The 254,903-nt window shown below is 38.6% G+C and overlaps 13 protein-coding genes, 2 long non-coding RNA genes and 1 pseudogene across 30 annotated transcripts; 5 read left to right on the top strand and 11 right to left on the bottom strand.

The window, feature by feature from the left end:
• Positions 1-22,780: 22,780 nt before the first annotated feature.
• LOC309485587 (uncharacterized protein) lies at positions 22,781-35,938 on the bottom strand. Of its 2 annotated transcripts, XM_082152502.1 has the most exons (9): positions 35,647-35,938; positions 26,164-26,245; positions 25,929-26,044; positions 25,754-25,808; positions 25,586-25,655; positions 24,749-25,435; positions 23,933-24,026; positions 23,556-23,643; positions 22,781-23,466 (listed from the first exon to the last, which is right to left on the bottom strand). In XM_082152502.1, exons 1-9 carry the CDS (start codon positions 35,733-35,735, stop codon positions 23,134-23,136), a joined length of 1,614 nt encoding a protein of 537 aa, XP_082008628.1. In that variant the 5' UTR covers positions 35,736-35,938; the 3' UTR covers positions 22,781-23,133. The 2 variants fall into 2 exon arrangements, 1 of the variants encoding a protein (XP_082008628.1); XR_014201240.1 differs by lacking the exon at positions 23,933-24,026 and having other exon boundaries at positions 23,406-23,466.
• A 12,119-nt stretch (positions 35,939-48,057) lies between these two features.
• Positions 48,058-49,289, top strand: LOC309485422. Its single transcript, XR_014201190.1, has 2 exons — positions 48,058-48,316; positions 49,146-49,289. It is a non-coding gene; the product is annotated as an uncharacterized lncRNA (long non-coding RNA).
• A 7,779-nt stretch (positions 49,290-57,068) lies between these two features.
• Positions 57,069-60,037, bottom strand: LOC309484916 (uncharacterized protein). Of its 2 annotated transcripts, XM_082151394.1 has the most exons (5): positions 59,812-60,037; positions 59,293-59,396; positions 58,476-58,527; positions 58,332-58,382; positions 57,069-57,722 (listed from the first exon to the last, which is right to left on the bottom strand). In XM_082151394.1, exons 1-5 carry the CDS (start codon positions 59,830-59,832, stop codon positions 57,714-57,716), a joined length of 237 nt encoding a protein of 78 aa, XP_082007520.1. In that variant the 5' UTR covers positions 59,833-60,037; the 3' UTR covers positions 57,069-57,713. The 2 variants fall into 2 exon arrangements, 1 of the variants encoding a protein (XP_082007520.1); XR_014201001.1 differs by lacking the exon at positions 59,812-60,037 and having other exon boundaries at positions 58,332-58,396; positions 59,293-59,397.
• A 1,369-nt stretch (positions 60,038-61,406) lies between these two features.
• eef2k (eukaryotic elongation factor 2 kinase) lies at positions 61,407-80,965 on the bottom strand. 4 transcript variants are annotated; one of them, XM_082151385.1, is made up of 19 exons: positions 80,521-80,961; positions 79,847-80,128; positions 78,777-78,833; positions 77,631-77,731; positions 73,741-73,801; positions 73,584-73,621; positions 71,854-72,025; positions 71,561-71,710; positions 71,340-71,472; positions 70,237-70,364; positions 68,567-68,762; positions 66,384-66,439; positions 66,201-66,278; positions 65,736-65,792; positions 64,673-64,807; positions 63,654-63,842; positions 63,433-63,557; positions 62,281-62,459; positions 61,407-62,118 (listed from the first exon to the last, which is right to left on the bottom strand). In XM_082151385.1, the coding sequence occupies exons 2-19, from the start codon at positions 80,099-80,101 to the stop codon at positions 62,009-62,011; spliced, it is 2,220 nt and encodes a 739-aa protein (XP_082007511.1). In that variant the 5' UTR covers positions 80,102-80,128; positions 80,521-80,961; the 3' UTR covers positions 61,407-62,008. The 4 variants fall into 4 exon arrangements, with proteins under 4 accessions (XP_082007511.1, XP_082007513.1, XP_082007512.1 ...); XM_082151387.1 differs by lacking the exon at positions 78,777-78,833 and having other exon boundaries at positions 80,521-80,964; XM_082151386.1 differs by lacking the exon at positions 65,736-65,792 and having other exon boundaries at positions 80,521-80,962.
• Positions 80,966-86,315: 5,350 nt separating this feature from the next.
• mosmob (modulator of smoothened b) lies at positions 86,316-90,669 on the bottom strand. Its single transcript, XM_082151047.1, has 3 exons — positions 90,012-90,669; positions 86,925-87,137; positions 86,316-86,829 (listed from the first exon to the last, which is right to left on the bottom strand). Exons 1-3 carry the CDS (start codon positions 90,121-90,123, stop codon positions 86,645-86,647), a joined length of 510 nt encoding a protein of 169 aa, XP_082007173.1. The 5' UTR covers positions 90,124-90,669; the 3' UTR covers positions 86,316-86,644.
• Positions 90,670-92,088: 1,419 nt separating this feature from the next.
• uqcrc2b (ubiquinol-cytochrome c reductase core protein 2b) lies at positions 92,089-102,945 on the bottom strand. Of its 3 annotated transcripts, none has more exons than XM_082151391.1 (14): positions 102,806-102,945; positions 100,802-100,888; positions 99,267-99,416; positions 99,112-99,176; positions 98,816-98,872; positions 98,594-98,718; positions 96,858-96,955; positions 96,554-96,611; positions 96,369-96,464; positions 93,704-93,903; positions 93,539-93,619; positions 92,999-93,075; positions 92,755-92,908; positions 92,089-92,522 (listed from the first exon to the last, which is right to left on the bottom strand). In XM_082151391.1, exons 1-14 carry the CDS (start codon positions 102,836-102,838, stop codon positions 92,439-92,441), a joined length of 1,365 nt encoding a protein of 454 aa, XP_082007517.1. In that variant the 5' UTR covers positions 102,839-102,945; the 3' UTR covers positions 92,089-92,438. The 3 variants fall into 3 exon arrangements, with proteins under 3 accessions (XP_082007517.1, XP_082007516.1, XP_082007515.1); XM_082151390.1 differs by lacking the exon at positions 100,802-100,888 and adding an exon at positions 100,666-100,767 and having other exon boundaries at positions 102,806-102,929; XM_082151389.1 differs by having other exon boundaries at positions 100,802-100,915; positions 102,806-102,907.
• Positions 102,946-106,592: 3,647 nt separating this feature from the next.
• On the top strand, positions 106,593-108,615 carry snu13b (SNU13 homolog, small nuclear ribonucleoprotein b (U4/U6.U5)). Its single transcript, XM_082152624.1, has 3 exons — positions 106,593-106,808; positions 107,083-107,203; positions 108,183-108,615. Exons 1-3 carry the CDS (start codon positions 106,806-106,808, stop codon positions 108,443-108,445), a joined length of 387 nt encoding a protein of 128 aa, XP_082008750.1. The 5' UTR covers positions 106,593-106,805; the 3' UTR covers positions 108,446-108,615.
• Positions 108,616-108,760: 145 nt separating this feature from the next.
• Positions 108,761-119,026, top strand: crym (crystallin, mu). Of its 2 annotated transcripts, XR_014201256.1 has the most exons (9): positions 108,761-109,700; positions 109,784-109,934; positions 111,379-111,441; positions 111,525-111,626; positions 111,714-111,897; positions 115,721-115,842; positions 115,974-116,058; positions 116,863-117,880; positions 118,045-119,026. XR_014201256.1 is itself a non-coding variant. In XM_082152621.1 (8 exons), the coding sequence occupies exons 1-8, from the start codon at positions 109,534-109,536 to the stop codon at positions 116,925-116,927; spliced, it is 939 nt and encodes a 312-aa protein (XP_082008747.1). In that variant the 5' UTR covers positions 108,761-109,533; the 3' UTR covers positions 116,928-117,912. The 2 variants fall into 2 exon arrangements, 1 of the variants encoding a protein (XP_082008747.1); XM_082152621.1 differs by lacking the exon at positions 118,045-119,026 and having other exon boundaries at positions 116,863-117,912.
• rac1a (Rac family small GTPase 1a) lies at positions 118,286-123,548 on the bottom strand. 2 transcript variants are annotated; one of them, XM_082152622.1, is made up of 6 exons: positions 123,277-123,546; positions 122,538-122,609; positions 121,791-121,908; positions 120,387-120,449; positions 119,804-119,963; positions 118,286-119,601 (listed from the first exon to the last, which is right to left on the bottom strand). In XM_082152622.1, exons 1-6 carry the CDS (start codon positions 123,309-123,311, stop codon positions 119,471-119,473), a joined length of 579 nt encoding a protein of 192 aa, XP_082008748.1. In that variant the 5' UTR covers positions 123,312-123,546; the 3' UTR covers positions 118,286-119,470. The 2 variants fall into 2 exon arrangements, with proteins under 2 accessions (XP_082008748.1, XP_082008749.1); XM_082152623.1 differs by lacking the exon at positions 122,538-122,609 and having other exon boundaries at positions 123,277-123,548.
• A 2,664-nt stretch (positions 123,549-126,212) lies between these two features.
• LOC309485665 (SUN domain-containing protein 1-like) lies at positions 126,213-133,915 on the bottom strand (the record flags this gene model as incomplete). Its single annotated transcript, XM_082152596.1, has 5 exons — positions 126,213-126,876; positions 129,027-129,119; positions 131,169-131,336; positions 131,467-131,629; positions 133,824-133,915. The coding sequence occupies 5 exons, from the start codon at positions 133,913-133,915 to the stop codon at positions 126,703-126,705; spliced, it is 690 nt and encodes a 229-aa protein (XP_082008722.1). The 3' UTR covers positions 126,213-126,702.
• Positions 133,916-147,664: 13,749 nt separating this feature from the next.
• LOC309485681 (SUN domain-containing protein 1-like) lies at positions 147,665-173,780 on the bottom strand. Of its 4 annotated transcripts, none has more exons than XM_082152611.1 (22): positions 173,650-173,780; positions 165,486-165,659; positions 163,625-163,821; positions 163,483-163,509; positions 162,608-162,835; positions 162,206-162,310; positions 160,411-160,542; positions 158,931-159,011; positions 158,103-158,201; positions 156,725-156,773; positions 156,158-156,213; positions 155,914-156,056; positions 154,259-154,522; positions 153,144-153,236; positions 152,847-152,920; positions 152,582-152,726; positions 151,398-151,664; positions 151,209-151,293; positions 149,811-149,926; positions 149,533-149,700; positions 148,704-148,796; positions 147,665-148,332 (listed from the first exon to the last, which is right to left on the bottom strand). In XM_082152611.1, the coding sequence occupies exons 2-22, from the start codon at positions 165,587-165,589 to the stop codon at positions 148,216-148,218; spliced, it is 2,643 nt and encodes an 880-aa protein (XP_082008737.1). In that variant the 5' UTR covers positions 165,590-165,659; positions 173,650-173,780; the 3' UTR covers positions 147,665-148,215. The 4 variants fall into 4 exon arrangements, with proteins under 4 accessions (XP_082008737.1, XP_082008736.1, XP_082008738.1 ...); XM_082152610.1 differs by lacking the exon at positions 173,650-173,780 and adding an exon at positions 168,361-168,702; XM_082152612.1 differs by lacking the exons at positions 158,103-158,201; positions 173,650-173,780 and adding an exon at positions 168,361-168,695.
• Positions 149,569-150,164, top strand: LOC309485688. Its single transcript, XR_014201257.1, has 2 exons — positions 149,569-149,694; positions 149,802-150,164. It is a non-coding gene; the product is annotated as an uncharacterized lncRNA (long non-coding RNA).
• A 1,868-nt stretch (positions 173,781-175,648) lies between the features above and the next one.
• LOC309485664 (putative nuclease HARBI1) lies at positions 175,649-176,446 on the bottom strand (annotated as a pseudogene). The gene has a single exon. The product of its transcript is annotated as a putative nuclease HARBI1 (transcript).
• A 3,118-nt stretch (positions 176,447-179,564) lies between these two features.
• On the bottom strand, positions 179,565-215,374 carry myof (myoferlin). Of its 3 annotated transcripts, none has more exons than XM_082152607.1 (54): positions 215,180-215,374; positions 215,028-215,083; positions 214,709-214,800; positions 207,114-207,222; positions 206,069-206,162; positions 205,689-205,822; positions 205,466-205,594; positions 204,370-204,432; positions 204,233-204,283; positions 204,111-204,141; positions 203,912-204,027; positions 203,567-203,693; positions 202,448-202,551; positions 202,304-202,372; positions 202,163-202,206; positions 201,769-201,851; positions 201,586-201,621; positions 200,324-200,448; positions 200,109-200,222; positions 199,846-200,023; positions 199,633-199,757; positions 198,590-198,699; positions 198,226-198,418; positions 196,892-197,047; positions 196,654-196,785; positions 196,402-196,565; positions 194,920-195,034; positions 194,645-194,747; positions 192,791-192,930; positions 192,536-192,706; positions 192,341-192,443; positions 192,171-192,248; positions 191,884-192,065; positions 191,451-191,609; positions 190,927-191,028; positions 190,567-190,728; positions 190,216-190,381; positions 189,779-189,855; positions 187,964-188,029; positions 186,459-186,557; positions 185,777-185,905; positions 185,370-185,525; positions 185,168-185,259; positions 184,898-185,068; positions 184,666-184,814; positions 184,368-184,507; positions 184,180-184,268; positions 184,009-184,104; positions 182,366-182,504; positions 182,183-182,282; positions 181,897-182,084; positions 180,863-180,972; positions 180,626-180,773; positions 179,565-180,528 (listed from the first exon to the last, which is right to left on the bottom strand). In XM_082152607.1, the coding sequence occupies exons 1-54, from the start codon at positions 215,265-215,267 to the stop codon at positions 180,490-180,492; spliced, it is 6,192 nt and encodes a 2,063-aa protein (XP_082008733.1). In that variant the 5' UTR covers positions 215,268-215,374; the 3' UTR covers positions 179,565-180,489. The 3 variants fall into 3 exon arrangements, with proteins under 3 accessions (XP_082008733.1, XP_082008735.1, XP_082008734.1); XM_082152609.1 differs by lacking the exon at positions 187,964-188,029 and adding an exon at positions 186,685-186,693; XM_082152608.1 differs by lacking the exon at positions 201,586-201,621.
• A 1,317-nt stretch (positions 215,375-216,691) lies between these two features.
• Positions 216,692-233,196, bottom strand: tubgcp2 (tubulin gamma complex component 2). The gene is made up of 18 exons (XM_082152617.1): positions 233,071-233,196; positions 232,687-232,857; positions 232,491-232,619; positions 230,795-230,971; positions 230,548-230,707; positions 227,823-228,030; positions 227,440-227,639; positions 226,541-226,730; positions 225,059-225,204; positions 224,668-224,848; positions 223,212-223,392; positions 220,309-220,481; positions 219,748-219,876; positions 219,544-219,664; positions 219,282-219,425; positions 217,886-217,969; positions 217,565-217,728; positions 216,692-216,932 (listed from the first exon to the last, which is right to left on the bottom strand). The coding sequence occupies exons 2-18, from the start codon at positions 232,834-232,836 to the stop codon at positions 216,857-216,859; spliced, it is 2,613 nt and encodes an 870-aa protein (XP_082008743.1). The 5' UTR covers positions 232,837-232,857; positions 233,071-233,196; the 3' UTR covers positions 216,692-216,856.
• Positions 233,197-237,811: 4,615 nt separating this feature from the next.
• Positions 237,812-239,821, top strand: LOC309485491 (galanin receptor 2a). Its single transcript, XM_082152353.1, has one exon. The coding sequence runs from the start codon at positions 237,926-237,928 to the stop codon at positions 239,216-239,218; it is 1,293 nt and encodes a 430-aa protein (XP_082008479.1). The 5' UTR covers positions 237,812-237,925; the 3' UTR covers positions 239,219-239,821.
• Positions 239,822-254,903: the final 15,082 nt, after the last annotated feature.

The raw sequence follows: 254,903 nt of genomic DNA, 5'->3' as shown, positions 1-254,903 counted from the left end.
TATGAATGTCAATAAAACTTTTTCGCCAACCTTTCAAAACTGTTTGAAATTGTACCTTTCTAAGAGGAGATATTATTGTAACTCCCCTAATGCCAAACTTGACTATTTTTTTAAAAGATATTTTAAAATAAGTATATTTTTCTGTTGTTTTATGTTTGTCATACCATAGGACAAAACGTCACACCAAAGGACAAAGATAGTCATTGCATAAAAAGAGTCAGAATATATAGTGTTTATTGCAACAGTTATAAAGGAGGACATTTGTTTTTATTTTTCAACAATATAAACTGTGCAAAACATAGCACACCAAAAGTAACTTTGATACTTATAGATCCATCAATAAGGAAACATTGATGCATATAATATCTTTGAGAAATTCAGTAAAATGCCATTTCAAAACAATACTGTGACATTGTCAAACGGCAAAATTCAGTAGTTAAACAGTAACAGTGCATTAATGAACTCCATTCCATCTAAAACATTCTAAGAGCAGTTTTTAATCATACTTGACAAAATCATCTACAATGAAATTCAATTTTTTAAAACATTCGTATAAGATTAATGTACTCCATTCCATCTAAAACATATTCTTAGAACAGTTTTTAATCATACTTAACACATTGACACATTTAAAATCATGAAGATTGCACACATTTCCTTTTTCAGTTCAACTATATTTTTTTATCAGATGCTTAACAACATATTCAATAGTGAGGTCATCTTAGCACGTGGCAGCATTCATCAATCAAGAATTGAACATCTCCGTCGTTCTCTTAGAATCGCCTCCTTTCTCTGTGGATCCTTTTTAATTTGCTCCCTATACTGTCTGGTCCTCTCTTTTGCACTCATCTCTCCCTCAGTTCTTTCTGTTCTAAAAAAAAGTTAAGTAGCATTATAAGTATAGTCCAGTCATTTTATGAAAAAAGGTTGAACAAATTGCAACAGAAGCAAACTCAACTGATTTTGTATCCTCAATATGTCCTTAGTAAGGAAAAAAAAAAAGTCCCTAAGAATCCCATTAGGTGAAAGTTTCGAAAAAGACCCAAATATAGTCTATTCATACGCCTATTCATTCTTTTTCTCACGTGAATAGGGTAAAGATTTTAACCTTTAGATATCACCATCAAAATTACTGAGTTGATTACTTACATCAAGACAAACAAAAAATGTATTACAGGTTTTTGTCACGTTAACTAAAGAAAACTAAGGGAGGACTCAAATGCAAAGGAAAAATGATATTTATTACAAAAGAAACACTAAACACAAAACAAAACCCACGAGGGGGAAAACATAACTCAATACAAAACAACAACAACTTCAAAAACGAACATACCAAAAAGGGTCACGGGAGAACAGGAGACGTGTACAAGACAACGATCCGACACAGACTGCAAACACAAAGGAACTTATAAAAGGGACAAATAAGGCAGGTGATGAGGGAACAGGTGGGGCAAATGAAACCAATAATGAGATAACAAGGAGGGTGGGGTCAAAACAGAGACAGGAACACAAACACCACATGTGCTACACGAGACAGGACAGGCATGTGACATTACCCCCTCCTTAAGGAGCGGCTACCAGACGCTCCACTAGGGACGGGAGGGACAGACCAGGGAGGGACGGGAGGGACAGACCAGGGAGGGACGGGAGGGACAGACCAGGGAGGGACGGGAGGGACAGACCAGGGAGGGACGGGAGGGACAGACCAGGGAGGGACGGGAGGGACAGACCAGGGAGGGACGGGAGGGACAGACCAGGGTGAAACAGGGGGAACAGGGAAAATGGACAGTTCGGGAGGCCAGGACGGAAATGTTAGTCCATCTGGCGGCCAGGGCGGAGACTTTCCCTCGGGCGGCCAGGGCGGAGACTTTCCCTCGGGCGGCCAGGGCGGAGACTTTCCCTCGGGCGGCCAGGGCGGAGACGACCCTTCAGGAGGCCAGGGAGGAGACGACCCTTCAGGAGGCCAGGGAGGAGACGACCCTTCAGGAGGCCAGGGAGGAGACGACCCTTCAGGAGGCCAGGGAGGAGACGACCCTTCAGGAGGCCAGGGCACAGGAACAGACACCAGCTCAGGCACTGGAACAGACACCACCGGTTCAGGAACTGGAACAGACAACACCGGCTCAGGCACTGGAACAGACAACACCGGCTCAGGCACTGGAACAGACACCACCGGCTCAGGCACTGGAACAGACACCACCGGCTCAGGCACTGGAACAGACACCACCGGCTCAGGCACTGGAACAGACACCACCGGCTCAGGCACTGGAACAGACACCACCGGCTCAGGCACTGGAACAGACACCACCGGCTCAGGAACAGGAACAGACACCACCGGCTCAGGAACAGAAACCACCGGCACATGAACTGGAACAGATACCACCGGCTCCGGCTCAGGAACAGGAACAGACACCACCGGCTCAGGAACAGACACCACCGGCTCAGGAACAGAGACCACCGGCTCAGGAACAGAGACCACCGGCTCAGGAACAGAGACCACCGGCTCAGCGGCGGCCATCTTGTCTGAAGACACAGGTTCGGCGGCGGTCATCTTCTCTGAAGCCACAGGCTCGGCAGACGTGACGTGAACAGTCTCGGCGCCGGCCATCTTGTCCGAAGACACAGGCTCGGCAGGCGTGACGTGAACAGGCTCGGCGGCAGCCATCTTGTCGGAAGACACAGGCTCGGCAGACGTGACATGAACACTCTCGGCGGCGGCCATCTTGTCCGAAGACACAGGCTCGGCAGATGTGACGTGAACAGTCTCTGGATCAGCAGAAGTGATGGATCGCTGGGGTGGCGCAGGCAGTGCGAGCAGCTCGGGCGGGGCCGGCAGATCAGGACGCCTGGGCGGCGCGGGCAGAGCAAGACGCCTGGGCGGCGCGGGCAGAGCAAGACGCCTGGGCGGTGTGTCAGGGACGGTAGTCACCTCCGGGATGGTCTCCGTGTTAGGAGCCACCGGACTCGGGATCACCGGAACTGGGACCACCGGAACTGGGACCACCGGAACTGGGACCACCGGGATTGTCACGGAGGGAGTCTTCCTTCTCCTCCTCCGTTTCGGGACACCGGAACTGGGGCCACCGGAACTGGGACCACCGGAACTGGGACCCTCTTCCTGGCCTCTCGCTCCTGCAAGCGAGCGAGACCCTCCACCATTTCCTCAAAGGTACTCCTTTCATACGCCCTCCTGAGTACCCAGTCCATGGGCTCGTCGAGAGCATAAAAGAAAAGGTCCTTAAGAGGCCCTTCATTAAGTAGTAATCCCTCCGCCGCTCTAAGGAATTCGGCCGCGAACTTCCTCAAATCATTCCCTTGTTGGCGGAGGGAACTTAGTGCCTGAAAACGGATAATACGTTCGTATTGGGGGCACAAAACAGAGGGGGCGGGTGGATGACGTGAAATCCTTTGCTGAGTCCTTGACATGGTCGGATCGTTCTGTCACGTTAACTAAAGAAAACTAAGGGAGGACTCAAATGCAAAGGAAAAATGATATTTATTACAAAAGAAACACTAAACACAAAACAAAACCCACGAGGGGGAAAACATAACTCAATACAAAACAACAACAACTTCAAAAACGAACATACCAAAAAGGGTCACGGGAGAACAGGAGACGTGTACAAGACAACGATCCGACACAGACTGCAAACACAAAGGAACTTATAAAAGGGACAAATAAGGCAGGTGATGAGGGAACAGGTGGGGCAAATGAAACCAATAATGAGATAACAAGGAGGGTGGGGTCAAAACAGAGACAGGAACACAAACACCACATGTGCTACACGAGACAGGACAGGCATGTGACAGTTTTTTAAAATTGTTTGTTAACATGGACACTTTTTTATTTTGCCTACCTTTGGTCTTCTGCATTCTCCTTACCATTGTCTCCTGTTCTTCCCTCAGACTCGTCCCCCTGAAACAGTCCCACGGACCCAGCCCCAAACCCAATCTCTTAAAAATTAATAAAGGCTGGTTTCTAAACTTCTTCCAGCCTCTATGTATTAATGTTCATGAGTAGCCTAAATGGGTTCCATTCAGACCTTAACATCAAGTATTTTACTGTTATATGTCAACAAGATTCAACAAGACATTTTCACCTGGCTATATCCAATGTTTAGACCTGTTGTGGTATTTATGCAAATTAGCACATATGTAATTAGATTATGCACCGTTTGTCCATGTTAACAAACAATTTCAAAAAACTTGTAATACATTTTTTGTTTGTCTTGATGTAAGTAATCAACTCAGTAATTTTCATGGTGATATCTAAAGGTTAAAATCTTTACCCTATTCACGTAAGTAAAAGAATGAATAGGCGTATGAATAGGCTATATTTGGGTCTTTTTCAAAACTTTCCCCTAATGGGATTCTAAGGGACTTTTTTTTTCCTTACTAAGGACATATTGAGGATACAAAATCAGTTGAGTTTGCTTCTGTTGCAATTTGTTCAAGGTTGACCCCCATTTTGGCTTGAAATGACTGGACTAGTAGTAGCACTGTATTTTTGTACTTTATATTTGTTTATAGTTGTTACATTATACATTATAGTTGTTTTAGTAACACTTCAGAACATTTTATGTAGTCTCCAAAAAACGGCAATAAACATTAAAATGTAAGTCATTATTGAATTTAAAATCATAAAAACTGGTCAAAAAAGAATGAAAAGTATGTTAACAAACTTTATCTAGCCTATTTGTTTTAATAGCTTCTAAAGGAGGTCTTGTCCTATTGTGTGACATCTGTGTCCTATGGTGTGACAGGCCAAAGTGTCACACCAAAGGACATATCTTGTCTCACCAAAGGACATTTGAGCTTTTGTGGCAGTTAACCATGCTAATACTAACTGAACTGTCATTAGCAATTGGCATGATACATTTGCATAATATTACACAGTCCTGCTGTTAAAAATACAAATTTGAATAAAAAATTTAAATTTAGGGGTGTCACACCAAAGGACAAAAAACTTAACAACTTCAGTGGTCTGAAAACATAGTTAAATATTTGAACAATTCTGAGAGAAATACTTACCATGTGCACTGCTCATGGGCTTCATAGAGGTCTTCAGTTACATGACCTTGAATTGGGGCCTTTCAGCTAAATGTAGTTTTCCATGATATTGCCCAACTTAATATCAGGTTATTGCATAACACCAAAGGACATTTTTTTCTGGGACAAACTTTATGAAATTCCTATACTTTTAGAAATGTATGAAAAGTGATGGCCACTTAGTGAAATAGACACTTGCACAATTATGCCAGGAGTGTTCATTAAGATTTTTAAACATTATTTTCTTTATTTATAAAAGTTTATATTTATGAAATAATTTTGTCTACCGTCACACCATAGGACGATTTAGCGATTTGGCTCAAAGTTGTACAAAAATAAAAATAATAACTTGGGTATTAAAACAACAAATTCATGTAAAACAAGAAAATGTTTAACCATTTACAGTATTCTAAATGATGAAAATGTGAAATAAATTATTTTTTATCTTCTGTGACGGTGAAAAAGCCATGTCACGTCAACTACCCAAATATATATTATTTGTATGTATGGATTGTGACACAGTGATGAATTAGGAAACTTAAAAATGGCACTTTATAACAAAAAGGCTGCCAAACCCTGGCCTAGGCAAAGTATCGACCCATCTTGCTCTGTTGCTGGAATTGGCTCGGTGACAGGGTTGCTTTCTTCTCCATCATGACTAAGATAGACGCCTTCCTCTGGTAGAAGTTTGCGAACTTTCTTAATTACTTCTCGTCTGTTCTCTTCTACCAGCATTTTCAGGGACTTTAATTTCGGGTGGAGAAAAGTGGCAATTTTAAGAGTAGCAGTAGGGCACATCTTCTCATCAAGAAGGGCAGACGCGCGAGAGCGAAGACTTTTCATGTAAGGTGGGTCTCCAAACTTGGGCTCACAGTGTTTTTTGAGCTTAAAAAAACAGAGCAACACCATGTGAATGGTTGGGTAATGTTCCCCTTCAAGGTCGCTGATTGCTAACTTGAAAAGGGTGAGAAAGTCGATCAAGCGTGATCCTGGTGGATGCCACCAAGGCGATTGGTCTCTGTTCTCTAGCAGCTCTCTTATGTCTTGGTATTGTTTCTGTATCGATTCCAACATAGTGACTTTACTGTTCCATCGCACATCACATTCTTGATTCACAGTGTGCTTTAGGCTGGCGATCGCACCGGTTCTCTTCAAGTATGTAACAAGCTCTTTGCAGTAATCGATCATGTCCACTACATCTTCAATGCCATCGGACTCGGAGTCACCCTTTGTGCAGAACGTATGTCTCACCACCGTGTTAAGGATGTGTGCGGAGCACTGAATCCAGTGGTATGACCAGAAGTGTGGCCTTTATGTTCGAGCCCTGGTCACTGACAAAAACTATTTTGTCTCTCTGTATTCCGTAGAATGTTAACACACTGGTTATCTGCTCATGAAGGTTTTCGCTGTTTTCTTTTCAAGGTAGGGTCAAATTCCACCGTTGCCAAAATATGATTTTCCAGCTTCCACTGACTGATATAGTGACACATAAGGACTGTGTATCCTCTTTTTAAATTCATCTGTCCACATATCTGTGGTTACGGAAATACCACCGTTGAGCTTTCTGGATGGCCTCCGAAAGTTTCTGCTTATCAATGGAAGCCTGCTTCTTTGCCTGATCGCACACGTTTGCCGATGAGGTAAGATAGCACCAGCGTCAACGGCACTGAACTTAGCTCCTATATGTCAATCAACGTCTGGGCCACTTGGTGGAATCCTTTACCAGAAACTATATAGAACGGGCGCATATCAAGAGAGCACAGGTCCATTCATGCATCCGTCAGCTTTGATTTGACATCCTATGGTACTTTATTGGGATCTCGACGGACGAAACTTGTCAAGGTGTTCGTGGAGGTTTGGGGTTTAGCACACTTGTGATGCACCATGTTAGACGTACCCATCTTGTGACTGTCATGAACATAAACAACTTCGCAGGTTTTGCAAATGACATAGCCTGCACTGGTGTCATCGTGATTCACCACTTCATAAAACTGGTAACACTTTACAATAAGGTTCATTAGTTAACTACATTAGTTAACATTAACTAATAATGAACTGCACTTATACAGCATTTGTTCATCTTTGTTAATGTTAATTTCAACATTTACTAATACTTTATTAAAATCTTGTTAACATTAGTTAATGCACTGTGAACTAACATGAACAAACAATGAACAGCTTTATTTTTATTAACTAACATTAACAAAGGTGAACAAAAACAGTAATAAATGTATTGCTCATTGTTAGTTCATGTTAGTTAATACATTAACTAATGTTTAATAAAGGAACCTTATTGTAAAGTGTTACCATAAAACTTATTCCAGGCAGCACTTTTCTGACCTTCTTTTCCTTGGTTTTTAATTCTCCGTTTTTGAGTTTGTCACGTACCACCTTCGCCAGCGTTGCCATCTCTGATAATAAACAAAGCAACCTGAATAGACGCGGCCAAATTACTGCCTGTCAGTGCCTGATGAAAATTTGACTATTTTAAGTGTGCTCGATTTTTTTCGGATGTAGGTAACAATATTTAACAATGTATATATTTTTTTTCATTTGATTGGTTCAACCGCCATTGGTTCAACCACCACCGCTATTTACATTGTGGGAGTCTTTTTCTGCTTTATCGTTTTTTATTATTGCTTCCATTTCCCTGCACATAGCCAAATCAAATGTTCCCTCCACTGGCCACTTAGTATTAAAAATGTTTTTATCCTTTTTTCCCACTTTTTAGATAGGTTTTTAATAGTATCTTTGCATAAGGGATATTGTGATATGAGCTGCTCTACAGTTGAGTCAAGTACAGGAGTTTCTTGTTGTGGTGACGTCGAAGCCATTGCTCTAATTCCAATTGTTTATATCCCCACCCAATTAGCCAAATCACTTGTTTTTCACTTTTCTGTTATGTTGAGGAATTCAGGTACCTGTTTAGTTTTGGAAAAGCTTTTCCTGAATGAATAGTATTACTATTTGTACCTCAGTCAATGGCTTCGGCATCACGTCAAGTCAAGTCCTCTTCATTTTATATAGCGCTTTTTAACATCTCCTAGCTAATTGTGTATATTGCCAAATGTATATTGCCAAATGATGTCCTCCCCCAGGCACATCAGTTCAAAACTCCAGATTATGTTCCCCTCAACCCACCGGCCTCGTGCAGTTACACTTCCTGCCCTATATAGATAAGTGAGAGATGGGGTCAATTTCACTTCATGGCCTCCCCACATGGTGATTGAAATGTTTAATTTCTTTTTAGTGCAGGTTTCTCATTTTAATGGCTCAAATAAATAAATCAAAAATTTTCTTTCTTTTTTGTTTTAGATTTTTCTCCCCTCTCCCCTTTCTCCTGCCCCTCCTATTCATCCATTGTTGCGACATTCTCAGTTGTTACTGACTGCTCTTCTATCTCTTCACTGTTTTAACGAATTTCTACCCACATATGACTGGTATGGTTGGGGTTTCTCCTCAACACTGCCTCTACTACCAGATTTTCCAGTGTCCAATTATCTACCAGTGCTGGTCTGATTTCCCCTCCCCGTCCGACTCTAACAATTGTGTCACTTTCCCACTGTGCTGGCCTAATGCATGAGCCCACCATCATGTATGCGGTTTCGTGGAATGGTTGCCCCTCCCAACTCCTATAGGCCAGCGATTCCATGCCATCCTTGTTAAAGCTGCCGTCGGCAACCCTGGAAGATTGAGTGGACTTAGCCAAAAATTTGAATGTTTACAACTCTCATGCCCCTCCCCCACTATCAACGAATACCCTCCCATCGAGTTCGTGCTCGTCAGTGCGTGTGCACCAGATTTTCTGTGAACGCGCCTGTCTCATCAGCATCGATCAACACCATGGAGTACTCGGAGGTGCTGCCCTGGCTAATCTACCCATAGATTGCAATTGCTAACGTCATTTATACTCTAAATGAGCTTATTTGATTTGTTAGTGTTTTGAAAGCACAATACAAGTCACGGATGAAGACTATGTCCCCGCGAACTTCAGGCGTTATATGTGATTGTAACGTGCGCGAGGGGGGAGTGGGATCTGTGACCTGTGTACGGCCTGTGATTGACAGTCAGATCTCACACCCCCCTGCGCTGATTGGACCCGATGATCCGGGAGCGGTGGATTTTTGCAAAACAAATAACACGCTCCAGGTGGAGTTAGAAGCTCGGGTTTTTTCTAAAACCACCTTATTTATGTTGTTCTGTCGGATTATAGTGTCGATTTCACTGAATATGATCAAAAAAAATTTTGCCGACGGCAGCTTTAAATATGGGATGAATACTGGGTTTATCTTTATTTCTGATTTAGTGAGCAGGGTGGCTTTGGGAAGGCTTAATTTGTTCAGGTGCGGTCTAAGGGCTTCAAGACTTATCTATTTTTTTATCACATCACGCCCAGTGCTCGAAGTTGGGCGGTACTCACCGGTACAGTACCGGCACTTCTACATTTTACTCTCAAGCGTACCTGCACTTTTTCTTGCGTACCGCTACTTCTCGCATGTAGCCGGTACTCTACCACTGACAGGTCACGCCCGTTTCACATACTCTGTTTGCAGTGCGTATGCGGTGCGTATTTTTTCCGCACCCATGTTGACAGGTTAGAGATTTCATACTGCACGCGGATGCGGTCCGGCAATGCATTCCAGCCAGGTGCGGTGCGTATACAGCAGTGCAGCGATCGTTTCTTTTGCTGTGCTGCACGCGCTGAATTAAAGTGACACGAACCAAATCCCATGGTTCGTGGTCAAAATGAACACAGATTGACATGAAAATATAATAATCTCACCATAAATGCATTTAATTAAATAAAATGTAGTAATCTCACCATAAATGTATTTTTGGACTTGTAGACTTTTCACACACACACACACACACACACACACACACACACACACACACACACACACACACACACACACACACGACTTGTTTAAATACATTTATGTTGTTAATAAATAACAATAAATTGTTGTTGTACCAGCAATAACTCCAAGTTTAGTTTTTCACTGTAGAAATCTCAAATGTCATGATTTGCCAATGCAAGAGAGTACCGGCACCTTTTTTCCCCCACTTCAAGCACTGATCACGCCAATCCACTAGGGGCCACTCTTTCATACTAAAAATGTATGATTTAGTCATACATGTAAAAAATTTTACTCGTGTGAGGAAACCGCTCTGCGCTCGGCCACATTTCTAATAAAAATGCTTGTCATCAGACTGTTTTAAAGGAGAACTCCGGTCAATTTTAACATTGAGCTAATTTTTTTGTAAATTTGGAGTGCTGTCAGTACAGAGAACAACGACAAAAATCGGTGTTGCCTACACCGTGTTATCCTCTTTTAAAATTTGCCAGCCAGCCAGCGCACATACCTGTATTTACTTCCTGTTTTCGGTCGAAGTCCACAGTAGTCGATTGTCGAGTTCACGCGCGTGATCATAGGTAACCTCCGTGTGTTCAACATCTGATTCGGATGAACTATCCATTTGAGCTGATATTCTCAGAACACCACACAGCACCGTCATCGGCTGACAGCTGACAGTCTGAGTCTCCACTGTTGCTTAGTTACCAATGATCACGCGCATGAACTCGACAATCGACTACTGTGGACTTCGACCGAAAACAGGAAGTAAATACAGGTATGTGCGCTGGCTGAATTAACATCACTTTTATTCATATCTTTCACATCTACTGCAGTCAGATTCACCGTGTTCACTCTGAAGGAATCACTCACATGGCTGTGCACTTGTAATGACACATCAAGGATGTTAAGAGGCTAAAAGCAGGTTTAAAACTTGCCCCATTTAAGTCAACAGAGCAGAGTCCTGCACGGGTCCATTTTTGGAGACCCGCCCCCGCCCGTACCCGCAAAGTTCAGCACCAGATCCGACCCGTCACCCGTGATAATATCAAAATTAAATCCGCACCCACCCAGACCCGTTAATATTTGGCCCATTACCCGACCCGTGCCCGCGATAAACCACACAGGTGACGCGTTCCAATAACGCACCTAAAAGCTGTCACAAAGAACTGGGAAAAGTAATGATTATTAATAGGCCTATGTCAAATATATCAATGAGACATTTCAATTGTTTATTAATAAGCAAGTGTTTTCTGTGTCAAAGATGACGATGCTGACTCGCGATCTTCACAGTAGTGAACGCGCCAGAGAGAAATGCACATTTCATACGGATTATAAGCAGAGAACAGTCTGTTTTCTTTCGTTTTGAATTGTTTTGTTTAAAAGTACACATTTCATGCTTTCTATTTCTCAGGTCTGTGAGGCAAGTAGCTTATACGATGAGTTTCGGTTCATTTAAGAGACGATCAGTTCACGCGCGGGCGCCTCCGGCCGTGTCCCGATTATATTGCCTGCCTGCTATATTTACTTCTTATTTATTAAATCCAGGAATTTGGTAGATGAAACATTGATTAAAATTAAGATACAATTAATACAAAACGAAATTCACTTTAAAGAAAGGCTTAACAAACTTAATGAAGTGGTCAAAATCATGTCTGCCCACTCCATTTGTCTCACGATATTCGGGATCATCTTATCTTATTCATGCTTTTCACTTTTCATATAATCAACATAAAAAAAATAAAAAAAAGTATATTATTTTATTTAAACATGAATATGAAACTAAATCGTTTTTTAATGACTGGGCTACAACACATAGGCCTATTAGCCTAGTACAGAGAAATTTAATGTCGCAACTTGGTCGGACTAAAAGGGGAGAAAAAAATCAAATTGGGTCGGTCCTAAATTGACAGGGTCGGTCGGGTTACGACAAACATGAATATTTTTAAGGATGGCCTGACTAAAACACATATTTGCGTATGTGTAATGCTGGTAATTTAGACATACAAAATATTGCACATATTTTTCATCCGCTACCCGCCCGCAAGGAGTTCATTATCCGCCCGCGTCCCCGCCCGTGAATTTTAGGAATGTCACAATCCACCCGTTTTAGCCACTTTTATGCGGGTACCCGCGGATACCCGCGGGGTATACCCGACCCGTTGCAGGACTCTGCAACAGAGTGCAAATTTTAAAAAGAGGATAACACGGTGTAGGCAACACTGATTTTTGTCGTTGTTCTCTGTACTGACAGCACTCCAAATTTACAAAAAAAAGTTCTCCTTTAATGAATAAAATAAAGTAAAAGTTTTATTTAAAGAAAATAGACAAATTGCCTTGCTTTTGGGGCAAGCAAATGTATAAATGTTTCAAATGTTTCAAATCCCTATGCGTCTTAATTTACTAAAATATGTAATTTGTTCGTTTGCAATACGCATAGACACACTATGGGTCGGGTTAAAAACTAAAACATTTCTTTAAAAGATACTTAAATAATAAAAGTAACGACAAATTTATTTATTTGCATTTCAGTATGTGTCACGGATACACCCTTGTCAGCACCAGACATCCTCACTCCGCCTACTTGTTCACTATCCCCTGAGTTCTGATTGTCTGCACCTGCCTTCACCACCTGTTTGTACTCTGCACTCATCATCTCACCACTACTTATGTTCAGCACTTCCATCAGTTCACTGTCCGGTCTCGTCGATATTACACCGACTTACCCGACTCTCTACCCGCAACCTTACTGAACTCTACCAGCCTGTCTACTTACCTGTCCTTCGTCAGATCCTCATCCAGTCTCTCTGGTTTCTCGTCTCGTCTGGTTGGTAATCCTGTCTGGTCATCACGCTGTCTCTCCATTCCATCATTCATTCCTGTGTTCAGATAAGAGACTCTGTCAGACTTCCCACTACCATCAGTATTCAACCAATCTGCAATTCTGCTATTTACCTCTCATTGTCCATCCAGTGCTCTTTAATAAACCTTTGTGTACATTCTACCTGTCTGTGTCCTGCCATTTCATTACAGAAGACCGGACCAACATGCAAGAGCCCACGGATCATATCGATGAAGAAGCTTCACCTCAGATTCCTGTAAATGTTGTTTTACATGAAATTCATCAAACTCTTCATCCACCAGTCACCAATTCTTCTTCTTCTGCCTCTGTCAGTCCCATGGCCCGACCAGCGACTTACTCTGGCGAGGAAGGGGAGTGCAGCGGTTTTTTGTTTCAGTGCGAACTGTATTTGGAAATGCAAGCTTCACAGTTTCCCACGGAAAGAGCGAAAATTGCTTTTATCATCTCTCTTCTCACCGGACGCGCACTTCTCTGGGCTCGAGCACTATGGACTGCAAACGGTACTGTCACTCAGTCTCTTACGAATTTCATTGGTCATTTCTGAGAAGTTTTTGCTCAAACTCCTAATGCTCTGTCTATTCACGATCAGTTATTTCGTCTGCGGCAAGAAAATTCTTCTGTTTCAGAATATGCATTGCAGTTTTGCACTCTGGCAGCTAACAGTGGATGGAATGAGACGGCCTTGATTACAACCTATCGTCAGGGTCTCAATCGAGACATTTGCTTACAACTGGCTATATACGACGACAATATAGGAGTGGAAGGTCTCATTCAACGCTCCATTCGAGTAGCCCAGCGTCGCACTGCCTGCTTATATGATAACCCTGCCCTGCCTCCTCCTCGCCCAATATCGACAGTCAACCCTCCAGTACCAGAAACCATGGAAGTGGATTCAACCCATCTAACTTCAACAGAATGGCAACGTCGCAATCTACGACGATCTTTTCCAGCGAAAGCGTTGATTGATTCTGGCTCTGCTGGCAACTTCATCTCTCTCTCTACACTTCAAAAACGTCAAGCTCGACAGAAATCCATAAATCAACCTTTGCACGTACAATCAATCCTGGGAAAACTGCTTGGTCGTGGTAACATCCGGTACTGCAGTCCCATCCTATCCGTCAAAATCGGATGCTTGCATGAAGAGGATTTATCCTTTCTGGTACTGGAGGGCTCAACGGCCGACATCATCCTGGGACGCCCGTGGCTGGAATTTCATTCCCCGGATATTTGCTGGTTCACTGGAGAAGTTCATCAGTGGGGAGAACTGTTTTTCTCATTGTCTACATCCTGTCAAGAAGGTTTGCTCTTCTTCATCTACTTCGGTTTCCAATCTGTCTGTTGGTTCAACTACCATCGAAAGTCCAGCCACTAACACCGAACCTGAGATCCCTATCAACTACCGGGCGTTCCAGGATGTATTTAGTAAACAACTGGCTACTAAACTTCCACCTTATCGGCCATGGGACTGTGCGATCGACCTCCTGCCTGGGGCGACTCCACCTTGCGGTAAGATCTACCCGCTGTCCATCCCAGAACAGAAGGCAATGGAGGAGTACATCGAGGAGGCTCTTCCTCAGGAATACATCCAACCTTCCACGTCCCCTGCCACTTCCAGCTTTTTCTTTGTAAGCAAAAAGGACGGAGGCTTGCGCCCCTGTATTGATTATCGGACCCTCAACGCTTCTACTGTCAAGTTTCGGTACCCCCTTCCTCTGATTCCAGCCACCTTGGAGCAACTACGTGATGCACGGATCTTCTCTAAATTAGACCTCCGCAGTGCATACAACCTGATACGTATCCGTAAGGGGGATGAGTGGAAGACGGCGTTCATCACCCCTGCTGGGCACTATGAGTACAGAGTCATGCCCTTCGGATTGTCCAACGCTCCTGCCGTCTTTCAAGGTTTCATGAACGAGATTTTCAGAGATTACCTTCAGCGGTTCATCATCGTCTTCATCGATGACATACTCATCTACTCGTCCAGTCTGTCTGAACACATCCGCCATGTGAAGATGGTTCTTCAACGGCTACGAGATCATCAGCTGTTCCTCAAACTGGAGAAATGTGAATTTCATCAAGAATCCATCCAATTCCTGGGGTATGTGATTAACCAACACGGAATCTCCATGGACCAGAGGAAGGTGGAAGCCATTTCCAACTGGCCCCTACCTACGAACATCAGAGAGCTTCAACGTTTCCTAGGATTCGCCAATTTATACAGAAGGTTTATTCAAGGTTTCAGCAAAATCAGCGCAGCAAACCCCGGCGGAGCAGAATTATGACATCGGCAACCGGGAATTACTGGCTATCAAACTGGCCTTGGAAGAATGGAGACACTGGCTGGAGGGAGCGAAATGTCCATTTGAAGTCATCACGATCATCGTAACCTGGAGTACCTCCGAGATGTTAAGCGACTCAACACCCGTCAAGCCCGCTGGTCACTTTTTTTCACTCGATTCAACTTCACAGTCTTCTATCGACCAGGTGACAAGAACATCAAGGCTGATTCCCTCTCTCGGTTGCATCAACCAGAATCCACCTCTTTAAATCCGGAACCTATCCTCCCTCCAGCCGCAATAGTCAGTCCCATTTTGTGGAGCCTGGATGACCATATCGCCGAAGCCACTCAAGCCTAACCTGCTCCGCCAGGAGGTCCTGAGGGACGGACCTATGTACCATCTCGATTGCGTCTGTCCCTCATGGACTCAGTACACACATCTCTGGGCTCTGGACACCCAGGCAGCCAACAAACCCTCTCGCTCTTGCAACAACGCTACTGGTGGGCCCAATATGACCTAGGATACCTCCCGATACCTGAGAAGCTGCCCAGTCTGTGCCATGGCCAAAGTCCCTCGAAGTCTTCCTGAAGGCAAACTGGTTCCACTCCCAATGCCCAACAGACCTTGGTCACACCTCGGGGTGGACTTCATTACCGATCTTCCCTCCTCTGAGTCCCACACATGTGTTTTGGTGGTTGTTGATCGTTTCTCTAAAGCCTGTAGCTTTCCTGTAGCTCAGTGGTAAGAGCATTGCGTTAACAACGCAAGGTTGTGGGTTCGATTCCAGGGGATTGCACATACCTATGTATAAATGTATAGGATAACGCTTTGGATAAAAGCGTCTGCCAAATGCATAAATGTAAATGTAAATGATTCCTCTGCCTGGTTTACCCACAGCCTTCGAGACCGCTGAAACCCTCTTCAATCAAATCTTCAGACATTTCGGGATCCCCGAAGACATAGTTTCAGATCGAGGACCTCAATTCATTTCTCGTGTCTGGAAGTCCTTCTTCAATCTCCTTGGTGTTACTGTGAGTCTTACGTCAGGATATCATCCCCAGTCCAATGGCCAGTAGTTAAAAGTTTAAAAGTAGTTTTAAAATTGGTTATTTTATCAACTTTGTGCATTGCAAATTCTGAATAACAACTGCAAGAGAGCTAACATTCTATACTATGCTGTAGTAAAAGTCTCAAGTTCAAATGTCATCAGTGAAATAAACATATGCTAAAATAACCAGTAAACCTAGATCCTGTGGCCAAGTATATTCAACCAATTATTTATAAAAAGGTCACAGTGAGACAGAACTAAAATATATGTCAGACACATATGTCCATCTTTTGGGCATAATGTCATCTTTACAGGGAACCACTTAAAGGTGCCTTATGCAACTTGTTCCATAATAAAATATCCAATAATAAGCCTTATATGTCATCAGCTAACGTTAAAACATAGTATCTGGCAGAGTGTCAGAACTGACATTCCCCCCACTGCCTTGGTAGCCAGCATATATTGGAGTAGGGACGTTTTGGGGCGTGTACATTTGTAAGGGTGTGTGTGAGGTGATAGCCAATGACAGGCTTTGAGGGCAGGTACACTGAGAGTTACAAACACGCCCAATATTTTGTTAAAGTAATGGCGGACGCAAGCTCTACTAGCAACGGAGCTTGCCAAAAAAATAAGAAAAGAAAATATGCAATGCAAAGAGAGCATGGGATAAAGCCCAGAGTAAAACCAGAGTAAATCTGGTGGCAGATGAAGTTTGCATTTGGATTGAAGAGTGATGCAGAGTTGGCCACGTTTCTATTGGACAGGTACAGTAATGTAATACCTCATTTATCAGGTTAGCTAGTTAGTCAATGAGTGCTCTAGCTATGTAACAGTTACTGCTGCTAGATTGTTATTTTGCTAGATATCGAAATTATTTGTTCTTGTTAGCTGATCCTACTTTATTAAATAAAAAAAATAATAACATTGATTTAGGTGTAGGATTTATTTCTGCGAGTAGGTCAACATGAGAACTAACGTTATGCAAACGTTAGCTAGCTAAATTACGTCCAAGCAGACGTTCCTTTATTCCATGTGCTGCTGGAAAATATTGTAACAACCTAATGTTCGCAAACATTCATTGTGATCTCTGCAAAAGAGAAAGTAAAAAATATGCTTTGTGGGTTCAGGTTGGTCGACCAAACGTAATAAATTGCACGGAATTTTTAGCTATATTTTGCCTTGTGCAAGTTGATCAAAAGACGCATATTGTTTATCCCCTATGCCTGGTACAGTACTGGATAGTCCAGATGACGTTGTGATTAGTTGAGCTGTTTATGTTTATTCTGTTTTCCGTAGTTATGAGAAGGGCCCATCTACTTCTACCCCATCCAAACGAATGTCGGTGTTCATTGCACCAGGCTGAACTATTGGAGGTGGCTCGGCTTCGGACAGGTTAGTATTCTTAGTTAGTAACGAGTTTCAAATCCTCTACCCTACCGTCTCAGCTGTGTAACTATGGTCTGTCTGACTGCAGCCTGCAAGCAAAAAGTGTCTCCGCCTACTGGGAAGCAAAGCTGTCAATCAAACTCCGTTAGTAACCGTTACCAGTGTAATTCAACTAATTGCCTATAGGTGGCTCCAAGTTGCATAAGGCACCTTTAAGTATAGAAATGTTACCCATGTGTCACAAGACATCACGTAAACATAGACATCTCCTAAACAGTACAGGACTACCACTGATACCTAACCTTACATACTATATTGGAGTAGGAATTCAATAGTATCATGAACAAATAACTTAAATTAATTATATATTAACATATATTAACATGCTGGGCTTGTAGGTAATCAAAAATGAAAACACCTATGTTTAAATTAGGCAAGTATTTGTGTTTTTCCTTGCAAAAGTCTGATATTTGAAGCTGATAATTTATATTCAATTTTCAAATTCAAATAGTAAATAGCTAGGTTAAATGAGCACTAAAAATTAACATCTCTGCTGTGCATTATAATCAGATTTTATGCTTGTAAAATTCTAGATTGGAGCTTTAATTGTGCTTGAAGTCATGATGAAATGAAAGTATCAACAGATCTTTTTATTCTCATACTGTGACATACTTCCTAATGTAACAGATTGTCGAAAAAGAAAGTAGGGCTATGTATGTATCGTTTGTTGATTGATTTTGAGATAAGGGGCTTGGACTCAAAAATGGAGGCAGATGTAAGAAGCAAATGTAGGAGTGAAAGGGAAAAAAGGCAATAGGTTCAATATGGGAAAAGCACACATTCCATAATAGATGCCAGTCTAGATGGATTAAAATTGCTAGAGGTGTCCCTGTCTGTGATGTATGGCTCCAGGAAGTCAAGGATGGACATCTATTTCCACCTCCGATGGCAGGTTACCAAATGAGAAAGCAACAGCAAATGACAAAATAATCACCACTGAATCTTTATTATGCTACCACAGATACACTTATACAAGTTATCAAACTAAACTATTTTAAAGACCAAAGCAAAACAGAAGTAGCCTATATAATTAAAACAAACAAACTAACTAAATGGCTGTTGGCTCAGTGCTCGGAGCATATATGATAACGATAAGTCACTGGCAAATCAGTGGCTGTAATTAAATCATATCACATGATACAATGCAGAAACTATCGAGCATACATAAACAGTTATTAAAAAAGAAGAAAAATTAACTTCATTCAGTGCTGAAAAATAGTTTCTACGATCCAAGCAGCGTGCACTAATATTTTCAGTGGCGCTTTAACAAGAAACAGGAAACTTGTGAATATTCATGTAAGCTCTGCCCAGTGTCACCGAAATTCTCCGACACGGTGAATAGTTCAGAACACCGGCCTCACGCTGTTCTCTCACGGCCCCTAGTATACATCTTACACTCACCTATAGGATTATTAGGAACACCTGTTCAATTTCTCATTAATGCAATTATCTAATCAACCAATCACATGGCAGTTGCTTCAATGCATTTAGGTGTGTGGTTGTTGTTGGTGCCAGACGGGCCGGTCTGAGTATTTCACAGTCTGCTCAGTTACTGGGATTTTCACGCACAACCATTTCTAGGGTTTACAAAGAATGGTGTGAAAAGGGAAAAACATCCAGTATGCGGCAGTCCTGTGGGCGAAAATGCCTTGTTGATGCTAGAGGTCAGAGGAGAATGGGCCGACTGATTCAAGCTGATAGAAGAGCAACTTTGACTGAAATAACCACTCGTTACAACCGAGGTATGCAGCAAAGCATTTGTGAAGCCACAACACGCACAACCTTGAGGCGGATGGGCTACAACAGCAGAGGACCCCACCGGGTACCACTCATCTCCACTACAAATAGGAAAAAGAGGCTACAATTTGCACGAGCTCACCAAAATTGGACAGTTGAAGACATTCGGTTTCTGTTGAGACATTCAGATGGTAGAGTCAGAATTTGGCGTAAACAGAATGAGAACATGGATCCATCATGCCTTGTTACCACTGCTGCAGGCTGGTGGTGGTGGTGTAATGGTGTGGGGGATGTTTTCTTGGCACACTTTAGGCCCCTTAGTGCCAATTGGGCATCATTTAAATGCCACGGCCTACCTGAGCATTGTTTCTGACCATGTCCATCCCTTTATGACCACCATGTACCCATCCTCTGATGGCTACTTCCAGCAGGATAATGCACCATGTCACAAAGCTCGAATCATTTCAAATTGGTTTCTTGAACATGACAATGAGTTCACTGTACTAAAATGGCCCCCACAGTCACCAGATCTCAACCCAATAGAGCATCTTTGGGATGTGGTGGAACGGGAGCTTCGTGCCCTGGATGTGCATCCCACAAATCTCCATCAACTGCAAGATGCTATCCTATCAATATGGGCCAACCAGTGGTGGAGCCAGAGGGGGGTCCGGGGTGGCACTGGACACCCCTGACATGCGATTGGCCACCCCGGGTGCCACCCCAAAATTTTATTTGCTACTGGCAGTTGCTGATGCTGATTTAAAAAAGAAATCAAATATGTTCGCCGGCAGCACGGCGCGCGCGCAGTTTTCAAACGGACGAGCAGAGGACGAGAGATGGTTGCAAGATACCGAACTTCACGGAATAAGAAAACATCATATTTGAAGTAAGTTTTTAAGGTTTAGCATCAGGGTGGTTTGCTCCGAATAGCCTACATTAGGCCTAATACACGCATATACAGTACCTTGCCGTGTGTACGTTACAGTACACAAATGTTCTAGCTAATGTGAGGATAGGAGATCAAAACGCAGGCAAAGAAGAGCAGAACAAGCGATATCATAATGCGATCACTATAGGACTATGAAGCTTTATGGGTGTAGGGTGTTGATGGACTCGATCTACTGTGTTTTGATCATCATTATGAATCTGATCTAGATGTAGTCTTTGATAAAAATGCGATTTTCTCAGCTTTTTGCTCATGTTGCTTTTTATGAAACTTGCCAACATTCAAGTGTTGATAAAAAAAGACGCACGAAGCTAGAATAAAACATTATTTTATTTTTTTTGTTTAAAAGCACAGGGTCTGTTCTTTCTTTTGGTATGTTCAGATATTCATACAACAAAATATTCTGGGGTGCCATGAAATTGTGAAAATTACCAAAAACACCTTTTTTTATATATACTGGCGAGAAAGAGTTAAGATAAAAATGTTGGTAATTGGATGATTAGAATATGAATATTGGAATCATATTTTAAATTTGTCATATTTTTGAACAGGGTCAATTAAACTAGAAAAGAAAGGGAGAGATATCAGAGTTCTTTTTAAATAAGCACAAACATAGTCCAGTCATTTTATAAAAAAAGGTTGAACAAATTGCAACAGAAGCAAACTCAAATAATTTTGTATCCTCATTATGTCCTGAGTAAGGAAAAAAAGTCCCGAATTAGGGGAATCCCATTAGGGGAAAGTTTCGAAAACGGTTTCTGGGGATTCACTTTTTATTTTACCTGCCTATAGTCTTCTGCATTCTCCTTACCATTGTCTCCTGTTCTTCCCTCAGACTCGTCCCCCAGAAACAGTCCCTTGGACCCAGACCCCATCTCTTAAACATTAATAAAGACTGGTTTCTAAAGTACTTCTTCCTGCCTCTATGTATTAATGCTCATGGGTAGCCTAAATGTGTTCCATTCAGACCTTAACATTAAGGGCCCTATCTTGCACCCAGCGCAAGTGACTTTGTACACCGACGCATGTATCATTCCTATTTTGCACCCGCGCAAAGCGGACTTTTCCCTCCACAGAAGCACGTCGGTTAACTAAGAAATACACTTGCGCTCCCGGGGGCGGTTCAGCGCAAAGAGGAGGCGTGTTCCGGCGCAAACGTTCCTTCTTGCTATTTTGCAGGTTTAGAAAACAATTGCGCCACTAACCAGGAAAAAATAGTTTAAAGTCAGTGGCGCGTTGCGCATGTTATTCATAGGCTATTTTAAGGGCGCATGCTTGGCCATAATCAATGTAGCGTGTGCACAACGCGCACTTTGATTCTCTCATCTACACAGAAGCAGCAGTTTTCATTTTTGCAAATCATACATTATTACGATAGATAGCGTTGCTCTCCTTGGCTGTGAACCGCTGGCGCGCGCCTGGCAAATCCGCCGTTACAATAGCAATCCGCTATGGAAAAAGCGCATCTGCTCTTAAAGGGAATGTGAGATGACGCTCTGATTGGTTTATTTCACGTTATGCCCAAACCACACCTATGAATAATGAAGCTACTTCAGACCAACCCATTTTAGATTTGCGCCTGGCGCAAGAGTCATTTATCCCGCCGGGAAAATAGCAACAGCGCCGAGACCCGCCCACAAAGTTACTTGCGCTTTGCGCTTTGACACTTGCGTTTCAGATCGTTAAAATAGGGCCCTAAGTATTTTACTGTTATGTGTCAACAAGCTTTAACAAGCTATACCTGGCTATACCCAATGTTTAGACCTGTTGTGGTATTTATGCAAATTAGCACATACATAATTAGATTATGCACCGTTTGTCCATGTTAACAAACAATTAAAAAAAACTTGGAATACATTTTTTGTTTGTCTTGATGTAAGTAATCAACTCAGTAATTTTCATGGTGATATCTAAAGGTTAAAATTTTTACCCCATTCACGTTAGAGAAAGAATTAATAGGCGTATGAATAGACTATATGTGGGTCTTTTTCGAAACTTTCCCCTAATGGGATTCTTCGGGACTTTTTTTCCTTACTCAGGACATATTGAGGATACAAAATCAGTTGAGTTTGCTTCTGTTGCAATTTGTTCAAGGTTGACCCCCATTTTGGCTTAAAATGACTGGACTAACAGGCAGATCAGGTGCAAACAGACCCCAGCCCTTGCATCACCACTGGCTAGTCAGGGTCAGTGTGGTCAGACTTCAGAACCAGCAACAGGTCAGAGCATCTACCAGACACAGGCAGTAAATCACATACCCAATTCAGGAATTTAAGTTGAGATGATTTTGCCAGATTAAAAGGATAGTTCACCCAAAAATGAAAACAAAAAAAGAATTATAAATTAAATGATTATATTTAGAAATAATTATTATAAAGAAAGAATTATGTTGTATTAAATCTTCCTAGGATAAGATTTTATATTGATGGGCAATAAAATTGTCTTGCTGCCACTGGGGCCAACATTTCTAAAGAATGCTTTCAGCACCTTGTTGAATCAATGCCACGTAGAATTAAGGCAGTTCTGAAGGCGAAAGGGGGTCAAACACAGAATTAGCTGGTGAAGTGGATTTACTTATTGTAGAGTTAACGAAAGTTATCACGAGCATTGTAATGTTTAAAGCAGATGTCTTAACATATGTCAGTAGACCGGGAAGATTTTAAAATGGGCAGTTCATTCATAAATTCTTAAGATCGCTGTGGAAATACAAACCGGAAGACAAAAGACAACAAGCGCAGCGCTGAAAAGGAGTGGGGCTATACATAAGGTCTATACAACTTTCATTTTTAACTTGCATCACAAAAATAAACTACAGAAATATATTTTTTTGTTTCATTGAGAAATTATAAGTGACATTAAAAAAAAAAAAAAAAAAAAATTTTTTAATGAACCCATTTTTAACATAAATTTTATTTATTAACCATTCTCTCAATAAGAGAAAATAGTCGGTCCATTCTCTCCCTGCTTTCCTGTGCTCTCCTCTCCTCTACCTCTCGTTGAAAATTGATGTCTTCCCTAAGTAACTCGACCAGCTCATCGACATGGCCTCTTTTTCTCTTGGCTGGTGGTGATCGTGGCTCCTCCTCATTTTCGTCATCCACTGCTGAACTTGGCCCTGATGTGTCCTCAGGGAAGGAGGTAAGTAGGACAGGGGGGTTGGTGGAATGCCTCTGTCCCAACACCTCATCCATGAGGGCAAACCACGGCCAAGTTTCAGCACTCGCTCCCTTACACTTGCAATCCTACGACAGAGCAAATAAACCATGCCTGTTAACAAAAACAACAACAGCACAATACATTTCAGCAAAGACGTGCCAATTAAGTTGCTTACTTTGTATTTTTTTTTTAAGTACTTCCATTTTTTTCTGGCCTCTGAGGGAGTGGCCTTCCCCAGCAGGCCCATTTTCTTCAGAACTGTCCTAAAACAAGAGAAAAAGGAAACACTTATGAAAAAACATTAAGATGGGCGCAATCTTGACATAAATGCAATCTTAACATTACAAAATATGACACAACAGGACATGCATACAAAAGTCCTCAAGTTTGGTTAAAACATTTGTAAACGTACTTTGCATGACAGTTCTGCAAAAAACAACAAAGTGAAAGACTATTGCCTTATCTACTGGTTGTCTTATTGTTGTGGGCTTTGTACAGGGTGAGGACTATTTGCTATAATACACAAGAGAGCCTAGTGGAAATAGGCCTTACCCCCAAGCCACACTGCCCGAGTTATTGTCCCTGGTAAATAAATGGTCATTGTCAGCCCTCATTTTAATAAATTCAGCTGTCCGCACCTGGAGCCCTAAAAAAAAAAAAAAAAGAAAAAGTTTTGCAAGCGAAGGGTCCATCAGTTGTATCCTTAATTGCCAGAGAAACGAAGGGCACATTTGAAGTCGCTTTAGAATCGGGGTAGCCTTTGGCTGGATCCCAAATGGCACACTCCGGCCTTGTGGACCTCCTTCGAGTTCACACTTGGTGACTTCAGGAAGTGCAGACCTAAGAAGTGTAGACCTGGCCTCGAGTCCACAAGGGCATGCGAGAGTGTATTTTGGGACAGGCTTGATCATGCCACCAAAAGTCAAACAGCCACGAAACTCTACCCTCATTTATCTGATTGGGCATTCACAATGATTCCTGGCTATGCAATTCATGTGGAGGGTATGAAAGGCGGGGCACAAAGGCGCCGCTCGCGAACACACTCCTGAGCGCTGAAATGCCGAATGGGACACTTTACAGACTCGTTCACTTGCCGAGCACTTGCAAGACAGAAACAACGATACTGTGTGGTTGAAAATACTGTTTGTGAAGCTGTTTCATACCTACACATAATAACTGCTTTCTCTGTGTCAGCAGCAGCGCAAACACAGATTTGAATGTTCCGTTGTGTTTTTGTCAAATGTTTAATAGACAGAGGCGAATTGTTGTCATTTAGGAATGAGATTGAGTGTGCGATTACTTATGCATCTCTACTTCTAGGGTGTTAAAAATAGTTGTGTTCATGTGGAGAAAAAGACTCGGTCTCACCTTTGATCCTATAACTAGATATTGCTTTAATCTCATGTGGACCACCTTGGACTTCAGACCTATTGCCAGAATTTGATTTTATGGATGTTCTTCGTGACATTTTCACTTCAGTGTTCTTGCCTATTGGGCCTGGAGTCTGAAGCTGGCCCAAAGGCATTTGGAGATCAAGGCTCTGATCCTGTGATCCAACACTTCTCATTCCTTCTGGGGATTTAGGAGTTTTCTCCTCAGACTGAGGATCTAAGAGAATTTGCTGGACAACCTCACCAGCACTGAAATTCTGAGGTGTCAATGAGTGGGTGATGGACCCTACAGACGGCATATCATCAACAGGTGTCTCTTCCTGATTTGAATTAAATGAGCTCTGAGGGATAGCTGGTCCAGTAATATCTTCAGAACTGGATTTCAAGGATCTTCGCTTCTTGGTAGATGGAGTTGTGACCGGTTTAGGGCTACTTTTAACATCTGCAGCGGGAGCTTCCTCGTGATCAACCTGAGGTCTTGCAAGAGGTGTTTTTGGTAGCTCAGATTTCCATGGTGATTTAGCAACAATGTCCTGTTTGACCATTTGGTAGAGCACACAAAAAGGTGACATATTGTCCTTTTTAATTTTGCCATCTTCTGGTTCATCCTCAACAGATTGATCCACAGATGGCGGTAAATTTGACCCATCTTTTAAACAAGTGTCTGTAAATATAGCACACAAGACAATCACAGATATGAAATTATATTCTAGCAGAATTAGCAAAACTAGGGGGAAAAACAACTTACATAAAATGTGTTGCAAACAAAAAAATTTATAGAACATTACAGAAAATAAATTTCATGATCACTAACCCAACGAATGCTTTGACTTCCTCTTCTCTGCATTAACGGGTGTGCTTTTTTCCTGCTGGTCTTGCAAAGCCTACAGGATGACAGAACCAAAATTTAACAAAAGAAATAAATGATAAATTAACAAAAATACCCATCATCTGTTTCACAAGACTCACATCAACTACACACCTGAGCTGTTTTGTCTTTTCCAGCTGTCGGTGTCTTGGGAGGTGGGTACTCAAACCTAACATTATGACAAGATGAAACCACACAAAACAAATTATTCTCAGAACAAGGATTCTCCAAAACTCCAAAGAAAACTGTAGACTTTTTTCACAATAATTATAATAAAAATCAGACACACCTGAAAGAACGATCAATGATTGTGATGAGATCACCATGCTTTAACCATTCAGATTGATTGAGAACTTGTCCATTAATACATGTGGGGTTCACAGAGCTTAAATTGGTCAAAATGAGCTTAAACAAGAGAGAGACAATAAATGAACAGCATGTCATGTGTTCTTATATGCAAAGAAACAGTTTAAGTAAACAAAAGATAAAGTCAAACTTATAGTGTTATACCACAACATAATTACCTCGTTGTTCTCATTCAGCTCTATTTTGCAGTGCTCATCTGACACCTGCGGCAGCTGAATACGAATATCACAGTCCAGCTTCCTAAAAAGGTAAAGAGTCCACATTAAAACTGCTTCTTTTCCCATTTGCATTTTTGGTGAATGAGAAATATTAAACTATGATGCATGTGGTGTATTTATTTATTCAATACCACATCAGCAGCAATGGCTATTCATGGCAAAAATCAACAGTATTTCAACTTGATTACAATATAATTTCCATGCATTGTTTTTAATGTGGTGTAAGTTGATATTCAAAGATGCATCTCCCGTGTATTTCTAGTTTCACCATAAATTATTCAAATAGATTAAAATATAATTCTATTAATAGCTTCTTGCATTAGTGCAATTTTGCAGCTAACATTTTGTTTTTGTTCATTGATGTCTAGAGTTTTTCAAATAATTAGTTACAGCAAGACGAACGATATGGACCACACATTCAAGTAGCCTACATTATTAATTTGTTGTTCAAGATTTCCTTTTTTAATTATACACATTAAACAATTTAGTTTAATTTGTCACCATTCACTCTTGTCCACTTTAATAAACCAGTATTATCAACAGACAAAACTTATATATTTTGCTTGAATCTGATTGGTTGACTAACGTTCTAAGGTGTGCAATTATTTTCAGGGAAACGCACGGCTAAAGTAGTTCCAGGCAGGTCTTGAACGCATTACAGTTCCATAGCACTTCGCGTATTTAACTGTAATAACGGAAAATAGGATACAATTCATATAAAAGAAAAAAAGATGACAGACAAGTTCATATGCTGTCAGAGGCAGGGCTGGAGAGCAGACAGATCATGTCTGTCATAGGGCACAAGTGTGAAACAAGCCTGAGAAGCTACTGGGCACCTTCGGCGAAAGAAAGAAAGAAATGGAGCGTGATCCTTTCAGGAAACAAAAGTCCAAACGAAAATCAAGCCAAGGAACCAGAAAAAAAAAAAAAAAAAAAACTCCGCTAACATGCAGCCCCATGCGCTCGATCTGCCATTTTCAATGTCTAACTTCACAATCAATGGAAACGGTCAGTTTAATTTTAATAAATAAAGTAGCCTACATAGTCCTATCTATAATCAATAGAAAATTTAACTGAATCAAGTTAAATGAATAAATTGATAGTCCTGCTGCACGGGTTTTCGTTATTATTGCAGATAATATAACGAATAAATAAATGTTGATAGGCCTAGGCCTACTTGTTAAAAGGGCTTTGTGTTTCGTTTATAGGCTAGCCTACTGTCAATAATATAATTTTTTTTTACGAATTAATCAAAAGGAATTCATAAATAGATAAAATAATATTGACGCACATGCTTTTCTGGCTCATTATTGCAATCTCTCTCTCTCTCTCTCTAATAATTGCATTAATACCTGCAAGATTAGTGGCTCAAACCTCCATAGCTCTAAAATGACGTTTTGGAATTAGCAACGGAGGCTTGGGATTAGATGCGTGAGAAATTAGTCCTACACACAAGAGCGTTTTAGGCTAGCCTACTGACAAAAACTTGGCAAACGTCTTGAAATCAAATAGCCTACATCATCTGAACAATGTTTCGCGGTGTGGTAACCGTAGCAGGCCTATAGACCTTATGTAGCCCCGCCCCTTGAATGAATGAATGAACGGCTCGTTTTAAAATCTTCCCGGTCTACTGACATTTGTTAAGACATCTGCTTTAAACATTACAATCCTCATGATAACTTTCGTTAACTGTACATTAAGTAAATCCACTTCGCCAGCTAATTACTCCTGGACAGCAATACCATAGAAATATACAAATGGCGGCGCCCTCGTTTCTCTGGCGCATAAGGTCTATAAGCGGAATAATTGACTCCGCTTCGCGTCGTGACCGCATGATCACCTCGGCTGTGCATTATTTTTCTAATAATTGAAAGTCCCGCCGTCAACTATTCCTAACATAAATTATAACATGTCCCACAAATACACATACTTCATGCCCAGAAATGGCTATATGGGGAGGCCGCAGACCTGGAGCCGGCAGATATATGGCCCAGGCAGTTTTACACCCCTAGCCTACGAGCGACACGAATTGAGGAATTGATAATGAACTTGTTGTTTAGCAATGATGCAACATTTATTATTTATAAACGATTAACTAAGGGTGGATATCAATTCATTTATATAGCCTATGTCAATAGATGGTTCTATAATTTATTTCGAGAGACAATAAAAGTACTTGACAGTCAGGTTGATGTTCTGTCTGGCTCAAACTTAACCGTGTAGCTTTAGTTGCCTCTAGTCTTCTCTTTACCCGCTCTGTCTCACTCACTTTCAAAATTTATTTTATTTTTATTTTTATTTTTATTTTGTTTGTCTGTCTTTAGCTTGCGTGAGATGGCCTCTTCTGGTAAGACCCTGTTTGATCCTTGCATTAAAACAAACTCCACATGGTTTCTGGAGTAACAGTGATATTGGAACTTGTTTTTTTGGTGTGAACACACAAAAGACACATTTATAATAGGCATATATGTATGTACAATATGTATGTCTCTCTCTCTTTAAGTAAAGAGTTGAACTGCACACTCACTAACATATTTTTATTATTTCCGACGTCATGATAAAACCCACATTAAAAACTTTAGTCCCATATGGTTTGAATGTAGGCTACTGTAGATTTTGGTTTGAGTTGTTTCTTATAAATGAGATGATCTAATTATCAAATTTTAATATTAATATAGGCCTAAATTTTTCTTAAAATAGCTTACTGATCTGGACTAAAATTTATGTGCACTTAATGTGAGTTTTATCGTACTCTGATCACACACCTCTCATAAAGGTGTGTGTTTGCTTTAGCTACTTAAGGTAATGAAAATCTCTCTCTCTCTCTATCTTCTTCAGCGTGGTCGCTCACAGGTTGGCAGGATACCTGCAAAGGAACAATCTGATTGACACGTCAATCCAGAAAGCAGGCATCTCAGGCTTCTCCGGTTGTGTAGAACACGCTAGTGTCATCTGGCATCAGATCCAGGTCGCCAAAAAGGAGGGAACTGATCTTCATGTGGTGTTCCTGGATCTTGCGAACGCCTTTGGCTCAGTCCCTCACAACCTCTTGTGGACAGCCTTTGACTACTTCAGGGTCCCAGCAGCTCTCACAACCCTTGTCAAGGCCTACTTCGAGGATGTCCAACTCTGCTTGACAACAGCAGAGTACACAACAGCATGGCAACACCTGGAGGTGGGAATCATGGCTGGCTGCACCATCTCACCGCTGGCCTTCACCCTGGCCATGGAGGTCATCATCCGGGCCTCTCGATGGACAGTTGGTGGACAGCGTATAAGACCAGGGCTGAGGCTGCCACCGCTCAGAGCCTACATGGATGACCTCACAACTCTCACCACGACTAAGGTTTGCACCGTGCGGCTACTAAGAAAGCTCCAGGAAAACATTGAGCGGGCACGCATGAAGATCAAGCCGAGCAAGTCTAGAAGCATCTCCATTATCAAGGGGAAGCTGTCAGACCACCGATTTCACATTGGCGAGGAACCCATTCCAACGGTTTCCGAGAAGCCAGTGAAGAGTCTAGGTCGTTGGTATGATGCCTCCCTCAAAGACAAAGAGCAAGTAGCGCAGCTCAGGAGGGAGGTAGCCAGCGGCCTGGAGAACATCGACAAAACTATGCTTCCTGGCAAGCTGAAGCTCTGGTGCATGCAGTATGGACTACTTCCACGTCTCCTGTGGCCGCTAACCCTCTATGAAGTCCCGCTCTCAAAGGTTGAGAAGCTGGAGAGACTGGTCAGCTCATACATAAGGAAGTGGCTTGGTCTTCCCAGGTGCCTTAGCAGAATTGGGCTCTACGGCAAAGGGATGTTACACCTACCCATCTCCAGTCTGATAGAGGAGTACAAGTGCGCCAAAGTCAGACTGGAGATGATGCTGCTGGATTCGAGTGATCCATTCGTGGCCCAAGCTGCCCCCATCTTGGCCACCGGGAGGAAGTGGACCCCATTGGCTGCTACTGAGCAGGCAAAGGCAGCACTCAGACACAAGGACATCGTGGGCCGAGTGCAGGAGGGGAGGAGTGGTCTTGGCCTTGGGGCCAGTACACCTGTGTGGAGCAAGGCCTCTACATCTCAGAGACGCAAGCTGGTGGTCCAGGAGGTACGTCGGGAGGAGGAAGCAGGAAGATGTGCCCAAGCTGTGGCGCAGGCAAAGCAAGGACAGTGGATGGCATGGAAAGGAGTGGAGAAGAGGAAGATCTCCTGGAAGGAGTTGTGGGAGATGGAGGCATTCAGGGCAAGTTTTACCATCAGGGCTGCCTACGATGTTCTGCCTTCCCCCGCAAACCTTAGCCAGTGGTATGCCGAGGATCCAACGTGCCCTCTATGCCCAAGTGCAGCAACACTAAAGCACATCTTAGTGGGATGCAAGACCAGCCTCACCCAAGGCCGTTATACCTGGCGGCACAACCAGGTGTTAAAGAGTCTTGCAGCAGTGCTAGAAAGTCGACGGACAAGTGTGAATGCCCTTCCTTTCCCGTCATCCCGGTGGCAGCTGACACCATTTGTTCGGGAAGGCGAGGGTCAAGCCAGCCTCACCACCACAAGACCAAACACTGGCCAGCTGGGCAAAGCACGGGACTGGAAGCTGCTGGCAGACTTGGACAAGAAACTCGTCTTCCCAGCTGAGATCACAGCTACAAACCAGCGACCAGACCTTGTTCTGTGGTCAGCCTCACTCAAGACTGTTTACATCATCGAGCTCACCGTGCCCTGGGAAGGTGCAGTGGAGGAGGCTTACGAACGGAAAAGGCTGAGGTACGCTGAACTTGCAGCCGATGCCCAACAACAAGGCTGGAAAGCGAACATACGTCCAGTGGAAGTAGGTTGCAGAGGGTTCGTAGCCACCTCAGCATCCAGGCTACTCAGGGAGATGGGAGTGCGAGGGAAGGCCCATCGGCAGGCAGTCAAAGAGCTCTCCAGGGCTGCTGAAAAGGGGAGCCAGTGGCTGTGGATGAAGAGAAAGGACTCCGCCTGGGCCTTCAAGTGAGTAGATGGCACCTAGGGAGTGAACCTGGGACGCTGGGAGTCACCGCTGAACCCTCTGGAGGTGTCGTGGGTATATCAGCGAAACACCAAAGAAGGAGGGCGCCCACTTGATAACCCAAAGGGTGCCCTCACTCATTTGACCATCCCACGGAGTTCCATCGGAGCCCCAAGTATGTATTGAGGGATATCAACATCTAGTCCTATACAACAGACCTCTCTCTCTCTAAACTTGTATAAACTATAAACACCCATCTCTTTTTTTAACTGCATTCCAAACCAATTGCTTTTCTAGTAAATAAACGACTTACAGAGACATACATGGACATGTTTTTAATGTCATTTTCAATGTTCTCTGCACTGTCAGTGGCATCAGTGACCAATCATCAGTGGCCGAAAGAAATCAAAGTGGCTTGACACTTTTTCCAAGTGTTCCACCAAGACAGTGCCTGTGCCATTGTACATTCAAGATCAGGAGCAAATTGATGCAACCCACACTCACCTGACATCAATTCTGGACAGCACACCCACACACACCCACAGTTACAAGATCAAGTTCACTATGGATGTCCTTTTTCCAGAGGTGTGTTAGCTGTGCTATGCATCGTGTCAGATTCACATTGGCAGACGCGTTGACGTATCGCAGCAACTTTCCAAAGCTGCCAATAGGGCATCTATGTATTTATTATGTCTAAGAGGCTGCAGACCTTGAGCCGACAGATATACGGCCCAGGCAGTTTTACGCCCCTGCGTCCAGTAGGGGGAGGCTGTACAGTAGTAGCCTATATGAGCCATCAGAACAGACCTTATCCACCTTATTTATTTATTTTTATTGAATTTTCAAAATTACAGAATTCAATATCAAGTTTCAACACATTTCTTTTACACATTTTCACATTTTGTATGTATAACTTGAAACAACAATAATTTAAATAAAAAGAAGAAAAAAAAATTAAATAAAGGGCATCACAAACATATGTTAAATTCATTTAGCAGAGATATAGATCTTTGGCCTTTCCGATTTTTTAAAAACTTTACAGACTCTAAATACATTTTAAAGGCTGCTTTAAAATGAGCAAACTTGGGTTTTGAGTTACTCCATTTAGTTTGATGAATATAAAAAATGTCCTAATAACAAAAACAAATCGATAACATATTTGTCTTTTGGAAAAGTCATATTCATCTGAGTAAGACAGATGACAAATGTAAGACTAGGTTGCAGTTCATTTTAACACCTAGAAATTGAGACATATCATACCAAAAGATTGCTGAACAGGGACATTCAAAAAATAAGTGCACAATAGACTCTCTTTAACAATTACAAAAACAGCAATTGTAATCAATATCCAGATGAAAAAAGATGTCTTTCAAAGGATATATTCTGTGAGCAGTTTTAAATGACACTTCTTTGGTTTTATTTGTTACACAATACCGACTAAGAACTCCCCAAAAATGTTCCCACTCAAATGAGGAAAACATATTAACCCAAACAAATTTAGATGGAGGAGAAGAGATATTAACAAAAGGAGATCTAATCGATTGATTTGTAGATTTGCAATTAGTACCATAAATATTAGCAATATAATATATTGCTTATGAGAGTCGTCTATCCACCTTATTTTGCAACGCAGAAATAAATACGATGACGTAGGCTACTTCCTTTTAATGTGTTAGACTAAAGCTGCGTCCGAAATCGCATACTTCCCTACTATATAGTAGACGAAAAACAGTATGTGACAAAAGCAGTAGGCCTATGTCCAAATTCACAGTACTGATAAAAGAGTAGGCAAAAAAGTACCTGGATGACCTACAACTTCCAGCGAGATTCTGGTGTGCATATGATACTATATAGAAAATACTTTTTTTAGCAGCCCTGAAGTAATTACTCAAATTCAAAATAAGTAATCAAGAGAGTATGCAATATCAAGCCAGACAAAGATTGATTTCACAACTTGGTGAGAACCAGATGACATTAAATTTACGTGATATACTGCAAAGAGGATCTGGTGAAATTTGTTTTCGTTTTTTGTTTTCTTTTTTGAAGATAACTGGGTTATTAAAAAGAATTTAAGGAAGTGTAGGTTGACCTCTTGATCCACACTCCTGTCCTGATGGCGGTAATGCACCAAAAAGCTGGTTGCCAACCGCAATAGAAGAAGAAGAAGAAGAAAAGTATGCGATTTCCATAGACAGTAAAAGAAATGGACACAGCGACCCCATAGACTTCAACCGAGAAAAGTGGAGCAAATTAGAAGCACTCTCTTCCTGATGGTTGAGCGTACTGCGCAGACTCAAACTGAGCTTGACGACGTAGACGTTACGTGAGCAACCTGTCTGACAGTTGTAAGTCTTCTAGTAGCTGTGCCAAGAGAAATCTGAATCATTCCCTTCCGAATCTTGCAGAGACGGAGAGCGTGAGTAGGAGCTGTCCATGAGCTAGGAGCAGGAGCAACTTTATGACTCTCTATGGGCTTCTCCCTTGACTTTATCGGACTTTATGCCTCCATGTCCCCCCGATTGACTGCGAGCTTCTCCTCCTGTCAGTACGGTAATTTCCAGAGAGTCGCGTGGTTATGACACAATCGTTAGCCCAATTTTTACAAAAATTGCTTCTACGGGGCCATAACGTAAGATACAAGGTAATGGAGCCTTTTATACATTGTCGTGTTTCTTTAGAAATAAACAATGGACAAATAGAGTCTTTAAATGCCTCAGATGTAAAGTTATTCGCTGTCAAAGTGACGCCTAAATGAATGGGAGTCAATGGAATGCTAACAGCAGGTGATGGCTTGTTAGCCAATGGCGGCCCCCGGGGGTGGTACGCTTTTCGGGCGCTGGATTACCCCCCTGGCGATTTCGGACGCAGCCGAAACTTCCGTTTCGCTAGCCGAAATAAGCCATGTTATGGGAGCATCATGTACAAAACACTATTAAACACCGTGAATCCGTGATGGTTAATATTTATCATACCCGCTGTTGGGCGATGAAATGAAGAAGTGGCCTGACATCTTATGAGAATATTTTTTATTATTTTTGGTGAGTTGGAGTAGACGGGTCTTCGATGCGCATCTCGGCAGCTCATTTAACAAATGCCATCTCTGCATTTGGGTTGCTTAATGACGTTCATATGGGAACGCAATGTGCGCCATTTCACCAGATTTGTAAGGTAAATAATCTATAAACCTACGCCAACACAGGAGAATACATCAATATGTTTCTAAATATGCAAAATTTTTATTCATCGACTTCAAAATAAAAATGTAAACCCTCATGAGTGTGCGTGTTTTGATGCCCATATGTTATTGTTGAAGAAATTACAGTGGCTGTAACATTTCTATCGTAAAGAAGTGACCAAATATTAAAGGGATGATCTTCCATTAACAAAGTGGAAAGCGGAAATGTTGGCGGTTTCTCACAAATGTGTCGCTCAAATACACACAAGAGAAATACATAAACTACTGCTGCTTTAGAACCTTAATAATGTCATTTAACATGCACCATTTCACAGGCACTGCATCGTGTCACACATTAAGCATGTGCGTGCAAAGAACTCAAAACGGTGATTGAACGGTAAATGCAACAGATAACGTTACACTGTTAACTATTTGATTAAAACATAAAAATAAAACAATTACACATAATTACACATTACAATAATGCTTTTGACCAAAGCCGACGAGCTTCTTGCAGCGTGCAGATAGGGTGCCCCACATCCACATTCAATTCTGGTGCATAGGTTATGGTCAAAACAAATATCTTACATTTTTTACGCTTAAAACAACTATTATGGTACACTCTAACTGACCAAAGGATGCCAGTCTGTCTGTAGTCCATATTAAAAGATAGCTTAGCAGAAGTGGCTTACCTGAAATCTAACACATTATATTTTGGCACCATATGTTAACAAAGGCAGGAAACTGGTTGACCACACTAATCATCAAATATTAGCACATTTTTATGTTTTAAAAACAACATTGCTGTTACTACATATCCATACTACATTCACATGTCAGTGTATTATATAAATATTATAAATAAATGCATTTATTGACTACAAATGACCAAAAATCTGTTTTTGTCTCTCTAACCTGAATTTGTGCCAAAGCACTTCCTGAAATTATCTAAGGTCTACGTGAAACAATGGAAATGTTTGGCACTTGCCATTTAGTTGACATTTTAAACAAATTGCACTGTGGTTCTACTTGCAATGATAGTGTTCATGTTATTGTAGTACTTTTATCAACAACAAAAAAATCGTTTTTCATGTTCCTTACAGTACATTAACAGCATCATAGTTGAAAATATTCACAGCCACCATGACAAAAAATAGAAATATATGAGAAATATTTGCGTGGTGCGCCCCTGGACTTGGTGCCCCTGGGCAATTGCCCATATGGCCCTTTGCAGCCATGTAAGCCATAATTATTAAAAGTTACTGACCTTCCGAACAGACAGGATGCTATGAAGGGAAGTTCAGTGCCATCTTCTCCATTTTTTTCGATCTCCACTATCTTCCCCAGCAAAGGCATTTTAAAACAAATTATCTTGTTTAGCAAACACAAAAAAACAAAATTTTAAAAGTCTATCCACTGTCACGGGTCACAAATTTGACACAAGGCAATGAAAACCGGATGCTAGTTCTAGCAATGTGGTCTGTGAAGTTCAATTGATCCTCAATTGCAACTCCAAGGTTCCTGGTTGACCTTTATAGAGCTATGGATGATGAGCCTAGCTGAATGGTGAAGTTGTGATTAAGTCTTGGATTGGCTGGGACCAGAAGCAGGGTTTTTTTGCAGTTTCTCTTTTGCAGGGGTTTCAGGGATTTTCCTGGCTCAAAACGAGCGGAGGTAGACCATCATATAGCCTACTAGTGTTGGCAAAGTACCGGTACTTCGGAGTTCGGTACCAAGTCGGTACTGAAAATGTGACGTTACCAGCATTTCTGTAGTGCCGTGTATATTCGGTGTTTTTATCTTAGCGCGGGCTCTAACTTTTTTACTTGGAGCATGCACTGTCTGTAGCCGTTATATGCCAAGATATATTTAGTGTCTGTGTATATTAAACTGCAAAAAGAATATTTAAATATTAACCGCAGTGTTCTGTTTGTCTCTGTGTGAATGAATGGCGCAGACGCGCGGTTTCATTTACCACACATACACACACACACACACACACACACACACACACACACACGGTGAAGCACGAGTGACGCTCGCGCTGTTTTCAGTTTCTGCTGCACGATATGATGACATGGTGAAATTCATCTCCAGAGCCACTCTGAGAGTCACTTCATGAGCATTTTACCGTTTAATTTGAGAAAAAAACTATCGTCATATTATACACACACAGAAACTCAAAGGTCTTCACGACAACCCGTCAAAATAAAAGGTCGGTTTAACTTGAAGAAATTGACAGAAATAATTATATTAGGCTACTGTACAGTAGATAGATTTAGCTACGTCTCCATGGGATTTTTTTAATAAGCAATATTTACGTTTAAACAGCATGTAGCCTTTAATGCTTATGATTACCATCATAAATAAAGTCATTGAATTTAATTTAATATTTTTTTTCAAGTAGTTAAATAAAATAGAAAAATAGTTCCAACAGATTTTGCTGTGGTACCTAAATTGGTAGCGAGAACCGTAAAATTTGAATGGTATCGGTACCGACTACTGAAATTTTGGTACGGTCATTGACAGGTGACGTCACACTCTTGAAACACGAAATGCATTATGGGCGTAGTCGCCATTTGTAAGGTATCAAGTGTGTTCTATTGGGAGAATTGTGTTGTTCGTAAATGTGATAAAATGGTACGGTCTTGTTGTGTGGCTGCAATAGTAAGTATCACGACAGAAAGGGTCACAAACTAAACAACTGGTAAAGTTTTTTTAGTTTTCCCACTTTGAAGAAAGGACATGGACAGCATGTAGTGGACGTAACAAAGAGGCGTCGAATGGCCTGGGTTGGAGCTGTGCGACGCAAAAACATCACTTTTACAAACATATCTCCGTTTATGTATGTCTTCTCTCGACATTTTGTGTAATTAATACAATAAAGAGAAAAATGCATGAAAAGAGGGTAGTATAACAATTTATTTGACACGTTCAAACTAAACAAACCATCCTTAATCAGGCACTGATGATATAACTTACAGTTAACATAACAGACCGATAGCCTACTGTGTTTCCTAGAGTATTGTTGTGGGTGGATTTTGTACATTTTAAATATAAATTAATTAATCTGGTGCACTTTGAGTCACCCGAAACCGCCCGTTATTTTTTTATTTAAAAAATAAATAATCCACCCACCAACCGCCCAAACCTATAATATTCTTTGATTTAGATATCTGCATCTGATCATCACATTACAATTCAAATTCTCAGTGTTAAGCATGATAATATTAGTCTAGTCATTTCATGAAAAAAGGTTGAACAAATTGCAACAGAAGCAAACTCAACTGATTTTGTATCCTCAATAGCCTATGTCCTGTGTAAGGGGGGGAAAAAGCCCAGAAGAATCCCATTAGGGGAAAGTTTCGAAAGTTTCACCTATTCATTCTTTTTCTTATGTGAATAGGGTACACATTTTAACCTTTAGATATCCCCATGAAAATTACTGTGTTGATTACTTACATCAAGACAAACAAAAAATGTATTACAAGTTTTTTGAAATTGTTTGTTAACATGGACAAACGGTGCATAATCTAATTACGTATGTGCTAATTGCATAAATACCACAACAGATCTAAACATTGGATATAGCCAGGTGAAAATGTCTTGTTGAGCCCCAAACCCCATCTCTGCAATAATAATAAATAAAGGCTGGTTTCTAAAGTACTTCATCCTGCCTCTATGTATTAATGCTCATGGGTAGCCTAAATGGGTTCCATTCAGACCTTAACATTAAGTATTTTACTGTTATGTGTCAACAAGATTCAACAAGACATTTTCACCTGGCTATACCCAATGTTTAGATCTGTTGTGGTATTTATGCAAATTAGCACATACGTAATTAGATTATGCACCGTTTGTCCATGTTAACAAACCATTTAAAAAACTTGTAATACATTTTTTGTCTTGATGCAAGTAATCAACACAGTAATTGTCATGGTGATATCTAAAGGTTAAAATCTTTACCCTATTCACGTAAGAAAAATAACGAATAGGCGTATGAATAGGCTATATTTGGGTCTTTTTCGAAACTTTCCCCTAATGGGATTCTTCTGGGCTTTTTTTTCCTTCAGGACATATTGAGGATACAAAATCAGTTGAGTTTGCTTCTGTTGCAATTTGTTCAAGGTGCACCCCCATTTTGGCTTAAAATGACTGGACTATATGGTAACATATCACACTGAAGTAGGCTGATTTAAAATGAACATTTATTTAAAATAAAAGTTCTTCTTTTGGCAAAATTACATTTCCTTAATAGCCTAAACAGAGGCTTTACTACCTTCAAACTTAAATTGTCAATGTTTCATTACATAACTGTTGGAAAATACTGTTATCATAATAAATTTTTTTTACCTTAATAAAGGGCATTTTTTACCTAATTTTATTAAATGTATGGTCCATCTTTCATTTCAAATTCTTAAATTTGATCAATATATTCACTTAGAATAAGACACTAGGCTGTTACCAATCAAATTAAATAATTTACATTGAAAACTGTATTAAATGAGATTATGAGAGTGTTTTAAATATTTTTTGAATATACAAATAAGGAATGTTGAAAAGAATGATACTTTGAAACTAAACCGCCAGAAGGTGGCGGCAGGCGACCGTCTTAATGAGCGAGTCATTCATTGTTCAAATGGCTGATTTATTCAGAATGAGGCAGTTTATGAGAATGGACACAGGCCGGGAACCCGCAACAGAACGGTCACGTTGGAAAAAGTGTATCTGAGCATGTGACTGTCTGTCCGAGTTTTGTCGAGAGCGGGAGGCGGCAAGAAATGTAATGTTGGCAGCCGCCTCGTAATTTCTATGCAGGAAAAACCCTGGGTTTAGCAGGGGAAAACCCTGGGTTTAGCAGGGGGAAAACACTGGGTTTAGCAGGGGTTTTTCTGGGGGGGTTTGTGCAGTGAACTGTTACTCGTTAGTTGTAGTGCAGTGTTGTGCTTATGGGACTGGGGAGGAGCAAACTGCAACACTGCAGTTTGGGGTGGGTGAAGGAAGGATTACAATTGATTTTTATTGAGAAACAGAATTTTTTTAAGTGTGTTGGGGTTTAGACGATTCCTCTTCTTGGACAAAACCTCTCCAGCCTTGGAAAAGATCCTTTCGCAAGGAACAGAGGATCCAGGAGAACTGTTACGTGCTCAGAGGATATGATGTTCTGTTGTTGTTTTTATTTTACTTTCACTTTCTCCGCCATCACTTCTTAGGGCGGTGCTGTTGGCTGTCAATCATCATTTCGACGGTTACACCTGAATGGGCGTCCCTGTTATAAAAGTGACGCAGACCAGAAGCGGGGGAGAGAGAAGGAGGGAGTTGATTTGTTTTGTTTTGCCACGCTAGGTTGTTGGCGTGTTTTGTCTTTGTTTAATCTAAAAAAAAAAATAATAATAATAATAGTTTGTTTTCTCTCAGTGGTTTGTTGTTTTCGAAGCAAGTAAAAACTTTAAGTCTTTATGTTTTCTTTATATTGGTTTACAGCTGACCAGGGAATAGTGACCAGGGAAGCATGTCACGTGACTTCCATTTTTTGCAACATCTCTAGGGAAACACGTTGTTAAAACATTAGGTAAGGAGCGGGTGCCACTATTGTATGGTTTGAGTTTTCTTAAGTAGTATAGTTTAGGTAGGGCGTGTTGAACGTCGAAGACTTTTTAAAAAATCTTTTCTTTTTGAATTAGCTTATTGGGAAGGGGAGATAGTTGTGGGTTTTGTTTTCTTTCTTTCTTTGATTTAGCCCCGCTCAGGTTCCTATTCCCTGTGTACGGTATTTTTGTTAGTCTCTCTCTTTGAGTTCTCTATTGTGAATAAATGTATTATTTTTCTTCAATTTAAACTCCCTTTATTCCTGTGTTCTTTTTCACCAGCGCCTTAAATACGTGCCAGGGTTAAAACGATCTGGGAAAAAATTCATTTATTTTATGTTGTGTTCCGTCATGCCCTTAGCCACTTTAGGGACGTAACAGGAACATAAACATGCCAGTGCCAGCTGGTATAAATGAGGATACTGATGCTTCTGTTGAGCCCAATATACTAGTGGATCCTCAGATCTTGTGAGATTAACTTCTGATAAATACCGGTCCACTTCCACAGTAGCATCTGCTGTTGCACTTGAGCTCCTTCTACTGTGATCAACCATGCTATCCAGCAGATGCCAAAGGTCACCTAAAATTAGAGGTACAAAGAAAAAAAACTCCATTAACAATGGTTCACAGTACTACTCACTAATGTGAAAATTCACACAACAAAGAAATAATATACTACTTACTGTTGTTTGAAGATTGACCTGCTTCTGAAGAGGCTGGCAGCTGAGTTGGGGGTGTATTGGTGGAAGCAGAATGGAGACCAGAATATTTGATTACAGTATATTCAGATTTTAATCTTGATGCAGTTTCTTTTTTTTTCTTTTTTATCTAGGATCCAATAATGTGGGCATGATTCTAAATGTACTGCTTATTCCCTGACCCTCCGGACAAGGCTGTCACCCAGCTGCCTTGTTAAATTGGACTTGAGGCCTTCTAGCTTACTCGTTACAGCATGATTAAGCATCTTCATCAAAGGTACCACTTTGGAGACAGACATCCTTTTTTCCTCCAGAATGCTTTACTGTTGCCTGGCAGAAAGGGGCAAGACTATGTAAAGTATCTTGGACTGCCTCATACTCCAGGGCAGTAGGAGGGGGCCCTCACTTTAAAAAAAGCTGTGTGGCGGGGAGGCGTGGTTCAGCAAGGTCTGCGACGGGAGAGAGAGTGGAGAGACGAGCGGCGGTAAGTAGGTCAAGTGCAAAATGACTTACACCTGTGTCTCGTTGCAGTAATTGGCGTGGGGAGACCGTATATAAGCCAGACTTCCCCCAGCTCCGCCCCCGCCGCTCACATGTCTCTTACCAAGATGGGTGTGTCCAACGATCCCGAGGCGATTTGAGAGAACGGCCGAGGCATGTGAGTGGCCACCGACCAGCTGGCCGGTGCGGCTGATTCCGCTGCTGTCGGGGGAAGCCCAGAAGACTGCTCAACAACTGCCCGTCCAGAACCTCCTGGTGTACGTCGATTTAAAACGAGCCATTCTCCAGAGGGTCGGCCTCAGCCCCGAACAACATCGTCAGCGCTTCCGATCACTGGAATTGGTGTTGCTGGATCTGGCCATCCAACTGGCGGAGGACCAGCTGGCGGCGTGCTCCGGGGTCGGCGAACCCCTCCCATCCATCTCTCTCTCTCTTCCTCCCCCTGTCTCTCTCTCTTCCCCTTCCCCTAAACCCGTTCCTATCCCTAGGACCCGTTTTAATGTGCCACCGAGGGCACCTCCTCACTGGAAGGCTGGAGCCGAGGTTCCAGCCGGGTCGACGCGGTTCCTGCGCTCTCCCCACGCCAATTCCTTGACCCACTTCCTGCCACTAGGGCGGCGGGGAGGCCTGGGACAGCCTGTTGGCGTTGCGGGGATCCGGGCCATTTCATGGACCGGTGCCAGGTCATGGAGGTGGGAACGATGGTCCGGATCCCAGACGTCCCGCAGGCCGCCCCCGATCAAGCCAGGTTATACCAGATACCTGTGAGTATTAAGGGGGGTACCTATCAGGCCTTGGTGGATTCAGGTTGTAACCAGACCTCCATCCATCAAAGCCTGATACAATCCGGGGCATTGGATATGGGCCGCATGGTTAAGGTGAGGTGTGTGCACGGGGATATAGTGGAATACCCGTTAAAAGCCATCACCATTCAATTTAGGGGACAAAACCATTGTGTGGAGGTGGCCATTAGCCCGCGCCTCCGGCATCCGCTAATTTTGGGAACGAATTGGCCAGCTTTTGAACAGTTATTGGTATGTTTAACAGCGGATGCCTCTGGGAAAAAGAGAAGGCGGGGAAGGGGGTCGAGCGCTCAGGTCGGAGAGGCTGTGCCTGGACCCAGCGGGACTGTTTCAGAGGAACCGAGTGGCTTTGCGAGGCTAAACCTCTCCAGTTGCGATGACTTTCCCCTGGAACAGTCTCAGGACGAGACGCTCAAACATGCATTTAAACAGGTCCGTTCCATCGATGGGCAGGCCCTCCAACCTGACCACGCGCTCCCCTATCCTTATTTTGCCATTATTAAAGACAGGTTGTATCGAGTGACCCAAGACACTCAGACAAAGAAAGATACAACCCAATTGTTAGTACCACGGAGCCGTCGGGAAATGCTTTTCCAGACAGTGCATTGTAATCCGATGACAGGGCATTTAGTCAAGTCAAGTCAAGTCAAGTTTATTTGTATAGCGCTTTTCACAATACAGATTGTATCAAAGCAGCTTCACAGTATTAAATTAAAATAATACAACAAAGTTTGTTTCAAGAGGAATTTATTGATTGATAAAATTAAATTAAATATCCCCAAAATATCCCCAACTGAGCAAGCCAAAGGCAACAGTGGCAAGGAACCGAAAAACTCCATCAGGTGACCTAATGGAGAAAAAAAAACCTTGGGAGAACCCAGGCTCAGTCGGGGGCCAGTTCTCCTCTGGCATTTATGAGCTAGAGGCCGGATTGTAGTTTGAACTGTAGGATTATATGAATGCCTGGCTGAAGAGATGCGACTTTAATCTAGTTTTAAACTGGGAGAGCGAGTCTGAGCAACGAACAGTATCAGGAAGACTATTCCAGAGTTTTGGAGCCAAATGTGAAAATGCTCTCCCTCCTTTGGTGGTTCTGGATATCCTAGGTATGACCAAAAGCCTTGAATTTAGTGATCTTAAAGAGCGCTATGGATTATAGGGCGATAGAAGATCCGTTAAATAGACTGGAGCTAAGCCGTTTAGGGCTTTATAAGTCAGTAGCAATATCTTATAATTAATACGGAGCTTTATAGGTAACCAATGCAGTGATGATAAAATCGGGATGAAATTTAGGGATGACAGCTACGTTAAATCGTCTAATGACCCGATTTTTTTGGCCGGGCATTCACGAGAACGTGCGCAGATGTTGCACGTCGTGTTGGGAATGTCAGGTGGTGAACCCACCAGCCACCCCAAAAGCGCCATTGCGCCCTCTACCTCTTGTGCAGGTCCCCTTCGAACGAATTGGTATGGACGTCATTCGGGCCATTAAAACGGTCAGCACAGGGAATTCGCTTTGCGTTAGTTATAGTAGACGACTACGCAACGCGATATCCAGAGGCAGTGGCGCTCGGCACCACATCGGCTAAGAGTGTGGCGGATGCCCTGTTTCGCTTAATCTCCCACGTGGGAATCCCGAAAGAGATTCTCATGGATCAGTGCACCGCGTTTATGTCACATTAGTTAAGCGAGTGGTATGAATTATTGGCCATTAAATCGGTGCGCACCAGTGTCTATCACCCACAAATGGACGGTCTGGTCGAACGATTTAATCGCACATTGAAGACAATGATTCGTAAATTCGTACAAGAAGACACGAAAAATTGGGACAGATGACTAGAACCCCTCTTATTCGCCGTGCACGAGGTCTCACAAGCCTCCACGGGGTTTTCCCCCTTCGAGCTTCTTTATGGACGTCAGCCCCGGGGGGTTTTAGATGTCCTAAAAGAAACTTGGGAGGACGGATGCTCGGATAGCAAAAATGAAATTCAGTATGTCATGGACCTGAGAGCAAAACTCCATACACTGGGGCGGCTCTCTATGGAGAATTTGCTTCAGGCTCAGGACAGACCGATCAGGATGGCTCAGGACAGACAAAGCCAGCTGTATTACAGGGGAACTAAACTTCGAGAGTTTGAGTTTGTTAGCAAAGTGGCAAGGACCCTTTGAGGTCACACAGCGAATAGGAGATCTCAATTATGAGGTAATACGAACAGACAGAGGCGATTCACGGCAACTACCACCTCAACCTCCTAAAAAAATGGAGCGAGGAGGAGTCAGTGTTGCTTGTGACGGCAGTGAGCGAAGAGGAGGATCTCGGGCCAGAAGCGATCATCAAAGAAAAATCTCTCGCCTGGCCCCAGGGGGGGATCACCTCTCGCCCTCGCAGCTCACTGACATCACAAGATTACAAACAGAGTTTGCAGACTTGTTTTCGGCCCTACCTGGTCGTACTAATCTGATTCAGCACCATATTGAGACAGAGCCGGGCGTGGTGGTCGCGCTCTGGATCGGCAACATCTGGCAACATCCATATGCGCCTCCACGGTCCCATCTGCCTGCTTCTGCCATCCCTTTGCCATCTCCTGGCTCCTTGCCTGCGGCCATCCCTCCCTCACCACTTGTTATGGCGCGAGGTCGCGCCTACCGGGAGGGGGTATTATGTCACATTATTTTCTATTTCGTGTTTTCATGGACTTTTAGTTTGTTGTCATTTGTCACATGTCTTTGTTCAGATTCCAGCCACTCATCTGTCTCCTTGGTTACAATCATTATTAGTTCATCCGTGTCAGCTGTGTTCTATTAATTTTCCTCGTTTGCTTAATAAGTTCATCCCTCACATTCATTCTCTGTTCGGTCTACGTTTCAAGTTATGTGTGTGTACCCTGCTGCCTGTTTAGACTCATACCTGTTTGGATTATTCAATTAAACCGTGTGTTGGAACTTTATTCATCCTTGTCTGTCTGCCTATCTACACACATGCATTACAACAGGAGGACAGCTTCATTCTTTTTTTTTTTTTTCTATAAGGCGTTTGATTCTTTAGAGCACCAATTTATTATTAAATCATTACATAGATTTGGTTTTGGAGATATGTTTGGAAAAGTAATAAAAACCCTTTACAATAATGGAACCTGTTTGATGTAATTAAAGAAAGGGACTTCCCCAAGGTTTCGTTTATCTAGAGGAGTTAGACAAGGGTGTCCCATTTCTCCCTATTTATTTTTACTTTGTGTGCAGCTAATCTCAATGTCTATCTGTGAAAGCGGTATTCAGGGTATCCGTATAGCAGATTGGGAAGTTATTATTTGCCAATTAGTGGATGACACCACCTTATTTTTAAGAGTTGCTTCCCAAATCCCTATAGCAATTGACTGTATAAAACGGCTCTTTAAAGCTTTAACATAAGTAAATGTGAGTTAATGTCTATTAAAGATTGCACAGCAATTTTATAATATTCCAGTTAAACCTGAAGTTACTTATTTAGGCATTGTGATCACTAAAAATCAAGAAAATAGAAGTACCTTGAACTTTGATTCTGCTATAGTAAAAGGCCAAAAAAAGATTTAATGCATGGTTGCGGAGAGACTTGACCTTGAGAGGCAGAGTACTGCTTGCTAAGGCTGAAGGTATTGTACTCGGTTACTAACGTAACCTCGGTTCCCTGAGAGTAAGGGAACGAGTATTGCGTAGCTATACACTATGGGAAAACTCCTTTTCTCGAGAATATTGAAGCCTTTATTTTAAAACGCAGTGCAGCTTCACAGCGAACACAGAGCAGAGCTGACTAGCGCGCTCATTGGCTATGCAGCAGGAACTGCACAAACCTATGGCGAAGCGGCTGACGCCAGAATGGGCATGGCTTTTTGTTATATAAGCAGCCATTTTGCCATTGGAATCAGGTTTAAATCGACTGAAGTGACAGCACCTGTACCAAGCATAATAGCATGGCAGGGTACGCAATCCTCGTTCCCTTACTCTCAGGGAACCGAGGTTACGTTAGTAACTGAGTATGTTCCCTTTCGAGAACGGTCTCTCGTATTGCGTAGCTATACGCTATGGGAACCCATTTTAAGACGCTGTGCTATCAGCTTAACACTTCGCCCTTAACTATCACCTAAGGCCCGAAGTCCGAGGTTAATAGTAGAGCCAAAGAATGGGGGCCGGACCATGGTCCCACGGTCCCAGAGGAGCTGCACAGGTGGCCTGGAGTGCTATCTGGGTTCCTCCATCATTGCCATAGGTGCCCTGGTCCTGCCTAGGTTCGCTATCGGGTGTTGGAGCAAACAGCGGGTTTTTAAACCACCAGTTGAGTCTGCCCTGGCTGGTCCGGCAATCGCCGACCGCGCTTGTAATTAACTTCAAGCAATTAAATTTCATTAATTTTGAAATTAATGAAATTTATTTCGGGGGGGGGTAGACATGGGCTTTTTTGGTGTAGCATAGGCTAATTGGTTTAATATGCCTGACCTTATGTCTAGTTAGAACTTTTCTTAGCGATATGCAGGAATAAAATAGCATCTACACTGTCAGGATTCAGGCGAGAGCGCCTGGCCTCTATAACGCACCCTGCTGCACTGAAGGAGCGCTCGCAGCACTTGTTGCTGGAATGCATAAAATTCTCTTGGCAAGGTGCTGTAGTCGTGGAAATTACTGGCCTTGTTTCTCCCAAAAGGAAAGTAGATTTTCCTCTGCTGATCCGTCTATATGGAAGTTTGTAGAGGAATACTCCTGTACTTCATCCACAATTATTGTATCCAATTCCTCCTCCCATTCCATGAAGTCAATCCTTGGCTTTTTCATTAGTGCGCCATCAGCTATACCTACAAAAGACCGATGAAATCTAATATTGATCCATGTAGGTACATACATAGCCTAATATTTTACACTTATAATGGAAAATAGCCTACACAATCAAGATAGCCTTATTAAACTATAGGCCTAGCCTAGGCCTGGGGTCGACAACCTAAGGGTTAATCGCTGGCATGCAGCAAAAGCGAGAGAGGTGTAGGTGTACTGTATATTTCATTCAAAGTAGCCTACCTTTCACCTGCATTTACTGTAGATCCACATTTTGATGTAATAATTCCTTGTAGTAACAGCTTGTTTTATTAAGTTAGGAATTATAAATACTATTAAAGTGTGAGAATTAAACAGCGCAAGTAAATGAAACCGTCCAGCTCTAACATACCATTAGCGCGACCACTGCGCATCAGCGCACACAATACAGCTTGTTCCGCTGTAAATAGTTAATGCTTTAAATTTCAGCCAGTCCTTATTTAACATTCCATACATATTAAAATGACTGTGATGCATGTGGAAAAACGTCCATGCGTACCTGGTCACTTCATGTGTTTTCTCTGATCAGAAGCTATCCAAGCGTGAGGTAAATGCCCTCCAACAGAGAGGACACTTTTTCATATTCCAGATGAAACTGAACAAAATGCATCTGCTTGTTGAAGTCACATATATGTCCATTTTACTCCTGTCAAAATGGTAAAAAATTAACACGCGAGAGCGCGTTATAACGGCTCCCGGTTTACAGATGACGCGCTGCTGCAACACGCATCGCCACAGTTATGGCTGAGCATCTCTTCAGCAAGCAAAATAAACTGAAAGTTTAGCTCACATCCTGAAGCTCAACACACAGTGTTCTTCATTAAAACAGTGACACTAAATGATATTACCAGCGCTGATGCCACTCTTGAAATTAGCTAATGATAAATAAAATGCAGCTCATATCTTGCTTTCATTGACGTGAATTTGCATATAGCCTGGGAATTAAAGATTCGATTTTTATTAGATTTGCGTGCGGAGAAGATGCAGTTATGTTGCCAAGTGTAAGTGGAACACTTTTAACAAAACGGATAGCAAAAAAGTCATGAATAAAACACATGAATGACCAGGTGTAAAATCTGTTCTTCAAAGTCTAAATTAAGCCTGAAAACAAAGATGACAAATCTAAAACAAATTTTATGAGAAATATTTACATTTCTGTACTATTTCTATGCTAGCCATTATGAATATTTTAAATATGTTTGTGTATTTATACTATTTATTATTTTTTTTTTGTATACATTATTATAAATAATATATACAAATGGGTGGGAGACATGACATGCAATTCTACCCGTCCATGATGTCATAACCTAATAAAAATGGGTATTTGTTAAAAATATATATCTTCATGTTGTTCCTCTGACAAGATATTATTACAGCATACCATAGCTGTAGTTGGTGTATAAAGACCTCTACTTAAAATTTTTATCTAAACATCAAAATTGTCATGTGGTGTGACTGTCCGGGATATGTGTGACCATACTAATATGACAATATATATCAGCAAAGTATAAATAATTGATAGATTTACAGTTTAAGTAACAGAATTAGGCAATTTCAACTGACACAGAAAGTGTTGATGTCTGTGTATGATTTTAAAGCAAGTTCTGGCCAAATACATTTTGTCCGTAAAATGGGCGTCATATGGTGTGACACTGCAATCTATATTTTGAATGGGCAATAATTTGGACATCATTATGATGAAGAGGTCCACACTCAACCAGGAAGTTGCAGTGTCATCTCTGGAGTGGTTTGCAAGGTCAAGAGGTGAGTTCTGGCTTTTTAATTTTTAATTAAAAAGCTCTGTATCTGATATGCTCACTAGTGGTCAATGTTTTGTGTCTAATGGTGTGACATCATTTACATAAAAATGAAACACTTTTATACGAATTTTACTTATTAATTCTTAAAAATCATTCCTGCCATGTGGCAATTGACATGATAAGTATAAGCTAGCTGTTTTTAGTTAACCAAGAGATTAGTTTACAAAACGTCATATGGTGTGACACTGTATCATATGGTGTGACTGTTTTTCTAAGTCACACCATATGATATATTTGTCACACAATATTACATACACCTTTTTAGATGATAAATAAATAACTATTCAATGATAATAGTGAATGTTTAATAGTGAACATTAAATTACCTATACAATTAATGTATTTCTTTTCAATTTTATACTTAATTTAATGTTCTTGAAGTGAGATAGTGTTTGATTTACTCATATTTATGAGTTTCTTATAATTTTAAAAGTTTTAAAACAATGTTAGTATGTTTTTTGATTAATGTTAACTGAATTGAATTAATTGAATGTTGAATGCAAATAAAATACAGTTTTTTTGCATTGACAAATTGTGGAGTGGTGCAGTTCATCATATAGCGTGACACTATATAATTTGGTGTGACATTCAGAATTGTGCCAGTAAAAATACTTTCTTAATTATAAATCATAAAAAAGTCAACGGAACACAATATAAATAGTATCAGCAAGAGTCACAAGCATTTTCATAGATTTATAACTGGGTTTAACATAATTAATCTAAAATATCTGGAAAGGCTGAGGAGAGATGACTTACTTTGCATGATGATTTAGAAAAACAATACAAAATCTAATGAATCTGCACAAAAGAAATGTTAAATCTTAAGATAGTAATGAAAACAATTTATGTTGAAGTTAGTTACTTAGGGAGAGTATATCCCATTTTCATTTTATATAGAATAACTTTTATGTCACACCATATGACAATTTTAGGCACGAATGCAACAAATTGGTGAATAAATCCAATTTCAAATACAAAATCTAAAAGACCACATATATTGTTGGAAATGCAAGAGTCAGTACAACACAATTCAATATTTTTTATGCCTAATATTTGAAGTAAAAAATAAAAACTTTTTTCAGGCTTATATGTCTCCCACCCAAATATATATTATTTGTATATGGATTGTGGCACAGTGATGAATTAGGAAACTTAAAAATGGCACTTTATAACAAAAAGGCTGCCGACCCCTGGCCTAGGCAAAGTATCGACCCATCTTGCTCTGTTGCTGGCATGGGCTCGGTGACCGGGTTGCTTCCTTCTCCATCATGACTGAGACGGACGCCTTCCTCTTGCTTAATTACTTCTCGTCTGTCCTCTTCTACCAGCATTTTCAGGCAGTGGCGGATTTAGCAAATCGGGGGCCCAAGGCGAAGGTAGGTAGGCTATGGGCCCCTCCCCATCCAATCTTTAAAAGAGAACGAAAAAAATATGTACCGACTGAATGGTGGATAGGCAGGAAAAGCTAATCTACGGGGAAGTAAAGGTTAGAGAGGAGAAAAAAACGTCCCCTTTAACCCTGCATACACTTCTTTACTCCTAAACAGAAACATGTTACAATGTTTACATGGTACAATATCTGGTAAGCTATGTTTTTTTTTTTGTTTTTTTTTTTGCTTGACAAATTTCACCATTTCGATTCAATTCTTGTGATTTGATTCAATATTGACTCATTTGGAAAAATATTAGGTAACGTTTCACAAGATAGGCGTTACTTTTTCTCAAGAAAAAAAAGCCCTATCAGCTGGTATAATTTAAGGTTAAAATAAGTAATATAGTACACATATTTAGCCAAATACTCTCTATAGCTCTTTTTTTTTCTAGCCAATTAAATGCCTTTCCTGAGGTAAATGTTATGTGACGATTGTTCTCCAGCTGTTTTACCTCTTTCCGCGGTTGAAAAACACTTATTGATCGATATTATGAATGAGGAATATACATTTCGGTAAGTTATACTGTATCTTTCAACATTGTTAATTCGTGTTTATTTACTATTAGCTAGAGATGATCAGTTCACGTGCGGCTATAGGAATCTGTCACGTCACATTAAAATGGCAAAACGGTATTTATTGTTTGAATTTCGTAATAGAATTGACAGAATCTGAGAGCTGATATTTTTTTTAAATATCATGATTCATAAGTAAACTGCTCAGTTTTGTATGTCGATCTGCGTGTCCTCTTTGCTTCACGATTTTTCTGTGCATTGGACGTTGTTGTTCCTGATCTGTATCCCCAACAGTAGCCGTAAAAAAGTTTGTCATCTTTGGCAGCGTTCCCAAATACTTATCAGCGTCTTTTCACTTTTTTCTTTTATTTTAGCCGCTTGGGTAACTTCGAAACTTTAAATTTTCGCGTTTAGACTCGTCTTGCTCTGTTTGTGTATTTCCCAGTCCTCCTGTTACTGCGTGTTGTTTAACTTTCGCGCCGCGCACCTTTACAGACTTTTTGCTTTCCTCCCGCGTCCTCCTTTTTTCAGCACCGCTTGGGTAGCTAGCTTCGCTTCATTTTTACTCTGTCTACTACTCTGTACACTCTGTCTGTCAATCACTTCTTTTTCTCCGTCAGTTTTTTGCCACAGCCTTGTCACTTTCGCAGATGCGCAGTAAGTGAGATAATGGAATAGTCCAATGTAGTGAGGTGGGGGGCCCCCTCCTGTCTGCGACACGACAATAATGATTTGATGCCATTTTTCGCAAACGGAGTTTTAGAAATATATAATAAAAAAATAAAAATAATAATAATAATAATTAAGCATAAGTTAATAGGGCATTTTGGGGGCCCCTAGGTAGCTCGGGGCCCAAGGCAATTGCCGACCTTTGCCTAATGGTAAAGTCCGCCCCTGTTTTCAGGGACTGGCAATTTTAAGAGTAGCAGTAGGGCACATCTTCTCATCAAGAAGGGTAGACGCGCGAGAGCGAAGACTTTTCATGTAAGGTGGGTCTCCAAACTTGGGCTCACAGTGTTTTTTTAGCTTAAAAAACCAGAGCAACACCATGTGAATGGTTGGGTAATGTTCCCCTTCAAGGTCGCTGATTGCTAACTTGAAAAGGGTGAGAAAGTCGATCAAGTGTGTGAGTTGATCCTGGTGGATGCCACCAAGGTGATTGGTCTCTGTTCTCTAGCAGCTCTCTTATGTCTTGGTATTGTTTCTGTATCGATTCCAACATAGTGACTTTACTGTTCCATCGCACATCACATTCTTGATTCACAGTGTGCTTTAGGCTGGCGATCGCACCGGTTCTCTTCAGGTATGCAACAAGCTCTTTGCAGTAATCAATCATGTCCACTACATCTTCAATGCCATCGGACTCGGAGTCACCCTTTGTGCTGAACGTATGTCTCAGCACCGTGTTAAGGATGTGTGCGGAGCACTGAATCCAGTGGTATGACCGGAGTGCGGCCTTTATGTTCGAGCCCTGGTCACTGACAAAAACGATTTTGTCTCTCTGTATTCCGTAGAATGTTAACACACTGGTTATCTGCTCATGAAGGTTTTCGCAGGTTTTTTTTTCAGGGTAGGGTCAAATTCCACCATTGCCAAAATACGATTTTCCAGCTTCCACTGACTGATATGGTGACACATAAGGACTGTGTATGCCCTCTTTTTTAAATTCATCTGTCCACATATCTGTGGTTACGGCAATACCACCGTTGCTGTTTAGAGCTTTCTGGATGGCCTCCAAAAGTTTCTGCTTATCAGTGGAAGCCTGCTTCTTTGCCCAATCGCACACAGTTTGCCGATGGGGTAAGATAGCACCAGCGTCAACGGCACCGAAATTAGCTCCTATGTCAATCAACGTCTGGGCCACTTGGTGGAATCCTTTACCAGAAACTATATCGAAAGGGTGCATATCAAGAGAGCACAGGTCCATTCATGCATCCGTCAGCTTTGATTTGACATCTCTAATTTCTCTGGTACTCTATTGGGATCTCGACGGACGAAACTTGTCAAGGTGTTCGTGGAGATTTGGGGTTTAGCACACTTGTGATGCACCATGTTAGACGTACCCATCTTGTGACTGTCATGAACATAAACATCTTCGCAGGTTTTGCAAATGACATAGCCTGCACTGGTGTCATCCTGATTCACCACTTCATAAAACTTATTCCAGGCAGCACTTTTCTGACCTTCTTTTCCTTGGTTTTTAGTTCTCCCTTTTTGAGTTTGTCACGTACCACCTTCGCCGGCGTTGCCATCTCTGATAATAAACAAAGCAACCTGCATAGACGCGACTTGGCCAAATTACTGCCTGTCAGTGCCTGATGAAAATTTGACTATTTCAAGTATGCTCTATATTTTTCGGATGTAGGTAGCAATATTTAACAATGAATATATATTTTTTCATTTGATTGGTTCAACCGCCATTGGTTCAACCACCACCGCTATTTACATTGTGGGAGTCTTTTTCTGCTTTCTGTTTTTTTATTAGTGCTCCCATTTCCCTGCACATAGCCAAATCAAATGTTCCCTCCACTGGCCACTTAGTATTTATTTATTTTTATCCTTTTTTCCCACTTTTTAGATAGGTTTTTAATAGTATCTTTGCATTTGGGATATTGTGATATGAGCTGCTCTACAGTCAAGTCAAGTACAGGAGTTTCTTGTTGTGGTGACGTCGAAGCCATTGCTCTAATTCCAATTGTCTATACCCACCCAATTAGCCAAATCACTTGTTTTTCACTTTTATGTTATGTTGAGGAATTCAGGTACCTGTTTAGTTTTTTGAAGATACTTCAAGATGGTTTGTATTTGTACCTCAGTCAATGGCTTCGGCGTCACTTCTCCTAGCCAATCGTGTATATTGCGTTTACAAATGATGTCCTCCCCCAGGCACATCAGTTCGAAACTCCAGATTATGTTCCCCTCAACCCACCGGCCTCGTGCAGTTACACTTCCTGCCCTATATAGAAAAGTGAGAGATGGGGTCAATTTCACTTCATGGCCTCCCCTCATGGTGATTGAAATGTTTAATTTCTTTTTAGTGCAGGTTTCTAATTTTAATGGCTCGAATAAATCAATCACATTTTTTCATTTCTTTTTTGTTTAAGATATTTCTCCCTATTTCCTCTCCTGCCCCTCCTATTCGTCCATTGTTGCGACATTCTCAGTTGTTACTGACTGCTCTTCTATCTCTTCACTGTTTTCACAAATTTCTACCCTCATATGACTGGTATGGTTGGGGTTGCTCCTCAACACTGCCACTACCACCAGTTTTTCCAGTGTCCAATTATCTACCAGTGCTGGTCTGATTTCCCCTCCCCGTCCGACTTTAACAATTGTGTCACTTTCCCACTGTACTGGCCTTATGCATGAGCCCACCATCATGTATGTGTTTCGTGGAATGGTTACCCCTCCCAACTCCCTATAGGCCAGAGATTCCATGCCTTCCTTTTTAAATATGGGATGAATACTGGGTTTATCTTTATTTCTGATGCAGTGAGCAGTGATTCCAAAAGGGTGGCTTTGGGAAGGCTTAATTTGTTCAGGTGTGGTCTAAGATCTTTAAGAGTTATCTGTTTTTTGATCACATCACGCAAATCCACTAGGGGCCACTCTTGCTCAAGCTGCTTCAAGTTTGTGATCTTTGTCAATTTTTGTAAGAACTTGTCCTTTCCTTGGCCTGTCAACTCTTGTCTCTACCCTTCATCATCTAAACTCTTTTTTCTAATCAAAAGCGATTCTTGATGCCCAGTGGCGGATTTAGCAAATCGGGGGCCCAAGGCGAAGGTAGGTAGGCTATGGGCCCCTCCCCATCCAATCTTTAAAAGAGAACGAAAAAAATATGTACCGACTGAATGGTGGATAGGCAGGAAAAGCTAATCTACGGGGAAGTAAAGGTTAGAGAGGAGAAAAAAACGTCCCCTTTAACCCTGCATACACTTCTTTACTCCTAAACAGAAACATGTTACAATGTTTACATGGTACAATATCTGGTAAGCTATGTTTTTTTTTTTGTTTTTTTTTTTGCTTGACAAATTTCACCATTTCGATTCAATTCTTGTGATTTGATTCAATATTGACTCATTTGGAAAAATATTAGGTAACGTTTCACAAGATAGGCGTTACTTTTTCTCAAGAAAAAAAAGCCCTATCAGCTGGTATAATTTAAGGTTAAAATAAGTAATATAGTACACATATTTAGCCAAATACTCTCTATAGCTCTTTTTTTTTCTAGCCAATTAAATGCCTTTCCTGAGGTAAATGTTATGTGACGATTGTTCTCCAGCTGTTTTACCTCTTTCCGCGGTTGAAAAACACTTATTGATCGATATTATGAATGAGGAATATACATTTCGGTAAGTTATACTGTATCTTTCAACATTGTTAATTCGTGTTTATTTACTATTAGCTAGAGATGATCAGTTCACGTGCGGCTATAGGAATCTGTCACGTCACATTAAAATGGCAAAACGGTATTTATTGTTTGAATTTCGTAATAGAATTGACAGAATCTGAGAGCTGATATTTTTTTTAAATATCATGATTCATAAGTAAACTGCTCAGTTTTGTATGTCGATCTGCGTGTCCTCTTTGCTTCACGATTTTTCTGTGCATTGGACGTTGTTGTTCCTGATCTGTATCCCCAACAGTAGCCGTAAAAAAGTTTGTCATCTTTGGCAGCGTTCCCAAATACTTATCAGCGTCTTTTCACTTTTTTCTTTTATTTTAGCCGCTTGGGTAACTTCGAAACTTTAAATTTTCGCGTTTAGACTCGTCTTGCTCTGTTTGTGTATTTCCCAGTCCTCCTGTTACTGCGTGTTGTTTAACTTTCGCGCCGCGCACCTTTACAGACTTTTTGCTTTCCTCCCGCGTCCTCCTTTTTTCAGCACCGCTTGGGTAGCTAGCTTCGCTTCATTTTTACTCTGTCTACTACTCTGTACACTCTGTCTGTCAATCACTTCTTTTTCTCCGTCAGTTTTTTGCCACAGCCTTGTCACTTTCGCAGATGCGCAGTAAGTGAGATAATGGAATAGTCCAATGTAGTGAGGTGGGGGGCCCCCTCCTGTCTGCGACACGACAATAATGATTTGATGCCATTTTTCGCAAACGGAGTTTTAGAAATATATAATAAAAAAAATAAAAATAATAATAATAATAATTAAGCATAAGTTAATAGGGCATTTTGGGGGCCCCTAGGTAGCTCGGGGCCCAAGGCAATTGCCGACCTTTGCCTAATGGTAAAGTCCGCCCCTGTTGATGCCTTTGGTTTGTTTTAATGCCTGTTTAAAGGCATCTTCTTTTTTTCTCAGTTCCTTCCTATACTCTGCCTTGTAATGATCTCTCACTCTGGTCCACATGTGTTCTTATCTTCAGGCTTCAAAAAATATAATAGTTTTTTTTATCACTGTCACCTTTCTCCCTCCCTTCTTCTTTATCTCAATACAAATATACTTAATTTGTTAGTATATTCATTTACACACCCGGGATTTCATTCACACACACACACACACACACACACACACACACACACACACACACACTCACTGTTATTTTTCCTTGTAACAAATGGAGATACCCGGCCATTTTATATAATTTTGTTCCAACATAGGTTGTTTTTCTCTGGCCGGATCACAGCGCTTGCAATCAGATGAGTGGCCAAACAGCCGGCGAAGCCAGTATCTGGGAGTATTTTTTATTTTATGAACTGTATATTTTTTTATATTCTTTTTATTAATTTGTTTTTCATTGTTCATTGAATTTAATCAGACTCGTCTCTCCATCTTTACAGGTCTCACAGAATATTATCACACACTTTCATTGTCTCAGCTTCTCTCAGGCACAGTCAAATTTAAAAAAAAACTCTCAAATGAAAGGTGTTCATCACACACGTTTTCCCATGTGAGGAATAGCATGATGTTTTGTCTTCACCTAAAACAAAACAGACCAACAAAGAAATATGTTCACTGTCATCTCAACAAGATGGCTAAATCTATAGTGGAGTAATAAAAAGTCGTTTGTAAAACCAAATTTACAAACTTACAAACTGCTCATGGGGTTCAGCGAAAAATCGGCAGCTGGCAGCAGGAAGTAGCTGCCACTGGCAGCTGACGTCAGCTGCCGCTAATAACCGGAAGTCGGAGGTGGATGCCGCTTTTAGCAAGGCAAATAAATTATTATATCAATGTATATATATCATTTTAGTACTTATTTAAATAAATTACTTAAATTTGTAATTATTTTGTAATTGGTTTAAAAAGGTTTATCAAATATAAATTAAATAACGAAGATCATAGACAGTACAAAAAAACAAACATTAAGCTACACTTGAAATTATGAATTTGTACGTGTATAAATATAATTTGTGTACATGTTTGTCAAATAATGAAATATATACATAAATGAATGCCTATATAATAATATTGTATATTTATTAAACGTACATAAACATTCATTAAACAAATAATGAAAGTCATGTCTAAAAGAAGAAAAAAAAAACATTTTCTCAATGACCTTTATTTAAAAATCATATTTTGCTATCATTTAAGTTCAGTTTTACATTTGTAGTATTTCAATACATTCTTGTCTTTGTTTTATAAAACAGCTGTAACTTTGAAAACAGGCTTGATATTTGTTGTTCTGAAATCAGAATGAACAATTCTGAACTAGATGTTAAAGTTCATAAAAAACTAAGTTGGCTTGAAAAAGAAAGTTTGAAAACGTTTTACAATGTTCTAGCATGGTTTAACATGATTTACAATGTTTCTAGTGTTAGGGGATAACAGCTTAAAGACCCAGGACCAGATATGATGAAAGAAGACCAGTCGTGAGGTTCAATCAAATAAGTAAAAATTTACTGAAGAATAGTTTCATTGGTAGAGCCAGGCGTCAAAGTCTCACGGGGTCGCAGGCCAGAGACTCTACTGTACACAAAATCTCACACCAGTTATACCATTTCCAAGGGCATGATTGACATCAGTAAATACCGGTTGGCTACTTCTCATTGGCAAAAGAACAAAGTTAAAACAATTCTACACTTATGGATAGATAGGAGGGTAAGTCGACATTGTCATCCGAGCCCAAGATGGTCCGGTGATGACCTCGGAGGTCGTAGAAAGGCGTCTTGGGGTCAGCTGCTGCATATCACAAGACCTGCACAGAGCATTCAACACACACACACAAAAACACAATGGAATCGCAGTTCCTCCAAAAGTAGAACAGATAATGTTCACTTTAAAGAAATACACATAAAAGTACAATTCTGTGAATCAGATCACATAGTGTTTAACCCCTGTAACCTTAAGATTAGTAAGAAAGACAGATGTTAGAAAAAGATAAGTTAGAAAGAAATACAGACAGACGTTAGAAAAAGAAAGAAAGAAAATAAAGAAAGACAGATGTTAGAAAAAGAAAGAAAGAAAGAAACTTTAGAGTAATGTTGCTGTCAGAGCATAAACAATATCTGCAATATGAATAAGTTACGACGATAAAAGTTCAAAGCAAAGGGAGACTTTTATTTTATTTTATTTTTTACAGAAATCACTTTAAGGACTACAACAAACAACTGGTGGGGACTACACAAGCTTCCTCCTGGGCTAGTGACATCACTAACCTTAACACACACACACACACACACACACACACACACCTGAAAAACAAAATTCATTGGGATCAGCCTGATGTCTTTTGATAATTATTATGGATGTTGGGTTATCCGTAAAATAAATGTTATGGGGAAACAAAACCACCGTAATAACTTACCATTAGCATGAATACACTGCAGTCCACAGATCCCAACTGAGCTGGAACATCCTGGAAAAAAAAATCTAAATGGAAAAACTAACATTTTATTTATACACTAAAGATAGTAAAGAAATCAAAATTGTTGTAACATGAAATCAATACCTTATTTTTAACAAGCTTCCAAGATCCCGGATCCATCTTTATTGCAATTGAGCTTAAAAAGAAGGGGGAAAAAGTTAGTTATTTTATACACATGAGAGAAAGAGAGAGATTAACGCCGTGTTGAACCACTTAGCCATGTTGCAGCAGTAGACAGTAGCATACCTGAACTAGGGAGCAGGTGTAATTTATTTTTTAAATGCCACTGTCTATGCCTATCTAAAGCCAGAGAACAAAGTGTTGAACTGAACCACTGGACTAATATGTAAAACTTTGAAGCCCGGTTTCACAGATAGGGTTTAGATTATGCCAGGATTAGGCCTTAGTGCAATTAGGACTTTTATAAATATGCCTTAGAAAAAACATTACTGTTGTGAATCTTAAAAGAAACAATGGCACTGATATTTTAAGATACACAAGTGTAATTTGCTTTCAGTTAAACATGCATTTTAGTCTGGGACTAGTTTGAGCCTTGTCTGTGAAACTGGGGGTGAAAGTTATATGGAAAAAGTGAACAGTTCCAGTATATTTTGAATAGATATATATAAAATAAATATAAATATATATATATATATATATATATATATATATATATATATATATATATATATATATTCTGGTCTCATCTGGTGATTGGGTCCCATCCAAAACATGATCAAACTAAGAAAATAAACAGACACTGAAATGTCAAATTTTCGATACAATCTAGAATTTGTATATAAAAAAAAAATATATATAAAAAACAGAATGCCTTTTGCCTGCTTTGATCAAGACAGGATATAATACATTTGAACATTATGTTCATTATGTGAAAACATACCAGTGAGTTTGGTTGGTTTTGCAACTGGAAATCTGGGGTTTCCTTCCTGGCACATATGCTTGTCCATCCGCAATCTGTGACAGGCTGTGGTGAACTTGGTGAAACTACAAAAAAACAGAAGTTTAGAATATGGTGAAGTAATGTTGATTAAAATGGTGTTTTGTATTAAAACATAAGTTAGATAATTTGGGATATGTTTTGTTAGCGTTGCACGTGTATCATCAAGGCTGAGCTTGTCAATTCCAATAAATCAGCATGAGCTTTATTCTAATCAATAGATTAAGTTAACATGTTAACAAACGCTAATATTTAATGATAATGGTAACGTAAGTTAGTATTTGGAGTTAATGATAGCCCCTCACAAACCAGGAGCACACGGTGCACAAGCTGCGTTTCTACAAATGATTAAATTAACCAATTCAACTTAAGTAGACACAGATACACTGTCTCTAACATAAAAGTTAAACTCCAACGTACAGAGCAACAATTATTTCTTAATCTGATAATATACGAACTTACCCTGCCAAATACCGCGGCCATTACTGAAGATTCGCCGGCGCTGCTCTCGCTTGACTTCCAGGTAAATGTGATTGGTTGCTACTACGTTGGACGATACTGATTGGCTGCCAAGAAATGGCAGGTCCCTCCTAATATGGCAGGGCTTCCGGCTGTCAACGGCAGCTACTTCCTGCTGCCAGTGGCAGCTACTTCCTGCTGCCAGCTGCCGATTTTTCGCTGAACCCCCTCTCTGGATTTTTCTGTATTCTGTAGGCCTATGCATCATAAACAGCGCTTTTCTTGTATGGCGTACCTTATTTTCTTAGTGATTTGGGCTCTTGAATTTACATGGTGTTTTCTGCACAAATCGTTTTTTTATTTTATCTGCGGGTTTTACCAGAGTGTGGAACTTTGTTTAACAGCCTCAAACTTTAATGAATGTGCAGATTTCAGTGCAATAGTCAGATGTGATTCAGTTGCAACAGATAAAGTGTAAAACAGCATGACTTACTTTTCTTGTTGATGCTTCATGTGATCCCACATCATAGATAGCTGTAAAGTTGCACTAAAAGAAATATCAATTTAGTCAAACACTCTCAAGCAGAAAGACTATCACTTAAATCCTCATTTGCATTTATTCCTATAAACACTAGATGTTGACAGTTCTCAAAGAAGAGTCCAAGAAACAAAAAAAGATAACTAACAAAATGTACAAACTTTTATAATTGCTCATGAATGGATTTTGTGTATTTATTATAAATGTATGCTGTACCCTCTTCTTTTTTTTCTTTTTGTAATTTGGTCTTTTGAATTTTACAGGTGTTTTAGACACATGTATAGTAATTTCTGTATAAAGATTATGTTTGAAAGAAGAATATAGAATGGGGTGTGTGGGAAATGAGGATTCTGGCTTGATGAACGTGTCTGATTCTTTGTCTTGGGCACTAACATTCATTCATAACACTCGTCTACATCCAACGCAAATGGCACCCTTTAGCGTCAATATGAGACGCAGATAGATAGTCTAACCCTAATCCTACCCCAGACCTAAACCTACCCATAACCGAACAAAGCTATCTGCTGGATGTAGGACGTTGGATGTAGACGAAATGTCAAAAGTGTCAGTATATGACGCCCTAGGATGAGAATGCGTTGCACATTCGTATCAGTAATAACAATACATTTCCATTGAAATACGATACATAAGTAATTATCACATAAAATAATTAGTATTTTTAAATATTTAAATTATGTCCAAGAACTGTATCTGAAATTGAAATGAATGCTGATAAAATCTAGAATAATGGGCAATAAATAAATCCTACAACTGTCTATATAAGAAATGACATTGTTGCACACATAAGGCTGGCATTGTTGTAAAACTCCAGACTGAGTGATCAGAATCTTATACCACCCTGAAGGAATGTATTTTATCTTTGTGGTGTGCATTGAAGAGCTAGTGTTGCTGAATGTCCTTGTCATGCCTGAAATTCCATCTTATTACATACTTTATTTTCTCCTACCATTCATTTATCTGCAATGACATCTTGGTATGAACTTAAAAGACAACAGATCATATTACTTTCTAGTTAAACAGGCATATTGTGAAATGAGACTTACTTTTTAAAAAATATTTTATTATTATTTAATTTAATCATTAAAAAAAGCACAAACAATCACACACACTGGTACAGCCCTTGATTATGGTGAATTCTGAAAGTTATTTTTGACAGTATCAATGCAAAAACAGGTTAAAACTCACAGCAATAACTTTTGATGCTTAAAATCCTTACACGTCAGATCTAACAATATAGTAAATTAATTTTACAGAAGTATGTTAAATCATCAATGATGTATTTTTTTTAACAGTCACAACAGGTTTATTAAGAAAACATCCAGTTGACCTTTTAGAATAAAGAGAAAAAAATTACTGACAGGTAATGCGCATATCCCAAATTCCCATGAAGCAGCTAGAACAGGCTGCAGACACTGTGCAACTATTCTTAATTAAAAAATTAACCATGAGAGTGTGTGTATTTAGCACCTCAGTATATCACTGATCTAGAATCAGCGAATGCCCTTGTCACATTCATTAAAAACTTGATCCAAGATCAACATTATCAAGACCAAAATGGAACATTTGTCAAACAGACCATCGAAAAAAGCATGTAAACAGGGGCTGGATGCAGAAAATGATTTTTTTGGCTAATCTGCGCTTTCATTCTTCCATCATAGCCCATGCTTCCTCTGCTTTCATGTAGTACTGATTGGCCAGTCTACCCTTCATGGCCTCCATTGCTGCATCAGCTGCCTCAGTGAAAAGATCACCTACAAAATGCATACAATTCCAATTGAAAGCAAATTCAGGACACATTTAGAAACCAAAATTGTCAATCTGATATCATACTGTTGTAATATTTTCTGATGTTAAATCTGAAGTACTGAACCACTGTGTTGGATGTTGATGAATGTAGTGTGAGATACACTCACCTGCTCTTTGGGGGTCTGCATCCAGGTTGAACCCTCCCTCCTGGTACATCTCAGCCAATCGTGCCAACAGAAGGTAGCGCGGCTCGTTCTGCATCCCATCAAACTCTCCACCCTCATCATAATCTGTCATCTTAAGGGCAGAGTCGTACCAGTGCACGGCGTGCTTCCAGTCCAATGCCCTGTGTTTTCAAAATAAAACTTTCAGCTCTAAAGTGGGTTCCAACACATTTTCCATTTTAAAATTCCATACTTTTCCAGACTTCTCTGTAGATTTTTAAGACCATATTTAACATGTGATAAATGGTTTCATGTTATTATGTTGCCAAATAACTGCCGGAATACGGTAGATAGTATGTACTGTAGATCATTCAAAATCAATGAACACCAAACCCAGTTCACATTCAATGTGCAGCATTGAATGTGTACTTTAAATTCATATTATTAATAATAAGTTATGTTATGACATTGTTGTACACATTATGCTGGCATTATTGTAAAACTCCAGACTGAGTGATCAGAATCTTATACCACCCTATATATATATATATATAAATTTTTTTTTGTGTGTGTGTGTGTGTGTGTGGAAAATATTATTTTCAAAATAATGGCAGGATATGTTAATCAGTATAATATTGTTCACTACTGATGAAATAATTTATTATCAGGCATTATTATTCCAGCATTATATTCAGTATATAGTACAGTAATCTGTAACTTTTTTTTTCTGCCACAGTGCTGATCTACTCTAATGTTCACCGAATGCATTGTTTATGCATGCTTACATAATGAGAAGGAATCTGAAACACATTATAACCTGCATATATACCTCTGACATATCAGTTTGATACTGTAATGATGGTTTAATGTTGCATGATCACCAAACAGCAAAGTACAGTGTGATTTAAATGATCACGCAGTCCCTTATCTGTTGCTGGTGTAAATATGCATGTAATATAATTTATTCAATTATTTATATTTTAGACAACTAAATAGGGGCAACAGTCTGAAAATGTAATCTGGAAATTATCTTTTTTTAATATTCTGTCTGATACTAAAATCAAATTCCATACTGAGTAGGAGAATCCCTGTCTAAACACATTTTGGTCTATACAGATAAAAATGTATGTGAATGATGTGAAAAAATGATCATACCTATCAGAAGGGAGTTTCAGACCCGTGTCGAATGCTCGTGCCACTAGAATCATACAGGGCCGATCTCCTGCCTCGGCGGCCTGCAGCAGGAGGCCGAAGCCCTTCTTGCTATTTTCCTCAGACGCCTGAGATTAAACAACACAGACATGACAGAGGAAGAATAAGCAGAGCAAAGAGATAAAATATGTTATCATCCATGAGATCATTTGGGGAAAAAGCACCTCTAATTCTATCTCTGGTAGAATGTGATGTGGCAGCTGAAGATAACACTGGCCAAGGGCAACTATAGCCTCGAGCTCCCCACACATGGTGGCCCTCTCCAGATGATATATTGCAGAAATCTCGTCCCACGGTGCATCCTTCTCACAGAAGCGCCCGCCCTCGTGGTAGCGGACCATGGCTAGATGAACCTAAAAAGGGATAGTTCACCCAAAAATGAAAATTCAGTCATCATCTACTCGTTCAAAACCCATTAGACTTTGGTTCATCTTCAAAGCACAAATAAAGATGATATTAATGAAAGGTTTCTGTCCCTCCACTGGAAGTCTGTGCAAACAAAACTTTCCAAAAAGATACAAAAAGTTCATAAATGCGTTGTAAAACTAATCCATATGAACTTAGTGTTTTAATCCAAGTCTTGTGAAGAGATACATTATATGATCAACAGATTTAATTTAATTGAACAAAAAATACATAGAGCACATCAAATATGGTAAAAACAGAAGCTCAAACGTGTATATGCCTCAGGAGAACCAGTGAGGTTTGTTCTAGTGAATGACACATGCAAGTTTGAGCTTTCATGTTAAAGTCAAATACACCCCTAAATTAAATCTGTTCATCATATAAAGCGATTGTATCTCTTAACAAGACTTGGAATAAACTCGATTCATATGGATTAGTTTTACGACACCTTTATGACCTTTTTGGACCTTTTTCAAAGTTTTGGTTGCATAGACTTTCAATGGAGGGACAGAATTTTCATTAAAGGTAGGGCAGGCAATGTTTTTCATAAACACTTTTTGTTATACTGGTTGAAACTAGTAATTAATAATAAAGCAGTCTAAATATATATATATATATTTAAATTACATTTATTTTCTGTGGAAAAATATTTCATCCAATCATTGCATTCAGTTTCAAATGTCTACCTGATTGGTAGCCTCTTCAAAATTGCCAGAAATAAATAATAAATTTGTCAGTTTCAGGACCAGGTTTGTAAACACATGACACAATTTATTACCTTGCCGAGGATGGATTTGCCAATTTTCCTTTCAAGAAGCATGTTGTTCAGTCTCTCCACCTCCATTGCCACACAGGAGGATCTGTGTATGTGGGAGCGAGATGAATGGTAAAAACTCCATTTTTCTTCTGTCAGCTGAGAGAGACAACAAAAATACATATTATCCCTAGAGTAATAACTGAGGCGAGAAATGACAACAACATTGACTTTATGAATTGTCCCATGTCCAAATTTGTAATATATCCACACTTTTTTTATCCATTACTGGCCAAGACCAAGGTCAGAAAAAGACTGTTTAGGAACAGCATATAGCTTATAGCTCTAGTCTGTTGTGATATCAAATACAGTGCATAGCTGGTCTGTGAAGTGGTCCTTTATTGTCAATGAAAACGGTTTGTCATTCGACAAACTGTTTTTAGATGTAACTGCTTTCACTTTTTTTAATATATAACATTCCTTGAATCCTTAATATGGATAGCAGAAGAACTAACATCTGTGAGACTTTGAAAACCAAAAAAAACAAAAAACAACTTAAAATCACTTGAAATATTTCTGCACAAAAAAGCAATGCATGCAGGAAATCACATGCAGGGTTCCCACATGACTTACTTCTCCAGTCATTCCAGATTTCCCCCCCCCCAATTTATTTAATTTATTGTTTTAATAGAAATTTCACTCACAAGCAGCAACTGCTAGTCGATGAAATATCTTTTGAGCTCAACAAGAGACATTTCCATGACTTTCACATGCCATTCAAAAATCACAATTTTAAAATTTCCTGACATTGACAGGTTTTCCATGATTTTGGGAACCCAGCATATGCGTGTACAGTACAGGAAAGGAGAGCTTGCCACTTGTGAGGGGGTTAAAGTAAGATGAGATAAAGGGGTTTAGATGAAAGAGTGAGATGAAAAGGTTTAGAGGTTTAGATAAAAAAAAATGTAGATTACAAAAAAGCACCACTTTAAATCAATGTTCTATGAGAAGAAAGATTAGGAATCAATGGGTGATGGGTGACTATCATGATTAGATACAGGGATTTTATCAACGGTTTTGTAGTTACCCGACGAACACTGTCCTCATCCGATTCTGAGAAATGTCTGTTGTAGAAGGGACGTCCCTAAATAATGATGAATGAATTAAAAACCTACCATCACATATCTTAGGAGCCCAAAAGTGTATAACTGCTGCGTTTCATGATGCACGTAAGCACAGCACAGAACAACAAGTTTATAATGCAGTAGAAAGGACATTTTGTTAAGAAATCAAACAAGAACAGATTATAATTTCAACTACATTTCTCAGTAGCCTGGCACTAAACATGAAATATCTATATTATTAACATAATCTACAGTATATCCATCTATATCTAAAAAACAAAACAATAGTTGTAAACTAGTTTAATTTAAATGGAATAATGTTCTGTATTTGTTCAGATTTAATGCTGAAATTCATCCAAAACCCTGTGCTGGATACAAATACTGTTGTGATAAAAAAAATAAAAAAATATCCAGGTGATATTCGATACCTGGCTGTGATGTTCCACTAAGTCTCCTTCACTGCGTTTCTCACTAGGGTAACCACTGTCTCCTCCATTCTCTGAGTCCTGTGAATGCAAGTACAGTTAATAGTATAAATCCGTTTCCACAAAATATCACTGAATTTAATACCACTGTCAACAATGGATATATATTCTTGTTCACAAACTGACCTTTTGATCTGTGTTAGCTCGATGTGTCTCATTCATTTCATTCATAAATGACCAGCCTGTTTTGAAACATAAATCGAGAGACATAAGTGGCTGTGAAATTAATAAAAATGAGAGTGCATTTGTCCCAAAATAAAATATGCAGTGCTAAGGCTGTTCAGTATGCACCTGACACACTGTATGAGAGCTCATTTTATATATGAGCTTGCATGCCTAGATATGTTGCAGTTGTTTTGCACATGAATTGAGGAAAAGCTTAAAACAAATCAATGTGTTTAAACTCAATTTAATTACATTGGTGCTATTTGTAATAATTGCTTAAACACTTTTGTCAATACTGTTTCAAATCAATGTTAAATTGCTAACATGACAGTTTTGATAAGTGTATACTCTACTAAAGCCTTACACTGTATAGGTAAATTAGAATATTTGTCCTTAGTTATAATATTCATCAGAACAATAAAAGGTCAGTGCAAACTGGCCCAGAAAGGTTACTTAGCAACATCAGCACCAGCTAATTAATATTCATGAGCTAAGCCATAGATACAGTCAGCAGTGCATCATTCTCTAGGGGGAACATCAATTAGCATTAGGGAAAATAAACCCTAACTACCTACCATAGTTACTCATTCATTGTCATTTCTAAGGGGAAGTTTCTGATAATTGTGGCTATATTTAGATAAGTCACACTGCTGCTGACTTACACATTTAGAGCATCCCTTATTTTTATAGCAGTTTTCTTTTACCCACATTGCTGTCAAAATAAAGAAGGTTCTGGATTTTTGCTTTATAAGTGTCAAACACAACTTTTCTCTCTAAAAATGGCCAAATCCATTAAGAATTTCCTTGTTTTCCCATAGAAATGAATTGGTAATTATATTAACATCACAACCAGCCAGTCAAAGGCCCACTTCAGTTCTCGGCCAGCTGACAACAAGTGGAGGTACTTCTAGTACTTTAAATACATATATTTAAAACAAAATGTCCAGGTGGTTGCAACATACTTACAGCTAATAAATTCTGACTGCACGAGGTACGCTAAAAAAAAACAAAAAACAAAAAAACTATAGATGCAAGGATTCATTCCTTGTTATGTCTGTTGTCTTCAGTAGAGGGCAATAGAGTAACACACTGAAATTACCAGAGACAGTCTATGGAGGAGGAGACAGATAACTGCATTAAACGTTAACTAGACCGGTCTGAAAAGTATACAGTAAAGAAAGTAAAAATGATGATACCATTGTTGTCAGATTGTATTGTTCACAATAAATATATTATCAAAACAATCTTAACGAACAGTTTTGGATATTTCAGTTATTTCTCCATTCAAGAAGATTGCAACTGTATGCTTGTTACCTACATAAAAAATATCTGTCACCAAAGTGATCTGACTTGTCTAATGGGGGATTTGGTATTCCTCAGGTGGTCTACTTAAGGGGATAGTTCACCCAAAAATGAAAATTAGCCTCAAATCTTCCTAGTTCTTCTTTCAGACGAATACAATCGGAGTTATATTAAAAAATGTCCAGGCTCTTCCAAGCTTTATAATTTATATAATGGCAGTGAATGGCCGTATATTTTTTGAAGTCCATCAAAGTGCATCCATCCATGATAAAAGTGCTCCACACGGCTCCGGGGGGTTAATAAAGGCCTGAAGCGGTGCATTTGTGTAAGAAAAATTCTAGCTTCCGGCCAAACGGCCATTCGCAGTCTACTTACGCCTAAAGTGCAACTTAGGCAACTTGTGACGTCGGAAGTAGCGTAGTTCGTAATGGCACAGCATAAATATTAGCAGTACATCGCATTACTCGCATGAGTTGCACTTAGACTTAAGTCGAATCCATATGTTCGTTTGGCCGGAAGCTAGTTATTTTACTTTATAAAGTTTTAAATATGGACATTTTTCTTACACAAACTCATCGCTTTGCTTCAGAAGGCCTTTATTAACCCCACAGAGCCGTGTGGAGCACTTTTATCATGGATAGATACATTTTTATGGACTTTCACTGCCATTATAAAGCTTGTAAGATTTTGTAATATAACTCCGATTGTATTCGTCTGAAAGAAGAATGTCATATACACCTAGGATGACTTGAGGGTGAGTAAATCAAGGGCTACTTTTCAATTATGGGTGAACTATCCCTTTAAGTGCATTCACACATAGTACCGGGTTAGTATAGTATTACCCATGGATGATCGGTCTGCAGAGACGCCAATACTAAGTGGAGAACAGGGAACCGAGTCTGTCTCGCTGTTTTCATCAACAGAGGAAGTCTCAGAGAGCCGGGACAGAAGAACAGGCATGTGGCCGAGAGAGATTGTCCGAACCCTGGGCGAACCACACTGCTCTTCACATCCACGGAGGACAGTCTGAGCTGAATTCTGCTTAGAAAAAATTTATTCATTTAGAAAACCTTCAGAAATATTTGTTTAAATAATCCAAATTCATAACCAATTGCAACAGTTTGTGAATGCAGGGCTAATAGACATGAATTGTATTCTGTTGGTCTGATCGGGTCAGCAGTTCCACTTATATTTCCATTAGCAACGCCACAAAAACACCCATACTTTTAAAATAACTATCAGAACCAAAGTACAGGGTGGGCCATTTATATGGATACACCGCAACAACATGGGAATGGCTGGTGACACCAAAGTCCCATTTGTGGCACACCAGTACATGTGAGGGGGCAAACTCCTCAAGATGGGTGGTGACCATGACATATACTAATGTGCCACAAACAGGACCTCAATATCACCAACCACTCCCATGCCACCACGGTGTATCCATATAAATGGCCCACCCTGTATAATATTTTTAGGACAGAATGTTTAATTAAACATGGAAAAGGGATTGACATATCAGCAGGAATGATGTATTTTTGTAGGCCAAAACCCAGAAACGATTTAGTATTTTAGCACTTCTGTCCTGAAGTTTTTGGTTAAATGCCTAAAAAAAAGGTCTGTGGTGAACATAAGTGTAACACAGTTCAAGCTCAGGGAAGGAGGAGGCGGGAACCGGCAAATGGTTAACCTAAAGTTTTAATCACAAAATTAAACGAACAACAAACCACTTGAAGGCCGACTGCCACACACAAAGCATTAAAGGAATAGTTCACTTCAAAACGAAAAATCTGTCATCATTTACTCACCCTCAAGTTGTTTCAAACCTGTATGAATTTCTCTCTTCTGCTGAGCACAAAGGAAGATATTTTGAAGAATGTTGGTAACCAAACAGTTGATGGACTTCCATTTTTATTAATTTTTTACTACTATGGAAGTCAGTGGAGTCCATCTACTGTCTGGTTGCCGACATTCTTCAAAATATCTTCCTTTGTGCTCAGCAGAAGAGAGAAATTCATACAGGTTTGAAACAACTTGAGGGTGAGTAAATGATGACAGAATTTTCATTTTGAAGTGAACTATTCCTTTAAATGTCCCAAGCCTGGTGCTCTCTCGCCTTCCATTGTCATCACTCCTCCTTTTATCCTTACGGAGCTCCTCCGTGGGACTCGAGGCTTCAAAATTAATAAAAGTTGTTTTCATTTGTGATGTTTACCATGATGAACAAAACAAATGAGAATCATAATCTTTCGTTGGTCAGAGCTTATTTTCTGCAAAAATCCAAATGCTAATGGTAAAATCTGATTGGGTTTTTGTTGAGGGAACCAGGCTGATGCCACTTCCAGGATGGCCTACTGGCCGTCATGGCGTCATCACTGCAGCATATAAATACAGCACCGTCTATATTGGGTGGTTCCATCAACTGGCCCAAACTTCTCACACTAGCCCCAGGCAATCCTACTGTTGAGCCCATGTTACGTATATAGAGCTTACATAAGGATCTTGTACAAACCAGCAATTTGTTGGTGCAGTCCAGTTGTGCAATTTCAGCAGGGGACAGGTCAAAGCGAGTGAGGCTCATACTCCTACAGATCTTATTACACAGGTGAGAGTGGAAGAAAAGAGCCATGCCACGCACACCTGAAACACACACACAACATACATAAGACAACCACTAGTAATGCACAAAAACAAATTTTTCCCGAAAGCCAAAATATTTCAAATGCACAGATTAAAAGGCAACTGAAATAGACTGTGCCATTGACTTTAGACCAGGTTTCAGTTGGTCTATTTCAGTTGCCTCAAAATAGCAACGTGCCAACAATGTGCCAGAACACACCTCGTTTTATTCGCAATATTTGTTTTGTTATTTAAAGAGCGCGTTAGTAATATGCGCCTATAGGCGGGTCAACAACGCGTGTACACTTTGTCCCGTCGATGGTCTGCTCAGATCCGTTATCCGCCATGGGGCGAGCGCAACTGGCTTTTAAAGGGAATGGGAGATGAGATTCTGATTGGTTTATTGCACATTATGCCCAAAACACACCCATTACTCATTAAGAGAATAGGGACAACCCTTTTTGACATTGCGCCGAGCGCACCGACCATTTTTCCCGTCGTTGAACTAGCAAAAGTGGATTCGGACTTTCGCCGTGCGCTTTAGACCATGAGCTTTGATCGTTAAAATAGGGCCCCAAAAGTTACAAAGCTTGATGGTAGGTGCACTACAAATAATGTTTTGTGTTTTGAAAACAGCATAGACTAAAACATCTCGGTTCATCAAAATGAAGATCGATTAAAAACGAAAAATGTATATTGTCCACACAGCTGATATAATTACCTGTTGTAGTTAATCCACATCGTGTGCATGAAAAAGACACTTGCACAGTCAAAAAAAAACGCATCATCGGAGTAGTACTAATTAAACATTACTGTTTCAGTCAATGTTTCATCCATAACTGAAATTTTATTTATGCCAAATATTTTCAGTTGCCAAAATTTCAGTGCATCACTAAAATGTTCCTCATGCTTAAAGTACTTGTGCTTAAGACAAATCAAATTTATAAGAAGTCTTCAAGTTCATAAGGAGAAAAAATGCAGGATATTGATAAATACCCAGGTTGCCATCTCCAAAGTCAGTCCCCTTCTCAGTGTGGATCTGAGGATCTGTATAAAGGTCCCCAACACCCTGAATGTCCACCACTATCAGCTGGTGTCCAGAGCGCTCAAATGTGAAATGACTAAATGCCTAAAGCCACAAAAACATCATTGCCAATAAATAATCACACATCATTTCACTGGGACAACATATTTAGATTTGATACATCCTTGACAACCTGGGGTGTAAGCCGTATGTTATCGTCCCTCACGAAACCAGAGTTGGAGTTGTACTTTGTGTACTTCCCCTCAATGTAGTGTTCCAGGTGAAACAAAGGGTTCCCAGGGCGACTAGTCATTTCCACAACACACATCTGCATGATGTCAACCTAATAATGATGGGATATGTTAAAGTAGTACATAATTTGTATCTGATATGATTGTTCAAACCGGTTTTGAGTGGTAAAACCTAGTTTACATACAAACTGTGACAGTATTTTATGAACATTAACAACATTCACCAGAGAAGTACCTGTTTGGGAGGCCTGTGGCGATTGAACTCCTCGCCCCATAATTTAGCCTCCATTTGTAACTTCACATCCTCAAAGTAAACCTCCCTGTCCACAGTCTCCATGTAGCGCTTAGCCACGTAGTTTGAGGCTGATTTCCATTTGCTGCTGTGGGAAAAGTTTGATAACTTCTTCCTGTGAACGATAGAGAATAGAAAGCTACAGGTCAACAAAAATCCATTTTAAAACAAGAGATGAGAGTATCAAATTTAGGGCTGCCCCTGACTAAAGAATTTCCTAGTCGACTATTAGTCGTTCATTTAAGCCATTAGTCGATTAGTTGGGGGAGAAATACTGAGCATAATAATGAGCATTTAAAATATTAAATTAACCCCTGCTTTCACAGACAAGGTTTAAGCCTATGGTCCCAGACTAAAATGCATGTTTGAGCTGTTTTAAAAGTTTAAAAAGTAAAACAAAAAAAAGTTGGTTATGAAGGTTTGATTTATGAACATTATTTTATATAAAATGTGTATTTTATGAAACATGTTGAACTAGAAAACTGCTAGAAAATCAAAGCCATAAATCTAAACAAGTTGTGTTCCAAATTTAAGGTTGATATCTCAAAGAATGAGCTTTCAGTAAGATTTTGTTTGGGCGCAGTACCAAATGTTCCTCATTAGATGCCAGCAAAACTCACTGGGACACACAGTGGTTGGATTTGGGATTTGCAGTAGTTTTTCTCTCTCAAACAGTGTTTCCCCAACCATTGTTTTGGGGGGCTGGGTAACCCTAACTTAACCCTAACCTCCCCAATCCTTGGGGAAACACTGCTCAAATATTACAGGCACATACACGCACACATTTGTTTTATTACACACATACAAACCACACTCTGACATCCATACCAACACACCCACACAATTATCACTGCATTATTTATTCAATTGGCTCTATTATATGCAGAAGGCTATTATTTTATAGTCAAATGGCCCTGGGATTAAAAATTGCAGTTTTAATGGGTTTCAACTGGGACATTTTTGTCTAAAAGGTCATGAGAGGAACTATTTTGTGTACCTAGTGCAAAATGTATTTTAAAGGAAATGGCAGTGAAATAGTAAAATTCCAATTAAAATACACACCTGCCAAAATGTATGCAGTTGACATTAACACAGGCAAAATGATTAAAAAAAAAAAAACTGAAAAAGACAAAAATGTCCATAAGGATGCGCAAGGGTTAAATGTTCTGAAAGAACTAAGGCCTAATCCTGGCTTAATCTAAACCAGGATTAGACAGACGGAAGTATAGCCTTAATATCGAATGAAAACTCAGGTTTCAGTCATAACACAAACAAAACAAATATACATTATATAAAAACTAATAAATAAAATACAGCAGCAAACTGAAACACTACAACAATATGGACAGTTAGGCTCTACCTGATTCACCGTCGCTATTTTTTCCCTCTGATATCAGTCTCTTTGTTGGGGAGAAGTGAGCTTGTGTTTAACATTTAGTCGAATATTAGGGGGCAGCCCTAATAAAATTATCACTTGAATGGAAGATACATCAATAACAAAGTGACATACTAAGGGATGTATTTTTTTGTACAGGATAACAAATAGAATCTTGGGGGAAAAAAACCTGAAAAACTGATTAACACTTTCACTTCTATTCCAAATATTCATTAACAAACAGTAATATTTACCTAGTCTATGGTACATATATTTAATATATATTTGCTTGACTCACGATCTGAAGCATTCTCTCATGGCTCCTCTTCCAAACGGCTGTAAAAGACATAGATCCCAATTAAGAGAATACATAATTAATCAGTATTAGCAACATAATTACAGAAATGCAACTTCCAGCTCATAATGAAAACAAGTGTATGTTGGCACCAAAGTACCTGAGAGGAAATCTTGATAAATATGTCATCTTTTGCCCATTCACCAGTAACCGCATTGTATCTAAAGAGCAAGAATACATGTTTACACCAGTGTAAATCACTTTAAATGTAGCTTTCTATTCCCTTTCATTCTCAGAAAGAAGTTATCAAACTTTTTCCCACAGCAGTGACTAGAAATCGGCCTCAAACTACGTGGCTGAGAACTACAAGGAGATGTAAATGCATTTTACCATTAAAAAAAGTATCTTCTATATTATGAAAATAATATTTGTAAAATACACAATTGTTTTTTCTTCTTCTTTGGGACAGTGAGTGAAAGAGTCAATACAGCAAATACTACATGATGGGGACAGTCCTAAAGGCACACGCCCAATATTTACATAAGTGTGTGTTATTTTTTTCCATGGCCCAGAACCCTGTGTACCATGTAGACCAGCCCATCAAGCACAGTTATTTAATGGCACACACAACCATTGGCAAGCAGTCAAGGGATATTTCTTAGAGGTGTGAAGTTACAAATGTTTAAAATTAGAGTCTAGAACTATGAGACATCTGACAGTATGTGTCTCTTATTTAACATGCAATCACAAATTTTCTGAGTTTGACTTGGACGTGTGCCAGGTGTCTGTGGTGTGGCACAGTGGTAAAAACTCTCATGGCCAGTGTTGCGGAGTCACTGATTAAAAGTAGAGACGTACGTTACAAACTTTACATTTTTCAGTAGCATGAGAGTAGGTCAAGTGTTTCCAAAATAATTTGTGTATTTTCTGTCACCTTAAAGGTACAATATGTAAGAATTTTGCATTAAAATATCCCAAAATCTCAAGGCCAGTGTTATATATTTTGTTAAGTTGATTACTTACAATATCCCAAATGTTTCCAACTATTTTTAAATCGTGAGAAAATTGCGATTTTAACCAAGGAAACGGGGCGTTAGAGCAGGGGGGAGCTGGGAGTCGCCAGTCAATTGCGTCATATCCGCGTCACCCTCGGTTTCCGCTCGTACTGCGTGGAGTCCTGGACAAATGCGGAAGTTGTAGTTGTAGCGTCTATCAAGCTACAAACTTTAGCTTGTTTCTTGCAGTCGTTATGGGACACAATTATTCTTTACCGATTGCAGCTGGTTCTGTCGACAAAGCATGCTTAATTTTATATTTTCCAAATGTAGCATTCGGTAATAGTTATGTTTATGTAAGGAAAGTATTATTGCTTTAGATTTGTGTTTAGTTTATTGACATTGTTTATCACGTCTGGTGTTTATGGCCATGTAAATAAACATAGCATGTGTTATACATAAAGATTAATCAGTATTTTGGCAAATGATGTGGGCATGTTCGAATGTACTTTTACAACAATTGTTTAGAACATGTAAAACTGCGCAGCGTTATCACAACAATGACTTCAACAAATACAGTAACATCTATGAAGTATTAAACCTTACTTTTCTTGCGGTTAATTCATTTTAATGAAATAAAAGTGTGATGAGGTTTAAGAGTCAGGAAGGAAGAAGACGCGTCGTCGTGACTGGGACTCGTACTTTATTAAAATAAAGCAAAACAAACAAAAGCCGCGCACAACGCGCATTCACTGTGGCAACCGCGACGGCACAAAACAGTTCAAAAATGAGAGCTTGGATCCACCGGTTTTCTTCCTCTGCGTCCAATTTTCTCTCCAGTCTCTCTCTCGTTCCAGCGCGGCTTATAAGCGGTCTCTCCACGCCGATCACTGCAATAAGACACAGGTGCATTTGCACTTGACCTACTTGCTCGTCTCTTTTTCTCTCCCATCACAGACCGCGCTGAACCACGCCCCCCTCGCCACAAAAAGCATGTCATTAAACGCAACATTTATAAAAATAGAACTTAGCCTCATCATCCATGAACATGATTTTTCGATTCCCGTCTGACTGATTTACATCCACGGTGGAGTTTAAAACGACAGTTCCCATCATTCCACGCTCCTTCACATCGTCATCAAGCTACGCCGTTGTTGTTGTTTGGAATGTAGCGCCCTCTAGCGGCAAAAATTCTTGCATATTGTACCTTTAATTGTTAATTAATTTATTCAAAAACCCTCATTTTTATTTGTATATCATATGAAGACTTCAGATGCAAAAACCTCTATGTACCTATGACATTTTTTCATTTAAATGAGTTTTTTTTTTTTTTTTTTTTGGCTCCTATGTTTAGGTTCAGTAATTTTACTTTAATAGCAATGAGAAGGTTATTAGTCAGTTATTGAAATAACTTAATTTCAAAAATGTCACTTTAGTAAATGTTTTGGTATTTAACAAATTTGATTGTCTTTTGCTGCAAAACCAGCTAAGTTCATGTTTGCTCTTTTTGGAAAAACCTCTAAGTCCACCTCTTTGAACAACAATACATGCAAATCAGTTGTAAAATCACTAAAGATGCTACTGGAAACATTCCAAATGATGAAAGCAGAATTCAGAATGTAACAATGAAGAAACTGATCCACACAGTAGGGGGAACTGTGATGCAAAGTGGCTGCGACGTCCATGTCGTATTACAGCTGTTCTTTAATGGAAGTAATGTCAGTTTCTGTCAGAGTTACAGCAGTACACGAAACATTGTTGTGTTTACATGCAACTCGCGAAATCCTGTCATTATTGCCACTGTAATGATTTTCTTTACACGCACGCCATTGTCTTGACAAATCAGGTCCTTCTGTGAAATGGGGTCGCCATCAACTATCAATTAATGATACTACTAAGTACGTAAGAATGATAATAATTAAAAATATGTATAGCTTACTATATTGTGCATAATAAAACAAATTGTACGTAATTTCTTTCACTTGATTAAACTGTTAATTAATTAATTAATAATAATAGCCATTTAAGTGAATAATTGAACATTGCATTGTTCTTTTTATAACTTAAATATTTTGACATTTTACACTTAATTGAACACGCAATTACATTAAACATGATTGTGAATACATGCGAATATATTTGTCAGTGCAACCGTGTGTTTAAACTAAGCTATCAGGCTAATCTGTATTTGTGCTATGCTTGTACATTAGCTAACTAATACAGACATTAAATGGCCATTATACCATAGTTAAAACAGCTTTCATTATCACGTTTTTGTAGGAATTGTAAACAGGCGTTAAAGAGAGTACCTATTACAAGTAATTTGAGCCAATGGGATCGCTTGGGGGTCCTAACAGAGACCCGATTTGAGGGAGGACCCAATTTGTCACCACACCTGATTTTCCTGATGAACTGGTATTTCTGAATAGGCTGAGGCTAGAATTTAGCTGATTGGAAAAGAAATTATTTGATGAACATATAGGCCTACTATGTGCGGAGAGAATACGCTCAATATCATTATCTAATTTTTGACAGAGGTGGCGTTTAGCGGCTTTTGCATCTGATGTCTTCATATGTTTTTAGATGTGCTTGCTTGACGTTAAGCAAGTATGTTTGATCTTATATGTGAATAATATCCTAAATTAAATCTGTTCATCATATAAAGCAATCGTGTCTCTTCAGAACACTTGGATTAAATCACTCCATTTATATAGAATATGGAATACTTTTACAATCTCCGTATGAACTTTTGAACCGTCAAAGTTTTGGTTGCATGGATTTTTAATGGATCAACAGAAATATCTTCATTCGTCACAAGTCTTATGGGTCTGGAATGTTTTAACCCTTTTAGTAGCTGCAGTGTAGATGATGTTTGTTGGTAGGTGGGCGTATAGCTGTAGTTGAACAGCTTGTAGCTTGGCTGTCTACAGATTCCAACTACCTTCCCCAACTCTGCTCATGTGTTGCATTTTGATGGAGTCAAGTCATTGAGCTCTTTTGATGGATTCAACCCTTTGAGTAGGTTAACCATCTAAAAGGACTCAAAATCACTCACCTGTATCGAGTACAGCGATCTGTCTCGATTTCCTCCAGATGGAACTCAGCCCAAGGATCTGGCATGGCTTTGGCTTTCTCAATAGCATGTTTCCAAGTAGCCTGAGTATGAGAAATTGAAGTTGTTTAAACTCCTACATCTGTCTATATGGGTTGAAGAGTGAAGATGGAAGCGATCCACTCTATAGCCTACATTATGGATGCAAGAAAAGAACAGGAGGAAAAGAGGTATGCTACAATAAAGGACATGCAAGAATAAAAGGACAAAGAAAGTTTGAATCAGAGCTGGAATGTTTTTAGTAGACTTAATGTAGGGGATCCTAATACCAGCCTAATAAAAATAAAGAAATACCATCAGCAAATCATTTTAATGACATCTTATCTTGCACCCTATAAGAATCAGAATTGGAACCAGAATCGTTACATTCCTTGATTTCCGGAGTCACAGAGTCACTGTCCTGTGATCCCACGAAGAATTTGTCAGAATTAGACACCAGGCTTGGTTATTTTATACATTTTGTGCTGCAAATTCTGAATAACAACTGCAAGAGAGCTAGCATACTATACTATGCTGTAGTAAACGTCTCAAATCCCGTCATCAGTGAAGTAAACCTGCCCATATGCCAAAATAACCAGTAAACCTAGATCCTGTAGCCAAGTATATTCAACCAATTATTTATAGAAAGGTCACAGTGAGACAGAGTTCAAATATATGTCTGACACTAGGAAAATGTGGGCACCTCTTTACAGGGAACCCCTTAAGTATAGAAACATTACCCATGTGTCACAAGACATCACGTAGACATAGACATCTCCTACACAGTACAGCACTACCACTGATACCTAACCTTACATACTATATTGAAGTAGAAATTCAATAGTATCATGAACAAATAACTTTTAAATTAATTATATATTAGCATTGCTGTGCTTGTAGGTAATCAAAAAAATCCCCTATGTTTAAATTAGGACTCAAAAATGGAGGCAGATGTAAGAAGCAAATGTAGGAGTGAAAGGGAAAAAAGGCATTAGGATAAATATGGGAAAAGCACGCATTCCATGATAGATGCCAGTCTAGATGGATTAATCAAATTGGGGAAAGACAGAAAACGTGAAGGGTAAAAATTGAAACTTGTATTAAACATACCCGGCCTTTCTCAGTTAAAGATCCAAACCTGACATCATGCTCTTTGTCATTTTTGTTCTAGAGGAATAGACAAACCCACTTGTTTAAACACACAAAAAATATGAGTATAAATGCAACCTGACATATTTACAGAAAGATTTACAGTACATGAGGTTAAGGAAGTGCACTCGAGAGCTCAAGCTCCATATATGGAAGTGAGTGTGTCACAGAGATGGAGGAAAACAGTTTTTGCATACTGTGCATTAGTTTACTACTACTTCTGGTAACATCAACAAAAAAATTCTGTGGTTAAGAAAAAATATTTGTTCACTTGTTCTCTGTGGTACAGGCAATCTTGTTTACCATTATAGAGAGGTCATTGTCTAAGTGGACATGAGCAATCTAAGAACGTTCTTGGATGACCTCCAAAAGACCAGTATGAAATGGATAGTTCAAGTTCTGGGTAATGACTGGTCAATACAGCATTACAGTCGTGCTAAAATACACAATGTAGTAACAGCGGCTTTGATGTCAACTGTAGCTACTGTGTACATTACTGCACAGGACCCGCTGAAATAGTAAGTGAAACAGCATGCATTGTGCAATAATGAATGTTTCAAACATAAGTATGTTACATTGTTGTCACATGACCGTATTATTTACTAATATGTGCAATTCAGAAATAAAAACAGGTTTATGTATTATATTATAAATGTTCTAATCTGATCTATGATCTAATTTGGTGTCAAACTACTAGTGGGATACAGTACTTGCTGTAAACTGCACTTTTTTGCAAAAATATAGAAAGTCATGCAGTAGTGTGAACTACACAAAGAGTATTGGCAGCTATGCTGTTCCTAAAATAGTATGTCAGGGACTATATTTTTCCATGAATGCTGCTACTTAATGAATTTGATTAATAAAATAATGCTGCAATGAAAGATTGTGCCCTGGCCCCTTAATATTTTTTATAATGTAGTAACAGGTTTATAAAGTTGTTTTGTATTGTATATACATATATAACTGTATTCAAAATCGATTATAGCATCTTGCAATTTATATTTACTGCATATTAACTGGGAAATTCTCACCTTGTATGTAAAGGAGTTTTTGGGCAATGAATTAGAAAGCTGCTGGTTGCGAACAAGGTTATTTGGGTAGTCACAGAAGCCTTTGGTTGGACTTATGGGGCCGTCGGTTATGGGGCATATGCGGAGGTCATCTTCATCATCGTCATCACTTGCATTGGAATCTTTAAAAGTCACTCTATTCTTACACCCATTCCTAGATCCATCCAGAGGGCTGCCCACCTCCTCCATAGTAAACATGAGCTCCTCCTCAGCCATGATGTCCCACTGTGTTGTGCTCCAAAACTACACACAAGCACGTAAGAAGACGTGTCAAATATTACATTATTAGATGCATTGTCAACAAACATGCAAACACCCTTTAAGAGTAGCGGTGAAACAAATTATCAAGAACAGGTTGATAAAATGTGAAGGTATTCGTTACTGTGAGTCTAAGATAAACCTGTCCCTGCTCACGCGTTCCATTGTCCCGTCAACTAGACTAGTCGTTATGCCACATTCCTTAAAAACTTATGTTTGCAATGACAAAAGTGTTTTAAAACCTTCAAAAACGATGTCATTTAATAATAATTTATTTTTATGCATTATAACTAATAGCAACAAAACTAAATAACAGCTCAAAGGTAGTAACACTACAGAGCACAATAATAAACAATAGTGCGTGTCACATTACTTACGTTAGAATGAATAAAGTCGCTAGATTGAAGACATAAAGAAAACAGGACACATGCTCTATTCTCGCGATTCCTCTTCACACCCTTTCGGACAAGGAAGCCAGCTCAACAATGAGCGTTTGCACGGAAGTTTCAGCTGCGGTTGTGTCTCAAGCACACTGGACAGTGACAGGTTTGCTGTGCCTCTGCAGATTGTGTACTACGTGTCTTGGCCTGCGAGCCAATGTTCCCTTATGTTGTTGATTCCTCCAACCTCGCCTTACTCAGGACAGCGACAAAACTGCACTGCTAGCCCTCTAGTGGACTTTATCAAAAACACAGCTCATTCAGAGAAATGTTAGTATGTATACAATCTAAACAAATACATTTAAAAGACACAAGCCAGTTTGCATAGAAAAATAGAAGAAAAATATCGTCAAAATGTTATTCAGAGAGAGCCATTTGACAGTCGATCACATGGCCTTTTATGGAGGAGCTCAGGTTGTTAATCGATAGCTGGGGAATATTACGAATTCTACTAAGACAAAGGTATGTCTCATGAATAATATTAATTTATTCATTCTAACCTTTCCTGTACACGTAAGAAAATTAATATTTATAAGCCAAGCCTTCAAGCGGCAACGTTCCAAAATCAAATCAAGTAGGCGTACTCTATGGGCGTATAGGCAAACGTCGCGTTACGTAATTAATATTAATGAAAGCAATCTTCGCCATAGTAGAGTCGTACTAGCGGGGGCAGGGCGCGAGCCTCCACACTGGTGAGGACTGGCTGCACGTAGCCACTGTGAAAAAGAACAGATCTGCCCAGCCAAATCAAGTAGTGTGCAAACCGAGCGGCTATTTTCGTGTTCTTGGTTTTCATTTTATTGCCAGTGTCAGCATCGTCAAATGTGACAATAACCGTTGTTCCAATACTTTTTTTAAGGATTTAATTTCACGAAACGTATGACACCTGCAGTTTAACATGTAAAAACAATCAACGATTGGCCTTGCATTTGTTAAAAGCGAGTAAACATGCTCTCCGACTAACATCTGTATCAAACTGAATTTGTTTATTATGAGCGCCAAGATTTTGATTTGATTTATTGGTTTATTTAAAAGGGGACAGTGCAATTTCATAAAACACATGAACAAACATGGTTAAAAAAGCCAGAATTAGCCAAAAGGCTATTTTTCATCTGTAGTCCCCATTTTGAGGTAACGTTACTTAATCGGCATAATAAACATTTTAGGAACGCGACAGTAGTTCCAAAAACAATTTCCATAACAAGCATATTTATTATTAACAGTATTATTTAGCATATCAGTATTATGCTAATATATCAAATATATTAACACTTTAGTCTCGTGGTAGCGTGGCCGAGTGGTCTAAGGCGCTGGATTTAGGCTCCAGTCATTTCGATGGCGTGGGTTCGAATCCCACCGCTGCCAAATTCTTTTCTGTTTTTCGTCTGTTAAATAGGAAATCAAAATATAATTCACCAGAAAAACTATAACTATATTAAAACCGTATATATGAAAAAGTTAATATTAGTGAACTTAATTAAATGCTATGGACTCTAAAATGTCATGGACATCATGCAATCGTTTTTACTAACTTAATGGTACTTAACATAGTCTCTGTTCACTTGATCCTATCAATATTATATAGGCATTTGTAATGCCAAATGTAGGCCTACGGGAAAGGCTGTGAGATGGCTGGCAGAAATTAAAACATTCAACTCTAATTTAAAAAATACTGTATTTGGGAGATCCTTTAAATTGCTTTAACGCTGTCTGCTGGTGCTGCATGCATGTATAAAATGTAGTTTATAATTATCACAGGTATTATTAATGCCAATTTGCCTATGGTATTAATTTCCATCGCAGTGCTTCCGGCATCACAGACAATATCCATGTAAAATTGTAAAATGGTAAGTAAAATACAATAAATAAAATAAAAGCGTTACTACACACCTTTTAGAAATACTCAATTGCGCCATCCAGCGGTCTGAACTCCTAATATTTACCATCGCGGTATATCAAGCCGCTTGTCCAGGGGCACGTTCAAAACAGGGGGGCAGTGTTTCGGAAAACATTGAAGCTTCCCCGGGCGCCGCCATTGATTAGCGGACCCCCACCTGCTGTTAGCATTCCATTGACTCCCATTCATTTTGGCGTCACTTTGACAGCAAATAACTTTACATCTGAGGCTTTTAAAGACTCCATTTGTCCACTGTTTATTTCTAAAGAAACACGAAAATGTATAAAAGGCTCCATTACCTTGTATCTTACGGTATGGCCCCGTAGATGCAGTTTTTGTGAAAATAGGCTAACGATTGCGTCATAACCACGCGACTCTCTGTCGCACAGTAGAAAAATTACCGTATGGACAGGAGGAGAAGCTCACGGGCAATCGGGGGGACGTGGAGGCAAAATGACAAAGTAATTAATCAGAATACTCCTGCTCCTAGCTCATGGACACCTCCTACTTACGCTCTCCGTCTCTGCAAGTTTCGGAAGGGAATGATTCAGATTTCTCTTGGCACAGCTACTAGAAGACAGACAGGTTGCTCACGTCACATCTACGTCGTCAAGCTCAGTTTGAGTCTGCGCAGTACGGTCAGCCATCATCTTCTAATTGACTTCACTTTCTCCGTTGAAACCTACGCTGTGTCCAGTTTATATACCGTCTATGGTTCAAACTCAAAACGGTGTGACACGTTTTACTACGGTTTCTGGGTTGAACGATATGTTTCCTGGAAACGGTGTGCAACGGGGTTTGAGATACTTTTTCTTTTGTTTGGTGGGTGTGTCAAAAATGTCAGCCCAATTAGAAGCAACATGTATAAACCACGCGGTATTAAAGAGACAGCTCGCACAATGGGTCCAAATTAAGTCATTTTACAAAATGTGTCCACTGCAGCTCGGTATATACAATTGAAGATATTAGAAGACATGTTTGTCGTAAGATTTTTGTAGTAAAAATATAGCATATCAACAGTGATCAGCAATACTGATAGCCTAAGCCTAAAGGCCAATTTATACTTCTGCGTCGAGTGTACGCCGTAGTGTACGTCGTAGGCTACGCACGTAGGCGACGCCGTCGTGAGCATTTATACTTCTGCGAATGTCTGTGTTGCTCTGCAGTTACACCGCCGAAACGCTAGTTGGCGCGGGTGGGTTTTAATTTTCCAGTTCCACTGTTTACATTCCTCGAGGCTGTTTTGAGTTTAGGTTTCTACGAGCAATGGCGACTGAAGGAGTCATACAGATGGCTGTATTTCCGCACTTCTTCAAGCAATCTCTCGGTCACTTGGTCTATTTCCATGGCTCTTCACTGATCTTCGGAATTTAAAAATGGCGGGCGGGCGGTGCAGAGTGCAGAAGATCATTCCGGAAATGCGTAGGAGGAAAACGCGATGCTATCCAGCCGACCAATCACAGATCTTGCGGTCCGCGTCGCCGCGACGCGTAGTTACATTTTTGAGGAGGTGCGCGTCAGGGTACGGCGAAGGGTACGACGTATGGTACACGTCAATGCGTATGCTACGCCGTACCTTCTACGCGCACCCGACGCAGAAGTATAAATTGGCCTTAATACTCACAATAAAATAATAAGGTCATATCATAACACAATCTCGGAGGTAAGAAGTGGATTATCCTTCACCTGAAATGTGGGGCAAATGTTGGATCACAATAATTAGGAACCACAGTTTCCACCGCATGTATCCGTACAAATGTTTAAAGCTGCAGTCCGTTGCTTTTTTGGGTTAAAAATTATCCAAAATAAATTGAGAAAGTACATAACCAGCCAGTGTTCAAAACTATCTGCTTGCCTTAGCGCCACCTTGTGACAGGTTTTGCAGGCAGACGCTACTCGTGAGAACATGAACATAAACGTGAACGACGCTCTGGTCAGCTGACGGGCCAGTGCTGCATGGTCACATGCACGTCAATTAGAATATTCAAGCGCATAAGGGAACGCAAACGTCTTTTGCAGCATCTTGTGCACGATGCAAGTGTTTAAAAACAAGGCGCTCAAGTTAAAATAAGTTCAACTTTCAAATAAGGCATCTCTCATCTCTTAGACCATGGGCTTTTTTTCGTTCCACTGACCTGCAAATAGCGTTTTGAACAGCAAAAACGTGTTCTGTGAGAACCAGCCCTTAAAGTGACAACAGCCTATTAATCCTGCTGCTGTCTGCGTTACTAATGTTAAACAAACACCAAAGGACAAAGAAAAAAATCACTCAATGCTCTTGACTGAATAACTTTTGTAACTTCAATGAGGATTAATCTGTTTAATTTATACAGTGAATATTATGCAGCATTATTTTACTTCTGATTACTTGAATTTGAATTTCTCTACCTGTAAACTACTGTTAGATCTACCTGAAAAATCGACTTGAATTTCATTGAATTTTGAATTTATTTCATTTGTATCTTTGGTCTTATTTTACTTGTCTTTAATAATGGTTTCATTTTATATTAGGCTTGTAGTTTTAGCTGTGGTCTTAAAATTGAAATAGAGGATTGTCACTGGTATCTAAATTTGTCATGGCCGGTAAAAATATTTATGGCTGGTCAATTTTCACCAATGGTCACCGGGCATTGGCAGGTGTGGCAAAAATGTAGTTTTAGGCCCTGTGTGTGTTCCATTTTCTTTCGCTCTTTGCATCACTCAACAACACTACGCTACTAGGTTTATGATATCCACAGAGGCGGCAACCAATAAGTTTGACAATTCTCTCCATTGTTTAGTGACACGCGGGTCACGTAATTTCAACATGGCCAAATACATTGAGGGGGTGGAGCGGCCCGCACCATTCATCATAACATACATCAAAAAACACTTTTTATAGGAAACTATTGTGTATAGTCTTGATATCACGTGAGTGCAGAGGTGTAAAATACTTGAGTAATTTTACTTGATTACTGTACTTAAGTATTATTTTTGGGGATTTTTACTTTATTTGAATACAATTAAGAATCAATACTTTTACTTTTACTTAATTAAATTTTTTAAGAAAAAAAAAGTACTTTTTACTCCTTACAATTTTATTTAGTCAAAAAGTACTTCTTTTTTGGAGATCACTTCATTTTATTTTCCCTTGCTATTACCAAACCAATTGAATTGTGCTGATGCCCAGTTTAATTTAAATGTTATTTATTCTGCCAAGTGGATTCGTTTTCACATTCCATGAAATTGGTCAGACATGTTCATTGGTCCTTTGGAAGTGACGTCATGTCAACAGTCAATCAGTGGAAGAAAATGGAGGAAGAACTTGATTCTGCTGCGAACACAGTCCAAAATCAGCCACAGGATCAAGAGCAGCCGTGGCCGTACCTTAGCAAATTATTTTCTTTTAGTGGTAAAAGCATGTTTAGTGGATTGTTTAAAACATGTTGCATACTGGCATTAGATAGTAGTCTTATAGTTTGATAATTAAATACAATTAAATACAAACAGTTGCAAAGCAGGATAAAACCTTGTATGTGGATCATTCACTTCATGTTTTTAGAGTTTCATGTCTCTAGTTTTCATTCTTGCTGTTACTTTTACTTCTTTAATACTCAAGTACAATTTTAATGTGGTACTTTTTTACTTTTACTCAAGTACGATTCTGGCCAGATACTTTTACTTTTAATTGAGTAAAATTTTCCCTCAGTACTTGTACTTTCACTTGAGTAACATTTTTGAGTACTTTTTACACCTCTGCGTGAGTGTACACCATTTTTATTTCTAAATTTGTAGAACTGAATGTACCTTTAAAGTAATATGCATTGTACAATTTTATAAATAATTTAAACTCAAATCAGTGTTTCATGTCCATTTATTCATTTGGTGAGTAGCCATGTCATAAGCCGGATAATGTACAGTCCGCTGGTCATTACAGCAAAATAAAACCCCACAGGGTGATACAAGGATCATTTATTTAGTGTTAATGACTGTACATTATCGTAAATCCGACCAAAATTTTGTCCACAGTATAATTCGAATCAAATCTCCACTGCGAAAAGGCCCTTTTCGTAATCCATTTGAAGTTGACCTATTTGTTTGTCATCAGTTGAACCACACTGGCATTGAAAAAGTCAAGTAGTCCAAATATTTAGCATAAAAAAAATCTTAAAACCAGAAGGATTGTCAGCCAGGCAGACAGACTTTACCAGCAAAAAGAAGTCCAACTATTGTGAAAAATATTGATAAAACAAAAAGTACATATGAGGATCCAACAACAGTATTATTGGGTAATTTGTAAGGTTGTCCTCCGACTTGATTGATGTAAAATCCAACAGGAAATATGAGGGCAGCCATGCAGAAGAGTATCACTATGAAAAGTTTAAAAAAATAACATAAGGTTATTAAAACCAATCAACAGATTTGGATTATTTGTGCACATCAATTTTCCCTTTAGGTAACCTACTTGCCATGAAAGCAATCCAGCGGGCATACTTTGTTGCCTCTCGCCGCCAGTGTGAGATCACAAGCAGGCCACATGTGATAGAGAGCGAGATGATGCCCAAGATAATGAAGAACAGGGTAATGACCCATTCTGGAGGAAGGCTTGGGGAGATACATATCCTGCTTCGACCATGGATGGTCTGGCATTGCTTGACTAGACCCACAGTAAGAGCTCCTACATGCAAAACACATGGAAATGTCATGACTTTAAAGAGTAAAACAAGTCTTTGATTAACACCACATAACACAGGAAGATAAAACAGCATACATGAATGACATACTGTAAGGGTGAGTAAATAATGTCATGTTCCTTTAAGTACTTTACAAAAGGGCATAATGATGATATCAATATGCAGATTTCCTGTAACATGGACAAAGACAAGAAGAACTAAGAGTTATAGGAGTCTCTTATAATATTCAGAATTCCACACTAAATGGTGTCATTTAAATTGAGCTGAGGAAAGAGGGTGAATTCAATCCATTTCTACAAATACACAAACATTTGATTAAAATATATATCTTAAATCATACTTTTTTTGATAGTTTTATGACTCCTAACCTGTAACTTTGCAGTTGCTGATATTTATATGACCAAAAGTAGGTTGAAATTCTGATAGCTTGTAATGTAAATCAATGAGATCTTTATAACAGTATAGCAGACTACTTACATAAAATACATAAATATAAGATATCACTCTATATCTCCCAATAATGTCTTAGTAAGATGATATTTAAATGCTAAGTTTTATGATCAAACCTCTGTAGTTTTAATTGCAGGGGTCGAAAACATAAAATGCAGTGCAATTCTGATTGAGAGATTTACAAATGAACATTCCTCAAAATCCTAATGTCTCATATTTGATACTCACATTTTACCATGATATTTTTCTGAAAAATTATGTTTAGATAATCAAGAAAACCTAAGTTGCTTCACTTTAGTAGGTGTTCAGTAAGAGTTCAACTTGAAATATTACGAATATAAAAGTTAATCTTACATTTACTTTATAAAAATCAGTGAAGATTTCACAGCAAAAAATTTTTGCAAAGGCTTTTTACTTGCTAAAAGGTGTAAACAATAAATCAGAAGATATGTAGCAGATTGTGTACAACATTTTTATTTATTCATTTTATTTGATAACTTAGAGGCATTAGAAATGTGTGTATCAAATATGATACAGTAGGCTTTATAGGGTTAAGCTGTATGAGCAAGATAAAAGACTAATGTAAAAATCTAATTTGGAGGTCTGCTGGACACCAACTCCAACAAACACTAACAAAATGTGAGTAATTGGTTGAAAAACTGCCAAATCCAGCTTTACCGTGGGAAAGTTGTATTTAAAGTCATTTCACAGGATATCCTGTTCTTTCCCTACACATCTTTAGAGTGACGCCATAAGAACAGTTGTTTACACCCTTGTCTCAAAATCTCCCATCAGCTTTGTTAATGTAGTGCACAAGTCTTTGAAATATATTTTTGTTATTTTTATATATATTTGAGTAAATTTTGTGTCTCATTTGCTATATGATTCAAATGTAAATGTATCTACACGTGTGTATGTATATATATATATATATATATATATATATATACAAAGCCAGAAACAATTATATGAATGTGAAATACTGATTTGGATTGTTTTATTATGGGAGAACAAAAAGAGCTGGAGTGATCCAACAGAGATGAAAGTAGCACAGCTACATAAGACATAGGTTGCGTGGGAGAACGGCCAATTATCCATCTTATTTTTAACCTGAGAGCAAGAGCGGCCATTTGTAAATTGAATGCGTCTCGCTTCCGGTGTCATCCGCTTTAAGTTATTTTTAGCTGTACAAAACAGCTTGTTATGCTGCTTGATTTTGCAAACTGGTATTTCTTAACATATTATTTTAATGTATTGTCGTCATTATAAACACACTGGTTTGTATCACTTTTTTTTTTCTTCCCATTTACTGACCTTTGCTATTCTTAGTTATTTATCTATAGCAGCTAATGAATTGGAAGTCTTGCACATTCCTTCCGCATTGCAGCATAGTGTGTACAGTTTAGCATCATTATGCAAAAATATTTTAGATAGATAGATAGATAGAAAGATAGATAGATAGACACAGATAGATAGATAGATAGATAGATAGATAGATAGATAGATAGATAGATAGATAGATAGATAGATAGATAGATAATTTATCCAGTAAGATTGTGCTGTGAATGTTTTCAGCATTCAGTGAGTATTGTACTTTTTGTTCTCTGCTACATCTCTATGGGACAAAAAAAAAAAAAAAAAAAAATCAAGAAACGGCTGGTGAACATCTGTTTTGTGACATTCGTCTGGGAGAGTATCTTCATATTAATTTGTGAAATAAATAAAAAGTTCTTCTTCAACAAAACTAATGTCTGCAGACCCTGCAGGGCCCATAATGTGTTAAAAGTCAGAAAGTTTAATGAATATTTTTGTCTTTTTTGAGAGTTAAAATGGAGTGGAAAATGTTAGGATCCATTGTAAGATCCTTTGCAGCAACAACATTCTATTAATATTATTCCCACGTTTGCATAACAGAACAATTTTCCAACTAATTAACTGCTGTGTAGATCTCATCTCTGTGGAAGACAATTCCCAACAGACTTCATTAATACAGCAACAAACACACTGAGTAATCAACAACACATTTCCCTTAAAAGCGTTCTTCTGCACATCTCACTAATGCAAAACATTTAATCACTGGCTTTTAACAGCTAATGCCAGATGCTTTATATATTTATATGTTCTACCCATAAATGGTTGTGTGGAGAAAGGAAAATTATAGTGCCCTTTTTTGACCTGCAATGTGTCCCAACATTTACAGCAGGGAAAATGTGCTTGTTTAATGCATAAATAAATGTATTAGATCCAGATGAATTGTTTTATATGGATTAAATGGATGTTTGTGTTGCAGACAGACACAATGCTCTTTATGCTCAAGTATAAAAACATTGCACATGCAAATACACGTGTGCTCTACCTAAAGAGTTAGTGAGTTACCATAGTATTTGACTGAACATTAAGTTTCTTACCCTCTTGGCCGCCTGTATTGATCCAATCTGGATTTGCAATACTTGCAATAGCAAAGATATCTGCTGCGAGAAAGAGACATCCTGAAATAATAGTGAGTTTATCCATTTTCATACTTCAGATTGTGAACTTCATGAGTTGAGGTCTGTAAGATGTTTGGGATTGTATGAGACAACTTTCACTCCCTCTTTCCAGTGGGAACCTCATGGAGATGATCTCAGTTCATCACAGTAAGATAGCATCTGAATGTCAGATGAGGGATTATGATGCAAACAGCAGTATGGCATTCAACACACAGCACATCATCCCATTATGAAGTATTACTCCTCACGTAACGTTACTCCAGAGCTGACCATTAACAACATCTAATACTTGAGCATCAATGTGAGGAAAATCAGAAGTATTCCGATGTTACGTCCGTGCTGGATCTTTCCCTTTTGATTTATGGATATCGCACGAGTCTGTTCACGCATCACTATCGGATATGCTGGCAAATATGTCGTGCTTTACCGATAAACTGCAGTTGTCCTTCTTGTCTTATATTCTTCCGCGTTTCGGTTTAAACTAATATACCGTAAAACAGCGTCCGCGAAGCTTTCAAAACAAAACCCTGCTCGCGAGATGTTTTCCCTTTGTAAGGAATAACGGAGGGGGCAGGAGAAGATGACGCAACACATGACGTCACCAGTCGGATTTTGACAGTTGTTGTGCTATCATTAGAAATGCCAATGAACAAAATAGAAGTTTTATCTAACATTTGCTTGAATGTATATCTCTGCATAATTACATGCAACTGACCTAAACTAAACACTAACCCTACAGTAAATACATGTTATCAATATTACTCAGTAGGCCTATGTAAAATTCCACTAACAACACTGTAAATGGGTCATTACATGTTAATGACTACTAGCACAATAAAGTTGTGATTTTAGTTAAACATCTAAATTGTTTTTTTAGTTTTTTTTTTACAAAAATAGAGACCACAGACACACACTATTCTATTTTTAACATCAGTCCCATACAAATGTGAAAATGATCATAAATGTTACATTTGTAGTCATTACATTTTTATGAGGGGCACATAGGTAGATGTTGTTTTGTCTAAAATCCTTTTTAAACCAATTCCATTTTATTTGTTAACGGGGTTGAGAATAAAAGGTGTTTAAATCTATAATAATAATAAAAGGTCTTTAATGTCTGAGGTGGGAAAATATGATTTGTTGGAGGTTTAATATGTGACTATTGATGTGATCCCTGATCATCTGCGTGAACATGCCATAGACATGCTACAGGTCTCTCTGGGAACATAGCAATAAACTGCTATATCCGTAATATAGAGGCCTGTTAGACAGTGCTAGAGGCAGACAGGAAGGACAGCTGATTTTCCTTGCAGTGCCAAACCACTTCTAACCATATGTCCCCACAGACATGTTCGAGAACCTTGGAGTAACATCTCACAGAAAGAACTGGTAGATCTTGTGCACTCCATGAGGATGAGATGCGCCGTAATACGACTTAAAGCAGCTTGTGGCCACACACACCACACATTGACTGCTTCTTTTGACATTGACTTTTGCTCTGTTCAGGGAGTCATTATTCCATTTCTGTTCGTCAAATGTCTGTGAAATTTGTTCAGTTTATGTCCCAGTTTAAAAAATAGCAGCTGAAAGTGAATGGATTTATTATATATATATATATATATATATATATATACTTTCACTTTCAACTGCTATTTTGTTGAAAAGAACAGCATTTATTCTAAATAGAAATCTTCTTGAACAATATAAATCTTTACTATACATTTTTATCAATTTAACACATCCTTGCTGAATAAAAGTATTGATTTCTTTAAAAAACTTTGAACTATAGTGTATATTGTTACAAAAGATTTCTATTTTAAATAAATGCTGTTCTTTTTAAACTTTTTATTCATTTCCAACATTGATAATAAATCAGTTAGAATGCTGTACCATATATGTTTTTCTTTCATGAATAATGTATATGATTTTTAAAATTATTTTACAGACACTGCACTTACAATGAATCAAAATCTAAAAAACACTGACATTTCCCAGGTTTCATGTTGGTTTGAACCCTGTTTATTGTACAAACATCCCAGTAATACTCCACTGGTCAATTACCATTATTCTTTTATATTCAGATCTCAAGGTTTAAGTGGTAAGAGGATCAAAATCACAACTTGTTTCATAAATATTTGTTGGTGTCGGCAGATACTTTATTAATTTACTTCTATACATTTCAAATGGACAAGTGCTGAGTTGTTCTCTAGAAGTATCAAGACCAAGTATTTATTTATTTTTTACAGGAACAATAAAGATATCATGGACATTTTCTCATTTCATTTTAGTGAAATGAAGAGTTAGATACTGTTGAAAGATAAAATGTGCGAGAGTACTGATTGCCCATCAGATTTCATCAACAAAAGGTGTGTTGACCAAGTTTCCACTGGAGGCCATAGTCTTTTTCCCAGACATGAATTTCTTTGCCACCTGAAAAACAAATGAGACCAAGTTTGTTATGCAAAATTCCAATCCAAATGATAAAAGCCTTATGGGGGGGGAAAAAAGCATGATGAAAGCCTTAAATACACTACTATTAGCAAAAGATACACTATCAATGAACATGTTGGACATACCCACTTATTTATTATTACTATTTTTCAGAATAAATTTTTATCTTTATTAAATTTTTCTTTCACCCTAAGAGACAACAGTTGCTTACATTGACAATATCAGCCGAAGACACAGCGTCAATTTTCTGGGTCACAGCCTCAGGGGAATGGTAGGAACCCTCTGCCAGCGCCTGTGATCCAATAGCTTCCATTAAGCCCTCCGAACTCTCAATAGACATCAGGTACTCGGCCGTCAATTGATTCCTGCTCACACCAAATTCATTAATAATCACAGGAACAATATAAAAAGTATTGCACTCTAGTTCTCAAGCTATCAAGATGATGAAAACTTACTTAGCTCTAATGAGGTCAGCCGCTGCAAGGTTTCCTTGTGCAATGTCATAAACTTGACCGACAGCTGCTTTGATTACCTGAACAGAAGAAGAAAAAAAAACACTTTAAATAGAAAACTTTTTACTCTCATGGGTAACACCACTAGCTTTTGTTGTTAAATCTAGCCTAATTTGTTATTACAAACAAAATGTTGCATGTACATTAAAATCACTGGCTATTTTAATAAAGTTTCACATTTGTAAGATAGACAGAATCACAGAACGATAGATAGGTGGTATATAGATTTGATAGACAGAGAGACAGAGAGACAGATAGACAGATAGACAGATAGACAGATAGATAGATAGATAGATAGATAGATAGATAGATAGATAGATAGATAGATAGATAGATAGATAGATAGATAGATAGAATAGCTTAATTATGACTTCTTCAATCATAAATGAGATGTTTCTTGGAAATCAAACCCATGGCCTTGGCTAGCGCCACGCGTAGAATGAATTCATGTTAAAACCGGAGCGTAATGTAAATCACACGTACGTCTTTGGCAGCGTTAGCCTGGCAGATGGTGTACACTCCAAACAGACCAGAGTCAGTGTAGTTGGCATTGAAGGCAGAGGCCTGCAAAAAAGCCAGACAGACACAGTTACAGAGTCCTTCATAAAAGCCTTTTTTGAGCTGAAGGTCTCATAAAGAGATACTCACATCAAAGGGCTGAGCTGTGACCTTTGAGATGGCCTGACTCAGTTTGCTTGTAGTGTTGGAGCCTCTCTTCACACGTGGTCCTGCTCCGAGCACATGCTGCAGTATGCTGAACGCTGTGGCGTCAGCTGATGTTACACTCGCACCTTCACTCGTCACCACCGCATGAACCAGTTCTCGTCCAATCTGATGCCTCAGCTCACCTGGACAACAGAGCCAGAGACTAACATTACACAGCGAGACAGATGCGGCATTCCAATTCACCTACCGGTACTTAAAATATGCCCTAAAATTATGCACAGTTTTGTGAAGAATACGTACATACTTCTGAGTGTGCAGCAGAATAGCATTTGTATTAACTTGCCACAGTCACCTCTGGTTTGCTTAGTTGTACTAACGTTGCTGTATGAGAACTAATTTAATAATTGATGATCTTTACAATGGAAATGAATAAACACTAAATTGACTTCAGCTGAACAACAGCTAAAATGCATCTTTTTGGGCCGGATCCGCACGGAATGGAACGGTTCAGCAATGAGAACAGTTTGGCTCGAAGGTGGAAAAGTGGCTTATGTTAATATGTATTATATCTTTTCATTAAGAACTGTAGCCAAATCTAAAATGCATTATAATATTTGCATTCTTAGTTACATCTGAAATTGGTTGTCATGCGTTTTAATGCATTATATTTTCTAAAGGTGTAACAATGAATAGATAAGTATTATAATGGACTATAACTGTGGTTACAATTATTCATTAAACTGTACAGTGCATTATAAGGTGTATTAAAAGACATTATTAATGCATTAAAAATACTTTTAGAATGCATTACATATAAAGGCTTTAAGCTAATTGTTACTGAGAAAGCCTATAAAGTGTAAAATATTTTTTTCTAAAAGTTAATTGTCAACTTAAGCGTGCGCTAGCACACACATTACCTGAAAGCAAAAAGATATGGACTACAAACCCAAAAAGTTCATTTTTTTAAGAAAAGTATTGCATTGTTGTTCAGTTCTCCTGTGTTTTGTCTGAGGAACACTATCTTGCACTGTGTTCCTGTAACTCAGCTGCTACATCACGGCGCTAGAACTATCAAGTGAACGTACAAACTGAGAAAACATACACCTAAAGATGGATAAAAACATCTGCCAAATGAGTAAATCTAAATTGTGTGTGAGTGACTGTTGAAGGCATAGTTCACCCAAAAAATGAAAATTCTCATCGTTTACTCACCCTCATATCATTCCAAACCCGTAAGAGTTTCATTAATCTTCGAAACACAAATGAAGATATTTTTAATGGAATCTGAGAGTTGACAGTCTGACAATCTACTCTACCAGTTCAAAATGTTCATAACGGTAAAATAAATCCATATGAATTGAGCAGTTTAATCCAAGTCTTCTGAAAAGACACGATAGCTTTATAAGATGAACAGCGCATCAAGCAAATATGCTTGAGCTTCCGTTTACCACATTTCAGTGCTGTACGTATGTTCTCTGACCAATGTTAATATATGAATAAAAGCCTTAATGAAATCTGTTCAACATATAAAGCAATTGTAGCTTGGTTAAAACCAGACCATTCTCAGTAGTAACTGAGTTATGGTCTGGCAAAGCTTCACTAATAACTCATTTCCAAAGGGGCGTCACCAACGGACGTCGCTCAAATGCCTCTGGGCGCAATTGGATAGACCTTAAACCAATCAGAGCGATCGTCATCGTGTAAAGCCATACGCTGCGTCCCAATTCGCCTAAGTTACATTACGCCATAAAAGTATGTACTCTTTTTGTGAAGAAAAGGTATTTACTTTTGAATGTGTAGCAAAAAAGTAGGCAAGCTTTGGGACATACTACTTCGTCATCTTTATCGGACGGATCTGTCGCGTGCATCCTGTCACATAAACTGCCCTGTCAATCATCTTGTCACAGTTAATATCCTCTATTAAATCTAATTTAATTCCCTACCGTTTCGGAGAGAAATGTAGTAGCACGTTCATCTGCCAGTGGGTCTTTCATGGAGACTGTCCTCATGTGTTTGCAATTTGAATATAATAATGCATTTAAACGTTGGTGCGCTTCACCAACGGATGTCGCTCAAATGCCTCTGGGCGCAACTGGATAGACCTAAAACCAATCAGAGCGATCGTCATCGTGTAAAGCCCGCCTCAACGTTTCTGATTGGTGCCGCGATTTCGACGGATTAGAAATGGGCTTGAATGGGCTCTTTGCCAGACTACTTGCAGAGCAAATCTAAATTTGCCGGAAGTTGTCTGGGTTTTCCCAGGCTAAAGCAATTGTGTCTCTTCGGAAAACTTGGATGTAGAAATATGGATTTTAAATGGATTTCTTTTACGATCTCTTTATTAACATTTTGAAGCATCAGAGTTTTGTGTGAATAGACTTTCAGTGGAGGGACAGAAAACTCTCAGAATTCATTAAAAATATCAAAATGAACGAAAGTCTTATGGGTTTGGAACCACATGTGTCCCAGTAAATGAAAGAATTTTCATTTTTTGAGTGAACTATTCCTTTAAGTGTTACTGCCCATTTGCTGTCTATGTAGGCAGCAGACAGCAAGATCGTTCACTAAGTTCAACAATGAAGTCATGTGTTTTGTGTGTTGTATTTTTTACATGCATTACTGTTCTAGTAGCAATAATGCTCTCTACCTCCACGGTACACGGCTTTGGATCCAACAGTGCCTGTTCCACTACGGATGTTCAGGAACTGCTCGCCAACCTGCTTAAGTATGTCATGATCCACACCTACACAGTAACATACAGTACAAATGACTGAATTCATTGCCTTTTTTGGGTCAGATTAAATGTTTTTCTTTAAAAATATAATTACATACCAAGACCAACAAGGGCCATTCTTGCACTTGTAAAGTTGTTCTGAACAAAGCTGTGCATCTATGTAAGAGGACATAAAAATACAGAAAACAGTTATACACAATTATTTGCTGTGGTAGATATATTTGTGCAGTTGCAGGATTGTTATTTACCGTTCTTAAGCAACATCATAACTAAATTAAACTTTAAAGATTGAAGAATGGATTTTTATTATGTTAGTGTTACCATTTTGAGTGTTTTACTGAGTGTTTAGGCATTATATAAATTAGACTTATCAAGTGACTTAAGTAAAATATGTTGTTTTACCTGTTCTGTGGTGATTTGGCCAATCATGTAGTCCGGACAGTACAAGGAATTGGACAGGGCATTCTTATAAGCTGCAGCATGCAAACTCTCGATGACACCTGAAGCACAAACAGATGAAAAATAGAAACAGGAAGTGGAAACATTAGAACTGCCATCCACCGAAGTGTATCATAAACCAATGACAAAACTATTAGGGGTGACCCCGAATAGTCGAAGATTCGATGCTTCGATAGGAGGAGCCTGATTCGACTACCGATCTCACGGTCGAATCTTCGCTGAGGTGTTATGAAACGAGGATCATGCCACTTTGGCTATATGAGGGCGCTCAATGTCTGATTTCACATAGAACTAGCTTTTATGTCAATACGTTAATATTCAGCCTATTATGATAATGCTGTAGGCCTATATAAAAATGTGCAAAGAAAGAAGCTTTTAATAAATATTTTTTAACGTGCATGAATAAATCCAAACACCCCGTGACAGATTTAAGTTTCACTTTCAATCCGTGACCGACAGAGGAGCGTTTTCGCGGCAAGGATTTAAATCTAACAATGTCTGGGATAAGAAAATCTAAAGTGTGGATGTACACCATCAGAAAGGAAATTCTCCAAGGCTGGATTTAGCATCAGGAAAACCATGATCGCACTTCTGCCGGCCAACGTTAACATGTTTGACGCATAGACTGGGTTTCACGTTAGAATGTATTTTATCAGCGCGCACAATTTGAAAAGACTCCAACGGACAGACAGAGTGAAAGATTTTCAGGATTTGTTCTCTCGATCAGGTACAAGTGATTTCAAAACTTTTCAGCCGGTTCTAATTTTATTTTTAGATGCTGTTAAAATTTTTAGCTAAAAAGACTGCCTCTCCAGTTTAGCATTTATTGTTGTTTATGCAGTTAAAAAGACAAAGTTGAAAATTCTGGCTACTATCGTTATTTTAATAATTTCTTTATTTTTATTTTATTTATTAATCTGTCAGGGTTATCTAATCTAACTATTTGTGGCTTGTGTCTTGAATATATGTTCCCCTGCACTTTAGGCATTTTGCACACATTTGCTCCTCATCCTGTGACTTGATTCTGATTTATTTCGTTTTGTATTTTTATTTATTAGAAAGGTATATTCTGTTCTAATTTAATTTAGTAAATTAATTGTTTATTTTTTCGGTGCATCGATGTTGTGCTGTAGGCTGGCCTGCTCGCACAGGTAATTTAGCCGATTTAATTTGATTTGCATGTGAAATGCAAATCTGCAGTGTGGCCTTTCTGGAGTTATGTTATTTCTTAGTTTTATTGATCAAAAATGTTTTTATACATTTTCTTCTATATCTTTGTGTGATTTTCTGTACATCGCAGCTTTGAAACGTTAAAGCCCCGCCCCAGCCCCACCCCCATACACATGATTCGACTATTAGTCGACTATAGGCAAGACATGACGATTCAAATCCATAGTCGGGGACAGCCCTAAAAACTATACAGGTCATTCTCCTCCAGTATTCCTCATTTAGATGTCAAGCTTGTAATCCTTGGTTGTCAAAACAGACCAAAGACATTAAGTGTAACATATATTTCCCATTCATTTCTTTAAGTGGAAGATCACAAATTTGACTATTTTAAGGACTTTTCAAGTCATCAAGTGTGTTCATATAGCAGTTTTGCACCATTCAAATGAAGTAAACTATAAAAAAAATTCAAAAGGTCTAAAGTGAGCATTAAAGGGTTAAAAACTGCATACCAATCTGTGGAGTCTGATTGGCAAGTTCCTTATCCACTTTCACCCTGGCAGTGAGGTCTGACACTTCCCATTGACGAAACTCCGGTGCAGTGGTCACATTGATCAGATACTCCATTACAGTGTCACTGTGAGAGGACACACAGACAACATGATTTCAGTGGAAGAAGAGATCACACTAATCTTTACACATTATCAGACAAATTAATAATGTGTTCTACTCACATATGATCTCTCAGGCAGTCTACGGTGTACACCACGTTCTCCCTGGAGCTTGACACACTGCACATAAAAATATATTATATACATTTACTTACAAAGTATACCATAACAGATATGCTTTGATCATAATAATGAACCAAATATATTATGCCAGTGATTGGCAGGTCTGTTCTGATAAGGTCTTGAACAGCAAAAGGGCAAAAAACAGAAGGTAAACCTGGATCCTGAAGCAAAACCAGTTGAGAATCACTGTATTCTGTCACAAATAATAGAAGTTCAGAAGACACTGTCAAACTGACCTTAAGCTTCCCCCGACAGTCTCAACACCACGGCAGATCTTGAAGGCGGATGCTCCCTTGGTAGTCTGGAATCAGCAGGAAAGAGAAGTGAATGCTAATAGAGTCACAGCACACTAGCAGAACAGCAGTCAAACAGAGTCATGATCGATGTATACCAGACTGGCAGCCAGACGAAGCATGTGTGTAACCCCGAGGTTGTCAATCGCCTCATATCGGCTTCCGGCCCTGACAAGCACACCAATCCGAGAAGCAGGAGAATAGTTTTCCAAGGAAGCAATCACCAACCCACTGGACAATTTTGTCACCTGGAATGGGGAAAAGGATGAGTGCATTTACACCTTCTAATTTGTACCAATTGCTTACTAATATCATTGTTTGGGCATTTTCAAGTTAGGCTAAACATTAATAGAATTATTGATGTCACACAATAGACTAGAAGACTTGTTTTGACTTATAAAAAGATGTCAAATTGTCACTCAGGTGTCATCAAATATTTGATAAGTTTTAACAACATTATGTTTGAAATGTATTTTTTATTTTCATGTATAAATGTTTTTTTTCAACAACTGGAGTACCTCATTTAGTCGTTTCCTAATAGGGATCCAAGATTTGGACACTTTAGAGAGCACATATGACTAAGACTGTTGTAATAACTCATCTCATTGCACAAGTTAATCAGCAGATGACTGATCTCACCTGAAAATTTTCATCATTTTACTTTCTATATTATTTAAAAAACTAAAGTGTATTTCTTGTGGATGTTCCAACAGGGATACAGAATTTGTTTAACTTAATTTCACGTTATATTTGGTTGTATATGAGAGTTAATAAAAATATAACTATTTTGAAATGTCCGATTTATATCACCAAGTTGGAATTTGCATTATAATTCACTATTTCTCTATAAACACACAATCAACATTAATAAACACCTAAATAGCATCCGTATGATTTGGAATTTTATAATGAATTCCATTTTTCAGGTTTGAATTACCCATAAACATGTGATCAATTGCACAACATAGGCTATTTCTATAAAAAATCTAATAAAAAAATGATAATTAACATTTGAAATGTAACATTTGAAATGCTGCTTATAGAGATTTAATTCACACATATTTTATAATATTTATTCAATAAATAATTGAATAGAATTGAATAGAATAGAATTAATAGACTATGGAATATGTCTAATATTAGTGCACTTATGTGGATATAGCTCAATATATTATGTGATCAATATGATAAAATGTTGGTGTCAACATTTATTTAAAGTTACCTGAAAACAATATGACAAAACAAAATTATTGGAACATATCTGTTCAGTTAAAAAAAAAATACATTTCAGGGAATACATTTGCATAATTAGTATTAAAATAATTTGAATAAAATAATTTGTTTAATCACAAACTTGCATTCAACTAGTTAACTCTTTCTGGTATAGCAGCACAAATTTCAAATTCAATATGGGCATGGCAAATTCAATTCAAATCCTCCTATTTCATAGACAGTCCCTAATATCAGAGCAGAAACCCTCCCCAGCACCACACATACATGAACATCCTGGTACATGTGAGGAGCACCTGCCGAGACCTTGACGCCCGACAGAGGCACAGTTAAGGGCTGGTCCCTTTGAGTGGCCGCATAGAAGCGTCTCTGTGGAGAGAGAGACAAATCATCATCCACTGACCTGCACTTCCTGCGGCAGAAACTTTACTGGCTCCACGGCTGCCGCAACCTCCACCTTACGGGCAGCCTGGGCTGCATAAAGCCTCCTCTGAAAATTACAAAAGACATCACGCCTCTGAAGAAAGAGTATGTGCAAAAATAACAGAATAAAGAGGGGAAGAGCAAGGCATGAGATGGCTTCTTAACCCGTGTTTCACACAAACAAAAGGGGTGACACTGGGGAAACTTAGAGAGTTACAAGCCCTTCTTTTCATGTGAATTTCGGTTGAAGTCATAATAACACCAGAAATATGTAATTAAACATTCTATGCTGTACAGAGTGATGATCTCATCTAATAGAGGTAAGGAGTAAAAAATCTTACAACCTATTAGTATAGTATCGGTCATGACTCATAAGCTTGAAAACATTACTATTTCATATTTTTGAAGTCTCTTATGCTCATCAAGCCTACATTTTATTTTATGTAAAAAAATACAGAAAGAAAATATTATTACACTTTTAAATAATGGTTTTCTATTTTAATATACTTTAAAATATAGGCTAATTTATTTATGTGATGCAAAGCTGAATTTTCATCAGCCATTACTCCAGTCTTCAGTGTCACATGATCCTTCAGAAATCCTTCAAATACGCTGATTTATTATCAATGTTGGATATTTTGTTGTAACCTGTGATACTTTATCCAGGATTCACTGACATCTAAAAAATAGACTAAATCTTTACTATCACTTTTTATAAATTTAAGGTCCTTGCTGAATAAAAGTATTAATTATTTCAACAACAAAAAAATAAAGAAAAAAATTACTGACCCCAAACTTTTGAACGATATACAAAAGACTTCTACTTTAAATAAATGCTGTTCTTCTTTCAATCTTTTTATTTATCAAAGAATCCTGAAAAAAGAATCACAGGTTATAAAAAAATATTAAGCAGCACAACTGTTTCCAACATTGATAATAAATCAGCGCATTTGAAGGCTTTCTGAAGGATCATGTGACACTGAAGACTGGAGTTGCGGCTGATGAAAATTCAGCTTTGCATCACAGAAATAAATTATATTTAAAAGTATATTAAAACAGAAAACCATTATTTTAAAGTGTAATAATATTTCACAAAAATTTTTAAAAATATTGTTTCCAAACATTTGACCAGTACTGTATATATGTGTATATATATATATATATAGAGTTTATAAAGAATTCTAAAAAGCATTGCACGACACATTATACTGTGCATAGTTTTGTGTGAAAAATAAAACTTAAATTAGAATTTATCTAAAACTCTATCACTACTCATTTTTAAGCATAAACCTTCCACTCAAAAGGTTTTTAATATCATGAAAAACATAAATACAGACAAGTGTATGAACTTTTCACTCGTGATGTAGGTAATTTAAAAAAAGCTATTAAACTTTAGAATTAATGAATCGCATAACAACTAAGATAAGTAAACCTTTCTCTCTCTCTCTCACACACACACACACACACACACACACACACTAATTCTACTTCATTATGTCACTCTTCCTGCTCTAGTACAGCTGACTTCAAACTAAGTGCTGTCATATCAGGAAAGGAAAGCTTATGAGTCCATGGAAATGTTTAGAAAAAATTGCGTAATAAATAAAATAATACTAAAGTATAAATCAAATACAAAAGAATACATCTAACAGTACAGTACTATAATGGGTATAAAAACCATCATTGGTCTTTATACAAGAAACTATACAGATGGCTTTTCAATTTTAGGATGTGGTTCCGTTGCATTTAAAAGACTGATAGCCGCTGCTATAACTTACATAACTGAATTTAAAAATATGGATAAAAAGACGAAGTTAATAAAATGACATGTTGAGAGCTGAACTGACAACTGTATCTCTTGTGAACCGGGTATATCATCGTGAGAACCAAGGCCAGAGTCAGTACCACCTTCACAAAATAAGACAGAAAACTATGCAGCAGAACCTCTACTAGTCATCTTTAACCATGTTAATGAAATTCTCACCGATAACTGGCTTATTTCCCGGATCCCCCTCATCTTCTCTCTCTCCTTCAGACAGACCACAGCAATATGGCTGACCTAAGGATGTCCTACCCAAAATCCTTCGCGCTATGCTTCTTCTTCTTCTTCTTCTTCTTCTGTATTTTTTATTGGCAGTTTGCAGACAATGTGCATTACCGCCATCTACTGGGCTGAGGTGTGATCGCATAGGGGATGTCTTTATAAAAAAATTAAAATTAAAATTAAAATAAAAAAAAAGCTTCAGCTGGCGCTGCGTGTTCAGCTCCTCCAGCTTCCACTCTTATAACTCCTCAACCTTGAAATAATAATATTAATTATATAAATAAATAAATAACTAAATTCTTCTTGCTAGTTGGCTTTCTTTAAGATAATTAATAACCGCCCTAACTGTGGACTGTGTGCTGTTTACACTCAATAAATTTCCCATGGTTAACTCTCTGTCTAGTGCTCTCTTCATATTCTCCCTTTCTCTGGTGTATTGTGTACAATCTATAAGTATATGTTTTACATTTTCTACTACTCCACAATTTATGCATAGTCCAGTCTGATGTTTCCCTATTATGTGCAATCCACTATTTAAACTTGTATGTCCCATCCTCAGTCTGGAAAACCATGTTGCCTCCTGTCTTTCCAATTCACTGATTTTCCTAGCTATAACCTCTTTGTTTATATTATACAAATGTCTGCCTTTTCCTTCCTTATCCCATCTCTCCTGCCACTTTCTATTAACTTTATTCTTAATAATACTTTTAATTTCTGACCTACTTAATTTAATATCGATTTCAACCAGTTCTAATGTAACTGCTTCCTTTGCCAGCATGTCTGCCTTCTCGTTACCCTTCACTCCCCTGTGTGCAGGAACCCATATAAATCCTACGCTTATGCTTTGTTGATTTATTATAAAATTTATTTGATTAATTTCATCTAGTAGATCCTGTCTACATGTAGATTTCCCACTCTGAATGCATTCTAGTGAGGACATTGAGTCTGAACATATAATCACCTTTTTTGGTTTTACTTCTTCCACCCATTGTAAAGCCAGAATTATTGCTACCATTTCTGCTGTAAAAATGGCCAGATGATCTGTTGTCCTTTTTTTAATATTTACATTATACTTTAAAATGTGTACTGCTACCCCTGTTTTCCCAGTCTGATCTTTTGATGCGTCTGTAAAAATCTGAACTGTGTCTTCATAATTTATGTCAATGTATTGCTGAACGTTTTGATATATCCCTGATTTAATTATATTTTTAGCTTCCAAATCTACCCTGGGATAACAAAACATCCATGGTGGGATTGTTGGTGTGCTAACAGTTTTGCAACAAGCAATGTTGTCAATTTCCATATCTTTGGCCTGGCGCTATGCTTCTTCTTCTTCTTTTGTTTTAATGGCGGGCTGGTGTCATGAGCACACCGCCACCTACTGTTCAATTTAATGCATCGTATTCAATGCCTTTCTCTTAAAGGAACACTCCACCGTTTTTTGAAATGGGGCTTATTCACCTTCTAGCTTAGCTTAGCATAATGAATGGAATCCTTTGTTGCCAGCTATAGCATGTCCTGAGTAAAAGTGATATATAAAAAAAAAAAAACCCACCTAATTACTTCTTGTGGCCTGCGTATTCACAACAAGTACAAATAGCGATGCAGATTAACACTAGGCGATTTCCTATGCAGATTTTGACTTGGGACTATATTAGGGGGAAGCACAGGCGAAGCACTGCTACTTGGGCGCAGAGATATCACGCCCAAGTAGCAGTGCTTCGCCTGTGCTTCCCCCTAATATAGTCCTTAATATATAAGTCAATATCTGCCTAGGAAATCGCCTAGTGTTAATCTGCATCGCTATTTGTACTTGTTGTGAATACGCAGGCCACAAGAAGTAATTAGGTCGGGTTTTTTTTTTTTATATCACTTTTATTCAGGACATGCTAGCTGGCAACAAAGGATTCCATTCATTATGCTAAGCTAAGCTCACGCCGACCCTGTCAAACTAAAACAATGCATGCACTGAGACAAAAATGCATTTGCCCACCTATCTAAATGTGGGAAACAAGGTGAATAAGCCCTATTTAAAAAAACGGTGGAGTGTTCCCTTAAAAAAACACACAAAAAACGCTGACTCCAGCTCCAGTTCAGCTCCTCCAGCTTCCACACTGAGTCCCTCTGAGTCTGAATCCAGACTAACGCATTACATTACTCTCTCTGCTTCTTCTTTTGATGTTTTATGGCAGTTGGCAAACCAGCTTATGGTGCATATGATACTGGGATTGGACTGTGAGGCGATGACATCATGGGGAAAAATTGAAAAAAATCTAATCAAATAAAATTCTACCTATATTTTATATACCTTTGTTATTTACAGGAAATGTATAAGAGCTTTATACATTGTTTAGCACATTCTTTAATGTCAGAGAATTAATGCCAGCAGATTTTAATTCCTCTTTTAATTTTTGTAAATTTTTTCCTCATATTTTGTAAAAATGGATACTGAAACTATTTTACAAATCAATTTCTATGTATGTTATATTATTTTGGATTGATATTGAATGTGTATTTAATACTTTAAGTGGAATTCAAATGAACATGGAGAACATTTTTATTATGACAAAAAAAAGATATAGACCACATTTTTATGTTAAATGTTAATAATAATAATAATTATTATTATTATTAATAATAATACAAATATTTGTACTTGTACTACCAGTACTTGTATCACTATAAAATTAAGTTTTACACAAATGTAAGTGGTCTGAAAGGATACCCAATATCACCCATTTTAAAGCGGACATAAAGATTTATTTTTAAACGACTTACAAATCTATTTTTCCCAATTTTTTAAACGACTTACAAATTGCAAAGCAATCAGAACTATGGACATACACAAAAATAAATAAATTGCTCCTTATTATTTAGATTTTTCATGTAGGCTATACCCATTTCTGTTATTTATTAAATTTTTTCTTATGTTTTTTAGTATTACATGTGCACTATTTTGTATTTTTTGAAATGTCACATGCATGTTTTTGGAAATAAATGTAAAAAAAACAAAAAAAAAAACATTGCTTTTAAAATGGATTGATGTGTTTTTAAGTTTAAGGTTTTAAACTTAATTTTAATTTAAAAAGTATAGTTTAATTTACACTATTGTTTAAAAAAAAAAAGCATTTTAAATAAACAAAGCGAATTACTATTAGTGATAGGAGAAACTAAACTTTTTTAAACAAAATAAATTAGCAAAATGTTCTGTTTTGAAGTGCTAACTTGCATGACGACAACTTTTACAAACTAATTACGTGTTTTTATGAAGATTTTACTACTAAATGTAAACTACAACTCATTAAATACCATTTGACATGAGTTGTCTGCATAATTTGTTTATTCATTTTTTTTTAAATGTTTTAAACAGGAATTGGGTATTTAAGTCAATAAGAAACAATTAACTGTAAGTCTCCTTTTCCTTAAATGTTGATTAAAAATGCATTAAATTAACCTACATGATAAAACTGACCCGATATCAGTTAAAACCTCCAGTAAAGCTCCAAACAAAAGATTCATGAATGTTCAGAAGAACTAATAACTAATCATTATTACTACACTAAATACAAGAGTACACTTCTGAAAACAGATCTGAAAAAATCTTAGTGCTTTTAAAATATTTTATTATCATCTTTTTTTCATATAAGCCATGACTTTAATATGAAATGTAAATATAAAAGATAAGAAATCGACTACAGGAAGTGGTTTGAAACGTGAGCATGCGCAGTGTGTCTTTCACAAACACGTGTTGCGAGACGCAGGGAAGTAGGTAGCAGGGAAGATCTCAAAGCTGCGTTGGTCATTAAAGCGATTTATTTTGTTTATTTGCTCAACCTTAGCCTTTTTCTGTTGACCTAAATAGTTCTCTCCTCCGTGAAGCTACTGCCGAGAGGATCCGTGTGTATCTAAGTTAGTCACCGGCTAAAACGTAACAAACACGATGGTGAGTATCACGTGTGGGACATCTTACTATTTATCTTGATTCGTTCACTGCATTCAACGTTTAGATGTTTTAATTTTGCCTGCCGAAAGTGTGTTCATACACTAAACATTATTTAAAAAGATAAGGTTTATGTTATTTTTTTTTTTTCATTTTAGCTGTAGATCTATTTACAAACATTGTTGACCAGATGCTAAGTGTCGCAGGGTTAACTTTATGTAACGTTAGTTGGTTGTTTTGCTGATAAATCTTGTTCTTTTGTGTGTCTTTTTTACAGACTGAAGCTGAAGTGAATCCTAAAGCCTATCCTCTGGCAGACGCCACGCTCTCCAAAACCATTCTGGACCTTGTGCAGCAGGCGTCGAACTACAAACAGCTGAGAAAGGGAGCCAATGAAGGTAAAGTACCTCAACATGATCAATGTTTCTCCATTAAGAACATTCATTATAAAAATAAAAAAATCGTGCATTTTAGGCTACTAGTGATGGGCGCTTTCGCAACACTTCTTCATGAAGATTAATATTTTTCTTTCTTTTTCCCCCCCCTCGAATCAGTTGTTCCGAATCTTGTATCAAACTCGCCAAGTCCCGCGTTTTCAGAAAATTATGCTTTGCTACGTCATACCGATATTCGAAACATTTCAAAATTTGTTTATACATTTATGTTTATTACATTTTTTTTTTATAAAAAATAAATAAGAAAAATCGGTGGAAAATATTTAAATTCCGATGGTTCGCCGCTGGATGGCGTTCATCTGGTGAACGCATGGATGAGTGTTTAATGGTTTTAACTGATCTCAGGTCAGTTATATACTGTAGGTTTATTTAATAAATTGTTATACTTATGCGTGTACAATACATACAAAGTAATATTTAATTGCTTGTAATTGACCTAATTATAGCCTGAAATAACACTTAATATTCAGATTCATATCTAAATGTATTGTATTTAATAGATTCCACTTTCATGAAAACATTTGATTGGTTTTGTAAAATGTGTCACTTATACATTTCTGTTGTATTTGCATTGTTTAATACACTCTTCTTTTTTTTTAAATCACTGCTTAATCAAAGTGTGTAATTTGTGTGGAAGTGCAAGTTATTTGCATGTCTTTTGTTGATGTATTGATACAACAATTATTCTGGTTTTCATTTAATATATTTGTTCATAGTTATTATTATATATTATTATCTTTAATATATTTACTTGACTTCCATTTTCAAGCTCTTTGGTGTTAAGTCAGAATGGGAGACAAAAATTACACACTTCAGCTTTAATCGGAGAAATTAGTAACTTAATAAAAAATAAGATCAGCTAAATTATCTACATGTTGGGAATGTTAGTTTTGCCAGCTCTGACTTTCATTGTCTTCCACAGCCACTAAAACTCTTAACCGTGGGATTTCTGAGTTCATTGTGATGGCGGCTGATGCTGAACCTCTGGAGATCATTCTGCACCTGCCGCTGCTGTGTGAGGATAAGAACGTGCCGTATGTCTTTGTGCGCTCTAAACAAGCTCTCGGACGTGCATGTGGAGTGTCAAGACCAGTCATTGCCACATCAGTCACCATTAAAGAGGGATCGCAGCTGAAACCTCAGATTCAGTCTGTGCAGATGTCTATTGAAAGACTCTTAGTTTGAGCTCATACCCTGTACACTTTTGTTTTCAGGTTTTTTAAACAGTGATCCCTTTTGTACTTTGTTTTTGTTTAGTTTTTTTTTTTGTTTTTTTTCTTGCATGCTAAAATCAAGCAATGTTGAGTATTATCCTCAGTTTCTGACAGCCGAAATAAAGTTCGGTTAAAATTAAATGACATTTGTTTGGTTGTTTGTGCAGTATGAAGAATTATCAAAACCCATCTAACATTTTTAAACACTGGTGTTTTTAAAATAGAATAAAATGGTCTTCTACTTTTCTGGTGTTACCTAATGCAAACTGGAGAATGTTATCGTTGCAATTAATTTTCCCCATAGTATATATATATATAAAAGTACAATAAATACAGATGTACACAAAAGATATAGGCAAATGTATTTTAATTGTATATTAAACATTGGAATTCACTGTAGTAAATTGAGATTTGAAGATTATTTTGGTGGACATAAATTTTAACCTTGTCTAATTTTTTTTTAATGCTTTTTTTTTTTAATGACTTTAAACTCAAACAAAATGAACGTATACAAAACTAAGAAGCATTAAATCTTACTTCCGATAAGCAAATGCATTTTTTTTTTCAAACGTCTGCTCATAGCAAATAAAACATCTTAGGTTAATTGTCTTAGGGCTTTTTAATTTGTATTAATTGTGCATTGCGATTTGAGAAAAAAGACCACGACGCAGTTTTGTTTGGATGTACATCAAGCCATGTGACTTCCAAATAAGAAACGATGTTTGTACAACATTTACATTTTTGTAACATAACTTTGGACGGTTAGGGTCTAAAAATGACACCAGTGAGCTGCTGTTCACAAAAAAAAAGTGTGACGCCACGTGCTGTGTGGGGGTAGATTTATGCATATTTAACATAAACGTTTAAAGTCGCGATTCAAATGTTTCATTATTTATTTATTTGTTTTTCTTTGTGGTTTTGTATGAAGACTTTTGTTTTGGATATAAGGTGAAAAACGCGCGTTGGACTCGAACGAACCAACCACGTGACTTTGGAACCAAAGTCCAAAACAAATAAACCGAGAAGTTTTTGATAGCAAGACAGACAGGGGAAACAACTATGACAGACTCTCCCGTCTTATTAAACAAACATGAGGTGGAACGTTGCCTCAGTTACGAGGATCTGATTCCCAGACTGGAGTCTGTCATGGGAAAGTTTTCTAAACGGGACAGTTCAGAAATAATCCAGCCTGTGAGATCTGTGGTCCCTATAGCGCAACACAATGGGTATGAATGAATCCATGTTTCAAAATATTGCTATCGTTTACTGACATATTTCTATAGAAGTAAACACTTAATGCATTTGTCAGGTTTTTAGGCGTGATGCCTGCATATCTGGCCGCTGAGGGTATTTTATGCACAAAGATGGTGACTTTCTACCAACGTGCAGAGGGCTCCAGTTTACCATCAACTCAAGCCACAGTGTTACTGTTCGATCCCGAGCATGGGCATGTCACAGCGGTGAGACACAGAAACCTCATTCCTTTAGGCAGACAGATTACCTTCATATCATGCGCACATCTGTGTATTTCTGAGATTTACTCAATGACCATCTGTGTCAAGATCACATAAGAGTCTAAGATAAAGAAAATGAAAAATCTGTAAAAAAAAAAAAATGTAGTTTAAAACGTGCCTAGACACGTGGACGTTAAATTCATCTTAATTGGTTACATCATTTTCAAGAAAATTTTACATAATGATAATTAAAGGGTAGAGTCTTATGTGGCATAACTATCAATAACAATATTGGAACCATTACATTTACTATGTATTATTATATATGTTATTAAAAATTAATAACATTTTACTCATATCTTGGATACATTTGGGAGTACACACTGCAGGTATTATTTTTAAAAATGTTTGAAAGGTGTGTTTTTTAAAATATAAACAATTATTAATTAATATATTATTATGATATGTTTTTAAAAACTTGAACCAAACTTGCCTTGCATTAAAAAATTTAAATGATCTTATATTTTTAGAGAAAATCTATATGGACGGACTGAGTGGCTCCTCTCTGTGATGTCATGTTGGTTGAACCCCTATGGTTGAACTACATGACATTAATTTGGTGTACAAAAGATTTCAAAATATTATTAATAATAGTTTTTTTTTTTTTTTTTTTAGTAAAGTAAACTTATTTAGAGTTGTATAAGGGGTGGGAAAAATAACAAGCTTCTGCTTCATCCTGCTCCTTTTCGGACATATCGTAATTATTGTTTATAGATATTGTTTTTTACTTCGGTATGTTGCAACATACTTATTGTATTTCTATATTTAGTTTTATCTTTACCTTGTCTTGTTCGAAATAAAATAAAATAAAAATGAAAAATAAGTTTTATTTTTAAGAATGTATTATTTAATTGGTTTATTTTATTATAGAAGATTATTGAATGTATGAATTGCATTTTCATTGATGACTTATTGATGAATGTTATGTGGTGTAACCTTCATTAACAGAATATTGGAACCATTAAAATAAAAATGAATTACATTTTCATTACCCCTTAGAGATACAATAATTATTTTCAAATATATTTTTAGTAAATATAATCAATTACTAATTCATAAATCACATTTTTGGAGGGGGTGTAAAATGTTATTAAACAGTGAATCAGATTTTTTATTTTTTTATAATTAGGTTTTCTTTTGGTTGATTTTAGTATAGAGGTAAAAACATGTTAATCACAGAAAATATATAATAATATCATTGTATGTATACATTTTATTTATCCTCCCATCCATCCATTAGTGATCAGTCATTTTCCTATGGAGGATGACCACACTACCACCCTACAAATAACTGTATAAATCCAGAGCATATTAAAGGAAAGTAAATGTTAGAACAGCATAATCCTGCTCTGGAAATGCTTTAGTTCTGTAACTGTATCTCTAATGTCAGATCATGGATGGGGAGGCCATCACAGCCAAACGAACCGCAGCAGTGTCAGCCATATCAGCTAAAGTAGGTTCCTCTGAAACTGACCCCAAATTTGTTATGGTGTAATATATAAAGTCACTTATTCTGAATATGTTTTCTCTCTCCAGCTGTTCATGCCAGCTCTTTCAAAGGTGTTGTGCATCCTTGGTTCAGGGCAACAGGCTAGAAGCCATTATGATGTCTTTACTAAGGTCTTCAAGTTCAAAGAGGTAATTTGTCTGAACATGGGAAATATGTCCATATATCCAGGTTATCAACTATATTTTGTGTGTCATCCAGTGTTGTGTTTATTTCAGGTCCGTGTGTGGAGTCGAAGGAGAGAAATGGCTCATCGGTTTGTTAATGATCTCCAAGGCCCTGTTAGAGTTTGCTCTTCGGTGAAGGAGGCCGTGACGGGAGCTGATGTAATAGTCACTGCCACAGGTGCTAGTGAACCGATACTCTTTGGCGAGTGGGTCAAATCAGGTGCCCACGTAGCAGGTCAGTTGGCCCACAGATTTCCAATAGATATATTTTGTGAGGATATTGCTTATTGTTAACTAATATGCTACAAGAGGCCATGTTATACTGTAAATATAGTCACGACTAAAGGAAACTAAAGATGCAGTCCTATTAGCTATATTTGTGAGAAATTTAGCAGGCAAAATAAGGTACATTTTCAAAGGTGTAGCAATATTTCGGAGCCATAACCATGTGGGCAAGTGCTCCAACATATTGTGCGGGTGCACTTTGGGCAACCCCAGTTCAAATCCCAGCTTAAGGTCCTTACCTGGTCCAGTTCCCCTCCCTCCTCTCCTATGATTTTCTGTATGTCCTCCTAGTGTCCTATCTTAAAGGAGAACTCCGATCAATTTTAACATTGAGCTCATTTTTTTGTAAATTTGGAGTGCTGTCAGTACAGAGAACAACGACAAAAATCGGTGTTGCCTACACCGTGTTACTCTTTTTAAAATTTGCACCCTGTTGACTTCAATGGGGCAAGTTTTAAACCTGCTTTTAGCCTCTTAACATCCTTGATGTGTCATTACAAGTGCACAGCCAATGTGAGTGATTCCTTCAGAGTGAACACGGTGAATCTGACTGCAGTAGATGTGAAAGATATGAATCAAAATTAAGTTAATTCGGCCAGCGCTCATACCTGTATTTATTTCCTGTTTTCGGTCGAAGTCCATAGTAGTCGATTGTCGAGTTCACGCGCGTGATCATAGGTAACTAAGCAACAGTGGAGAACTCGACAATCGACTACTATGGACTTCGACCGAAAACAGGAAATAAATACAGGTATGAGCGATGACCGAATTAACTTAACCTAAAAAGAGGATAACACGGTGTAGGCAACACCGATTTTTGTCGTTGTTCTCTGTACTGACAGCACTCCAAATTTACAAAAAAATTAGCTCAATGTTAAAATTGACTGGAGTTCTCCTTTAATAAAGGCAAAAAAGGCCAAAAATATAGCTTTAAAAATAAATTGTGTAATAATGTATGTAGCACAGCTCCCACAGAAATCCCTTTCAAACCACGCAGCTTTCTGTTGGTGAATGTGGCAAATTTGCTTGACCATCTTGAATACAAACCTAATCTGTGTAACAATGTTTATAGTTCAGGGAAGAAGGAGCAAAACAACAAAACAAAAGTAAAGCTCCAGCCCCTCACGGATAACTGAAACAAAACATAAACTAAAACAAAGCAACAACATAAAGTCCAAGCCTGGTCCTCTCTCCAGCTGTTCATGCCAGCTCTTTCAAAGGTGTTGTGCATCCTTCATGGTCGTCACTCGCTCCATCGGCCTTGCTCTGTTCCCATGAGTCTCGGCCCAGCCCTGCTTCTTGCCACATACACCCATAGCCCTTCGCAGGCCGGGAGGTACCCTCGAGACTGTGCTCTACATCTGGACCTCCACCAGCTAAGGGAACTCCTCCGCGATGCCTGGTGGTGGTGCTGGATACCCCTCGGTGAACTGCCTTTGACTCCTCTGCCCCCTGGTGGACGGCAACGGCTCTGGGTTCAGGTGACCGGCTGCGAGCCTCCCGTTTCCTCCCTCGCCTGCTCCTCCCCATCAAGGCAAACGGCGAACACTCTTCCGTCCCTTTAAGAATGACAGCTGCCCCTCCACCAGGGTGGACGGCAGCGAGTTCATCCGTCCCCCGGAAAGTCGTGTCGAGCGCCCATGGCGGCAGACTCTGCTTAGCCCTACTCGATGGTGCCACCGATTTCCCACAGCAGCAAGTGCCCTTTGACAGTGCGTTCCCTCCTTCCTCCTGGGTTTTTTCACCAATGTAACATTGTTCATAATTAAGAACAGAACTTTGGTAATAGTATAAACATAAACAACAACGACTGCCGCATAAACTAAAATAAAGCAACAACATAAAGTCCAGACTTGTCACCTGATCCTCTTTCATCCTTCACTGTCATTACTCCTCTTTTTATCCTTCCGGAGCTCCTCCGTGGGACTCGAGACCAGTGTGGCGTGTGTGTTGCTCCATTCCCATGGCTCTCTGCCCCGCCCTGCTTCTCGTCACAATCTGCGTGTGGAACATTTCACCTTCACGTGAAACTCCCAATTGCGCAGAATATCCGCAAACAGTGATTGACTGTCGCATGAAGAAATTCAATGACTTCAAGGCTGTTGATCAAGGCACATGTTATCCAATTTGGCCATTACGCTTTCTCTAATGGCAGAGCCATGGACCCTGGTATCTCCCAAAGAAGGCCATCTCTGCTTTGGCTCACATTTTGGCTGCATTCCAAAGAGGATAAATCCACCTCCAAAGGGCACTTTGGAGAGAAAATAGTCATGGCCGACATATTGAATGGTCGTTCAAAACTAGTTACTTCAAAGGGCCCTTCGGAATGAAGGATTTTTAAGGGTACAGCAAATGGACACTTTGCTTCCATGATTATTAGCGCAGACAAGCAGCATCTAAATACCGTTTCAGTAGTATAGTCATAAGAAGTAAACAATGTGCACATTAACATGATTTTAATTTAAAAAAATCACGTCTTTGTAAAGCCGTATTAAATTTTACAACTTTGTTTCCTTGACAGTATAATTCTGTAAACTGTGAATTGAAGAACAACTTTACATCTCAAATAAAAGTTTAAAGTTTTACCAGAATAGTGAAATATAAATAAATAACTTTTATAAAAAAAAATAAAAGCTTTACATTTCTGCTTATATCCTCAAAAAACTGGCCCCATTCACTTCCATTGTAAGTGCTTCACTGTTACCTCAATTTTGCTTGTTTTAAAGAAAATAAAGGACGAGTTGAAATTATTCTTGTGGTAATCAACATTGCTGTCAATTGAGCTTAAAGAGTAACTTTGCCGATTTTCAACCCGCTTTATATTGTTACAATGTCGGTAGTTTATATAAATGGCTAACAATGTTTTCTTGTTCTCTGTGTTTCCTGGGCCTAGATATTCACTTTTATTTGACTGGAAAAGTCTGCTGGATGACGCAAAAAATCAAGTGCTTAACATTTAATCTTTGAATTCTTGCACCTGGGAACAATACAAGTCAAAACCATTATGACAAATTTTGCTAAAAAGTATTTCCTACTTGTAGCAAGGCGGTATTTGACTCTGGTAAATCAAGAAATAATAAATCAGTTTGCTTCTACCTAGTAATAGAAGGGTTTGCTGAATTATGCATATGAAGAACCTGTCATACTGTAGGAAAATTATGTAATGTATCATGTCACCTTTGCCATACTCCTATTCTATAAAACTGTTGTATTCTTTTTGCTGGTGGGATTCTCTCTGAAATTGGTCTGAGATCCTCCGGCCGCGATTAAAGCATAGGCCTATTCGAAGACATTGTCTGGAGTCTGTTTAGTTATTGCTGCGCAGCAGGTTAGTGGAACACTAGAGACCTTATTCCCAAGTGATGGTGTTCAAAAAGCAACGAGACATTGCTAAGTCAGAGACTGATGTGCAATGGGGGTTGAATAATTTTGATTAGAACTGTAAACCCCAACCATCTCAAGCTCAACATCTCAAAATCCAATCAACAACCGATGCATAGAACCAAGTCAGGTCTTATATATTTTTTACGTCACAATACGGAAAACAATATCAATCGCTACTTGCGTTTCATGGCGACTTTAACATGTATTGAAGCCGAAATGTTCTTCCAAAATAAAAAAATTACATGACCAGATTAATTTCGCTGCCTTAATAGTGGCCTCTCTGGGTGCTGTTTCTTATTTCTTATTCAATAATAAAGTAAACTGATATTTTACATCATAGTTGTTTACTACATTGTTTTTTTATATATTGTGTTGCTGTTTTGTGACAGCGGTGGGCGCTTGTCGTCCAGACTGGAGGGAATTGGATGACGTCTTGATGAGAGAGGCTGTGGTGTATGTGGACAGCAGAGAGGGGGCTACAGCAGAGTCAGGAGACATAGTTCTGTCTGGAGTATGAATCACTCCCTTTAACACTGTCTGATTAATAAAATACAACTGATTTCACCAACATCTATTTGAGTTAACTTACAATACATGTACAAATTCCTAAACATTTAAATGCTCATTCTTTTTTTTCCCCAGGCTCAAGTTTTCGCAGAGCTCGGAGAAGTTATAAATGGATCCTTTCCTGCTCAGCGTGAGAAGACTACGGTATTCAAGTCACTGGGTAACTTGTTTTTCCACAGCTGTGATCTAAAAATCAAGATCAAAATGTACTGAAGAGAAAAAAAGCATTCTCGTCACTGATAGGAAACTCATAGTAGCTGAATGTGCCTTAAAAAGCTTGATGTTTGCATTTCAATCCTCTCAAGAGACAAAAAGGACATTTTGCTATTTATAATTTTCATTATGTAAGCGCAAGCAACCCCTGCTGATCTTTAACCAGAAATGTGGGCCTGTCATGTGGGAGTTGAGTTGCGTTTCTTGGTAAGCACAATTTAGTCCGGGGTCCTCAATTATAAATCACATGTGATCAGATTTGATTCCAAATTCAATGAATTTCATTCTACGTCGAAATTAAGGAACAAATCACAGGATTTATAAAGGAAAAAATTGATGTGAATTCAAACTTTTTGTGCTCATATATACCAGTAATTCAAATAAATAAATGTAAGATAATTAGACAATCACAATATGCATTATTATTATTAGTAGTAAATTAGCAACTGCTTTGTAATTAGTACAGAGCTGAATATATACATATAATCACATACACACACACATATAACATTGATAAACATATGTGCTTGAACTTAAGCTGATTAATAAAGGCAGATGCATTTAGGAACATTTCTGTACATATGGACGTTCTATCAATCGTTTGGAAATTGTTGTATGTTTGCATTTAGGATAATTCTATGCGCATCTATAAAAATAAGGCCCCTGGAATAATACATGTGGCCTGTGTCAGAGGAAACTAGAGAAAGCTATTTGTGTTGACTTGCTGGATATTTTGCATTTTGAAATGCAGGCATGGGGATACAAGATGCTGTCTCAGCCAAACTTGTGCTGGAGAAGTGGAAGAGCGAACATTGAAGAACCAGCCAGCAGTTTCCTCCGCTGGTTGCACAAGAGGAGAACTGGCCCCACGGCCGAGCCTGCTTTCTCCCAAGGTTTTTTTCTCCATTCTGTCACCTGATGGAGTTCGGGTTCCTTGCCACTGTCACCTCTGGCTTTCTTAGTTGGGGACACTTTACTGTACACTGTACTCACTGACGCTGCTGTATGAGAACTGAACTGGACGATGACATCCTTTTTTGCAGAGCTGCTTTATAGGCGAATTGAACTAATTTAATAATTAATGATCTTTACAATGAAACTGAATTACTTAAGCTGAAATGCATAATTTTCTTATCACTGTAAAGTTGCTTTGAAACAGTCTCCTATGTAAATAAAGGTGACTTGACTTGAATCGTCTCATCTGCCATGATGGTAGTGGTCTTTACCCCAATTTACAATTATGCGAACAAAACCGCTCTCGCTCTTTACATAAAAATGACTTATGCTGCATCCGAATACACATATTGTATTGTGTGTGCTACATTTGGTTTGAAACAGGATGAACGTTTGTAGTATGAATAACATTTTGGATGTACTACATCTGCCATGTTGTCATTGTCATGTGACCTATGGCATCAGTTGCATCACTTCACCTCCATTCACAAATCTACTCCTGTGGCCTCATGGGATAGTAAAGTGTCCATCGAATACACACTTCAGAATCGCACTGGAAGTAGTAGGTCATCTGGGGACTTTTCACCTAACGTTTTATAAATACTATTATTCGGACATACTACATGGCTCACATACTGTTTTTCACCTACTACCGTATACAGTATGGAAGTAGGCATATTCAGATGCAGCCTTAAAGGGATAGTTCACTCAAAAATGAAAACTGTTTCATCACTTACTCAACCTCGTGTTGTTCTAAACCTGTATGGGTTTCTCTGTTCTGTTGAACACAAAAGATGATATTTTGAAGAATGTCGGTAACCAAACAGTTGATGGACCCCATTGACTTCCATAGTGGGGAAAAAAAATACTATGGAAGTCAATGGGGTCCATCAACTGTTTGGTTACTGACATTCTTCAAAATATCTTCTTTTGTGTTAAACAGAACAGAGAGTCCCATACAGGTTTAGAACAACACAAGGTTGAGTAAGTGATGACACAATTTTCATTTTTGAGTGAACTATCCCTTTAATCTGTAAGAAAAAATGAGGGCACACTAATAGCAATTATCACTTTTTTTTTTTTAATACAATTTGAGGTATAGCCAACACTGTATCCTAAACAGGCACAACCTAGACAAATAACTTGCTGGGTTGTACCCAGTTACGTGTTATGTGGATAAACTAATGATTTCAGCAGACATGGAAAACAAAAGACAAAGGTTTTTAAATTGGGTTTCTATTTCAGACATAAAGGTTAATACACTGTAGTTTTAGTGGAGACAGTAAAAGCAGGAATAAGCATTTCAAACTGCCATTGTTACAGAATTTTCCAAATGAAACATTCCATGTGCCAAATTACAACCGTTTTCTTTTTAACCAAGACCAATTGTAAGTTTAATACTTGATGTCCGTAGTCTAACAACAAATCAGTTGAATTACTGTTCTCAAGTATCCACTACATTTATCAGTAGCAGTGTTCATGGGAATCTTTAGAGGATATAAACCCCATAACAGTGTCTACTGTATAGAAATTTCTGACATGCTCAGCTTTCCAACAAAATCCTGGTCTGATACTAGGCACTGGTAGAGCTGTAGTCTAAATACAATACTGGGACTGTAAAATGGATAAAACACTGCCAGACGACTCTAACAGACTGACTAAAATACAGAGAGAGATTAAACAAGAGATCTGCCCTTCGGAATATTCAGATACAGTAGTGAAAATATGCTATATGCTGACAAAACAGAGCTATTATATGCAGTTTAACTAGGTTTGTTTCTTATACAGTTAAACAAAATAAACTCTCAGACATGGGAACCATAACACATCGAACCAATAAAGTGTTTTCTTCAGCTGTCCTCTAGTAAAATAGTTCCTTCAGTATTACAGCAACCTCTGACTCTTACAAGTACACAATAAAAAAATAAAAAAAACTCCCTTTAGGAAAAAAAAAAAAAGAAGAGATTGTTAGTGAGCAAATTGAAATCCACGACTTGGTTTAACTTTTGGCAATAATTAATTTTCTACAAAAATGCAGATTGTAAACAATATATATGGGCTCACAAAGATGGAGAAACAGAGAAACTGAAAGGAGTATTTAGTTTCTTAACATCAAAATGAGGGGAAAATAAAGAACATCATTAGAAGGCAGCAGGAATTTCTTAGTGTATGATGGGAAACAACTATGAATGCTGCTCCCCATCCTTCAGAAGCTAATACTCAGGCGTCTTAACAGCTAGTTAGTGGCATAATTCTAATTACAATGCAAGAGAGAGAAATATCTGCATGCATACACTGTGCAGACTGTTTCTTCTTCCCCAACAAGCATTTCCCATCATCCCTGCCTCCATTGTTCTCCTCTCAGATGAGCTCAGATTGCAGTTGGTGCTGTCTGTGCAGTCAGTTCAGAAGATATGACACCTCCTCTTTCTTTTCTTCACAGGAGGCGGGCACAGGACTGCACGGATGGCTTCATCGAACACCGTCTTAAGGCCGCGCTGCGTTAAGGCTGAGCACTCCAGGTACTTCACAGCTCCTGTAGCCGAAACAAAAGAAAACCGTAAGTGGATCCAGACAGCTAAGGCTGGGCAAAGTATACTCAAACTCAGTTTATTACAACTGAAAATTAAGATTTTGAATTTAAGATGAAATGAAATAAAATCGATGCATCAATATTGTCAACCTAGCCCTAACATACACACGTGTAAAGGCCAGTGTATTACTATTGAAGCGCTGACCTATTTCTTTGGCCATAGCGAGGCCTTGAGGGTAAGTGATGGGAGTGAGCTTCTTCTCTTTCAACTTTTCAATTGTGTCCTTGTCATCTCTCAGATCAAGCTTAGTCCCAACGAGAATTATGGGAGTGTTGGGGCAATGATGTCTGACCTCTGGATACCACTGTCGACAAAGAAAAGAAAAAAATCAAAACACACATGTTGAGCTTCCATTGAATTCAAACACATTCAATGGGTAGAGAAAATTTGTACAATATACATAAGCAATACTCTAGAAATATTTATAGCATGTTAGTGTGCAATTTCCAAACCTAGCCTATGTTTTACCCGTGGATAAACACCACAAACTCCTCATTACCAACAACAGCAAATGTCACTTGATCCTTTGAAATGGACGTTGCTGGACATTTTGCAGACACAGTAGATTAAAGGAAACCTTCTGTCTGCTTCATTAGACATCAAGCTGCTATTTTGAGGCTTTTGAAATCACTATTCTTAGAGCTTCTTCCTCTTTTCCATTCACTGCGATCATTTCGAAAGTCGTCTACATTGACTGAAACAACAAAATAGCCGAGGGCTTGCTTACCTTCGCACGGACGTTCTCAAACGAGGCTGGACTCACAAGAGAGAAACAGATCAAGAACACATCCTATAAGAAATGAAAAACATATCAGACAAAACCCTCCTTTTATTCCGTCAAATGTTCAACTATTTTCTTTTAGAATTATATGACTATCTGTAAAACACAGCATTAACTAGACTGTTGCATTAATGAACTGTAAATTGACTTCACTTGTTTCCCAAGTGAAACAGAGCAACAAAAAAACACAGTGAGGTTTGTGCCTAGAGGACAACAGCAAACAATTGAGCCATTCACTCTCACAGCCTTAGTAACAAAGACAACGACAACACAGAGCTGCCATTAATGCTCTGAGTAACATAAGAAATCACTTTAGCCTGCCAGGAATCAAGACCTGGGCTATTTTTAAACATTTCACCGTCCTAAGGCTTAGTGTTTATTACACTTCCTAAGCAGTATGTCAAACTATTTTCGAGATCCTTCCTGCTCTCAAAACTTAATGGGATAATTCACCCAAAAGTGAAAATTCTGTCAGTAATTACTCACCTTCATGTCGTTCCGGAACACAAATGAAGATATTTTTGATGAAATCTGAGAGCTTTCTGTCCCTCCGTTGACAGCTACGAAACTACTTTGCTACGCTACGCACTTTGATGCTTCAAAAAATTCATAAAGAGATCATAAAACGAATCCATATAAAGTGATCGAGTCTCTACAGAAGATTCAGACTAAACCGCTCAATTCATATGATGAACTGGTTGAATTTAGGCTTTTATTCACATATAAACATTCATCAACTCACACATCAGTTGTGGTAAACGGAAGCTCAAGCATGTTCGCTTAACGTGCGAGAACCAATTAGATGAATTATCGTGTTACGCACAACGTTTGGGCTTCTGAAAGAACCAATAAGGTTTGTGCTCGCGTGTCAAGCAGTTTCAGGTGAGCTGTTTGTTCATCAATGTTTATATGTGAATAAATAAAAGCATATAAAGCGATCGAGTCTCTTCAGAACATTTGGACTAAACCACTCAATTCATATGGATTAGTTTTACGATCTCTGAACTCTTTGAAGTGTCAAAGAGTTTGTTGTGTGTAGACTACCAATGGAGGGACAGAAAGCTCTCAGATTTCATCAAAAAGATCTTCATTTGTGTTCTGAAGATGAACGAAAGGCTTACAGGTTTGAAACGACATGAGGGTGAGTAACTAATGACAGAATTTTCATTTTTGGGTGAACTAGCCTTTTAAGGCAAAGAGTCAAAATTCTCAAAAATGTTATTCTATGGCTTTTTGCAGTAACACAATTATCTAAATAATGGGTCCACTGATAAAACCTCAAATAAACATCTTTTTATTTATGAAAAATATTGTGATGCATCTGTTTTAGCTCTATTATTATGACAGTACCGTCTGAGGGTAGGAAAGCGGTCGAAGTCTGTCGTAATCCTCCTGTCCTGCTGTATCCCACAGTCCCAAGTTCACCGGCTTTCCATCGACCATCACATTGGCAGAATAATTATCAAACCTGAATGAAAGTTAATAGCATATACTTCAGACACTACAAATGTCATATCTGACATATTTATGAATAAAACAGATTATTCAATGGGGAAACATTTATTTTATCCATTGGGAAGTGACTACCAGGTAGATGAAGGGGAGGAGTTAAAAAAAGCGATTAAAAAAGAACAGTTGTTTTAGTGGTGGAGATAGTTATTACATTTTGATGAAAGATAACAAGCCTTTTTTTTCTTTTTTTTTTACTTAGAATAACATGCACAGTTGAAACTGGCACAATAAGACCAGGAATGTGGATTTATAACAAATGTTGGAATCAAGAACATTAATTATACTAATGAATAGCATTGTAATATAATATTTACTACTGAAAATACAACATATTAAAAATCATTATTTTATATTTAATACTCATACTCAACTAAAAACTTTTTAATGCGTTTTCTTTTTTACTTTAAAGGGACAGGTGACCCCGAAATAAAAACTTGTTCCAAACCTGCAGAACACAAACAAATATTTTGAAGAACATTATGTTTGAAAGAAATGGTGGCGAGTAAATAAAAAAACAAATAATGTTCATTCTGGCTAAACTGTCCCTTTAGGAAACTCAGGGAAAGAGTGGGAATGGTGCCTTACACAGTGGGAATGTACTCCCCAGGAAAAGCATTGGTGGTGTAGCTGATCAGAAGACATGTTTTTCCCACAGCCCTGAGGGAAGAAATAAAACATCTCAAAAATCACCAGTTACAGATCTGATTATATGATTTAAACTGATGTCACCTCCTATAATTATTCATTTCCCTATCAAAATGAAATAGGGCAAAAACATTATTTTAAACATGACACTGCAGATGAATAATAGAAGTGGGTTTGGTTGACTTTATTAATAACTGCAGCACTCCCACACATTCAGACAGCATTTGCTCAAGTTTACTAAGTGTATAGGCCTATGTATGACGTAGGCCTAGCATTTAAAGGAAAACTCAGGGAAGGGCTAGTTTAGCAACAGCGAAAAACACTGATAAAACAGTTTGACTCCAGACTACAAATACACGGACATTTAAAAGCTCAAGTCCAGAATCATTCATAAGTAATTTTCGCTGCCACAACAAAGTAGAAAACAGATTTAATGAAATTATATATATATATGGGAACTTTTATTCGTCTTTGTACCTCACATTATAACTTATACACATAAGTTACATTAACGCGCTTTTAAAATATCTGTGAGCTACAAAGACGAACAAAAGTTCCCAAATCAAAGGCCCTCAAGTTACCTAAACTCAAAACACAATAGAGCAAAACAAGAAACGGCTAATACGTGTAAAACATTATTCCACGACAAATATAATAGTGAAAACAGGGGGAAACTCACCCGTCCCCGACGACCACACACTTTATGGCCTGCATCTGTTTAACGTTACTTAGCACGCTATCCCGCTAGCTTTATCTGTGAATGAATCAATAAAAGCTGCTCTGACCGGGATAACCCGTCCTCAAAATTCAACACGCACAAAACAAGAGATGAGTCGATAAAAGTTGAACGATAATGTGAAATTTCACTCAAACTCGATGGAGGAAAGTTAGCTAGCCGACCGCATTCCAGCGCATTTGCTGCTGTTGTTGCTGCTCCAGTTAAACAAACAGCCACCACCCTAAAATCTCAGTCAGATCCCAGTCTGCACACACATACATATCCCGACCCGTCCCGAACAATAAACACACTCTCTGCTGCCTCTTGATGGACTGGAGCGGATCTACGTCTCACATGCATCTAACCAAGAACAGTCCTAGATCGATTATAAATATTATCAAAACTTTCATGTTTTTTTTTTTTGAGAAATGTACCCAACACTGTGCATAAATTATGTTAGGAGATTAATGTTTTAAATATAACAGTTTTAATGTAGAAATATTCATTGATTGCAAAAAAAAAATCAAATAATAGGCCCTTTTTTAATATATATATATATGAAACTAAAACCAGGGAACATTTATTTCCACTATCTCAGTTTAATATTCAGTGAGGGGAAGGAGTGTTTGGGAAACAGTCAGTATTTCATTTGATGCCAGTAGTGTGTAGCCTATGTGTGTTTGCTGCATCTGGAGCTGCTCAGATAGTTCAGAGTTCTAGCTGTGGTGACATCATGATGGAATGCGTCATGACAACTCTAAACGACAACTCTAAACAACAACAACTCTGACTCTGGTCTACTGTTGGTGTGTTAGGAGTAAATCGATTGAAAGACTTGAGACTTTCTGCAGATATTGAATTCTTTTGCAGCATTCGGTGTCCATAATGGCGGTGTTTAGAAGTATATTTAGTCAATTGTTTGGGTGTTTTGCTCACTTTTTGCCCAGAAGGGAGAAACCTCAGAGAGCAGTGCAAGAATTAGCGGCTGGATATAGAGAAGCTGGAGAAAAGAAAAAGAAGGTGAGAAAAAGGAGGAAACAGAGGATCACAGGGCCAGCACCACTTCGTGTGGAGGTCAAACCTCTCCATTCTACAGCCAGATCTTCCTCCTTAAAACCAGTTGAGGGAGAACTCCAAAAGCTTCCAAGTGTCTCCGGACACCTCGCTCTGCCAGGCACTCGCCTCAAACCCCTGCCGCCAGTGACAAAACCAGCCGTGCCACTTCCCACTCCAGCACCTGATGCACTGTTTTACATCCGACACTCTTCATCCCAAATGCGTCCTGCGAAACCACAGATGCATCCATTTGCGGTTCCTCCACGTCCCACTCCCGCACCTGATGAACTCTTTTCTATCCGGTTCTCTTCATCCCATATGCATCCTCCCAAAGGACTTCCTCCGAGTCCCACTTCTGCTCCAGATGAAGTCGTTGCTCTGCGACGTCCTCTCAGCCGGAAGCCTCAGCAGTTCACTTCCCCGTTTGAGCCACTTCCACATCTCATGCTGCTGGTTGACATCGAGGATGAGGAGAACGAGTACGTGGAGTACAGAGGGAAGACCATCCGGGCCAGTGACTTACTCGAGACTGAACGCTCCCAAACGCCAGAGGCTAAAATGAGGGCGATAAAGATGTTTGCCCGGTTGGAGAAGGACAGCGAGGAGCAGGAGGAAGCGTGGGCGAGCGAAGTGGAGGAGATCCAGGGATTTGAGGAAGAGGAGGAAGGTGACCACAGTGACTCCAAGGCCATGCAAGGCCATTCGGATAAGGCCTCTCAGATTGATGAGCACATGAAGAGGCTCTTCTGTGTAGCCTCTCCTGACGGCCTCAAGACTGAGACCCAGCACAAGGTGAATGTCCCGAAAATGTTCACAAGAAAAATGCCACTTTTTCTGTTCACCTGGGCAGAGGAGAAGGGCAAGAAACAGGAGGAGAAGAAAACGATCAAAGAGAAGGAGCGAAGAGAGAGAGAGTTGCTGCTTGAGCGCTACACGAACGATCCGAGACTGAAGCACTTGTGGATCAACAAGCACAACCGCAACTACAACTCCTCCTAATGCAGATCATCGTCCCTCCTCACCTTAACCTGTGTAAATAAAAAAGTTTGCAAACTAAAATTTGAAAGATCCATGACTCCTCCTGACTATGAAAACATAAAACATTTGTAATATGAAGTGAATCAATGAGAGAAAAAAAATGGTTAATCAAGTAAACCACTGTTGCTTCAATCCAGTTAATCTCCATCTTGAAATAATATCAAATGTATTCTTATATTTACATTATAAAAGTCAGTAAAAAAAATTTAAAATTAAAAAAATTGCAAAAAGCCACAACATAAAGATGGACATCTTTACAATTATTCTAAAAGGCCTTTTACTTGCTTATAAAAAAAAAGACAACAGAAGGCATTTAGTAGATTGTATACAACAGGTTTTTCAGCAAAGTTGATCATGCTGACGATTCAGAGGCCTTCAGATATTCTGATATCAAATATAATGCAATAGACTTTATAGGGTTAACTAACAAATTACATTAATAAATTATATTTGTTGCCAGCATTTTGGAAATAACTTTAGTGGAGGATGAAGGGAGTTGAAGGATGATTTTAATGTTTCATTTATGACGTGGAACATCATTAGAAAGTCTCAGTCTAGTGCATAACTCTTAATGCATGTCTACTGTTTAGAGCACTTGACCTTTTTAAACTAAAGATTGGTTAAATAAAGATGCTACACATAATTAATCATAACTAATTCTTTCTTTTGTTGATCAGACGGCAGTGAAGTTTGCCACAAAGGAGAAAGACTTTATTTATCAGCACTAAGTAGGCTGTTCTCTATTTTTCCTCTGTCAAAAATTACTGCTCCACCTTATCCACAATAATAAACGCACCCAATCATTTTTAAAATAATAAAAAATTTAATTTTATTTGAAAACCTATAAAGATCACATGGCAATTACAAAATCCTTTGCATAAAGATCATGAAAATCCAAACTCACCATATCAACTTACATACAAAAAAAAAAAAAAGTTATATTTCTCTAGCCATTTATAAATAGGGCACATATCAGCTGGCAAAAAAACAAATGAAAACAAAAAGCACAAAATTGAAGAACTTAAAACTTACATTTAGTCTAAAATACATTCTTCACCGTTTTGTTTGTAAAATTGTGTCACGCATTTTTTGCTGGTGAATTCTAACAGATAATAATAATAATAATAATAAATGAAAAAAAGCATAACTCTGATGACTGACAAAATTGGAAACAGTGTGATGCATCAGAATGAGACGAGTGCAAGTGCTGAGTCTGACCCTTGAAGCCTAACAGTACATGTACCAGCATGCAATCGTATATTACCTGTAGCTCTATGGCACATTATTTGTTTCTTAAGAGTGACCATTCCTCTTTTTTCCAGTGCATGAGTGACAGATTGTCAGGAGTTCATAATGTTCAACAAGCTTCCCATGCACCCGGAAACGGTACACACAAGTGTATTCAGGATGACCCCAGTTAGACAGCACTCTCATCTCAATGATCTGAAAAGCTCTCGTCACCTCCTCCTTGAAGACAGAGATACAGAAATACAAGTTTAGGCAAGAGTCATCAAAATCCAATAAAGATTACAAATAAACACTAGTTTAGCCACCTCTGGTGTTGAGACAAAGATTAAAGAATACGAGGGCGTGTGAATTTAAAAAATAAAAGTGCATGGATAAATCCTTTATAATAAATATAATTGATTGATTGACCCCCCCCCCCAAAAAATGGTCCCATAATTTACCTGCCCTCAAGTCATTCTAGGCGTTTATGAATTTCTTCTTTCAGCCGAACATAATCGTCATATTAAATAATATCCTGGCTCTTCCCAGTTTTGTAATGGCCGTATGGATTAATTTTATGACGGATGGATGCACTTTTTGGAACTTCAAAAACTCTGGCGCCATTCAATGCCACTACAAAGCTGGGAAGAGCCAGGATATTTTTTTATATAACTCCGATTGCGTTTGGCTGAGCAAAGAAAGTCATATACACCTAGGATGGCTGAGGGTAGGGCTGTAGTACTCGAGTCCGGACTCGAGACCGTTTTTCTATGGTCTCGGACTCGCTGGTATTCGGACTCGGACTTGTCTCGGTCTCGGCCAATGGTCTTGCCAAATATGGCTTTTGGTCTCGACCGAGTCCAGGTGTCTTTATTATGTTTCCAGTAAGCACACATACGTCGCCGTGATATTAAAACAAAATATTATTGGAGGGAAAGTGAAACACTGGCCACATAATAATTAGCGATGGGCATTTCGGCTCTTTTTCGTGAGCCGTTTGACTCAGCTCACTGAAAAGAGCCGGTGTTCTGTCGATCTGTCCTACCTTGTCAGATTTTCCTACCGTAGCGCAAAATTATAGCCATATCTATCGGTTCATCCTACCACATCGTAAAATCCTACTGCGCGTTTCTGCTTCGCGTCTGTGACTACATAAAATAATTCAGTGTTACTTTGCCGAAGATTCTTATTAGGCTATGTTAGGGTGATTTTACAGTGCAAAGTAACGTTACCTCATCAGATTGTCCTATGAAATAAACGGCTCTTTTGACTCACAAACGGCTCTTTAAAAAATAAATGTTTAAATAAACTCGCTGAAAGTCCACCGCTAGTGCAACGTGAATATGCACATTATTAATTGTCCATAACAACCCGAAAACTTGCCTGCGTGCCTTGCACATCTAATTAATGGGCAAAGTTTTCAGACTTTTTTTCTTACCTTCTTTTTTTATGTGGATGTTACTGAGCTTGTAGAAGTTTAGCTCTTGCGTTCTTCTGAACATCTCGCTGAATGACATCTGAACATTGCCCGATGTAATTTCTGAGTCATATCACTCCATAATCTGCCTCTCTTTTAAATGCCTATTCCACGAGTGGCAGGCTCCAATGACTGGCTGTTTTAAAATATAGCTAATATCGAAACAAAATAACCCAGGCAGTCTCATCTACGAGACATTTAGGCCTCCTCCAATAGTACTGACAGCTGGGCTCATAGCTTGCAGGTTTGCAAACTTTTTTTCATTTGATTGGTTCAACCGCCACCCGCCCGAATTTAATTTAAATATTATTTTTCGTCACGTCATCCACTCGATCCGCGGTTTAGCCGCATCTCTTGTGTGTGTGTGTGTGTGTGTGTGTGTTGGCTTGGCCCTCCCTCATGCAGTTTAATTGGTTGACATTGCGTGTATGATTCACAGGAACAGAATGTGAGGCTGATCAGACAGTCGAAACGAATGTGTGTGCTCCTTTAGGCCTATATAATTTTGTTGTTGTTCTTTGAATTAGTCAATTATTTTAAATAAAATTCATTATTTCATTATTACAAAATGATTTAATTTCCATAGGCTATATTTTTTAGCAGACTTTTTTTTTCTGTCCTGGACTCGGTCTCGAACCTTTTTGGACTCGGTCTTGTCTTGGACTCTAACCTCTTTGGACTTGGTCTTGACTTGGACTCGACTAGTCCTGGTCTTGGACTCGACAAAGATGGTCTTGACTACAGCCCTAGCTGAGGGCGAGTAAATCGTGGGATATTTTAATTTCTGGGTAAACGAATCCTTTAAAGCATCCTTCTCCATGACAGTCCATCAGCCAATCAGTTACGCCTTGACTTAATATTTATGTAGCGACAAGCTGATAAATGACTGAAATAACAAAATCACAACACTTACAGAGACTAAGAAGGTCTGAAGAGCATCTCCATCTTCTTCATAGACAAACTGTCCGAGCAACTGCCCCTCTTCCTGCTGCTCGTCATCAAGACCCTTTAACAGAACAGAGACTTCTTTTTTTACTTTGACCCCAAGATAAGTCATCCTTTGTCTAATTATGTTGAGAGAAGTTAGTCAGTGCTGGGTAGTAACTGATTATATGTAACCTGGATTATGTAATCAGATTCCAAAATTTAAATACTTCTATTGAATTCATTACTTAACGTAATCATTGATTCTTCCTAATTTTTATATCGTTTAATCTAGATCAGCCACTAGTCAGGCTAGGCGACTATAAATTCATGGTAAATTGAGAGCAAAGCATAAAATATTAATATTTATTTTAGTTAGTGAAAAAACACATTATATTATATTCAAATCAGTGTTATAAACAAGTCAGGTCAAAAGTAATCAAAGTAGTCAGATTATACTATAAAAATTGTAGTTTGTAATGTAATCTATTACATGACACATTTTAGGTAATGTAATTTGTATTCAGTAATGGACTTCAATTTGCAATCTACCCAGCACTGTAGACATTTGAAAACCAGGAAACTTTATAAAATAAAAAGGTTGACTTCTAGGTTTGGGAAATTATGGATATTAATAACATTTCTACAGTGAATATACACTACTGGTCAATTCAATCAAATAAATGCAGCCTTGCTGAACAAAAGATACTTTCAAAAACAAAAATCAATTATTCCAAACAAATGACTGGTAGTGTATATTCTAGTTTCACTCTATATGTTATTTGCTAGAAATTGCACAACATTTTTTTTTACAAATCTTATTCATTAAAGGGCACCTATTATGCTAAATTCACTTTTACATGGTGTTTGAACATAAATGTGTGTTGGCAGTGTGTGAGCGAAACCACCCTAGAATGATAAAAATCCACCCAGTGTTTTTTTTACAATCTCAATAAATCATAAGCACTGTCTCAGAATGAGCTGTTCTCAGATTCAGCGCAATGTGACGTAGAATTGCGCAGGCCCCTCCCACGACTGTTGAGTGACACTTCAGTTTGAGCATAGACCCGCCCTGAGTGAGCTGGACACAGTCCGCCATTGTTCGACGCTTGAGCAGTTGTAGACAAGAATGTCTCCTAAGCAATTGAGGTGTTTTGTTGTTGGATGTCAGAATGAACATATCAGTCTTCATTTACTCTCGTTCTTACTCGAGGATGGATCTATACCAACTACCAACTGTTCGTGATCCAGATTACACTCTACGGAGCGACAGGACTAACGTTACTGACCACGGCAGAAATGAAAGTGAGAGCGCGCACGCTCATCGAATAGTTTTACGAATTTACAGTGTACCAGTTTATTAAGCACAGACTGAAAAGGTGTGTTTATATATTTGTTTGCTGTTAGTTGTAGCGAGTGTTTTGTGTACTTCGCTGTGTATGTTCCATGATAATGAAAGGGAGAGAGAGAGAGTTTATGGATAAGACTTTAATGCTCACATCTTATACTGTGTTTATTTAGCTGTTCTTACAGTGATTCTCTGGAGTAAAACTAACGCTTCATCTTTTGTGTGATGTACAATAAACTTCATTGAATCCATCAAGATATTTTGGTCATCATTCGGACGAGGTCTGCTACAGCACGCTTGTATTAATAGTGGATAAAAGCAGATGACAAATAAGTTATAACCATAATTAAGCTAACTATACCTGTTTAATCTCCATACAGAATATATTCTCTGGCGCTGTGGGCATTATTGTCCGACTCCGAGTCAAAATGAACACGCTACTGAGAGTTTCTGTTTTGATATTATCAGATGAGATTGTCCTGACTGAAGCGCGAGCTCGTGAGGCTCCGCCCCCTGGGCCGGCAGCAGCAGTTAATTTGCATTTAAAGGGATACACACTAAAACAGCGCATTTTTCTGAGCCCCAAAAAATGACAATTTAAACATGCTGTAAAAAAATATCTGTTGGGTATTTTGAGCTAAAACTTCACATACACACTCTGGGGACATCAGAGACTTATTTTACATCTTGTGAAAAGGGTCAGACTCATAATAGGTGCCCTTTAATATATTCATGGCAGAGAAGTAGAAACCCTGACATTATTTGAATTCCATGTGTACTTACATATACATTGAAGTCTCGTGGCGCACTGCTAATGTTGCCGATGGGCGACAGGGATTTGGGCGTATGATCCAGAGAAAAGGCTGTAGGCACAATCTTCATGGACAAGCCGATCACCAGATAACCATATGAACCTTTAAATGCCCAGCAGTTCCCAGGATGCACGTCTGTCGTCTGGCTGGAGGGACAAATGGATGAAGAGAAACAGTGATAAAGACAGAAGAGAAAGAGACCATTGGAAATCAAAGCTTGACTTTACAAATGAATACACATGAAATGAGAATTCTCAAAGGTTTCAGACCTGTATGACTACACGTGGTGACTGAGAGAAGTACCACAGCGGGAGGCCAAACAGACTCATCAGGGCCGCTTTGGTGTTGAAGGACTCTGGATTTCTACAGGATTTCAAGGAGACGTGTATCGCGCATCCGCCTGGAAACAAAGTCGTCGTGACGCCAAACCCCCTAATGGAATAAGAAAAGTTGTGTTTACAGCTGTGACAATGAGCGCTTATCAGGATCAACTAAATCATTCGGAGATCAGCAGAAAAGAGAAAAACAGCCGTTGCAACAGAGTGAATAGCGGTTAGCGCTCTGCATTTATAAAGCGGCATCGAACGGCAATCACACCGAATCGTTGTTCAGACCGTTGACTTGTCACCTTTGAAACAAGTCCAACATAGAAGTTGCTCGCCATAAAAAAGCACCTCTTCAGAGGACCGAATCACAAGCTGCTATTGTGAACGCGCCACTCCGCTGCTGTGTGTGTGTTCCGGTGAGAAGAAAAACTGTTGTATATATTGTTCATCCAAAGCATCACTAAATATTTAAATGTTAAGTTCTGATCTATCATTCTCTTACTGTTACATGATTCAATGACATTACAAAGTGAAACTATTGAAGGTGTTTTTCACTGCACGTTTTTCAATTTAAAAAATCATCCAGTTTTTATAATTTTTTGTGAAATGATTTGGTAGTCAGAGGTGTTGACTCAATAACTACAACTGTTAACTGACAATAAACTGTTTATTGTTCCATCATGTTCAACATAGCCGCTCTTCCTCTCATAGGACGCCAGACCGAACAACCAAAAAAGAAAACTGCGCTAACCCATAAAGGGTGCTCTTCACACATGCGCAGTAAAAGAAACATAACTTAATCTCCTTTTTTTTTTCATATGAAAAAAACAAAACAAATACTGTTAAAGTTTTAGAACATAAGCATTTGTTATTATTATAACAGGATAACAGGTTAACTTAAGTGCTTCAGTTTCAAATGACTAGACATTGACAAAACATAAGCAATTCATTGTCAAATCCGTTCAGTGCTTAAGATAGCAAACACCTGTGCTGAGAGCTTTTTTGTCAAGCAGTTAGCTAGCTTCTCTTCAGTGGCTGACCACAAGATCTGCTGAACAGTTCCAGAGTGTATAAGCTCCTTCATACTGCTGATTTCTAGGCGCAGTCTCTTTTCGGTTACAGATTTCGTAGATTTGAGAAAATCGAGAAGGGAATGATTGTCTATTACACACACAATGGGCACATTGATGCATGAGCAGCCACCAGTGGTAATCTCAGAGTATAGTGTAGCGAGGAAAACTGCACAGTCAACTCCATCGGCAAGTGCCAAAGTCTCTCCTGCTGGTACTCCGTACATCTCTCCTGATCCGTTTTGACTGCCAAGATATAGGTGACAATTTTCATAACCATAAGCATGATGAAATGTTCACCCTGTGTGCCACCGTCCGGAAGATTTCCCATTGAGGAATCACTGTACACCACCAATTTAACAGAACTGTTTTCCCCTAAGTCCTGGAACCTCAAGATGACCTCTTCTGATTTCAGTTTTCTGATTAGTTTATTTGAACAGCAGCATGCTTTGTGTTAGATGCCAACATGGATATGTCATATATTATGTCAGGTCGGCTTTTGCCTGGCAACCCACAATATTTGTCCAATCTTTGATTTTAGCATGTCCATCTCAACGTCTGTCAATGACGCTTCACGTTGTGTTGCTCTGGTGGGCTCCACTGGGATGGGTTGCAGATTTTTTATGTACGTTCCTTGTTGTACTTGTATTTCATCCTCCTTAGAATATACTTCTATTCCAATGTAGCTGAAACTGTCATGTTCTTCCCGTCCGACTTGAAAGGCAGCTTTCAATTGAGGAAATATATTAATGGAGAATGCATCTGTACCACCCCAAATAAAGTCATCCACATGTGACGCAAGAATCCCCATCACCTTGCAGGAATCATCCACCCAGTAAAACACTGCTGGATCTACCTTTGATACTGTAGCTCCCAATTGTTGCATGGTGTCTTTCACTCTATTGTTCCAGAATAAAGAAGCATCTGTTAGGCCATAAACACATTTTCTTCAACTTCCATATGGTAACTTTGTTCTGCACTTCTTGTGGTGGGTGAATGTAAATATCTCTGGTTAACTCTTTACCTTGTAAAAAGGCTGCTTTAATGTCCATGGAGTTAAGCTGCCATTTATTTTGACATATGACTGCCATGATCATTTTTAGAGACTCCGAGGCACATGTAGGCGAGTCTTTGGGATGGTCTTGAGTGTTCATTTCTTCAAAGCCTCTGGCCACTAGTCTAGCCTTACGTACAACTCCAGCAGTTGTTTCTTTAAGTGTGCACACCCACCTCGTGGAGATACACTTCTGGCCTTCATCTTTCACTTCTTCAAAGACGTTATTTCTATTCCAGGTGCTGAGTTCTGTATTTTTTGCAGGCATGAAGAGATCATCATGAGCCGCGTTTCCACCGCAGGAACTTTCCCCAGGAACTAGGAACTTAGGGCTGGTACTCGATGTGTTTACACCGCAGGAACCAGGGTCTTAATGAAGTTCCGGGTAAATATTTCCCCCTCCGATAGTCCCTGCTCATGAGGTAGTACTTTTTCAAAGTTCAGGAACTTTCAGGGGTGGGACTTGTGCGCTGCACAAGCTGATTGGTTGTGTTCACGCCGCATTTTGGTTGGATGGTTCGTGTCGTGACTTCATGCAGTAAGAGTTGTCTGTCTGCAAATATGGAATTTAATAAAAAAAACTGGTGGACTGGCGACGAGTTTCAGGCTTTATTAAGGGTATTTGTGGAAGAGGAAACTTTCTGCGCGTTCGTCCCAGCCATCTCACGGTCAATGTCCGCAATAGCTGATAACATACAAATTTGATATCTAACGTTAGCATTACGAGCTTACTGAACACGCTTTATCAGTGCTCGTCTCTTTTCTGCCACAGCTTTTATTATTAAGTTACACATTGTCATCTATTGCAAGGCACTCCAAACCATGTTACAAATTTACTATAACAGGATTGAAATAGCGCTTTGAGGTAAGTAACAAACAACTATTTACAAGACTGTCACTATTTATGATAGACGGGGTTCAGGCTTTTTTTTAAGCGTATTTGCGAAAGAGGACATTTTTGCGCGTTCGTCCCAGGCATCTCACAATAACTGATAACATACGTTGTCTAATTTTATACGCATACAAGCTTTCTGAACACGCTTTAGTATCAGTGCTCGTCTATTTTGTTTTGTTTTGCAGCACAGTTTGAATCTCCTCCATACTTATTATAAATGTGGCGCTCAAAACTGATTACTGTCCGTCGCAGACTGGGAGGAGCAGTTGCGTGCAGTTTACCTTCCCGGTACTTTAGACCTCGGTGTAAACGCAGAAAGCAACCGGTCTGGGGCAAAAAAAGTTCCTGGGACAAATTGTTCCGGGTAATTTCGGTGGAAACGCGGCTATGTACTATCAATATATCATCTTCATTGTAGTCAGTGCTCAACTTAGCATGTTCGGATGGAATCCCCAGAACATTGTCCATTTGTCCTAGATTGACTGATGCAGTTGTGCCAGTAATTTCCTCAGGCTCACTGTACTGCAAATTGTACCAGTTTTTGTGTTTGCCGGTTGCCTTTCCTGCTCGGCCAAGGATTTTTCCAGTATGGATTTGTCCACTTTGATTATCTGTGCATTTAACTATTTGATCTTTTTTTAGTCTTAGACTATCACAGTTCGTGGATGAGCAGGTTTGTGGCGTGTGGGATCGATCAAGACTATCCCCTCCAGGTAGCGCTGATGCAGAAGGTTCACTGACATCTTCAGCATCAAGAGGTTCATCGTTTTCTGCTGTCATTTCCTCATTTTCACTTTCAGTATCACTGAGATCTGCTGCTGGTGTTATTTGGGGATTTTCATCTGTTTTCATTTGTTCTCTTTCTGTCTCCTCCAGTTTTGTTTGTGGGTCATCCACCTTTCTTAGTCTGGACTGATGCACTCGAACATAGGTTCCACCATGCCTGACAAAATACAACCACACTATCTTGGCCTATGACCACACCTGGACCTTTCCACTCATTACAATCTACTCGCTTATAATACACTTTGTCCCCCGTTTCATATCTGTCATCAACGGGCCGCAGTTGCTTACGAAGGGCTCTTCTAATTCTCTCTAAGCATTTGGCTTCTGTGAATGCTGTTCTCATTGCATGTAGTGTGGTGATCTGTTCAGCTATCCAACTACTCATACTTGTTTCCAGAGCTGGAGGCTTATTGGTGAGGACTGAGGGAAGATTTGGGTTCTGCCCAAACACTAACTGGTAGGGACTATAACCATGTTGATTGATTCAGTGATTCATCATAACCACATTGTGCATGGAGTTCTTTGCCATTAGTGCGGTCTAGAGCGGTCTTCCAGTCACAGTTGTTGTCCCTCTTCAGTTTCATCAAAATTTCAGTTAGGGTCAGATTGTGCCTTTCAACAAGGCAATTGCTCCATGGACTGTATCTGCTACATGTATCACAGTTTTTAACAATGTTCTTGAGAATTGTGTTGCTTTCATCATCATGATTACCTGAGCAGGCCAGTCATTTTTGCAGTCTCTATCAGCTGAAGCACGTCCAAATTGTCTGTGTAGTTTCAATAGGACTGTCTCTTTTTCTTTTGTCGTCATGTTTTGTCACAGAAAGAATTTCATTTTGTGTCTTGTTCTCACTTGTCTCCTTTTCATCTGGATGAACGTCTTCTCTCAAATTCACACAGTAATGTCCTGAAGATGTTAGCTCAAGTTTAACAGGTTGTTTAAACATCGTTGCTTTGTCATGTGCAATGTCCAGAACTGCACTTGCTCTTTTCAATGAAGTCTTGCTTAAAAGCATTGGTATTTCTGCAGGAACAACTTCTGTCTCTATTTTTCATGTGGTATGTCCTATCCTTGCTGGAATAGTAACTTTCCTTGTGGAATAAACAACCTTGCCATCACCAAATCTGAAAGGTCTTGCACTTTGTTTGTCATCTATTTTCAGTAACTCACTCTGTGGCAGCCCACTTGTGTAATCCTCAAGCCATTTTTCTCCACACACAGTTCTTGTACAGGCTGTGTCAATCACAGCTGATCCTAAAGACTCCACCATGAAAATGTCTGTGTTAGACAAAGATTCATTTGAAAACAAAGTGATGTTACATTCTTCAACGTCATCTTTTAGTCCTTCATCTTTTGTCAGTCTTACATGTTCCTTTTTATTTGGACAGTCCTTTGCCCAGTGATGCGTGCTTTGGCAAATTGCACATTTCGTTCTTCTTCCATATGTATCAAGGGGGTTTGTGCCTTGAGCTATGGTTTGGGGTTGTAGTGTAGTGTTTGACTTGTGTCCCCGTTTTCCTGAGTATCTCGTGTAATAGGCAGTGTCACTATCTGTGTTTTGCAGTGCACTGCCGCCCTCTCGTGGTGAAGCAACGTTATCGCCCAAATTTCTTTTTAAGGCTGATTTCATATCAGTGAAAGAAACACTAGAGCAAGCTGTAAGTGCTAACTGTTTATCTTTAACAGTAAGTCCGGCAGTATCGAGTAGCTTAAAGGCTAGTACGGCGTCAGGAAGTTCCATTTTGAACTTACGTAGCCTGTTGTATCCATGCTCAAACTCGACGATGTATTCCACCAGAGAAACACAGCTCTCTCTGGTGATCCGGTCAAACTCTGTGTACGCCTCGTACTGCCGATCTTTCTTCTTTTAAAAACCAAAAAGTCCAATTTCGCTATGAGTGTTTGCATTCCAGTGTCATCATTCAAATCCTCAGCGGAAATTTCCACAGCCCTGTCCCTTGCTCTGCCCGTTAGTGACAATGTAACTTTTTTCAGGTCAGTAACACGTCTCCAAATTTCAGTCTCATTTTTCCAACTTTCGTAAGCCGTCTTCTCGTCAAACGATGGGGAATTTTTGTAATTCCCAGCAGCAGCCATCCTCTGCTACCAATGTTCACTCAATAACTACAACTGTTAACTGACAATAAACTCTTTATTGTTCCATCACGTTCAACATAGCCGCTCTTCCTCTCATAGGACGCCAGACCGAACAACCAACAAAGAAAAACGTGCTAACCCATAAAGGGTGCTCTTCGCACATGCCCAGTAAAAATAACAACTTAACAAGAGGTGTGTGTGTGTGTGTGGTTGGGGCGAGATTTGTTTAAGGGGGGCGCGACCAAAAAAAGTTTGAGAACCACTGAACTAAACACTGGATTTTAAAAAGTATGCACCATTGTTGCAGTAAACTTGCACAATGTTCTTGAATGAACTTCACAATGATCTGTTATTGACTACATTGACTTAAACAACAAAATAGCCGAGGGCTTGCTTACCTTCGCACGGACGTTCTCAAACGAGGCTGGACTCACAAGAGAGAAACAGATCAAGAACACATCCTAAGAAATGAAAAACATATCAGACAAAACCCTCCTTTTATTCCGTCAAATGTTCAACGATTTTCTTTTAGAATTATATGACGATCTGTAAAACACAGCATTAACTAGACTGTTGCATTAATGAACTGTAAATTGACTTCACTTGTTTCCCCAAGTGAAACAGAGCAACAAAAAAACACAGTGAGGTTTGTGCCTAGATGACAACAGCAAACAATTGAGCCATTCACTCTCACAGCCTTAGTAACAAAGACAACGACAACACAGAGCTGCCATTAATGCTCTGAGTAACATAAGAAATCACTTTAGCCTGCCAGGAATCAAGACCTGGGCTATTTTTAAACATTTCACCGTCCTAAGGCTTAGTGTTTATTACACTTCCTAAGCAGTATGTCATCAAACTATTTTCGAGATCCTTCCTGCTCTCAAAACTTAAAGGGATAATTCACCCAAAAGTGAAAATCCTGTCAGTAATTACTCACCTTCATGTCGTTCCAAACCCGTAAGACTTTCGTTCATCTCCGGAACACAAATGAAGATATTTTTGATGAAATCTGAGAGCTTTCTGTCCCTCCATTTATGCAATAATTTATGCAATTTTATATTATTTATTTGAAAGAATTAAAAGAACAGTTTCATGTTGTATTGTTCAACTGGTCGAGGTTGATATGGGATTTAGAAAAGAATTAGTAATATAGGATACTTTAGAGAGAGAGAGCGAGTAATTAATAGTAGTAGGCTAAATTACACTGTTGAAGATGTAATTAGAAGTAATTCAATTGTTTGGTTCTCTTACGAGAGGTCTCTCGTACTTGCGTAAGAAAATCTTACGCTAGGGGAAAACCTCTTTTCCTCGAGATATTGAAGCCAAAAAATTATCCTTAATTTTGCAATAATGTAAAACGCATTGCAGCAGCATGCAGACATGGGCGAGACAGCTCGCGCGCCCATTGGCTGCTCTGCGGCAACTGCACCAGCCTATCGATAGAGGCTCCTCATGACGTCAGAACCAATGAGGGCGCTTCGCGCCCATTACGTCATGTCCCGCCGAAGTCGGGTGGGGCCAGGGCTATAAATATGGCCCAGAGAGGCTGGTTTGGTCAGTTTTTCATCTCTTCAGCGGACTTCGCATCGCTGGATCTCGAGAGGAAGCCACGCCGTCTGAGCCAAGCACCCAGCGGGATTAGTGCATCTGAAGCAGCTGGTCGACATCTCGCCGCCTTCAGTCGCCGTTTCTGCTGACGCTTTCCGGCGTACTATATCCTTTCATTGCTGTGTGTGTGTGTTCCCCGCTGCGACACGCACATTCTCCTTCTAAAAGAGCACGAGCGTCTTTTTCAAGATGCCTCGTTCTTCCTGCGGCTCTTGCCGAGCTCCACTCAGCGACGGGGACCACCACGTCATCTGTGTTTCCTGCCTGGGTGAGGATCACGCAGCTATCGCGCTCGACGAGGGCGGCTGCCCTCACTGCGATTTAATGCCTTTGGTGACTCTGCGGACTCGCCGAGCATTCTTCCGCAAAGCTGCGCCCGCGCCTTCGCCCGCCGAGCTGCCGCGCCGTAAAAAGCGCCGCGCTCAGCGGGTCCCTGAACCTCCTCCATCCCGCGAAAGCTCGCCGGTGCGCCCGCCAGCTTCGCCGCCTGCTTCACCCGAGTCTCTCACCGCCGGTCAGCGGCCGCCGTCTGCCGCCGCGTCCGCCATTGAGAACTATGAGGAAGTTTTACGAGTGGAGGACGACAGTTGCTCTATCCTGGCGTCGGGCAGTGAGGACTGGTCGAGCTCCGCGGACCTCGCACCACCCTCTCACCGGCCCTCTGGGAAAAGAGCTAGCATCGAGGCGGAGCTGATGCGTCTGCTCGAGCAGGCCGTCGAGAGCCTCGGCCTTGAGTGGTCGACGCCCCAACAGCCTGCACTCAACCGCCTGGACGGCTGTTTTCTACAAAGGGAACGTGCTTCAAATCCTTCAAGACCAGCTCCCTTCCTTCCTGAGCTTCACGAAGAGGTAGCTAAGTCTTGGAGCGCCCCCTTTTCAGCCAGAGTGCGTGCTCCCGTGTCCGCAGCATTCTCCGTAGTCGACGGTGCTAAGGACAAAGGGTACCACTCTCTTCCTCCCGTCGAGGAAGCGGTAGCCGCCCATCTTTGCCCGCCCTCTGCTGGACAGCGCGCTAAGACGGCGCTGCCATCTAAAGCCTGCCGTACTACCTCAGCCCTGCACGGTCGCGCTTACACCGCCGCCGGACAGGCTGTCTCGGCGCTTCATTCAATGGCCGTGCTCCAGATCTTCCAAGCCAACCTTCTCCGCAAATTGGACGAGGAAGGACCGGAAGCTGTGAATCTCACGGATTTGAGGAGCGCGACGGATCTCGCCCTTCGCGCCACTAAATCCGCCGCACAGGCCATGGGGCGGAACATGGCGTCTCTCACCGTTGCTGAGAGACACCTCTGGCTAACGCTCTCGGAGATGTCGGATTCGGAGCGCTCTGCTTTTCTCGACGCCCCCGTCTCCCCCGCTGGCCTCTTCGGATCTTCTGTCAAGGATTTCGCAGACAGATTCGCCGAGGTTCAAAAGACATCGCAGGCCATGAAACATTTCCTGCCCAAGCGCTCGAGCTCCGCAGCAGGTCGCTCAAAACAGCCGTCTGCTCGCAGCTCTCAGCCGCAACCCCCAGCTGCCGCCGCCCCACAGCGCCGTCAGCCCAAGGATCAGAGACCGCGCTCTCGCTCCGCCGGCCGCCGCCCCCCGCCGCGTGGGCCACGGCCGAGGATTGAGGTAAAGCCCGAGGCCTCTAAGTCTTCCTAGCCAGCCTACGGAAGCGACGGTGTTCAAGTCCCGCTGCGGCCGAACTTCCACCGAAAATTTTCGCTCGCTCAGTTCCAGTAATTGCGACTGTTCCAGCGTATTTCGCAGTAAACAAGTCGGCAGTACAGCCCGCTTGCCTGCACACAAACGCCGTTTTTACGGCGACCCAGATAAATCCCAAAAAGAGTGTATTTTCTGGTATTCCGGCCACGGCCGATGGTGTTATGAGTGTAGTAAACATGCCCACTGCCCAGTGCCCATTCCTACACACAGACACGGCCCGCCACACACGGCCCGCACAAATAAAACCGACTCATGTCGGTTGTGCACCAAATGTAGTGATTGTGCCCACGCCCCAGTGCCCGCAAACACTACACGCTACATGTCTCACGGTTTCTGTAAAAACGAAACCAACGCACATACAGTCTGCACAAACAGACGGTGTTCTCAGCGTTATGCATGGGCCCGTTGTCCCGCGCCCTCATTCGCTCACAGACATATTAAACCCCACGGGGCTCACCGCGCTCGCTCTCCCTCAGCACACAGCTGCAGGAGAACTGAGCGCGGGCAGACCGCTCGCTGTGATCAGCGCGCCCCCAGTCTCGCATGCTGCAAACGCGGCGCTCATGTTACAGCACACTGTTGCTCTCCGCTCGCCACTAGATCGCGGCCAGAGCCCAGATATCATTCCACCCCTAGCCACTCACGCGAAAGCGTGGGCAGAGCTCCCCGGGGTCTCAGAGTGGGTGCTGAACATTATAAAAAGAGGCTATTCGCTACAGTTCGGTCGACGCCCGCAACGCAAAGCGGCGCGAATCGAAACTACGGTGAAAAAGGAAGTAGCACACCTACTTCGAGCCGAAATAGCGAAGCTACTGAGCAAAGGGGCTATAGAACCCTTATCACAAGCTCAGAGCGAAGGGGGCATGTACAGCAGATATTTTCTGGTACCCAAGAAAGACGGGGGTCTCAGACCCATTCTAGATCTAAGACGGCTAAACAAAGCACTTCTGAAACGACGGTTCAGAATGCTCACGACCAAGAAAATCCTCTCGCAAATTTGCCAAGGGGACTGGTTCATGTCGATAGATCTGAAAGACGCTTATTTCCAAATACAAGTAGCGTCACGTCACAGGCGATTTTTGAGATTCGCCTTCGAGGGTCAGGCATACCAGTACACAGTCCTGCCATTTGGCCTACCATTTGGCCTCGCGTATTCACGATGTGCATGGATGCAGCGCTCGCACCCCTCAGGCTGCGAGGCATACGAGTGCTGAATTATCTGGACGATTGGCTGGTTCTAGCTCGATCACAGTCGGAGCTCATAGAACACAGGACCGTATTACTCGATCACCTCGAGAATTTGGGTCTCACAGTCAATTGGACGAAGAGTTCGCTGTCTCCCAGTCAGAAAATATCCTTTCTGGGCACAGATTTGGACTCGCTGTCTATGACAGCACAGCTGTCGCCGCAGCGCAGACTAAGTATTCAGCGCATGACAGAGATTTTTCGCCACAACGCTTTGGTCCCGCTCAAAAAGTTTCAGAGGATGCTGGGTCTCATGGCTTCAGCATCCTCAGTGCTTCAGCTGGGTCTGCTTCGCATGCGCCCGCTGCAGTACTGGCTGAAAGCGCGCGCGCCGCGCAGAGCTTGGACCTCCGGTCTCGCGCTCCTCAAGGTCGATCAGAAATGCGTTGCAGCTCTGAAACCTTGGACAGCGACCGACTGGTACCGGTTAGGTGTAAGCCTGGGGACTTCCTCGAGTGTGAAGGTGGTGTCTACGGACGCCTCAACCTCGGGATGGGGAGCGCTGCTCGAGGGCAGACCGTTATTCGGCCAGTGGTCGGAACGGGAAAAGCTTCTGCATATAAACTGCCTGGAAATGATGGCAGTCGACAACGCGCTGAGGCGTTTTTGTCCCCATATAAAAAGACACCACGTCTTGGTCCGTTCGGACAACATGTCAGTGGTGGCTTACATAAATCACCAGGGAGGTATCAGATCCAGAATCCTTCACAGGCTGACGGAACGCCTCCTGATCTGGGCTCAGCACAATCTGCGCTCGCTCAGGGCAGCGCATGTGCCCGGCCTTCTGAATGTGGGGCCGGACAGACTGTCCAGAAACAATATTCCGGCAGGAGAATGGTCTTTGCACCCGCAGACAGTCGAACTGCTGTGGAAGACGTTTGGCAGAGCGAAAATAGACCTATTTGCGTCTCAAGAGAACGCTCATTGCCAAGAATTTTTCTCCAAGAGCAGGGACGCGCTGGCTCACGTCTGGCCCCGCTGCCCGCTCTATGCGTTTCCCCCTGTCACGCTCCTACCCCAGGTGTTAGAGCGAATCAGGGAGAGCGGATGCCCAGTGCTGCTCGTCGCCCCATTCTGGACAAACCAAGCCTGGTTTCCAGTCCTGATGCAGCTGACGAGTACCGCCCCGTGGCCGATACCGGTGAGGAGGGATCTCCTCACACAGGCGAACGGCTCGATCTTGCATCCTTACCCGGAGCGTTGGTCCCTGCACGTGTGGGCCATCAACGGGTACCCGTTAACCTCCCAGCGGGAGTGTTAAACACGATCACACAGGCTAGAGCCCCATCCACTAGGCGGCTCTATGCCTCAAAATGGTCTGTGTTCACTAGCTGGTGTGCAACGAGTGGTACTCCGCCCTCATGCTGTGGGGTGACGGAGATCCTCTCTTTTTTACAAGAGCTGCTGGATAAGGGTAGAACCCCATCCACGCTCAAAGTTTATGTGGCGGCCATAGCAGCGTTCACTGAACCACCGCTCGGCCAGTCACTAGGAAGGAACGATCTGGTCATTCGCTTCCTTAGAGGAGCTAAGAGGCTGAACCCTCCCAGACCTCCCTCAGTTCCCGTTTGGGACCTCTCCACGGTTCTGGAAGCCATGAAAGGTGCCCCATTCGAGCCAATACAGTCAATAGACCTGAAACTCTTGTCTTTCAAAACAGTGTTTCTTCTGGCTCTCGCTTCAGTGAAGCGCATAGGGGATCTGCAAGCGCTCTCAGTGAGCGCGACGTGTATGGAGTTTGGACCTAATGACTCGAGAGTCATACTCAAACCAAAGCACGGATACGTTCCAAAATCCCTCAATACACCGTTTAGGGCACAGGTTATCTCCCTGTCGGCCCTGCCGGTATCTGAAGAGGAAGGTGACGCAGGCTTCCTTTGCCCGGTCAGGGCGTTAAGGGCATATGTGTCTCGCTCATCTGTTTTCAGACAGACGGAGCAGCTCTTCGTTTTGTTCAGCGGACGTTCTAAGGGACTAGCTGCGTCAAAACAGAGTCTATCCAGATGGATAGTGGATGCTATTGCGCTAGCTTACACATCCAGGGGCCTGCAATGCCCGATAGGTGTCAAAGCGCACTCCACAAGAGGCATGGCCTCGTCGTGGGCTTGGTCCAGTGGGATTGCCTTGCAAGATATCTGTATGGCGGCAGGCTGGGCCTCCCCGTCTACATTTATAAGGTTTTATAACCTCGAGGTTCCCGCTTTACAAGCTAAGTTGCTCTCGGTTTAATTTTTCAGTACTGCCCGCCCGATGCTATCGACTCGGGACGCTGAAACTGCTAGAGCGTCGATCACTGATCGCCTATATACTTCTGTGGGCAGTGTGTAAGTCCCCCTTATTTATCAGTCCAGGCCAAATTCGCCCTGGCTGTGTGGAACACTTGATATAATATGCTCTTATCAGAGTTTTATATTACAGGAATGATGCTATTCTAGCCCCTCTTCCCGGATTCCCTGTGAGTCCCTTGTGATTAGGCACTGTATGAGCCCTGGGCACCTGCCCCTGGGACTTTAGTGCTATGTCTCAAGCACGCACGGCGTTTTACATTGTGTTCCCCTAGCGTAAGATTTTCTTACGCAAGTACGAGAGACCTCTCGTAAGAGAACGTACTCGGTTACTAACGTAACCTCGGTTCTCTCTAGAAGAGGGAACGAGTACTTGCGTATCTTGCCGTGCATGCGTCATGTTCTGATTCGCTTCAGCGATGAAAAAACTGACCAAACCAGCCTCTCTGGGCCGTATTTATAGCCCTGGCCCCACCCGACTTCGGCGGGACATGACGTAATGGGCGCGAAGCGCCCTCATTGGTTCTGACGTCATGAGGAGCCTCTATCGATAGGCTGGTGCAGTTGCCGCAGAGCAGCCAATGGGCGCGCGAGCTGTCTCGCCCATGTCTGCATGCTGCTGCAATGCGTTTTACATTATTGCAAAATTAAGGATAATTTTTTGGCTTCAATATCTCGAGGAAAAGAGGTTTTCCCCTAGCGTAAGATTTTCTTACGCAAGTACTCGTTCCCTCTTCTAGAGAGAACCGAGGTTACGTTAGTAACCGAGTACGTTTTTTTTGAGAAATGTACCCAACACTGTGCATAAATTATGTTAGGACATTAATGTTTTAAATAGAACAGTTTTAATGTAGAAATATTAATTGATTGGAAAAAAAAAATCAAATAATAGGCTTTTATATATTTATATATATATATATATATATATATATATAAAACTAAAACCAGGGAACATTTATTTCCACTATCTCAGTTTAATATTCAGTGAGGGGAAGGAGTGTTTGGGAAACAGTCAGTATTTCATTTGATGCCAGTAGTGTGAATGTGTGTTTGCTGCATCTGGAGCTGCTCAGATAGTTCAGAGTTCTAGCTGTGGTGACATCATGATGGAATGCGTCATGACAACTCTAAACAACAACAACTCTGACTCTGGTCTACTGTTGGTGTGTTAGGAGTAAATCGATTGAAAGACTTGAGACTTTCTGCAGATATTGAATTCTTTTGCAGCATTCGGTGTCCATAATGGCGGTGTTTAGAAGTATATTTAGTCAATTGTTTGGGTGTTTTGCTCACTTTTTGCCCAGAAGGGAGAAACCTCAGAGAGCAGTGCAAGAATTAGCAGCTGGATATAGAGAAGCTGGAGAAAAGAAAAAGAAGGTGAGAAAAAGGAGGAAACAGAGGATCACAGGGCCAGCACCACTTCTTGTGGAGGTCAAACCTCTCCATTCTACAGCCAGATCTTCCTTCTTAAAACCAGTTGAGGGAGAACTCCAAAAGCTTCCAAGTGTCTCCGGACACCTCGCTCTGCCAGGCACTCGCCTCAAACCCCTGCCGCCAGTGACAAAACCAGCCGTGCATCCTCAACCAGTTCCAGCACCTGAGGATGTGTTATCTCGGCCATCTTCTCCGCATCTTCCCAAACCGTCGGCGGCTCCTTCATGTCCAGATGAAGTCGTTTCCTTCCGACGCTCTTCATCCGAGATGCGTCCTGCGAAACCACAGATGGTTCCTCCACGTCCCACTCCAGCACCTGATGAACTGTTTTCCATCCGGTTCTCTTCATCCCAAGTGCGTCCTGCGAAACCACAGATGGTTCCTCCACGTCCCACTCCAGCACCTGATGAACTCTTTTCTATCCGGTTCTCTTCACCCCAAATGCGTCCTGCCAAAGGACTTCCTCCAAGTCCCACTTCTGCTCCAGATGAAGTCGTTGCTCTGCGACGTCCTCTCAGCCGGAAGCCTCAGCAGTTCACTTCCCCGTTTGAGCCACTTCCTCAACTCATGCTGGTTGACATCGAGGATGAGGAGAACGAGTACGTGGAGTACAGAGGGAAGACCATCCAGGCCAGTGACTTACTCAAGACTGAACGCTCCCAAACGCCGGAGGCTAAAATGAGGGCGATAAAGATGTTTGCCCGGTTGGAGAAGGACAGCGAGGAGCAGGAGGAAGCATGGACGAGGGAAGTGGAGGAGATCCAGGGATTTGAGGAAGAGGAAGGTGACCACAGTGACTCCAAGGCCATGCAAGGCCATTCGGATAAGGCCTCTCAGATTGATGAGCACATGAAGAGGCTCTTCTGTGTAGCCTCTCCTGACGGTCTCAAGACTGAGACCCAGCACAAGGTGAATGTCCAGAAAATGTTCACAAGAAAAATGCCACTTTTTCTGTTCACCTGGGCAGAGGAGAAGGCCAAGAAACAGGAGGAGAAGAAAACGATCAAAGAGAAGGAGCGAAGAGAGAGAGAGTTGCTGCTTGAGCGCTACACGAACGATCCGAGACTGAAGCACTTGTGGATCAACAAGCACAACCGCAACTACAACTCCTCCTAATGCAGATCATCGTCCCTCCTCACCTTAACCTGTGTAAATAAAAAAGTTTGCAAACTAAAATTTGAAAGATCCATGACTCCTCCTGACTATGAAAACATAAAACATTTGTAATATGAAGTGAATCAATGAGAAAAAAAATGGTTAATCAAGTAAACCATAGTTGCTTCAATCCAGTTAATCTCCATCTTGAAATAATATCAAATGTATTCTTATATTTACATTATAAAGTCAGTAAAAAAAAAAAAAAAAAAGGTTGTAAAAAGCCACAACATAAAGATGGACATCTTTACAATTATTCTAAAAGGCCTTTTACTTGCTTATTAAAAAAAAAAGACAACAGAAGGCATTTAGTAGATTGTATACAACAGGTTTTTCAGCAAAGTTGATCATGCTGACGATTCAGAGGCCTTCAGATATTCTGATATCAAATATAATGCAATAGACTTTATAGGGTTAACTAACAAATTACATTAATAAATAAATTTGATTGGCAGCATTTTGGGAATAACTTTAGTGGAGAATGAAGGGAGTTGAAGGATGATTTTAAGGTTTCATTTATGACGTGGAACATCATTAGAAAGTCTCAGTCTAGTGCATAACTCTTAATGCATGTCTACTGTTTAGAGCACTTGACCTTTTTAAACTAAAGATTGGTTAAATAAAGATGCTACACATAATTAATCATAACGAATTCTTTCTTTTGTTGATCAGACGGCAGTGAAGTTTGCCACAAAGGAGAAAGACTTTATTTATCAGCACTAAGTAGGCTGTTCTCTATTTTTCCTCTGTCAAAAATTACTGCTCCACCTTATCCACAATAATAAACGCACCCAATCCTTTTTAAAATAATAAAAAATAGAATTTTATTTGAAAAGCCAACCTATAAAGATCACATGGCAATTACAAAATCCTTTGCATAAAGATCATGAAAATCCAAACTCACCATATCAACTTAAATACAAAAAAATAAATAGTTATTTCTCTAGCCATTTATAAATAGGGCACATATCAGCTGGCAAAAAAACAAATGAAAACAAAAAGCACAAAATTGAAGAACTTAACAAAACTTACATTTAGTCTAAAATACATTCTTCACTGTTTTGTTTGTAGAAATTTGTGGTGAATTCTAACAGATAATAATAATAATAATAATAATAATAAAAAAAGCATAACCCTGATGACTGACAAAATTGGAAACAGTGTGATGCATCAGAATGAGACGAGTGCAAGTGCTGAGTCTGACCCTTGAGGCCTAACAGTACATGTACCAGCATGCAATCGTATATTAACTGTAGCTCTATGGCACATTATTTGTTTCTTAAGAGTGACCATTACTCTTTTTTCCAGTGCATGAGTGACAGATTGTCAGGAGTTCATAATGTTCCAAGTCATTCATCAACAAGCTTCCCATGCACCCGGAAACGGTACACACAAGTGTATTCAGGATGACCCCAGTTAGACAGCACTCTCATCTCAATGATCTGAAAAGCTCTCGTCACCTCCTCCTTGAAGACAGAGATACAGAAATACAAGTTTAGGCAAGAGTCATCAAAATCCAATAAAGATTACAAATAAACACCGTCTCAACACCAGAGGTGGCTAAACTAAAGATTAAAGAATATGAGGGCGTGTGAATAAAAAAATAAATCTTTCTTTGAATTTATGACTTTCTTTGCTTGGCTGAGCAAAGAAAGTCATATACACCTAGGATGGCTGAGGGCGAGTCAATTGTGGGATATTTTAATTTCTGGGTAAACGAATCCTTTAAAGCATTCTTCTCCATGACAGTCCATCAGCCAATCAGTTACGCCTTGATTTAATATTTATGTAGCGACAAGCTGATAAATGACTGAAATAACAAAATCACAACACTTACAGAGACCAAGAAGGTCTGAAGAGCATCTCCATCTTCTTCATAGACAAACTGTCCGAGCAACTGCCCCTCTTCCTGCTGCTCGTCATCAAGACCCTTTAACAGAACAGAGACTTCTTTTTTTACTTTGACCCCAAGATAAGTCATCCTTTGTCTAATTATGTTGAGAGAAGTTAGTCAGTGCTGGGTAGTAACTGATTATATGTAACCTGGATTACGCAATCAGATTCCAAAATTTAAATACTTCTATTGAATTCATTACTTAACGTAATCATTGATTTTTCCTAATTTTTATATCGTTTAATCTAGATCAGCCACTAGTCAGGCTAGGCGACTATAAATTCATGGTAAATTGAGAGCACAGCATAAAATATTGATATTTTTTTTAGTTAGTGAAAAAACACATTATATTCAAATCAGTGTTATAAACAAATCAGGTCAAAGGTAATCAAAGTAGTCAGATTATACTATAAAAATTGTAGTTAGTAACGTAATCTATTACATGACACATTTTAGGTAATGTAATTTGTGTTCAGTAATGGACTTCAATTTGCAATCTACCCAGCACTGTAGACATTTGAAAACCAGGAAACTTTATAAAATAAAAAGGTTGACTTCTAGGTTTGGGAAATTATGGATATTAATAACATTTCTACAGTGGACACTACTGGTCAATTCAATAAAAGAAAATATCTTTCGTTCAGCAAGGCTGCATTTATTTGATGTTATTTGCTAGAAATTGCACAAATTTTTAAAATAAATCTTATTCATTAATATATTCATTGGAGAGATGTAGAATCCCTGATATTATTTGAATTCCATGTGTACTTACATATACATTGAAGTCTCGTGGCGCACTGCTAATGTTGCCGGTGGGCGACAGGGATTTGGGCGTATGATCCAGAGAAAAGGCTGTAGGCACAATCTTCATGGACAAGCCGATCACCAGATAACCATATGAACCTTTAAATGCCCAGCAGTTCCCAGGATGCACGTCTGGCTGGAGGGACAAATGGATGAAGAGAAACCGTGATAAAGAGACCATTGGAAATCAAAGCTTGACTTTACAAATGAATACACATGAAATGAGAATTCTCAAAGGTTTCAGACCTGTATGACTACACGTGGTGACTGAGAGAAGTACCACAGCGGGAGGCCAAACAGACTCATCAGTGCCGTTTTGGTGTTGAAGGACTCTGAGCAACGAGTGCTTATGATGCTGCCTCCTACAGACACAAAGAAATGCAGATCTTGTCATATTTAGGCTAGTACCATGCATTAGACGTTCGCCCGACAGTCTGAGGCAAAGGCACACAAAATGGGAAACACTTTCGAAATAAACACGAGATTCAAAGTCGTCATGTGATTGGTTGAATTCTACAGGATTTCAAGGAGACGTGTATCGCGCATCCGCCTGGAAACAAAGTCGTCGTGACGCCAAACCCCCTAATGGAATAAGAAAAGTTGTGTTTACAGCTGTGACAATGAGCGCTTATCAGGATCAACTAAATCATTGGGAGATCAGCAGAAAAGAGAAAAACAGCCGTTGCAACAGAGTGAATAGCGGTTAGCGCTCTGCATTTATAAAGCGGCATCGAACGGCAATCACACCGAATCGTTGTTCAGACCGTTGACTTGTCACCTTTGAAACAAGTCCAACATAGAAGTTGCTCGCCATAAAAAAGCACCTCTTCAGAGGACCGAATCACAAGCTGCTATTGTGAACGCGCCACTCCGCTGCTGTGTGTGTGTTCCGGTGAGAAGAAAAACTGTTATATATATTGTTCATCCAAAGCATCACTAAATATTTAAATGTTAAGTTCTGATCTATCATTCTCTTACTGTTACATGATTCAATGACATTACAAAGTGAAACTATTAAATTCAATTAAAGTTTTTCAATTAAAAAAATCTTTCAGTTTTGGTAGTCAGAGGTGTGTGTGGGGTTGGGGGGCACCAGATTTTTTTTAAAAGGTTTGAAGGGGGGCATGACCAAAAAAAGTTTGAGAACCACTGAACTAAACACTGGATTTTCAAAAGTATGCACCAGTTTAAATAAACTTGCACAACGTTCACACTGATCGGTTATTGTGGGAACATCGACTTTACATTTTCAAGCCACAAAACATGATGCTGAAGAAAACGAACTGCGATTGAAGCAACCAATACTTGTCTATGTCCTCTTGGGTTGTCCTTGGCCAATTAAAGCTGCAATGGAGCCGTCAGTCTGAAGGACTTGTAGATCGAACTGATATGCCATTTCGAACAAAATCAGGGCAAAAAGAACTTCATTTGGACTTAGTTTTGGGAGTTCAAAACAGCTTGTCAAAGCAAACTTTACAGAAAACTTTGCTTCGACTATTAAACACCTTTGTACTACCATTGGCCCGTTGCGATTACATAATAGGTAGGTTTCCCAATCTCTAATTCTGTGTTGTACAGTTCTACAATAAGCGAAAAACTTAAAAACAATTTAAAATCCATCCATAGTTAACATCATTACAATACCTCCAGATTCCAATGCATAGTCCACCAAACCAGTGCGGTCTTCAGAGTAGAGCTTCATTGCATTGTTGACAATCAACTGTACATGCTGAGGAGAAAGATATCAACAAAACAAAAGCAGCATTACATATCTGACAAAAATTGGGTTACTTATTAATTAGCATTCTCAGAGAAAAGTTCTCAAAAACTTACTTCCTCAGAGAGGCCTGCCTCCCCTGTGGCTTGTAGTACAGTCTGAGTGATTGTCTCTTTAGAAGGCCTTGACTTGCCCTCCTCTACCTGAAGGGACAGGTTACCCAGAATGCTGCTCTCCAGCACGCTGAGTGAAGCCTGCAGTTCAGTGGTGCTCACAAAGTGATCAGAGAGCCACTGCAGGAGAGATTCAGGAAGCTCCAGCTCTGTTGCTCGGTCACTGCCGTAAAACAGAGACTTGATTTCCCTTTCCACCTGCTCGGACACCTGCAAGAGAACAGATCCAGGAGTTAGGACTGATCTGCCTTTTGGTATATTAGACTCGTTAGTTGTCATCTCATTTTTAGTTGTCAAAAAAAAAATATATTCTTTGAAACTTCAAATAATACTTTTAACTACTGCAAAGCAAATGTGACGCAATACATTTTATTTTTATATATTGTTATATGAAATTTCTAAGACCATATAATAGGAGAATTACCAGTATTAACCCCAGATTAATTCAATCAATGGAATTTAACTAGTGACTGCTCAAAAACGGTCCAAATTTATGAAACCTACATATGAACAAAACAAATATTACTCAAATATTTTGTTTGAAAATATTCTTGACTTATGAATAAGCTGCTGCAATTGTTCATCAATAAGTGAATTTCTCCTTTTTCAGACCTACTTTCCTTATTCAAATGTAGACACTTAAGGATCTGTATCTATGAACTACAGCCTAAAAGGGTGTAGAGCAAAAGTTCAGATTTATGAAACGTCAGCTAAATTTGCTGTCTGTTTGTAGAGCTATTGTTGTCTGTAAAAATGTGTTTGTGCATTCATATACATATTTATCAACAAAATTCAGTCCTGAAGGCAGTGGTTTTCAATCCTGGTCTTGGGGACCCACCACTCTGCACATTTCCTGTCTCTTATCTGAAGGGGGCGGGGCGTTAACACCTTTTTTTTATTTTTTTACTAAAATCGGAAAACGTATGTCTTTTGGCAATTCAAAAACAAGTTGTGTATTCTAACGGTCGACACATTTTCAAAGTTTGCATACTAAAAACTAGGTGTTTTTTTTAGAAAAGTTTAACATTTCTTGCATTATAAGGGCTAAACAATAAGAGTGTTAATGTCAGGTATAAAAACTAGGCACTGCAAACACTTGAAGATAACAGATGGCACAGAGCACTTACTGAGCTTGAAAAGGAGGCCAGCTGCTCACATTTGTCTCTGCATCCCACCAGCCCCTGCACATCATCTCTGATGCGCTCCAAAGCCTCCTCTAGCCTCCTCACCTCTGCCAGCAAAGCCTCACTGGAGCCGCTTTCATCCTCCTCGCTAAAGAGAAACAGACATGCTTTACATTACAACATCCATTTACATGAAGTACTTGGAATATTACTTCAATCTGGTTTAATGTTTGAAAGGCATCACTGTTGACCGTTTAAAGATAATAACCTGTGAGGATCAGGGGTGGGCGCCTCAGCCTCAGGAATCTTTTGCAATGTGGGCTCTTGTTTTCTCTGCAGCTCCTAAATTGAACATTAAATTGAATCACCAGTTCTGCTGAATCTGTTGAATGTTGCTTATTGAATCAGAGGTCATAATATCACTCAAAAAGCATGGGTACTGTGATGTGAAAGTTCAGAGTAACTTTGGGCCAGTGGTTTAGAGCCTTCCACAACCAAAACTAAATCCTTCAGCATGCTGATATAAACCACCTTGTGTGTTCCTGGTACAATTTGAATGTCACACCTCAGTTTTGCGTGCCAATGTCTGGAGCAAAGCCTCAGCTTCGGCGAGTCGAGTATTCTCTGACTGTTGCTCTTCTGCATGCTTTTCCTGACGCTGCAGACAGAAGCAAAAGAGATCAAATCAGGAACTAATTAATATGCTAAACAAGGACTTAAGTATTTTTCAATTAACTGAATTTAAAATCACAAAAAAAGGTATTACATAACGTATAACTAACATCCTGACATAACTAACTTTGTTCTTAGTTTAACACCATTCTTAACATGTTTATTTTTTTAATCTCTAGTCATCTCTGTGCTCTACACAGCTGGGAGTGAGTTTAGCTCACCCAAGTTACTCTTTTAACATGAACTTCATAAAAATTGAGATATCCAGGTAATATACACTTACAGTTCACAAGTTTGGGGTCAAAAAATTAAATTTACATTCTTGAAGTAAGTCTCTTACACCATGTCCTAACCAGATGCAATGCGATAAGATTCCAGTGACAAGTAATTTCTCTGCAACTACGAGATGCAAAAAAGAAGCCAATCAGAAGAGTGTGTGGGCAGGCTCTAAGCAAGCACACTGTACTCGCAAAGAAGTGGATAAGTACATAATCAAATTCATATACATATTAAAAATACAAATTGAGTTACTGAAACGATCTTTGTCATAGAATGTTCAAACTGTCAACTCAATGTGAACAAAAGTGTATTCTAATGGCTTCTGTGACTAACAGTATAGCAGACTACGTGCATAACAATATCAGTTGTCACTATATCTCCCAATACTGTCTTATATTTAAATGCTTAGTTGTGATCAAAAACTTTGTTACCCTCAATACAAACAACAGATGCAATGTAATGCAATGATTGAGAGGTCATAATCATAAGCCTGATGTATCATTTGATTCTCGCAGTTGAACATGATTTTTCAAAAAATTATGTATTAATAAAGCAAACCTAAGTTGCTTCACTCCACTAAGCGCTCATCTCGAAATAAATCTAACAATATAAAAGCTATTCTTACGTCTACTTAATAAATATCTGTAAAGATTGCACCACAAAAAGACAAGTGTATCACGACCTGGAGGAGGAATGCAATAGGCTTTATGGGATTAAGCATGATGTCACCTGTTGCGTGTTCTTGGCCTCTTTCTGCACTTCTCCCTTCAGCAGGCTGAATCTCTCCTCCAGCAGGTCTCCTATCCACTGGCCCAGGCTCTCTCTGTCCGTGTGTCTGTGAAGCTCTGACCGCAGCGTGTTATAGAGGCTTAGCACTTCAGTGTGCTGCTCTTCCTGCCTGAGCAAACCCCCTGCCACTCGATCCCACAGCTGAGACAAGCTCTCCTCCAAATGCATCAGCCTCTCTGCCTCCACTGACAGCACAGAGGGCCTCTGGGAGGAGCGAGACATGATAGGGTAAGATGCCCACCTTAAGAACAATGTGTTTATACTTTTACATGGTAACATATTTAGATCTACGTTTAGCATCAACCAGAACATTAAATGAAAAAAATATTTGGGTGAAAAAGAAAATTTACTTGCCAACAAAATTACTAAAACTGGTCATATTGCCCTACTACTGTGATGAGATGGACCCCTACCTGAGGCAAGACCACCCCCTGGCTCAACTTTTACACCTATGATATTCTTATTTATATATATTTTTTTAACGTGTCATTAAATGTTCAAGAGCCCCTGTGGTGGATATCATGTTTTTAATGTTGATATGTCTATGTGGTGTTTTAAATATGCTTTAAGACAAACCAAGTGCAAATTCATCAGTCAACACCATTGCTGAGTATTTTCTCCTTAAAACTGCAGTTTACCAAAGACAGTCTCAAAAACACGGTTTGAAATCCCACGCTCTCAACTTCACAAACATGTTGTAACCAATCACACCTCAAACGCGGGCGGGCTTTAGCATATTACTATGCTGCGAAGCGGGGAGTCTCAAGAAGCAAGATTATCCCGGTATATTTTTCTGTTGATATGAAAAATGAGGTCGATTTAGCAATATAGCAGGTGAATTATGTATGATGTATATTACGATGTTATGATGAACTAGGTCTTTCTCCACTGACATTATGAGTTGTTCAATGCGTTTCTAAGGATACTAATTTTTAGAAGGCAGCTGTCTGACTCTGAGATGGCAAATGGGAACATGGTTTGTGTAACATTAGAAACATTATTGCTAACAGTCAAGCAAAAGGCTAATCATATCAATTACCATTATGTGTTGACGTTGTAGAGAGCTATACATAAAACGCGTTAAAATTCTGATACATCGAATTGTAAACAAACCTGTTTTATTCACTCTTCCTCTTTCTTCGGAATCAGTTTCTGAATTAAATGGTAACTCTCGCCAAAATGCAACCTAGGCTCTTTTTGTTAATCTACCCGAGGCAAACTTTCATTTAAAAGCATAATTAGAATGGAAACGCCACTTTTAAATTTGACCGTATTTTTGTTTTAGGTTAAATGCCTTGTGAATGGGGCACTTTTATGATAGCAACGATACAACATGAAACTTTGCTCAAAGAATCACCAGGGGCTCTCCACATGAACTCGAGCAGTATTTCCACTTGCCATTGTGCAGCGTTTACTACAGTAAGTAGAGTGAGTGGATCAGGTCGTTAGAGCTTGTGTGATTAAATGGCAACAGGGACAAATTTGCATATTTATGGGTCTGCGTATGCAAGGGTGTAGTAATAATATATTGTTATTTGTAAAGTCTATTTAACTAGCTACAATACACAAGTAATACCTTGAAGGCTAAATACTACCTGAGAGTCTGTGTCAGTGGGAGTTTGTCCCTTCTCGGAGTCGCCCATGATCGGAGGGGTGAGATGGGATGAGTCCCTCCACTCCATCACATTAGCAGCAGGCAGCATGGCCACAAGTCCAGAAGGCCCCCAGTAGCACAGAGCTATCAGGAACAGCACAGAAGAAACACGTGGAAAGATGAGGACGCAGGATTTCATTTCCATTTAGACCAATAGCCAGTCACAAAGAGTATGGTATGCTCACCGAAGAACAGAAGGAAAGGTACAAGAAATAAGACTTTTGAAAGCATAGGGAGAGACCTGGAAGAGAAGATGGTGACAGGTTACATTTTGTTATTCCTGTTGTACTTCAACACACTGGCAGTGTTTTGGCCACTGCTCAAAATATGAAATTATTAAATTGACAATAAGCTTGTTTACATTAACAATAAATCAAATGATGAATAACCATTATATAACACTGACTGGACATGCATTAGACACTAGATATGCATCCATCCACCTATTTTCATGCGCATTTTGTGAGATTACAAAAAAAAAAAAAAAAGGTGGATTGAAAATGGCAAGATGCAAAAAAAAAAAAAAAAAAAAGCTCAATTGCAACTTCCAATTTTATTTCAGATATTTGGCACCAATTTCCCAGAAAGGGGTTTTGTTCTCTTGAACACATGAGATGGAAACGGTGCTTTAAATGGCAAATATTTTTTGCAATATTCTAGTTGTGCATCAGTTAAATTCACAACTTTGGATGGAAACATGGCTACTGACAGTTATAGAATTTTTTTGGGGGGGAAAAAGAAACAAATCTTACTTTGCAAAAAAATTGACAAGCCACAAGAAGCTTCCTGATGTTATCCTCCCTGGAAACAGACACAGAGTAAAACATGAGTAAAGACTGACTGTGAAGTGTGTACACTAATCTGGAGCACAGATTGGGGTTAGGGTGCACAGCGGGAAGTCATGCTCATTCACAAGAGATTGGAAAAAGCTGACAAACTGCACAGATTATGCACTTAATAGTATTCATCCTGTAAAAAGACAGGCCTCCTAAAATTAGAGTACATGAAACGTTCTGTAATATTGCTGTATACACACTGGAAGGTCCAGATATTTGAGACTAGTGAAAACACTTCCATTTTGCATTTTCCTAAATAAACAAGGTAAGACAAAGTCAACGTAGTCTGAGGGAAAAGTGACAAACACTTACGCCCACAACCTTGATTTTATGACAAGAGTTCATTGTACTATGAAAATACTGTAAAACTTCAAAACATCCGCCCCTATCCATTCATTAAAAATCTTGCTCTGAAACAGAGGCTGAAATTAAGGGATGGGGCAGTTCAAAATGAAACCAAACTCACTGCAAGTGCAGAATTTCACATGCAAAAGGGATGTTTACATAAATGTCTTAAAGGCACAACAGCAAAAAAGGGCCAGTTTACATTTAAGGACAGACAAGATGAAAAATTGGCATACAAACACACGTTACTTTTTTTTATAAATGTGAGAAAACGGCAAAGAGCATCTTGTGCTTCAATTGAAGAAAATCAATTTAGTCAGTCGGTTTTTTAAAAAAAATCATTAGCTCAATATCACTAATTTGCTTACATTTGAGTACTGACTTCAACAGCATGTTGAATCTCATTTTAATCACATGTTTTAAATTAAAAAATTTTTAATTTCCAGCTTTAAACTGGAGGGGGTTCGTTTGTCATGTCAGATTTTGGACCCCATTGTATCTGTAAATAATATCTATTGCACATAAATCTTTGGCATATGTAGTATTGAAAAAAAAAAAAAAAAAAGGTGCATGTCAAGAAAGACACTCCACCTAAAAACAGCAAAGGGGTTGAAGGGGGTAACAGCATAAGTAAGCAACCCTCAAATAGATTTATATGGTTTATTTGTATTATTAACAAAGGAAAGTTCTAACTACACCGAATCGACATGCAGGTGAGTCCCAAATGGAGAGGGGGGGGGGGGGCAAAAATAGCCATGCAAGGACGTCTGAAAGCTCTTCACCAGGACAAACCCACAACTGCTAGGGAACAAACTAACCTGACCACAACCTGAAAGACATTAATGCGGGGAAGGAGTTCACAGCAGCATTAACTGGCTTGCCCACCATTTCCAAACCAGAAGCTCTTGGAAGGACCAAGATTGAGGGTAAGAAGTGATGAGCATATAACCTGTAAAAACTATGAGCCACCATAAAGTCCCTACAGGCTTCTGTTCCTGGGAAGACTGAGAGTCCGTTGCAAAATTCTGCTTCCTTTTGCAGTCATCACCTGTTAGGATCAGTGTACGGTTGAAAATGAATAATACGTAGGCTTAAGTTCTACTTCTTTTGCTGCTGTCTTCATCCAATGATGTCCACCACTGTAGGCATTTTAAAAAGAGGCTGTAACAGTGTTTAGTGTGCAAACACTGAGCCCGCGATATTTACATTCATTTATTGCATCACTCTACCATTATACATGAGGGTATACAACTGGCTTTGCTACACAACCTAGTTAGCCTGTCTAGGCATCTACCTTCTAAGGTAGCATTTAAACAATCAGTTTTTCCAGTTACCAATGTGGATGCACAGTAAGCGTGGCTTTCTGAGGTCGGATTAAACTATATCTGCACTGATTTATTTGCTAGGGTAAGGGATCCAATTTGCATGGCAGTATATTACTCAATCACCAACTGTAATTGAATTGGAATCACATAAGCGGCTGATTGTGTAAAATAAAATCATGCGAAAAGCATATGCATTTTGATGCACTGATTACAATTATGTTTTTGATTCATTTTGAATTGTAAATCAACATTTCTATCGCTTTGTCCAACTCAGTGTGATATTGCCTTACAGTTTGCCCAAAGGAAAGGCATCTAAACAGGCAGCATAATCAATTAGCACAGTTAATGGGATACTTCTCACCCCCCCTCATGTCATTGCAAACCTGTATGCATTTTCCTATAGTAGCAACTTTCAGTGGAAAAATATCTGAAAGAAAAGAATGTGTACTTACACAGTATGCCGCTGAACTTTGGCTGCTCCTTTTGCAGCACTACCTCTTTAACACTCATACTGCTGTAGTATTTCTCATTGCCTATGACGGATCAGAAAGAGAACAAACAAACTTTAGATAAAACCAAGAGTTCTGTACCAGTCTCTCTCCATCCCTCCAGAGATTTGCATGTAACCAAGGCAGTGCTCAGTGGAGAGGCGCATTTGTTTACGCCCAGAGTAATCATGCTTCGCAGAATATCTGCAGGGGAAGAAAAGTTTAAGGTTATAGTGGATGTAGGCGGTCAAACACCATGGAAGAGATGGAGACTAAAGCGGCTTGTTAAAGGAGTGAGAGAGGATGAGAAAGGTTTATCAGGAAACGGCTGCTCAGCATACCTGCTCAGCTGCTCAGCATACCCCAAGGCACCATGGGATTGCTGATGGGTAAAACCTAAAAGTGATTGTCACATGGATTCCTCAACCAGAAACCGATTTAAAGCAAGTGTTCAGATATTTTTATTTAACTCGGAAAAGATGCGGAAAAACGAGTTACAGCCCACATGGTTGTAAGTAACGATCAAAAAGTTAGATGCTACTAGATTAGCAGCATTACATTGGCTTTACCATCAATTATGTGAGATTTACAAAAAATGTAATACAAATAACTGCGCTCTAGGCATATATAAAATAAGTTATATCGATGTCATTGCACTAAGAAAAGGGTACACAAATCACTTGTGTTTTTTTGTAGAGATCTTGACAAGTTTTGGATAAACGTATTAACTCGATTCGTGGAAAGTGCTATATTACACTTCCTAAGAACAGATATAAAAAATGAAAAAGTGATGGTCATTTTACTAAGGGTACTAATGTGAACACTGGTGTTGTCATTAAATAACAAAATGGCCTCTGTGGTGTTTGGTATGTTTGAAAACATTTAAGTTCTATTCAATGCCATAAGTGACAAAGATACACTTCACCTTTAGGGTGACTTCAACACGGTGATAAACCACTCACTAACCTGGGTTACGCACGGTTATATCCATTATCGCATCTTCAATTTCAAGACGACGAAAAGCCGGTAACCTTTGCATAATGCCTGCAAGGATACCAGAAATGGGCCATTTACATCAAGGCTCCTCAATTGCATTTGCTTTGAGAACCAGATTATTAAACTGAAAAATTTAAGGAAGACAAATATTTTACAGAGTATTTTCCTAGTCTCAAACAAGCCCCGGTCCAGCAGTTCATGATTTAGAAGCGTTCCTGTAATCGTTTGCTGCACCAATGATCTAACATTTCTATGAAACCCAGAAAAAAAGCACCTCAATTCCCTAAATGAATCATTTTCTCTTAAAATTAATTGGTGCGATATCAAGAGCAAAATGTGTTACACCTTTAAGAGTGCGAGTTCTTTAAGATGACGTTTCTGGTTGCTTGTACAGTAGTTAGGTTAAGTGGACATAATACAGTCACCAGAGGGTCTGAAAAGTCAATACCTCTGTTAGTACAGCCATTTGTAGCTCTCTTCTGCTGAACAGACTGCAGTGTCTTCTTCAGCACAGTGGCTGTGGAGCGAGCAACTCCAATACACACCCGCACAAACCAGTGAAACACTGATAACAGCAGGCCTGGAGAAATATGGACTGATATTAAACCAACACATAAGGTTTGATGGTCAAACTGATGGAGCTGTCTGGAGAGACTGTGGACCGAGATTGTAATGTGATTTCACCAAGTAAAACATGTTCATTGAATCAACATCCTTGTTGATCCTGGAACAACATTACCATCAACCAATTAGATTTGATGGATAGTTTTACAGTTTGTGAAGTTTAGGCTTACAACAAGGGTTAGGGGCTTCTACACCATTCTTATTCACCTGTCATTATCTTATTCACCTCTAATTTTAGGGATAAGTTATGGGTAGGTTTAGGGATAGGGGTCATGACTGTTTTTGGACAGGAACGTCATTCCAGGATCGTCATTCCAGGATCAACAAAAGATATTAAATCAAGGTATATCTCTATCGCAGCAAAATCACAATGACCGAACAGAGCGAGTGACAGTGGTTGTGGAGAACATCTCTCCCCAATAGGTTGCTTTGCATGCATACAGAGAGTAGCTCAGTCGGGGGGGTTGGGTTTGGGTTGTGCTTTGTTTGCTCAAGCCCCTGCCCTTTTTCAAAATTAATCAAAAGTGCCCCTCTCAAACAACGATAATTAGCACATCCTTGCTGAATAAAAGTATTCATTTCTTTCAAAAAAAGAAAATGACTAAACTTTTGAACGATAGTGTATATTGGTAAAAAACGTTTTATTCACCAAAGAATCCTGAAAAAGAAAATATCAAAGTAAACCGTTATTTTAGATTGCAGTAATATTTCACAATATTACTGTTTTTCTGTATTTGATCAAATAAATACAGGCTTGATGAGCATAAGAGACTTCTTTTAAAAACATAAAAAAACTGATGAGTCCAAACTTTTGACACACCACACACTGGTGCAATAATGCTATTTTACATTTGAGCCCCTGAGGAACTCTCTGCATGTCCCTGAGCTCAGTACAGTATATAGCCTAGTTCATGTCCAAACCCCAAAACAAACTATGCAAGTACATGAACACAAAAGCATTCTAGACAGACATTTGAAGGTAACTACCGCCCCCTTGAGTTTTGTTTTGTTTGTGTATCAATGCCATGTCAGCTTCTGTGGATATTTTCATGAAAGAAAGAAAAAGTTAAAAAACGATTTCAGGTTTTCACAATACATTTTTGCAAAAAACTCAAACAAAATTTTCACCCCCTTGAGCACTGATATGTCACTACATTAAAGCATGTACAATCAGACCATGTTTGCAATTTTGCAGACTTCACGTGAGCACATGTACTTGCATTAAATGTTTCAGGCCTAAGGTGGTTGTACACGCTGCATGCTAGGAAGTGGTCTTTAGAATGGTTCAGAGTGTCTTCTTGGCCATGTAAGAGAAACCGTGAGATTAGACAAGAGTTTCCTATCCTCTTGATATCTACAGAGGTGTAAAATGTCCCCATTAAAGACGTAAAAACCGTTAAAGGCGCACTATGCAGAAATTTTGCAATTTGTGAGCAAGTTTAATCACCTTCAGTCTAGCTCGCAAGTAAACAAGCATGGTGCACCTTTAAGTATTCAGTTAGTTTTAAGTTCTGACAGTGAAAACATGTAGCAGGTGAAAGATTCCCAAACAGGCACAAACCATCCAGTGAGAAACACCACAAACTACAGAGGTGAACACCAGACTAAAAGGCTGATACCTTTGAGTAGAGCAATCTGCATCAGCAGTGTGCATATGTACACCACAAATGCAGCAATTCGCCTGCTGCTATGAAGGCACACCTCAGACAACATCCCCAGTACCCCTGTGGACACAATGAAGTCAAGCCTGCTCGTTTCCTTCAATACTACTTATAACAGACATCTTATCAAAGAAGCAACCAAAGAACGACAAGACTCGTGAGGCGCCTTTCCAGACACCAGGAAATACCTGACGACATGGACGTGACAAAGACAGTCGAGTTTGCACTACATTACGAACACATGAATACTGTATCCTCACAATGTAATGTGCTTGGAAAGACCAAAAAAAGGGGGACAGAAAAACTCTTACACTGCAGGTGTGAAAAAGATTACTTTATAGTGGATTTTCAAACACTCACCTGGCTTGTGTCTGCGAATATTGTCCCTGCAGTACAATGTAGTGTTTGGAAAGGAAGCTGTGCTGGTTGTCTCTGTAAACGACGCCTGATGCCCAGGAGCATCATGAAGGAAACTGTTGTTCTTGGAGGGAGAGGTGATGGGGCAGTCTTTGCAGATGTAGCCGTTCTGTGCTGTAGAAGTCTGTGTTTTGGCCTCCACTGTGCTGTGGTGTGCAATGATAGTTTGGTCTGAAATAAAAATCCAAAAATAGTTCAACCAAAACTTAACCACAAGATAAAAATCACAACATTAAACTACTTATATATATATATATATATATAAAAAAGCTATATTGATCAACAAACTACTAATTCCAAGATCTATTCCTCCCTCCACCGATCCTTCTTTCCATCCATCTCTTTCATTCCATCTACCATCCCATCCCTCCATCTTTCTATTCATCTACTACCCATCCCTCCATCTTCCCATCCATCCCTCTATCTTTCCATTATCCATCTCTTAATTCACCATCCATCCCTACATCATCCCTCTATCTTTCCATCCACCCCTCTATCTTTCCATTTACCATCCATCCCTATATCCATCCCTCTATCTTTCCATCCGCCACCCATCCCTCTCTATCTTTCTATTAATCTACAATCCATCCCTCTATTTTTCCATCCACCAGCCCTCTATTTTTCCATCTTTCATCCATCCATCCATCCATCACTTCAATAGAAGCACATTACTAAAAACATTATATGAACTCATGGTCTGTCTTTGTTTATAGGCTAATGTTAACCTACTTCTCAAAAGAAAAGAAAAAAAGACTAACTGTTTCACCAAACTGCTACTCTGATCTAAGAGTATGCATTCAGCTGGATCACACACTTACCCTCGATGTCACGGTCTTCGTCCAAACCTAATATTAAACAAAAAATAAATTCACAAATCAATGCTTCAGCTGTCCATCAATCTCAGTTCAGTTCAAACTCAGTATAACATTGGGGTGATCACGAAGGTCAGCTGGCACTGACCCCAGAAGCTGTCAACTACAGTGCGTTCCTGTATAGAGGACTCATCTAGCAGAGAGGACAGCAGAGAGGCATCACTGGGCGCACAGCTGTTGATGGTGCTATAATGGGCTTGGAGGATTGACGTTGAGGCAGACCTTGGTGTTTGAACAATCTGTGTTGACCCTGAAACAGTGTGATAAGCTCTTCTGCTCAGAGTCCTACAACAGAAAGAGACAAAATATAGATAAATGGGAGCTTGAAATAAGTGTACAATTTTCATATGCTCAGAACCAAAATATGTCTTTATATTAATGAATTGATATGGATTTTTTGATGGTTGATATAAAGCTAATGTGCAATATATATTACACCATTTAAACACTATAATACTTTAGTCACTCATAATTCTGCTGTGCTCAAAGCACAGTCAAAATAAAAGTCTGCGTATTTTGTAGCGTATGATGGGCAGAGACTGAGATTTCTTTTAAGCTTCAGTTCAGACTATGATTTCATCCAATTAGGGATTACCAAATATTATATTTTGAGCCAATTTTAGAACGCGTAAGTCTATGACACACATCTTTCTTAACTTAATGAGATTCACCTCCAACTCCTGTTGCAATCTGTACAGGCCATTCTAATCAAGACCGTACCCAGATGCACTTGGCTTGTTTTTTTCATGACTCAATACAACAACTCCTCCATTCAGCTCCTGTACATAGCCTACATGTTTATTTTCATCGGTCATGCATCTCCTAGCAATGAGTCGCTTGAGATAGTTATGTGCGGATTGGGGACATTTAGTGTGTGACACATTTAGTGTGTGACACGTTTTTCAGAGTTTGTCCTCAGTATAAACTTACAAAATTGGCAAGAGTATGATGCATACATTGCCTAGTAGAGCTGCATAATATTGGAAAAAACTGACATTGTGATATTTTGTCCAGATGAATAGCTCTTTTTGTAAAGAATCAAACATGCTAGGATGATTGAGGTGATTTTGTAGGGAAGTGCATCTGACAACAAACAAGCATAGATAAATACAATAGAACAAAGATACAAATGAAATAAGCAGCGATTTGTTTTTCCCGTAAATCTAACTGTATTCAGGTACAGTCAAATGTAAAATAACCACATAGGCTTCACTGTACAAGTTAAATATAATACAATTTATCTTTGTTAAAGCTACAAAAGTGATTATTTTTTGTTGCACAGATCCAATATAATATGCATCATTTTCTTTCACAATCGTTTACAACACATAACTGACTGTTTATGAGGATAATCTCAGAGACAGGCATTTTGAATTAATTTTGTATGCATGTGTCCAGTCAAGCTCAAAAAGAAGAGAAAGAGAAATTAATTTGGTGTTTACACTGTCACACAGTAAACAGCGCGTGCCAGTGGGCAGGGCCAAAGACGCAAAGATGTAGAAGTAGGCGTTGATTTGATTCTGCAGAAGCGGTCTTTTGCCGCACTATTACATCATAATGTGACAATTCCAAACTAGCTGGTTTTCTGAGCTAGGTTTCAATAAAAGCCATTTTTGGACTTACAGAATGTTTTTACAATAAAGTGAACTCTTACATGTCAAAAGATCAAGGACATTTTTATTTCTCAATTCACAACCCCTTTAAAATCCATTTAGATTTGAAAAGGCATATAGTGAATTCCAGCCTTTAAGCTCCAAGACAAATAAACGTAGTTTTAGTTGTCTGAAATGCAACTAGAAAAACTTAATGTAATTTAAATTGTAACTTTTCCCTGCATCTTCTCCAATTTTAGTTGATCATTGATGTCTTTTCCTTTAAACTTGTCAACATTAAAAATGACATCCTCTTGCTAAATCCACGGCTGATTTTCTTGTGCAAACTGTACTCACTTATCGCGGCTGTAGGCGGCGCTGTGGTGGAGTGCCGAGTCAAGCAAACTGTCGTCTCCATATTGACTCGTTGTGGTGTGCAGACGGAGACTGCGTCTGGACATCCTGGGTGACTCGTAAACGGGCCCAATCCTGAGCTCGCTCTCAAAGTCTAGCACTGAAGAGTAGCTGGAACTGAGAGAAGAAAAAAGGTAAAGGAAAAAAGGATGTTGACTAACATCAGCTACTACAGAACAGTAGCAATTATACAATGAAATCTGGTATGCATTATATACTGGTATACGTTTAATGCTCGATTATGAATGGGGGACAAATATTCTAAGGTGTGCAATTCTTTTAGTAAACACAGCTATGAAATAGTTCCAGGTCTGTCACCTGCATTACAATTGCATATCACCTATGACAGCAAAAGAATCACAAATTCACTAAGCAAACATAACTACATGATAAAAATGCTCAACTTTTTCTGTGCTTTCCCACCAAAATTATCTTTTATCATCTATGGAAATGACATTTTCTCTGCATGCACGTTACACCAAAACATGAATATTACAACAGTGAAGCACAAAGCTGTGTTAACAAAAGAAATATAGGTTGCAACTTGCAATTAAATGTTAAATCAATCGCAACCATGGAAATATTTAAATTCCTGGCGAATAAGAGAAGTACATGAGAATTCCAGCCATTTGATGGCTTTGTATTCTGTTTTGCGATCTGGTCACATGATTTTCCACGAACGTAACAATATTCCATGATTTATTCCACCGGACATAGAATCTCATTTCTTTTGCCAAATCTTCACTCACATCTCACCCATTTTCGCAGGGGGAATATAAACATTTCTTTCTTTCATTTCACTTTTAATTACAACATGGATCCTTAACTCTAGTAAAGTAGAAACACTAAGCCAGATTCCTTTTTTTACTTGCACATCAAATTCTATTTAACACAGTTTTTGCTTGTTATTAGACTTGGTAGCAGACTAAGAGAGCAGGTAAAATCATCACAGACTCCACTCACCCTGGACACCCCCTGTTTGAACTGTTACCGTCAGGACGGCGACACAGATCACTGGCCACAAGAACATCCAGGCACAGGAACAGTTTCTTTCCACAGGCCATTTCCCTTCTGAACACTTAACATGCCCCCCAAGGCATATGCCTGTAAGTGCAATACTCCCACTGTCTAGTGCAATATTCTCTTAACTCAGGTGATATTTATATTTATATTATTCATACTACTCAAAATACTGTAAATATGTTCATAATCTGTAACATGCACTAGACTCCCACTGTCTAGTGTAATATTCTTTAACTCAGGTGATATTTATATTTATATTATTCATACTTCTCAAAATACTGTAAATATGTTCATAATCTGTAAATGTTTATTCAGACTAAACCCAACTGTGACCCCTTTTTTTTTTACTTTTTATACTATTTTTATTATTTTTTTTTTTAATATATTTTATTCTTAGAATTTGTATTACTATGTTTCTTGTTGTATTTGTATTTGTATATGTGCACTGGAAGCTTCAGTACCAAGAAAAATTCCTTGTGGGTGCAAGCACACTTGGCAATAAAGCTCTTTCTGATTCTGATTCTGGTAAGGCACATCAAGTATATTTGTAAAGCGCACTTCCCACACGCCGGTAATTTAGTTTCACTTTACTGGCAGCGCAACATCAAATATATCCTAAATGTCTTGCACCTGTGGAAGATATTTGCTCTTCAGACCTTTTACAACAAGTAGCTTAACATCAGGAGAAAACAAAGATATTAGACAAGAGATGGTCTCTGTCCTTGTGTCAAAGCGCAGAGCTATATATATATATATATATATATATATATATATATATATATATATATATACACACGAGACACATTTGTCTTTTTGGGGAAATATAATTTGTTGACATATGACCACTCAAGTGCAACAATCCGTGAAAGAAAACTGAATTTGGGATCACATTTAATATATTTATCAAGAATCAGTGTATGGTTCATTTATAGAGTGAAGAATGCTACAATAATATGTGAAATATATTTGTATAGAGTTTATGCTAAACACAGTATAATCAGACTTTAGTCATGCAAATGTTAGAAATAAGCACAAATGTTAGGGCATGTCAAAACATCTCCAGGGCCCATAAACCCCCATAGACTCCATAGGTTAAAACTTCTATTCTGATTGGAGAGAACAGAACAGCTGATGAACACCATAAAAAAGCTGAAGACAGAGAAAATGAACTCAAAACCTGTAAACAACGTACTTAACAAGAAATCAAAACAATACACTTAAAATTAGATACACAATGGTCTGGTCATTTTCCACTAGCTGTGCGCAGTCATCAATTCTAAGCTCAATGTTTCCAATCAGACAGTGCCAATGGTTCATGGGCAGAAGCAACTGCAATCTCTCTAGGAACAATCCCAGCATTCAAGTCTGTGAACTTTGGAGCAGTTCTGCTTGCTTGAGGTCTGACAGAATGACAAAGGCCATTCAGACAGCAGCTGCTGAGCAAAACATGCTAAACAGTAACCTGACAACGTAGAATTAACTTCAGCTTACCACTGCTAAAGTTCCAGCCTTAAATTAACTGTAAAAAACAGCACTCAGCTAGGATTCTGGCTAATGCTTTATCAATATACAAACACAGAAAAAAGAAAAGAGAACACACAGTACAGTCCAGCCCCAGCTCTCCAGATCCCACGAGTCGTCACTGGTCATCCCATGGAAAAAATCTGCACGCACTCAGACACAAGGAGCTCTGGAGGGATCAAGCGAATTAAAAAGGCTTGCTCTACTTCCTGTGTTTATCTCCTGTATACGTGACATGTGAGCCACTAAACATTCCGTGTCCCTCCTTCATTACCTTTGTCGCCATCTATCCATTTTAAAGGTGCATCGCTGTACTTTGAACGTGGGATGAATTGCATCTGTACAATTGCTAAAAAAGGAGGAAATCCAGAGTCAGACCCAGTTTACACCTGCTATTAATCTCTGGTGATCCAATCATGTGATCAGCCGAGACACATTACGGTTTACACCGCGCACAGTAACATGCAGGACTGAGCAATGATGATGTTCTGCTGATCCAGGGTCAGTGCGAGTGCATTTCAGGTTAGTTAACAGATCTGTTATTCACTGGCTAGTTGTGCTTTTATGCCTTATTTATGCTAATGCAGGTTTTCTGAATGTTTAAACTATTGTTGTGAATTGTTGCATTTTTTTAATTGCCAGAATGATTGTGACAATTGATGCATTGGCAAGAATGCTTAAACATTTTTAAACCAATAACTGGTTTACATTCTATGACAAAGTGTCTCAGACTTAAATTTTTGCTGTAAAGTCAAGATATAACTTAAACAAGCTATTAATTAGAGGGAAAATAATTATATTGAAGGGTGTGGATTTTGGAATCCACTGCTGCTTCAATGTATAGGTAATGAGTGATTATAATCAAGGTATTCATATTTTATGAGTTGAATGACTTCTCTAGGCTTGTGAGATTTTACTTTGTTATAGAAGTTACCAGTGTGATTACTGAAACGTTCCTTTCATGTATTCTCTAATGTCTGTATTTGATATAAATGTAGTAACAGTGCTTGCTCGAAATGAAATATAGAAAGATGTTTTGCTTGAGAAAGGTCTTTAGCGTGTCAATACATGCATCTGTTTTTCTAGGATACCTTGAGGACTAGAAGTCACTAGTCAATAGTTAAGGGACCATTTCTTTGTTAAAGCCTTACTTTCCAGTTAGACTAAAGTGTAGCTCTCCTTAGATAAAGAATGTATTATCTTGATGTTTAGAGAAGACTCTCCTGCTTAGAGCGGGCCAAATCCAACCTCGAGGAAGCTGTGTGTGGGTGTGTGTTAGTCTTCTTGGTTACAGGTTAATTACACTGGCATTATTGGAGATTGACTGAGTTGTTGTTCGGGACATGCTGGCGGCCAACAACCCAAATCTGCGACCTGGAAGGTCACGACATGCCTAACTTCAGGGTCCGAGTGTCAGCTGCATAATCGATGGAGATATGCTTCAGTCTATCTGTATATGTGTGGAAAATTACTATGTTTATCTTTTTCTTAGCCAATCAGAAACTGCAACCTGAAGCAAGGACATAGCTTAGACCTTGGTGAAGGGTATAACTGCTGTGATCTTTGTAGCTGTAAGCGGGGCGGCCTACGAACTCCTGTGTGAGTCTTGAAGCTGACTTCTGCTGATGAAACTGCAAACTATCTTCAGTAAAACTTTTCAATTATAATTCTGACTCTGGGTCTTCTTTCAAACATCTGCTCCTTGGGTCCTAACCTGTTACCCCCCCTAACAATATATACACTAACAAAAATAATATATAATGTATAAATAAAAACGGAATAAAGTTTGCATTTTAACTGAACTTCAGATGTGCTCTGTCACCTGCATGTTGATGTCAGTGTCTACACAACAAATGCTTGTGGTCACATGGCATTGACAACTTCAATATCAAATAATCTAATTTGACAACTAGTTACAATCAAGCTGACTTGCCACTTTCTCTTATGGATCATCTTTCGTTTTAATCGATTTTTCCTTCCAAATCAAAAGAGTCAGATTTTTGCCAATAAATCACCAGTCATCTCTCAAAAATGCAGGTATGCGCAGCTCCTTCCACCAGATCCTAGAGGTGTGTTCATGCTATGTCGGAATTACTGTAATTGCAAGATTCTAACTTGTAAAAAGCATTTTCACATCCACGAAGAACTCAATTTGTAGCCTGGGAATTTTCAGTGATCTCCTACTTGTAAAAGGCTATTTTAGCCAAGTTTGGAAAAATGGAAGCAAATATGATTACAGCACGTTAGATTTACTTTTGCAATTTGACCAATTTCTTTTTCTCACCCTCTTTTTTTTTTTTTATAAAAATGTTTCCTCAATTGAAGTGGTTTGAAACTAGGGTGACTTTTTTTGGGATATACAATCTGAGAAAAGAAATCATTCAATGAGTCTGTGGTCAATAAGTTACACCAGTCGTTCGAGAGAAAAAAAAACCCTGACCAATCATAAGACAAATTGGAAAGACCTTAAAGGCGGACGTACACTGTGTTCAGACATCTGGGAGGTTGTGCACCATCGCACACGTTACGAGTCAGTTAACCTGATAATTGTCAAAGCAGCTGGTACACTGCAGAACTGTACTGTGAGGCTAGCCGAGCTTTCGTGCTAAACACGAATACTGGGGCGTGTTGCTCTATAGCTTAGGATAGAAAAAAAAAAAGTGTGCAAATTATTTGGTGAAAAGCAGAGAACAGCACAGCAATTCCTTTCAACAAAAACAATGAGAGTTTGAGTGTGACAGCCACTGGGCTTTAATATTCATTGATCTAGCATGTGTGACGTAGTTGTGTTTGATTTGGAAATAGGGGACAGCCCTATTCAAAATCAAACTGACTCTGAACAGCTTTAAAAATTACCGGGAGGTCGAGAGGGGCTCATAAGATACTCTGCTCAGCTTGTAATTCCTCTCATACAACGAGAGTCGCGAGCATAAGAGCATCAACGATTTCCACACAATAAAAAAAAAAAAAATATATACATTTATGACAACTGGGCATGGTGTGCAAGAAGCATTTACACTGGGTAAATATATAATGACTACAAAGTCATTTGAATATACCACATTAGCTGGTGCCACTATGATGAACCACAACAGCCACATCCAGATCATCATTTAAATTGATGAATTTCATGTCATAGGCTGTTAGGTCACTTTCAAATGAGTGTGAAGTTATCATTTGCAGCTCAATTTTATAAGTCTAAGTATTTCTTTATTTTAAAACCTAATTAAACCATGTTGTCAGTGCACCACAAATAAACTGATTCTATGCGTCTATTCTGCCATTAAAACTGATCGAAACGGAGTCCTAAGATATTTATTATCCTGTAATGCAGGTAAAACCACAGCAATGATAGGGTTAAACTCTAAACCACCAAGAGAACATATGTACAGAAGTGACTGTAGGTAAAACGAACTCCCCCACTTCAGTCAAAAGATGGCGCTACTGAGCCCCTCCATCACACCCATTTCTAAGGCTTTGCTACTTGCTGACAACTCTGATGTGTCTGTCAAGTTTCATGCAATTTGAAGCATGTTAAGAGTCTCTAAACAACTTAAAAGAACATTAAAGTTTGACACATTGCCATGGCAATAGCATTCAAGATATTAAGAAGAATCCTTTCACAGGTGTACATCTGCGTTGCCTTGACATTATTCTGATGAAGTTTGAAGCAAAGCGGGTAAAAATAAGAGGTACCCAAAAAGTACAAAAACAAAACAATAGTCTTAAAAATAAAATTTAAAAAAAGCCTGCAAGCTCATACAACAGCAAAAATCATACCGTGTACGCCCAGCTTAACACGCGTTGGGATAACATCCATTTCAACCACAATGTAAAACAAACATCCAGAATGATGTTTCAGCTTCTGACTCCCACACACTCTTACACAGACAGAGAGAGTGGAATGAGCATCTATGACTAAGCATTCCTGCACTGAAATGAAAACAAAACTGGAAGACTTCCCGAAAATATATAAGCAATAGGCTATTTAGAAAGTTAAACTTAAGATAAAATTAGGAGAATTAGGGAGAATCATTGAATTATGAATAATTGACAGCCATTTTGTGAATATAACAATCATGTAGGCCTAATCAATTGGGGGGGTAGTCTGATTAGGAGTATTTTTAAAAGTAATATAATCCAATTACAAGTATTTAATTAAGAATCTGATCCTGATCACATAATTATTTACTACTCATCACTATACTCTCTGTGTGTGTGTGTGTGTGTGTGTGTGTGTGTGTGTGTGTGTGTGTGTGTGTGTGTGTGTGTGTGTGTGTGTGTGTGTGTGTGTGTGTGTGTGTGTGTGTAAAAAAAAGATAATCAAAAATGTAGGCTATATCACATTTGCTGACAATAAACATCTGCATGCTGTTAACATGGAGAAACACAGTGCGTATTGTTCATTTACTACAGACACTGTAACAATACAAAGCTGGTTAAAAATTGGCAAACTTTTCCTTTTAGTGACGCATTAGGTTTCACACAGAGAGCTCACTGGCCCTTTTGGAAGAACAATTACACCAAGAAATCAGTAAATCTTGGACTCATGCATCCAACTAATTGCAATGTACCAATGCATTCAAAATACAAACAGAATACAGGTCGATGTCATTTTATTATAATTATCCAAAGCAAGTACAGATAGACTTGGTCCAACTAATTAGAGCAGAAATACAATGTTCTTCTAATAATAACAATAAAAGTGAAGTCAAGTCTTTAGACAAAGAGACAAACAGGACATGCAATGACAGACGGGTCTAACCTATAAATGAGTGCCAGATTTTCATAACACAAGAATTAAAGACAAGCTATTTATAATGTATATGATAAAAACATCTCTCTCTCTCTCACAGAATTTTTTTTAAAAATAATCCAACACAAGTTGAATTCTTAGCTTGTGTGACGACAGACGCAATCTCTCATGTACTAACTGTTACAGTGAAATTGCAATAAGCATACTGTTTTTCACAGAATGCAGCGTGGATACATTTCAGCTATGCAAATATGACAACGCTAAATATTTTAAGCAAATGTGCGGTCAATCGCCCAGCAGTGTGTTGTATTATTCCCAAAGCAGGTTTCATGATATTACGCGGTCTCATACAAATGCAGCGTCTTCGCCTCATCTATGGAGAAATAGGAGACTTACTCGGACGGGTCTTGAGTCCTCCAACCTAAAAAATCCAAGCCTTCAACAGACGAAAAAGCACCAGTTTCAACGTTAAACCATTATAATCCATATGTGGCCGCCTGAGCCTGCCCTCCAGCAGCTCAAATATCGCGTCATCAAGAGAGAGCGACTGAACGAACCAATGAGAAGAGCATCGGCCTACCGCCGCGAAATACAAACAATATATCATCCAACATTAAATAAAACACAGCATTTCACACACTGATGATTCATTAAACGGCACAATAAACGTATCAAACGCCATGGAGAAAAAGTATACTTTCCTATAACGGAAAAGGGAAAACTAGTTTTGGGTAAATATTTAATGAACAGCACCTGTCGGAGTTGACTAGCCAGTTAGCAGCTCAAACAGAACTTCAAGTAATTTACCTGCTCAAACGTCGTTATTTTTCTCTCAGAGCTATAAGAACTGAACTGTAGTTAAGCATTGAACATTCGTGCGTTAGATCGTCTTCGCTTCACATTACAGTGTGATGTCGCAGCGTTAACTGTTGAGTCGTTCCTCTAATCACGCCTCAGGTGGCTATTTAAATTATACGTCACGCATTTGACCTTGAGAAACGACGTCATATCCGCCAAGCATTATTACCAGAGCCCATCTATTAGACATTCTCTGTTATTACCTTGTTTTACTTTTTTAATTTATTTGTAATTAATAATAATGTTTATTGTAATATATTTAATATAAAGTTTTATTTATACAGCGCCTTTATTTTTAATTTGATAGTCTATATATTATGACATCCATTATTTTTGATTTATGGAATTTATTTTCATTTTACAATACTTTGGTCATAATTGTAGCATATTTTATAATGAGATATTAACACCCACTTGTATCTTTTCCCCCAGCACTTCCCTTAAAGGTATAGCGGAGGATGTTTTACTTCCTGGTGGGTAGTCTAAACTATTGGTCCTCCTAATTGTCAATCATTCTGGTGAATCAATCAAACTTTTCAAAAAGTGGAGAGGGCGGGTCTTATCTAAAATTTGGAAAGATCCTCCGCTATACCTTTAAGGAGGGCTTGTACTGTTAAAAAATTGTTTTACGTTTTTTAATTACAAATTAAATAAATATTTAATTTAATCAAAATGAAGAGAAACCTGCTCTGAAGCACCTGGGGCCAGTTGTTCAAAACTAATCTGATTGGATTATGGCTATCGGATTGGATCAAATCTTGAACATAGGTTGTTCAAAAGAAAAAAAGGATTCTGAAATCAGAATAAATCACAAAATCCAATCTTGGTTTTGATCTGGATTAAATGGCCAGTTTGTGTTTGTTTTTTGTAGCAAGATTGGGAGACTTTTGATCAAACAAAACAAAACAAAAAAATCTGGATTATACTGATCCCAGCATAAGTGTGGATTTCAAAAATAAGTAATGTGATATGTAATGTAATAAAACTTTAAAATTAGTCGAAAATACACCATTTGTAATCGTGTAATATACAAAAATGTATACTTTTTATTTTCCTCTTGATTAGTTTAACCTTTATAGTGCTAAAGTATAAAGTACACACTGGGTACCAATAGAGTGGTGCAGGTGTGACGTCACTTTGTTGTAGGCCAAAACGTAGAAGCCAGTTAGCATTTGAGCACTTCCGGTTCCATCGTCCCAAAGTCAATGTTTTTAAAAAAAAATTTTTTTTATGGGATTATGGTTAAATGGCTGAAATAAGGTCTGTGGTGAACATAAGATCAATATACTTTCACATTTTATTATATGATACATCAGTTTTACCCCACTTGTGATTTTTACTAGTTGTTACGTGTCTGGAAAAAGGCGGTTGCTAATGCTAACAATTGGCTTAATTTAGACTACAGAGTCTGTCGGGGAGATTAAACATCATCATGCTGAACGTCAGCTCAATCCGCTTTTACAGCATCGTTATGCTTATAATTGTGCTCTTATAAACTATTCTAACTCAAACTTTCTTGGAAAATGTTTAGTTAAAAACTGAAAGAGTTGTCGGAATATTAGTGGTGATGACGTCGAAGTTGTGGGACCGTGGTGTAGTTCGTTTATAGCCTACCTTTAGCTTTTTACTTCTGATGACTGCATTTAAGCTTCATCTGAGAAAAAAGTTTAAATTATCGTGATGGAAAAAACATGTACCTATTATAAAAGTAAAGTAAGTTTGTTTTTGGCGATAATCCAAAAGCCTATGGAAAAATCCTGGGTTTTTGTCGAGGGAACCAGTGTGATGCTAACTGCCGATGGCCTAAAAAGTGACGTAATATACCTGAACCCCTGAATAAAAGATTTTGTATAAATAATCCCCCAAAACAGATGTCAATAACAAAGAAAAATATTTAATTTTAACTGTCATTTGTCACAGTATATTAATTACAATCAATCATCAAAGATCAACCAGTCAAAAGTTGATAACAATTGCATCCCTTATTGCACATCCAGTCAGAACTGTGAGGCAATGCTCCGTGATTCCACTCGCAAGTAGTCACGTTACGACACGCGAAGCGCCTCTTATGGACTCCATTTAAGTGCCCACTTGTACATCTAATTTTGCTATGAGCAGTGTTGAAGCATGTCTGCTTAGGTGCGTTTGCTGCAAGAAAATGGGTCATCGTCAGCCATGGTAGGAGTGGATAGGCACTGTCTCCTAATATTATGCCATCCGGTCTGCTGTTTTGGAGCTCTCTGAACAGAGCACTCTCCCTCAGGATACGTGCATTATGGAAAGACCTAGGTCACTTCACGACAGCGTCACCCACAAGATGGATGTTGATGCTGTGCCTTCCCTTTCGATTGACATACTCCCAATCCCAATCACTTGTATGTGCACATGAGTGCTCAATAACCCCAATAGTATTGGGCATGTTCCTATAAGAAAAAGCATGTTCTTGCTCTGGGCAATCTGGTCATCCTTTGGAAATTAAACGAATTGATTGACTTGGCTCACCAATGCGATTGACACATATTTCATCACATCACTGACAGTTGATTTATTCACTCCTAAATTGTCACCAACAACTTGGTAGAAAGTCCCATTTTTGCATAGAAGCACAGAGCAATGAGGACTTGTTCTTCCACAGACTCCTTCGGGTTCTATGTTGAAGTTTTGGCCTAATAAGGTCTGCAATGTACTTAATATCAGCATTCCCAAAGCAAAATTGAGCATACAGTTCCTCTGATGTGTGTAGCATCTGGACCAATCAGACACACACAAATTATTCATTATATTTAATGAATAATCCAGCAAACTCACTTTCCCAACAAAGATCTATGAAACTTCCCCCAAAACTAACATCCCAAATGAAGCTAACACACTGGCAGAACAGGTGTCCTGTTACAGGATCATTAAGATTGATAAGACCTTTTACAACCCCAAAAAGGAATTTGCAGAGGGCTGTGACGCTCACTTAATTCTTACTGAGGAAGAGAAATAAACCCTGTTAATCCTATATATTCTATATATAACCACTTGAGAAATGTGTAAACATGTATCTCATTTTCCCATCTCATGATTTTCCTTTTATGTGGTTTGGCTTTTGTATTCTTGTAAACTTTATTGGGTTAATGTTTCAGACTTTGCATACTATGGTCAACCAAAATCATTTGTGTGGCATATTTGGTCTCTATAAACTCCAATCTTCGTTTCCCATTTGTTAATTTACATTACGTTTTGCTAACTTTGTGACACATTAGTATTATAAGAATCTTGAAGATTCTTTTCTTAAACACCCAATGAAATGACATATTCAAATGCCCTGCTAGAACACAATGGGTCGTAAAATTTCCCTCCAAAGGGAAATCTTCTCATTGGCTCACACACCTCCAGAGGGTGTGACATCTTCACGCTTTAAAAATCACTGATCACAAGATCAGCTCTCTTAGTCCCTTTCTGAAATGCTGACGTGAAGATGATGCTGAACTAGAAGTTTCTAAGGACCCCCAAGTTTGTGCCAGGTTGCGGCCTTGTCTTTCCATTCACCAAAGATCCTCTGACTACCACTGGTTCTCTCTCATCAAGACAACATCAGCAAAGATCAACTGGAGCCTCAACAAATTGCACCAGGACAGTTTAATTCAAATGGGCGAGACATGCAAGTATCGAGCTTAGTCTCATTATTTGATAAATTAAATATTCGTACCCCTTTTAAAGAAGGGCGTGTTAGAACTAAACTGATGGTTTGCTCAAGGCTGTTGATCTGCTGAATTTCAAACAATGCTATAATTTCTTGCTTTCCTGTATTCTGCTTTAGCTCTCTTTCCCTTGGTAAACTGTATGCATGTATGTATGTGTATGTTAGAGTAGTTTAAGTGTTTAGTCTAGTTAATAAAATCTTGTTCATGTCACACGTAAAGGTGTCCGTGTCTCAAGCTCATATCTGGAGTCTCTAATCATAGATTTTGACTACTTGCTCTTAGTAGTGCTGAAAAGTAAGAAAGACATTTCCCATGCCCTGGAAATGTAAATTTCTTAGAATTAATAAACAATTAACACTGAGTTTTCATGGGACAAAGAGGTTAATTGATTGTAATATTAATTTAAAACATTAAGTTAATTATATTAACTGATCCAAATATTCACAATCAATTATAACCAGTTATTATTGATTATTAATATTTCATAGAGCTAATTTGCTACATGTGTACTTACGCAGTGGTTTTGTACGCTCAACATACACTCTTTGATGAAATTCGTTCTATCCAAACTGGTGGTGGCGATGGACAATGCCTGCCATGTCAATGCCACTCATGTAAGTCCTCTGAGAAAGGCTGACTCTGTGATTGGTCTTTTCAAACACACCCAGAAAACATTACTTAGCTGATGTGCTTTGGCTTGTGTTGACTTCACTCAGTCATGACCAAGGCCAATAAACTCTCCATTCACCACACCAAAGAGATGGTCGCATGGTCTCAAAAGGACCTAATTGAAACCCACGCCTTGCTGGAGGGTGTTATGCCTCAATAGTAGGAAGTTTAATTCTACTAAGGGTGGAGAAGTGCCTAACAAAAATATATTTGAGATGAGATAACCCAAAAAGTGAATGCCATGGTGTATGGCCAGAAGAGAACTACAGAGCAAGTTAAATATATATGGAAAGATAAGAAGGCCAGGGCAACAACGGACCATGCTGAAGCAAAATGCACCAAAACAGGCCCTTAAGGAGAGGTGATTACACAGATATGGATCTTGACATTATTGGAGGTAGAAACTCACAATCTCTGCATGGATTTAAGGTGTTGTTAGGGATGGTGAGTCCACGACTGAAAAACAAAGTGACACAGTTCCTATTGCAGGAACATTTATTCTGGATCTCAGTCCTGTTGAGGAACCTGGTGGATCCTCACTGGTAGATCCAGTAGTTATTGCCACAGGAGCTCCGAAAAGAGGCCAGAAGTGTTCTTTCCCAAGCAAAGATGATGATGCCTAAATCACTTGTTAAACGAGAATCCGAAAGAGCAGAAATACAGATTCATCTGGCAGAGGAACAAATCACTCTTACCCAACTACTGTAAACCAAAGCAAGACCTGAGATTCAACTCCTAAAAGCAGAGCTTCAAAACGCTGGACTCTCTTCAAACGAAGAGCTCTAAACATTATTTTGTTAACTATTGGCCATTTAGCCTCTTTATGATTTAAGTCACATGTTCCAATGGTACATGTTTGTGTATAATGTATTTTTGTTTGTATTTATTTGTTGTGGGTCAGCTGAACGGTCTGACTGTTGAAATTAAAGTGAAAAAGGAAGGGGATGTTTGTATTATTTTATTGTGTCTTAAAAAAAAAAAAAAAAAACATTTAAAGTGACCCCACATTGACCATTATACTTTTTTTCTTTTTTACATAGCTGGTAATCTACAAAGTGATATTTGATCTATTTTATAGCGTTTATAATCCGGCTTTGGCAATCTGAAAAAGTTTGCATCTGGATCAGGGTGATCCGATCCTATTTTGCTCAAAAGTAAGATGGATAACCTGATCCTGGATAGCAAAACATGGGATTTCCAAATCCTGATCAAACTTTTTGAACAGCTGGGCCCTGGACAGGTTTGAGAAGCACTGTTCTAGGGTATTGAGCTCTGTCATATGCATTTCATGGTGCATTCAGTTTATTTTTCCTCATTTAAATGGTTTTATACTTAAAGTGAAAAGTACTTTTGGAAAATATAATCATGTATGAGATCAAAATTTCAGTTTTATCACTAGCTGAATAAATTGTCTAAAATGCAAGTCCCTTAATATTAACTTGTTTTATAAACTCAACATCACATTTTTAATCATACAGATGATAGAAAAACAGCACTTGTGAGATATTAACTATATCATGATTTTAATATTAAAAAACAAGAACCTGAACAGAGACATAGCACAAATATTATATTGTATAGGTAAGTATAGTAAAGGGCGGTAGGACCAGAATGAACAGAAATCAAGAGATAAAGGCATTCAACATACAATCCAAAGAAAATTTTAAAGAGGAGACCAAATATGCCAGAAATTATTAGACTTCTGGTGTAAAACATAAGTTAGTTTACAAATGGTAAAAGGGATGCAACTTGACAGCCAAATATTAACAGAAGGGACATGAGGAGTGGACCATAACAAAAGTATACATTTTTTCCTCGTCAAATAGGTACAAAAATGCAACACACATTCTTGGCCATGGTCAAGGTATAAATCAGCTACTCCGACAAGGCAAAAGATTTACCAATAATCTTCTGAACAGTTCTATGAATTTCTTTCCAGTAAGCTTTGATCATATCGCAATCCCAGAATACATGCGTCACAATACCAATATTAGACTTACACTTAAAATTTGAACAATTTAAATTTACACAAAAACAAATGGACAATTTAAACAAACATATTATTATGTCTTTATTTAACAATTTTATAACTTTTTAACCAGTAAACTTTAAAAATGATCTGAGAATATAATACAATAAAATATTTTCACAATAGAAAACACTTCATGGTCTGTGTACAAATGTTTCCAAACATCAGTGAAACCTGAACAAAAAAGTGAAAATTCATGATGAAATGTAATAATGGTGCAAAGGAGTGATTAATGGAAAATACCGTAACAACCACATGAAAAATGAACAACCACAACTAAACGAACACTGTATTGATGGTCTGTATGAACCATTTCTGTTAACTGCTTTCACTGTGTGAAACCCTGATCATGCCAAATACATTACATGGATAAAACAACAAAAAGTTGAACTCTTCCTGCACTCAATTGAAGGGTTTGACGATTTTCATGGAGATGTAGTTCTGAAAAAAAACAAAAAATAATGAATTAGCATTGTACATCTTAAGTGAAAAGTCTGAACATAACCTTTGTGAAAGGATTGATGAAGTGAACCCTTACTGGTAATGAATACAACAAGATCCCAATGAATAATAGCACCAAGACTAGCACAATCAGGCCAATGAACATCCACTTAAATTTTCGCCACACTATGAACTTGCACGTCTTGCATGGACTTGAGAACCAAAAGAATGAGGTTTCGGGTCGCCTGAGAGGTTTAAAAGAGAAACAAATCTTGAGGTCATCTTCTGTTAACACACAGAACAATAAACATATATAAAGCGAGAACTCAATTACTTTGGAGGATCCAGTTTCGGATTCATATTGGGCTCATCTCTGCCTTTTCCAGAAGGTCTCTCATCCGCTTCCTTCTCATTCACAATCTCCAAAGTCAACTCCACCTTTCCCTGAAACAACATATAAACAAGGCCCAATTAAAAGAATACAGTTGATGGACCCCACTGACTTCCATAGCAGGAAAGAAAAAAATACTATGGAAGTCAATGGGTCTGCTCCTATTGAACAGGAGTCAAATACCACCTTGCTTGAGTAGGGAATACTTAAACTTATAGTCACAATGGTGTTGACTTGTAATGTTGCAAGGTGCAAGTATCCAAAGTAAATGTTTAATGGGTGCAAGTTATTTTTGGTTTCCAGTAAAGGATCCAGAGCATTAAAGGCTGTAAAGAATCATAAATATGGAGAGAACGCCACAACGGAAAATCTGACATCCGTGCTTGTAGTCTCAATATCAAACAGGATGACTCTGAACAAAGTGTTTTAGGTCAAATGGAGGGGGAAAAACTGAAAGAAATGGTTGTTCTGTCAGTTGATTTGGAAGAAAAGGAGCAGGGAGCAGCTTCTGCCCAACCCCCTGAAACAAAAACCAAAATCTGTTGACATTGATCCATTTTACCATAATGCTGTGTAAAGAGTAGACAAAGTGTGATAAAATTTTTCAGTGATGAACCTATTCTTACAATAACTTTTGTTAATACCCCTCTTACGATCCATCTGTCCGTGGACGGCGATACAAAAATGCTTAAATACAACCTGAAGTTCTCACGAAAGCCCTGGAGTTGTCAAAAGTCAAAAATCTGATTACAAATAAACGTGAATTTCTCGGACCAGGTAACATTAAAAGTAAACATTGTTAATTTACATATAACATTGGAACAATACAAAGTGGGTTGAAAATTGGTGAACATACATATGGAAGAGGATTTAATATCCATTGGGAATTGACTGGATCATGAAAAATGTATGTCACACTGCACCATACAGGAACACACACACAAAAAGACAAGATTATTTGCATTAGCTGTACTTACACCAAGCTCCCTCTTCCCATCTTTTTCCATGTAGCATGGCCACCATCCTCTAACAGTCTTCTGGTCAAAAAGAGACTTGAATTGGTCTGATTTTGGAAGCATAGTTCCATCCGGCACCATGCTAAGGTTACATTTCTCTGGTGTTTTGGAAGGGTTGATGAGGTGGTGCAGATCAAGTTCAATAGCACCTGTAACACAAGAGAGGTAATACACAAGAGGACCCTAAAATGTAAAGTAAAATAAAATTCCCAAAAGCTCAGAAAGGAGCTGCATACAGACATCTCACCTAGGTAATCATCCAGTGAGAATTTGTCATTATCCCATATTTGAACAATCAGCTTGGGTGGGATTCTAAACTCTGATTTGTCAAGGTTCCAGAAATGCTCCTTTTTTATTGTATAAGAAAGAGAATATTTTAATACATCCCAGTGCTTTTCATAACACATATTAAACAGCCAATCTAAATTACCTTTTTAGATACAAGACATAGCTGCTCCGCAGGCAGGTATTCAAATCCAAAGACAAATCTCCAGTTGAAATTTCCATCGCCATCCAAAGAGCGATAATGGACGTCTGTTTTTTGCTTTTCTTCCATTCCCGGCATCCAACTAATCAAAGACACAAATGCATGAATGTATTGAAAAATAATAAATGTATTTCATAAAACACATTAAAGTGCCCCATTATGCTTTTTTGGATATTACCGTTCATGTAGTGAATAATATAGCGGTTTATTAATGTAAAAGGTTTTGCAAAATATTAAAGAGTAGATAGTTCTCGTCTCCAAAAAGACAGAATCGGTTCTGAACTGCCTGAAACAAGTAATTAGCAATTCCAGTCTTACTTCCTGCTTGAACCTCTGCAGGGTTCAGGCTTGTAACAAATTTGCAATATGCCAGCCTAAGGTCCTCATTGGCTGCCCGCGAACAACGTCTACTTTGACTCGCCCTCAAACACTGTAGTTGTAGCGGAGGCCTGGAAGAGTTTGCTTCATGTTGAGAAGACACTGTTCTGCGCTACGAAAGCAAATCCACTTGCGAAGGATGAGGACTCTGGTTCGAGTTGATACTGTAAAGCCAACGCCATCGTTTCTGTTCGTATCACTGTGTTTCAAGTGCTGAGGAAGCCACTGGAGCTGAAATTCAGATATGGCAATGGGCGTGTCGTTTCTAACACACGATAGACCAATCACAAAAGACTAGGCCATCTGACCAATCAGAGCAGAGTATGCTCTCGGATTGGAGGGGTTTAGAGAGACAGAAACCTTGATCAAACCATTTCAGGCTCTGTGAGAAAAGAGGTGATGCTGCAATGTATATTGAGAAAATTAGTGTTTTTTGAGCTTGGATGCATGTAAACCTATTGTAGGAGACCTCAAAAAAAATTAGGAATCTTTAAAATAGCATAATAGGGGCACTTCAAAGCAAGACACCAAGTGAATAAGGCTAGAAATGTAACCTATTAATCAGGGAAATATGGCGATTTCGATTAATTATAGTACATAAAGACAATTGTTTTGTCAAAGTTTTCTGAAACATTGTGTTTGAATATGCATATGAGACTATCTTTATAAATATGAACTCATTCACATACATTTCCATAACAGAAGATAAAGCCAGGTTCAAAATGTTTTTCATTTTGTTGACACAAAATCCCCTACCTAAAAACCTTTAACTCTAATATCTCTTTTTATCATTCCATAAATCAGAACAATCACCATGTTTTTAGGAAATAAATGTTAAATAAATCAGGGGAATGATATATGAACAAACCCCTCTGAAAAAACCTATAGTATATAGATGGGCTGAAGTGGAGATTTCTGGCTCATTGTATGAGAAAAACACATTTTGAGAAAACAGTCTTTAAAAATATGTACTGTTATTGAAATCTACAGACAAAGACTATAAAAAAAAAAAAAAAAAAGCCTTAAGTATATATATATATATATATAAATAAAAATACAGCACACTTAAAATGTGCATTTTGGGTGTTTTCTTTCCACTAGTCTGAAATAACACATCTTATGAAAGCAAAATAGCTTAAAATCTCAAAAACAAAATGTTTTTGTCTGTATTGTCTTGCCTTAAGAGACAGCAAAGATTTTTTACATACCCCTTTACATAGACGTCACTCATATTTTCACCAGTAATGCTGGTTTCATCCAAAACTACGTCAGACGTGTTCCAAACGATGACTCGCAGAAAGTATCTGATAAAAAGATTCAACATGAGTCTATTGTCGATAAACATAAAAGTAGAACTGAAAGTACTAATTTCTTCTCACTTTTTTGCCTTGCGTGGAGATATGTCAAAAGGAGGTCCAGGGGGCCCAAGGCCTTTGGGGAAAATGTCAACCCACATCTGGAGTTTTCCCTATAAAACAGATAAAGCAGTGTTTTGAGCTTGCTTTCAATCAAAAAGGGGCCTATAAAGCAGATCACAGGAACAACCAGCTAGTAAGCAGCCTCACACCTGCGGGAGAGTTGGTTGGAAGCTACTAAAAAGAGTTCTGGTTTCAACATGCTCCGGAACAAGGCCTTGAGTTCTGAGGACGTGCAGGGCGATCCGTTCACTTGGCGGACCCAGGTGTTCGTGAATTTTCTTGTTCGCTTCTGAAATGCATACATATAAGGTATAACTAGACAGCTTTGAATGTTGGCTTGACAAAGCATTAACTAGAACTTTCAAACAGCTTTTATAATATAATACATTAACAGTTTGTCAAGCCATCATAATGGTGTTCAAAAGAACAAATAGCTCTTAAAATCACCAAAGTCAGAGAGGCAATACAATCGGCCACCAAAGGATAAAGTGTTTCCATTGTCTTCACTCCTGGGTCGACTCAATCCTTTCAAACGGGCATGATGTTCAAGAATCTGAGATGGTTTGAGCTGATCGCGCCACTGGTTTGATCCAGAACTATTTAATGAATAATACATTAGTTACCTAATGCCTTTACTGTTGTCCTCAACGAAAATACTAAGTTTGCATCAAATACTCACATGCAGTATGTCTGGGGTAAACCACAGTAGGAACCGAAGTGAGAAAGGAAGCGGTTTTCCAAGTCAATCACTGTCTCCCCAACTTTCTCATCACGGGTGAGCAAATCAAAGTCATAGACGGAAATTTTCAGGTCTTTGTCTTGTGGGAGGAAGCATGTCATTTCAAACATTCTGTTGAGAGAACAGAAAACCATTATAGGTCAGTCCTCTTCAACAGCTTGACAGTCTGAATGCACGATAAACTCTCAATAAATCTATGGCATTCATTACCTGCCAAACACTGGGTTGAGTGAATACGGCACATAGTTGTCTCGGTCATCAATAGACTTTTTCCCCAAAGAGATTTTGATGTATGGGTCACACTGAAAAAGAAAAGGAACGTTGCTTTTTCTTTTTACTTAGTTACTCAATTTGTTGAATTCCTTCTGACACTCAAAATTAGTTTTCTAAAATAATAAATGATAAAAAGTACTTTGCCGTTGTTGTCTTTGGGTTGCAGGTCGATGGCTTGAACCACGTAGATTCTGACCACACACTCCTGAGAGACGCTGTCGGGCAGCTCTCTGAACTGACGTGGCGGAGGAGCCACCCCTGGATCATCTGGCAATGTGTAGACCTTAAAGGAGCCCTGAAAACAATCAATTGGAATTATTAGAATTAGCCTCAGCATATTAAAATGATTTATGAAGGATCATGTGACAATGAAGATTAATAACATTTTACACAACCAAGAACATGAAATGCTGTTTTCAACCCATTTTAATACTATAACGTAACATTTCCAATTGATACAGAATATTCCACAAAAAAAAAAAACATTGTAGCATGTTATAGTACCAAATCCATTCATTTGTAGAGCAAATTAATAAAACATCTTGCCTTGAATTCTCCAACTACAGCGGGATCATCATCGTCACTTTCTTTTTTCCCACGTTGCAATTTGAATGTTTTGCAGAAATCGGTAAGACCCATGAATTCATTTACACTTTCAAGCTCACGGTCATACACCTATGAAAGCCAACAAAACAAGAACATGGTTACAATTACTAAACAATACAAGAACTCCAGTAAAAATTAACCTTTGCGGATCTAAGTATTCTAAAGTCATGCAATAACTTTGTGTAAGGAACAGTTGTTATTCACGGAAAATCTTTTTCTCCAATGAGTTGTTAACCCGCTCATCCAGATCATTAAAAATCAGTGAACTTAATTAGTCCAGGTTTTGAGAACTGGACCAACTCATTCATTCAAAAGATCAGATTCAAAAGAAAAATTTGGTTCACAAATCAGACATCTGTACTTTCTCATGAGCATTCATGAATGCACTAAGGAAGGCTAGGGCGGACGTTATGATCTCCAGTGATGAAATGACCAAATAATAACAAAAATCTGTTCCTCACACAGCAAATGCACGGCTTGAGAAGAATAGCACAACTTTCGTGGTGCTTTCAAAGCCTTAGTCTATGCAATAACATACCTTAAATCTAGAAAGATATTTAGTAATTTATTAAATGTAACATTAAATAAATATATCTGCATTGTTTAGCTAGACAGAACTCACTTCTAATGTGTCATAACCTTTGTCAAGGTATGGGCGGCATTTCTCACTCTCTCCAACAGAAGCATAAAACTTACTCCACCAATCAACAGTCTCTTTCTCCTGTAAGGTTAATAAAATGGACAGTTTCATTGTCATGATAAAGCTAATAGAGATATGATGATAAATTATCATCAACTTATTAAACTTACGTTAATTTGAAAGTGTGTAAACTTGTCACAGAACTCACCTTCTCACGCTGTTGAAACACCAGGAAATGCGCACAGAGACACACACACACACACAGAAAAAAGAAAAAAAAAGTTAAGATTTGTTAAGATGGAAAATGAATAGGCTTGGAAAACCTTTTACATATGTAAGGTTTCAGTCTAATTACAACTTTATCAGTGTAACAAGATTCAAAATAAATGTTTTTATCTCAAATAAGTAAAAAGGAACATCAAATTTATACTAGCATTTCAAGTGCTGAATGTAAATTTAATTAATTTAAAAAGCAAATTGACAAATGTATACACTGATCAAGTTTATTTAATACTTTCCTTCATTATTAAACACCTTTAGTACACACAAGGGAGTTCATTTTAAATTAAGCAATAGGATAAAGTTGGTTAACTGAATGCAGACAAGCAAATATGAATGCAGACAAAAAATTAAATGTTGAATTCAGAAAGGCAGTAGAGAAACTGAATGTGACAAACAGCACACTTCAACGTAATTTAGTAGGATTTCAAGTATAGAAGGTCAGCTGTACAAAATCGCCTGAACGGGAAATGAGATTGATCATTCTGAGCACAACATATTGATTAGAGATTCCCTCAATTTAACCCATTTCTAACTACAGAAGATTCACACAATCAGCCTGAGCGGGAGGTATGGGGTAAACTTAAAGTCCCCCTGTGTTGAAAATCAAGCTTTTAATGTTGTTTATATGTTTTTAATAAGACAAACCATGTGCAAATTCATCAGAGTATTTTCTCCTCAAAACTGCAGTGAACCAAAGACCGTCTCAAAAACAGTTTGAAATCACCTGTTCTCTATGCCACAAACATGTTGTAACCAATCACGTTAACGTGTGATCATCAGTGAGTGGATCTCTGAGCTGGTGTGAGTGAGTGGAGACGGGGCCAATTTGCATATTCATAGAACCGCATAAACTAAATGAAGCAAGGTTATAGTTACATTCAAGCTATTTTATGGCATGAAGAATTTTTTTGTGGTGATCCAAAATTAGTTTTAAGGGATACAATTGACTACAGAGGGACTTTAAGTGTTGGTGTTGAAGAATGTAATTTCAGTGCCTCTAGTGGCACCAAACAGAATTGCAATCTGTTCTGTGATCAGCCTGACCAGGCCAGGCATAACAACACTGGTTCAACCACAATGGCATCGGTTTGGTACCGTTAGTGCTAATGCAGAAATTACACACTTCACACACACACACACACACACACACTCGGAATTACATTTAATTACAAAATTCAGGCATTTTGATTGGAGTGCCTTATTACTATACATACTTGAAGTTGACTAGCAGTGCCCATTTTGTCAACAGCAGCTGAGATGCCATACATATACTGAAATTCACAAAGTTAAAAATAGATTCATACAGATGTGTGTACCACCATTACCGTAATGTTCCGAAAATCCCCCCCCCCCCCCCATTTTCAAGATGTACTTTTTGGAAAAAAATTATATTTTTGATAAAAAAAAATGCTTTTATTTGAAAATATTTTCATACTGCATTTTTCTCATATTTAATTGTTGTATTGAAAGTATGGTAAATGCTGGTAAAATGTACCAGCAATCACATTTAAAAATAAACACTTTTTGGCATACCATAAAAATAACCTATAGCTCATCTGAATTATATAACAATTAGGCTATCCATCTCATAGTGAAAACCATATAGCCTACCAGAATTTCATTAACAGTAGTAGTGAAATCTTATTGTAGTAATGTTGAAATCAGGGGTACCGTATTACATTTTAAAGGTCACATACGAGGGAATTTTGGTCCCATCAGCGAGACACGCAAACATGACAGTCACAAGACTAAGCTTTTCTTTGACTGTTTGTTTTTATAAGTCTCTTTTTGCACTCGCGATCTTCTAACATTTCACTCTGACACACCATATGCTGTCACACTCGTTTTACGCGTATTTGCCGCCACCTAATGTTGCGGGTTTATTATTGACATGTATAAGTCTACACCAGGGGTGGCGAACGTCAGTCCTGGAGAGCCACAGTCCTGCAGAGTTGTGCTCCAACCCTAATCAAATACACCTGAAGTTCAGGTGACCATCAAGGTCTTAAGGGTTACTAGAAAGCCACAGGCAGGTGAGTTTTATCAAGGTTGGAGAAAAGCTCTGCAGGACAGTGGCCCTCCAGGACCGATGTTCGGCACCCCTGGTCTACAACATGAATATAGGACAACCCTGTTTTTTCAGATGTATTTCTAAGAAAAACAAAAAACCATTGACTTATATTCAGAACAATACGGTACATAGTTTTTCTCTCACAAGGTGAGACTAAAAGGGATAATTCACCCATGAATGAAAATTACATCATTATTTACCAACCCTCATGTGGTTCCAAACCCGTCAGACTTTTTCAACTTCAGGACACAAATAAACAACTTTTTTTGTGAAATCGGAGAGCTTTCTTACCCTCCATTGACAGTCCACGCAACTACCATTTTGACGCTTCAAGTAATTCATAAAGAGATTGTAAAACTAATCCATATGAATCTAGCGGTTTATGATGAACAGATATTCCCTTTTATTCCCATATAAACATTGATCAGCGAACAAACAGAAGCTCAACCATACTTGCTTTGATGCGTGAGAACAAACCTCATTGGTTTTTGCAGAAGCTCAAACGTGTTGCGTGACACATGAGAATGAATCTAATTGGTTCTTGCGCAGCACGTCAAGCGAACATCCTTGAGCTTCCGTTTACCACAACGGATGTGTAAGTTGATGAATGTTCGTGTGAATAAAAGCCTAAATTAAATCTGTTCAGCATATAAATCGATTGTGTCTCTTTAGAAAATTTGGACTAAAACCACTTAATTCATATGGATTAGTTTTACGATATCTTTATGAACGTTGCTGTCGTTGTTGCATAGCTGCCAATGGGAAGGACCGAAGGCTCTCAGATTTCATTAAAAATGTTTTCATATTTCACAGATTCCATATGTAGATGAAAGAAAGTTGGGTTTGGAACGACACAACGGTGAGTAATTAATTACAGAATTTTTCTTTTTGGGTGAACTAACCCTTTCAGTTCCTAAACCAACTAAACCAAGTGACTTGGTACCAGTACCTGAGCTTCTAGAAGATGCTGTCTGCCGTCATCAATGTTTACATGGAGGTCTCTTGGACCAGCTGCCATCAAAGACACTGCAGGAAAAGAGGAGAAAAGAAAGGAGACAAAAAAGAAAAGAAAAAAGTAAGAATGCTGATAAAAATTCTTTCAAATTTCCAGAAGGCTGTACACAAAAATCAGCAATGTTTATTTTATTTATTTATATTTATATATATAAAAAACACCTAGGCAGAAGATACCTGCCTAAGAAATAAAGAAGTTTGAAAGAAGTTTGGACTGAATTAATTGCCAAAGTTTAATAGTTACTGTTAAAAGGTGACCTAACTCACAGAATGTTTTAAGAATATCAATACAATGTCACTTTATACAATGTAATTACCTCTCCCTTAAGAAACAAAAAAAACCAAAAAAAAAGAGAAGTGAAGGGGACGTACTTTTTGAAGACATGGCAACTTCAGCTACTGTGGCATAAGGGTCACATCGAAACTCTTCCAGGGAACTTATCGTGCACTGACCCACCACAGGTTTCCTTCCAAAGGGTCTGTGGTCGATGACTTTCAGCACTATAGGGGGAGCATACATCTCTTCTTTGGGTAGAAGCTAAAGATACAAAGCAAGACACTGATCGCATATGGTCTATGACCACAAAAAAGCATTTGGAAAATTAAACCACATTCAAATGTTATTGAATGTCATTTGATATTTTACAGTCTAATGCAAAGTAAGGAGCATTTATTTGAAAGAATTACAATGCCTTTTCTCAACAGGTAGAGATGGATGCTCACCACTTTTAAAAAGAGGACATTTCCTTGGAAATTAGGGCACTTCTTCATGTTCTTGATGACAGCTGTCAGAACTCTCTCTCCTCCGCACTCGACCACCAGACTGGGTGAAGTAACTGGAGCCAGCTGATACGTCTTCATGTTACGCAATCCCCATGCTAGAACCTGCAAATATCAAACATCGTGTAAAAATTGGTGTTTGTGTGCATGTTTTAAATTCAATAAATTATCTTTTTTAGACTGGAGAGGAAGCTTTAATAGTACATTATCTCGACAGATTAAGGAAACAAATTTGGCATGATATGATCCCTTTTAAACAATTTCCAAAAAGGACATAACACATGGAGAAAAAAAAAAACATACCTCTATGGCAGTGAGCTGCACCACCGGTCGTACCCCTTGAGGAACCATATAGAGCTTCTCTCCTCGTTTAGCAGGAGCAAGGGGAAGTTCAGTGTCATTTCCCTAGAGTAGACAACATCAAGCAGAATATTATTTGAACCACAGAGCAGCCATTAAATGGATAGTTCACCCAAAAATGTAAATTCTGTCATAATTTACTCACCCTTACATTGTTCCAAACCTGTATGAGTTTCTTTCTTCTGATGAACACAAAATATGATATTTAAAAAAATGTTGGTTACCAGAAGGTTGATGGTAGCCATTGACTTCCATAGTAAAAAAAAAAAATACTATGGGAATCAATGGCTACTGTCAACTTTCTGGTAACCAACATTCTTCAAAATATCTTATTTTGTGTTCATCAGAAGAATGAAACTCATACAGGTTTGGAACATGTTGAGGGTGAATAAATTACATAATTGTCATTTTTAGGTGAACTATTCCTTTAATATGGTTAAAATGACCCAAACCATGAATAACCATACCTTGGTCTTCAAAATGAGCTCTGCAGCCACTAGAACCTCCCCAGCAGGAGCATTTTTGTGCATTACAGGCTCCCAGAGGAGTTTAGGTGATCCATCCACGCCTGAAGTCAACTTCACCAAAGGTACACATGTACTTCTGCCAAGCATTTCATCTTTACCCTAACAGGATGAACAAATTGCAAATCATTCACACTATGGGGGCACTTGCATTCTAAAAGGCAAGTATATAGAATAGCTAATATTTGTCAGGTTTACCAGTAAACAACAAATTCTGTTGATATGTAATCCATTTTTTTTATTATAAAAAAAGATCTTTGTGTTGTAAATAGAGAACTATTTAAAAAAAAATGTAATAGGCATCCTGAGACACCTTGAGAAGCCGATATTGTCAATTGAGTGGAGTAAAGTGAGAGCATAAATATATCAGACTAACCACTTGATCGCTGTCAAAGATTTCCATAACCACTCTGGGTGGATTCTGGGCGAGAGACTGGGGATCACCATAGATTTCCACATTTTTAAATATAAGAGTCTGATCCCATGTCGGGTTCAAGGTGCTTTGGATTGTCTCTGTTGTTTGGCTGTGATGCAAGAATGACACATGGACGTATGGATCTGCAATTTAAACCAATATGATTTTAGTTATAATAAAAGCCAGGTCACTTTTCCAGATTATTCTAATTTAAAGACAAATTAGCTATTTCAAAACTGCTATGGGACCTGAGAAGCTGTCATTGTCCAGAGCAGAAAGGTTTCTGGCCTGGTAAACATACACTCTCAAGTGGTACGCATTGGGTCCTGAAAGAAAAATCAGCCTTAACGTTAATAAAATGGATATTCTGAAGAAAAAAAAAAGGTCTTTCTGTAATCTCTGTCCTCAATGAACTCACCGTCAAATGTGCATGATACAGTTGGCCTGTTTGCACCAAACTGCTGAACTGAAGCTTCTGCTTTGGTGTCTTTTTCTTCAACTTTAGATTCCATGTCGACTCCCTGTCAAGCAAATCAACAGTGAAAAGCTCATTATGCGGGCAATAAAAAGTAGGATAGTATTAGGATAAGAAATGAGAAACTTTGATGCTAACCAGAGCCCCCTCCAGTTTGAAAATGGCAGAGGCTCCAACTCGACCAGAGGGTGCCATCTTCCTTCTCCAGCGCCGCCGGCGGAACGTGTCAGAGGATCGCTGCTGCCTGTGGAACTTCCAGCCAATGAGTGAGGAGTATTCCCATCCTTCTGCATCTCCTGTATCCTTCTTCTGCATGTCAGATAATTAGAAAATACATTTTATAAAAGGCACAATCTAAAAAAAAATCTTTTAAAATGCACAATATACACTTGCATCAATGGCTGTTTTGACACCAGGAATCCTTTTGCGAGGACGGATCATTCTTCTGCGCCGATGAACATGGTACATCTTCTCAGCTGCCACCCAAGATTTGGGCTTATCATCAGGTGGAATGGTGACACCATATTCCCAACCTAAACTCACAAATACACATCATAAAACTGCCTTAGAATTTTTATTCTCAGGTCATCAACATGAAATCTGTCACTGTCATTTAAAACCTATATGACTTTCTATTGTGGATGCCATGTTTGACAACACATTTTTCACAATGAAAGAAAAACAGGAGCTGCCAGGCGCCAGAAAAAGGCAAAGCATACCATAAAAGGCACCTTAAAAAGTAGGCAATTTAATTTGAGCACTAAATTCCTTCTGAAGCCATACGAGTGCTATGTGTTATGAACATTGTGGCGAGCACGACGAGGTCGAGGGCCGTGGGAGGACGGCGCGAGGCCGGTGGCGCGATTGATAATGAGCGATACGTGCGCGACGCACCGGTTCCCGCCTCCTTCTTCCCGGGTTTCGGCACCAATGTAACGAGGTTCAGACAGATGTTATGGGAAGAAGGAGGCGGGAACCGGCGAACATTCAACATTTTAATAAATAAATAAACAAATACAAAAATGAAAGTAAAAAAAAGCACAAAACAGAAACACATCAAATCAAATTCAGGCCTGTCCTCTCTCGCTCTTCACTGTCGTCGCTCCTCCTTTATGCTTCCGCTCCTCCGTGAGAGATGCGAGACCGGTGCGTCGCGCACGTGTCGCTCATTATCAATCGCGCCACCGGCCTCGCGCCGTCCTCCCACGGCCCTCGACCTCGTCGTGCTCGCCACATACATACCGACATTTTTCATTACGTACTGATAATCTTCCCTTCTGATGAAGCTTTCATATATAATTTATGTTTGCCAGGAAGATGCTTTGTGCGAACCAATGCCGTTAATGTCAAATCTGTCAGAGTGTACATTTACGCATACATGCATGCACGTACATTCAGTTATATAATATTTTTTATTATAAATAACTAACTGCTGTAAGAATGTAAGATATGCTGCAGTGGCATGAATAGGTATATCTAAATCCGGTATAAGATCTAGGCAGGTGGAGCTGGAGGATTTCAGAGGAACTCTGATAGTGTGCTGCAGAACCAGTTTACAACAAACACTGTGCCAGACTATTTAGATGTAGAGCAAACAATCGCATTGTCTGCAGAATCAGCAGAGGTAGAAGTTAGCTTTAGAGGAAGGCAGGGTTTTAAGAGACTAGAAAATTAAGTGCCAGTCTGTTTCTTAAAGCAAAGACTTGAAATATAATGCACAAGTCATATGGATTAATTTGTGCGTCTAAAGTGTTTAGAACTCTCTGCTCCTCACCACGGGATTCTCAGGTGCTGCGAGCAAATCACTCCGCCCAAGTAGCAGTGCTTCGCCTTCTGAGAATAGTTCCCGTATGTATACGGTTAGAAGATGGCTGTGTCTCATGTGACCTTGTTATTTGTACACGCTGTGACTATACAAATCACAACATGTAAATAGGAAAATGTTGGAGTTATTTTGTCACTTATTGGGAGCAGTATGCTAGATGGTTAGCACCAGTATTTGTGCTAAGCTAGGCTAGCGGTGGGTGTGTCAAAGAGTTACGGCACGCTCAGAGATGAGAAGGGTATGTATGGACTTATCTTACTCTGGGGGATACGGTGAATAAGCTAAAGTCCCAAAAAGTCGGCGTGTTCCTTTGATTCTTAATTCTAAATGGAATTTCTTGGGAGGAAATTATTTTAAAGGTGGCTCAGTGAGCAGGAAAAAAAAATGCAATATTTCTAAACAAAAAGCAAAGACAAGCTTACCTTTTTCATCGACGGCCCGATTACCATCAAAAGTCCAGTTATCCTCCCACTTCCAGCCAGGTGGGCATTCAATCTCCGTAGGGCCCTGAACTTTTTCTCCATTCTGTAAATACCAAAAGGATAACAATGAGGAATAGAAGGATTTTTGAGGGATATTACAAACTTTTCTGTATGTGCGGTAGATTCCGTTCAAATAGAAACTACACTGTTCAACAAAATCTACGAATGTCTTGATTAGACATCTGATATGAAGCTAAAGTTAGACAGACTCTTACCACATCAGTGTAAGGCTCCGATGCAATCTTCCATTCTCCTCCTGGGAATCGAGTCTCATTCTCATAGACCTCATCCACGAACTCTGTGTGTCCAGCATCAGCCTCAGTCATCAGACTACCCATCCACCCAAGGAAAATACAATTTAATTACTAAACTAACTGTTTCTGAAGGAAATGAGTGGTGGTTGTCCATGCAAAACTTGACACTATGATACTAGGTGTTGTGGGGGATTACCCAGGCATTGCTATAAGGTTATACAGTAAATGTTTGGGTCTAAAGTCTTGTTCACACCAACACAAACATTTGGCATGATTTTCTCTGATTTTATGATTTTCGCATTTAAGGCAATTTTTCATCGTTTACTTTTTCAATATAGTTAACTAATGTTAACAAAAGGAACCTTATTGTAAAAAGTTACCAACTTTCAGCAGAACTGTCACATTAACAGCATGCGGATGGTTGTGACAGTCTGAACAGACACAGACATTATAATTTGAATGAACAGCTGTTACTATTGCACTGAATTTTTGCAATAAAATGCAAAACTGCAAAAAAAAAAAAAAAAGATACTGGAATTTCTAACTTTGATACGATACCCTGAAAAATATCGATTATCAATACCATGGTGAAAACTGCCATATATAGGCTACTGCCATACAGATATTGAAATTGTTTGATGCAAGTAAAAAGTCAGTAATAAAATAAGAACAAAACAATGCAATAGAATAAAGAGAGAAATTAAATAAACACAGTTTTAAGTTTTTCAGGTGGGTCTAAAAGTATATTCAAGTAAGAAATACTACAAAAATTCAAGAAATCAAATGTTAAACAACACTGGATAGTCTTCATGGTACAATTTAAATATAGATTAATCCCTACAATTGAAGTTACAAAAGTTATTCACTCAAGAGCAGTGATTTTCTTTGTCTTTTGTTCTTTGATTAACATGACTGACAGCAGCCTAATAAACCTTCTGCTGTCTCTTTAAGAGTTTATGCACGGATCCAATATACTGTTACACAACACGCGTTTTCTCTCAACTATTTATGTTCTAAAACTGACCGTTTACCTGAATACTTGCCAAGATGGGCATTTTGACCAAATTGTGTGCGTTTGAGAGGCGGCTTTATGTGTGCACCACTTATATAGATCAGTGGTGCAGGCGCTTTTGGTTTGGAATGAATAAAATTATGCGCAATACACAAACTATTCAACCGGAGCAAATGAGACAGGCGGTCGGGTGTGTGTCACTTTGCCGTCAGAGAAGCGAGAGAACGCATCTGGTATCGATACTGCAGAAAAGGTGTTTTGGAACAGTTTCAGATACGCATCGAAATATCAATATTTTTGACAACACTAGTTACTAGTTTGTTCAAATGTCTACCCCTAATTATGAGCAATAGTAATAGTAAATTGAACCATCAAATAATATTTTGCTAACTATTTCTTAATGTTTGTGTTGAGGATGGGGGACAACTTACGTTTTCTCTGGTTCAACATGCCAATCACCTTCCCACTCCCAGCCAACAGGGGGCATGAAGTACTCCTGCTTCAGCTTAACTTTGCCTGTGACATCAGAGAACTTGCTGCGATTTAGCAGACCGGTGGTGCCCCATTTTCCCAAAACCTGAGCCTGGTTCTCATACTGTAAATGAAACAATTGACATCATTAGCTCAAAACTAATGAGTGCATCTGTCCAGACCTCAAAGCAAAAAAACTAAACAATCTTTACCAGTTCTGCAAATACATTGAACATCCCCTCTGCATAATTATTGAACTTCTTTTCTTCTGTTGCCAGCCCAAGCCACATGTTCACACGTATCTGGACGGGAATCTTCAAACCTTTTTTGTTGTCCATGGGATACTGTAAGGAAACAGTCATCATGAGGTACAGAACATTTCATAGAGCAAAGCTTAAACATGTTTTATGCCTTATGTTTGAACAGCAGCATAGTACAATCTCTCAATACCTGCATAAAGACAGTCTGAGTCTTCCCGCAGTATTGGCCACATGCCTGCTCACAGTAGGATGAATGCAGCATTTGATAGGCTGGGATGCGGGTGTACGCTACCCTCTTCTCTCCTCTCAACATCCAGATAATCACATCAGGCATGCTGTTCTGAGGCTTTGGTAAAAGATGTTGATACAAATTATGTTTAAATGTGATTTCATTTAAGTTAGATTCTATTAGTCTCATTAACAAGAATTAGCACCTAAATTACAATTCTAATCTAGCACTAGTCCCTAACGTCTAAAGCAGGGTTCTTCAAACTCGGTCCTGGAGGGCCACTGTCCTGCACAGTTTAGCTCCCACCCTGAAACACACCTAGCTGTGAGTTTCTAGTGATCCTGAAGACACGGATTAGCTTGCTTAGGTGTGTTTGATCAGTGTTGGAGCTAAACTGTGCAGGACAGCGGCCCTCCAGGACCGAGTTTGAGGAACCCTGGTCTAAAGTATACTGTACAAATAAAATACAAGCATTGGCAGAAAACCAGCTCCACACAACTTCCTGGAAGTGCACCAGTTTGCCTGGAGTTGCATTTACTAGTAGAAAATGTTTTTCAGCTTTGTAGCATCATTAAAAGTGTTTTGTTTGTGTCTCATAGGAGCATGTTAACTTGATATACACAAACTAAATGTTGTATTCCAAATTGTTTTCGAAGTTCTATCTGTGAAATAATCAATACATTTTAGATGGACAGAAAGTCACATTCTACTCATAGCCAGATACTGCTAGGCAATTACTTGTGCATTTTCTTTTCGCTGGTCTAATATTGTCAGTCTTGATCAGGTTTCTTGGTTCTTAAGTGTAAAGTTTGGCTATGAGAGGTTAACCAAGCACTGGTGAAGTAAAGTATAATTAAGAGAAATGGGTTGATTTCTTTTTTGTTATTTAGGGATGCATCAATTTTAAAATTATGTTCGATAACAAGCCGCTAATTATTTTCATATTAATTTATTCTGAAAAATAGCAGATTCATAAAATTCTATACTAATTTGTCTAAACAAATAAATAAGATACATCATTTTAAATGCTAAAAGTGCATTTAGCCAAAACATTAATGTACAGCATAGACAGAAAAATGAATACTGTTGTATAATTATTAGGTGTCTAAAGATGAGTTCTCATCATCCAAGTGAGATTACAGCAAATGGCAAAAAAATATGGTAAATGAGTAAGCACAATTGAATATCTAATATTGATATACATATATAATTAACCAATTAGTATGAATTAGTAAAAAGAAAATCTATTTGTATTTCTAATTGTAACTCCATTCCTACACAAAATAAAACCATACCTCCTCAGCAAGTTGCAGGAGTTTGTCGAGCCAGGTTTCAATGATGCTCAAGCACTTAGTAACATCTGTGGCCTCCTCAAACAAGCGTTTGGCCCCCTCCATGATGCTCTCCAGAGCACTGTCCCGCAACTTCTTTATCTGAATATCCAGGGCTGTGAGATTGGGCTTCCCCTCCAGGTCAGGAATTTTTAAACTGAGCACACAGTAGTTTGTATCAGTTAAAACATGCATGACCCAAATAAAACACTTTCTCTTTGACCTACAGACAAGAAAATCTCCCATATTTCAACTGACAACATTTAACAATGCATGTAGTTACATCTTGATGACTGTGGATCTAAATAAGATCTAAAGTGAACATTACCTGGAGATATCTTCCATTAACTGATTGATGAGCTTCAGCCAGATTTCTACTAGTCTTGCATCTGTAGCTTTGGACAGCACTGCCGACTTTAACATACTGAGGTTTGTTTGCTGCAAAAGTATTAAAAAAGTTTGATGCTCAAAGAAATAATTATACTCTCTTTCTCACTCACACACACTTAAAAGTTTGCTTTGGGGTCGGCAAGAAGTCTCTTATGCTCTGACAAGTGCATGTAAGAACCATAGACTGTAAAAAAAATATGGACGTTGTGTCCATGACGTCACCCGTAGGTTTCTGAAGAGCATTTTTGAAGCCAAAAGTGGGAGGAGCCGGCCGTCGCCATCTTGGTAGCGGCGAGCCATTGCACGTCACTCCCAGATAAACGAAAATGGGCAAAGAGGCGGGATTATCTGAGGTGACATGATGGCTAACAGCAAATAAACTGCGGCAATCCACCGGTCACTCAAGTGGCCCTTAATTATGCAGAACTTTAAGGCTTAATATAATTTAAATGGATGAGTTATAAAAAAAAAAAATTCACCCCCCTCACAGTTGTCATGAAGGGCAAAAGAGACCAAAACCACTTGTTGCACCAGGCTGTAAAAAATGTTTTCTGCTGTAAAGTTAGGCATTTTAACATGGGGAATATATGAGATTGACTCTTTTGGAGCCTGTCTCTATTGGCCAGTCGATGAATTGCAGTTTAAGTCTCTTACGTATTGGTTTCAAGAGAGAGACAGGAAGGTTGTCGCTTGGTCAGAACAGTGTGCGAATAAAATGTTTACCTGGCAAGGCTTTAAAATGCATGCAAATAATAAACTTTAGTTTATTGCGAAGAACTGCAATGTCCCTATTGTTGCGTTGCTAAACATGTGATGTGAAGGTATGTTGTGTTGTAACTGCAACTGAGAATAGAATGTGCACTGAAGCATGATACTACGATCTCTCTAAAAAGCAGATTTGAGACATTTTAAACGTTCAAGATCTAATATCATTATAATCGCACACTCCTAAATTTAATGTCATACAAAACATTCACTTACCAAACGGTTAGATATATACAGAATGATGTTCAGTGAGTCTAGCCGGTGACTGATATCCTCCCAAAAGGATGTGACGGAAATAACAGGCTTAGTGTCGCCCCATGGCAGGTAGTAGTAATTATTACCTGGAAGAACCCAAAAAATAAAAAATAAAAAAATCAATACCTCACATCCTATTTTTACAAACACCAAATACTTCCAACTGTGCATCACCATCAAAAACAGCACAGCTGTACTGTGTGGTCGAAGCCAGAGGTTTGCACGTTTGGTCCATCTTGTTGCCATAGTTCCCGATGCTAACTTCAAACTGAATGGGCTCCCCCGGTTCTTGGATCATGGTCGCACTATGAAACACTGCACACAGACAATACTTCCTTCTGCGCTGGTATTTCTATGCAAAGAAAAGAACACAAAGCTGTAAATATAGGCTTCAAGTGAAAAACTTCTCTGAAAGGAAACTCAACAAAGGGCCACACCTGAACAACCAAGATATCATCGCTTGATATTTCTTCCACAGACTTGTCAGGCTTTCCATCAAGTTTAGTAGAGAGTTCAACAAGAACCCTCCCTCGATAAGCCGCCCCTTCACCCTGCGAATATTCACAAATCCTTCATCGTATTTGAAAAGCATTTTTGCTGCAAATTCTAATTACTTGGGACTGGAAACATAAAATTAATCATCTGCACTTGCCTTTCCTAAATTAAGGTCGTCATATGGGTCAGGTAAGCCTGAGAACTCTCTCTGACTGCCATACAGACATATATAGCAAGGCCCAAAAGTAGGCAGGAAGCCCATCTCAGATTCCCCAGTCTCTCCTGTGGAAAAACACATTCAATTAAAAGTTTCCAGTGGCATGATATTAGTTAGTAGTTAGATTAGTAAGGTTTGTTAAAGCATCTCAAAAGCAGAGCTCTTTAAATTAGTGTCATGAATTAACGAATCATTAAAAAATTTACAGAAACCCACAATTAATTAAATTATAATAATAATAATAATAATAATAATAATAATAATAATTCATACTGTGATTTCAACTACATGGATAAACAATGTTAGTGATGATTTCAGCACAATATGATTATTCACAACTGAAATATTTTCACAATAACAGTCGTACACTACCGGTCAAGTTTGGAATAAATAAGCATCTCTTACAAAGGCTGCATTTTTTTAATAAAAAAAATAGAGTAAAAGTTGTAGTATTGTGAGATATTACTTTTTAGTTTTTTAATTTCTGATATTTCAAAATGTAATTTATTCCTGAGATAGATAAGCTGAATCCTTGCTGAACAAAAATACAGTAGTGAACATTTCAAGTGGATCAAAACCTTTCATCAAAGTTGTACATGAATTTTGAACAATACCCGTTCTTGTCTTAGGACAACTTTGATTAACTTTTTGGATCCACTTCAAATGTTGACTACTATATATTAACCTTTGAATGGTAGTGTATAATAGTTCCCACAACAAAAAACAGCATCAAAACAGTTTTCAACATTGATGAGAAGAACATTTCTTGAGCATTTTTTGGATCAAATAAATGCAGCCTTGGTAAGCACAAGACAAAAACAAAACGTAATTATTCCAAACTTATGCAAGTCAGATGCTTAATTATGCCATGCCATTTTATTTAGGTGATTAAGGTTATATTAAATTGCATTGTTCAACTTTTTCATTTTCATGCAACATGATAAAAATAGCATAAGCGCTCTGTGCTAATGCTAATTCGAAAGCATGCACAGGCATTTATAATTTGCAAATTAACTGCAACCCCTTGGGTACCATATCCTTTCAGACAATATGAATAAAAATAGTTGGTTTGAGAGAATAACTTGTTTCATAAAACTTTAAATAACTGCATGTTAACTAGAATTTATAGAATAACTAGAAGGCCTAAATTATGTGTTTGGACACAAGGGATTGCAGATCTGGAATCAGCGCAAATTTTCAACCTTTATTTGCTGAAAATTCATCTCCTGGATAATCCTCTATCACAAAGAAAACAAATAAAGATGAAAAAAAAATAATATTTAAGTTTTGAATTTCATAGTACACAACTCAAATTCAGGACATGACCCCTTTAATAAAAAATAAAAAGAGTTTGACATGAAAATAGTGTATTCTGTATTTTATACCTTCAACTTCACCACCAGAGGATGCTATTTTGGACAGATCCAAATACGTGGTGCCAATGGCATCATTTCCAGTGAGGCGATCCCTGAGGAAGAGGGGGAGTCAGCTTAAATGTTCCAGTGTGTCATTGAATCAGTCCAGCTAGGAGAGTTCTCAGTTTTTCCAATGTTCCCTAAGCAGCTGTAGTCTGGTTTATGGGGAGGAATGCATTGTGGGAGAGGGTGGGACAGTCCTGCTATGACTCACACTGCCTGCCTGCGTCCTCCCAGCTCAAAACACTGACCAAACTTTGACTCCCAGCTCACATTCCAAGACTAACACAGGGGATTCTCTCAACACAGATTTCAAATGTTCATATCCACTGTGGCCATACAACTTTACCACCACCATGCTCACCAGTCAAATACAGTCAGCTTGATTCTTTCACACATGGATGGGAACTGTAAAACAAGTCAAAGGTGTTTCCAATTAGAAACTTCAGGGGACTAACAACTTAATAAAGTGCAAAAACAAATCTTTCCCAATCCAGCCAATTACCTTGACCTGCAGATTGAGCTGCTGGTTCCACTCTGGGTTTGCATTCTTCTCAATTATTTGTGTACACAGCTGAAATACATGGAACTGTAGTTAAGACAAAGGCAGAAGAAATATGCTTGTACAGTATGTCTGGGTGGACTGTACCTTTTTGCCAGCAAACCAGGCCTCAACAAATGGATCCACTAGATTTTTCTTGTTTTCTTGACCCCCAAATGCTGCTTTTAAAGTCTGGGTGATGGAGTCATCCACTGAAAACAAAAAGCACTTCTTAGTTACAACTAACTTACACTTTAAAGTGTGGTTCATTCTTTCACAGTCTGAGAAAAGAATAAAAGTTATTAATTACAACTTATTTTACGTACAAATAATCGAAATACTTCCAACTATATTTACTTAATCTAACAATAAGTTAACTAACTTTTGCTGCTTAAAATGCAGTTCATTCTTTCAGTCTGAGAAAAACTACATAGTACAACCAAGTTAAATTTTACTTACAAATTAGCTAGCAGATATGGTTGAAGTATTTTGATAAGTAGTAGTGAGATGCAAACAGTGTTACAAATTCTGTCCCTTTAAAGTGGAGTTTATTATTTCACAGCCTAAGAAAAACCATTTTGTACAACTTACTAAATACTAATACTAATTTTATCTACAGCTTATCTAAATATTTTCAACGCCTGGTTTAGGGTTTATATTAATCCAGGATCAGGCCTTAATTCATTTAGGACATTTAAGTAGTTTTTATTAACGTGCCGTAGAAAAAAACATTACTGGTGTGCATCTTGAGACAAAACAATGGCACTGACATATTTTAAGATATGTCAGTGCAAGTTGCTTTCATTTAAAAATGTCTGTGAAAACGGGGGATTATCTACTAGTTAAGCCACACACTTAACTAGTTAAGCCACACACTTAACTAGTATGATTGGTCATAAGAACAAAATATGAACAAAATAAAATAACCAGCTTTCTCCGATTTTTTCCCCAGTCATTAGCTTAACTGACAGACATTTGAGAATCAGGGAACTCTGTGCACGTGTTAACAGTCCCAGCAACTCAACAGTTAATGGCAGGGAACGGTTTTGTGCAAGCTAGTAGGATACCACCTTGAGGGATCAGGAAGTGACTCAATGTGCCAGCTCAACAAATAAAGAATCCCCAATGCGGCCCTTTCCTGGACTAACAATTGAATCCAAATCATATCAACCAAAGAAGATTGTCTGCTACTTCAGAGAACAAATGCATAAGGAATAAATGTCATACTCTGGGGGACGTCCTCAGCCCGAAACACTTTGAGTTTAAGTGTTACCCATCGGAGAGAGACGCCAGCGGGCAGCAGTAAGTTACTCTCCACATCATCTTTATCACTGTCCTCCTCCTTCCTTTCCACCTATCAAATAGACATTAACCAATAAGACCAGTTTATAAAGCTTGTATTGCATAAGCTTAGGAGGTTTTTATCTCTCCAAAATTTATGACAGATAGAAAGCAGTCTTTTAGCAACAAAGATGTTGATCCAGGAACATGTTGTACTTGGTGAAATCAGGTTCTGTAACAGTGTATATACAGTGCACAGATGCTAATATAAATGATCTTCAGGGGACGTACCGGCGGATCATCTCCTGCTCCCACCACAAACATGCTGACTTTGATATAACCCTTCGCTCCTGAGCTCGAGTCATCTGGGTCACTCAGGAGAACCCATTTCTTCAAGATACAGTGAGCTAGGGTTTAGAAACAAACCTTTAATGATCTGTTCAACTACAGATAAAATGTAATGAATATTTTGTGAGTATCAGATAATTACCTGGTTCATCATAGATGTAGCCTATATCAAGCTACAAAAAGAGAAATTAATTCATAAGATCATCTTGAAGTACACTGCACGTCTAGTATAATAAAAGCACACTTTGGATTTTACTGAATTACCTTGAATTCACCCATGAGACAGTCTGATCTAAAAGAAGAAGAGTTATACACCTGCAGAAAAGAAGAAAAACAACATCACCTATAATAAAGAAAGAAAGGAAAACTGGTCACAAAAAAGCGTTTTTTTTTTTTCTTACCCGGAAGCTTACGACCTCATCAAACAGTTCAGAGGGCAACATGTTGACATTGAAAAAGAATATCTGGAAAGAGTGACAGATACAGTATTTAGTGACATTCTATTAAGATTTTAGGAAATTATGGCTTTTCAAACAATCAAGAATAGAACCTAATGCAACATTCAGACTGCAGGCAAAAGTGACACAAATCTGATGTTTTCGCTTATATGCTTATCTGTTTTTAACGTGAACAGCAGAACTCATTAAATCTGATTTATTTGATTCTGATTCAGACCACTTCTATATGTGGTACTAAATCTGATACAGTTCAGATGTTTTGCAATGCAACCACAGTCTTAACAGTCATATCGGAATTCATGCTTCTTTTACGCCACTCTAGATTGACAATCGTCACAATTCTGCGCTGACGGGAGTCACTCCAAAGATTTCACTGTAGTTCTTTGGTCACTCGGTTAATATGGAAGACAGCCGTGACAGTAGTCAGTGGAGGGACTGTATCACGGTAAAAGCTCTATACAAGAAAAAACTTGAGGGAAAACTATATAAATATACCTAGAAATACTTTGCTCTCTTTCTCCTCATCCTTGTCTTCATCCTCCCTATCGCCTGCACATGAATTCATGTGCTTCAGGGGTACATCAGCTTATAAATGAATGCTTAAGCACCAATTTCAGTGTCCTACATGTTTACGTTCCTATGACAGTGTCTTGATGTTGTTCAATTGGGGTCAGTTTGGGACTGTGATCAGTTCACACTTGAATCTGATACTGACCACATTTAAAAAATAATGAAAACATAATGTGTGTAATATATATATATATATATAGGAGCAACAAATCAGAATTGGGCACTAAGGCTTGCAGTGTGAATGCAGCCTTAAAGAACAGTTCACCTAAATATGAAGTTTGTCCAATTTTTTCGTCCGGTGAAAATTAGCAATTAGCAAGATTACAATATAGTACATGAATAGAATTGTGTACTTAAGAATAGAAAATGTTTTATTTTAAATAACTAATTAAATAAATAACAAATGTTGCTGTTTTAAATATTTTTTTTTTATTAATAATACAAAAATTCTGTAATATCAATCGTGTACCTCATCAAAGTATGGGTTATTTCCTTTCCTGATCCTAGTTCTGTGTGTATCTCCACACACATGCACTTTGACCACAGGTTTGATGTTATTTCCAGGCAACTGACGTCCCTCAATCACCCGCACACGGATCTTTGACAAAAATAACATGACTAATAAAGCATATGCAGTCAGCATTTAAATTGGAAGAGACATCTGTACATATGAATACAGGACGCTGCTGTACCTGAAAATCCTGAGGTTTGTTGGCCAAATTATGACGTTTCCTTGTCCTAGTTCGAAGTTTCTGGCCAGGCTCACCAGGGGATGTGACAGCACCCGGTTCCCCAGAATCAGTGCCGTCACCCTCTTCACCCCCAGCTGATCAGTGCACAACCACAAAGAAAAAATACATAAAGCAGGACGTCATGGCATGTGTCAAACATATGCAACATGGCAAACATGCAATACACATGTTCAAAACTAAAGCTTTTCACAAAATGATCTTCACGCTTCATTTCAGACTTCATTTTTGCACATAATTTCACACACCATCAAGCATGTCATCTGTATAACACTCCATTACAAGGTCAAACAGAAAAGCACTGAGCCACACACTCAGCTAACCTGTGTTTCCACCCATGCTGCCATCTTGTTGATCTTGTGGATTTGTCATGGCACCGGCAGGTGGCTCATAGCCAATCAACATGCTGATGGTCCCCTACAAAAGGATGCAGCTAATTATCTCATAATAATGTGTCAAATTGACTAGATAAACATTGAAAGTGCCTCTAATGTGTAAATATTGACAGAGATGCTATCATCACAAAACTACATTAGATTTTAATTTTTTTAAGGGCTGTTTAAATATGCCTCTCAGGTTTAATACAGGTGACGACCTAATTCTAATTAACTAGTCAATTAAGCCAGTAAGTCTGTTGTAAATAAATGGGACCAAATGGGTCTCATTCACTAACTTTGTGCTTGAAATCTGCGTACGAATGTTTTCACGAACAAATCATAATTCATCAATAACTTTCATTGTAAAATGTATTCTAAATTTAAACCACTTGTACACAAAATTCACATACACTTGGTGACCTAGATGAAATTTAACACTTATATATAGATCTTAAATATATTTTATCATGTACATGTACACATTATAATACACGTATATACAGCTGGCCAATCAGAAGTCTATTAAAGGGGTTTGTTTTGTTTGAACTGGTTTTGAGGATGGCACAACTGGCATTGCTCGAGGATCTTGCTGCACGCGTTCTCAGGCTAGAATGTGACTTTACAGAGCGTTGTGTTCGTTGAGAGTGACGAAAGGTAAGGGTGTGCGGAAAGTCCTTGTATGGACATGGTTTGGGTTTGTTGTACGCACGTGTTGTGAATTAGCCGAAAATTTTCGTGAGAAGTTCTCCTGTGCATGTAAATACGAATTATCCACACAACTATTAGCGAATGAGACCCAATAATACTTATTTCGTAGCTGAAAGTATTTTAATTAAAGAAAATGCAAAAGATGAGGATGTACGGGACTGTGTGAATGATGGAATTAGTTCTGCGGGTGCAGATTATATGAGTACCTACTTAAAATATAACAAAAATATACATGTGTGTGTCATTTGATTTAGGAGATTAAAAAATTAGAAAAAACACTTACTCCAAAGTTCTTGCCATTTTCATCCACTAGAGCCAAGTTTTTCACCGGGAGAGATTTAACTTGGCTACTGGCAAGGTCTTTTAAAGAGACTTTAGCAGTTCCAATCAACCTAAAACAATCAAACAAACAAAGATCATTAAAAAAAAGGCCTGTGGAAAATCAAGCAGGTCAACTGATGTCCCGTGTTTCTGTAGAACATAATATCTGTCTCATACAGTGTTTCAAAAACTGCTGTGTGAATCATGTGACTTTATTTGCATTTGAAAAACAAAGTGCAGTGCACCACGAAATCAAAACTTATTTTCATAATTCATGTTCCTGGTCTGACTGTGAATTATTCATCAGTTAATATTATTCAAACTTGCTCCACCTCTGAAACAACTTTTCAGCTGACATCATGAATTCCTCTTATTTCTCAACCCTTCGCCTCCATGATATATTTAAAAATAAAAATGGAAATAAATGTAAATTTAATTACTCATTTAAAGTCATAATTTCATCATTCGATCATCATTTCATCACATAGACATGTAAACAACATTCAAATTTTCACCAAAGGGGGACTTAAATTATTTTCTGTCAGTCCATTAAATGCTACATAATAAACAGAGGTGGCACACAACACAATGCGTAAATAAATATTATACATGGGAGAAAAATTCTTTGTGTGCTCTAACTCTGAAGTCACAAGAGAGATCTCCTCCAAAAGTAAATAACGCCACCCAGATTAATAATGTGAATGCGACGCTTAGTAGGTCAGGATCCAGGAACACCCTCAAAAGACCATTTTCCATCTGAGCATTTCCCTGGCTAAGAGAAACATTTGCAATAAAATGCTTTGATTATAAATTGTTCAGCCACGAACAGCAGCACATTCAGCATTTACCTTCTGAAAACACTGACATGCTACCTCTACACATTTGATTAGTGGGCTGGTGTTGTATCATTTCACAATAATAACAAAGGTGCATCCACAAACATTAGGCTAGACCTGGGGCCAATGCCATGAAGCCAGTTTAGGTGGCTAGCCAGGTATGTTTCTGTTTAGTATGTGCCAACCCTGGGAACCATGAAAGTGGTTTGGCTTTTAGTGGTGGTCATCACCATAGTAACTTACGCTTCATGGCTTAACCTGCTTCAGGGAAGGTTATGTTCTGGGTAAGAGATCTCTAATCGAAATTGGACCAGCTGTGAGCAAAGTAAAATGTCTGATGTTACATGTCAATGTTATTTCTGAGATCCTTAACCTGAGGTGATTCCAAGTATGATTCATATTTACCAGCCTCTTAATAGCAATGATCAAACACCCTTCCTGTACTTTAGCACACACATGAAAGTATTTCAAAAGTCACTCGCCCCAGTTTCTCTTGCTACAAATCATTTTTTTAGGGTACGTTTACACGACAACGATGTACAAAAACGGACACGTTATTTCCTTTGCATTTTTCACGTACAGACGAGAACGCTGTCAAAATTATCCCTGTTCACATGGATCCGCAAAACGGATTAAAAACAGATTAAAAACGCTGTATTATGCATGTCAGGCCAGTAGTTGGCGATTTCACTTTCTTTGTAAAGAAACCTATTACGTGTTCCGTCTATACGCATGCGCATGTTGTCACCGTCTGCACAAATTCCTGTTTTTTGCAGAACACGGAGACAATAACGGTATCTTTTTCTTTTTTCAGGTCCACAAATGCAGTTGTTCTGTCAATGAATGGCCAAAACACATAAAAAGTTCTCAGTTTTTAGTTGAAAATGGTTTAGAGTAAACGGCCCCTTAGTAACAGACAAAATCGTATGGCTTTATAGCGATGATTATTTATTATTATTTTATATGATTTATATACCCTTAATCCATTACACATGAGTAACTTTAGATGAACTATTAAGCAGTTAGTTTAAATGTATATAAATATATACAGATAATATGTAATAAAATATTATCTAGGATCAATAGCTTTAAAATGTATTACATGTGAGCTTACATGTTCAAATCTCTTTATATCTATATATATTATTAACTATATAAACTAACTTCACAACTTTCACTTGGTTTTATGGTAAATGGCATTAATGGTTTTACAAAGTCTTAAAATTCTGCTCTTAAAAGCATTCATGTGTAAAATTCAATGCTAAAATTGTATTCAATGCATATTTATATTTTTAAGTTTTAAAAACAGATATTACCATATTACCATCATAGTCAGATGATTGATTACATTAAGAATTACTTTTTTTTTTTTTACAAGTTCTCAAATTTGATGTATGTTATGTATATATAAATATGCAGATGATGCATTATATAAATATGCACCAATTTGCATATATTTCCTGTAACAGAACAAACTGAACACTGGATAAAGCCAGGTTCAAAATTATTGCTTTATTTTGTTGACATGTTAGCAGAGCTCGAATTGAGTCAAGTCTTATGGGGGGTCCCCAAGTTTTTTTTGGGCGGGGGGTTGGTTAGTCTCGCAATATACACTTTATACAAAATATACAGTATATTTGATCATAATATGCGTATATATACTATTTATTAAAAACGCTGGATAAAGAATTGTGTATATATATATAATTCTTCTTTTAAATTACTTACTAAAGTAATATGGATTTAGAGGGTGAAAATTTCTAACCTCCCAAACTCAAAATTTTCTAGTGACTGATAACATCTAAATTTTGCAATTGGCCCAAGTGAAATTCTGTAAATAAAATTTTATAATTTACAGATTTTCACTTGGGCCAATTGAAAAATTTAGATGTTATCAGTCACTAGAAAATTTTGAGTTAGGGAGGTTAGAATTTTTTTACAGTGTACTTAGTGTATATATATATAAACTCAGTCTCTTTTGCCACAACTGAAATGGAGAACTGAACATAACTATATATAATGTGTTACATAGAAATGTAGAAAACACGTTTCGGCCCAGATCCGGCCCACATCTGGCACTTGTGGAATGCGGATCTGACCCACATGCAGCGTGGAATGATGACAGTTGGGCGGCTCACTCCTGTTTGCCAGATCTGGGCCACAAGCAGGCCATAGCAATGCCACATGTCAGCCAAGAGCAAAGAAATAAACCAGAACTGGACCTTATCTGAGCCGCAAAACCTGTGTATATTAAATATGGAGTCATTTCAGCCTTAATAAGCCTGTTAACAAGCAGAATCACTGAAGGAAAGAAGAGAACAGAAAAAGAGTCGAGCAGAAACACAAGAACTACAACTGACTTCAGCCACAGTCTAAGATGAACTGAAGCGAAAAGGAGACATTAAATCTGTGAAGATCTCAGCAGAGGAGGATTAAACAACTCCACAAACAGCATCTTAGACTGTGGCTGAAGTCAGTTGTAGTTCTTCTGTTTCTGCTCGTCTCTTTTTCTGTCCTCTTCTTTCCTTCAGTGATTCTGCTTGTTAACAGGCTTATTAAGGCTGAAATGACTCTATATTTAATATCAGACTTTGTGGCTCAGATAAGGTCCGTTTATCAATGACAGCCTTTAGATTTCGATTGTAAAACTAATTAAAATATAAACTAATGGTTTAAAAATGTGTTATTTGTTAAGTGACCATGGTATAAGCGGGTTAATGCCCTGCGAGGTGTCCATTGTCAGGTATTAATGGACTTCGGCGGAGGCAACCGTCCGACGCGCATTAATACCTGACAATGGACACCTCGTCGGGCATTAACCCTTACTTATCCATCTTCATCGAGATCTCTAGCACTCCTGTAGAACCAGGAGGACTATTAATAATGAAAAATTAGTAACTTAAGCCTAAGTGTTTCCAATTTATGCAAGGAATACAAAAGCTCCGGCATGGAGTGGACAGATATAAAGTAGAAAGATATACAGAGAGAAACAATTACCCCTCAAAAAATTCAGTAAGAAGCTTTCTTTTCCCGACTGGGAGTGGAGGTTTATTTTTCTCCATTTTTTAAAAAGCTAAAATTAGCTTCACCGGAGCGGCGCCAAACAAACAATCCTGTCAGTCAACGATGTCATGCGCGCGCACAGCGCTCTTTAGATGTGGGGCGGGGCGTTTACATTTTAAAGAGACAACTAGCTATAAACAAACTTAAAATAAATTATTGTAAATAATCAATTCACGAAATGTACTGTATCCATTGCATGCATTTAATCAGATTTGTCATTATTATTTTTACTAAAATAAAAATATCTGAGGGACCCCCCTAATTCTATTTTTTATTTCTTATGGGGGGTCCCTAATACCTTATGGGGGGTCCCGGATCCCCCCAGCCCCCCCCTCAATTCGAGCACTGCATGTTAGAGTCAAGGGTTTTTACAGAGGAGATTTTGAATAAAAGCCTTCTGAAAGCAAAGCAGTCGTTTAAGAAAAATATCCATATTTAAAACTTTATAAACTAAAATAACTAGCTTCCGACAGACGGCCGGACACATTGATTTACGGCAAAAGAGTAACCCTTGAACTGACGTATGACATATTGACAAACGCGGAAGCACAGAGGATAGAGCAAAAAAAGTTTGTTGCCTAACCCTATTTGTTTGAACCGCGAGAGTAAAAGCTTACGCTACTCCTACATCATACATTACGTCAAGGGTTACTCTTTTGCCATAAGCCGACTTGCATAGACTGCCTGGCGGAAGCTGGTTATTTTAGTTTGTAAATACTAAAATACTAAATACTTTTTAGTTTGTAAAGTTTTAGATATGTCTTACACAAACGCGTTGCTTCACTACAGGCCTTCATTAACACCCTGAAACCGTATGGATTACTTTTATGATGGATGGATGCACTTTTTTGGCCTTCAAAATATCAACTCCCATTCACTGCCATTATAAAGGTTGGAAGAGCCAGGACTTTTTTTTTTTAAATATAACTCCGCTTGTATTAGTCTGAAAAAGAAAGTCATATGGATGGCTTGAGTGCAAGTAAATCATGGGTTAATAAAAAAATTTGGGTGAACGATCCCCTTGAGAATATAGATAAAATTGTAAAGTTTGGTGCATGTAAATGCTACTGAAGTGGAGATTTCTGGCTGGTGTTCGAAGAAAAAACTAATTTTGAGAAAAAGGCCTTTAAAGATATGTATTATTTTAATTGAACTCTACAGACACAAACAGATAAAGCACAATAAAATAAAATAAATTTCCACTAATCTGAAGCACGTAATTAAATGCCAAATAGCCCAAAGTCAGTGCACTTTTTTGCATGTAGTGTCTTGCCTTAAATTACAGTTATACAAGGATGGTTTTATCAACAATTTACACCCAAATTAATTTTCCCTAGTAAATCTTTGCTTATGAAACTTTTTTAATTTTTTAATTTATAAAGTAAGTATTTCATTTATTGCATTTAATTCTCTGCTTGGGTTTCTTGAATGAAACCCATGTTTCATGGTAAAGTAAAAAAAAAAATCTGGGAAAGTCTCAACATCTTACGACAATTAAAACAACCTAATATTCAAAACCTAATGATCTCAAGTTTCAAACAAACATGGCAAAGCAAACATTTAAAGCAAAGGTAACCACACCCTCCAACATTTCGCCTCATTCCATTTCCTTTATGGAATGTTATTTCTGAGATCCTTAACCTGAGGTGATTCCAAGTATGATAAATATTTAAAAGCCTCTCAATAGCACTGATCAAACACACTTCCTGTATCTAAGCACACACATGAAATTATTTCATTGGGAATTAAACTAAGTGCACTGCTCACTACAACTCTGGCCTTGTGGGAAGCAGACTAGATCAGTGCCGTGGTGTTCTTCATTTGCCAGACTCTCAAACAGAATTGATTTGGAATGCCACAATGCTACTTTTGTTCCACAGAGAAAAATGCACGTGTCCCACAAAATGTTGCCAAATACGTTGCTGGATCAACATCTCTTCAACATTCTGGAGCTAAATTCTCAGACTGTCCAAAAATTATAATTTGATCAGCCTGCCCCATCTCTAAAATCTGATTATTGATAACAATATTGTTCCAAAACGAACAAAAATGTTGATCCAGGAAAATGCCCTACAGGAAAATGCCCAACAAAATCAGTTAAAGATCCCATGAAATTAAAAATGTTGAGTTTTTAGAGCTTGTAGTTCATGTCTATTAGGTTTGTAATGCAACTTAAAGGCTAGAAGATACATGCTGCTCCAAATTCCCGTTTCAATAGGGATTACATCAACACAGGAAAGAAAACTGCTAGTCCAGCCCTTTCAGTCATTAAACACACAATACATTGCCACTGTCTGCGAGACACTTTAAATCCCACTGATATTAGAGGTAAACTGAGCAATAACCGTGTTGTTTTACTCTGAATAGCCCATATTAACTACTTATGTGCTATCCTGCAACACCATAACTAGTGCTCTTTCAACACAGAAACAGGTAAACAAAGAAACATCAGTATAATGGTGTTCTTATGAGATCAGTAACATAAGCTACATGTCAAGGCCCAAAATATTTGCTTTTTCATCCGTTATCTTCAACATAATGCTTCTTTTACTTTGGTAATCAAGGTATAGTTGTCAGAATAATAAAATGAGAGAGAGATCATTATAATACAACTCAGTTCCTTTGACTTGGTTTGAAAGCATCTCAATGTCACTCTAATGTAATTTCTCAGTATATCGAAATATCACAACGAACTGAAGATGGTGATTAATAATTGCCAGCATTTAACAACATATTTATATAATGTGAGTCAGAAATGATCAGGGGTCGGAGGTAAAATCGACTATAATGTATGCCATTCCAGATTCTTTAAGGGACTGTAGTTCATTCCCATATATTGGGAAATTAAACTGACAAAGTATGACAATGATTTAAAATGGTCAGAACAAAATTCCTTCATAAAAGGCAAAGAATGTCTGCAGAAATCCCAGGGAAATGAAAATGAAAAAGTTATGCAATGAATGAAAGACCCACATGACGTCAACAAGACAAATTTGCATGAAATTGCATGAATGTAAATTTCAGTGGGAGTTATGTTCCTCTTTGTTATATTCGCCTTTGGATTTTCTCCAATGCCGTTCTCACAGAAAGAAAAAAAAATCTAGAATAACTGGAAATGCATGAAATTTATAGCCCAACATGGTGATAAAGAGCTGTAAGACCATTCTATTTATGTCTATTTACTTCAAGTCATGTCTACAAGAACTGAATTTCAGTAACTAACAATCATTTATTCATCCAGTACTGCGAACCAAACGCCTCCGTTCCACCCCTCATGGCATTGTAGAGCAGGTCTGAACACAGCCGTGAGGGTGTGTTTGAGGTGCATGGTATTACAGTGTCAGACTGAGAAAACCAAGATTAACATGGTTCACTATTACCCTGAAATGCAGCGACTACTTTAAACTGTGACATCAATACAGAAGAGACAGGGAATAGACGTGAATCTAACCAAGAGAAAGAACTGATGCAAAACTTTGTATTGAACTCTGCATTTTACTGAATGGCAAGTCACTTTGAATCCATTCCAGGAGGTCAAAACTCTTTAATTCTATAAGCTTATACTTCTTTAGTCACACAACTTGTATTTGATTAAGGTGGGAGTTCAACACCACACTGTTTGGCGTATGACTCAATTGAGCAGCTGAAAAACACTCACTTGTCCTTGCCAAGAGTCTCGTAGTCTTTCACAAGCACATCAATGTAGGAGGAAGAATCAAGAGGAACACCTTTTAAATCAAACTCAAGTGTCTAAAGGGGAAAAAAGAGCATTCAAAACTTAAAAAAAAAAACTCTCACAGCCACTGGAGAAATGTTAAACTGTGACATGCACAAGGTTAATATGCAAAAAAAAAGTTAAAGAAAACAATCAAATTAAAAATACTTTTCATTCAGTTTTTTTATGTCATACACAGCGACTTTAATCCCATTCATTTGTAATTATCGTTAAAGTGTTTAAAACAAAAAACTCAACAGACCTCATTCCACACTGGGTTCACTTCATTGCTTATGGACTTGGTTTTCTTCTTTTCGTCTAAAATTATACGAAAGCCAACAGGTCAAAACTAACAGTCGGTGCCGCTATTTTGCAGTTAAATGGCTATACATGAAACAAAACAGGATTTCTTACCTTTAAACACCACAGATACGACGGGGTCTGGGCTGCCCAGTTTCTTCTTGGGCAAACCCGCCGCAGACTCCACTGCCACGCGCAACATGACAGTAAAAAGGCCAACACGCTTTCATTCAGTGCACTTTCATAACGATGTCTCTCTGTATGTGAGGACTGTGGGCTCAATGCAGTGCCCTTATCCTTTTGAGTTTGAAAAGGGTGTGGACTTCACTGACACTATGTGGCAGACTGCCTACCTGTTCAAGTTAACTTATATTTGCAGAAGTGATGCGCAAATATTGGCTTTAAATTATGAAATTCCTTTTGACATAAAATAAAGAATATTGCCTGCATGCTTGCTCAAATACACGTAAAATTATAATCTCAGTCATTTAAAGTTTGAGAGATGAGACACAAGCGCCACCTAGCGGTGCATTGAACGAATCACATAAGTTAGATCAACTTTAGAGATGTACACATCAAACGAACATACTGTCATATTGTAAAGGATTTGGGTGTGTTGTATGTTATGAGGGATAAGTAATTGGACATCATTCATTCACCTAATACCTTCAGAGAGCCTGGGTTCAGATTCTGGACACTTGAGGAGATTCTTGTGTGGCTTCGGCTTGATAGCATCACACTCTTCAAACACGAACTTTTAGTTCCAGTCCTCGAATTTGATTGGCCGAGCAGAGTCCCATATGGGCGGAACACTTCTACTGTTTGTATCACTCCGCTTGTGCCTGTAACGCGTTCAGACCAGACTGGCTGGAAGTCTGTGTGCATTAGTAGCGGCGATTTATATTCTGCAGTTTAAATTACATAATAATGCCAGACATTTGCATATTTATCTGTATTATTAGTAACTGAATAATCCACTCAACCAATTTGATCAGATTTTAGATATCGGATTGGATTAAATTCTGACAATTATGATTTTTGAAATTTGATTAGATGACATAATCCAGTTTTGGTTTTGATCTGGATCAAACCTTCAGCACGTGTTGTCCAAAACATTGTAGTAGAATTGGGATACCTTTGATCTTAAAAAATAATGATAATATAAGAATACCAATAGTATTTCAGGAACAAAATTTATAAAACTGAAAACTGGTCAAATAATGCAACGTTTGTATCACTATATATACACATTTATAGTTCACACTTGATTTAACTGTTAGATTGATAAATTAGAAGGAAGATATTAAGCCTTTAAGTACAATAAAGATTTTGTCCCATTAAAATAATTCCCCAAACATCTGTCAAAAATACATAGCTAGTAGCCAACATTGTCTTATGTATTCCCAGTTTGAGCACTGGTAATTTGGATTTGGTAATCTGGAAAAATTTGTATCTGGATCATCCAATCCCATCCAATACTTGTCAGAGACATATTCAAGTATAGCATCATGTAAATATTAAGCACACAGTGGGAGCCTTCTCTTGTTAGTCAAAATAAGTTTATGAAAGTAATCTGGGTTTGGAATAAGAGGCGGAGAAAAACAAATAAAGAACAAAAGACAAAGCTACAGTTTTACTTTATTATATTGGATTTTCAGTCAGGTGGAATTTGTGTAAGACCATTAAATACATTTCCAATAGTGAGGAGAAATTCTTAAGTGCTTTGTTACAGCACCATGTAATAGTACACTGAACACTTTAAAAACACAGAAGATTTTAAGATGGACAATGCTACGAAGCAGTCTTCTGGCTCCTTTCAATGGCCATTCGCTCCAGTCTCTCTGTGTAAAAGCCATTGAAGTCCAGCCTATAAAAAGAAAATCTCATTATTCATAGCACCTTCAAGACTGAATTTAAATGAGGATTGTCTAAGCTCTTCAATATTAAGAGATTTCAAAAGCTTGTGCTACACATTTCGATTGTCACTATTAAAAGGATAGTTCACCCAAAAATGTAAAATTCTGTAATAAATTATTCATCCTCATAAGATTTCGTTAATCTTTGGAATGCAAATGAAGATCTTTTTGATGAAATCTGAGAGCATTCTGTCCCTCCATTGAAAGCTACACAACTACCACTTTGACACTTGAATAATGTGAATAAAAGCCTAAATTAAATCTGTTCATCCATCATGTAGAAATTTTTGACTAAACCGCTCAATTCATATGGTTTAGTTTTACGATCTCTTTATGAACTTTTGAAGTGTGTGTCAAAGTGTCAGTTGTGAAGCTGTCTATAGAGGGACAGAAATTTTATCAAAAAAGATCTTCATTTGTGTTCTGAAGATGAATGAAAGTCTTACGGGTTTGGAACGACATGAGGGTGAGTAATTAATGACATAATTTTCATTTTTAGGTAAACTATCCCTTTAAGACCAGGTTAAATCAGGAAGCAGTAAATACATTTAAGATTTACTTAAAGGTTCCTTCCACAACCCACCTGTAGATGATGTTGATCATGCTGTGTTCACAGTCATTGGTGCTGTAAATGCTGAGCTTATCCAAAAGATCCAGCAATAAGGTGCTGAAGTTACTGTCAAACTTGCTGATGGTCCCCTCAAACCCCGAGTCAGACTGGAGGGCATCCACATACTCAGCTAAGAACTGAGATAAAGACAAATAGATAACATAAAAAAGATTCATTTGTTTATGGTTTATTATCTTTTGGAAGATTACGGTGTGAGTGATGACACAGCCTGTTTTAAAACAGCTTTTTTATTTTGGGTATTGTAGAATAACTGATTAAATGCCAGTGACTCACTTTAGTGGCCAGTCTTTTTTTCTCTGCCTCGTCTGTCCGTTCAGCCTTCATCTCGCTGTCTATCCTCATGCTCTGAGTGAACCGCTGCAAAACAATCAACATGAACATTATCCTGACATTGAAGAATAAACTATATAACTAAACAAAACAAAAAATATATTCTAATTATGTACACTACCATTCAAAAGTTTGGGGTTAGTAAGATTATCATTATTATTCTTTTAAATAAATTAATACTTTTTTTTATTAAAGGTGCTCTAAGCGATGTTGGGTGACATCACTTCTTGTTGACGTTCGAAGTATTGTCAAACAAAACGGAGGCTAGCGGAGGCTAGCTCAACCCTCCCTCCTCCTCATCCTGTCCCCTACCCATCCCCTCCGTGCTTCCTGAAACAGGCTTTTCAGATGTAAATTCGGGACTTTGTGCGTTCCTTCTCCTTTTCCCTCTTCTTTGCTATTTGTTCATCGGAACGTTGTCTCTTTGGTCGTGTGTCGGCCATATCAAAATTCAAGAGAATATACAGTAATTCTAACGTTAGTCGTTGTCTAGGACATCTCTCCTCTAGCTAACTTCCCTCTTCATGCTTCTCTCTCCTCCACTCCCCACACCCCCCTTCATGTGCATGCACACTAACCCCCCAACCCCCACCCCCAAATCATTCTTGTCGGTTATTGGCTGGAACACTGTTTGTTATGTTTCGTGGTCCAGGCTGGGCCAGTTTGTTTTTGTTGCTGTTTGTTTTGCCTGGGCTGTCTACTGAGACTGCGTTTTTTTACGGTGTGTTCAGGGACAGGCAGCTAGCGGATAGTGAGGAGATGTTTGCTGTATGTGACAAAAAATGTTTCGGCCTTAAAAACGCGTGACATCGCTTAGAGCACCTTTAAGCAAGAATGCATGATCAAAAGTGACCGTAAAGACAATTATAATGTTACAAAAGATTTATATTTTTCTACAAGTAAATGTTTATTTGAACTAAATATGAACTTTCTATTCAGCATAGAAAAATGTATTACGGTTTCCACAAAAATATTAAGCTGTACAATTATTTTAAACACTGCTAGTAAATGTTTTTGAGCACCAAATCATCTTATTAGAAATATTTCTGAACGATCGTGTGACACTGAAGACTGGAGTAATGATGCTGAAAATTCAGCTTTGCATCACAGAAATAAATTACATTTTAAAATGTATTAAAATAAAAAACAATTGTTTTAAATTGTAATAATAATTCACAATATTTACTGTACTTTTGATCAAATGCAGCCATGATAGGCATAAGAGACTTTCAAAAACATTTAAATAAATCTTACTGACAGCAAACATTTGAATGGCAGTATATTTGCTAACAGGTTTTTAGTACTTTTAGTTCTTTCTCCATAATGTCTGTATTTTTACCTGCATGCAGTTGGTGAACATGACACAGACAGACATGAGCTTGGAGAAGATCCGAAGCAGCTCAGGATTGGTGAGCATACAGTCCTTCAGACAGTTATCCAGGAAACTAGTGTGATGACACAGCACGTCGTCAATGTTGGAGGCCTGAAAAAGACAAGTGATTTAAGCACACACTGTGAATTCATTTTTAATTCATTATATATTATAAATCTCTTTCTAAACATATACAAATCTAGACAGACAGATTGACTCATTGACTCACAGACTTCAAGTTGTTCTCCATGATGTGCCACGTGGGCTCCATAACCTCAAACATCATGTAGTACTGAATGTTCTGAACAAAGTTGAGCATCCGTTGTCTTAATGCAAAGGCAGCAGCAAACCTACAATCAACAAGAGCTACTTAATAAGATACACAGACTAAACCTAAAAGTCAAAGACAAAAACTAAATACATGTAGTCTCACCACTTAGCAGAGTGAAGTGAATATTGCTTAGCTGTTTTATTGCTGATCCACACATTACAGAGAAGCCTCTCCACATGCTTGCAGTAGAACATGTGCCTGAAGAGCATCTGGTATCTTGTCAGGGCTTTCCTGTACAACAGAGCATTGTTTTTAAGGAGTAGTTCATTGTAAAGTTCCAGTCACAATGTGTAAATAGTGTTGCAATGTATGAAGCACAGCTCACACAGAAGTCACTTTCAAACCAAGCACCTTTCTGTTGGCCAAAAGCAAATTCATGTGAGTTACTTGAACCTACTCAAACATCTACGTAGGGATATATTTTGCCCTCACTGGTTAAATGTACATGGGAATGTGAATTTCCGATTTGAAACCAATTTTGATTTCCCCCAGCGAAACTTCGCCGGACAACAGTAAATGTGACCACACTTTAATTGCATGGAATATATGTTTGGAACAACATGTGAAGGGTACATGATGACAAAACAGTTCCTTTAAGAGGCACAGGGCCACAGCTGAAGCTGCTCGAAATGAAAGCTATACAGCCATATATGAAAACTGTACCTGTTGATTATGAGTGAAAGTGGCCATTTGACGATGTAGTCGAAAGAGAAAGCCTCCAGGCCGCTAAGTGACACCTCTGTGGGCTCTGCATTAATGATGGCTTTCTCTTGCTTGGTATCTATAGCAAGGACACGTAACAGCTGGGTGATTACATCATGGGGCATCAGGTCAATCTGGAAGAGAACAATTACGTTAAGTAAACAATGACCTGTTGCCTATTTTTGGCCACTTGCACGTCATTTTCCATTCTCAACCATCCCTCCAAATAATACAACCAATTAGATGGGTGAAAATAGCCACTTTCATACAAGAAATGTGTTAAATTGTCTCGGTTTTCTCTTATAGGGCAGCATGATTTGTGGTGGAATTTTCTGATACACTTCTGATAAATGTATGATTTTTATTAACACTAAGTAAAAATATAAATAAAAACAAAATAATACAATATTACTACTGTAACATTTAATTCACAGTAAAATAAAATAAAAAGTGTATTTAAGAAAAATAATATAATAATAATTTTGACATAACTGTAAAATTACAAAACTAATATTTATGGCTGTCTTAATTTCTTCATTTTCAAATATTAAACATCACCCACACCAACTTTTATTTTGATGGACAACCGTACAGAGCCCTAAGATGCACAAAACACCCGCGGATAATGAGCTGCTCATGTATAAGAATGCAGTGCCACGCTTTATTCTGAAACACACAAAGCATATATATTTATTTAATTAAATGGCAGCCTTTGCAATTTGATAATTGCACTAAACCAGGGTTCCTCAAATCTTGCCCTGGAGGGCCAATGCCCTGCAGAGTTTAGCTCAAATCCTGAACAAACACACCTGAGCAAACTAATCAAGGTCTTCGGGATCACTAGAAATCACAGGTAGGTGAGTTTGATCAGGGTTTGAGATAAAAAACCCAAAAGTATCGTAAGCCTAAGTTGTTCGTAAAAATGATCGTACGACTGATCTTAATATTACGGTCTGTTTCCCAAAAGCATCGTAACTTAAGTAGCACTTGAAAATCATCGTAGATCTACGAGTGCTCTGGAGTAATCGTACATCCCCAAGTGCATCGTAAGAAGACAGAGTTATGATGTCACCTGCAGGACAACCGGCAGATTACACCTTTAACTTTATTCAAGTGCAATGTGATTATAATATAAGGTTTTGATTGTACTTTATTGTACACTTTATTACTCGTTTTTGTTTAAATTAATGTATAAATGAAATCATTAAAAAGGGCAGAATTTTTTTCTTTGTTTAATCTAATAATTTTAATCTAAATGAAATGAATGAACAAACTTTTTTTATTAATATATGTAATATGCTTCAAAGACTGGGAGAAATAGGGATGAACTAAAAAAAAAAGTCTGTCAATGACTTGCTGACATGCACGAAAACCAGCCATGTATTGGGCATTTCTTGGGTGGCCATCATGTGGTCCCATGCCATCTTTGTCCTCCTCCACCACCTCTTCATCTTCCTCCCTGTTAAGTAAGGCCACTCTCAAATGAGGAGATGGTAGGGTGCTGGGAGATGGCAGATGAAACTGATAGTTCCTCTGAGCATGAAGGACCTGATTAGACTCAGGTTGTGTAACCCCTACTCCTCCATGGATGTCAATACCACCACAAATGCCATATGAAGCACTTGTGCCAAGTAGTGACAAGGCCTTTTCTTCTTCTGCTGTGAGAAGGAGGGACTCATTGGGCCCACCACCTGTTTTATTAAATGTTGTCCTCTGCAGAGCTCTTTTCCTTTTAGCAAGGCTGCAAAGTCCTGCCACTTCTTCCTGACTTCCTTCCCTGATCTTTTAATGCCCCTAGTTGCAGTCAGTTTTGTAGACAAATCTACATTTTATGTTTATTTGTACGACTGGCCTTAAACCTGCTGAACATAATGTTTGTATAGCTCCACCTCCACTAAAATGACATTAATCTCCTCTTTCTGAAAAATGTATTTTCTTCGTTTTTTTTGGTTCAGCCATTTTGCTGGTGTCTCCACCCGTAGGTTTGTGCTTTTATAGATTATTGGCCTCGTAGAAAATGCACATCAGATTAAAACAATTAGGCTAAACATTTCAAAATACAAGCATGTGCTACAGTTACTAGCCATTCCACAAGGTGACATTTCAGCACTGACATATGGACAGCGCCTCTTAAGTAGCACATAAAGCAGAGCTGCGTGCGATCGGCCAATCGTAAAGTCCCTTGTAGAAAATGCTCGTAAGTACTGAGATCCATTGTTATCTGGAAACGCAGCCCTGGAATGGATCTGAGGAACCCTGCACTAAGCTATATCACGACTTCGGTTTTATTTTGATTAATCGTGCAGCTGTAGTTTCTTGTGTCGGGCCCATAGACTGTAAAAAAATATGGACGTAGTGTCCGTGACGTCACCTGTAGGTTTCTGAAGAGCATTTTTGAAGCCCAAAGTGGGCGGAGCAAAATTAGCTATATAGACCAAAACCACTTTTTGTACCAGGCTGTAAACATTTTTTTTCCTGCTGTAAAGTTGGGCATATTAACACGGGGGTCTAAGGGATTGACTCTTTTGGAGCCTGTCTCTAGCGGCCAGTCGAGGAATTGCAGTTTAAGTCAAATTTAAGACAAATTGTTTGTGGCTGGAATCTTGTTGCATCACATCTGTTTAGGATAATTGCTGCATTAGTCAGCGCACCATAAACAAACAAAGAAACAAAAGTAACAAACACATCTTTAGGTAAAAAACTAAACAACTAGAATTTGCTGTTCATTTGGATTTCTACTGCAAAAGCAAATACGCTCATCACCTGAAATCTACAATGTTATGTAGAATGCACAAACTGACAACATATGTATTACAAAGTACTAATTTCAAAGTAATAGTTGAGAACAAGGATGAGCGTTCAACCTTTAAATCGTCTTTGAAGGGGTCTGTGTTGGCAGTGCTCATCCTCAGGGCCAGCTCCAGCAGAGCCTCCAACCGTGGAGGAATGATGTCATCAACCTGCTTCTTCAGTTCCTCCTCCGTCAGGTCCATAAAATGCACGAAAAAGTCTCCTTTATCCATTAAGAAGTAATGCTTGATTGACCTGCACCACAAATGTAAGAAATAAGGTGATATTGAGATATTCAGCACACAACTATTAAACAATACCAAATATTACGAGAACACTTTGGTTTTTGCATGCATGTTTTTCAACTGGTGGGTCATGACCCAAAAGAGAGTTGCAAGATCGTTTTGAGTGGGTCGCCGAGTGTGTAGTCCAAAAAAAAAACCTTAATTCTTAATGTTTTACTGAAGAGAGACTTTTACTTTGAAAGACAGAAAACTCCTGATTTAGTATCTGCTCTGCTGTCAGATGAGATGTTGTCAAGCTATATGTTGTCATTTTAAAATAATTTTTTGTAACATCTTGCAAAATAAAATAAAAAGTCTCACCCTAGAAAAACAAACTTTCCTGTCCTGTCAGATACATTGTGCTCACGGCACACATTCTTCAATTTTACGCACAAATGCAGAGGTGTGCGCTGAATATCAATTCACTAAATACAAAGAGCAAAAGAAATTACGAGCGCACAACGTCATATTTACGCAGTCAATTTTTAAGTCGTGAACTTACCAAAAACAATACCAATAATTTAAGTTTACATCGTGCCTTAGCTGGGAAGGATTTGCATGCAGCATGATGTTCATTCGATTCGTCAGGAGCAATTTCCATGTTTTTTTAACTGTTCATGTTAGTAGTGTGTATTTACAACGGTAACAGTAGTTTCCATAACCTTAACCCATAATTCCACCTTATTTTTACTTTGTATTATTTTCTTTATTTTTGATGACTGTGGTGGTTACCAATTTAGTAACTTTACTGTATTAACAAAAACTAGTCTGGGACTGCTATGTAATAGTGTGTTCATCAGTGTTAGTGATATTATTTTAAAAAAAGAATTTGTATATTAAGTAAAGTGTACTTGTGCGTGTGTCGACCATTTTTAAAAAAATAAAAAATTCCTACAAAATTTGAGTCACTCAATGACCATGGGGAAATGTGTGGTATGTGCACAGCCTATACCACACATTTTTCTACCCTAATTTTTACACCTACACCTAATTTTTCTAACCACTCTATACGCGCAGCTTGCACATGTACCTTGAATTTTTTTTTGCACTAATTAGTTTGTTTCAAAATCACAAAAGAAGCAGAGCACACAACAACCAACTACTGGAGATAGCAAACAACAACCAACTACTGGAGATAGCAAACAACAACCAACTACTGGAGATGGCAACAACAACCAATGCCAGCGCTGACAACATTTGTGTGAACAACAAAATACCCACAACAATTTCAAACCTTAAGTTTTACCTCAGGCGTGAAACAAGCTCCTTTTCCTCCATCAGGAAGTCAAGCAGAACCTTGCTGGCATAGTAATATGCTTTTTCAATCTGCTCCACATATGCTCTCTCTTTAAGTGTGTAGAGAACCTCTTTAGCATCTGGACAGGTAACGTCACGGCCGCACTCTCGCACAACATTCAGATACTTGCCTGAAATTTGAAAGAAGTTAGGACTGTTCATGAAAAAAAAAACGCATTTAGTCACTTTTCAGCTGGGCGTTGAAATCATTGGAAATTATTAGAATGTTTTTGACATTCATACCATTGTTCCAGAATTGCTTTCTAGTAGACACAAATCTTATTCTGTATACTATCTACATTTTGGAACTGAGCTAATTGCTTTGTATAAAAATGCCTCACCTGTGTTTAATATCTTATCTGCCATTTTCTGAAGGAATGATGGGATCCTGTGCTGGACGATAGTGTATCTCTGATCCCAGTATTTGTCATTATAATCCTCCTGAATCTTCTCTTTTTGCAGCTCATGCTCCTCAACCATGAATTCACTATAAAAGTAAAAAACATAGAATGTGATGAAGTTTATTTCACTTAATTTAATGTGGTACAATGTGGTCCAATCAAATGTTTTTTCATGGTCAGCTAAATTCTGAATTTAAGAACTGGTTGCCATTAAAGCCACGAGTGTGAATTTCATTTGAATTGCCCAAGATCTACAATATGCCGAATTGGAATTTAAATGGGATGACAGGAAGCATCAAAACAATTTCAATAGGTGGCATTTCATAACATATCTTACTAATGTCCTCTAATGTTTCTGGAAATACTCAATGGACACTTTTCACAGACTGTGATGACATGTTTTCTAACATCGTTAACATCGTAAATCTAGCAACGTTTTTTTTATATTTCGATTTTTTATACACTGCAAAAAATGCTGTTCTTACTTAGTATTTTTGTGTTGTTTCCAGTCCAAAAATCTAAAAATTCTTAAATCAAGAAGTATTTACTAGAGAAGTAAAACTACATAAGAAATTATTTTTTGTTTTCAGATAAACAGTAAGTAACTTAAGTAATTTTTGCTTAAAACAAGCTAAATTATCTGCCAGTGCAGTAAGAAAAAAAAACTTAATTCAAAAAAACTTAATAAAAACATAATCTTAAAACAAGATTATTTTCCTTACTGCACTGGCAGATAATTTAGCTTGTTTTAAGCAAAAATCACTTAAGATACTTTCTGTTTATCTGAAAACAAAATAGAATTTCTTATGTAGTTTTACTTCATTAGTAAATGCTTCTTGATTTAAGAATTTTTAGATTTTTGGACTGGAAACAACACAAAAATACTAAGTAAGAACAGCATTTTTTGCAGTGTAAATGTAATGTACATTTATAACACTATACTTTGTGTTATTTTACCTTGGCATTAAATTTCAGAAAACTAATTAACTCTAATTCTAATTAACTAACTCTAACGGCTAAAGGAAATAACAGCAAGTTTGACATCTCAAGATCACAGAAACACTATAATGGATTTTTTTTCTTTTAAAGCAAATAGGAATGCAAAAAAAAACAAATATTTGTTGTAGTTTCTATTCACCACTAAAAAAAGTCTACCCAACTATGATGACTTCCACTTCTGAGAACCCCAGAAATGTGAAAAGGGTCCATATTGTGTATAACATGTTTATTGGTAATTCATACTAACAAGTGAAATGCATTAACAACAACCACCCTTACAGCAGGAACACATTAAATTCAAAATTAATTGGAATTCTGCATCCTTTGCAACCTCAATTCAAACTCAGAAACTGTCATTTTAAAGGTGTTCTAAATAGAGTTCTAAATATCTCAAAGTCCTGATGGTCAGGGGTCACACTGTACCTGTATGGGTCTTTAATGATGCCCCTATAGATCCACTTCTCAAGTATCTCAAAGTAGGGGACGCTGGCTGCTTTAGTCAGATAGAGGCAGAGCTCTTGAGCCTGGCTGTCTCCCGTGTAATTGAATGTGCGATCGTGAAGCAGGCTGAGGGTCGAGCCACCCATACATTCACCCTTGTCAACAGAGGTGGCTGCATTAAAGAGACCAGAGAGAAAGCACATTAGCATGAGCATGTCAACAATACAATTCTGGTCAGGACAAACTTTGACAAACTTTTTTACGTCAGTTTAATATAATTTAAGTTGAAATGATTTATACAGCCAAGTTGATTGTACTAAAATTGTACAGTGTATTATGTAAAGCATATTTATAATGCTAGCAATTTGCTAACAATATTGTAATGACCTGCTAACAACATGCTAATCCAATGTACTGAGACATCCTAGCAACATGCTAAGACGTGCAAGCAACATGCGAGCAAAATGTTAAACCATTCTAGCAACATCCTAAAACAAGTTAATACCATGCTAAAAAAACATGTTAGAAACATGTTAAAGCATGCTAGCACAATGTTAAAACATACTAGAAACATGCTAACAATATTCTAAAACATACTAGCAACATCCTAAAACATGCTACCACCATGCTAAATCATGTTAGATTTTTGTATGCCTAGCCATCAAACTTTAAACTTTATTTTAAACTTTTCAGATAAGGCTTTTGTCAAGCCAACATCAAAGTTTGTCCTGACCAGAATGCTGTTGCAAAAGGTGATGAATTAAGAATGAAAATGAAAATATATTATGACAATTTCCAAATGAACTCATTACTCCTGTTGACACATTCAAAATGCTGAGCGCTGCTCTTTTAACAGTAACCACACATGTTGAAAGCTTTACCAATGGAGGCCAGGATTTCCATGGTGCGCATGGTGGGCTGTATGTAGAACCAGAGCTTCTGCAGGGAGAGCGTGCCCTGTCCGTGGAGATGCTCCAGCTGCGTCACCAGGATGAGGTATTCCTTCATCAGAGTCCTCATGGCTGCAGTCAGAGCGTGATTCACCTGACCGTACTCAAACGATGACTTCTCCTCTGTGAAGCTGGCCATGGATTATGCAAATTATTAGCACACCATGCAAAATTTGATGATGAAATATCAAATATCTTTTCAGAGAATAATTTCACTGGGCCAGTAAAATCCCCTGACATTATAACAAATCTGGTTTAATATTGGTGTAAACACATGACTAATATATCTATTAACCATAATATCGTTCACAGACCGTGTTATAGTGGAGTAACAAGACGCGACCGGCAATATTCGGTTGACCAGCTCTTTGACGGACATGTCGAGGGAAGGATCTACTATGAAGGAGCGGCTCTGTCTGCCAAGCACAGGCTGAGCTGTGATGTCTCTCCCATCCACACCAATCAGCACGAAAAGCAGGTCCTCAACCAGAGCTTGTTCCTGTGCAGCCAGTGGCATTGTACCTGAAATTAAACTTGTTAAAGTCACCATGAAATCAATTCAATTTGACAATTCTTATTTTTTATATAATATTACAGTGTTTATTATAAATGATTGATTCGAGCACATCTTTATTACTTTTTTTATTAATGTGCCTTTTTAATCAAAAACATGAATTTCCCCTCCTCATGAAACAACATCTCTTCTTTGATGACAAGTGCACTGCCACATAGGCAGGACAATAAACCCTCTTTTCCAACAAGTCACTCACAGGAAATACAATTTTATTCACCTCTAAAAATATAATTGAAGCGAACACTGATATCTTTAAAGGGTAACTCTCGCCAAATTGCAACCTAGGCTATTTTTGTTAATCTACCCGAGTCAAACATTCGTGTAAAAGCATAATTAGAATGGAAACGCCACCTTTAAGATTGACCGTATTTTCGTTTTCGGTCAAAATGCCTTTTGAATGGGAGTGCATCAAAACCGCTATTTTTAAAACACAAAGGAGGCTCAACACAACATGAAACTGTGCTTGAAGTATCACCAGGGGCTCTTCACATGAACTTGAGCATTGACAACATTGTTTGTGTACAAAAAGTTTACTAAAAAGAAACGTTTTGTACGACTCACTTTATCAGTTTGTGTTTCTGGTGGCTGGAATTTTGTCAGTCAAAAATAGTCGATCTCCGAATGCAACGTAACATGAGGAGAGTAAAGATGGAAAGCTCAGTTCATTACGTTGCATTCAGAGATCGACTACTTTCGACACTCCCATTCAAAAGGCATTTTGACCGAAAATGAAAATACGGTCAATCTTAAAAGTGGCGTTTCCATTCTAATTATACTTTTACACAATTGTTTGACTCGGGTAGATTAACAAAAATAGCCTAGGTTGCAATTTGGCGAGAGTTACCCTTTAATGTGTGCATTTTCTGAGGAAACTGTGAACATGTTTTATACCTGAAATTGAACCTGTCTTAAAGTGCCCATATTATGTACCTATAAACTACCAGATGCTATTTATTGTGTTATATAGCTGTTGGTGAATGTAAAATGTCTGCAAAGTTTCAAATATCAAAGTGCCTGATAAATGGAGTTTACTTCCTTAAACGAGTTGTCAGTAATTCCATTCCTACTTCTTGCACAAACCTATGAAGGTTTGTATCAAAATTGCATAATGCCAGCCTATGGTATTCAGTGACTGCTCACGAACAACGTCTAATTTGACCCGTCCTCAAACACTGTATTTGTAACTGAGGCCTGGAAGAGATTGGTTTATGTCGTTGACATGTCGAGAAGATACTGTTTTCTGCATTACGAATGCAAATCCACTTTACATGAAGGTAAAAGCGATGCCATCGTTACTGTTTGTATCACTGTGTATACAAGTGCTGAGGAAGCCTCCGAAGCTGAAATTCAGATATGATAATGGGTGTTTCTTTTCCAACACACCCTATAAGCTGTAGATAAATCACAACATATTGGGCCATCCGACCAATCAAAGCAGAGTCGGCTCTCAGAAAGGAGGCGCTTAAAGAGACCGAATCCTTGATCAAACCATTTCAGACACTGTGAGAAAAAATGGTGCTGAAATGTGTATTACGAGAAAATTAAAGTGTTTTTTTGATCTTGGATTCATGTAAACATATTGAACAATCAAAATGCAGCAAGATAGTGGGGACTGATTAAGTAATATAATCTATAATATAGATATAATCTTCTAACAGAAGAAGCAGTCGAACAACAGGAGAGAACATCAGTCTGTGAGTGTTTACTTTAACAGTAGATTTTAGTGCGGTTCTTCGTTGCTAGGAAACTTTATTTACCGTGTTTTACTCTGGTAAAACGCACACCCACGTGGCATTTGTTTGTGTGTCGTGGATTTTGAGTTTCACTAGGCTAAATAGTAGGGCATGGCCAAAGCCAGTTAAAGTATTTATTCTACCAATCTGCTAGTACTTGTTAGAAGAAGCAGTCGAACAACAGGAGAGAACATCAGTCTGTGAGTGTTTACTTTCCCAGTAGATTTTAGCGCGGTTCTTCGTTGCTAGGAAACTTTATTTACTTTGGTTTACTCTGGTAGCGATCACATTTTAAAGGGTTGATTACAACGGCTGATTATTAATGTGTGGTATTGTGTGTTATGTCGCTGTATATGGATTTACTTGGTGTCTACGAAGCAAACTGCCCTCAAAAACAAAGTAAAGAAATCGCAGCAATTAGCAAACCAAAACGATCCAATCAATTCCAGATTGACAAAATCAAGTCCTGCCCTTCATTCTTTTTGCTCAAGAAGCTGTTTCACTTGGATAATCATCACAAAGGGGAATAAAAAAATAATCACAACTTCTGTTTTATGCTGTCTTGAACAATTCAGTCGCATCTATAACCAGATTTGGTATCTACTGTTTCTTCTGTAATACTGAAGTTTAAGTGAAATCAAAAGTGTCCATATTATCCATAATCTCTAATCAACCTCTGTAACAATTCCCTATTCATCTAGGGCTCTAATTTTGGAAAGGCCTGTCACATACCAACAGCCACCACGGGATCTCCCACAGGGGTGGGGCTAGTGATGAAATCCCCAATCAGTGCAGGCCGGTCATACACCCAGTTTGGAAACACAGGGTTCGGCTGAGTGGGGTTCTTCTTATTGTGTCTGTCTCTCAGCATTTTACGGATTACTTCAGAAGACTGTGCAGGAAAACAAAACCATCGTTAATTGATGCAATGTACAGAATTAATGGACATTAATATCATCTTTGCGTTTCGTCATAATACCTGCGGCACACTGGAGCTGGCTGTGACATTTCCCAGCTTTTTCCGCAATTCCTCCAGTTCTTGCATGGACATTTTGCTGCTGGTTGCAGGAATGCTGTACGATGTGGTGGTGCTGGATGCTGCATTTGCAGACATTTCTGATCTTTCTTTGGCATTCTGCTGCAGGAACTTCAAAGTCTGAAGAGTAGAAGCAGCCATGGCTTAGACAAAATGTCTAGATCCCAATTCCACAATAGCCCAACATAAAAGAAAAGCCTGTTTTATGTCCTAACTTTCTAAGACTAGTCTTACAAGTTAGTCATGATTTTTTTTTTCTTTATAACTTTTTAAACCTTGACTAACTGCTAATGGGTCATTCTACATCTTAAAGGGATAGTTCACCTAAAAATGAAAATTCTGTCGTTAATTACTCACGCTCATGTCGTTCCAAACCCGTAAGATATTTTTAATCCGTTTCCCTCCGTTGAGAGCTACGCAACTACCACTTTAATGCTTCAAAAATGTTCATAAAGAATCCATATGAATTGAGTGGTTTAGTCCAAATTTTCTGGAGAGACTCCATCAGCTTATATAATTAAGATATTTAATTTAGGCTTTTATTCACATTTAAACATTGATCAGCGAAAATAAACAGAAGCTCAACCGAAGTTGTGTAGCTGTCTATGGAGAAGATCTATCAAAAAGATCTTCATTTGTGTTGCGAAGATGAACGAAGGTCTTATGGTTTTGGAACGACATGAGGGTGAGTAATTAATGACAGAATTGTTATTTTTGGGTGAACTAACACTTTAAGACACTAACATGGCTATGTTTATGCAACTGGTCCCTGATTTTTTTTGTTTCGACATTTTCATGACAATTAAAGTCACCATGAAATCAAAATGGACAATTAGTGTTTGCTTTTTTATGGAATATTGCAGTATTTACTATAAATGATTTATTCATAGTCACATCATTACTTTTTAAAAATCACGTGTCCTCGTAATCTTTGATCAAAAATAACTTCCACTTCCTCTTACAGCATCATCTCTTCTCTTCTCTGATGATGTGTTTACTGGCGTGAGGGCGGAACAACCTGTCACTCACAAGATCACAGCAAACCACAACCATCCAACGATTTGATTAAACTCCTGATGAACAAAAGCATGTCCCCGCCCTACATTTTTTGTTCTTCGAGAAGACATTTCACTGTGATATCCATCACAAAAGGGAAGAAAAGACAATCGTAACTTCTGTTTCATGCTGACTTTAAGTACATTTCCCCTCCAAATTCTAATTTCCATATTGTTTATGGATGTTTTACTTTGAAGTTTTATTTTTGTAAGCCCAGTATGTGATTTTTATTACTGTAATACTGTTATTATATGGTTATTACAGAAAAACTGAATACAATCCATTTTTTGTTTAAATAAGCATAAATTGAAGGCAGTACAATGCTTAATTAAAATAACATACCATCATTTATTAACATTACTATAATGCCAATTTTGATAATTGTCATTAGAATACTGTAAAAAAATAGTAACTGAATCTTAATGGTCCTAAAATAGGTTTCATCTTCATCTTTCAAAATATTATTTCTTCTTTTATGTTTGAGGTGAAATTATGTGACCAAGGCTATAAATATTCTTGACAAGTTTTTGGAAGATTCAAATATTTTTGTTTATAAATTAATAATGAGTTTCATTAAACATACCTCTTTATCCTCAGTGAGTTTGGAAAGCAGATACACCAGTGGATCAAGGTTGCGTGCATTCTTTGACTTCAGTTCATCATGTTTCCTCAAGAAGTCTTCAGGTGTTTTGGAGTGTTCTGCCATTTTGACCTGTAAGACAATGTGAATTAGTCTAGTGCATTCAGAAAACGTGTAACGGGAGATAAAACACGTTCACCTTAGCACTGTGTGCAGAGACTGTAGTGGTCACATATCCAGTCCTGTTCTTCTGCAGTAAATCAATGTAAACCTCAGCACCATCTCCTCCGCGGACATTAAGGAGTCCGAGAAGTTCATTAACATCATGATGAATTCTGAATTCACTCATGACTTCAGATGAAATCAGAACCTGAAATCAGAAAAAGACACACGTGAGAAACAAAGCAAACTCAATGAATGAATGAATGAATACATCAGTTAACGTTACCCAAACAACACCAGACCTAACGTTAGATCACCGAATTTGCTGATGGTAACTTATTTATTTACAGCTAGCAATCTATCTATACATTCATAAATAAAACGTTTTGTTTACCAATACAAATACCCTTCGTTATTTTACCTAGCAGTTGTCTAATTAGTCCTTCTGAACAACACGTAACGCATTTGTTGATAAAACAGCAGCATAACTGACAACACCAAAATAATAGGAAGGAAGGCGGAAACTGTGTCAATTTGTAAAATTCCGCCAAAAGACTTTATTTTTCAAAATAAAGGTCCTTTACTTTACTTTACTAAGTATATTTTGTTGGTTTACAGGTATATATTTCAAATGTTCGATTTTTACAATCAGTATAACATCTATTTTAAAATACATAATATGTTAAATGTAAATGTTATTTTAAAAACCATGGGGAAACTTTTCCTATAATCCGGAAAAATTCCTATAATTAATTTCATAAAAGTTAAGAAACTCATTACCTGCATCTATTAGGAATGCTGCTTTTGTTGATTATTTAAGAAACTTCTTAAGACATCTCTTTTTAGTCAAGCTTTTAATTTATAATTTATTATGTGTATTTTTTTATATTATGATTTTTTTTTCCTTGTTTGATTTATTTTGTTCTGTACATGTTGTAGTGCTTTGAGTTTTAGAAAGGCGCATTACAAATTAAATGTATTATTATTATTATTGTTGTTAACATTATTTTAAAATATCCACAATAACTTGTTTAATTAGTAAAATATGTTGGCTTAGATGTTTTTATTTACAGCATTATAATAATACACATAATAAAACATTTCAGATGATTATAATAATATATAATATTTTATATAATAAAGACAATATAATAATAATATGCACTGTACTCTGATACTTACTGTAATGCTTCATATTACAGTAGCATATTACACATGAATTTTACAGTACACAGTAAATATACACTTTATACAGATATCACACAATATACACATGTATACATGCTGTGTATCTATAGTCTTGTCTTTTTCTTTTACTGTATATCGCAATAACATTGTACTGTAATTTGTTGACAGACCAAACAGTAGAAGCGTAACTGTGAATCCTGTCCCGTCTTTTGCAATTAGTATCCTATACAGTAATGTGTCAATTTGTACTGTTAAAATGTATATATGCCATACAGAAAAAGTGCAGTCTTGTGCTTTTCAATCATCAAAATCATAGCCATAGCTTCTGAAAACACTGAGCGACAACGTGGCTAAACATTTTGACTATCTTATTTGTGAACAATGACACAAGGACTTATCATTCTGATGGCACTGATATGTTCATTGATGTAAACTCACTGTATTTAAAAAACTGTATTCGTGGGCAAAAATGTCTGATTTGTAAGAGTATTCTTCTGTCAGAATAGGCATTTAAAAAAACAAATCAATTGTGTTAAGGTTTTGTATAACTTTTGGAATGACAAATTAATTAAGTAAAAGCATTGTTTCTTTTATTTAATGGATTCATTTGTTCTCATTTTGTCAATCTAAAGAATGCAGATGTTTCAGGCCAGAAGATTACTCATGTCAATGGTTCTCTATAATGTCTAGCCCAGTACAGAGCACAGCTTGCCAGGATGATAAACACAATAACTGACTCACCACTAAAGGCATTACCTTGTGAAAAAAAGTGCCATCTCTCCAATCTAATCCAAATGTCTTATGGCACTTTCAAATGGATCCTTTGAAGAATAATGTGTGAAAGAAGCAGGCGGTGAATAAAAAATAGAGATGGTGCCATTCCCAAGCCACAAATAATCTTGAAACTGTCGGTGGATGGTGAAAGAACTGAAGTGCTGTGGTTAGTTTATAGTTCGAGGTCACGCCTGGGAAATGAGACCATCTGCAGAGATGAAACCTGAGCACTCAAGACTTATTAAATAAATGATGCATTTTAATTTCACATGACCCTTTCTTATGTGATGAGGGACAGTTTTGCACCCATATTCTGCACCTGAACCACTAAGAGACCTCAGCCTCTGTCATTGGTCTGGTCGGTGACTTGGACTATGGATTACTTACCTGTTTACTCAGTACTCACCCGAGATGTTTACCTTCTGTGTTTTCTCCAAATTCCTGTATTCCTTGTTCCCATGTCTGCTCTCCATCTTCAGCGTCCCTCCAGCGTTCCTGCTATCCTGTAAGACAAAGACATCATCAATCTAAAGGCAACCAAAAGAAGTGTGTATTTGGATACACTGTAAACTCGAATAAGTTGGCAAAACTCAAAAATAACTTTATTTTTATTTTGCACTCATATATTTTAATTGCTCTTAACTTGAAATATTTGAGTAAACTAATTCATACATGTAACTTAAAATTATCATGCAATCTCAATTTAAATATGCTAATTCAATAAATGCTACCTTGTTAATTGGTAACACAATGCTTTTAACATATATCTGTTCCCAAACTGAGCTCACGCTCGCTCCACTCGTCACCATGATTTTAACCCTACAAAAAACATTACACAGAAACTCTTCTAAACTTACATAGCAAAACATCAAACACAAAATTTCCCCCCTAACATCAATCTTGCACCAAAAACATTATATAAAACTTAATTTTAACATTTACTCTCCCTTTTGGGAGTGTCATGGCAAAGCGTGCTGGGAAATAGAAATCCCAGCCCAGTTTCAGTTAAATTTCAGTTTGTCTAAATTAAAAGAAACAAGTTCATGAAGCTCAAAACAATTCAGATGACTAAAAATGTGTCCTTTTTTGTGAATGCAAAAGAAAAAGAAAGTTCTAAATACTCAAAAAAGTTCATTTGATTGAACTAATTTGTTTAATTTGAGTTGGCTTTACTCAAACCAATATATATTTTTTTTTTTTTACATACTAGGGTTTACATATTGACCAATTGAAGTAACATCCTTTCTCATCTCCTGCACACAAAGACTTATACTTGCACTGCACATTGTTCTATACCCTGTTTTGGACACTGTTCAGTAAAAGCTTTGAGGTGTTAATCATCCATCTCTCTCTTTCTCTCTCTCTCTCTCTCTTGAGTCTGATATCTCAATGCCAAAGTGATTGAGAAAAACTGTTATACATTTAATTCTTGAGCCTAGACCTGATTCTTTACAAAATGTCATAAGATTTGATGTTATTCCCTCATGTTGCATGTAGTGAATGTTGCTTTTAAAAACAAAAATGGATAGGAAAATGCAAAACATCAGTTAAATATGTAATTTGCATAATAATTTTATTTAGACAGTGGAAAGGGGTGATAAAAACACTATTTATGAAGGATGACACTAGCAGATAGCAAAAGATCATCACTGTCACCATTAAATGCAATGAGTTTATTGAGTGGAGGACAAACTACACCACTGCAGTGCATTTAGCTCGGGCATTTATGATGCAGGGAAAGTAATAAAAATGTGGGTGAAATCAATTTGTTCCATCAGATGTGATGGAAATCGTAAGATGAATCTGTTTGCCAGACAGTGACGCTCAAATCACATCATCAACCTTACTCAAGAAATGGTCTTTTAGTGTCTGATATAATGAACAAATCATTATTAGTTCTCAAATTAGTCATGTTGTAGGCTGAAGCTGACATGTCAGTGATGTGAATAAGTGAATAAAAACACTTTGACAGCAGGCCTGTTATGTAAGTCTGTTCATCACTGCTGCTTGGTAGATTGGAACACAATGTGTTAGTTTTGAGGTGTGTGAAGAAATAATGCTTTTTTGTTTATACATATTAACATAGCAAAGGCAATTAAGGCAAATGTTCATTCATTTTATCATCCATTCAAAGTATCATATATAAAATGTAATAAGAGGCATAACAACACAATAACACATTTCTTTAAGAAAACATGTAAGGTGGCCTCGAATGGCTTATTGCTTTTATAAATGGTGGCAACAGCAATAAGATAAGACACAAATGTTGAAAAGATAATTACATTAATTCATAATGAACGATTCTTCTGCCAAGTGAAATAGCTCATTAGCCTCTACATGTGGCTGTATATAGCAACAGCTTCGAACATGACTAATGCAATCAGATATTATAGACGGAAATAATAATTTTATAATGTTTTAACATTATAAATGTGCTGCAACTATCGTACCTGCAAAATCACTGTAAAAAGTGACAAGCATTTGATTGAACTGATTTGATGATATATATAGTATACCAATTCTGTCATTTAGATATTGTCTGTTAACTGACAAAACATTAAGTAAATAATAGAAATGCTTTCAGTGAGTGAATCTGAAAACATTTCAGTCAGGATTGGTATGATGTCAGGGATATGTGTTCATGACTGAAAATACATCTTCATGATCTTGTTTATCATACATCTCTACATTTGGTTAGTAACTGTCAGATGTGAGAAAGAGAAAGCGAGAGAGATTTTGTGTTCCCATAATTCTTCCTGTATGGCGGCTATTTGCCTTTAAAGGTGTGAAACAGCATCACACACTAAAAACGTTTAATTTATTATTTACTAGCTAAATAAGGGCTTTTCATTTACTTTTATTGTTTTTATATACAATGCTACTTATACTTGCTATATAATAACTCTTATCCACAAATAATATTTTGGGCATATTTAGAATTATAAAAAACATTTTATTTCATATCTCATTGTATTTAGATAGACAGACATGACACTGCTGACAGACCCAGTAAACGTACAGTTAAGCTGTACTTCTCTAATATTAATATGTAATTTATACTTTAAAATATCAATCTACATATCACATCTTAGACAATAGCATGTGGCTTATTTAAGGTATGCATAAGGTAGCTATGGCCTACATTCAGTAGATAGATAGATAGATAGATAGATAGATAGATAGATAGATAGATAGATAGATAGATAGATAGATAGATAGATAGATATTTCCTTTGGTGAATCATTGCTCTTTTATCATATTCCTGAGGGGTGGGGGCGTTATGGAGATCCTCAATAAGCGGATGGTCAGATGAAATGGCACACAGAGGAAACATGAACTCCTCGAGCATTTACAGCACATTCGGACGCTTATTCCCTAACAACTTTTCTCTTTGGGGGCATCTCCAGAAGAACTGGACTACCCATGATTTGACGCCTTTCTCCATCGACTTTCTTTTTGCGGGACATGAACCGGACACTATAGTTTTAATGGTGATGTATGTGCTATCATTCGTGACCGGACTGGTGGGGAATATAATGGCTCTGTGGGTCCTGACGCGCCGGAGGAACCGCTTGTCTGGAGCGTCAGCCACCAGGAGACTCCTGGTCAACCTGGCGGTGTGCGACATGATGGTGGTGTGCGTCTGCATGCCGGTTAATTTAGGACTTCAGGTGTACAACGCCTGGGTGTTTGGAGAGTTTCTGTGTCGAGCTGTGCCGTTCGTTCAAGCGGTATCAGTCTCTGCCAGTGTTCTGAGTCTGGCCGCGATCAGTTTGAACAGATACTACAGCGTCCACAGTCCCCTGCACGCCAGATCTTTCTTTACGACTAGCAGAATGATATGCATGATAGCTGTGGTGTGGATCGTATCTTCTGCCCTGTGTTTGCCGTTGTTTTTCATGAACACGACTAAGACGCTTTCCCTACTAGACGGACTGCATACAGTGACTGTGTGCGTGGAGAGCTGGTCTAAAATCAAACTGCGCCAGGGTTACAACTTTTTGCTCTTCTGCGCGTTGTATGGATTCCCGGTGGTCTTTAACCTGGTCATTTGCTTTTTGACCGGTTGGAAATTGAGTAGAGGAGGCACATCATCAATATCAGATCCCAGCCAGTTCGCGCAAACCTCTTCGAGTTCGCGCCTGAAAACGCGCAAGAGGATCGCCAAAATGGTCTTTGCGCTCGTGTTGCTGTTCACTTTCTCCTGGCTGCCGCTTTATGCCGTGGACATCTGGATCGACTCCAACATTCCCAGCTCTCCTGATCGAAACGACGAGATGAGCAACGTTGAACATCATTGGATTCTCCAGAGCAGACCCTTTGCGCAATGGCTGGGTCTCACCAACTCTTCCCTCAACCCTCTTTGCTACTGTTTCATCGGAAACTTGTACAGATCGGCCAAAAGGTTCAGAGAGAGCTACAGAGAGAAGATTTCATCTGTCATGAGTTTGACCAATAGGTCTTCAATGAGAAATTCTGCCTCTAAAATCCAGCAGCGCAACTCTGGCTCGTCTGGGAGATTTTCTTCAGAGACAAGGAGCTACACTGTTTTCAGACTGACCAGAAGTAAAAGCGTGTCTGCAACGACTGTGTGTGAGAGTATTTAACTGGGGGAGAAGGATAATGTAGCCTAATACAGAAGGACTTGAAACAATCATGGAAATGTGAAAAGGGTGATGCTTTATAATAACTTTCATTGATACATCATTAACAAACATCATGGGGTGCGTAATAGAGAAGTTAATGTTGGCCTACATTTCAATATGTTTTAAGTTTCTTTGCTTTTCTAACTATTTGAATAGCGAACAAAAGTCTGATACCTAGTGAACATACTATTTATTATTTGCATTATTTAAGTACTTTTCAGCATTACAATTTGAGTTAAAAGTCTAGCTAAAAAAAGGAGTAATAACAGTTATTAATCAAAGTTATTATAAAGTGTTACTGTGAATTATAGGCTATATCTATCTTAGCTGTTTTTTCATTTTCTTTTGTAATTATTTTCTGTTAAATAAACGAATACCAGATTTGTTCTGAATATAGTCAATATATGAGTGGAAAATTGCAAACCCAGAATGTGTGGCTCAAGCAGGATTAATGGTACCGCTGAGGGGCTTTAGCCCTGACGTGTGGTTGTCTGTTATTCCACCAGCTCCTCCCCACCAGAAATCTAAAGATCACATAAATATTCCTACTGTTATACATTTTGATCACTGCACCACATTTACAGTCTTTCTGAAGCTCCTATATTTGGTGGGCAGAACAGTTCAGCACTCTTAAAAATAAAGGTTCTTTACTGGCATCTATTGTAGATCCATGGCATCATTCCAGTTCACCATTGTGTTAGGGTCACATTCTCACAACTTTGGCACTTTTTTTCAGTAACATTACTCGAACGTTCGTTCAAAGTTATCTGGTGTTTAATAATGTTCTCAAAACTTTAGCACAAAAAGTAAAACATTTTCAAAAGTAACATTCCCATAATGTTTGCAGAATGATAAAATGTAATGTTTCCTTAACATTTGTAACCCCCCCCCCCCCCCCCAAACAATTAGAAAACGTTCAGAGTAATGTAATGTTCAAACGTAATGGGAACCTCAGCAAAACATTCTTAGAACATTTTTTGTTAGCTGGGTTGTAGTTAAAAATGTTCTTTAAAATATTCTACAATCTAATTAAAAAATGATTCTTTTTATAGGAACTGCGCACTGAAATGTTATTTGGGGAACCAAAAATGATTCTTCTATGCTGTGAAAACCCCTTTTGGAACCTTTATCAGTGACAAATTAGAAATCTAAAATGAATCATAATGATGTTGTTTCAGTGTTTGCCATCACATATGCAAAATTTTAAGTGAAAAAATTAATCTGTCGGAGAGTAATGGATTTAGGTAATTACCCTCTTCCGTGTGACTAATATACAGTAGATGATCATTTGTTGCCACTAAGATGGAGCACAGACAGTGATAAATAACCCAGTAATTTTGACAAACAGATCTCTTTAATTTTCTGTGCAATGGAATTAATTTTGCATTAATCAGGACCAATGGCATTTTAAGATTATCCTCAAGCGCAACAGATTTTCATGAAGATGTGATGCAAGCATGCTGGCTATATTCAGAAATAATAATTAAGGCAGCTTTGCATCATTAACTGAACACTGACTGTGCATGATTTGCTTAAATGAATCCAAGCAGGATACATCAATAGATCAGAACATATGAGTGCTGATTGTTGTAAATGTGACATAAGCATCACTTTAGGTGCTGATGCTGTTTTAAATACCTGAATAAGCCTAGTAATGCTCTGCATTCAACCCATTTTATTGTTTTGGAGACAAAACTTGGCAATTAATTTTCAATTAAACAGTAAAACGATGGTGTTGCCAGGATAATATTGGGTTTTTTAAGCTTAAAATACACATACATCAACAATAGGAGAAATATAATAGTCTCTCTTGATATCTCTGCCTTGCAAAATAGAAAAATTCTGTTTAAATGTAAAAACATTGCATTTGAATAATGTGTTGTTTCATGATTGATAAAGCAAATGAAATCTTCTTGTTTGAAGCACAGCACGAAAAAAACGATCTGTTTTTGCAAATATATTACAGCTTTTTTCTCTTACACGAGTACTGAATAGCCCTGAATCATTATCATTATTTACATTTTTCACCGTTTATAGGCGGTGGAAATAGAGGGACAAAGACCTCTACTTTGCTCTAAAAGATCTCAAGAGTGTCCTATGATTACATTGATTTAAACTGAATGTCTAGCACAAATGGGCTCCAGTCATTCAAAATAAACGAGTGCTATAATGGATGTAGTGCCTCTGTTAATAACCTCAAAGAGCTTGTGCTGTCAACAATCCAGACCTGTTTCAAAGCAAAAGGAACGTTGGTTACTGCAGCTTAATAATTCACACCTAATGAACCCATATAACAAAGCCCGGAAGACAATCTATCCTCAAACTAATCTATATGTTAAGTAGCAATTTGACCTTTTCATTTCAGGCACAGTTACTGGAAAAAATAAGATAAAAAATGTGGATTGTGTTTAGGTTAATTAACCGTTTCCTTCAAAACCTACAATTATAGACTATCCTATAGATTATTGCAAGCAGTCACACTTGAATAAAATATCCAAGGAAGCAGAGCTGTAAAGTATTGGAGTAAATGTAATTAGTTACTGTACATAAATATTGAGTATAAAAAATATTAGACACTTTTACTCTTTACCTGACTACATTTTTGAATAACTATACTCTTTACTCCAATACAATTGTGATGAGTAGGCTAATGCAATTGGTCATTACATTTTGCATGGCACCTAAGTTTTTCTGCAGCAGTTTATTTCTGCTAAGAAAGAAGCGATATCGCCATCTACAGGGCATTGAAAGCAGGTACTATATCTTGTGGGTTTTTGCCCCAACTCACCCAAACTTGGCAACAAGTCTACTTTATGCGAATGCAAGTGCATTAGGTAGTTGTGAATCGCAGGTGTTTCACATATCTGAGATGAGGACATGGCTGCAGCCGAAACCAGTGCAAATAGGCTTTGACTATTTCCTTTTACTTAAAGCTGCAGTCCGTAGTGTTTCCTCTTTGTCGCCATCTCTGTTCGAAATCTGCAATTGCAGTTATTCGCGGAATTATCAACTTTACGTGGGTTGTGCCTTGGCATGGCGCCAGTGCGGATGCATCCAATGTTTTGAGGAGAATGTGCAGCTGTCAGTCGCCTCGCGAGAAGGGCCGGTGTGGACACTGTTATTCGCAATCACAGATTCTACTTTTTTTGGAAGTATGACCAGCATAAGAATTTTCACCGGAAAATGTAATCTGAACAAGTAAGTTACATCCACTTTTGTTCTGACCAACTAAGGAAAAAAAAGATTTACAAATTATACTTTGTTCTCAAATTGTTAATGTTAACCAGCACTGCGTGACTACATTTAATGCCCTTGTTTTCGCATGGGCCCGGCTCTTTTTTTCTTCGAAGTCCGAAGTCTTTTGCATTTTACAACGGGTGTATCTCCAGTTATCACTGGTGATTGTTGTTTGAACCTTTCTGGATCCGCCATCAATTTGATAAGTTTAATTATATCAAGCGCTGTGAGAAAAGGCTATAAATCTCCACCTCCAACATCCTCACACGCAACATAGCCTACTAGTCGAGACTCTTCTTTATGTGTACAGATGTGACGTAGTGATGTAATGACCAGGGGGTAATCCAGCACAAAGGGTACCACCCCAGGGGCCGCCATTGGCTAACAAGCCATCACCTGCTGTTAGCATTCCATTGACTCCCATTCATTTTGGCGTCACTTTGACAGCGAATAACTTTACATCTGAGGCATTTAAAGACTTAAGGCACAAGGTAATGGAGCCTTTTATACATTGTTGTGTTTCTTTAGAAATAAACAATGGACAAATAGATGGACAAATGGACAGAGGACAAAATGGACAAAGGACAAATACGGGGCCATAACGGCCCCGTAGAAGCAGTTTTTGTAAAAATAGGCTAACATTTGCATCATAACCACGCGACTCTGGAAATTACCGTATAGACAGGAGGAGAAGCTCGCAGTCAATCGGGGGGACGTGGAGGCATAAAGTCCGATAAAGTCAAGGGAGAAGCCCATAGAGAGTCATAAAGTTGCTCCTGCTCCTAGCTCATGGACAGCTCCTACTCACGCTCTCCGTCTCTGCAAGATTCGGAAGGGAATGATTCAGATTTCTCTTGGCACAGCTACTAGAAGACTCACAACTGTCAGACAGGTTGCTCACGTAACGTCTACGTCGTCAAGCTCAGTTTGAGTCTGCGCAGTACGCTCAACCATCAGGAAGAGAGTGCTTCTAATTTGCTTCACTTTTCTCCATTGAAGTCTATGGGGTCGCTGTGTCCATTTCTTTTACTGTCTATGGTAATGACGCAAAGACATGCTCGAATTTCCTGTGGAAATCCACCAGTACCACTGGAATTAAAAACATTATTACAAGCTTACCGTTTTGAATCTAGCTAAGGCAAGCAGATAGTTTTGAACACTGGCTGGTTATGTACTTGCTCAAAAATTTATTTTGGATCATTTTAACCCCAAAAAGTTACGGACTGCAGCTTTAACATTATTTTAATTATTCGTTATATTGAAGACGCTTGAAGAGACGTTTTTGATGAATATTGGTTTGCTTTGCCCTTTTTGAGCTCTCGAACTTAACCGAGACTTGAGTGTTTGTTGACCTTTAAAAGGCTGTTGTTTCGACCTTTTTAATTCTAGAAAATAAACGTGATTGCTCTCCTCACAAATCAACTGTTTCACTTTTCACTGGCATGTCTCGGTGTTCAGGACTAGTGCATCTTTGAGCCTATTTGGATGAGTAAAATAGGCTACTTAAAGTCCCCATGAAATCAAAAACTGATTTTTTTGGCTTTTAGTATGTTATAGCATGCTGTTATCTAAAACCTATAGTGTGCTCCAAAACAATGACAAAATTCTCATTTAGAAGATATAAACATTCAAAACTTACAGTCTCTCACTTCCGCCAATATGGATCACTCTGCACTTCAGCTTCTCATTAGATTTTCTGTCCAATCAAATGCTCTTTAGAATCTAAAGCGTCCCGCCCCCTACATTAGACGCTGAAGCTGCAGGTAAAATTGGTCACTTGTTCACACATTTACTGTTTTCTACATGATGAATGCCACATAGTGCACTATAGGGGGTAGGGAACGATTCAGACAGTGTAAATATGCTTTCCATTGGGGTGAATGAAGTCTGGTTTCACGTGAACCGCTGCAGTCTTCTCCGGTCCAGAGACATGATAGCAGACCACAAAATGTATCGGACCCATTTGACTTCTGCACAGAATGCTATATTTTAAAGCAATATTGAGGATATTAGGAGGAGAAACGGTTATAGATTAGGAGTGTACTGTGGCTTTATTGAGCTCAACGGCTCTGGCTGAGCTGTCATATAAACGAAACGCTATTGGCAATTTTCCTGTTTCAGTGGAAATAACCTCAACACATTGAATAATGCTGCCCCTTCCAAGGCACTTCAGTGAGCCTTTTAAGTACTGTTCAATTCTGATATTCTAAGACTTTTACTGAAGTCGTATTGGCATGAGTCATTTTCGCTGTAAGGTATCTGTACTTTTTCTCAAGTATAGTTTTTAGGTAGGCTACTCTTTACACTCTTTACAGTCTTTAAATGATCTGAAATGTCCTGCATTATCCTGAGTCTTTTTTTATTCAGTGCGGTTGTTCTTTACTGCCGTGTTCTGAGGATGGAAGAGACACTTGTGAGCACGCTCAATAAATTATAGTTTGCTTCCTCATCAGACTTTTGCTGCAGTCACACACTCTCTCTCATCTTGACATCTAAAGCTATCCATCTGTGAAACCAGAAATGGGCTTCCTACCTCGTATCTCTTAAGACCGGCTGCTGAGTCTAATTTAAAGTGTCAGTCCACCCAATGGGTTCTTTTCAAAGGTCCTTTGGAACTATTGACCCTTATTATTTCTTCTGTCATTTAAGAATAATAGCAACTGACCAGCTGAAGGCCAACTTTTATAAATGTGTAGTATGTTATTAATACGTAGTAGGGCAGGGATTCCCAAACTTTTTTGCCAGCTGAACTATGTCAAATTACTTTAAAGTATCCCCTCAAATTTTAAGTTAATATTTTAATTATTTTTACGACACATTTGCATATTCAAGGTTCTCTGATGCTGGTTGAAAGTAACATACAAGTATAGATAAAATATATGAATCTGTTATTAGTAATTGTATTATTTTCACTTTGTAGCTGGTCTTTAAAGTGGACACAAACCTCTTTTTATAGTGTATCAGTCCATATTACATACCACTAAGCTAAATTGCAATTATCGTTGGCAGCCCCAATTATGTATGTTAATTTTACGTTGGATAAAATTTATTATTACCCTTTCTTCAACTCATGAACCCCCTGCAGTTCCTTCATGAACCCCAATTTAAGAAATCCTTAATTAGTATAACAACTCTGAAGGAAACACCATTAGGAAAAGATACCTGAGGTCAATAATCAATCAAATGTATTTTTATTTTTTGAAATTTGTCTGACAAAAACCATTTTTGTGAAGAGAAATAAGCAGCCCTTTAACAGCCCAACAACAAGGGGCTTTTTACTCTAAATAATATCCTTTCACATATTTAACAATTTCTGAATCATGAATTGTTGATTTAATGACCTTAAACAAGTCTTGCATCTTCAAATATCCATGAAAATTTCTGGGATTCTCATTAGCTAAAAATCTGCCATTTGTAGCAGATTTTTAGCAAAAAACATGATTAATTGTTAAAGTCCCCCTATGGAGAAAATCAAGCTTTTAATGTTGTTTTATGTCTATGTTGTGTTTTTAATATGCTTTAAGACAAACCATGTGCAAATTCAGTCAACACTGTTGCTGAGTATTTTTCTAACCAAAGACAGTCTCAAAAACGCGATTTGAAATCGCTGGTGTTTCTGACGTCACAAACTACCATGTAACCAATCACGTCACCGTGCTGGCGGGCTTTAACAGCGAACTAGCAGGGGAGTCACGAGAAGCCAAGTTATCCCGGTATATTTTTCTGTTGATTTAAAAAATCGGTATAGATTTAGCAATATAACGGGTGTATGATGTATATTACGATGTTATAACTTATGATGAACTATAGCCTATGTCTTTCTCCACTGACATTCTGAATTGTTCAAAGCGCTTCTGATGATTGTTAGAAAGCAGCTGTCTGACTCTGAGATGCGAACGGGAACATGGTTTCTGTAACATTAGCAACACATAGCTGTTTGATTACAGTCAAGCAAAAGGCTAATCATATTAATTTCCGTTATGAGTCGGACGTTGTAAAGCGCGATATCATTGTGCAGCGTTTACCTCAGTAAGTTGGCAGAGTGAATCTGTGACCTGCGGTGAGTGAGTGGAGGCGGGGCTAATTAGAATATTCATGGATCAGCTTATACTAAATAAAGGGTGTAGATTTACATTCAAGCTATTTTAAGGCAAAATAAATAAATAAAAAATCACAGGAAAAAAAACATTTAAATATGTTTGTGATCAAATATGAGTTTTAAGGGATACACAATTATTGACTACATGGGAACTTTAACTTCTTATTTTATTGCATGCAGTGACTTCATGGATCTAGTTAGTTTAATTGTTACAGACAGGTGTTTCGAAAAATGTCGTGGTGGTTTTTGTTTTCAAACAAATGCTTATTTGTTCCAATACCACAGCAATATTCACTAACAGAATGCAAATTGCTCTGTCCCTGAACAAACTTTTCCCAAAGTCACATTTTCTCTATTCTATCATTTATCCTCTCGATCTTTCCAGGATAATTGCATAGCTTTATTACAACAATCAAAATTAGAAATGGTATCTAATCATGATAATTGAGAGTATAGTCAAATAAGAGGTGCATAGTTTAATAACTTAACCTGAAAGCTAATCAACCATAACTGAGTTGGAATCATTTGCAAAGAGCTGCACAGAAGCAGGAGAATGAGGTTTATGACACAAAGGAGTAGATTTGCATATAAATGTGAATTTAATAGTATAAATCAGGCACACTTACATAATTGCGCATTATTATTTTGTGCAGTGTTTATTCAGTTTCACAGTGATTATGTTATTATTATGCATTTGCCTGCTGAATATTACAAGTTAGCTTTATCTTTGACCTGAATACTTCACTTCATTTTATACTTCACAAATTCACAAAGTTTACTGTATATTAGCCAAGAAATTAATTCCCAGAAAGATACTGAGCTCTATTCCCACTGAAACGCTTTTAAGTACAAATGAATGATTCTTTCATCAGTGCAATCATTTCTTCTGCGTACTAATTTTAGAACAGACATGAACAAATAGGATTCTTAATGTGTCAGGTCATTTAAAGAACCAGCACAATAAAACATTCATTGCCTCGTCTCAGAAGTGAGAAGCTGATATGAAACCGTATATATTTCAAGTCTGAAAATGAATGACTCAGACTCCTCAATGAAGCAGAAAAAGATGAATGTTAAACAGCGCTGCAAATGCTGCAGTCTTGGTCCAGTGTCAGAGACATTTGAATTTGTAAAGTGGTTTCTCTGCAGCATGCTATATTGCTTATATTTGGCATTCTGGATTTACAATCAATGCAATAGAGGAAGATAAGTGGGTTATTCATGGGGGCACATTTCATTTTGTTGGCTTGCAACTGAAAAATTCTTAAGATGAAATTTTACGATTATTTTTTTTAAACAGAGGGCAAACTTCTTGTTTTAAACTCTCATGAAGCATTTCTTAAGATACAGAAGCAATTTCAGCTGTCAATCTGTTTGCTTCTGCCTGAAAGGCAGAAGTATACGCTTGTGAAAAATACCATATGTCATGATTCTGCCATCTTGTTCTTGATTTTCTCTCGTCTTGAGGCAGAATCATGACAGACCCATGTTTTTATGTGCAGCACATGGCCATTTGTTTGGGCCATGTGCTTGCGTTGTCTCGTTTCTAACCCCGCCCCCTTGTTATCCTCGTTTTGTAATTATTACCATATTAGTTTCACCTGTTGTGTTCATTTTTAGCCTCCCTTTATAACCCCCTTGTGTTTCTCTGTCCTTTGTTGGTTCATTGTCAAACACTGTCTATTGTGCATGTCTATCTTTATGATATACCTCTGTGAGTACTTTGTCTGGAATCCTGTTTAATGTATAGTGAGAATTGTTTTGCTGTTAGTTACTGTCCAGTCATCGTCATCGTCAAGTCGAGTCTTAGTCAAGGCTATTTGCCTCTTGTCTTGTTTCGCCCCCTCGTGGGTTTTGTTTTATCTGTTTTGTCTACAATAAATTGTGTGTGAGCATTCAGTCTGCTTTGGGTTTGTCTACCTTCATCCCCAGTGGCGGATTTAACAAATCGGGGGCCCAAGGCGAAGGTAGGTAGGCTATGGGCCCCTCCCCATCCAATCTTTAAAAGAGAACGAAAAAAATATGTACCGACTGAATGGTGGATAGGCAGGTAAAGCTAATCTACGGGGAAGTAAAGGTTAGAGAGGAGAAAAAAACGTCCCCTTTAAACCCTGCATACACTTCTTTACTCCTAAACAGAAACATGTTACAATGTTTACATGGTACAATTTCTGGTAGCCTAAGCTATGTTTTTTTTTTTTTTTTTGCTTTACAAATTTCACCATTTCGATTCAATTATTGTGATTGATTCAATATTGACTCATTTGGATAAATATTAGGTAATGTTTCACAAGATAGGCATTACTTTTTCTCAAGAAAAAAAAAGCCCTATCAGCTGGTATAATTTAAGGTTAAAATAAGTAATATAGTACACATATTTAGCCAAATACTCTCTATAGCTCTTTTTTTCTAGCCAATTAAATGGCTTTCCTGAGGTAAATTTTATGTGACGATTGTTCTCCAGCTGTTTTACCTCTTTCCGTGGTTGAAAAACACTTTGATTGATATTATGAATGAGGAATATACATTTCGGTAAGTTATACTGTATCTTTCAACATTGTTAATTCGTGTTTATTTACTATTAGCTAGAGATTATCAGTTCACGTGCCGCTATAGGAATCTGTCACGTCACATTAAAACGGCAAAATGGTATTTATTGTTTGAATTTCGTAATAGAATTGACAGAATCTGAGAGCTGAGATTTTTTTTAAATATCATGATTCATAAGTAAACTGCTCAGTTTTGTCTGTCGATCTCCGTGTCCTCTTTGGTTCACAATTTTTCTGTGCATTGGACGTTGTTGTTCCTGATCTGTATCCCCAACAGTAGCCGTAAAAAAGTTTGTCATTTTTGGCAGCGTTCCCAAATACTTATAAGCGTCTTTTCACTTTTTTCTTTTATTTGAGCCGCTTGGGTAACTTCGAAACTTTAAATTTTCGCGTTTAGACTTGCTCTGTTTGTGTATTTCCCAGTCCTCCTGTTACTGCGTGTTGTTTATCTTTCGCGCCTTGCACCTTTACGGACTTTTTGCTTTCCTCCCGCTTCCTCCTTTTGTCAGCACCGCTTGGGTAGCTAGCCTCGCTTCATTTTTACTCTGTCTACTACTCTGTCTGTCAATCACTTCTTTTTCTCCATCAGTTTTTTGGCACAGCCTTGTCACTTTCGCAGATGTGCAGTAAGTGAGATAATGGAATAGTCCAATGTAGTGAGGCGGGGGGCCCCCTCCTGTCTGCGACACTAATGATTTGATGCCATTTTTTGCAAATGGAGTTTTAGAAATATATAATAAAAAAATAAAAACCTTAAGCATAAATTAATAGGGCATTTTGGGGGCCCCAAGGTAGCTCAGGGCCCAAGGCAATTGCCGACCTTTGCCTAATGGTAAAGTCCGCCCCTGTTCATCCCCATGACAGAATGAACCGACCAAAGCAGAACCCAGCAGACAGTTTGTCTTTCCCTGGCGATCAGCAATTGGATCTTCTTGAGGATTGGTGGCTCAAGACCATTTCCGACTCGAGGGGGGGCAAGCTCTCAATTCCCCCTCAGGGTGAGCTGCTTTTGAAAGAGTACGCTCAAGTCGCAGAAGAAAGGAGGTTTTTCTTACCTGACATCCTCCTAAATCGCTACTTCGTCGCTGGCCTCAAGGTTTCCCCACCTCTGGCTGAACGGGAGAGGCTGGTCCACCGCCCGTTCCGGGACATGGTGGACTGTCTGTGTCGAATGGAGCCGCAGGGTCCCACCGTGTTGTCGCCACCAGCCAAGCTGCCCGTGATCCTGGAGGGTCGGGTCCTGGCTGTGGTTTCTCAAGGGGAACAGGCCCACTCCACTTCTCCTGAGGTCTCATCCACACCCGTTGATCTTCGTGGCAAACGAGGGAGACGGACTTCGTGGGATTCTCCGTCGGAGTCATCCTCGACCGAGTCAGCACTGCCTGAGACTGCCCTTCCAACTCGAGTCGTAGATCCCGCTGAGCTTCTCCAACCGGTCACTAGTCCGGCTATGACTTCCACACCGTGACCTAGGAGAAAGAAGAGGAAGGGAGCCTCTCGTCCTTCATCTCTGCCTGTCCCAGAGCCCGCTACTGCAAGCGCTCTCCCAGAGCCCGCTACTGCAAGCGCTCTCCCAGAGCCCGCTACTGCAAGCGCTCTCCCAGAGCCCGCTACTGCAAGCGCTCTCCCAGAGCCCGCTACTGCAAGCGCTCTCCCAGAGCTCGCTACTGCAAGCGCTCTCCCAGAGCCCGCTACTGCAAGCGCTCTCCCAGAGCCCGCTACTGCAAGCGCTCTCCCAGAGCCCGCTACTGCAAGCGGGTCGGTAGTTGCCTATCGTCGTTGCTGCAAGAACATTGTCTGAGTATCTGTCGAGTTTAGCCAAGATCCTGGAAGTTCCAACCAGAACTGGCATGTTGTCTTGTCCCGAGTCCACTGTGTCAGAGGGCGCTATTCTGAAGCCAGCTGCCGTGAGCGCCGTACCCCAGTCAGCTGCCGACGACGATCTCCCCGATTCAGAGATGTGGAGCTTTGGTACAGAGCCGTCTTCGGGGAGCTCAGTTCTTGCTTCTGCTCCACAGTTACCCGCAGCATCCCCTGTCTTGTTTCCTGTTGTGTCGCCTCCTATGTCCCCCGTCAAGATTCCTGTCCCGCTGCTTGCTGTTTCTGTTCCTGTGGCGGTTTCCACCCCTGTCAGGCTGCCTAGTGTTTCCGCTAGCACCCCTGTCATTTCCCAGCCTCGGACTGTTTCCCCCAAGACATCTCCTCATGTGTCTCCAGCCAAGCCCCCCCGGATTCCCCGTCCTCAGCCCTCGTCCCGAAGACCCAAGACCCCCAGTCCTCCCATCCACCCTGGACTGCCCCCTAAGGACTTTGTTTCCCCCACCTCCTCTGCCTTGTTTATTGTTTTTGATTTTGCACCCCAACCCTGTAATTGTTTATTCATGTTTGCCGTTGTTGTTGTTTGTCAGGTTTTGTTGGTTCGTGTCCTTGTCACAGTCTGTTGTGTCTCATGTTTAGTTCCCCTTTGGGAGCGTCTGGAAGCCGCTCCTTAAGGGAGGGGTTCTGTCATGATTCTGCCATCTTGTTCTTGATTTTTCTCTCGTCTTGAGGCAGAATCATGACAGACCCATGTTTTTATGTGCAGCACATGGCCATTTGTTTGGGCCATGTGCTTGCGTTGTCTCGTTTCCAACCCCGCCCCCTTGTTATCCTCGTTTTGTAATTATTACCATATTAGTTTCACCTGTTGTTCATTTTTAGCCTCCCTTTATAACCCCCTTTGCTGCGTTCCAGTCCACTTTTAGACATGCACTTGCGAACTTCCCTAAGCACTTCCCCTCGGGGAATCCCTGCCGCCATTTTGAAGTGTGTTCCACTTCGTGAAGTGGACGAGGGAAGTTTAGATGGACAGACCCTCGTTCCCTCGATTTTGACCGAGGGAGCGAGTCTACTTCATATGTACACTTCAGGCACCTATATGTCCCACAATGCAGTACGATTGTGACGTCACCACAGATCTCGTTTTATCACCACCACAACAGACAACTCTATGATATATTATATATATATATATATATTTATTTAAAACAACCCAAACACACATATAAACATTTGGATGCTGCATTAAACAAATTCTTAAAGGGAAAAAAATGTAAATAATAAATCAACTACATAGCTGATTCCAAGTGATCAAGGGCTTAGGACGTTCCAATTCAGCCCATTGCAGTTTCCGCCAGTAGTGGGCACTCGCAATGACGTACATCCGAGTGAACGAGACGGAGGGAAGTTAGCAAGTGAAGGGCATGACAACTTTGGACTGGAACGCAGCCCTTGTGTTTCTCTGTCCTTTGTCGGTTCATTGTCAAACACTGTCTATCTTTATGATATACCTCTGTGAGTACTTTGTCTGGAATCCTGTTTAATGTATAGTGAGAATTGTTTTGCTGTTAGTTACTGTCCAGTCATCGTCATCGTCGAGTCTTAGTCAAGGCTATTTGCCTCTTGTCTTGTTTTGCCCCCCTCGTGGGTTTTGTTTTCTCTGTTTTGTCTACAATAAATTGTGTGTGAGCATTCAGTCTGCTTTTGGGTTTGTCTACCTTCATCCTCATGACACCATACTTTTAAAAATAGTACTAATGGAAATAACTTTGAAAGACTATACATCCAAACTGAATGTAATGTCCTTGGCCATTTGATTGCATGATTGCCATTAAATGCAAATGTATTGTTTAAATATAGATTCAATTTAGATTTTAGTTCTTTATATGTAATTTATAATCACTTCTGTTGTCTTTGAAATATGATTAGTGTACTGCCTACTGACAAACATTTATTTATTTAACTGTACTTTGTAGAATGCAATCTTGTATGTCATGCATTTAAATGTTATTTAATTGCACATTTGTAATGATGAAATTGCAAATTAGTAGGCTACATTTAAAATATATTAACATTAAATGTAATATCAAATAACATACAGTTACTGTTACAATTATAATCTTCACATGTCCTTTAGTTGAATAAAAACATCAAAATAAGTGTTCTTTAAAGCGTGATGAAAGATTATTAAAACATTGGAACTTTTAATTTGACATTACTTTTAAAAGTCTCCTTAAGTGTGTTAAACACAGTGATGATAGCGTACTCTCTTTAAGTACATACTTCATTAAAGCCACCATGAAATGAAAATTGACAATTCTTATTCTTTTATATGAAATATTGTAGTGTTTATTATAAATGATTTATCAGTGTCAGGGTGTGGCTGTAATGATGCTCAAGATGGAGTAGAAAACAAAACAGTCTTTATTTAATCCACAAACTAAAACTCAGGAGATCGCAGGAAAATAATGAACACAACCACGTTTAACTAGCAGACAATGAAACAGGAAACTGAGGGTGATAGGAACACGAGACCACAAACACTAAACAGAACAGAGCATACACTTGACAATCAGTGCTTTTACTTTATTTTCTTTATTCAAAATGTCTTCCCCTCCCTCATCTCTTCTCCGATGAAGTGATACTGGTGCAAGGGCAGGACAACCTGTCACTCACATCAGATTGACCAATAGGAAACCGCAACAAACCCGGCCTAAATGTTTTTCTTGTTTGTGAAGCTGTTTCACTACCGTTCAAGTATCCCTATATCACAATAGGGAAGAAAAGCTTTCATGCCAACTTTAACATTATATTAACTGCAAGTACGGTCTTCTAAAAATAAACTTTAAAAATGTTAAATAGTAGTCACTTATAGCATAGTAAAGTATAATACTATAATAGTATAATAGTATAGTAAGTAACCTTGCTATGTGTAGCCTACTGCAAAACTGAGACTTGTTACAGCACTTATACTGTTGCCCTCTTGTTGGCCCTCTTCTATTGCTCTCCTCTCCTCATTTGTAAGTTTCTTTGGATAAAAGCGTCTACTAAATGATTAAATGTAAATGTAGTCAAAAGTATTTTAAAAGTAATGCTAGCTGGTTACAGCAGTTAAGATAGACTTCATTAAAATTTTACCTTAAAATCATGTGATTCCATATGCGTTTAGAAGAGGCAATGGAAGGCTTCACTTTCTCTGGTTTATTTCCTAAATCCTCAAGGCTGCAGTTTCGAAAGTCTTTGCCCATCTGTGGAGAATGTGATGTCATTTTAATCCCGCTGTCAGGCACACAGGGTCTAGGCCAAGCTGGGAAAAGACTCCCAAAACTCTAGTCTCCATAACACACCACATGACAAGCAAATCGGGAACTCTGTAATATATCATCTCACTGGACTGTTTTTTGGATGTGCAATCGCCACTATCTGAGGAAGGTAAGTGATGTTGATAGGATCATTTATTTTAAACACCTGTAAGGGACGCCAACCTGCACTGAATTTTTTTTCTTTGGCAAGTTTTTGCAAGAATATTTGTTAAGTAAATTTCACACGCATATTTTTATGTAAATTTCACATGTGAAATTAAGTAAACTCAACTAAATTAAGTGAAAGTAACAAAGCAAATTAGTACTTTTAACTTGGCTAGTAAATATCTATTTACTTGAAGTTTACTTTGCAATTCATTTCACTCCACAAATATAACATTGAATTAAACCGTACTTTTAAAGTATATGATTTACTTACAAACATCTAAGTAATTAACACAATAGATATTCTACATGTAAAGAATTACTCATTATGTGAACGCAGAGATCTCAATACTTGGTAGACAATACACAATGACGGTAACATTTGATGGATCACTTTTGTGTTTGAATGTGTCATTTTGAGTGGAAAATGAACTCCAAATGTCACAAAATGGCAAGTTACTAATTATAAAAAGCAA

This window comes from Leuciscus leuciscus (genome assembly GCF_965113295.1).
Source record: "Leuciscus leuciscus genome assembly, chromosome: 21".
NCBI lineage: Eukaryota > Metazoa > Chordata > Actinopteri > Cypriniformes > Leuciscidae > Leuciscus > Leuciscus leuciscus.
The sequence above is the reverse complement of the archived record's forward strand: the minus strand, read 5'-3'. Positions and strand labels throughout refer to the sequence as shown.

Coding starts and splice junctions, on each gene's coding strand:
- rac1a (XM_082152622.1), bottom strand. CDS start 123,311: ATGCAGGCCATAAAGTGTGTGGTCGTCGGGGACGG. Junction 120,450..121,790: donor CGCTTTCCTACCCTCAGACG/GTACTGTCATAA, acceptor CATTTCTTATAG/GATGTGTTCTTGATCTGTTT. Junction 119,964..120,386: donor TTGAGAACGTCCGTGCGAAG/GTAAGCAAGCCC, acceptor CTTTGTCGACAG/TGGTATCCAGAGGTCAGACA.
- LOC309485491 (XM_082152353.1), top strand. CDS start 237,926: ATGGCACACAGAGGAAACATGAACTCCTCGAGCATTTACAGCACATTC.
- mosmob (XM_082151047.1), bottom strand. CDS start 90,123: ATGAAAATGGATAAACTCACTATTATTTCAGGATGTCTCTTTCTCGCA. Junction 87,138..90,011: donor CAATACAGGCGGCCAAGAGG/GTAAGAAACTTA, acceptor TTTTGCATGTAG/GAGCTCTTACTGTGGGTCTA. Junction 86,830..86,924: donor CTGGATTGCTTTCATGGCAA/GTAGGTTACCTA, acceptor AACTTTTCATAG/TGATACTCTTCTGCATGGCT.
- LOC309485681 (XM_082152610.1), bottom strand. CDS start 168,380: ATGGATAGATGGCGACAAAG. Junction 162,836..163,482: donor CGAAGACCGTGACATCGAGG/GTAAGTGTGTGA, acceptor TTTTTATTTCAG/ACCAAACTATCATTGCACAC. Junction 149,927..151,208: donor CTATGCATTGGAATCTGGAG/GTATTGTAATGA, acceptor TTGTGTCTGTAG/GAGGCAGCATCATAAGCACT.
- myof (XM_082152607.1), bottom strand. CDS start 215,267: ATGTTGCGCGTGGCAGTGGAGTCTGCGGCGGGTTTGCCCAAGAAGAAA. Junction 206,163..207,113: donor AAAATGGCAAGAACTTTGGA/GTAAGTGTTTTT, acceptor ATCCTTTTGTAG/GGGACCATCAGCATGTTGAT. Junction 192,249..192,340: donor TGTATCATGCACATTTGACG/GTGAGTTCATTG, acceptor TTTTTCTTTCAG/GACCCAATGCGTACCACTTG.
- snu13b (XM_082152624.1), top strand. Junction 107,204..108,182: donor GAGAAAGGGAGCCAATGAAG/GTAAAGTACCTC, acceptor TGTCTTCCACAG/CCACTAAAACTCTTAACCGT.
- LOC309485587 (XM_082152502.1), bottom strand. CDS start 35,735: ATGCCTTTGCTGGGGAAGATAGTGGAGATCGAAAAAAATGGAGAAGAT. Junction 26,246..35,646: donor GCATCCTGTCTGTTCGGAAG/GTCAGTAACTTT, acceptor TTACCTTTTTAG/GAAGCTGGACTGTGATATTC. Junction 25,809..25,928: donor ATCATTGATCGTTCTTTCAG/GTGTGTCTGATT, acceptor TCATAATGTTAG/GTTTGAGTACCCACCTCCCA.
- eef2k (XM_082151385.1), bottom strand. CDS start 80,101: ATGGCTGAGGAGGAGCTCATGTTTACTATGGAGGAGGTGGGCAGCCCT. Junction 71,473..71,560: donor ACATACGGCTTACACCCCAG/GTTGTCAAGGAT, acceptor TTGTGGCTTTAG/GCATTTAGTCATTTCACATT. Junction 66,279..66,383: donor GAGCTAACACAGATCAAAAG/GTCAGTTTGTGA, acceptor TTGCATTCACAG/GACTCAGAGAATGGAGGAGA.
- uqcrc2b (XM_082151389.1), bottom strand. CDS start 102,838: ATGAGGGGGATCCGGGAAATAAGCCAGTTATCG. Junction 99,417..100,801: donor TTCTGCCGCAGGAAGTGCAG/GTCAGTGGATGA, acceptor TCCCCATTCCAG/GTGACAAAATTGTCCAGTGG. Junction 93,620..93,703: donor TCACAGCTCAGCCCTTTGAT/GTGAGTATCTCT, acceptor GCTTTTTTGCAG/GCCTCTGCCTTCAATGCCAA.
- tubgcp2 (XM_082152617.1), bottom strand. CDS start 232,836: ATGAGTGAATTCAGAATTCATCATGATGTTAATGAACTTCTCGGACTC. Junction 219,665..219,747: donor TCACTTCACTCTGCTAAGTG/GTGAGACTACAT, acceptor TGTTGATTGTAG/GTTTGCTGCTGCCTTTGCAT. Junction 219,426..219,543: donor TGGAGAACAACTTGAAGTCT/GTGAGTCAATGA, acceptor TGTCTTTTTCAG/GCCTCCAACATTGACGACGT.
- crym (XM_082152621.1), top strand. CDS start 109,534: ATGACAGACTCTCCCGTCTTATTAAACAAACATGAGGTGGAACGTTGC. Junction 109,935..111,378: donor AGCATGGGCATGTCACAGCG/GTGAGACACAGA, acceptor CTCTAATGTCAG/ATCATGGATGGGGAGGCCAT. Junction 115,843..115,973: donor GAGACATAGTTCTGTCTGGA/GTATGAATCACT, acceptor TTTTTTCCCCAG/GCTCAAGTTTTCGCAGAGCT.
- LOC309484916 (XM_082151394.1), bottom strand. CDS start 59,832: ATGGCCGCGGTATTTGGCAGG. Junction 59,397..59,811: donor TGGCCGCGGTATTTGGCAGG/GTAAGTTCGTAT, acceptor GTTTTTTTGTAG/TTTCACCAAGTTCACCACAG. Junction 58,383..58,475: donor GGAAGCTTGTTAAAAATAAG/GTATTGATTTCA, acceptor TTTTTTTTCCAG/GATGTTCCAGCTCAGTTGGG.